The following is a 288,358-nucleotide window of genomic DNA, read 5'->3' as shown; positions in this document are numbered from 1 at the left end:
TACCAAGTTTTTGTCGCATTTATCGACACTTTTTTTTGCTTGGCCAGCCTTTGTATGGAGTCGCCCCACTGTGCAGTGGTTCAAAACGCGAAAAACGTGATCGTCAGCCTTTTGAGTATAAAAATGCCATTTAAATGCTACAGTGTATTCGACAAAGTTTTTGTAGATCTTAAGGGACATCTTTTGACGTAAATAAATTTTTGATTAATTCACCTGAAAGTGAGATAAAAATTTTATTTTTTTATTTACTTATCAAATCAAAACGAAGTCTTCAGCAAAGTTGTAGACAATTTTATGTAGAAAAACTTTGCTGAAGACACTCTGGTTCTATCTCTTGAAAATCGATCTCATACAGGTAGTTTTATACACAGACATCCTTAAAGCTTCTAAAAATCGGAAAATACCAAATAACTTTTTCTGAAGTGATTTTAGAGGCCTGCTATGTTCTAGACATTTTTTTATATTTAAAAAATACATCATTCTGCCGAACATACCTTGGGAAAATTTTCAACTTTTTCATAGGGTTTAGGATATTTTAGATAAAAAAATGCACTTGTTCAAAATAAAATTTCTCGAAAAGCTGCAAAAAGCTGCAAAAACAACAGTCTTCACTCGAAAGACGGGGATTAGTACTAGCTTTCCCAGGTGGTTTCACTAGGTTCTTACAGTCTCTTAAAGACTTGGGCGTGGGTAAAAAAATTAGTTTTTTTTCGTTTTTCAGCGTTTTTTCATGTTTTTTTCTTAAAAGATATACAAAATCGAAACAAGAAAACAGTAAACAAATCTGAAATTTTAATTATTTCAAACTTTATCACTTTCTGCAAATTTAAAACAATACTTAAAACATTCAGCCCTTTTCAATTTATGATCATGAAATTCGTTAAACTGATTGAAGTGTCAAATATTAGTAGCAAATTTTTGATTTTTCATTAGAAAGTACGAATTGCATTTATATTTACGACACCGTGAATTATATGGAAAACATACAAAATAGAAAAAATTGATTTTTTCCGAAAATAATTGTTATGTCACTAGTGTATGCAAATGCCAGGGTTTTTTTCAACAAAATTAGCAACATTTTTTGACGTTTTCCCAATGCTTGAATTCTGAAAAGAAAATGTCAGCTCAGAGATAGATACCTTATTTTTTTTAATTTTGTCCATATGGAAGTACCTAATCCATACCAAAATACCTCCGTATGTTTAAATTAAAAAAATAAATAAGGGTATATGTTTCTGAGCAGACATTTTCTTTTCAGAATGCAAGCATTGGAAAAACGTCAAAGAATGTTGCTAATTTTGTTAAAAAAAAAACCTTGGCATTTGCATACACTAGTGAAATAACAATTATTTTCGGAAAAAGTCAATTTTTTCTATTTTGTATGTTTTCCAAATAAAGCACGGTGCCGTAAATATAAATGCTATTCGTACTTTTTAATGAAAAATCAGAAATCGTTTCGATTCTGTACATCTTTTAAGAAAAAAACATGAAAAAACGCCGAAAAATTAGAAAAAAAAAATTTTTTCACCCACGTCCAAATCTTTAAGAGACTGCAAGAAACTATTGAAACCACCTGGGGAAGCTAGTACTAATCCCCGTCTTCCGAGGGAAGACTGTTGTTTGCAGTTTTTTGCAGCTTTTCGAGAAATTTTATTTTGAAAAAGTGCATTTTTTTATCTAAAATATCCTAAACTCTATGAAAAAGTTGAAAATTTTCCCAAGGTTTGTTCGGCAGAATGATGTATTTTTTAAATATGAAAAAATATCTAGAACATAGTAGGCCTCTAAAATCACTTCAGAAACAGTTATTTGGTATTTTTCGATTTTTAGAAACTTTAAGGATGTCTGTGTATAAAACTACCTGTATGTGGTCGATTTTCAAGAGGTAGAACCAAAATGTCTTCAGCAAAGTTTTTCTACATTAAATTGTCTACAACTTTGCTGAAGACTTCGTTTTGATTTGATAAGTGAATGAAAAAATAAAATTGTTATCTCACTTTTAGGTGAATTAATCAAAAATTTATTTACATCAAAAGATGCCCCTTAACATCTACAAAAACTTTGTCGAATACACTGTAGTATTTAAATGGCATTTTTATACTCAAAAGGCTGACGATCACGTTTTTCGCGTTTTAAACCACTGTGCTACGTTCTGATTCGGAAGGTGAGCTTTTATTTATTATACACAGACTTCGCAGCCAACTGTTGAAGTGTACAGGACAATTGCGGGGCTAGCGCTACGATCCTACTGACACTAACACTTGGGCAATATCACAATAGATCTAATCTCTGGTCGCAGTGATGAGTCCTCACAGGAAAAAAAAACACTAACAGTCTCTCCCGAACCGAGACTCGAACCTACGACGACTGGCTTGTTAGGCCAGCATCGTACATAAAGACCAACCTCAATGAAACATAAATTTCTGCATGACTCGGGAACTACTCAAGTAAATGTAACCGAATTTAACACGTTGAGGTTTTTGGAGGTAAAGAATGTTTCTATAATGATATGAATCCCATGCAAATTTCCGCATAACTCGAGGATTGATCAAGCATATAGAACCAAATTTGGCATGTGGAGGTTTTTAGAAGCAAGAAATATTCCTATGATGGCTCGAAACTATACAAATAGAATACAAATTTCTGCATAACTCGAGAACTGAGCAAGCATATAAAACCAAATTTGGCATGTGAAGGTTTATGGGAGTAAGAAATATTTTTATGGTGGTTGGACACTCTCCTCTCTTCCCCTCTACTGGAAAAGAGGGCTCCTATACAGTTCAAACACAAATTTCTTCATAATTCGGGAATCAGCCGAAGTAGCCGGGCAGCCGTGAATGACCAAATATCAATAAATATAATGTATATCTGGAACCAGAGTGACGCCCATGTGACGATTTTCGGTTTCTGGAAAACAGCCGAGAGTGACCTAATACAACCCAATACGGGTATTTCCGGAATTGTAATGAAACACAGAAGCCAAAAGTCGACCTAAGACGTCACACGGTGTGTCCGAAGTGCCGGATTATCGTACTTTTATGTACCTCGGATTTTCTTTCACCAAAAGTTAGTTTTGTACCTAACCTTTCAAAATTGGCTGGTTTTAAAAAAATACATTGGGGGAAATTTGAAAAAAATTGATTTGAATTTTTAGTATTTTTTCAACCCAAATTTTTCGATTTGATTGGTGATCTATACAAATCGTGTAGCTTCAACATGTAGAAGAAAATTGAGTTCCATTTCAACTACCTACGTTTCTTTAATGAAAAATTTTTACTTTTAACCGAATCGCTTGCAATAATTTATAATTATTACAGTCCCCCCATAATTATGGATAACTTGAAAAGATGTATGAATTCAAAAAAATCATTTCTGGCCAATTTTATTGTATATAAATAATCTATAAATGTTTTCAGTTACAGAAATATGTAAACTTTCACTTGATTGAGTATTTGTTTCCATGTGTTATAAATATTTCTCAGAAAAAATATTTATTTTATCACAACTCATCAAATACAAAATTATTGATCACTTTTCAGAGCGGTCCCAATTATGAAACAATTTGCATCATATGTATTGAACAGTTTTCGGCAATGAATTTGTTTAATGAACCTTATTCGAATTATGTAATATGAAGAATTGACATGTTTCATATCGTTTTGAAGATTTCATATGGCCTGGTCACATTTTATTTGACTTTCGAGGTTGCAGTAAGAATGAGAGTCCAGGTATGTCACTCCCGAAGGTAGTGATGAACCTTTCATAAACTTTTGTCGCTTCACGTAGCTTTTCCGTCCCACGTGCTTTGAGAACAGTATTTTTCAAAGACTCAACACTGTTTAGCTTCCGTTTAGAGCCCAATAGAAATTGATAGGGTGTTTCAACTGGTTGAAATCATATTTGAATCGAAGTGATTCAAAACTGTGAGAAACTTGTCATGGTCCCTATCATGAAACATTTAGAAAATAACTTACTTGCATAGAAGAATCGCTATCAACCATCAACATTTTGGTAAACCGTGAAGAACTCACCTTGATTTTTGTGTATTAGCATTTTTTTGCCCGAGAATTAGTTATTATATCACATAGAAACCTTATGCATGAGGAGCGCCCTACTCACGCTGATTGAGAAAAACGTTACTTTGATAGATTGTAGATTACAATATTATACGCCTATAAAAAACGTATCTATCTTGAGATAAAAACGATGTTTTCTTTGTTCAAAGCTAGCAAATATGGTATGTTTTACTGCAAAAATGCTACATGCCTTCAAACCGTTTTTTTAACTGAGTCAAATAACATAAAACACAAAAGTGATCCGTAATTGTGGGAGATCCATAATTGTTGGGGGAGTGTATACATGATGAAATACGTCAAAAGTTGTAAATTGTTTTTATTATTTTTTCTAGGCGGTTAAAGCATATTATAGTATACAATATAGCAGCTTCCGCAAAGAACTTTGGGATACATTCCACTATCTTTGTCGCATTCGAGAATGAAGCACTGTTCAAGGTTTTTGTCAGCGTATTATGTATCAGTTTAGGTTGTTTCACTTTTTTGAAACACAAAAGACATATTTTAGGCCGATTTTGTTCATATGTTTTCTTCATTTTGTACAATCTACCGAAAACAACTAGACGAGCCGCCGTTCGTTTTAACATTGTCGAAATGGTTTGTTAATATCACTGTTTCACATGTGTTGTGAATCATATCAATCTCTGCTTTTTTCACATGCACCATAGCAGTTATTTTGCAGTGAGTGAATAACAAATCCATGTCAACCACTAGTATATAAATGGGTTCGGATTTTTCCGTAATGTTTTTTTTTCAATACCTGTGTATATGTCTCATTTTTTCTTCAACATGTAATCTAAAAATCTACTAGGAAAGCTATTTTAAGCTTAACATTGGGATGAAGTTATTTATTTTGAACGTTATCAGTGTATTTAACATTAAAAATCAGTATAATTAAAAAAAATACATTAAAAATTTAAATCAATTTTATTTAATTTTCCCCCGATGGTTTTTTTAAAACCGGTTGATTTTGAAAAGTTCATTGAAGTATAATAATCCGGCATTTCGGACACAACGTGCGTCATTTTGATTTCTTGAGCGTATCCAATATCCGATTTTTCATGTATTTGCAGACTATGAACAAATCGCAAAGGCAATCTTTGGATGTATGAAAATTGTGGAATCATTTAACAATGTTTAAAATTATTTAAAATAAAAAAAATAGTACGAGGGTGGTATCCAAGATACGACCGCATGTTTGACGTAGGACTACGATAGTTTTATATTTTATTTAGAGAATTTAGACTTTGTTCGATTTGACCACGTTTCACTCTCGACACGGCACACAAAAGCCAAAAACGAGCGGTTATGTTTAATCATAATTTATAATTTTCTTGTTTTGGTTTTAAACAATTCAAACTCAACAACCACCAAGAGAAAGGCATTTTGTCCATTATGTTGCCGAAACCGAAACCAAAATAGACATGATCAAAGCAATGCCGTGCTATACCTCTAATTACTCGGAAGGGTCATATCAAGTGTCTAGGTCGTTGAAGGCTTCATGCGGACGTTGCGTTCCGAATACTTTCAGATTATTGAGCCTTAATCCATCAAACGACACCTCTAACAACTTACAATCCTAAAACTAGTTCATTGGTGGCCACATATTGTTAAGGTCATATGCCACCAGAAAGTCACAAAAAGAAAAGCGTTTATTTTTAAAAATAATTTAGATTATTTGTTTGCAGACATCTATTTAAGAAGAAATAAACACTGTTTTTAACATTGATGAATACCTTTCATCCTAATGCAGTCAAATTTCTTCAACACGCGAAAAGGCAATTTTTTATATAGGTCTTAATTAAGAACGATTTAGTAGAAAGCAAACTTACTTTCATCTTCAATTGCGCCTGTAAAAGATAGCTCACTCACCGATTTCAAAGCAGTATCATTGTCAGTTTCATGCAACTGCTTAGCAAAGAAGTCACATAAAAAATCCTGTATTTACAAGTTCGTTGGAAAAGTGACGATAAAGAGTTGCAGTTTTTAGTAGAAAATCTATATTCACAAAAATTTTGAAGTTGACATTGGAATTTATGAGGATGTAACATGTCACAGTTTTTTTTTCATTTTTGGCCAATTGAAACATTTATTCACTAGGCAGAACCAGAAAAAAATTAATCAGTTTTATGATACCAATGAAAAAACAAACAACAAAATGCCATATTTAAAAGTCATCCGGCTGTTTCCTTCAAGAATAAACCTTGCTCGGTTTGATAAACAACATTAACCTCTCCAACTGATGTTTGCATAATGTTGTTCAATTACAAGTCTGGCAATGACAGGTTGTGTTCATATGTTTAGTATCTTTACACGGTTGTGTTTATATGTTGTGTTGTGCGACAGGTTGTCTTTATATGTTTAGTAATATTTTCTTGCAGATGCTGATGTAATATTTTTGTAATTGAAAAAAACGAATATGAATGTTTGAAACCTAACGTCAAGATGCATATAATTTGGGTTTTCTCTATACCACAACCGCGTAATGCAACTAGGATTGTCATATTGAATTAAATTTATTTAACTGGAAAAATAAAACCATCAGTACAGCTTAAACGAGCTATCTGAACTATCTGTTTAAAAATCTTTACGAAGCATATTGGTTTTCTTTTGTCTTGCAAATAGACTATAGTTGGTCATTTAAATAAATCTGAGAAAAACAGAGTGTAGAATTCAAAAAGACAGCAACCCAATGCAACTTCTAATTTTAGGAATTTGAAAGAAGTTTTTATCATTAAACATGTATAAGAAAATCACTACGGTTGCAGTTCAAATGCCATCTACTCGTCACGACAACCAAAAGGAAACGAGCAACGGGGTAGCAAGCTTCTGATTAGTAGAATGTTAACACAACTTTTGTTGAAGAGATATTTTAATTATTATATAACAATCTTTCGCAATATTCTACCTGTCAATTAAGACATCGGTGTTTGAAATCTGTTCAGGGGTAGTAACACAATAAGCACTTTAAAACGATGACAAAACATCTGTTGCAGCTATATAAAGCGAGCTCGTGATTAGTTGAAAGCTGCGAAACTGAACTAGAAGAAGTGGATTTCAACTGAACTTTTTACTTATTTATGTTCATCGTACAATATACAATGATATGCCAATTATTGTATCACATGCTTTGGCAACCGTCGTCGTTCGATCAAGGTCAAAATCCGTTCAGTTGTAATCACATATTGGATGCAACATCCAATATCGTGATATACTGTTGCGTACAGAATTATTTTATCCCCGGTCGCACAGCGTAGTGTGCGAACACGCACCACTGTACGTCGACAGCAGCTACATTGTTTCCACTTGGCTTGACTGCACACAAATAGCAATCAAGTGCTACTGCACTGACGACGAGCGACCGTCTTCTCATACATGGCTCGGTGCAGTACTGTTGCCTGTGTATGAACTTTCCGAAAGAGCTTTACTTTCAAGACATCAAAATAGTCTAGGTTCATAGAAGCAAATATCAGTTGACCTGTTGGGACGGGGAGGTTCTGTCCAATTTTTTTTTGCCACTGAATAGAGGTTATCATAGCAAGCAGTTGGTGTCCACTCATGAAGTCTGTGCCAGGAGTGCTCGCATGTGATTGGTACATTGTTCGTAAAAATACGACCTTGAAACTTTTCATCAATTTTCACTGTTTAACAATTAAGTAACAATGATATATGAAGAATCACAAAATTGTCCATCATTTTATCAATCCAACGACATATTGATTATTGTGATCCATCATGTGGTTACATCAGTATTACCGTTTGAAATCTTTCATTCCGACGTTACATCTTGGTTTTTAGTTTCCTCAGAATGTATCTCGATATAGTGCGGTTAGACGTAGTCCTACGTCAAAAATGGGCGGGACGAAGTTTACCGGGTCAGCTAGTGATATGTATTTTTACATACTGTTCTAATGTTGATTGCACAAAGCAGGTGATTTTCGAGAAAGTCTGAAAAAAAAATTCAGGTGATTGAAAATTTTTAAATTTAATTCTTGTTTATGGGTCGGTGAACTCTACGCGTGGGATATCATACTATTATAAACGGATAACGTCAATTTGCGTGTCACTTTTTTTATCCAGTTTCTTAAATTCGTGGAAATATTATGTGATCTAGCGGAACTGGACAGCAAAAATTTGGTCAACATTATTCTAACATATTCTGATGATTCCGACACCCTTACCACTTATTAATAGTCATTGTTTCATATAGTTCATCATTCAAATTAGGTATAATAACTTACCAATTTAGATCCCAAAACTTCGGGCTGTACTCTGAAAACCGGATCATAATTATGTTATACAAAGACTGGATTTCTAAATACACTGAATGGCAAAAACTACAGCACTGAAAGTATCACTTTTCTTTGGTGAATTTCACTTTTGTTTGTCAATTTTACAGCAAAAGAAATATGCAGAAATATATAAAACGTGTCATATTCGCATGCCTACTGCGATGTAAACCTGGTTTCAGTTGGAAGCAAACTGGCTAAAAGCGAAGGTCTTTTTCTTTGTGCTACCTAGATGTATCGCAGCTAATTGTTGTGTTCAAATAAATTGGCGAAGTCCTTTATGGAAACATTGTATCCAATGATAAATATAGCTTTTTTAACTCGATCATCCATAGCAATTGAATTCAAATTGAACGCGGCACAGGATCGATAATCAGTCTATCGACGATAAATTCTAGTACAAAATAGTTCCCAGTCTATGACAGAGGAGAGACACTCGATTGTGGCAGTTTTGTATTCATAACCAGATCTTCACAACAGGCAAAAAAAATAATTTTCTTGACAGCTTTTGAAAATCTAATCGACTATGAACGTTATCATTATATGCACACGCATTCAATTACACATGGACACTGCGCGGCTATTGATACTATACAATAATTAAAAATCCTATACCTGCGTTAAATTATTTGCTAATATTTATAGTGCACCTCATTTGTCATAAACCCAGGCCTCGACTGGGCGGAACGTCACCGCGGCAGCAGAGATGCGACGGGCTGTGTTAAAATCACTCGAAAACGAAACAATAAAATGTGCATCCCATGGTGGCCACCCCACAATACAACGTAGGTATATCCATTTCCAACAAAAGCGAAAATTATTACAAGACGTACAAAACCAGTGCGAGAAAGGGTTGAGGGTGAATTCAGATGCACTCCCTTCGCCATGCGGTGTAAATATGCGAAACAACAAAAAACACAATGAGCAGGAGAAATGTTTTAATTCTTCAACATCTAGCCGGAGGGAGATGAATTAAAAATTAAAAATCATTTTAGCGCTGCTTTAGAGTGGTTTTGCTGAGTGCGAATGTTATTTTCAATTACCACCGAGTGATACGTGTGGTAGAGCAGGAGAGATTTGGAAAACGGCGGTGGCGGCGGCGGCGACGGGAGGGATGGCAGATCTGTGTGCATAGACCGAGCGGCGCCCGGCAGGCTTCTCAGCGTACTTTTCGCATTGCGGCATGCCGTAACAATTGAAAATGGGAAGATAGTTCGGGTGATCCGTTCTGCAATCTCAGAACGACACGAGAACGAAACAAAAACACAACCTGTTCATAATTTGTGCCTGTAAATCCTTCAAATAGATACCCTTTGAATCGATATATTGACACAAAGCTGATGTCTTGGTCACAGTTTGGGATGGTTTCTCGTTATATTTTGCACAAAATCTATAATATCTCACTGTGTACAGATTCGGTACATCGGATAGCTTATATTTCAGATCGGCGAGAATGTCTGAGTTATGGATTTAATGGAAAATGTAAATATTTGGACAGCAAGCGCGTATAAATGGCATGAATTACAGCCGTACTAAATTGCTGTTTCGATTAGCAGTGGAATGAAACGTGGACGGTTCAGAAAATGAAATATTCGAACCAATTACATCTGTGTGCAAGATCTTCGTATGTCATGTATTCCTGATGATTCAGGTATTCTGGAATGAACATTATTTGATTACTGACGTTTCACGCATGAGCTGAAGTGTTACTTTATATTCATTTCCTATTAAGCACACACACGTATATACTTGAAGACATACAGAATGCATAAACCAAATACCAATCATTACCAAACTAATTAGTCCAGATGGATGGCATACCGTTTCTTAGGCGGGAAATCGATGCTGTTCGCTACAGCGCCGATTGATTTATACGATTATAAATGTTTGAAGAAATGCAGCAGGGAGGATGCTGTGCTGTCTTCGGCGCTTTCGCCTGCTGGGCACAATTTATGACCTGTTTATGTACCCGTCCGGTTCGGCCCGGAAAAAGGTGAACGATTATATGTGCTAATAGAGGCGCATAGTTCTTATTTTGTGATTTCCATCCCACTTCTCGGTGACGGGACGGAACCTGAACACGTGCGAGGGCGGTACCAGCCGAAAATATCTAACAAGCATTTCCTTCCCCTCGACCTTCGCCGCTGGGTTGCAACCGAGAAGCAATTTCGTTGACATCATAATAAATACGACGAATAAAAGTGAACGACGATGATCAGAACATTAATTCGAAATATCTATGAAATGCTACAAATTACTGCATTTTGATCACACAATTCAACATTAGCTGCAGAATCAGTATTGCTAGCACCTTTAAAAAAGCAACCAACCGATCTTCGTAATAGCCCAGTACATTGCACCTTGTCATTAGAGTAATTATTCTCCTACACACATCAATCGATTAACACCCGGTCATTCCTCGCAACGGTTGCGAAACCCATATGCAAATACTTGCTCGAGCGCACCACCAATTGACAACTCCCTCCACCACATACCACCCGCCCCACCCTCCTGCCATGTCTTCTGTTCTGAGCCATTTAGCTAGTGGTCCTTTCAGAACACAATGTCTATACAATTGAACGTACATTTCCGATATTACCAATCGCACTCTCCATAAACTCCGGCCCTCCCAGCAACCCTGATCGGCTCTCGCTACCCGTTCCTTGGCGCTTCCTGACTTGTTGATTGTTAGTCCAATCCGATACATGTATATTTTATGATCCTGCTTCTCATTTATTCATTTATTTCATTTTTCTTCCACTCAGCTCAATTTCTTCCGGTTGCATTATTTTGTTCGCTCCTTTCTTATCTTACACGGCTCCCTGCCCACTCTCGGTGCCGCTCGTCAACGATTTCCGCACGAAGCAAATTGCTGGTGTTCGACTTTCCAGAATTTTTCCCTCTTTTTCTTTTTTTTTTCGATATCGATTATTATCCGCTGGAGCGTATTTTTCTTTATAATACTTTTTTCCTCCCGCGCAACGTTGGGCCGTTCGTGGCTGCTCTGGCTTCGATCAGGGACGACAACGCTAACGACGACGACGACGACGACCGCCAGCAACAGCTAACGAAAGCAGCCTTCCCAGTGAAAGAAATCGAAATGGGTGGCAAATTGGTAGTGGGTGGCATTTTACTTCGCTCCGGGTCCCGGGGTTTCAAGGGTGAGTCGAGCGCCTAGAAAATGCAACGCGCAGAAAAGAGATTTTTTTTTCAGCTTTCCACCGGTTTTCGTTGAACTCGTTTTTTTTGTTGTTGTTGTTGTTGCAGCTCTTCGGGGACCCCTTTTGTGGCATGTACAATAGTCAGATTTTTCTCCATTGTAATGTATGTACAAGCTTTCCATTTATTTTTGGTTCCACCGTGTTGTGTGCTCATGTTTTGGTGGACACGGCGCCGCTTCAGCCTGGCGGTTCTTCCGATGAAAATCGGTTTTACACGGAGAATAGACATTTAATCAAGAGAAACTTGTTCGAACGTAAGGTTTACAGTGAAATAATTTTTCGGTTTGTTTTCAGTACGAGGCAGTAATTTTTGGCTGAGAGGCAAAATTGCAAAGTTAGAACCATAATCCAGTCGTTTTACTAAGGTCAGTTTCATGAGACTCTTCATACGAATATAGAATGAAAAAAAAAGTTTGAAGTAAAAGAACATTGACGAGAGATGAAATTTTCATTCACACTTGATTGTATTACTTCTCTTTAAGCGTTGTCAATTGTTATCTTTGCTCTGATGTCTTTTGATTTCTATATAATGATGAGCCGTTGATATCTGATCTTTTTCAATAATTTTGACAGCTAAAAGAAATCAGAGCTGTTTACAATGTTAAATTTGTTCTCGTCAAGTGATTTGTGCATTACAGTAGAATAGTTACAGATTCCTGCTCTTCATTATTGGCGAAGCTTTTTCAATCGATCCAAATATTTTCGAGTTTGGGGAAAGAACCTATAGCGATGTTCAATGAATTTGATTAGTAGAAAAACCCTTCCCTTTTCACCAAATTCGACAGTATTTTCTAGACTTCCTCATTCTAACACTTCAGAAAGTTCTAATAATATGTACTTCCTATTGACTGATTTTTTTTAAAGATAACACTGATCGATAAAAGCGAAAAAATATTTCTCTAGAGATTAAACTGGGAAAATATGAAGATTGTAGCTTTTTAACCATTTTTGTAAACTTTGATGCCCTAGCGAACTCGCAAAGTAATTGCTCACTGGGCTTACGCTTACGAAAACTTATTCAAGTCTCTGAAGATTTTACGCACTTCCGACTTGGCTAGGAGTACCGAAATTCACAGGAACGGTTAAAAAGCTAAGGTTCTGTGCATCATCCCGATCACTTTAAACTGTTTTCCTGAACAATTGGTTGTGAAAGAGGTATTTTTTTTCTTAAGGTGGTAGTGAAATCTACTTACAGACACCAGAGAAGATAGCTCAGAGAGTGGAGTAAAATTTAACCGAGCCCTCTATAACCCCTCCAGTCTCCAGCCCTTATCTTCCCGGAACGACGCTTAAGTATTACGTCGGGAAGTGGTTTCATACACCCTCTTTACTCTTATACCTCATAGCTAACCACTTGGAGACTGGCAGTTAGCAACCATTGGCGTGTTGATGGTTGACCCGCCACACACGTTGTTACTCCAAGCCTGTCTGGAAGGCGGCTGCAATCTCCTGAACTAACTTGTTCGGAAAAGTGTCAAGCCCGCTCACTACCATCATGGCGCAAAACGGGACTATACGAAAAAGACATGCTCAGCGGTCTCTGCCACATCCACGCACTAGGGGCACAAAGGGGACCTCGCGAGCCCGAACCTGTGTCGATTTGATAGTGCTGCATGGTTGACAAGCATGGAAAGTTCCACTCACTAGCAATATTTCATGCAAATGAGTTCTTTGATTCATCAGGTATCGTCCAATTATTTTCACTCGCACCAAGAATCACCGAGGTATATCACGGTGCAAGCATGACATGTAGTAGCCGAATTCCTCCTACAAGCAACCAACATTTGAAAAAATCGTTGCGATCGCTGGAGTGCAATTGTTTACGATTCTTTCGTGGAACACTCGCTATATGCTGCTCGCTCCACATATAGCAGGCAATACTGAAACAAAATCATCAAAGAATTGAATTTGAATTTGTTGGCTAACGGACCGTTAACCGGTCTAGGGCCGAACGAATTAGAGATGTCCAGCTTCTTCTGTCTTGGGCAACCGCTCTCCAGTCTCCTCGTACACCAGCAGATCGTGCATCTTCTTCCACCGCGTGCGAGGCCTACCACGCAGTCGACGGCCTCTTCCTGGGTCTCTACCGAAGATAATTTTGGCGGCTCTCTCGTCAGGTATCCTGGCTACATGTCCAGCCCACTGAAGCCTGCCCCGCTGTATTACCTTCACTATATCAGCATGTTTGTGTACCTGGTACAACTCCGAGCTCTCGTCGATCAGCTTTCTTCAGCGTCCATGCTTCATGTCCGTAAAGGGCCACCGGGAGTATCAGCGTCCTATACAGCGCTAGTTTTGTGCGAGTTTGCAAACTACGGGACCTTAGCTGGTTACGCAGTCCGTAGAAAGCACTGTTTGCAGCTGCAACTCGTCGTTTCACTTCACGGCTCATATCGTTGTCACATGTCACAAGCGTACCAAGATAAACGAATCCGTCAACCACTTCAAATCGTTCCCCATCTTTCTCCACCTCAGCACCAACACCATGGGGACTCCCACGCTCTCTGCCAGCTACCATGTACTTCGTTTTGGCAGAGTTAATGACTAGTCCCAATCTCGATACTTCTCTCTTAAAAGGTACAACGGCCTCCTCCACGGCCTTACGGTTAATACCGATTGTATCGATGTCGTCCGCAAAGCCAAGAAGCATGTGAGATTTCGTGATGATCGTACCGTTTCTTTCCACATTCGCTTTTCGTACTGCACCCTCAAGAGCGATGTTAAACAGTAAGTTGGAGAGCGCATCCCCCTGCTTCAGTCCATCCAACGTTACGAACGCTTCTTTTCACTGAGTCGTATGCCACCCTAAACTGCCGTGATATAACATTATGACGTACATCCATTTGATCAGTTTTTCAATACGGCCCAAAAACGAACGGGTTACTTGTCATTTTTGTATTGAAATGGTGCATACGTCATTTTGTTTTCTTGATTTTATACAACGTACGAATAAGTTACAACTAAAAGAAAGATACCAAAAGATGGGTCTTCGAATAACCAACAAATTGGCATAAGAACCCCATACTTGAAAAAATGGCGCTTACGTCAGTCTGCGAGATTACGGCAGTGAAGTCCACAAACAGATGGTGGGTGGGATTCCGTTAACGGTCGCAATCTGAAGAACAGGATACGGGAGAGCACTTTATATGCGGAGTTGAGCAACGTTATGCCTCTATAGTTGCCACACAATCCAATCGATGCATGGCCCTTCTTATAGATAGGGCATACGAGGCCTTCCAACCAGTCGTTCGGCATTTGTTCATCCGCCCAGATCCTTAGTATTATCTGGTGTATCTCATAGTACAGCCGCTCGCTTCCCGCTTTTAGAAGTTCGGCCGGGATACCGTCCTTACCAGCGGCCTTGTCATTTTTCAGCTCACTAATCGCCTTTTTCACCTCCTCCTGTGTTGGTGGCTCCACAGCTTGTTCGTCACTCATAATCGTCATCCTGTTCCTGCTCTGCTCATCCAGCTCCTCACCATTCAATAGCGCCTGGAAATGCTTCTTCCATCTGGCTGCAACCGTCGGTTGATCAGTGAACAGGTTGCCGTCCTTGTCATTACACATGACCGGCACAGGGAAATTCCGGCTTCTGACTCTGTTGACAGTTCTATAGAATCTCCGCACGTCGTTTTGAGCATAGCTGTCCTCTGCGCTGGCGAGCACCTGCTCCTCGTACTCGCGCTTTTTCCGACGGTGGGTTCTATTTTCGGCAGCTCTTGCCCAGGCTTCTTCCGTTCTCTTGATTTTTGCCCAAATTTCCTTTTCTACCTGCCAAACCCCTTGGAGAACTAGACTTTCTCTCACACAGAGTGAGTAATTATCCTCATTTAGGCGTAGAGTATTTCAGTCGCAGAGTTCCTTTTCACTCTTGATCATAACGTGTTAGGGATAAACATTTATTTGCTCTCTCAGTTTAAGAGGGAGTAGTTTTCGTTAGCTTCTCCTTTACTAGAAGAGAAGTTGGTCAAATATCAAAACATTTAGGTTCACATTGAAGCCACATCCTAACCGTATTCGAATTTAATATTATAGGAAGATTCACAACTCACCATGGGTGCGTATTCTGCAGAAAGTTCGATTTTATACTGTTTTTGCCGGACCCCAGAGCGATGAGAACGGTAACGCAATGCTCAGTTGGTCGTTACATTGAATGTAAGCTTGCAGTTGTTAAGAGAGAAGAAAACTCTTTCTCTTTAAAATGAAGATGAGCAAAACAAAGCCTGCTCTTGCCACCCTGTACCTCTCTTCTGACGCGTAGCCGCAGTGAGCATGCGGCTCCTGGCACGGTTCTTCTCATCTGTCGCTCTCTGGCACTCTGCATCGAACCAGCCATTAGGATGTCTTCCACGCGTCGTACCTACCACCTCTCTCGCAGTCGTTTCGATGGCGCCGTGGATACTGCTCCACAGCCCATTCATGTCTTCCACTCCTTCCTCCTGCTGTTCTGCGATCCGTTGATCCAGCTTTCTGGCGTATTCTGCTGCCACGCCATCAGCTTTCAACCGCTGAATGTTGAAATGCGTCGTCCTCTCTGTGCGAGATTTCAGCACGTTCGACAACCGTGCGCGGATCTTACAAACGACGAGATAATGTTCAGAGTCAATGTTTGGTCCCCGAAAAGACCTAACATCAGTAACATCGAAAAGTGCCGACCGTCAATCAGTACGTGATTGATCTGGGAGAAGGCTTCTCCATTTGGATGCCTCCAGGTGTGTTTCCGAATATTCAAACGTGGAAAATAGGAGCTACATATGGCCATTCCTCTTTATCAGCCTCAGGCCGTTTTCATTGGTTGACGAGTGGAGGCTATGCCTTCCGATGACCGGACGGAAGAATTCCTCCCTCCCAACCTGTGCGTTTGCGTCTCCGATGACGACTTTTACTTCGTGTTTTGGGCACTCGTCATAGATTCGCTCAAGCTTGTCATAGAATTCATCTTTGACTTCATCGGATTTGTCGTTTGTCGGTGCGTAGGTGTTGATTAAACTGTAGTTGAAGAATTTGCCCTTAATCCTCAACACGCATATACGGTCATCTACGGGCCTCCACCGGATGACTCTTGTTTTCTGATTTCCCAGCACTACGAAACCGACGTTCCGTTCCGCTGCTTTGCCGTCACTGTAGTAGATGTGGTACTTGAAAGAAGTGCGTGCAATAGGGTCTACTGCACGGAATTCCCTTTCTCCGGAATTTGGCCACCGAACCTCCTAAATCGCTGCGATTTCGACTCCCTGCCGCTGTAGTTCTCGAGCAAGCAAGCCAGCCCGCGCCGGTTCTTCGAGAGATCGGACGTTTCAAGTACCCAATTTCCAATCGTTTACCTTAATCTTTTTCCGTGTTCGTAGCCTAGGTCTTTGCCGATTGATCCGTTCCGTATTTCTAAATTCGTTGTTCGTGGTTGAAGAAAGGTTTCGGTATGCTACCTTACCAGGGTCGCGATACCTACATCCTGCTAATGGGGCTGCCATCTTAGGTGTAGCTTGCGAGGATACAGCATTCCATAATTCAGCCGCCCGCTCCGGGTCAGACGCCGTTGTACGACCCCCTTCCCAGTCAGCATTCGACCATAGTTTCCACTGGGGGTTGGTTACCCGATCTCCGCTAAGGTTACTCGTATTCCGGTCGGCACCACGTGGAGGTTGGGATAGGAGTTGCTGGACAGAGGTGAATGGCCACATTAGGGTCTCAAGTTACACGTGTCCAGCCATTTGCATCAATGCCAATCATCAAAGAAAGCCACCATATATTTCTTTACTCTAAGTTGTCTCTTGCATGCGTGAGAAGGTAATGGTGCGCTAACTCCAGTTTTCTGGTGAGCATCCAGTCCTCAATCTTGCGTATGCAGTGCGCGGCCGTCAACTCGACTTCTCCGATCGACTCTCCGTAGACCTCCAGCGTTATGTCGTCCGTAAAACCGACGATCATAACCCCTGCGGGGAACATCGGCTTCAGCACTCCGTCGTACATGGCAATCCACAACAACGGACCCAGGATGGAAACTTGCGGTGCTTCGCGGTAATTGTGACGTACTGTTAACTAGTACCCGATTCTGGAAATTCTGGATGTTCGTACTGGAATAATCGGTACAGACCCACGCGACGATAACGGACTAATGATTGGAAACTCGGGACGTGGAACTGCCGGTCGCTGAATTTAAGGGAGCACACGAGTGCTCTCCGAAGTATTGGAATCCCGCAGATTCGACGTCGTAGCACTGCAGAAGGTGTGCAAGAAGGACTCAATGGTACGTACGTTCCGGGACGGTCATGTCATCTACCAAAGCTGCAATGCCTAATACACCAATTTGCCAACATCGAAAAAACAGTTTCTCGTGATAGTAAACATCCCGAGCAACATCCCTGCGGAAGCCGATTGTCAAAAAATGCATTTGTAGTGGCAGCAAATGGGAAACAATTTTGTGTAATATACAAAATAATTGAGAAATTATCTAAAATCCATATGTTTTCAACCCGCATGTACACCAATTATTGCCTATTGTTTCAGCACACTTTCGAGATGGTCTTGTGGTCTAGAGTTCTCGGCCAATATTCGTAGCTGACTCGGTATCTAGTTTCTTTTTCTATTTGAAACGTACAAGCCAGGTGGCAGGACTCGCAGCTTCTATGAATTACAATGTGGTGAAGTTGCTTGTTTCTTCGTGCCTCACGCTTGGTTTGATCGGGGTGCACGGAACATCTGTCTCGTCGTTTTTCTCGTCCTCACTTGTCCTTGTCAATAATTCAGTCATTTTTTTTTTCACAAACCAAACACAATATAATTCTCAATATATGCACTTTAGCCAAAGTGCACACGGGTTTGTCAACTTTCTTTGCGTTTATGATTGAAAAACGGGCTACTGCGTTAAAAAATGCTTGACGGATGAAATTTGGTTGCATATTTTCCTGTTTAAACTCAACGGCAAAGTTCAAGCATATATGAGGGGTGATATACTCATTTCAAAAGTTATCTTGGACGTTCAAAAATTGTTGTATACTGACGAAAACTTTTGAAATGCGTTTTCTCGATTTCATATCTATGGCATATTAAACCATTTTTTCATTGTGGGCAGTGCGGCAACACACATGAGCTGGGGACAGCTTTTATGATGATGAGCGAGATGCGGAAACGGGTGATTGGCTAGAGGCAAATCAGCCCTTGAATGTGCAGGTTGAGAACCGAGGGCCGTTTCGTCAACATCAGCATCATGAACGTGCACAGCCCTCACATCAAAAGTACCGAAGACAAGGATAACTTGTACGCGCAGTTGAAGCGTGAGTACGACCCGCGGCCTAGAGGAGGAATACAAACCGGTGATCGGAAAGTTCAGTGCTCACCAGCTGACCAACGAAATGGACCTTAGACTTATCGACTTTGCCGCCTCCAAGAACGTGGCCGCGCGTAGTACCTGCTTCCAGCACAACGTCCTACACAAGTACACTTGGAGGTTACCAAATCAGACAGAACCACAGATCGACCACGTTCTGATTGATTGCCGGCACTTCTCAGACATCATCGACGTCAGATCCTATAGAAGTGCTAACGTCGACACGGACCATTACCTGGTAATTGTTAAGATGCGCCCAAAACTCCTTTGCGTTAACAATATTCGGTACCGACGCCCGCCCCGGTTGAACTTCGCGCAACCGAAGCAGCCTAACGTCACCGAAAGCGACACGCTTTCGCTCGAAGCGACGCTGCCGGAAGAGAACCAGCTGGAGGGCGCTCCGCTCGAGGACTGTTGGAACACCATCAAAACAGCCATGAACATCGTAGCGGAGATCGTCATCGGGCATGTGAGACGAACCCAATGAAATGAATGGTTCGACGACGAATGTAGAAAAGTGATAGATGAGGAAAACGCTGCGAAGAAGATGCAGCGAACCCAAATCTTCCGAGAGAAAAAGCGCCACCTGGAAGAGGATGAGTATGCAGAGCTGGAATAGCTGCACCAATCTCAAGAAACGCGAAAGTTCCAGCTGAAACTCAACGCATCACGCAGATGCTTTGTACCGCGAGCCGAAATGCGCCGGGATAAAGATGGTAGTATTCTGATGGACGATCGTGAGGTTCCCGAAAGGTAGCAGCACTTCGACGAAGATGCCGCCCAGGAAGAGGACCATGGCGGCGGAGAAAACGATCCCGTCGGTGCGACAAACGTAAAAGACGTGCCAGTCATAACGATAAGTGAAGTTAAGGATACCATCAAGCAGCTGAAAATTTGGAAATCGGCTGGAAAGGATGGCCCCAAAGCGGAGTTTATAGAGGTGGTCCCGGAAATGCTGATTGCAAGAGTTTGGGATACAGAACAGCTCCCGGAGGTGTGAAAGAATAAGGTTTTCTGCCTTATCTATAAGAAAGGCGACAAATTAGACTGTGGAAACCATCGTTCACCGTCCTAAATGACGCCTACCGAGTGCTTTCTTTAATCATTTACCGCCGATTCTAACCGCTAGATTTGTAAGAAGCAATCTGGTCAGTTTCGTGAAAGGACGAGCTACGACGGACCAAAACTTTACAATACGGCAGATCCTCCAGAAGTGCCGTGAATACAGAACCCCAAGTATTCATCGACATCAAAGCCGCATATGACACTATCGACCGAAATGAGCTATGGAAGGTTTAGGGTGGATTGTCGGGTCCTTTTGAATCCCGCAGGGGGCTTCGACAAATAAATTGATGAATTGAGCGGACATCAACACGCGGGGTACGATATTCAACAAATCCAGTCAAGTCGTTTGCTTTGCTGAAGACATGAACATTGTCGGCAGAACAACTGCGGCTATGGCAGAATATTACACCAGACTAAAACGGAAAGCAGCGAGGATTGGGTTGCAGATAAATACGTCTTAAACCAAGTATATGCTAGTCGGCGGAACTGAAGCCGACCGACAACGCATAGACAGAAGCATTGCGATCGACGGCAATGAGTTCGAGGTAGTCGACGAGTTTATCTATAATTACGCACTGGTAACTTGTAACCGTTGGCTACAATGCTTAGTTTTTTATATAATTATTTAATTGTATGTTTCGAGCATTCACGTTTCTCTCCAATACAGAATCACATTGGTTAGGGACAATTGCCGCTGAAACAATATAGATCGCTGTTTGGTCGATGAGGCTAAACCAGCATGGCGCAAACTGCTTCAAAAATGAAGATTTGAATTAAGCGCAAAACTATTGAGGATAGGATTGGAGCAATAGGGTTCTGCTCTGCCGCAGAATTTGCCAGCCGTGAAGTGTTGGTAAATCAGTCGGTTTCAAACTGAGGACAATGATACCAGCCGTAAGATACGGAGGCGTATTATCAGCGGAAGTCGTGCCTACTATGAGCTCCCAAGCAATTGCGAACGAACGGACTAAGCTCCCGTACGAAGTGTAACCTGTACAAAACGCTCATAAGACCAGTTGTTCCCTACGGGCATGAAACGTGGACAGTGCTCGAGGAGGACCTATGAGTGCTGGGAGTTTTTGAACGACGGGTTCTCTGGCGACGTGCAGGAGAACGGAATATGGAGACGGAGGATGAACCTTGAGCTCGTCCAACTCTACGGCGAACCCAGTATTTAAAAGGTGGCTAAAGATGGACGTATACACTGGGCAAGGCATGTCGCAAGAATGCCGGACAACTACTCTGCGAAGTTTACCTCGAATACGCTAGGAAGAAGACGACCAGGGGTGCAGTGGGTAGATCAGGTGGAGCGAGATCTGACGAGGAGTACATGGTGTTCCAGGGATTGGAGAGCGGTAGCAAATAACTGAGTGAATTAGAGCAACTTTGTTAATCAGGCCATGTCATTATGACGGAATGCCTAATAAATCAATATTTGATTCTGGAAAGTTTTCCAGAATCTTAAACAGCGCCACCGTCAAGCGTGAGGTTAACCCAAGAGCGAATGCCCCTTCTCTTGCGCTCAGTGCTACCTCAGCCGTCTTGGGGTTGGAGAGAATAGCATCTAGAGTGGACCTGCCCTTCCGGAAACTGAACTGGTTACTAACCAGAGCGTTTACACCCTCCGTGTAATGTCCTGAACCGGTAACCTGCTCATCGTCCATATGATCGTCATGCTGGACCTATCCGCGACCCAGTTACTATTTTCGAGAGGGATACGATAGGGGTCCCATACGATGGCGATAGCAGCTGTGTCACCCTTACGCCCGTTGCTTAGTAGCCGGTTTGAATGCCTCACACGCAGAGGCAGTCAGGTTTGTTTTTTTTTTTTTTTGCTCATTTTTTGTTAAATGGGTCCTACTTCCAGCCGCTATCCTTGTTCATGGAGTAGTCGCCTATGTGGTCCCATGGTGGTCTATACCGAAGTAGTGAGGTCATGGCTAGGGTAGGCCGCCATAGCTCCCCATCAGCAACTATGACGCCCCTGACCATTATTAACCAGGAACAATCATCTGATCCTACTCCTGCCTGGTGTCCACCGGGTCATGGATCCGGAACGTACTGGAAGGTCTGCCAGGTTTTACAGGACGGAGACACCTGCACTGGGTATCACCGTTGTCACCTATTTAACTAAGGGAGCTCAGCCCAAAGACGCGGTGCCTCAATGAAATTCGACTCATATCCGTTTCAGCTGAAATCAGCTGAAAGTTTTTTTTTTCGGCCCAAACTTGCACGAAACAACTGCTCACTATCGACTTTCAACAAGTTTGGCTCGGTGACCATTCTTTCCAGCCTTTCTCATTCGAACTTATTATTTGTTAAAATAGATTTACACCAACACCTGAAGAATACACTTTGATAATTTCTGCTGGTTTTTTTATTCTCTTGTTTTTTGTTCACACAACTATACCGAACATTTAAAATATAACATTCACACACATATGAACATACATTAACACATATACATGCAAATAACATTAAATTCTTTCAAATATATGATGCGATTTTGTTTTTGATCGAGGTATAATCGATTTGTACTCATATACTGCGTATAAATATTTAGATTGTTTATGTCAACTTTAGTTAGTACATTTCAAATAGTTTATAATTAAATGTTGTTCTTTATACATTAATTTGAATTCTTTAATGCAGTTGATATTACTAATCGTTTCTGAGGGGCATCCAATGAATGGGCAAATACCAATCAATATGGGTTCTTGAAACCTGGATTATACCCAGTGGCCAGAATCCGACCTCAAACCCAATTTTTAATCCAGATGACCAATACGATTTGGGGTAGCGGTATGATACCCGGAGGCCAGAAATCATCTTCAGACGCCATTTCAAATTACTAGACAGTAGCTTACGGTTTCTGGAAACCAGTCTAAAAGGGACAAACATTACGCAATGTGAGTTTTTCAGTACCCGGGGTGATGCTCAGAGGCCAGGAATCAACTCCATACTTCATTTTGAAATCCTAATTTGCGACTTCCGGTTTCTGGAAAACATCCTTCAATTGCCAAATATAATCCAATAAAGGTATATCCACTCTTTGGATTTTAGAATATTGATGTTGTATTTGAAGGAATAATTGGAGCATAGTATTTGAAATTTGACGTAATATTTGTACTAAATAAATAGTTTTTCTATCATAATGACTCATAATTTTGAACTTTGGTCAAAGCAGCTAGTTTTAAACAGCCTTTGGGTTTTGTTTCTTTGTAATTTTGAAGAACAGCCTGTTCGTTTGACACATGTTTTCTTTAAATAAGTCGTGAAATCTTTGAGAGAATAGACTTTCAATATTTTTACAATTTAACACATGATGGTTAAAATAAAAGTCCGATCACATTGGTCAACACAAGGGCCCCGAAGGTCAAACTAAAAAAATAAAAGTTATAGCTTTTCCTGTAAATCTTTTTCTTTCTAGGGCAACTATTATGAGCTTTAGCAGCATTTTTTTCGATTTTGTCAACCAGTATTATAATCAAATGTAATGGGTACCAATACAGCAACTGAACCTTCAATTAAAAACTAAGATTGTTGAAATCAGTAATGCCATCTTTGGCATAACTAGTGAATTTAGAAAAAGTTTTCTGAACACGTTTCTTTTCATAACCTTCGAACTACATGTTCAATCACCATGAAATTCATTATTTAGGGGTTTTGAAGACAGTTCGTTCATTTGATACCTATTTTGTTCAAATCGGTTGTGCAGTTTCTGAGATAATGGAGTTTCATAACTTTTACATTTTGATACATAACAGACAAAGTTACAGTCCGATTATAATAAAATTCAATAGGGTCTTATCAGCCAACTAGACCTTTCTATTTCAACTTGTTTTGTGAAAATCGTTCCATCCATCTTTGAGAAAAGTGGGTGAGTTCAAGCAGTCTTAGAAACCTGTTTCTTGCCTGATTTCCCATTATTATACATAACGGACAAAGTTAAAGTCCAATAACAATAAAATTCAATAGGGTCTCATGGGGCAACAAGACCTTCCATATGACACTAATTTTGTGAAAATCGGTCCAGCCATCTCTGAGAAAAGTGAGTGAGTTTAAACAGTCTTTGAAACACGTTTCTTTACATAACTTTTGAACCACATGTCCGATCTTTATAAAATTATTTTACAAATGGTTCAAAAATCAAGCCCGTTCTTTTGATATAAATTTTATTCAAATCGGTTGTGTAGTTTCTAAGATATTGAAGTTTTGTGATTTTCACATTTTAATACATAACCTCGAAACTAAAAATCCGATTGCAATAAAATTCAATAGGGTTTTATGAGGCAACTAGACCTTTCATTTGCAATTAGTTTCAAAAAAATCGGTCCGGACATCTCTAAGAAAATTGAGTGAGATTAGAAGACCGTTACATACATACACACACACACATACATACACACACATACATACACACACATACATACACACACATACAGAAAATGCTCAGCTCGTCGAACTAAGTCGATTGATATACGAGATTCGACCCTTTGGAGCACTTTTATACCTTTGGTTTTTTCAGTGATTGCTATACCTTTCTAGGAGAAAGGCAAAACAACCTCAAAAACATTCTTCAATCAACTTTCTAGATCTTCGCAGGTCGAAACGCTTTTTTAAACTAAAACATTTGACGGAGCACCAAAATTTTCGAATCAATGGGAACAACTTCTCAATTTTTTCATTGATTTAAAAAATACAGGTGGTCTGCCAGATATTTTGGCTTGGTTAAGTACTTTTTCGAATAAAAGATATAGGAAGATTTCATCATAATTGCATTTATTATCCGCGCAAGAACCGTGTAAATTTCGAAAATTCCGTTAAAACGAAAAACACCCAAAAAAAAAGCGAGTTTAGTGTAATCAATTCTACTTTGCCTCTTCTTTACACAGCTGCTGATCGGTTGCTTAAGGTCATTATTTCGTTTATTTCGTGGCATCTTGACTGATAAGGTAAAAGCTCAACTCATACGCCGCGGTGCCGTGTGACATCACGTAACTTCTTAATTTTGGTTAGAGTAAAGAATGTTTTCGCCCCCTTTTGGCGTTGAGGGAAAATTTTAGGTTACACACAGGGGGACTCATAGGGCAGAAATTTAAATAAATCTGTGACTCAGTGAGTTACCGGTGGCAGATGTTAGAGTAATCAAGCTTTGATGGCAAGACAAATGAAGCTTATAACTCCTGGTACCAATACACTTCACACATGCACTGAAAAAAACACTGTATTATGATGAATTTTAATATTTTGGATGTCAATCAGTGTTGCACTGCAGTGATAATTCATTTTGTTTATAGTGAAAAATTTCGAGTGTGAAATCTCTATGCTTTCTGCGATAGTTACTTGTTGTTAATAGAAGGGAAATCGAATGCGATGATGTTTTCTTTCTCTTCATATTTAACATGTAGCTTGAATAAAGCGCAGCTTTGAAAACTACACGAAAACAAGTTGAGGATGTGCTCATACTGTCAATGTGTAGTTTCCATAACGAGTTTTGTTTTTGACTATTAGTTCTCGATAAGTCGAAAAATTGATTGTACTTTACAGGAAAAGTAGGCGGCCATTTCGTTTATCCCTGCCGCATCCTGAGTCACTTTTTCACAGAATTTTTGTCCGGATAGCTGCCAATAACAATGGTAAAACAGGTTTTACCCTAGAGGTCAATCTTGCAAAAAAGTGAAAAATTATAGCTTTTCAACCACTCTGAATTTGGTGCTTCTAGCAGAGATGACTTTTTCAGAGACGTAAATGAGTTTTCCTGTAATCGGACGAAGAAGCGACGAATCCGACGAGCATTTTTCGTACTTTGTAAGAACCTTTCTGTACATCTTTCTAGTGCATAACCTAGGATGAAGACTACATCTTTAATACGGCCGTGAATAAGTATACAACAGCGATTCTTTACTTTAATTTGCTTGACTGAAAGTAGAATAAGGCGAGTAAGCGCCAGTAAAAAACTCTTATCACGATAGTCAGTGGCATGAATTTCGCTGACTGTGTCATGTTCATGCATACGGAGTCAATGTGTACTAATTCTACTAGTAAATCTCATCGTCGTAGATAACGCACGCAGATGTTTCACCCAACTCGAACTGACATGTTTGTTCTTAGCAAAAGACCTTGTCTAACGTGTATCCGATCGAAGATACGTTAGAAGCTTTGCACGTATAGTACTCATAAACACAGTATATTAGAACAGAATAAAAACTTTTCACTGCTGAAATAACCAGATAGCACATTTACAACTTAAGACTGTTTAAATGCACGGTACAGATAAGAAATCACTTCTATAATTAAAAAAAAAAACCAAAAAGCAAAAAAGTAGAATCAATTTTCTTGATTATTTCGGTGGAACAATTTTTTGCGGCATATCGGGCAACCTTTCGAAACGAGCATCTCGAAACATTGCACAAACACATTGAACAATGATTAAAAATGCAAGCGTGCCTCAAGTTTTCTCTCGCAATTGGACGCATAATATATTAATTTTATTATTCCTTTCGAGAAGATTACTACCACGAGTGTATGTGATTTCGCTTATGCACATTGTGCTGAAGCATATTCTCCGCGAAAAAATATGAGTGGTAATTTTTCGCTACTACACAAGCTTCCGCCTAGTGCATATGTACACTAGTTGCCATACCAATCAACGCGCTACACTGGTAATTCACTCTGTACCTCATCATCAGCCCGAGTACACAACATAATCACTGATGAGTGGCAACTCGAGTGCATACCAGTGCCATACCTTCTCCCAGTGCCAGCCAGCATACACCGAGCACCGGGATACACACCGAAAAAAAACCAGACGTTGACGACCACTCGAAATTGCACGCGTCCTCAAGGACGACAACCCCCGCCACCCAGAGCAACCTTCGTTGCCGCGTGAATACAGTGAGGAAATCTCCCAGCGCGTATCGTTGATTTATAATTGAATTGCTCTCTTTTTTCACAACTCAAATCAAGTGTACAAAATTCAACAATTTCTACCTCGGCTTTTTTTTTAATTTTATTTTTGTTTCCGGCCTTTTTCCACTTCGAGCTCCTCTGTCAACGATTGCGATGCCACGATAGAGAGAGAGAGACAGGGAGCGAGAGACAGACAGAAAGTGAAGAAGCTGTTTAAATTCACCTGATGGGGTTATTGGACCTTTCTTTAACTTTGAAAAACATTGTGCAAAGTGGATATCATTTTTCCCAAAAATGAACTTTCTCTCCCTTAATTCCAATCGCAGAAAGTCTCAAATAATTCTTCAACATAACCTGTCCGTTTTCCAAGGATACCATGAAATGCTGGATCTTAGCAACGCTTTTCAAATTCTTAGAGTGGAGCACACTGAAATGCCACCGTAGAAAAAATGCCCAAAAAATTGGGCTTCCAACCACTGCATTCTCCCATGCATATAGAACAGTACTCCATCTTGTGGTTACTTTCCGCTGACGGATCTCTTACTTCGCTGCCAGCGAGCTCACTCGTATCCCTTCCGTTTTTCTTTCGCTGTATGCACAGGATACCCGCCCAATTGTCAGCACATTGCCGATCCCTTATTCTCTCCATTCGCGCCACTGCCACGCCATCGCATCGAAATAATGACACATACTTAATTTTCCGTTTTATTCCACTTTTCCTGACTCACCACTCGACTGGAAATGCGAATAAATCCAATCTCCTCCTTGTCGGCTAGGCGTTACGACGCTGCTGGGGATGCTGATTCGTCTTTTTTTTTTCTTCCTTCTCTCTCTTCTATTCCCAGCAACGAGGCAAGCAAAATCTGTGTGTTCTTTTGTTACTTTGTATGGTGTAAATTTTGTAATAGATCCCCATTAAAATACCGGATCCACACAACATGCGGTGCACTGCTGATAATCGCTTAAATGACATATTTGATACAATATTTCATGGCGTTTGTTTTTTCAAACAGCAGAGAGCTGTACTTCTAACGTTAATGCTTTCAGTTTATATGGATTACAAAGCGGATTTGATTCAAATTGTTATCTCTATGTTTCGGAATTTATTTACTTATTGAATTGTGCAAAGAACATTATGTAACGAACGCTAAAACTGCCGACATTTTCCATTCCTGTATCTTGTACTAATGACTTCTTGCAATTCATTCATTTGCATCCGTTTACTATGAATACCGCACGATAGCCAAAGCCTGAACAACATGCGGTACGTGTGCTATATTTCTCTTAATTGATGATTCTTCTTCTGCTGCATATCAGTAATTTATGGTGAATAACCGGAATGAAATAATTTCTATGTAAAATATCGGCTATATGCAATTGCTCTGCCATCTCACTTCGCTATGGATACCCACACCTGCCTACGTACACCCACACTCCTCCAGGCAGTACTCTAACGCTGGTATACTCACTCCTATTTGCCGCACGCTGAGTACGGAACCACTGTCGCACCCCTCCGAAGCCGGCCGCCCACGCGACAACCTTTTTGCGGATTTTACTCCTACACGTAGCTGCACACGCTTTTCTTTTCCCATCGTTTTTCTTTCGAGAGGATCCGATCCGATCCGTTTCACTTGTCAACGACAACAACAATAATAAATAAGAATAATAATATTGCTAACAACATAGCAAGCTGCCTTTTTGAGCGGCGGGAGCAACGAAAAACAACGTCCAATTTTACAGTAGGTGGGTGATTCGTTGTTTAATAAACCGAAGAAACCTCATAAAACAGGCAAGCAGGCTGTGTAATTTTTCACAGGTTGCACTTTTAACACATTTTAAATTTAATTTTTACCCGCCATGAAGGATTCATTTCATGTCGTCCAGCGTGGTTTACCCTCTCCGACAATGTGTTGGCCGTACAGCGGGTCCAAGGGGCACGCGGTTCGGATTGTGCTTTGCCACCGATGGCAGAAAAAAAGTTAGCTGGAGTGGGGTGGGGGCGCACATTCGAGCAATTCTAGCAGGCAGCAGTTTCGGTTCCTTGCTTTGCATGCACATTACATTTTTCAAATTCAACAACCCTATTCCAATTATTTTTACATTCTATCACTCGGCTTTGGCTGTGCCTTGTGTACACTGCCCGGCTCATACTTCCGTTCACTTTTGCCTCCATCCGTTTCGTTCCATCTGGAGAAAATCGGTTCCGTTTGGCCTCACATGTGCAGGAAGTTTACCCCCCCCCCCCCCACTTTGAATACCGTTAGGAAGGATTGCATGGAAAAAGGTTCACAAATTCGATGCGCTGAAGAAAGAGAATTAGCAGAGCGAGTAGATACCGACGATGTTACCGCTGTTATTTTTTTTTCGGTTATCATTTGGAATTTCAATCGAGGAAAGGAAAATCAATATTGAAATATCGGTTCAGTTCGCTCAAAAATACCAAACAAAAAAACATTCGCTTAACGAGAATGTTGACGTGAGAAGATGCTTGATAATCGGTTGACATTTTTAATCGGAGTATTGAGATAATAGCAAGAGATGCTCTAATCGTAATAACTAATTGATGTTAATTTTGTACTATTTGATGTATTCAGTACAAAAAAAAAACAGTGCAAAATTTGAAATCGTAGACCCAATTATTTTAAAGTTCTACCACAAACTTCATGGTAAGGAGTCTCACATGCCTTGAAATCAGGCTAAACTTATCTTGTAGCTTCCAAAAATGATAAAAAACTTGTCACAAATGCTGGAAATATCAGAATAACTGTTCCAGATAACTAGTAAGTGTTCTGTTTCTATTTGCAGCTAACGGGTTTATTGAAGCTAGAAACCTGTTTATTGTACTTTAAAATCAAATTAATCCAAAATAAACGATGACACCAACAGGATTTTTTTTCGCGCATCACCACTTCACGCTGTAAAACATTTTCATATGTCTCCTGTTAAAAAACTGATTAAATTTGTCACCTTCTCGAATGACCATACCGCAAATCTATTGAAAAGCGGCATTTTGGACTTTCTGCCACCTAGAAGTTGCTGTAGCAGAATACGCGACAATTGTGCATAATTCAAAACTATAATCAAACCCAAGGTTGAAACCGTCACCAGCAACAACACGGCAATACTTCCCGTAAGGAACCAACTCTTCCTGGTGCCATCCGCGCTAACATCACCTGTGTACTTAGGAAGCTCGGGTTCCTCCTGATGAACGCTGACAACTTTCGTCTGATTGGACTCTAAATTCAGTCGGTCGGGGGTTGACCTTTCCTCGTGCTGAGCTGCTTTCTGCAATGCATCTCCCTCGTGATGTTGAACGATTGTCCTGAATAATTAAAATATATTCATTTATTTCCATCTAAAACAATACTGTCTACTACCGTTCTTCAAGGCACTGATCCAGTTCAGGGGTTTCGGCGGTTATTGGGCGTCCATTGATATCAAGAATTACTTCCTTTACGAACGGATCCCGCGACACGGATCTGCTCCGGGATAAACTCGAAGTTGGTCGGGGAATTTTAGATTTCACCACATCGCAGGGAGAAAGCGATCTCGAGGATCGCATTTGGTTGAGATTTCGACTCATCACGTGAAGGCCGGAACAAATGAATAACTGGATTGACAGTTAAGCTTTAACTTCAATGAGTACTAGATTTTCTCGTGCTAGTGATTTTTGTTTTGAAAATTCTCCATCTCATCTCTTCTCTGATCAATAATTAAAATTTGCTATAAACTTGTATTATAGTGTGGAACACTTAAATGAGGTTATGAATAATAGTATTTCGGCATTCATTCAATCTGGCGCACTGTTGTAGTATTAATCGTATTAAATAATTTATTACAGGCAGTAGAGCGGTTTTCAATCGCCATCTTTACTTGCGTTTACACTTACGACATCTAGTTGTTAAATTCACTACTGTAGGCTAGCTTTCCTACTAATATTACTGCTAGAAATCTACTTTCACTGGCATCGTCACATGAGCCAAATGCATTTTTTTTACTCACATATCCACTAATTCGCCAGTACGGTGCCAGTTCGATATAGTAACAATAAATGAACGTTAGATTTTTGGTTTTGAGCTTCCATTGTAAAAATGTACAAAATTATAACAAAACATCGTAATATACTAGAAATAATAACTTCATGGTTAGAAGTCCCGTGCAACACTAGGTACACTGATTATCCTTAACTTTGGAAAGGCAAGTCGTCTGGTTCTACAATAACTCATCGAAATGGCATACAAAATTGACTAGTTCTGCTACAGACTCATGTACAAAGGTTAATCGATTTGGTTCCTTTTCATTAAAATTCAGCACTAGAACATCGCGATTTTCCAAACAGAAACTGTTTGTGCTTGTTTAAACCTATATAAAAATTACGATGACAAAAATGTGGTTTGAGGTTATAAACTAAAATTTTGGCATTTGGTTTTGATATATATTTTCATTTTGTATGGCAACATCTGGCTTTGGAACATTGAAAATTGGTTAAATAAACCAAGGAGCTTTGGTTAGAGAGGAATCGTATTGAAAAACCACCACCGGAAACTTATTAATCCAATTAGCTTGTGTTGGTATTGGAAAAATCTAATTTTCCAATTCGAAAAAAAGGTAAATTTGCAAATATACTTGTAACAACGATTAATGATTGAGTAAGCTAAGAAAACCGTACCGTACGTACCAGGGAGCGCTCAATTAGTCAAATCCTCTAACAATTCTTCCGTACTACGGTTCGCTTTCTTGAACTCTTCCATGTACTTAGCTGGAACGGTCCACTCGAGCAACTCTTGAACATTTTGCTTCAGACGGAAAGCTGGATCCAGCGTTTTATCGTCGCACGCTTTGCGGCCTGCGCATTTTAACGAATCCACTAGCACGTTATCGATCAACCGCCGATCAAAGCCAAGATCTTTCAGCCGTTCCTCTGTTGAAATCTTCTTCAGCAAAATGGTCACCAGGAAGCGCATGTGCGACAGTGGCATAGGAGGATCAACCCCGCTGTTTGCATTCTTCACCTAAAAAAAAGCACGATACGAATGAGTTACAAACCATCAGAATAAATTTCATCCATTACCTCTCGGTCAATCATTTCCTCCACACTGGAAGCCGTCTGAGATATTTCCGGCGAGCAACTAGCGACATGATTCTGATACTCTAGCTTAGTTTTGAAGAAAACGTTGCAATTCTTACATAAATACGATTTGTCCTGATTGTGAATAGAGAGCATGTGCTTTTTCAGATGAGGTAACTGAGAGAATCCTACTTTACAGAGAGGACATTCGAATGGTTTTTCCCCTGTATGTTTACGGATGTGCAACTTAAGCACACTGGAGTGAGCGAAGGCTTGCCAGCAAACCTGTAACGGTACACTAACATGAAAATTTGGGACAAAGATAAAAACTAGTTGAATTATAACCTGACAACGGTATGGTCGCTCTCCGGTGTGTATACGTTGATGCACCACGAGTTGCGATCGTTGAGAGAAGACGGCACCACACACGGCACACCCGTGCGGCCGAATCATCTTGTGCGTCCGCATATGCTGCGGTAGATGGCCCTTGAACATCTTGTTGCAAATGTGACAATGGAAAGCCTTCAAGTTGGCGTGGTAGCACTGTAGATGCTTCTTCAAGGCGTCCGGACGATAGAATCCTTTGCCGCAGATGTGACACGTGTAATCACGGATGTCCAGATGGCTTTTAAGGTGCATTTTGAGATTAGCCGCACACGAGAACGCTCCCGAGCAGTGAGGACACTTGTGTCTACGAATTCCGTTGTGAGTAGCTAGGTGCTGAGTGAGCTGAAAGAAGAAAGGCATCGTGGATTAGGCTTGAACTGCTTTAAACATTTTTTTTCTCGCTTTTCGCGAAAATGTTCACATACTAGCACACATCAGAGGAATGTCAATCGTGCCGTAACGGCAAACACTGTTCCAATTATACGCTCCTTGTCGGCGACAACATGAAAGGAAACAAGCGCTATTTGCTATTCATATTGGTGAGAAGAAAAATGTTCCGTAAATATAAAAGGAAAACAAGCACGAAGCAAAAAGCAATATTTGTGTTAGTAATCAATTTATCGTGTTTTTGATTACGATCGCCTTCCCACCCACCGTTTTAACTTCCGGGGATAACCTCATCCAAACCCCGGTCGACAAGCCGTGGGGAGGCGAACGCTTCCCCTGACTCGAAAAGTGGATGTATTTACACGTGGATTCGTATACAAAGCACCGCATCGTAGTCTGCACGGAAACGCTCAAGCGTCACACACCCGGGCTTCGACTGGGTGGATGAAAATCGCAAAAGGGGGGCTGTTGTCAAACACAGACGAACGGTTCGCCATCTGCCCTTAAAGGTAGTGTCAATCATTGCATCGGATTCGGCTACTCGTAGTCGATAGTGGGAGGGTAGGATTAATTTTTGAGTGGTTGAATTTGGTCAAAACAGTTTAATAATTAGATTATTCAAGATTATCTATCCTGTCTATAGTCGCATATGAGTCACAGGAAGACAATCAACAAGTGACTACCGTGCTGGATCGAAATCCGTACACCTAACCACATGATAATCTTCGACGGTCAATAGAAAATCAAGAAATCACATATTGCTTTAAACTGACATGTTTACTTATAGATCTACTTATATTTTAATGATTAAAATCACTCCGAAACTCGAAAAAAATATGTTTAAATAGAACATGTTTTGAATCGAAATCCGTACACAGTTTTTTGTCCGAATCAAAACCCGTACACTTTTGAATCGAAATCCGCACACACGCGATATAGACTGGATCTAAGTCCATACAGCAATGAATTAGAATCCGTATAGATATAGAAGTACAAAAATGTACATTTTTTATTTATAATTTATCTTCTAATCTAAGAAAATATATATTTTGAGGATTAATTGGTTCCAAAAGTTTCGTAGCGTTTCGTTGCGGTACCCCTTGTCGTAGTAATCGGAACGCCGGAACCTTTCGAAGCTTCCCGGTACGACTTTACCTTGCGCACCTCAGTCACAGTTCTTTCTAAATTGATTGCCGTATATTTATACTTGTTATCTTCCATTATATGCTGAAAACAAGAAGAAAGATCAACAATATAGGCATGATACACACGCTGTACGGATTTCGATACAAGCAATTAACAAGGATCACAATCCGTACGGCACAGTTTTTGTTGAATAAATACAATTTACACTATTTACCAGACAATATACAGCTCGAAAATGACAAAGACTTACCTTTTCCATCAATTTCAAAAAGATTCACAGAGTAATACACTTATATCCCACTTGAAAAACGTTTTTATCTGAAGAACGTTTCCTTAGTAAATTCTCTAACGTTACAACGAAATGACAACTGAAACCGATACACGATTGATTTTTCATTTTTAATATTTTTATTTCATGGCCTACTGGCGCATAGTTTAATTTAACAGAAGGTCAACAGCTCAACGGACATGTACATGTAAATATCGTATGAATTTTCATTTTTATAATGCTTAAAACTGAAGATAAACATCAAGGTGTACGGATTTCGATACTGTACGGGTTTCGATCCAGCACGGTAATATACGATTATGTAGGCGGATTTGTTTTTGAAAAATTCAGCTTTTTTGGGTGGATAGTTTAAAATTATGCCTATTATAACATTTAATGATTTTTTCCATTCAAAGTAAATTCAGGCGGTCTTTGAAGGGAGCAATAGACAGAAATTGCTCACATACACTTCACATATTGCAAATGATGACCTGCACATAAGTACCTTTTACATTTGTCTCGTTATTTTTACAATAGCTATTTCGTGGTTTGGGTGTTACTGTTTGTTGAAAACTATGGTTTTGTGCTGTGAGTGTCTCACACTTTTTAACAAACTGGAATAACATTTTTACTGATTTTCACTTTTTCACGCAGCACCCTTCTACTAGATACAATGGATTTCCATCCCTGCAATAACCCGTTCAGACTAAAGCTGGTTATTATTATTTATTTTCTGAAATTCATTCGACACAGGGTCTTAATGAATTGGTGGCTGAGAAAAGCCGCCTTTGAAAAGCATGTAGCGGTTTTCAAAGCGGCATAAAAACCCAGCATATTTATAACAGGATGATTACAAACATATGACAATACTTTTGTATACAATAACTTAATACAAAGAAACAATTAAAATTTGTCAAGTGTTAAACATTAATATGTTGTCCGTTCAAATTGTACTCTTCTGCGAAATGACGGATGGGTTCATAAAGGCCACAGTTAGTACGTTGCGGAGGTAGCTGTAGGAGTCGCTGATGTCGCTGAGGGCGAGGGGGGCAGTGCAATTGAAATGATGACAGGATATTTGAGGAATCGTAGATGCCAGTTAGAGTTTTATATGCAGTTCTTACAATGATGTCCTTCTTCGCCGTTATGATGGTGCTATACCAAGCAGCGAACAGAGATCATCATAAGGCGGCAACATGTCAGAGTTCTCCATGGCAGGGTCCGACAAACCCTTCGGACTTGCATGCAAAGCTTTTGCACGCGTTCGATACGTTGGGCCCAAAACTCGTAATATGGGAACGTACCAGTGAATAATAGAAGATTCTCATGAATCATGGATACCAGGGTCATAAAATTCCTTGCCAAATCGCATTACTGAGCCAAGTTGTCGGTTGGCTTTATTGATAATCGAGGTATAATGTTGCCTAAACGTGAGTTTCGTGCAAGTACGACTCCAAAATCAGTAACAACGTCACATCCCGTCAATTTCGTTCCAACAACGTAGTAATCATAAAGCAGAGGATATTTTTTTCTGTTAAAGCTGATTACGGAACACTTATGGATACAAATAGATATACGATTGAAGTGGCACCAATCGGCAAAAAGGACAATTAGCTCTTGGAGTCTAGCGCAGTCGTCGTGAGTTCGAATGAGCTTATAGATTTCAGTATCATCAGTGTATAATACCCTCATGCCTGGTGGCAATAGTCTGATTATACCGTTGATAAATAAGAGAAATAGTCCTAGAACACTACCTTGGGGTACTCCGGAGTTGCTACAGAACCAGCCAAACTGCAACGTATCCAGTTTAATGGCAGTTTGAGGACCTGATTTATCGCATTTAGCGCATAATATTCCGTGATCGACGTGATCGAAAGCAACCTACAGCTCCGCATAGACTCTCCAATTCATTTTCAGCTGTGGGGAAATTGCTGACACTGCAGAGAAATGTTAAAATAGATGACGAAAGAGATTTTTAACTTCTCAACACTGTTAGAAATTTGCAATTTTAATTGTTAGGATTTGTTTGCTTTCGCAATTAGGACTTATCGTTCGTAGGGATTTAAACCTACTTATCAGAAAAGGGGAAGTAAACTTACAACTAACTTAATTGCTAACTTATTGGCTATAAAGAGAGCTTATCGTAGCAATTGAGGATTACAACGATTTTTGTCGAAAATTGTTAATAATTTTATTTGACATAGCTTCGAATGGTTCAACACCAGTAAGTCTATGTAATTCGAGTGTACCAAACCAAGGAGGACGCTTCAAAATCATTTTCAGAATTTTATTCTGAATCCTTTGGAGCGTTTTCTTCCTTGTTGAACAGCAACTTGATCAGATCGGTACAGCATAAAGCATTGCTGGTCTAAAAATTTGTTTGTAAATCAAAAGTTTGTTCTTTGAACAAAGTTTAGAATTCCTGTTAATTAGAGGATATAGCGATATATCTCGTATATTTGATGCACTTGGCTTGTATACTCTCAATGTGCTCTTTGAAAATAAGTTTTTTATCGTAAATTAGTCCCAAGTACTTAAACTTGTCAGACCAACTTAAAATAACCCCATTCATCTTGACAACGTGATTATTGTTTGGCTTGAGGAAAAAAGCCCTAGTCTTATGGGGAAAAATTATTATTTGAGTTTTAAAAGCATTGGGACAGATTTTCCACTGAACTGAACTGAACCTTGAGGCACACCTGCTCTGACAGGAAATCTATCAGATTTTGAATTCTGATAGACAACCTGCAGAGTTCGAAGATAATTTTTCAAAATTTTGATAAGGAAAATTGGAAAATTAAAAGTTTGAAATTTCGCAATCAAACCTTTATGCCAAACACTGTCGAATGCTTTTTCTATGTCTAAAAGAGCAGCTCCAGTGGAGTAACCTTCAGATTTGTTAACTCGTATCATATTAGTAACTCTGAGCAATTGATGAGTTGTGGAATACCCATGGCGAAATCCAAACTGTTCATTTGCAAAAATTGAATTTTCATTGATGTGTGACAACATTCTGTTAAGAATAATTCTCTCAAACAGTTTACTTATTGAAGAAAGCAAACTGATTTGTCGATAACATGAAACCTCAGCTGGATTCTTATCTGGCTTTAAAATTGGAGTAATTTTTGCATTTTTCCATAATTTGGGAAAAGATAATATGCAATTTTGAAACAATAGAGCGGCGGTAATATCATCATCTGTGGCGCAACTATTATATAAAACGCTAGCGAAATGGTCAGTAAATTTGTTTATTTGTTTATTGCATCATCTGACAGTTGTCTTAATGAATCGATAGTCAAAAGGAACATAGTCTGCCAATTTTCAGTTTGAAAATGTATGTGGATTCACCAAAGTTAAAAATATGTTCAACATTTGTGAAAATTCTAACCATGTATGCTGCAGGCTCGTAGTAACCGTAGTTCGTAAGGTGGAATGTATTTAGTAGCGTCGTTGAAGATCTCAGCATGCGATGTGGAGCGCGAAAATTTATCGTGGGTAACAATTTCGGTGAGTCTATTTCGCTATTTAAAATCTTAGCAACGAATTAAGCCTGCTGTGTCTTTCGGCGTCGTTCAAGCGTATCAAGTATTAACAAACGACAGTGACTTATAGTGACTTATAGTTGACTTATAGAGTCTTCTGTTTAACGTTTTATAAGATCTACTTGCAAAGATAAAGTCGGTTGACAAGATTCCTGCATTTTTTTTTTGACCAGTCAAATGGCTATTTCCCCAGCTGGACTTACGACGAGGACAAACTCTATGCACATGATAGATGTATTCTCTGCCGTAATCTCGCAGACTGACGTATGCGACAGCGAGTGAAACTTTCACTACCTACGATGCTTTTCCCAAAAACGTTTGTATAATAAGTGTTAGGACGAATTTCAACTATCTAATCTGTGTACATAACGCTATAATATAATCACTAAACATTGCCGAACGTAGGATTCGTGGAAAAAGGTTTATTAACTGAAGTTATGTTACCAACGTCATTTTGTTGTAGAAACAGCGATTTTTTTCACTGTTTCTACAACCGATTGACGTATACATCCGTCGTAGTATGCGACAAGTCGCTCAACAATTTTTTTTTCATAATTAGTCAAATAGCCGCGATTCGAGAATACGTTCTCGTAAATGAATTTAGTTCGGAATATAATAGCATTCGTGGCCTCTGCCATCTTCCATATGCACTTCTTCCGTACCAAAAATACAAGTGCGCTTTAGTTGTCCACGAACATGGACCAAGTTTAGTGGCCTTAGAGAGCTACAAATCAAAGTTTTGTAGATAGTCAACTTCGTGCCGGGGCGAATTTTATTCGAGCAGAGTGTCCTCCGGAGTCAGAAAAAAGGCACGAATTCCCGGCATAGGACCTCGACGAAATTCTCTGCTAATGTCGTTTTCGGTAATCACTAGTTAGCCTAGGTGCAAGCACTTGTCAACTACTTCGATTTCATCACCGCTAAGCTGAATCCGTGATCGGAAATTTACACGGTCTTTTCTGGGGTCAATTGTAGGCTTCTTTGTCATGTTTTAAAAGCAAAATTGAACACTTTATTTGTTGTCTGTTGTAAAGCAAAATAGCTTTGTCCGCCATTATTGATTTTTCTTTCGCGTACCCCAAGTTGAGAACCGCTATTTTATTTGTATGGAACCCCCCTGATTGAATAAGGAGGGGTGTTGAAGCACTATGGAAAATTTTTATGCCTTCAAAAATCTTTACATGCAAAAATTGGTTACATTTACTTGCTGACATCTCGAGGTGTACAGAAATATGTTTTTCGATTTTTATGGGATCCCTCCCCTCCAGAATAGGAAGGGGTCTCGAACTATCTTAGTCACCTTTTCCGAACCCCAATCCCCCTATTCACAAAATTTTACGCCGATCGGTTCAGTAGTTTTCAAGTCTAGGTATATAGACAGAGCTGCACTGCCGCTATTCGCATAACAGTCCTATGTGAAATTTTGTGTTCTTGTTTTTTTTTTGCGAGAATGGGTCCTTTTTAGCATACTTTTCAAGAATAGCCATTGAAATCGAGGTTGAAGGGATCAAATCTTACTTTTTTAATGGCTATTCTTGAAGAGCATGCCAAAATGGACTCATTCCCGAAAAAAAAGAAAACACCCAAATTTTACATAGGACTGTTATACGAATAGCAGCAGTGCATGGCTGCATTTTTATATTGCAAGATTTGAAAAAGCTGCGTTTGCTGAAAAAAAGGTGATTTGAAAACAATATATCGTTGTCCTTAATTAAAATTGCTCAAAATCTGCTCGGAATCACTTGAATGACGTTTATTTACCAACTGTCATTCGATTCAGAACACAAAAAAATATTCAAAGAACAATCGTTTCCTTTTGTTTTTTTTTATTTGTATGATGCAATGGCGTACCTAGAAATTAAAAAAAATCGATATAATCTGTCTATAAGACAGACTTTATGTGTGAAATTCAAAGCCTTTCAAACTTCGCCATTGTTGCTGAACGTTTTACTTGTCTTGTCATCGAATTTAAAAAGTTTTTTTCCTTTGAACAACAGAGATTTCTGTAATCTTCCGAATATAAAATGTGGTGCTCTAGCATCATCCGCGTTTCTAGTGTTGTACCTATGAAAATCACTACCGATCACACAAATAGCGAGGCAACATATTATTCAAAATTTTATATAGAAACACCATTGTAAAAAAATATACTCTTTACTCTACAGAAAGCCATTGCAATGCGTCCAGCATAAAACTCGAGGAAGTGTATCTATTACATCTTAATATTATTCGCATTAAGCCGTTACGAATTTTATTTTCATTTTATGTCGACCCCCCCCCCCCTTCAAAAATCTTGAATATTGGAAGGGGAAGAAAAAAAAGCTCATACCGTTTTATTCATTTTATTTGTTTTCCGACAGCATTAATGCTTAATTTAGCAATGAACAAGTCCAGTGACAGAGAGAATGTCGTCAAAAGGCAAGCGAAATAGATAATAATGATAATAAAGCGTTATTTTTCAACATTTATTTGGGTGCAAGTACAAACGTCATAACTTGCACACAAATTTTTATCAATATATTTGATATATATTATGAAAATATTTTTTGCCACCTCCTTTGCTTAGTTTGATAACCTTGGACATAAAAAGATTTCGAAATTTGTATTAGCCTTACTTTATTTTGTAAGCGCTGCAGTCTCAACATTTGTGATTGTTTGCAAGAAATAGTATGGATGAACAAAAATTCATATGTGGTGAAATGATTGACTTTTTTTTTGTTCATCTATAATTTATTTGACACGGCACAAATACAATTTAATGTTTAACGGCGCCAATTATATCTGGTAGCTTACTTTCTAAAGTATCTTAATAACTAAAAGCAAATTTTTTATCCTCGCTGCCGACTACGAGCTGAAACTAAATGTAACTTAAAGCTATAATATTTTGCATTAAAAGCACTGGTTTACTGTATGATGGTTTACATTGCCATAGGTAAGCACATGTTCCGCTGCTGGGCCAAGATATTACGGACTGGCATATTGGGTTGTCTCCCTCGGGACCTGAGAGTATCGTGCGGGTCTAGTTGCTGTTTCCGGATCCGGGGTCTTAACGTGTTCTTGTCGTTTGGTTGGATGTAGGCGGAAGGGAATAGGATTAAACTGGGGCGTGGATGGATTTCAGGAAAACGTATATAAGGGACATGTAGGATAGGTCACGGCTCGCCAAGACATCACGAACAGGAACAGCCGGCTGCCTACTTTCGGCCTGCAGGGAAGCTATTAATTTAGACCTGGCGTCACGGTGTACAGGGCATGACCAAACAACGTGCTCTATGTCGTGATAACCTTCACCACAGGCACAGATACCACTTTCCCCGAGCCCAACACGACGGAGATGCGCGTCAAATCTATAGTGATTGGACATAAGCCGGGACATCACGCAAATGAAATCCCGACCTACATCCAACCCCTTGAACCACGGGTTCGTCGACACCTTGGGGATTATGGAATGTAACCACCTTCCCAGTTCCCCTCTGGTCCAAGCATTTTGCCAACTGATGATCGTATTCTGACGTACAAATGAGAAAAATTCATTAAAGGCAATTGGTCTTTCATAAATTCCACCGTTTGTTGCGCCCACCTTAGCCAAAGAGTCCGCTTTCTCATTGCCCGGTATCGAGCAGTGAGAAGGGACCCACGCTAAGATAATCTGAAACGATTTTTCGGATAAAGCACTCAGATGTTTCCGTATTTTCCCCAGGAAATACGGAGAGTGCTTAACATCTTTCATCGATCGGAGAGCCTCAATGGAACTGAGACTGTCCGTAAAGATGAAATAATGGTCCGTGGGCATTTTTTCGATAATCCCTAGGGTGTACTGAATTGCAGCCAATTCTGCGACGTAAACAGAAGCAGGATTATCAAGCTTATGGGAGACGGTTAAGTTGTTATTGAAAATACCGAAGCCAGTGGACCCATCAAGAAGTGATCCGTCAGTGTAGAACATATTGTTGCAGTTGATGTTTCGATATTTATTGGAAAAAATTTTGGGGATCTGCTGCACGCGTAAATGATCCGGGATTCCACGAGTTTCTTCTATCATGGATGTATCGAAAAACACAGTAGAATCAGAAGTATTTGATAAGTCGACACGATTTGGAATATTCGAAGAAGGGTTAATATTTTGGGACATGTGATTGAAATACAATGTCATAAAACGGGTTTGAGAATTGAGTTCGATTAACCTTTCAAAATTATCAATCACAGGACGGTTCAAGACCTCACATTTGATTAGAATACGAGAAGACAGGCTCCAGAAGCGGTTTTTCAATGGTAGTACTCCAGCTAAAACCTCCAAACTCATCGTATGGGTCGACTGCATGCAACCTAAGGCGATACGCAAACAACGATATTGTATTCGCTCCAGTTTGATCAAATGTGTGTTTGCTGCGGAGCGGAAGCAGAAACACCCGTACTCAATAACAGACAGTATCGTTGTTTGGTAAAGCCTTATAAGGTCTCCTGGGTGGGCTCCCCACCATTGTCCGGTTATTGTACGAAGAAAATTCACTCTTTGTTGACATTTTTTCATCAGATACCTCACGTAACAACCCCAGGTGCCTTTAGAGTCGAACCAGACACCAAGATATTTGTGTACCAAAACCTGAGAAATCGTTTTACCCATTAATTGTGTTTGAAGCTGAGCAGGTTCATGCTTCCTAGTAAAAACTACTATCTCAGTCTTCTCCGGAGAGAATTCGATACCTAGCTGTAAAGCCCAAGCAGACAAATTGTCCAAGGTATCTTGCAATGGTCCTTGCAAATCGGCAGCTTTGGCTCCTGTAACAGAGATTACACTGTCGTCTGCAAGTTGTCTTATCGTGCATGAATTTGCCAGACATTCGTCGATGTCATTTACATAAAAATTGTAAAAAAGGGGGCTTAAACATGAGCCCTGGGGAAGACCCATGTAGCTAATTCGAAAAGTTGCCAAATCGCCGTGCGTAAAATGCATGTGCTTTTCGGACAACAAATTGTGCAAAAAATTGTTCAAAATTGGCGAAAATCCTTGTCGGTGAAGTTTACCCGAAAGAATGTCAATAGAAACGGAATCAAAAGCCCCCTTAATGTCCAAGAACGCAGACGCCATTTGTTCTTTGCGAGCATAGGCCAGCTGAATATCTGTTGAAAGCAACGCAAGACAATTATTCGTCCCTTTGGAACGGCGGAAGCCAAATTGAGTATCTGATAGAAGACCATTTGATTCGACCCAATGGTCTAAACGACGGAGTATCATTTTTTCCATCAATTTCCGGATACAGGATAGCATTGCAATCGGCCTATAAGAGTTGTGATCAGAAGCTGGTTTCCCTGGTTTTTGGATGGCGATCACCTTCACTTGCCTCCAATCCTGCGGTACAATGTTTTGCTCCAGGAACTTATTAAACAAGTTCAACAAGGCATTGCCGGGTAGATTCTTCAACAAGTTGAATTTGATTCTATCTAACCCAGGCGCGTTATTGTTACAGGACAGGAGGGCAACTGAAAATTCTGCCATCGTAAAAGGTGATTCTATCGCGTCGTGGCCCGGAGACGCATCGCGAACAATGTTTTGCTCAGGAACAGAGTCCGGACATACTTTCCTAGCAAAATCAAATATCCACCGACTTGAAGACTCCTCGCTTTCGTTGACCGTTACGTGATTCCGCATTCTTCGGGCTGCGTTCCAAAGAGTGCTCATCGATGTCTTCCTCGACGTCTCGTTCACGAACCGACGCCAATATCCGCGTTTCTTTGCTTTAGCCAAACTTTTAAGCTTGGTATTAAGCTCCGAATACCGTATATAGTCGTCGGGTATACCTCCCTTCTGGAAGGCCAAAACGCGTCGGATCTTTGCGTGTAGACATCGGAGCACTCTTGGTCCCACCACGGAGTGGGAGGCCGTTCTTTGATCGTTACGCCGGGATATTTCTTCGTTTGGGCTTGCAACGCGGCGTCGAGAATCAAGCCCGCGAGGAGGTTGTATTCTTCAAGTGGTGGGTGATGTTGAATCGACTCGACCGCTTTTGAAATCATTTCCTCGTATAACTTCCAATCGACATTCCGTCACGGAATGTCAATTGGTCGCATGCGAGTTGAACCATTTGTAATTGAAATAAGAATAGGCAGATGGTCGCTACCGTGAGGATCGAGGATTACCTTCCATGTGCAATCCAACCGTAGCGACGTCGAACATAAGGATAGATCCAAAGCGCTTGGGCGCGCTGGAGGTTTCGGGATACGTGTCATTTCACCGTTGTTCAAAATAGTCATGTCGAAGTCATCGCAAAGGTTATAGATTAAAGAGGAGCGGTTATCATTGTAAGGGGAACCCCAAGCCACGCCATGAGAGTTGAAGTCTCCCAAAATCAAACGTGGCGAGGGAAGAAGTTCTATTAAATCAAAGAGCAACCGTTGCCCAACCTGTGCTCTGGGAGGAATATATATTGAGGCAATACAAAGCTCTTTACCTTGTATTGTCATTTGACATGCGACAACTTCGATGCCTGGAATCGAGGGGAGGTTAATACGATAGAAACAATAGCACTTTTAATCCCTAAAAGTACTCTTCCATATGGGGTGTCTCGATCAAGGCGAATAATATTAAAACCATGGAAGTTGAGATCAACATTTGAAGTAAGCCAAGTTTCACAAAGGGAAAATGCATCGCATTTGTCTTTGTTTATCAAAACTTTAAACGAATCAATTTTTGGTAAAATACTTCTACAATTCCACTGTAAGACAGAGATAGAATCCTTCATATACGCAGTTGAATTAGGCATCGAAGGATACAATCGCTGCAAGGAGGGGCCATTGGGCAGTCAACTGCTTCAAAAATGATCTAACTGTTGGGAGGAATGCTGTAAAAAAAATTTTAATTGGATCGGGTACATTGAAAGTTTCAAAAATCCAGTCCACAATGTCAGAAAATTTCACTAATCCAGAGTTTGTTTCATCAACTGGGAGTGCAAAAGGAACAACTGGGGTTTTAGATGTTCCTGGCAGTGCTGGGAACTCCTTCTGGGACTTTAAATTTGCAAGCCCAGGAGCAGCGATGGAAGAAAATCGTTTCTAGCGATTTTTGAATACATATAAATCTCCTTTGTGATGCATTAACATCTCTGTCAGTGTGCGATATACATTTACTCTTCTCGCATTTGCAAGCAGATCTATGTGTAAGACGAGTTACGAGGATTGCAAATGAGCACCATGTATATAGTATCCCTGCTGGCGTACTCTCTTTCGCTTCCTTCGCACTATTCGCCTCTTGTCGTGACTGCTAACAACAACATCTGTATCTAAATGTGCACAGCTGAGTATATGGGGTTAGTCGCAATATGTACATATGATGAACAAAGATCATTCATGATCATTCCGCCAAAGATTGAGATTTTTGTCAAAAAGAGAGTGAAAAAAAAGTGTGTTGTCTCCTACTCCCATAATGAGATTGTTTTGGTGGCAGGTTCAAGTTCCCAGTTGGTTTAGAGATCTTGCTTGTATAAAACGTGTGTCAGGATGGACAAAAAGGTAGAAAAGGTTAACATATCCGCAAAAAGTTCGGCAAGTTTTCGCAGTAGAGAATGGCGGTTTCAGATGCGGAAGGCGGAGCTCAAAATATTAAGAAATTATTTAATGAAATTGATCGCTAGTCTTTCGAAATAACCTGTATAATGATATACACTATAACTAGCATCGAAAACATTATGTTTCATTAGGGTGGTTCATTTATTTGACATAGAGTGGTTTATAATATTGTGTAAAAATGAGTATAAAAAGAAAAAAATCACTTTTCACTCAATACCAATAGAAAAATTCCTGAAAGTATAATATTTGCTACATCATTGTCGTTAGGGTGGCAATGTTGAATTGGAAAAAAATACCATGTAAAATGGCAAGATATTTCAAAACAAATTTACAAAATGTTTCAAAAAACTACTCTGTGCAAAAAAATATAACTCAACCAAAATTAAGATTGTGTCTCGCGGAAAATGTTGAATGCTTCCATGTCATTTACAAAATCACACACGGGAGGTGCATGGAATTTGAATAATGTTTTCTATTCCAAGTGTCTTGAAAGTACATGAAACGGTGGATACTGATGGAATATGTTTTTTTGATTTTGTTTGAAAAATATACTCTCTAGGACACTTGTACTTGCTTATGTGAATGCTGTACCAGACAATTTATTCGTTTTATTTAGGGGCCGTCCACATACCACATGGACAGATTTTTAACGAATATAGACTGTAAAAACATATTATTGATTTTTTGAAAACAAATTAAAAGAAAATTAAAAATTAATTATCCAAAACAGCCTATTTGAAAAAAATCGATTTTTTTTTTATAAAAACTTCGAAAGATTACCTGAACAACGAAACCGGTCATGGAGGAATCAGAAAAAAAGCTATTTTTTTTTACGGGGTACATCTTTTTTGGAAGTACAAAGTTATTATTTACAACTTTGCCAGGTACACTATGACAATCAAATAAACCTTTTTGACCGTAAAAATATTCTTAATTCCTCATACAGTGCTCTATTGGAAATTGAAAATATGTCTACAGTCGAAACGGTTTGTTTGATTGACATAGTGTCTTCGGCAAAGTTGTAGATAATATTTTGTCCCTTCAAAAGAAAAATATTCCTTTTGAAAAAACGTTTCAAACAATTTGTTTTTTTTCGAAAAAAAATTTTTTTTTTTTCAAAAAACGATAACTTTTTTTTCTTAACTCCTAAATGGTCGGATTGGTTTCATTGTTTTGGCAATCTTTTGTAGGTTTTATTAAAAAATCAGATTTTTAAAAAATGAGCTCATTTGAATACATAATTGTTTTTTAAATTTTCGTCTTATTTTATTTTTCAATAAATGATTTTTTTAAATGTATTTTTTTGGAAAGACAGAATTATTATCTACAACTTTGTCGAAGACGTCACACCAATCAAACGAACCGAAGTGCTTTTTTATTTTATACTCATTTTTCACAATATTATGAATTATTATGTATTCGATGCTACTTATAGTATATATCATTATACAGGCTATTTCGAGAGACTAGCAATCAATTTCATAAAATAAATTCTAAATGTTTTAAACTCCGCCTTCCACAATTGAAAAAACGATTAAGTCCCAGAGAGTCGATTTTTGCAATTTTTTTTTCAGATGACACCAACTCTCGACGTTTCATGCGTTTCTAAGTCATTTGGCATCAAAAACCATCGAAAACTGATTTTTTTTTGGCTATGAAAATACAGTAATCACCCGATAATATCAGTACCCGATTTTATCTGCCCCCGATTTTATCACCTTTTTCGCCCAATTTTATCATCATATAACATTGTATGTCCACCATCTCCGAATCTCGCAATTATTTACAAGTGCCAGTTCCACTGTCAATTAAGATACAAGCTTTCGTCTTTTAATGTCTGTAGACAGTATCCTCGATTAATTTTTATTTTTAAAATCAGTGGTGTTGTTTCAACTAATAACTCTAATAACCTTTTCCGGCCTCAAAAACCCCTACATAAAAATTTTCACGCCGATTAGTACAGTAGTTCCCACGTCTATAAGGATCAGAGAAGCAGACAGACGGATAGAACTGCTTTTTCATATGATTCGATTTCTTGTAGTAATCAAAATCGCTGATTTTACGTGTTAAATTATTGGTTTACCATCTTTTATAACAAAACAATAATAAAGAAAATATTCCCGATTTTACCACTTTCCCTCTTTTATCACTCCAAACATGATCAAGGGGTTGATATAATACTGTATTTGCAATGGTCGACTAAATTGATTGCCCGGTTTTGTGATGGAATTGCTCTGATATGAAACATGATAACGCAACATCGACGTGTTATATTACAAATTATGTAACGCTGAAAATCTAGATTTCAGACCCCCCCCCCTCCTAAGTAACGATAGGTTGCGTTCGACATGACTCCCCCCCCTAAAATTACTTACCACTAATCAGTCTGACTCCTCTCCGAAATTTTCAATTTCGAGCAAACATGATAGTTACGTAACTGTCTCTACTACCCCCCCTCCCTCCCTCCCTCCCTCCCTCCTACGCAAAACTAAGTAACGCAGTGATTCTTTGTAAAAAGTCAATCCGAAAGGAAACGATGAAAAAATAAAATATTACACGTAGGTACCCGAAACTTATTGTTGCTTGAAAAAAATTATTGCTATGTTTACTAAAAATCTTAGTTCAATACGACTAAAAAGAATTTAGTTTTAGGAGATAGGTTCAGGCATTTGAATGTCTACTATCAATCACGCAAACTATGCCAAGCTTGCGTTTTTTAAATTTATTTATATCAGGTAGCCACCTTCTCTCTCTCTCTCTTCTCTTAGCACTACCTCTGAAATTAATATGAGGAAAATGTTCCATTCACCAAACCATAACCAAAACGAGAGGTAGATAAATTCTTCGGCATAACCGCAAGCTTAAAGTAGGATAATTCGGGTAATTGTATAATAGCAAAGTTTGGTACCTATCAATTTCTGTATTACCTGCTTAAGCAGCCTTTTTTTTTAAATGCATAAAACAAAAAAATATTATATAATATCATGTTTCACACTACTCCAGCAGTTTTTCATTAATTGGTGTAGCAAACCTGCTGAAAACAATCGTTGCCCAAGTAGTCCGATAGCCTAAAATAACTCTCCCTCCCGCCGTCACCGTACCACATCACTGCTACTGCGTCACTGCGATGCGAAGGGGACAAGTCAAGTTTATTATTCTCTTTTGCTATCGTTTTTCCTCGTGCGACGAGCCACGTACGGAGAAAAAAACACAACGAGTTGCGCGGATCATTCTCTTCTAAGAGCTGTATATAGTCTAATTATGTATTTATTATTTCCGAGTGAGCAATGCATCAACATTTTGTTACGTACTGAGAGGATTCAAGTTTATTCATTACTCGAACACATCGCAATCTGTACAGTTTGGGACAAAACGACAATCGGGTCATAATCGTTTCGTTTCCATCGCTGCCCAGGAGGGGTTTGCTTCGGTTTTTCCGCAGCACTGTTTGGTTTGTTTGTAACTTTCATTTCACTTTGGGAAATCTTAGGACCTTTTCGGGGAAGTTTATGAGAGGAAATATTTTTCCACTTTCTAGACGCCCCAGGGTTGGCATAAGTTGTTCCCGCTGGTGAATCGTCAGAATCGGTTTCATCAGAGGACAACAGATCAAAGGAGTTCGATGTTATGGTAGAAGTGGTCACGGTCTTCTTCAGCATCTCAGCGTAAGATCGCTTTGAACGCTCCTTAAGTGACCGCTTGATTTTATCTCTGCGCTGCATGTACACCGGGCATGTGGAGAGCTCATGCTGGTTTTCCCCACAGTGAATACATTTTTCAGCATTAACACTGCAAGAATCTTCCGCATGAGTCTCCCCACACTTGCTACATCGTGCCTTATTGCAGCAGTAGGCGGCTGTGTGGCCTAACTGCTTGCAATTGGTGCAATTCATAACACGGGGTACATACAATCGCACAGGCAGACGAACCCGATCGATCGAGACGTGGCTAGGGAGAGCAGATCCGGCAAACGTAACACGAAACGAGTCTGACGGAGTGTACACTTTTGTGCCGTTGACAAGAGACACAGACCGCAATTGCTTGCAATCTATGATCTTTACTTTTACGTCGTGACACAAAGCATTTTTGAAGCAGCCAAAACCGCTTGCCAAGATACACTCGACCGACAGACTCGAATCGGTTATGACACCGTCGATCTCCACGTCTCGTGCGGGTATATAAACGCGATACTCGCGTGTGAAAAGCTCGGAGCGAGCAATAGCGTTGGCCTGTTCCAGGTCGCTGACCACGACACGGAGCTTGTTGGGTCTGACCTTGGAGATTTCGGTCTCGGCCTTGTACCCCTCCGTCAGGTCTTTCGAAATCAGCAGGATGTTTAACGGTTTCGATTTCGGTTCTGCTTTTGGCCGAAAGAAAACAGTAAAGCTGCCCTGAGATCCGTCCGGGTAAAGCCTGGGGCGAGGGGGGACTGGAGAATTAACAGAGGAAGGGTTGGCAGGAGGGACAGGGTCGGAGGGGTTCGGGGATGGTGGCACGGGAGGCGAGGGATCTACATCCATCGCGCTAAATCTAGCGCACTAGCGCCGACAGAACACGTACCTCTTTACTTCTCCTTTCAGCAGGGTTGGTTGTCCGAACGGTCGAAGCTGCAGCCGTTACAGCCAGCAGCACCAATACAGCAGCTTCAAACAGCCACCAGCAGTGAGCCGGGTGTGTGATCACTCAGCACAGCGACACAACTCGCTGTCAACTGTAGGCTTCTTCTTAGCCAAATCGGCTTACGCACCAGCAAACAGCCACGATGCGAAACAGTTGCACAAAGGCGGGCGACCTTGAACCTTCACTCGACCAGGCAAACAATGCCAACACTTGCTCGCGCGTCTTTTGTTTTATATTCTATCGGAGTGATCACCAAACACGTCCTACACTGATGCGTGTTCGGCACAGAATGAAATGATTGATTTATAAAAACTAATTTTACTACTAACAGTCAATTCATTTTTCAAACGGCACAAAATACCGCATTTTTTCGCCATTTTCTTGATGACATTATCTATGTGAGACTTAAAAGTTAATTTGCCATCAATAATAACTCTAAAATACTTCAATTCATTTACGCGATCTTTCGTCTCACCATCAACTACAATGTTTACGTCTGGTCTGGGTTGGCAGAAGAAATAATCAAGTACTGTGTTTTACTAACATTTAATTTAAGCTGTTTAAATTTTAACCAATTCGCCAGATAATGTAAATCTTGACTCAAAAGTGCAACAATATCGTTTGGATTTTTCGCTGCAATGAACAGAACAGTGCCATCGGCAAATAAATTTATATCACAAAACCATAAAACTCGCTTCATGTCATTAATATAAATTACGAACAAAATGGGCCCTAAAACACTTTCTTGTGGTACACCAAATGCATAAGCAATGGAATTCGATTCAAAATCATTAAAACGAGTCTTTAGAGTTCTAGCACACAAATAGCTTTCAAACCATTCATATGCTGTCCCTACGATACCAAAGCGCTCCAATGTTTGCAACAATAAGGGCCTAGAAATTGTTCCAAAAGCGCGTTTTAGATCAAAAAATACAGCAAGCATAGTTTCTTCAGCCTCGATTTTTTCTTTCCATTTTGATAACACCAGATTCAATGCTGACTCACAAGAGTGCCCCTCTCGATAACCTGATTGCTCTGAAAAAAAAACTAATTCCTAATAGATAGTTTCGTTATATGAAAACAAAAACAGGTGTTAGCTCTCAAATTCAACGGATACTGCTGTTTAACCCTTTTGTCGCTTGCGTGCACCACAACCAAAACATCAAACCCATCTAGTCTATAACGAAAACAGACCAACTCACCTGACCCCCACGGGCGAAAGTCTTCGGGCACATTGGACACTGGTACGGTTTCTCGCCGGTGTGCACTCGCATGTGCAGCCGCAGCCGTTCCTTGATGGGGAAAGCCTTTCCGCACAGGTCGCACGTGTACAACGTATCGGTGCCGTGCTGGGAAGCGATATGATTCTTCAAACATCCAGCCTGTCGGAAGCGGTTGGTGCAGTGCGGACAGGCGTACGGCCGCTCGTCGTTGTGAATGCGCAAATGCTTGCGCAGGTCATTTGCACCCATAAAATTCTTATTGCACACGTTGCATATGTACTGCTTGCGAGATTTCTTCCGCCCCGACTTCGGCTGGTCGGTCCCACTGGTGTCACCTCCGGTAGACCAGGTGCCTGATGTGGGCTCCTGGTAGACAGCCAGCTCCAACAAACCGTTGTCCAAATCGTCGGCCTCCGGAAGAATGGGCTGCTCCGGTGGAGCATATTCAACTAGTAATTCAGACACAGTGTAAACCTCTTGAGGAATCGCCTGTTCCGGTAATATAAACTCCGATGATGTTGTCAAATTGGGCGCTACCGACTCAAGGTTGTTGTTTTCGTTATTTTCTTTTTTAATGACCTTCGGTTTTCGTTTGCCCGGAGCTTCAACATTCGGAAGGATAGGCTTCTGGGGTGAAATCTGTTCCGGTAATTGGGGTAATTGGATGTTGCTATTCTTGTTATTTGCATTTTCTTTTTTTATGACTTTTGCTTTTCGTTTGCTTGGAGATTCGATCACCGGAAGAATCGGTTGCTCCTGTAGAATCAATTCCGGCGCTTCTGGTAAACTGGAAACAATCGGTTCGGGATCGTTGTTGTTGTTGTTGTTGTTATTTTCGTTCTCTTTTTTAATGACCTTAGCTTTTCGTTTGTTTGCAGCAGTTTTTGCCACGTCAGCTGATTTAGCCGGACGAGTGCGCTTCATTTTATGTGTTAGTTAAGATATTAAATAGTAATTTAACTTAAATGCACTGTTGTACTTATAATTTTTGGGTTAACTCTGCTACGTTCGAAAATATGGCACAGAACTCTTTGGTTTGCTTTTTGTCGAAACAAATCGCTAGCACATTACACTGGATTGTTAGTAATAGAGTAGAATAACGATAGCTGTTGTTAGTTACACCACCACCAAATAGCAGGAAGTTACTGATTACATCACTTATACATTTCGATAGGGTTTCTACTCTTCTATACCATCTACAACCGGCAAAGCTCCGTTGGAAACTATGGTCCTGCCGCTTTGCTTCCCTAAGCCAATCTCCGTTTGTACCTTTTCTTTACGTACTGCCGTATCCAACCGATTCACTCGACATTATGCATAAACACATTCGGTTTTTTTGCTGCGGCGGCAACTTTGCTCCGATTTCATTTCACACACCTCGGTGCTACTCGCCTATGGCTTTAGCCGGGACACAGCGTAAGGAGAGGTTGAATTATAATTCTAATTTATTCTTTTCAGCGCGACTAGCTTCTTCGATTTCGTCGCCAAGCTTTGGCCGGAGACTTCCTCTGTTCGCAGGTCAATCCGAGGTGACACCGATGACTGATGGTGACTATGCCACATGTAAATGACTGGATCTAAAAATGAAGCAAAACGGAAATCAACGGTTATTCAAAGTTGTCCAGCAATCAGTTGGGCATACATTTATACATAGCAACGTGAGAAACGGTTATTATAAATAAAAGATTTGAACCAGATTCAAATATTTACCTCCACTATATTCTCAAACTCTTTACACTCAGCAACTCGAGGCTCCTTGCTTTCTTGCGTTCGTCGTAGAGCGACAGTGAGATAAGCTGATCAAACACTGCATCAAGGCTGCGGTGCTGATAAGCTGGAACTCCGCTAGCTAGCAGTGTTGCTGCACAAATGACTGCAACGCTAGGATCTGACATCGTAGAGCAACTCTGCCGGCCGAATGGTTCAGCAAAAAGGAGTTGTGAAAAACTTCAATACAGGATAAAGGCGGAAACCTCTGGCAAAACCGAGGGTTCACGACAATGCATACATATGGAAACAGGACCTCGGAAGCATATTGCTCTCTGCGCCCACCGTTTTTTTTTCGTCCGTACATAGCTCAAAAGTGGCAAGGAGCAATGCGGTTATGACGACACGCTTCCTCACAATCGGTATATACCTACATATATACAGCCAAGCCAGCGCCACTGCCAGTTTTAAAAGCGTATCTTTTCTAGATATGTAACAGCTGTGCTTTCCCCTTTTTGTGTTGGTACTTTGTGTCGGGTCAACGAATTAATTCGCTTTCCGGCGACGCAGATTTCTCGGCGTAACGCACGGGCTTCTGTATTCGAGCAGTTTTTTGTATGAAGTAGAAGAGTTTTCACGATAATGAAAAGTATGCCATGCAATAAAAAATGTCAAAAGTTGTAGTTGTAAACAGTGAAACGAACAAAAGAGCCTTTCAGAGGTAAGTTTGACATCCTTTCGTCTCGTTCTGAACCCACCCTCCTCGTGAATGTACGATCGCACTCTCTGCCGCTGCTATTCGTCAACACTACAACGCCAAACGTGCGTTGCACTCGGCCGAATGTGACTCATGTGTGCGATGTTTGGTTTATGCTTCTCTCCCTCGTATGTACATTCACGATCGTCGCTGGGGTGTCCTTTTGTTCCATACAAACGGTATTCAAAATTTGCCAAAAAAACATTTCTTTTCCAGATTGTTTTGAAATTGGCATACTCGGCTTATTCCAAAGCTTCGAATGGAACAAAATGGAACAAGAACGGCGCAATATATCCCGGTCACCATCAGCTGCTCAGCATAGAGGAGGTCGATCATCTTCCTATGTATACCGTACATGAAAAGCTGCAGTCAGCAAGTTCTCACATATGTTTTCCAGATTGTCCCGCTGGGACGACTCCGTAGCACGATGATTAAATATTTTAATACGAATGAAACCGTTTACGCGAAGACTTCTCGACAAGCAACGAACGTCAAATTGGTTAATTGGAGTGACGAGACGAAATTCTCCATTCAAGGGGTCTCTCGGTGCACATATTGGATAATATGCTGCGGGTCGAAATCTGATATGGATGTATTTTTGTTCACTGGCAATACCGAAGAAGTGATCAAAACTTTCGTTCGTAGAAGCATACGAGCAGCGGAACGGCAGCACAAGCAGTTTCTAACTTTTTATGTATCGCATGATTCGTGATAAATTTGACTCAGAGTGTTTACGTTATGCGCTGGCAACGATTTCTACAACTGCAAAAGTAATGAGTCGCAAACCACGAGGGCCGGGTTTCCGGCTTGCTCGGTGAGTCTAGATTGTGTTTTTATACTGCGATATGGCGATATGAAATCGTCTTCCAAGAGGCACACACAAAGGTCGCGGCTCACTGGTTTCAAACAAAGGCCACATTTTTCGATGTGGCACCGAATTCGCGGTTATGGGGTGTGTGCGGTCATAATTATTTCATGACTGATTGAAGCTGATAAATTCTTCTTCTAGGAATGAAGATGACTCACTCGTTTGCTCCAGTTTGCACTCAGCTGCGGCTGCTTGTGTGTTGTACTGGGTGTTTTGCTGGCGTTTGGCCTCTGGGGAACTTGTAGCAATTATCACGAAATTAAGATCAATTGATTTTACAATACAGGGAATAAATAAAAATTCGAACAGAGTTGTTTTACACTGGTAAACACAGATTTTGCCATAGAGCTCGAACTGAAGAAAAGTGAAGGGTTATAGCAGATGAAGAAACTTCCTGTGAATTTTGGTGCTCTTAGCAAAGATAACTTTTCCAGAGACTTAAAGGAGTGTTCCCGTAAGCAAACGATGAAGTGACGAACTCGACGAGCAATTACTCTGCAGCCTTTTCACGCACTTTTGCATACACTAGGCGCACTAAAATTCTAAGGAATGCTATTTTTAAAGCAATTTGTTTGAGGCATTTTTTGCATTTGTCGCAAGGGTTATGGAAAATGGAAATAACAATGCTATCTGTCAAAATTCATTCACCATGAGTGAAAATGAACTTTCATTGACCAAGATTTTAGTAAAAATTGCTCATTGAGTTTCAGTTTTCTGTGAGTGGAAACAGCAATTCTGTACTAATGTACTAATATTTCAAAGGCTGGCTTAAAAATTTTGCTTTTAATCGCGGTAAACATTCAAGCACCGATAGAAAAACAGCAGATTGAAAAGCTGCAACTTTTCTTCCGGCTTTTGTCACCATATTCTGTGTGCAGCGGATGCTGCCCGCTCTTTCTTTGAATATTTTACTTTATAAAAATTGCAGCTTTTTAATCAACCTTTTTTTTATCGAGACTGCAATGTTTAGTTCATACATCAGTATTGACTTACTATTTTCACTCACCAAAAGCCGTAAATCACACAGAAATTGCGTTCAGTGTGTTATACAGGGTGTCACCGTGAAAGTGATACACACAGGCATCGGGAGGCCTACTCTGTCAATCAGCTGTGTTTGTTTTGATTGCGACACATGTTTTTAGTTCAGTTGCAAGTGATAAAGGCAGTATTTGACTTTTTTCGAAGGAAAATTGCAACTTACAGATCGGGAGGAAGCTGTCACATCTGAATTTGAACAGATTATTCGTATACAAGGCCACCAACGTCCCCAAGCGGAGTACGAAGTACGCAGACTGCAGCGGTGATGAAAGCGGTTGAAGAACATGAGTCATAACACTATGCATAAAATAATCAAAAATGACCATGGATACGAAGCTTTAGAATAACGAATAACGTTGTCCAACAGTATTAACTTTTGTATTATGTTCCTGTTTACTTTACGTGCACCCTTGCAAATATAATGATCACTACAGTGGAGTGATCAAGCACCTGCATCGGCACGCTCCCAGTCAGGTAAGATATGGTTTATGAAGCCAATCACCTTTCCGGGATTCAAAGACCAAATCTCTTTGGACTGTAAACGGCCACTGTCAAGAAACCTTAATCTGCATTCAAATAGTGCACCACAACTGCACAGCAGATGTTCCGAGGTCTCACTTTCCATATTACAGAAGTAACAGATATCACCCTGAACCCGGTCAATGGTTTTTAAATGATATCTGCTCGGACAGTGCTCCGTTACTAGGCCTACGTATGTACAAAGAGCTCTTTTGTTGAGCTCTATGAGCTTTTTAGAGTGACTTACATTTAGTGTAATAAACCTTTTAGATCGGGCATACTTTTTGACAGTAATTCACTTAGTCATCTCCTTCTGATCTCCCCAACGTTTGAGTTCCATTTCCTGCTCTGTTGTGTACCTATTTTTGAGCCATCTGTAAAAAAGATCGTTTGCCTGCATGAGCGAATTTATTTCGAATCACGGATAGATTTTTTTTGATTTCAAGCAGATTTTTCCGGTTTTTCAAGCAGTTGCAGACATTTTTCAAAAACACCTGGCATCTCTGCTTAAAGCACTCTTCTCTGCTTTTAGTTGCACGTATTCGTACAACGGCAGCAAATGAAGAATTACAACTAGAGCTTTTGATGGGGCGCTCCTAATTGCTCCTGTTATAGCAATGCACACAAGTCGTTGAACTTTATTTAGCTTTGTTCTAGCAGTGGAGTTTTTGATTTTCGACCACCACCACCAACGAAAAGTAGGTAAGTTTTGGACGTATAATCGATGTGAATATCAACATCACCATTTATGGTCTCAAACCACGGTCTTGAAGCATATCCATAATGCATTGACCATCTTGTTGATTTCATAGTCAAAATTTCTACTCCTCCAAGCTTGAGTTTTTAGATTGAATTTCCTCTTTCTAGTGAAAGGTACTATTACAGCTTTTGTCAGATTATTGCTGAGACTCTCCTTCATACACAAAGACTGGGTATACTTTAGAGCCTCTTGATTTTTTTCTGAAACCATGTTGTCCAACTTTCCTCTTACCAAGATAACTATAACGTCCGCAAAGTAACTTTATAAGCGGTTTTGTTTGCGCGTAAGATGAATGAATGAAATCGTTTGGCACTTTTTTGCATGTCTTCAACATAACCTAAATGATTTTTGATGCGTCCTATCACGCTTCCCACCTTCAGGTATGAAGATTACCCTTACTACCCTCCGTTTTGATGAAATATGATTCAACCTTAAACTGGTCTTAAAAATCTCATTGAGAGAAGGAATTAGTATTGCTTGACCTTTTTGTAGCAATGCTGTAAATATTCCATCTACACTTGCAAATTTCAAGGGCTCAAAGAATCTCATTGAAATTTCCACCCTGGTTCTTGTAAGAATTTCACAGTACAGTACAGTACTTACTGTTCTAGTTGACCCAGAGCAAGTCAGCATGAATTAACTTTCACCTGAATCAGAAATGACTGGATTCGCCCAGCTCAACGATATGATCTTTAGCAAGAGTCTTTTGTAAAACAACTGGAGCCTTTTCTACAGATTCACACATTTGAACCCGAGACCTCCTTTCAGGTTTCCTGATTCCATTGATACAGGTCGGACTCGATTATCCCGAACATCATAAAATTTTTCATTCCGGATAATCGAGTTTTCCGGATAATCAAATCACACAAAAAGTACTGAAATTTTGCGAATAACGAACATAACATAAATATTTGTTTTCTTTATTTTACTTGTATGATGCAGTGGCGTAGCCAGAAGTTATTTCTGAGGCGAAAAGGGGAAAAATCTGGAGAAGAAAAAAAAAATAAGTTGGACATTGATTATTTTCACTGAATTCGAACATGTCCCAAACATGCCGGACGTGACTTAAATGATAACGAATATGCCAGAAGGGATGGTAAAGGCAAAATTTCGGAATAAAAATTGAAAACGGACACCAAAAAACTAAAATTCCGGATAATCGAGTCTCCGGATAATCGAGTCTGACCTGTATATTCAGTTAAGGCTCTTCTATATGGAGCCCACTCTGAAGTACGTTTCGCATTATTAAAAAGTTTCCGACTATTCTTTCGAAGACTTTCAAACTTTTGATCCACCACGGCACCTTTCTACCTGATGACGACGAAGCAATTCAAGGAACATGCCTTCGTGATGTTTCAGCAGATAAAAGAATAGTGAAACGATTCCAGAATGCTTCAGCTGTGATGGTTTGTGAAGCAATATGCTACAGAGGAAAATTGCCACTGCCAGTGCAGTTCATCGACAGGGATGTAAACATAAATAAAAAAGTACAATCTACAACACATTACTGAAGATCATTTGCTGCGTTGTGTCTTTCAGAAGAAAGTTTCTGCTTTTAACAGGATTCAGTGCAAGCGCGTTGTTAAGAAGTGGTGCAGCGAAAATTTACCAGAATTATTGCTTTGAGTGGCCCGCAACCTCTCCCGATTTGAATCCATTGGACTTCAGCATTTCGAGATACATGCTAAGAAAGCTGGGTGAAGTAAAACACATGCCTTTGGACACTTTCAAGAATCTTTTGGTGAAAATCTGGGATGAAATACCGATCGAGGTCGTGCGTGCGGCTTGTGATAACTTTGAGAAGCGTTTACGAGCCATCTTCAAAGATTAAATAAAGGATTGGCTAAAATTTAGATGGCCTTATAAGTAATGCTCACACCTGTTGTTTTTGACGTAGGACTACGTCTAACCGCACTATATCGAGATACATTCCGCGAAAACTAGAACCAAGATGTAACGTCGGAATGAAAGATTTCAAACGGTTATACTGATGTAACCACATGATGGATAAAAGAAATCAATATGTCGTTGGATTGATGAAATGATGGACAATTTTGTGATTCTTTAATTTTCATTATCACTTCATTGTTAAACAGTGAAAATTGAATAAAAGTTTCGAGGTCGAATTTTCACCAACAATGTACCAATCATATGCGAGCACGCCTGGCACAGACTTCATGAATAGACACCAACTGCCTACTGTGATATCCTGTATAGCAGTGGCAAAAAAAAATTTGACAGAATCTCCCCGTCCCAATAGGTCAACTAATGTTAGCTTCCATGAGCCTAGACTATTCTGATGTCTTGAAGGTGAAGCTTTTACGGAAAGTTCGTAACCACCTTCACTATCAGACAGTATTACGTTCTGCTGTTAATAAATATGTTTATGTTAATAAAACTGATGTCTTGAAGGAGAATATGATGGCACAGGCAACAGTACTGCACCGAGCAATGTATGAACAGAGCGCTGGTTACTCGTAGTCTACCAGTGCAGAAAAACTCGATATTCATTTTTGTGCAGTCAAGCCAAACTACATTGCCGCTATTGACGCACAGTGTGGCGTGGAACACAATCGAACTGCCGTTTGAATTGTCTTCTTCTTCTTCTTGTCTCGTATAGCAGCAAATATCAGAATTCAATATGATTTTTCGGGTGCCGTAAAATACGCTGCACCACCGGGGACAACAAAATGCGTTGTTTATTTTTGAACTCTACACTCTGCTTTTTTCAGATTTATTCAAACAACTGAATATATGGTATTTGAAAGACAATAGAAAACCAAAATGCTCCTTACAGATCTTTGAATAGGTAGTTAAACGAGCTGTACTGATGATTATATCTTACTGGTTAAATGAATTTAGTCCAATATGACAAGACTAGTTGCATCCCGCGGTGGCGGTATAGAGGAAAACCAAATTCATTTCATCTTGATATTAGAGTTCCGACATTGGTATTTGTATTTTTCAATTGAAAATTTTTTTGAATTAGCATTTGCAAGAAAATATTACTTTCCATAACTTTACTTGTAATTGAACAACGCTATGCAAACATTAATTGCTGAGGCTAATGTTGTGCATCACTCTAGCTCAGTTTATTTTCGAAGATAACAGACATATAACTTTCAAATATGGTATCTTCGTTGTTCTTTGTATCTTGAAACTGATCAAATTTTTTATGATAAATTCTGTATGCTGAAAAAATGTTGAAATTGACCTGAATTGAATGTTAACATGTTCATAAAATTGTCAATTTCAAATTTTCTGTGAATATACATTTTCTACTAAAACTGTAATTCGTTATCGATATTTTTTCCACGAGCTTGTAACTGCAGGAAAAAAATTTATGTGACATCTTTGCCGCTTTGTGATCGGTGAGTGAGCCAACTTCAACAAGAAAAATAGATATAGAAGGAAGTTTAATATCTACTAAATCGTACTCAATTAAATATTTTATAGAAGGTTGCCTTTTCGCGTATTAAAGAAAATTCGCTGTATTAAGGTATGTAAGGTATTCATCAATGGTCCAGAAACCAAATTTAGGGGGAAATTTGGGTCTAGAGCTCTAAAGCAATATCTTAGAGAAAAACTTTCTTCTACAAAGTTGTTACATATGATAAAGCGTTTATTGAAAAAGTATCAAAAATTACGGTGACCAAAATTCTCGATGGTATCAAGTATCTTTTTTATTTTTGTAGATAGAAAACCTTGTTCTACAGTTTTATAGCTCAAATAATTTTAAGTAACTTTGTAAAAAAAAAGTTTTTCTTTAAAGCATTGGTATAGAGCTCTAGACCCAAATTTCCCCCTTATTTTGGTTTCTGGACCATTGTGAATGTTAAAGAGAATATTTTTTCTTCTAAGATAGAGTGCTGCAAAGAAATAATTAAAGTACAGACCCCGTTCGATTTTGGCAACACGCCAGAATTTTTTCTGTTGCCAAAATCGAACCATGCCAATAACGAACGGTTCTTTTTTAATGACTTTTTTTCAAATGGTGGTGTTACCAGTAGACCAATGAACTAGTTTTAGTTCCAAGTCTTTTGAGGTGTCGCTTGATGAATTTGGGCTGACGAACTAGATACTTGATATTGCCACCCGAACCAAAATACCTTCCTTCTAGAAGATGTTGAGCTTAAATTGGTTAAAATAAATCAGACAAACCACAAAAGTAAAACAATCTCAAATCAAACATTGCTCCAAAATAAAATTATATAATTATTGTAGTCCTACGTCAACTATGCGTCCGTGTCTTGGATACCACCCTCCTACTATTTACACCACAGCTGAGATAAATTTAACACTCCCGAGTTATGGAGTTTTTTGTCACATCAGCAACATAAACAAATTATTTCTTAGCACTTTTAAGCCTGCATGGTATGACCACATATGACCAGAATACCACATATACCAGAATGTGGTCTTTTGTATCGAAGGTCGGATTCTCGTCCTCACGATTTTCGACAGGTTTAACTACAAGAATTACTATCTTGTCGATTCATCCACCAGTTTGGATCCCAACTACATGTACACTGCAGGTGTAAAGTTACTGCTTTTGGTGAGAGGAATTTTGTTTAGAATTGTGTAAATTCATCTATCAAGAAAATCCAATAATCGAAGGATTAAAACTTGAATTATAGAAAGCATCAACTCAGAGTAATCATTCCGCGTCGAACACTCGACAGAAACGGACGTGCAAAGTGGTCGTTCTATTACAGCCCGGTCCGTTTGTACGAATAGCCAAACAAAAGAGTGTGATATTCGCGCTAAATGCCAACTAGATTGTGAGTTGTGTCGCTACGTTCTGTACCCGGCTCGCAACTTTGGCTGTGTTGGTGCAAAATACCAGCTGCAGCTTGATCTGTGCACAGTGAATAGATCTTTCTAATTCAAGGCCATCAGTTGACAGTCGAGTGTGCTGAGTGATCTCACACCCGGCTCACTGCTGCTGGCTGTATTGGTGCTGCTGTACCGGTGCTGCTGGCTGCTTTGGGTGCAGCTTCGAACGATCGGACAACCACTGCTGGAAGGAAGAAGTAAAGAGGTACGTGTTCTTGTCGGCGCTAGTTCGCTAGTGCGCTACATTTAGCGCGATGGATATAGATCCCTCGCCTCCCGTGCCACCATCCCCGAACCCCCCTGACCCTGACCCTTCTGTTACCCCCTCCCCTGTTCATTCTCCAGTCCCCCCTCGCCCCAGGCTTTACCCGGACGGATCTCAACAGGGCAGCTATACTGTTTATTTTCGTCCAAAGGCAGGAGTGAATTCAAAGGGATTAAACATACTGCAAATTTCTAAAGACCTGACGAAGGGGTACAAGGCCGTGACCGAAATTTCCAAGGTCCGACCTAACAAGCTCCGTGTCGTGGTCAGTGATCTGGCACAGGCCAATGCTATCGCTTGCTCTGAGCTCTTCACACGCGAGTATCGCGTTTACATACCCGCACGAGACGTGGAGATCGACGGTGTCATAACCGATTCGAGTCTGTCTGTTGAGTGTATCCTAAAAAGCGCAACCGGTTGCTTCAAAAATACCGAAACACAGGCGAAGATTTTGGATTGTAAGCAATTGCGGTCCATGTCTCTCGTCGGCGGTAAAAAAGTTTACACTCCGTCAGACTCGTTTCGCGTTACGTTTGCCGGATCTGCACTCCCTAGCCACGTCTCGATCGACCGGGTTCGTCTGCCTGTGCGATTGTATGTACCCCGTGTTATGAATTGCACCAATTGCAAGCAGTTAGGCCACACAGCAGCCTACTGCTGCAATAAGGCACGATGTAGCAAGTGTGGGGAGACTCATGCGGAAGATTCTTGCAGTGTTAATGCTGAAAAATGTATTAACTGTGGGTAAACCAGCATGAGCTCTCCACATGCCCGGTGTACATGCAGCGCAGAGATAAAATCAAGCGGTCACTTAAGGAGCGTTCAAAGCGATCTTACGCTGAGATGCTGAAGAAGACCGTGACCACTTCTACCATAACATCGAACCCCTTTGATCTGTTGTCCTCTGATGAAACCGATTCTGAAGATTCATCAGCGGGAACATCTTATGCCAATCCTGGGGAGTCTAGGAAGAGGAAAAATGTTTCTTCTCCTAAACTTCCCCGTAAAGGTCCTAAGATTTCCCAAAGTGTAATGAAAAGTACGAACAAACCAAACAGTGCTGCGGAAAAACCGAAGCAAACTCCTCCTGGGCTTGCAAATTTAAAGTCCCAGAAGGAGTTCTCAGCACTGCCAGAAACATCTAAAACCCCAGTTGTTCCTTTTGCACATCCAGTTGATGAAACAAACTCTGGATTAGTGAAATTTTCTGACATTGTGGACTGGATTTTTGAAAATTTCAATGTACCCGATCCAATTAAAATTTTTCTTACAGCATTCCTCCCAACAGTTAGATCATTTTTAAAGCAGTTGACTGCCCAATGGCCCCTCCTTGCAGCGATTGTATCCTTCGATGCCTAATTCAACTGCGTATATGAAGGATTCTATCTCTGTCTTACAGTGGAATTGTAGAAGTATTTTACCAAAAATTGATTCGTTTAAAGTTTTGATAAATAAAAACAAATGCGATGCATTTTCCCTTTGTGAAACTTGGCTTACTTCAAATATTGATCTCAACTTCCATGATTTTAATATTATTCGCCTTGATCGAGACACCCCATATGGAGGAGTACTTTTAGGGATTAAAAAGTGCTATTCTTTCTATCGTATTAACCTCCCCTCGATTCCAGGCATCGAAGTTGTCGCATGTCAAATGACAATACAAGGTAAAGAGCTTTGTATTGCCTCAATATATATTCCTCCCAGAGCACAGGTTGGGCAACGGCTGCTCTTTGATTTAATAGAACTTCTTCCCTCGCCACGTTTGATTTTGGGAGACTTCAACTCTCATGGTGTGGCTTGGGGTTCCCCTTACAATGATAACCGCTCCTCTTCAATCTATAACATTTGCGATGACTTCGACATGACTATTTTGAACAACGGTGAAATGACACGTATCCCGAAACCTCCAGCGCGCCCAAGCGCTTTGGATCTATCCTTAAGTTCGACGTCGCTACGGTTGGATTGCACATGGAAGGTAATCCTCGATCCTCACGGTAGCGACCATCTGCCTATTCTTATTTCAATTACAAACGGGTCAACTCGCAAGCGACCAATTGACATTCCGTATGACCTCACACGGAATGTCGATTGGAAGTTAAACGAGGGAATGATTTCAAAAGCGGTCGAGTCGATTCAACATCATCCACCACTTGAAGAATACAACCTCCTCGCGGGCTTGATTCTCGACGCCGCGTTGCAAGCCCAAACGACGAAATATCCCGGCGTAACGATCAAAGAACGGCCTCCCACTCCGTGGTGGGACCAAGAGTGCTCCGATGTCTACACGCAAAGATCCGACGCGTTTTTGGCCTTCCAGAAGGGAGGTATACCCGACGACTATATACGGTATTCGGAGCTTAATACCAAGCTTAAAAGCCTGGCTCAAGCAAAGAAACGCGGATATTGGCGTCGGTTCGTGAACGAGACGTCGAGGGAGACATCGATGAGCACTCTTTGGAACACAGCCCGAAGAATGCGGAATCGCGTAACGGTCAACGAAAGCGAGGAGTCTTCAAGTCGGTGGATATTTGATTTTGCCAGGAAAGTATGTCCGGACTCTGTTCCTGCGCAAAACTTTGTTCGCGATACGTCTCCGGGTCACGACGCGATAGAATCACCTTTTACGATGGCAGAATTTTCAGTTGCCCTCCTGTCCTGTAACAATAACGCGCCTGGGTTAGATAGAATCAAATTCAACTTGTTGGAGAATCTACCCGGCAATGCCAAGAGGCGCTTGTTGAACTTGTTCAATAAGTTCCTGGAGCAAAACATTGTACCGCAGGATTGGAGGCAAGTGAAGGTGATCGCCATCCAAAAACCAGGGAAACCAGCTTCTGATCACAACTCTTATAGGCCGATTGCAATGCTATCCTGTATCCGGAAATTGATGGAAAAAATGATACTCCGTCGTTTAGACCATTGGGTCGAATCAAATGGTCTACTATCAGATACTCAATTTGGCTTCCGCCGCGCCCAAGGGACGAATGATTGTTTTGCGTTGCTTTCAACAGATATTCAGCTGGCGTATGCTCGCAAAGAACAAATGGCATCTGCGTTCTTGGACATTAAGGGGGCTTTTGATTCCGTTTCTATTGACATTCTTCTGGGTAAACTTCACCGACAAGGATTTTCTCCAATTTTGAACAATTTTTTGCACAATTTGTTGTCCGAAAATCACATGCATTTTACGCACGGCGATTTGGCAACTTTTCGCATTAGCTACATGGGTCTTCCCCAGGGCTCATGTTTAAGCCCCCTTCTTTACAACTTTTATGTAAATGACATCGACGAATGTCTGGCAAACTCATGCACGATAAGACAACTTGCAGACGACAGTGTAATCTCTGTTACAGGAGCCAAAGCTGCCGATTTGCAAGGACCATTGCAAGATACCTTGGACAATTCGTCTGCTTGGGCTTTACAGCTAGGTATCGAATTCTCTCCGGAGAAGACTGAGATAGTAGTTTTTTCTAGGAAGCATGAACCTGCTCAGCTTCAAACACAATTAATGGGTAAAACGATTTCTCAGGTTTTGGTACACAAATATCTTGGTGTCTGGTTCGACTCTAAAGGCACCTGGGGTTGTCACGTGAGGTATCTGATGAAAAAATGTCAACAAAGAGTGAATTTTCTTCGTACAATAACCGGACAATGGTGGGGAGCCCACCCAGGAGACCTTATAAGGCTTTACCAAACAACGATATTGTCGGTTATTGAGTACGGGTGTTTCTGCTTCCGCTCCGCAGCAAACACACATTTGATCAAACTGGAGCGAATACAATATCGTTGTTTGAGTATCGCCTTGGGTTGCATGCAATCGACCCATACGATGAGTTTGGAGATCTTAGCTGGAGTACTACCATTGAAAAACCGCTTCTGGAGCCTGTCTTCTCGTATTCTAATCAAATGTGAGGTCTTGAACCGTCCCGTGATTGAAAATTTTGAAAGGTTAATCGAACTTAATTCTCAAACCCGTTTTATGACATTGTATTTCAATCACATGTCCCAAAATATTAACCCTTCTTCGAATATTCCAAATCGTGTCGACTTATCAAATACTTCTGATTCTACTGTGTTTTTCGATACATCCATGATAGAAGAAACTCGTGGAATCCCGGATCATTTACGCGTGCAGCAGATCCCTAAAAATTTTTCCAATGAATATCGAAACATCAACTGCGACAATATGTACTACACTGACGGATCACTTCTTGATGGGTTCACTGGCTTCGGTATCTTCAATAACAATTTAACCGTCTCCCATAAGCTCGATAATCCTGCTTCTGTTTACGTCGCAGAATTAGCTGCAATTCAGTACACCCTAGGGATTATCGAAAAATGCCCATTTCAGGATTATCGAAAAAATGCCCATTTCATCTTTACGGACAGTCTCAGTTCCATTGAGGCTCTCCGATCGATGAAAGATGTTAAGCACTCTCCGTATTTCCTGGGGAAAATACGGGAACACCTGAGTGCTTTATCCGAAAAATCTACTCAGATTACCTTAGCGTGGGTCCCTTCTCACTGCTCGATACCGGGTAATGAGAAAGCGGACTCTTTGGCTAAGGTGGGCGCAACAAACGGTGATATTTATGAAAGACCAATTGCCTTTAATGAATTTTTCGCATTTGTACGTCAGAATACGATCATCAGTTGGCAAAATTCTTGGACCAAGGGGGAATTGGGAAGGACCAAGGGGGAACATTCCATAATCCCCAAGGTGTCGACGAACCCGTGGTTCAAGGGGTTGGATGTAGGTCGGGATTTCATTTGCGTGATGTCCCGGCTTATGTCCAATCACTATAGATTTGACGCGCATCTCCGTCGTGTTGGGCTCGGGGAGAGTGGTATCTGTGCCTGTGGTGAAGGTTATCACGACATAGAGCACGTTGTTTGGTCATGCCCTGTACACCGTGACGCCAGGTCTAGATTAATGGCTTCCCTGCAGGCCGAAAGTAGGCAGCCGGCTGTTCCTGTTCGTGATGTCTTGGCGAGCCGTGACCTATCCTACATGTCCCTTATATACGTTTTCCTGAAATCCATCCACGCCCCAGTTTAGTCCTATCCCCTTCCGCCTACATCCAACCAAACGACAAGAACACGTTAAGACCCCGGATCCGGAAACAGCAATCAGACCCGCACGATACTCTCAAGGCCCGATGAAAACAACCCAATATGCCAGTCCGTAATATCTTGGCCCAGCAGCGGAACAAATTTAATATGCTGCTTACCCATGGCAATGAAAATCATCAAACAGCAAACCTGTGCTTTTAATGCAAAATATTCTAGCTTTAAGTTAGATTTAGTTTCAGCTCGTAGTCGGCAGCGAGGATAAAAAATTTGCTTTTAGTTATTAAGATACTTTAGAAAGTAAGCTACCAGATATAATTGGCGCCGTTAAACATTGAATTGTATTTGTGCCGTGTCAAATAAACTATAGATGAGGAAAAAAACTCAGAGTAATAGAATTTTACGAGTCAACACATCCAAACAATAACCTAATGCGCTAAAAGTTTATATCTTTGAATTCTAATTGGCGTTCATATCAACCTATGAACCGTGAAATTCCTCAGTAAATTTGAATGAAAACAAGGTAAGTGTTCGTAACTTACCGATCGTTTAAATTATTTTTCATAAATTTTCTCCAATCGTCTTAATTATTTTTTTTAACTTTTTGTACAATTGTTGTTGGAGTATGAATTAATGACTGATTACTATTCTAATCACTGGAGTAATTCACATTAAACCATCCTATAACTGCATATCGAAGGTTTTTTTTTTAACTAATACAAATAGTTTTTGATGGTTCCAACGAAGGTAACAGACGATCAACGATAACTCAAAAATGTTATTAGACTAACTATCAATCAAACAAAATACCTCAAAGAGCCACTAGAGCACAGTTATGAAAAGAAATTTAAATGCAACGATGAAGCGAACCTGATCAGTGTGACAGCGCTTTTGTTGTAGCGATCATCACAAAACAATTGAATGCATACACAAAACGAACGTATGGCTTAGTGAAACAGGTCGCGAATACCACCATATCATATCACATTTCACATACCATGAGCAGAAAATCGTCGCTCCTCAGCGTCAAGCGAAACGAGTACTTTTTAATCAAACGAAATATTATTAACACTCGTTATGAAGAACAAAATCAAGCACAAAACTAGAGTAATGAGTGTAAAAAGTAAACAGCGGCCCGTACTTACCTGCTCGATTACAGTAGGCGGCGTGTACTGCTGACTAAAGGCCGTTCCGATAAGAGCGTAATTACGAAATTTTAAAAGGTAAACATTGCGCTAGGCTCACACCAAACACAAGCTCTTCGCGATACCCGGAGCCGGAGAGTATTTTAATAGTAGCAAACTTTCGCCAACAATTCAATCGAAACTCACACACACACGCACCCTAAGAGCGAATGACAGTACAGTTGACTGATTGTTTTACAGTATCTACTGTGCTGATAACCGAAGTTCCACTTGCAAAAGGCACCACTTTATCCGATTTTGCTTGCTGACAGGCACCACGACGAACCGCGTGCAATGGAGTCGACTTCTGACCGGCGAATTAGGTTGATTTATTTCAATTGCCTACGCTTCGTTCCGGGAACGACGCAAACCAGAGAGAACCGCCGGTCGGTCTCGTCGCTGTGACTCTCGTTGAATGCTCGCTCTACATGTTAGCGGGGTACCGTCGTCGTCGCGTTTGCACAGGATGCAGATGCACTTATTTACCTATTTATTTCTGTGACGGCAGCCTCCTCCAGTAGGGATCGCACGATCGCATGTCAGACCGTAGAGCAATTTGCTCTGTTTTAAAGCGCTGTGAGTTCTGTTTAAAAATACACTGAATAAATGCGCTCCACTGCCTACTCCCTTACGAGATGACACGAACTGAATGCGCTGATTGTTGGATTGAAACTGTGCGCACGCGTGTTGCCCTTCGGCGTCGGGTCGATTCTGTTTTTCGAATTTTCCTTCTACGTACGGCCGCGTTGAGTGACGAACACACACGGTGGGTTCGGTGCTTGCGTAGCAAATCTTTTTTTTTTTTTTGTATTTTTTAAACATGGTAGGCACGTGTTGGTTATAACCAAATCCGTTTAATTAATATACATACTGAACATATGTAATCATACTATTATCATACCATATCGATTGTCTGGTTTAATTTCCTTTAAAATGTCTAACGTCATCACCACTCCGCGTTGAACCCGCAGGAGAGGCCTCTGTCAGCTTCTTACTAGTACATAGTACCTACTGTCGAAAAAAACAAATCGAGAAACAGTCGCCACGTTAATCGTCAGCAACTTCGAGTGCCCGCCTGCTTGGACTGTTCTGGGCATATATCACCAAGAGAAAAAAAAATAAATAAAAATAACTCTTAGGGGCTGCACACATGTGGTGTTGGTGGTGCTACCATACAGTTTTGTTTTCTGTTTATTTTATTTAATAGCTTCTGCGCGTAGGATGTGAAAATTCGAGCAGTTTTTTTCAATTTTGCTTTGTTTGTGCATCCGGTTTGCCTGCAATGCTTCGTCAAAGTGACGAACTTTGCAATAGCATACTTGATATGAAAAAAAGTAACTTTCAAATTAATTTTAATTCAATTATTTGAAAAAGAAAATGAAAAATTCGGAATACTTGTCGCGCCATGTTACTCAACTAGCCGCTCAATCACAGGAATTCGGGAATAATCTGATCAAATCAACCGACATACGTCAGTTATTTCCGTCGAACCTCCATGAGGTGATGTTTTGTGAGTCAATATTCTCCATTTCCTTGGTTTTCTTTATAAACTCACCCCCCGTAGTGGACACTTCTATCACTCGGTGCCTCCTTTGCTCGATGGACCCGCATGGTAACTTATCAACAACGTTTTTAAGTTTCTAGTTGGACAGACATAAAATTTTGTGTAAAGCAAATTGAATCTCAATTCTTACTGAGGATGGAGAAAACTAAAAAACGAATAATTAATGTGCCATCCGGTACTGACACGCTAGACAGGATTTTGTTGATTGAAGCAAAGGTACGGGAAATAGACCACAGTTCAGAGAAATATTCTTAGTTTCTGATTTCAAGTGTAACAATGGTTGATTCCATGGATTCATGAAAATATGCGGAAAAAGCGCTACATTTGAGTCTAGAATAATCAAGAAACAGATACATATACAGTTAGAATAAATCTCATTTAAAATTATTACAAAAATATACAGCCGAACCGTTGCAGTGAGAATAAGCACTTCATTGCAAAGATCAGGTAAACTAGAAAGTAAGCTTTTTTAGTAAAAATATAATTTAATGTTAAGTATGCTTTTTATCTGTCATTTTAGTAAATGGTTATAAAGGCGGAATGAATTCATCTGTTCAGAGCTAAAATTGAAATATTTAATATTAAATTAATATACAATTTCAGAAACACGCGACGATTTTTATTTTTGATAGCTAAATTTGTGATTTTAACAGTTATTCTAATAACTAGAATAACTCCAGGCCACTCAAGTGAATGTGAGACTCTACCTGGTCAGTGGAATTATTAGGTGAGACGTGGATTATGAAATCAGCACGATTATCATGTTATTTTCTTTTTCTTATCCAAAATTAGAGCCGAGGTGCCTTGTGCTGTTCGTTTTGTTTGACACAGACTTCGCAGTCATCAGTAGTGTAGGTGCGGGGCAACTGCGGGGCTAGCGCTACGATCAAGCTGACGCTAACAGTCTCTCCTCAGTCTGGACTCGAACATACGACGGCTGTCTTGTAAGAGCAGCATCGTACCTCGAAACCAGTTGGAAGATTGTCAATTTATGTTATGAATATAATTTAACTTATTTTTCTTGTCGACTGTAGCGGTTAATTTTGTAGATTTATCGGCTTAACTGGTCCGTGTATAGAAGCAAAAACGATTTTTGTTTCTTAACCCGAAACTGTCGAATAAAGAAACAAAAAATCGTTTCTGCTTCTATACACGGACTGATTAAGCCGATAAATCTACAAAATATAATTTAACTTATATAATCATTTTAGGTAGGGTATCGAACGTCTTCGTCAGTGGTTTTCTTCGGCAGTTTTTCTGCAGCAATCTTATGCAAAAAGGAGCCGAAGAAAACCACTGACGAAGATGTCGATACCCTATCATGTTTGATTGATGAAAAAAATAAAATTCAAAGTCACAAGTCATTAAAGGGTTGGATTCAATGGGGGGGCAACGGGGGCAAATGCCATGACTTCCCTCGTCCTAGGCCAGACAGAGTGAAGACCTTTTTTTTTCTCGTCGCCTTCCAGTGGAAAAGCACTTGCAAAGGCCAGAAAAGGCCAAATTAGGAATTGATCCCAAATTAAGCTGAAAAGTGCTTATAAAGGTCAACTAAAGCGAAAATAGAAAATGATCCTAAATTGAGTTCGGAATCGCCGAAAAGTGCTCCTGAAGGCCAGAAAAGGCCAAAATACAAAATGAACCTAAATTAAACTCAGAATCGCCGAAAAGAGCTTCTAAAAGCCAGAATAGGAACAGATTCCAAATAAAGCTTAGAATCGCCGAAAAATGCTTCTAATAACCAGAAATGGCTAAAATAAAAAATGATTCCAAGATGAGCTCAGAATCGCCGAAAAGTGCTTCTATATGCCAGAAATGGCCAAAAAAGAAAATGATTCCAGAATAAAGCTTAGAATCGCCGGAAAGTGCTTCTTAAGGCCGGAAAAGGCCAAAATGGATAATTATTATCTGCCCCGGGCTCCCAGCGCCCAAATCTGGCCCTGATTGTGAATTATCGCATTCTGATGCTCCAGCATCCCAGCATTTTTGGTATGGGTAATTTCTACGTAGTTTTTTGCTAACATAAATATTGGAGGAAATATTTTTTGATATAAACACACGGAACCTTAAGCGGAATGCCTATAAGGCAGTGGTGGGCATCTTTCCGGTGATTCGCTAAATCGCTTATTAGCGACTCAAACTAAAACAAGGAAAAATTATAACATTATAACCGTTTCGGTGAATATGAGTTCTCCAGCCAAGTCGGAGTGCGTAGTCTTTAGAGATTTGAATGAATTCCCGTTAGCAAACGTAGAAGCGACGAACCCGGTGAGTGGTTACTCTGCGACCTTTTGACGCACTTCTTTGCATGTTACGGGCATTTGAAATTCACAGGAATGGTTAAACGGCTATTATCTTTTATTTTTTCCAATTATAGCTTGTGGATAAAACTTGTGTTGACCCGTGTCACAAAATCTTCAACTTGGAACAGTTTGAGTGCATTGCCCATAGAATCCAAACAGCAAGTTTGAAAAGCGTTTGAAGTTGATGAAGATAAATAAGAAAGGGGTTATTCCAAGACAATTGCAGTAGATGTTCACTATAAGAAACACTTTCAATAGAAAAAAATTATCTCTAGTTTACAGAGACAATAATTTATTGTAAATCTGAATTTATATCACGATCGGAACAAAAAATGTATCATAATCGGACCAGTCATTTTATATCAGATCTATTTGGAATAGTTTTTTCAGATAGACAATTTATTTGCCTTAAACTCTTCTTAACATTGGAAAAGTTTATCATTGGAAAAGTTTATCACTCGGCAGAAACTATGGAAAAACTGCAAATATCGGCGAATCAATAAAAATCTGCACACAGACTCTAAAAATCTGCGTTTTTTCATCAATAAGTGTAATAAGCCTGAGGAGCGGCTTTGAAACGCACTCAATATCCCTTTCAAAATACCTATGAGAAACTTCCATAAAACTTCATTAGAGTTTAATGATAGTTTTATGATACTTATCTTTAAGATGAACCTATCTTGAAAATGTGCCCATAAATTTTTCTTAAACCCATTTTGTCTCATGAAAGAGAAAACATTCGTGAAAGAAAAGGATCTAAAATAAACAAAACATTTCAGCTCGTTCAAGCAACTAACTCATACTAAATCAAGTCAGCCTAAATCATACTAAATCAAGTCATTTAAGGGTATATTACTTTTGGTGTTAAAAAACGGCAAAAACTCAATACTCACAAACGGACATGAAATATAAGATGGTATAAATTCCAATACAGGTCAGACTCGATTACCAAAACATTTTTTATTCCGGATAATCGAGTTTTCCGGAAAATCGAATCACAGAAATATATTGAAATTTGTGATTAACGAACCTAAAATAAATAGGTATTTCCTTTTTTTTATTTTACTTGTATGGTGCAGTGGCGTAACCAGAAATGACAGAAAAATGGTGTTCATTCCCCTGCCTCATGCAATATGTTGCATTTCTTCATTTTGCTCATGTTTAAGGCCCTAATTAAAAATACACTTTTCCAACAGCAATAATCACAAAAATGGTGCTTGATTGTAAACAAACAGTTGTCAAACGGGAGAGGGGGCTATCTCAGATAGAATTTGTTTGTCTTGAAAAGTTCAAACAAGTTTTATTCAAGCGCAAGTATTCTTCTTCGTGAATGCAACGAGTAAACGCCAACTTGTCGAGATACTAAAAAAGTCTTTTTAGTCTTTATCAAGAAGTTTTAGTTAGAAGCCGTCTTATGAGGGATTAAAATAAAACCAACGACAAATATGGCGAACAGACTGTGATTAACTACGTTAAAATAATAGCCATTTGTAATTAAACGGTAATAAAAGGCCGAGATTCTTAATTCTACTAATAATTCTGGCAGTTCAGTAGTGGATGTTGACCATGCTGAACACAAAGTTAAGTAAAATGTTCCATAGTCCAACAAACCCGAACTTAACGAAAACTCAGATATATTTTTTATTTTCTAAATAAATCACTGATTTGCCAGTAATATCATGGCGCGTTGAAAATTACAAACTTTTTTGCCATATAACGTATAAACTTAACGTGGCAATTAAAAATTTACTTATATGAACTTGAAAATACATGTAGATTTATCTTCCTATTTTATTCAACGACTGCGATGACATTCATTTTGGAGAAGATCGATGGGGTTTGTTTCATAAATTGATCTATGTAAATAAAAAATAAATTATGTTCATAGTGAAATAAGCTAGAAAGAAGATTTTTAAAACTCTCGAAATTTGTTAGTTTTTTCATGGTTGTGAGCAACTCCTGAATGTCATCATGAGTACATATCGATAAAAATATAGAGTTTTAAGCAAACTTTAGGAACTATTCTTGAGAACCTTCTTTAGCATGGGCCTCCTCGATCTTATGGGGATTTTACGGCTGATTTGTAGCAGTTTGTGAGCATAATAAGATTTATGCCCAGTTTTAAATAACAAACAATCAAAACTCCTTCAAGTACATCGTAAAACTGATATTGTTACTTGGGTGGGCTCCCATGTGGCTTCTACACACTTCAACCTTAAGGTGCCGCCACACGGACGCTAATACACCACTGCAATAGTTTCTTAGTCATAGTTGATCGTATAAAGCATTTTTTCATCACGGAATATTAGGCTATGAACTCTTCGATCATGACGGATTAGTTCAGAGTCACTATGTTATGGCTTTTGACAGTACAATCCCGCGCTATACCGTTAAGCCACATACTTTTGAGCCATAGGTGTCATAGGAAACTATGTCATAGTTTTCATGCTTCGTGTGGCAATACCTTTAGTGTTTACAATGAATCTGGGATGAAAACAACGTATTATTCTTATAAAATGTCTCAGAATGTTTTCAAAAATAGTAATGAAAATTTGTTGAATTTTTTATGCTCGAAGGTTTTACAACTAGTCAAAAAATATTATCGTGTAACTTTTCTGTTTTTATGAAGAAAATTACTTTTTTTGACTTATGCAGAGGTTTTGAAAACATTCGAATGTTTTTTGCCTGCTTTATTTCTCTTTGCCACTAAGGGCACCTAAAACACGCCCGTTCCCATAGTAACGCATTTAAATGTTTACAAATGACAATTGCAGATTTGGTCGTGAACAACTTGTTGAAAGTGAACTTTTTCTTCACTTACTTCACGAGGCTTGTAAAGCTTATGGCATTCCTCAATCTACCGTTAGTTATCGGCTTAGTGACAAGTGGACAACAAAAGCTCGACAAGGGCCGCAGACAGAAATAGTTACTGTTTCATATTTCTATCGGCTGTTGGTCGGAAATGGTTAAAGGGATTTGTTCGTCGACACCCTGAGACCTTCCGTACACCGGAAGCTTTAACGACCGCCAGTGCAAAAATCAGCGAGGGTAACATTCGTGTCCTAGGGTCCCAAGTGGAGGAAAACAATCTCATGGCAGCAGCGTTGGATTCAAGCCGCATCGTTCTTTCTACACCCACAGACTAAAGCCGTACTTGGTATTCGTGGCAGCAGAAATGTGTACAAAGTTGAACATGCAGGCAGACAGTCACAAAAATATTAGCGGATGGATCAGTTGTACCTCCAGGTGTTGAACTTTCTATGCAGCCCTTATCTGCAGAAGTTTTGCGAAACTTTCCTGCTGACTGGAGTTTTGGTAAAAGATAATTGCCTCACTGGAGAGGATCCAGCATTTGCGGAGAAAAAAGGAGCCAAATGCCCTAGTTCGGAAAACCGTAACATTCCACCGCTTAGAGCACTGAAGCAAAAGAACGGAAACAACATTCCAAACCAAAAGGGCTACAAAAAAAAGTTTTACCCAGTACTGACAGCTATTAATTCAGGCTTGAGGAAATTCGCCAACATTCGCCAACAAAGTAGCAAGAAAAAAAATTAAAGTAGAGAAGAGACGGCTTGCAAAAATAAGGGTAGAAGAACTGAAAACAGAGAAAGCAGAGATCCGAAAGCTGAAGCAAAAAAGAAGTTGAGAAGTTGGGATTGATATTAAAAACTAAAATTCCGGTGAAAGTGAATGATTAATCGAAGTTCTAAAGTAGGCTTACCAGATTTTCTCGTGGAGAAAACGGGACACATGGGATGATTATTATTTAAAAATTTCCATTAGCCAAAGCATACAAACAATTGCTTTGATGAGCCTGCCTTATCATTAGCGTTTGATAAAATTTTACGTAGTGAAATGTGATATTTGGCAATAAGGTCGTGAAATTTGTAACATGGAAGAACGAGATTTTGCAGGACACATACCGTTCGCGGCCACAAGCCTTTAGAGGATGTCCTTTCCTGTAGCGCGGTACTATCGGGAAGGCTCCAAATTTACTCAATAGTATTGACAAATTCTTGGCAGCTAAGAACTTATAATTCGGAAAATTTTTATGCAAAGCTTCATTTTAAAAATTTTTAAGGAGTATCAAAAAAACGGTACAAAATGGTAAAAAACGGGACTATTAAAATACGTTAAAAAAACGGTACTGTGCCGTTTAAAACGGTACGTCTGGTCATATGCGATCAAAAGTAAAAAAACAGCTTGCACATGTTTATTCAAATTTTCAGTTTATAAAACATTATGGACAAATTTTTGGAAATTCATAACTATTACATAGTTATCGCGTTTGTCAACCAGTTCTGTTCCATAAAGTCGGAAAACGATCGAAACCTAAAAATTTTTAATATCGCGCGTAAAATGTTAGCCACGATGCCTTATATTTATCGCATCTGAATAAAAAACAGCAACTGACCCAGTTCTTTTCCACACTTAGAAATCTATCGTCACTGAGGCATGGTGAGCCATTATCCACCAGGAGCCGAGCGTTGAAGTCTTTTTCTTAGTTTGCGACACTGATAACAAACACACTCCTACAAGACGGAGGAGCCCTGAGATGGTAGGAAAACATGCGCGATACGGCAGAAACAGAAACATCTAAGAGCAGCAAAAAGGTAGCGAGGCGGAGCGGTCACAGGTTCCCCAAGGTTCCCTTTTGTCAGCAATATGCGAACGACATTCCTTAAAAAATCCCCGCACACGGTAACCAACGCTGATAACCAGGATGGATTTGCGAGATATATAGATTAGCAAGCACATTTTTCGGTAGAAATTTACGTGAGCTGTCAAAAAAAAAAAAAATTACGCAATTTCTATTTTTAAACTAGCGCTTCTAATTAATCTCAATTGTTTTCGGCTTGGGCGCAGTGACTACGAATAAAGAACATCTACTGCACAAACGGGTGAGACAGGTTAAGAAAAATAAATTACCCCTGCGGGGCGATTTTGCGAGAAAAGGGTTCCTAGTCTGAGGCGTATGCAGTCATTTGCCACTGCCATCATGACCTTTAGTCGCCTTTACTCTCGTTCAAAATCTAGGTACGATAAGCGAAAAAAGTGACGAATAAAAATAAGCGAATGGGGCTATGTACAAGACATGCAGGAGTTTCTTTTCTTTGGATGACAACATAAAAGACAAACGAATTCATGCAAACAAACACGAGTATTTCATTGGAAACTTACTTACTAGAACCGCTTTTGGATGCAAAAAGAAATCAATTCCACTAGAAATATTCAACTTTGATCGGAAAGATTTACCGCAAGCAGAGCAGGAACGTCCCAGCTACGGCCGTCGGTCGAAGATTTTTCACTTTTCTTCTGGATGACAGTTCGTAGAACGGCACGCATACTACGAAAATATTTCCACACACACACTCTTACTCGCCGACGTGCAACTTTGCGCAAGCGCATGCACGCCAGTGTTGCCGGAGCTGAACTCGCAGGGGTTTGAGGGTGATTCATTCAAATTACTAATATTAAAAATCAAATTGTTGGGTTATTTATATACAATTGCTGTTGCAATTTAGCTCAACAATTCAAGCGGCAATATTCTTCGGCAGAAAATAAGACATTGTATTGAGTAAAAATTGATTAGGCTTTATGCTTCTGGAATAATGGTACAGGAACACTGTGAATGCCCACCGGACTTCACTAAAGAAGAATGAACATAACTATAGGGAAACAGTCGACCCACAATTATTTGGTAGTTTTTCACACTACACACGCTACATGATTTTTTTCTGATCTTACGTTTACTCTCGAACCGTTTTTACTACATTTTATAAAAAAAGTTCCTCCATTTTTTTATCATAACTAACTGCTTCAAGTTATATCGTACTGATAATTATTGAGTCACAAAACTTCTTATTATAATATAAATTCTTTTTTTTTTGCATGGAAGCATGGAGCATGGAATCATTCATTTTCAATTTTTAGCGGCTTTTCCATTGATGGCATTTTAAATAACAATAATTGTTATTATTGCTACTTCGAAAATCAACTTTCGCTACTTGAACACCGACCGGCTTATTTTACTATCAATGATAGTATTTGCTCCGGTCGAGAATGACTGCGTGACACACTCTCACCCATTGTGCCCGTCTTAAATTCCCACGATCCAGTAATTAGCTCTGAGACTCAGGCATGCCATCCTCACATTCGGCACGCAAGTGCGCATCACACACTGCAAATGAAGCGCACAATCCGTAAGTCATGTCCAGTTCGAACCACCGGAATGGAAAATACGGTCCTCGTAAAACGTGATCGCTTCCAGCTTTAGTATTACAACTTACCTAAAACGGATAGGATGCTCCCGTCTTTCAATCGAAAACTTGCGTTAATTTCCCTGTTCGGATTTACGCTGGCGAGTGCTACCTTGCCTCGTCGAACAACGCGATACCGTCCTCCGAGACCACGATTCGAAGTGTACCAACCGCAAGGGCTGATCGTCTGGATTCCTGCCGAGAGCGGTATTACTTCATTCACTTTCCATGGCAAAGCTAACCAGCGCTTCGTTGATGAACACGAGGTTGGCCATTGGGCCCAAACTATTTCCCGATCAAAGGATGGTCGCTTTCTATTCGTGGACCGAAAAGCTGAACTGAAAATCGGTGACGTCATCTACTTTAAAACGATCATCACGCACAATGGAGTTACGTATCGTGGGAACTTTGGAGTTCACGAGGTCAGTAAATACTCTGGCACAACACCGCGAGCGGATGGCGGAGGTGGGAGGAAAACTACTACGTTGCCTCCGTTCGTGTATAAGAACAACGAACGACGAACTAAAGGTGTAGATCCGGATACGTATGTGCCCATGGGACCCTTTGAATACGAGTCGAGAGAGTTTCATTCACCAACGTTGATACGAAGCCGCACAATTTCTACTCAAACAAGTGCCGAGGAACTCGGTTACAAAGAGTGTGATAGAGCACATACGCAGGTGAATGGGAGGAAAGTGTGCTCCGGAAAATTGATTTTTGAGGAAACTTTCGACAGCGGTACACTTAACGAGCGGAGGTGGCGAATCGAGAATCGATTTGCGTCAGATCCGGTTAGTAGTAATTCGATATCTCAATGTATATTGGTTTATGTAATTGCTATCGATCGAATATTTTTCAGGATAACGAGTTCGTCGTTTACGCGGATTTCGAAGAGAACATTCAAGTGCGCAATGGAAAGTTGCTCATCAAGCCGACACTGTTCGAGAGCAAATTCGGACCCGGTTCGACCAACACAAAGTTCATGTTTGCCTCCGAGTGTACTGGAATGCTCAACTCGCGAGATTGTATCCGGGATCGAAAGATAGATTTCGACATGATTCCACCTGTTCTGTCTGCGCAAATTTCCACCTTCAATTCGTTTAAATTTATGTATGGAAAAATTCTAATACGAGCGAAGTTACCCAAAGGAGATTGGATTTTTCCTCGTAAGTGTCTTTTATCGCTTGTAAAAATTAAGTGTGATGTGAAGAAATATTTTTCAGAGCTCTACCTTAAACCGCGCAATGAGTTCTATGGGCGCGATGAATATTCCTCTGGATTGATGCGTGTAGCTTTCGTTCCGGGTGGACCCCGGCTCCGGAATCAACTTTCTGGTGGAGTGCTTCTGAATAACGCTGAACCACTTCGATGCTCAAAAATGTGTACACTTACGCGTCCCCGCAATTGGAGTGATGAGTTTCATGAATTTGGCCTTACCTGGAGTCCAACCGGCATCTATATGGAAGTAAACAAAGAGGTGTACTGTCATATTGACCCAGAGGAAGGCTTTTACCAGGAAATGCGAGCCACGAAACCACAAACAGCAAATCTTTGGAAATTAAGCGGAAATCGTATGGCACCATTCGACAAGGAATTCTACATTAGTTTGGGGGTAGGAGTTGGAGGACATTACGATTTCCATCTACTCTCGGAGAAGCCGTGGAAAGATCTATCCGTTAAAGCAATGCATTCGTTTTGGAGTGCACGTGGCACTTGGTATCCTACCTGGAATTCGAACAGTACTCTACAAGTGGACTATATTAAAGTATACGCTATTTAAACGTTATAATAATCATCGCATCCGTTTCTGCGAAAAGGAGCATTTTGAGTAAACACATTCTCCCTAATTATATTTTTCTAGGTGGTAATTCAATACTTTCCAAAAATTACTCACATGATTAAATGCCAAAACCTGTACTCATCTCAGTCTGTAAAATGTATTATCTCTTATAAATACACTACATGCGAGCTTCATCTTCCGGTGGCACATCGTCCCGTCCCTCATCAACGCTTTCTTCATTCTCAGCCGGCCGCGATTCTTCCTTCTCGGGTTCACGCTCGAAAAGCACAACCAACTCAACGTGCGGCGAATGTGGAAACATATCCACAGGAATGGCTTTCTTCGCCACGAATGGCACACCCCGCATTGCCTTCGAGCAGGGTCGCATCAAATCCACCCAATTTTTGACGGCACTCCGCGGCGAGCAGGATACGTACACCAATCGATTCAGGCCGCGAGCATTCCGCAATTGCGTAATCGAGCGAATATCTGTCGGAAAAAATCATGTTAACACAATCGCTTTATTGTAACAATCCCAACAACTTACGAAGCCCTGCTCTGGGTGGATCTACGATCGCCACCAGATTTTCTCCACTTCGAATGTTTGCGTTTCGGATCAGCGACGTTATTAAATCGTCCGCATTTCCCGCGAAGAACTTACAATTTTCTATCTGATTCAATTCGGCATTGTGCTTTGCATCCTCTATGGCCTGGGGAATAATTTCCACTCCCAGCACCTGCTTGCAATGCTTTGCGAAGCAAAGACCAATCGTACCAGTTCCGCAGCAAATGTCCAACACTGATGTCTTCTCCGAGCTCTCAGCCAAATCAATAGCACACTGGTACAGTATTTCTGCCGCCTGAGTGTTGATTTGAAAGAACGCCAACGGACTGATACGAAATTTTAACCCATGAATTGTGTCCACTATATGGGTCTCTCCGTGAAGATGCTCAATCTGATTAACATTCTGACCTGGTTTATGTTTTTCGATCTTCTCAAAATAAATGGAACTGATGCCAACTTCTATCGCCTTGTCGGACGTGAAATGTTGAACAATCGCGGCTTGAATTTCTTTAAGTTCATCTTCGCTCAGTGACTGGGGATGCATTCCAACGACAACCATAACTTCTTCTGTCGCACTTGACGTACGAATTGTCAGCTGTCTAAAGTAACCTTGATAGGTTTCCGGACTATACACCTCATATTTCGACTCCCGAACAAACTCCTCGAACAATTTAACAGTAACTTTCATTTTGTCTGATATGTTCTTCAAATTCTCAGGAGACTCGACCTCAATGAAACCGTTCGAATAACTCCCTACGCGAAAGCCCACCTTGGTTTCGCCATGCTCATTTTTTCCAACAGAAAATTCACATTTATTTCGATAGCCATCGATTTGGGGTGAGCTTTTGATCGATTCCAATTTACACGGGAGACCATCGTTCAGTTTTCTCTGCGCTTCCACGTGACTCCTAATCGATGGACAGGTTTTCCAAATTTCATTTCCAAATATGGTCAACACATTTCGCATCTCGGAATATTTCTGACTCAGCTGATCCTCGTAGCTGAGGTGGGCCAGTGCGGTTACCGTTTCTTCAAGTGTCTTACGTTTCTTCACGCTAACAACTCCATCCACACCGGCTGCCTCGTTTCGACGCTTTACCAAAGGATCCGGTGCTGGCTTAGCTTCGAAGGCTTGAAGTGTTTTACCCTTCCAAACGTATCCGTTGAGTGTTTTAATCGCGGCTTGTCGTTCCGATTCGTCGCGAAAACATACGAACAGGAACGGACAGCCCGGGCGCATAATTTTTATTTTATTTGTTGATAGCTCCAGTTTGACATTGAGCAGTTTTTTTAATTCCTAAAATTGAAAAGTTGGTGATATTTGTTTCAAATATATCGTGAATAACTTACATGAATACCGTAGTGTTTTGGTAAGTTTCGGATTTCAATTTTGAACCGCTCAGACGTGAAACCGGTTGCGTCAAGGTAAGCGTACTCATCTTCTTTGGCGGCGGCTGGCTTTTCAGCGAAGACTTTTGGCTCAATTGTTACCTCTTCATTTTCCGGTTTCGTAGAATCATCTGCTTCCGGAAGATTCACTGATATAGTTTCCATTTTCGCCATGCTATTTCCGATGTTTTTTTGTTTTTATGCAAATAGGCTGCAGTCGATGAAGTGACAAACACATGCGGCACATGTGTGTAGTAAACAAACACGTCAATCGTATCGTCAGTGTTGCCATTATTTTATTACTTTCGTAGGAATTCCATGAGAAGCAGAAAATTAAAATATATTTGAGAAGATATCATACCTACCTAACCATACAGTCCCAAGCCGTGGTGTGGCTTTTGCTATATGTAAGATCCGTCTCCATTCCACTCGGTTCATGGCTGCAGGTCGCCAGCTCTGCAGTCTGCGTAGGGTCCGCAGGTCGGCTTCACCTTGCCCGATGTCAACCTCTCCGTCTCGTCCCTGACGGATTGCTTTCAAGAAAGTCTTCATCGGTCTGTCGTCCGACATCCTAAGGACATGCCCAGCCCACCGCAACCTACCAATTTCGACAGTGGGGAAGATAGATGGCTCTCCAAGTTCATTCGCCTTCTTCACGTTGTCGGCAGTTACCAGTGAGCCTAAGCACATGAGCTCGGTGACCACCTCGATTTCATCACCACCAACTTTAACTCGAGCTGGAAGGTTAGCACCTGGGAGGGAGAAACGGATACGAAGCTGTGTGAGTGTCAAAATGAACCAGAATGAGCTGTCATTGACTATCAATTTGAACCAAGGAAAAATAAGCATTTTTTTGCGAAGAGTATTGTTATAACTGAAAGGTATCGCGTTGCTCGAAAAAATATTCATCGCAAACAGTCTTTGTATTCATTGTAGTTTTACAAAAAAAATTGGTTTGTTTTTACGTAAAATAATAAATTTCATGAGCTTCAAGTAATAAATTGGTTACAATTTCAAACACACTTTATCACGGTCAAACTCGAAACTTTGAAAAAACTTTTATACAATAGCAAATTGAAAGAAACACAGACTCGAAAAATTAGTCGGTAATATTTACACATTCAGTATTCCTTCGTTTGAGTCATGCATGCGTTACAGCAAGAAGATAGTTACACTCTATCAGAAAACGACGCATGTGCGTGTTCTCTGTTTTGAGTGTAGTATTCGTTTCTCCCTCCCAGGTTAGCACTATCTTCTCGTGAACCCCTTCCTTTCACATTCTTCGTTTCGATGCATTGTTGACCAGTCCAATTCGTTTGGCTTCGCTCATTAAGGCCCAAGCACAGACTAACAGACATAACACTTCGAACAAATTTTCAATAAAATCATCGTTTGGATGATTCCAGTACTTTACGTTAGTAACACTAGCACCATCTGCTGTCGTGTTCGCGCTGCGTCATGTATTTCGACATCAGCGCCAGCGTTACTGCTTGTGTCAAACGGGGAACTACAAAATATGTATGAGATTGCATGACAGCGCCCCAGACGACGTTTTCGCGCTATGACTGTTATTCGATTGAAAAATTGAAATGAACGTTTTTTGTGGCGATGGAGCCAGGTTCCAGTGTTACGTCTGTTAGTCTGTGGCCCAAGCACAATGGATACGTTTGCGTTGCGTTGACTTTAATTTGACTGAAAATGTATGGGCTAACTGTCTAATTGCCGCAAACGCAGCCGCAACGTATCCATTGTGCTTGGACCTTTAGTCCGATGTACGTATCCGCTATCTTCGCAAGGGCCGAGCCACAATGTCGATATCGTCGGCGGAGCTGGACAGTTGAACCGACTTTTGGAATATCGTGCCACTCGTTTTAATCTCGTTTTTTAATGACAGCCTCCAGGGCAATATTGAATAGTTAGCACGAGAGACCATCATCTGCCCCATGAACTGTTTCGCAAATGGTAACAGTCGACGATAGAGTATTTGGGAGAGTGCCTCGTAAGCGGCGTGTAGCAGAATGATTGCCCGGTAATTGCAGCACTCCAGCTTCCCAAGAAACATTTTTCGGCTAAATAAGCGAGGGGCGAGACAGCTTTTATCTGAGTTATTCTTATGCTTGGGAGGCCGTCTCTAATTTACTCAATATTACTCCGAAATTTCCAGACGATTCCATCTTAGATTACCTTGAGAACAAGAAAAATATATGAGCGGTGAGACCGAGTAACATTCATATAAATATTCGCTGTGGGGAAAAGGTTTAAGGATGGATTTTCAGAGCCACGAGAGTTATTCAGATTTGCTCTTTATTTTTCACGTTTTCTCAGAAAAACTCAAATTTTCTCACTTTTATCCGAGTCGCTCTTTTACTTGGGAGTTACTCTAATTTACTCAATATTACTCCGAAATTCTCAGATGATTCACAACTTTGATTAACTTGAGAGCAAGAAATATATATGAGCAGTGGGACCGAGCAACATTTGTGTACTTAGAAAATCTATAACGAGCGTCTTAGCAGAGTGATTGAGAAATCAAAGAAATAGTTATCGGTTTCCGTTATACTCTACTAATTTTTTTTGGAAATAAATATTGAAATTCAGTCCGCAAATATATATTTCGACTGTGACGTACAGTCTTCCTCAGTGCTTATGTGGACACACACACATAAGCACTAAGGAAGACTGTACGTCACAGTCGAAATATATATTTGCGGACTGAATTCAATGTTTATTTCCAAAAAAAAATAGTAGAGTATAACGGAAACCGATAACTATTTCTTTGATTTATGTGTATATTTGCGGTGGGAAAAAAGTTTAGGGATGGATATTCAGAGACACAAGAGTTACTCAGATTTGCTCTTTATTTTTCAGGTTTTCTCAGAAAAACTCGGAAAACCTCAAATTTACTCACTGTCTTACCCCTCGTTAATAAGCGCTGTTTTAACTGGTTTAGCTTCGAAGGCTTGAAGTGTTTTACCTTTCCACACGTATCCGTTGAGTGTTTTAATCGCGGCTTGTCGTTCCGATTCCCCGCAAAAACATACGTACAGGAACGGACAGCCCGGGTGCATAATTTTTATTTTATTTGTTGATAGCTTCAGTTTGACATTGAGCAGTTTTTTTAATTCCTAAAATTGAAAATTTGGTGATATTTGTTTCAAATATATCGTGAATAACTTACATGAATATCGTAGTGTTTTGGTAAGTTTCGGATTCCAATTTTGAACCGCTCAGACGGGAAACCGGTTGCGTCAAGGTAAGCATACTCATCTTCTCTGGCGGCGGCTGGCTTTTCAGCGAAGACTTTTGGCTCAATTGTTACCTCTTCATTTTCCGGTTTCGTAGAATCATCTGCTTCCGGAAGATTCACTGATATAGTTTCCATTTTCGCCATACTATTTCCCATATTTTTTTTTGTTTTTATGCAAATAGGCTGCAGTCGATGAAGTGACAAACGCATGCGGCACATGTGTGTAGTAAACAAACGCGTCAATCGTATCGTCAGTGTTGCCATTATTTTATTACTTTCGTAGGAATTCCATGAGAAGCAGAAAATTAAAATATATTTGAGAAGATATCATACCTACCTAACCATACAGTCCCAAGCCGTGGTGTGGCCTTTGCTATATGTAAGATCCGTCTCCATTCCACTCGGTTCATGGCTGCAGGTCGCCAGCTCTGCAGTCTGCGTAGGGTCCGCAGGTCGGCTTCACCTTGCCCGATGTCAACCTCTCCGTCTCGTCCCTGACGGATTGCTTTCAAGAAAGTCTTCATCGGTCTGTCGTCCGACATCCTAAGGACATGCCCAGCCCACCGCAACCTACCAATTTCGACAGTGGGGAAGATAGATGGCTCTCCAAGTTCATTCGCCTTCTTCACGTTGTCGGCAGTTACCAGTGAGCCTAAGCACATGAGCTCGGTGACCACCTCGATTTCATCACCACCAACTTTAACTCGAGCTGGAAGGTTAGCACCTGGGAGGGAGAAACGGATACGAAGCTGTGTGAGTGTCAAAATGAACCAGAATGAGCTGTCATTGACTATCAATTTGAACCAAGGAAAAATAAGCATTTTTTTGCGAAGAGTATTGTTATAACTGAAAGGTATCGCGTTGCTCGAAAAAATATTCATCGCAAACAGTCTTTGTATTCATTGTAGTTTTACAAAAAAATTTGGTTTGTTTTTACGTAAAATATTAAATTTCATGAGCTTCAAGTAATAAATTGGTTACAATTTCAAACACACTTTATCACGGTCAAACTCGAAACTTTGAAAAAACTTTTATACAATAGCAAATTGAAAGAAACACAGACTCGAAAAATTAGTCGGTAATATTTACACATTCAGTATTCCTTCGTTTGAGTCATGCATGCGTTACAGCAAGAAGATAGTTACACTCTATCAGAAAACGACGCATGTTCTCTGTTTTGAGTGTAGTATTCGTTTCTCCCTCCCAGGTTAGCACTATCTTCTCGTGAACCCCTTCCTTCCACATTCTTCGTTTTGATGCATTGTTGACCAGTCCAATTCGTTTGGCTTCGCTCATTAAGGCCCAAGCACAATGGATACGTTTGCGTTGCGTTGACTTTAATTTGACTGAAAATGTATGGGCTAACTGTCTAATTGCCGCAAACGCAGCCGCAACGTATCCATTGTGTTTGGACCTTTAGTTCGATGTACGTATCCGCTATCTTCGCAAGGGCCGAGCCACAATGTCGATATCGTCGGCGGAGCTGGACAGTTGAACCGACTTTTGGAATATCGTGCCACTCGTTTTAATCTCGTTTTTTAATGACAGCCTCCAGGGCAATATTGAATAGTTAGCACGAGACACCATCATCTGCCCCATGAACTGTTTCGCAAATGGTAACAGTCGACGATAGAGTATTTGGGAGAGTGCCTCGTAGGCGGCGTGTAGCAGAATGATTGCCCGGTAATTGCAGCACTCCAGCTTCCCAAGAAACATTTTTTGGCTAAATAAGCGAGGGGCGAGACAGCTTTTATCTGAGTTATTCTTATGCTTGGGAGGCCGTCTCTAATTTACTCAATATTACTCCGAAATTTCCAGACGATTCCGTCTTAGATTACCTTGAGAACAAGAAAAATATATGAGCGGTGAGACCGAGTAACATTCATATAAATATTCGCTGTGGGGAAAAGGTTTAAGGATGGATTTTCAGAGCCACGAGAGTTATTCAGATTTGCTCTTTTTTTTTCACACCGAAATTCTCAGATGATTCACAACTTTGATTACCTTGAGAGCAAGAAATATATATGAACAGTGGGACCGAGCAACATTTGTGTACTTAGAAAATCTATAACGAGCGTCTTAGCAGAGTGATTGAGAAATCAAAGAAATAGTTATCGGTTTCCGTTATACTCTACTAATTTTTTTTTGGAAATAAATATTGAAATTCAGTCCGCAAATATATATTTCGACTGTGACGTACAGTCTTCCTCAGTGCTTATGTGGACACACACACATAAGCACTAAGGAAGACTGTACGTCACAGTCGAAATATATATTTGCGGACTGAATTTCAATATTTATTTCCAAAAAAAATTAGTAGAGTATAACGGAAACCGATAACTATTTCTTTGATTTATGTGTATATTTGCGGTGGGAAAAAAGTTTAGGGATGGATATTCAGAGACACAAGAGTTACTCAGATTTGCTCTTTATTTTTCAGGTTTTCTCAGAAACCTCGGAAAACCTCAAATTTACTCACTGTCTTACCCCTCGTAAATAAGCGCTTTTATAACTAATATTATTCGGCTGACGGCTGAACATAGGTCGAATAATGTATTTCAAAGTATTTAATCAGCTTTTAATCAGTCGGTTTTGGAGAACTAAATCAGCTACTTGTTACATTCGGCATCCTGAATAGCCGAACAAGGGCTCAATAAGAAATAACTCAGCCATTTGAACAACTTTTATACATTCTGATCGATTGTGTAGAAGCGATTATTCATTCTTTGTCCAGCTTTTTTTTTTCCTGTATGGGCTTCCTCACTGCGACCAGAATCGTAGATCTATTGTGAGATATGCCCGGGTGTCTGCTGTATCCCGCACCTCTGTTAATAGCAATACCTCTATTGAGAAGTGGCATGCTTTTTATTATTACTCATCAGTGCTTGTGTGTAATATGCTACTCTTCCTTACACGCTTACTGTTCCTCTTTGCCAAATATCACCAATTATAATTCCCTGGAGAAGTTTCGTCGTGCGTCCTTCTGGCCAGTTTTATTGATAAGAGGGACTTATTTTTTGTTAAGAGGAAGTCACGCAAAGGTATTTGTAGATTTCAGCGTAAAGGAAGGATAACTGGTGGGGAGCCTGAGAATAAACCCATGCTGAAGTCCTTTTCAACATCGGATGGCCTGATTCTACTAAGATTCGAACCCATGACCATCCGCTTGACAAAGCGGACTCTGTAACCTTGCGGCTACGCAGCTCCAGTTCTTTGTCCAGCTTGTAGAGAAACTCTTTTACAGCCAACAGTAGCTGGCTTACACGCTGCTTTATTTTAACTCTAATCTGATTATAATCTACTCAGTTTGGTATTCTTATGCAAAATGTCAAAAAGTGACAATTGAGTAACATTAACCCAAATTTTCATAATTACCATGTTTACTCAGTTTTGAGTTGTTATCCATGATGTTTACTCACCCCTGAGTATATGTATGTGTCAAAAGTTTTCAACAGCAATATTATCGGTTTCCGAAGAACAATTGGTGTCGCTTTTTATTCGTTGGCTAGCAGTAAGTATCTGATCTGTCATCAAATCAATAATTTCTTAATCAATTAATAATTTCAGCCCAACATCAGTATTGCAGAGGATTTGAAAACACCTAAAAGATCTCTTCAAAATGAACAACCGCATGTTGTATGTTCTACGATGCCGTTTAAAGCCGGACTTTTATTCGTGATAACAAACGGAAAAATTTGTATTGATGTACAGTGCTCAACAATCGATGCAATTTAAATCCTTCGCAGTATTAGGTGACGAATGATGACGGATTATCTGGCACAAAAAAGTAAGTCACAGTTCACGGGCAACTGTCAACCGGTTGGGTGCCGCATTCAATGAAGACACGGGAATGATTTAGTAAATTTTCTAATGTTCCGATGAAAAATAAATCTGTGTATTTGATTGTTCTGAATTTATTTTATTTATTGAGTCAGATTTACAAAAAACAGAAATCATTAAATTTCCGTATTTAGGCAAACTGGGTAACTTGTACTCATTTTCGTTAATTTCTGGTTTGCATGAACAGAGTAGATTCTACTCAGTTTTTGACGTATGACGCCCTTACTCAGAAGTAAGTAACCGTAAAAGTACCCTAATTAGGGTACCTCCACTTTTTTCAAAAGTGGGTGATATCTAACTCACTTTAGAGTAACAAAAAATGAGCGTGCATAGTTTAAATAAGCGCCTATATGACAACTCCATGACTAAAATTGTACATTAGGCTGTCCCAAAAAAAATCGATGTTGAAAAAGTCAAGGTGCTCAGCCCTATATTGAAAGATAATGTTATTTCAACTTTCTGAAAAAATGTTTTCAGGTTGCCCAAACGTGATTTATGAAAAATGACTTTTTTAAGCTACAAACTCACGCTTTTGCACTTTTTTCAAATCTGTTCAATTCCTAATTTTTTTTATATATTTTGCATGGTTTGGTTCAGCATCGCATTCAATTATTAGACTCACAGAGCGCATTGAACATCACAAAAAAATGAATTTTTCTCATAATTTTCAGATAAACCCTTCAAAACACATATAAATAAATTTTGATCAAGAACTGAAATTTTTACTGCCAAGCGGGATTCAAGACGAAAATTTGCATGAAGAAAGATCCTTGATATCTTATCGGGGGACTGAGATATTGGCGTTTTTACATGTGATGAAACACTATGCATTTTGTCAAAAATGCCACTAAAGCTTAATATCTCCATTGCACAGAGTTTTATTTTGCCGTTCGTGCGTATTATTTCCTAAATAGTGATTTAAATGTTGATTATAGCCATAAGGTTTGTTTGAAGATGTTTCAGTATTTTTAAAAATGCATCTTTTGATGTAGAAAGATGGGTGATCAATCCACTAATGAGTGAGATAAAAAAATTACTTCTCGATCAGAATAAGATAGATGCAAGGTGTCTTCGACAAAGTTATAGGTTATCTTAAAACTAGAAACTTTACCGAAGACATCATGTTTCTATTTCTTACATATTATGAGCAACATTGAGTTTTCTATTAGAAGGCACTAAAAATCACAATTTTCCTTCTAACTTTTTTCGCAGATTTTTTCGAATTTTCAAACCTTTTACTAAGTGATCAGCCATCCAAAAATGCATTTATTTTCTGAACATTGTTATTTGTTATCTCCCAAAATAAAACAGTTATTTAACATATTTGTTAAAATGCATAGTTTTCCATCACATAGAAAAATGCCAATATCTCAGGTCCCCGATAAGATATCAAGTATCTTTTCTCATATAAATTTTCATTAGCACTAAAAATCACAATTTTCCTTCTAACTTTTTTCGCAGATTTTTTCGAATTTTCAAACCTTCTACTAAGTGATCAGCCATCCAAAATGCATTTATTTTCTGAACATTGTTATTTATTATCTCCCAAAATAAAACAGTTATTTAACATATTTGTTAAAATGCATAGTTTTCCATCACATAGAAATATGCCAATATCTCAGGTCCCCGATAAGATATCAAGTATCTTTTCTCATATAAATTTTCATCGTAAATCCCGCTTTGCAATGAAAATATCAGTTCTTGATAATTTTTTTTATTTGTGTTTTGTAGGGTTTTATCTAAAAATTAGTAGAAACATTAATTGTTTGTGAGGATTAATGGGCTCTGTGAGTCAAATAAATTAATGCGATGCTGAACCAAACCATGGAAAATATTCAAAAACAACCCCACAAAAATGAAAAAATATATTGAAAAATTAAGAATCGAACAAAATTGAAAAAAAAAGTGCAAAAGAGTGGGTTTGTAGCTTAAAAAAGTCATTTTTTCATAAATCACGTTTGGGCAACCTGAAAACAATTTTTTATAAAGTTGTAATGTTCTACATAAATGCTATAAATAACATTATAATTCAATTTAGGGCTGAGCACCTTTTTTCAACATCGATTTTTTTTTGGGACACCCTATTGTACATTCTGTCTTTCTGAAAAAGTGCTTTTTAAGCTTTGTTACAGCTACGATAAATATAATTCAAAATATGTATTCGTCCTAATTAGCCATTTTCTTTTATTGTTTAGGCCAGCGGTTCTCACCCTGGGGTACGCGGACCCCTGGGGGTACTCGAAAGCCTTCAGGGGGTTCGCGAAAGAAAAATAAGTAATGGCGGACAAAGCAATTTTTCTCTAAAATACATCATTTGTTTTTCAATCTTGCTCTTAAAACATTACTGTAGCAATCAAACAAACCAACAATGCCTTGTCTGCCCAAAAAAAAATGTACGATGTATTTTGCGGTGAGAACAGTAAACGGACAATGTTTTGTATTGTAACCATAAAAAACATGGTATTTTTACTGCAAGCTTGCAAACGATTTTTGTCATAACCATGTTTTAACAATGTTTTTCGTTGTTGCATCTACCGCCGACAATATTGATTTGCCAACGTGATTTGCAATTCGGATGGATGGATTGCTTTTTGGAGGCTTTCAGCTGTCTATAGCTGGTTCTCCTCTGGTGTAAGTTTTCCGTTCATTCCGTTTTGTTTCCCTGCAATTCGTCGTTTTTATATTGATTTGATTTAAGGGTTTCGCATTTAATTAAGTTTTTGATAGATAATTAAATGTGGACCTAGAATTACATTTTTGTATATAATTTAAAAAAAAAATTACAGATTTCAAACTTTCTAAACATTATCTTAAATCCCAAACATTAAAAAATTAAAGTGGTACCATTCAATAAATATTCTTTAAGCTTCAGATTTACTTCACGCAAAATCCTCAGCCAAATGACAAAAACCTTAGCGGCCACCCTAACGTCGCTGTCAGTGTGGTTTTTTCACTGTTGTCAGATGTCACTCTCAGTACGATCCGTGCTGTCAAAACTTCGGCCAATCACGGTATCACACGAACGTAAACTTGCCACGTCTCGTTTACTCGTCGGCTTTCCCGTTCCGTGGCAGAAAGCAAATCGAGAAAAAACATCGTCTTCATCGCGCGCCGGACCGAGCATCGTTCAGTAATCGTCTGGTCGTGAATGTAAGTAGTTGTTTTAGTTTGCTGCGGTGGGTTGTTGCCTCTGGAGTGCCCATGGAGATATCATATTTTTCCAGTGCATTTTGCAGCTCTGCTGCATGTAATAATTTCCATGCTGCCGGAAAATGATTTCTTCTTTTACTTACTAGAACGGGTATAGCCTCGAGTGCAGTAAAATCCCGTTGCAGGTGTTATGTGAAAAGTGATAAAGATTGAATTTTTCCATCTGGTATACTCCAATTGCAGAGCAGCGAGCAGTAGGCTAAGGAATTAGAACACAATATGCGTGTGGCAACGTCGTTGGGTTTGGCTGTGCTGGTCGCCGGAATTGCTCTGGTGGCATCCGAGGTGGAAGTCAAAACCGAAGAGGAGGTGTTAGTACTTACGAAGGACAACTTCCAGTCTGTGATCGAAGAGAACGAGTATGTTTTAGTAGAATTCTGTGAGTATTATCGATTTACAATCATTCCCTTTGCCGGAACCAAAAAAAGTTATTCTCCATCTTGAAAATAACTGAACATGGAATTTACACGTTCTGCTTCGATGTGTTAGAAAAAAAAAACGTATGGAGAAATTGCTGTTCTGGTGAAGGGGAAATTATCTCAGTCATCGCTTTGTAACAAAAATCGCCTACACATTCTCTTATAATTAACTTAACAAACTTTCCGGTTGATCAGCAGTAAGTATACTTGCCGCTGACTTGAGTGGAGTCAAGCCTGTATACGTGGAATTTTCTTGTTTCCATTTCAATACACGTCGATGACGGCCGGGCGCTGCCGCGATTCGATGGTGAGCCTAACATACAATACAATCAAGATGCGGCGTTCAAGTTCATAGGCAATCAAAAATGCACGACCGGCATCGAATTAGTGCACCTTTGATAACGATCCCGATTCACCGTTGCTGGTTGCGGAGTGTGATCTTGGGAGGGTGTGTTAATCATTAAGTTTGAAACGTTGAAATTGCTATTTTTCCCTGCCCTAGCAACTCTATTCTACTTAGGCGGGCGGTAGTGAGTATTGGTGAAATCATGCCGTTTGATCCACAGTCTAACCCACCGTGATTCTGTGGTTGTGCGTGCTTTGAAACCAACCCAACCACTGTCGTCTGCCTGTGTGGTTAATGTGTCCAGTGGTACACGACGTCCGGAAAAAAGAGAATGTCGTCACCGTTTTTATTTCGCGATGACGAAGATTTACCTAGATGCCCGGTTGTGATAAGTTGAATGAAAGCAAGTACCGACTTTCAAGTTTCTTCAAAGATCCGGTTATCTGTTTATATTCACAAGAATATAAAATAAAATCAAATTTAAACATTTTTATACAAAAATTATTATTCCCTTTTTTAAAGGATATTGACAGTTTTCACTGTTTATCACGTTATTCAACTGTCAACATCTTTTTCAGTTTTTCTACACACATACTTAACTTGTGATGAGTTTCCCGAACATTATTCAACAGAAAGAAAGACTGGTCTTCTCTCAATCTGTGAAAATTTTGTTGACCTTTCACCAAAAATAAAAACATTTACATTAATTTATCAGCTATATCCAATTCCACGAGGTACAGTTTATGAGTTACCGGTGTTGTTGGAAAGATTTGTTACAATTTGAAATTCCATTTTATACATAACATTTCACTTTGTTTCAAAGTCGCTGATTTTGCTTTATATGATGCTGGTTTTAAGGCTTGTTTTTACAACCGGTTCCGCTAGAGAATATTGATACACTTTCTGTTGCTTTACTTGGCAACATTTGGGGTTTTTTCAACGGAAAAGGGTGTGCATTTATATGTAATTACAGGGGTGTTACAGTCGGCGCGGATTTCGCGTTTTTCGTGGATTTTGCATTTTTTGCGGATTTGGCGCGTTTTTACTACTCCATGGCGCGGATTTTGCGGAAAGCCTTGCAACCTTGCTTTCAATTACCTAAAAATCAGGATATCGACTGATGGACTGGCAGCACCCTTTCAGAGTTCTATGAAATATGGTGGGTGTGTAGTAGGGTGCCAATCACTTGTATGAGAAAAAAGTAATCAAAAAATTCAGGCAAAAAACCCTATACAAAATGTTATCCTGCCCGAAAAACACCCTGTGCGAAATTTCAGGTCAGTTGGATTCAAAATGGAGTGGCGCAAACGAAGTTAGACCTTGAGAAATCCGAAAAATCATAAAAATCATGATTATTTTCAGATACTACCAGATCTCGACGTTTCATGCATTTATAAGCTATCTGACACCAACAATTTTTCGAAAACCGAAATTTCATGCAGCCAACCCCTCTTGGGTTCCGATTTTTCACTAGGTGTTTTTGATACTATTTTTTTTAAATTATCTAGACTTACATTCAAAGAGAACTGATGTTTTTTTTTGTAAATCGATATATCTGAATAATGACAAGAGAAAAAAGTCGTCAAAGAATAACTTTGAGAAAGTTGTCTGAATTTCCATTTTAAAATATTGAGAAAAATAAATAATTGAGATACTACCAAAACAAAATTTTATCGTAACCGTTATGTGCTCGACAATAAAACACCCTTACGTGCCCCCAAAATGGTCCTTCCCGAAAAGATTTTACTGGGGCTTCACTAATAACATAACTCTTTGGATGTTATGTGGTGGTCCTGAATAAAATACTCATATTGGGTGGTATTTGGCCATTTTTGGCTGATTTTCATGAACCGGAAGTTGCCACCTTGGATTTCAAAATGACGTCTAGGGTCGATTTCAGGTCATCCTGATTTCGGAAATACCCATAACCGTATATATTACTTGTTAACAAGTTCTGAAATCACATGCGTCTCATCGTCGTCAGTAATGACAAGAATTAGAGAAAAGTTGTCAAGGGCTGGCGTATAGAAAACCGTCTGAAATTCATTGATTATTCATTGAAACTCTTCTGAACATTTCAACATGGTCACTAGACTGGGACACGGTTATATGGGAAAAAAGAGATGGTGTTTTTTTTTCGCTCCGATGAAACGCCCGATTTGCGCCCGGTTTTTAAAGCTTCCATACGATTTTATATGGGAAAACCAATTTTTTTAAACTTTTTCTATAGAGATGTCTAGTTGGCTCTTAAAAATATATCAATACATGATATTTATAGGAAATTTTCCTGGGAAAAACTCTTCTTTAGACCGCTAGGCGCTACCTTGCTTGTGAAAAAAAGATATTCACCCCAGGCTGTTTGAATATCTGACGAAGGGCTCACCATTGAATTTTACTAGCAATACTGCTGCAGCATGCTGCTGTTCCAAATTCAACCATGTGATGAGAAATGATATGCTTAAATTTATCTTGGAGGCTTCCCCGAAGATACTATGAGCAAAAATCACACTTTGAAAATTAATTCCACGCGAAATTATTTCTCATACTTAAGTAAGTTTGGAATAGCAGCATGCTTTAGCAGTGTTGCTTGAAAATTTCAATGGTGAGCCGTCCGTCAGACATTCAATCAGTTTGGGGTGAATAGCTGTTTCTACAAGGATCGTAGCGCCCTACGGTCTTCAGAGAGGTTTTCCCAGAGAAATTTCCTACTAATATCATGTATTGATATTTTTTTAAGAGCCAACTGGACATCTCGAGAGAATAAGTATTGAAAAAAGTGGATTTTCCCATATAAAATCGTATGGAAACTTTAAAAATCGGGCGTTTCATCGATCGATCTGAAAAGTTACACAGCTGTTATGGGACCCATAAAGTACACAAAAAAGTGCATGAGAGCTAACATTTATTTTTTGTCCCACCCTAATGGTCACTCTTAAGAAAAAAAGTTTTTCTAACAAATACTTCTCTATTTGAAAATCTCAAATTTGTTTAAAATGCAAATATCCAATATTGTTGATGTTTTATTTTTTCTCAATTTCAAACTGTTTGTTTAGGTACAAAAGTAAACAAAGCTACCAACGCAAAGCAAAGCAAAGCCTTGGTGCTACAATCCGATTCTGAACTTGACCTTCTGTTTATTGTACACAGACTTCGCAGTCGACTGTTAAGTGTACAGGACAATTGCGGGGCTAGCGTTACGATCCTACTGATACTAACAGTCTTTACCGTGCCGAGACTCGAGCCTACGACAACTGGCTTGTTAGGCCAGCATAGTACCTTGAGACGCCTACTAAGCAGTTGCATCGAATCGTCGTTTGAAGCTTCCGTGGTTTATAATGCGGATTTCCAGGAAAAGTCGCGTTTTACACCGATTGTTTCAAATAATATTCTTTTCAAATTGCTTATTCAGAGTGTCGGTTGAATTTATTTTACGGATTTTAGAGAGTTTCTCAAACATTTAATTGGTCCGAAGATCGAAACTTTTCAAAAAAAAAAAAAAATGTTTCGAGATGACAGATCTCAACGTTTTATGAATTTCCAACACATTTACCATTAAAAAAAAATTTCAACAGTTCCATGTGAATTTTTTCATTGGGCACTTTGAGGCTTTCCTTCTCGATCGATGTTTGCTTGAGAACAAATTTTGCATGAGAAGACAAAACTTCTAAGCTATAATTTAAAACGATCGATGTTTAATTTTTTTCCATACATTCCATTGGCATTCAAGAGCAGGTTGACAGAGAGTAAAAGCAGAAGGAAGATTGTCAACGATTTTTAGATAAAAATGGCGCAAATTGTGCAGGTTTCCATGAAGGTACTCGCTAAAGTCGATAAACAGTTGAAGGAAGAAAAATTTCTCATAGTTTTAATAACACTATTCTCGCAAGGATATATATATATATATATATATATATATATATATATATATATATATATATATATATATATATATATATATATATATATATATATATATATATATATATATATATATATATATATATATATATATATATATATATATATATATATATATATATATATATATATATATATATATATATATATATCATGGGCGCAAAGGAAAATTTCTAGGGGGGGCTAGTTTTCATGTATGTCACTTAAAAAAGAGAAAAAAGAGTTTGAATATGCTTATTTAATAACGCTTAAAATAGTATCGTAAAAGCAGAAAAAAATCACTTCGGGTTAGAATCTCCGAAGATGTACTGAATATCTTGAACACATCGTCAACGCCATGCTCTTTCAGCAACAATGATTCGATATTGAGGAGAGATAGATTTGGTAAACGGCTGGGCAGTGCTTTTTAACAGTTCACCCGTACTAGTTTGAAGAAAATAGACCCCAGTGTGGTTCAAGGCATATTGCCCTATTCCTACCTCCACGTGGTACCAACTGGGATACGAGCAACCAAGGAAAAACCGGTAAACCGGTGGGGTAGTTGTTCTCCTAGAGAGCAGCTTGTCTGCGCGTCTACCCCACAGGCTAGGGGCGGTTCAAACAGCGATTGATCCGGACCGGATGGTTGAACTATGAAATGCGGTGTCTCGCCAGCTACATCCATGGCGGCAGCTCCGTCGCGAGACTAGGTATCGCAGCCCTAGTGAGGCAGCATACAAAAATAAACATACTACGGAGAATCAACAATTCAAAACGAACCGAAACAATCGGCAATGACCCAGCCGACGAAATAAGGACGACAATTAGAAGCTCAGTACATGTAACAGTAGATCGCTTAACGACCCGGATGTCGACCGAATTCTGCTGGATCAGCTAGAACCCCGCCACTTCGACATCGTCGCGCTCCAGGAGCTTTGCCTGAAAGGAGAGAAGGTACGGTGGATTTGACGCCGCAAGGCACAGTACCACCAAAGCGGCAGGCAATCAGCGACAGGTTGTGTTTGTTGAGAATTGAGAGCCGGTTCCACAACTACACTATTCCCGATGTGCACTGCCCTCACGAAGGAAGACCTGATGCAGGGAAAGAAGCGTTCTACGCACAGCTGGAAAAACTCTACGATAGCTGCTTGCGTAGAGATATCAAGATCGTCGTTGGGGACATGAACGGAAGGATAGCCTTATATAAGCCGGTTATTGGCCCGCACAGCCAAAGTCACTTCTTTCCTCGACCAACGTACAGCAAAACAAATTGACCACGTTCTCAACGACGGCCCGTTCTTCTCAGACATTACAAACGTACGCACCAATCACGGTGATGATCGGACATGACCACTTCGATACAAAAAACTACAAAACCCTGATAACCGGTAGTCCTCTATGGAAGTCCTTTTGATATTTTCGAACAGAAGGTGCCTATCGGCGAACAGAAGGTGACTATCTACGGAGGAGCACAAGCGGACGATGGATAATGGCTACAGCGCATGAACCATGAGTTACAATCGCTGCTTGGAGAGAACCCCATTGCACACCTGGCGAAAGACAATAGGTTGCGGTGGGCCGGTCACATCTTGAGAATGCCGGACGACAACCATGTGAAATCACTTCTTTTCAGCAACCCTACCGGCACAAGAAATTAAGGGGCGCAGCGTGCATGATGGCTCGACCAGATCGAAAGAGATTTGCGAGTGATGAGACGTCTGGGGAACTGGTGAAACACAGCCCAAAACCGAGTAAACTGGCGACTTCTTGATACAGCACGAGTTACTACAGCTCTCGTCTGACTGGTAAAGTGAGTAACAGAGCAAGGGTTGAGAATCGATCCTGGGTGCAGAACTAGTTCTTAGCCAATGAATGACGACATCTCAATTTGTGTTGATTTTGATGCTCTGATAAGTAGTATGGAATGTATATATATTGAATACAATCATTCTCTGGGAAATTCTAGGGGGGGCTAAACACGTTCTAGGGGGGCCCCCCTAGCCCCCCCGTAGTTGCGCCCATGATATATATATATATATATATATATATATATATATATATATATATATATATATATATATATATATATATATATATATATATATATATATATATATATATATATATATATATATATATATATATATATAAACATGTCAAATTGATGTTTTTCACATATTTTATTAATATAAAGCACCGAGAAAATTTAAAACCTATCATCAGGAAAACCGGGAAAAAAGCGGGAAATCGAAAATTGATTTTGAGTGGTCACCCTGCATTAAAAAACTTTTACTTGAGTCTATTCCATGTTTCTACAGAGGATGTTGTTCAGACTTTCCGAAAACATTTTTAATGGCATTCAACTTATGTTTGAATGTTTGACCTGAATTCGAGTTGAGGGATTTTTCTACTTTTTCGATTGTTTCTATTTTTTCGAGTTTGGTGCTATACGTGAGTGACATATACTTAATCGTATTAATAACCTTTTTTTTAGCTAAAACCTATCTCGTCCTTCTGAATTATTTTCAACAAGATTTTTAGCACATTTTAGTAAAACTTCCTATGATTTGCAACTCACGAAGATTATTAATTACTTGTTGAATGTTACGACATTATACGGGATTGAACGGTTATCCATCACTTTCCAAATCTCGTCATTCAATTCTCACTTTTTATGTCTAACTTATGTCTCACAGGAATTTTACTCGTCATAATCATACTCTTTTCAACGAAAGAAAATCGCGAGAGAAAAAATCAGTGCTACGGGCATTTTTCATTTGTATATAAGAATTTCCAAACAACATTTTTGGTCAGTATCATTCCTAAACATGGCCGCAGTAAGTCAACTGTCCTGCGTTTGAAGCTAAATACAAACAAGTTATACATTAATTTTATCATGTTGAATCATAAGTTTTTATTAGTTTATTCTCCGGCGCGGATTTAGTTTTCACGGCGCGGATCCAAAAACCCGTGGCGCGGATTTTGCGGATTCAAAATTAAGGTTTCTGTAACAGCCCTGTAATTATTCGTTATCAGCTACCTAAACCTGATTCAGCAAAAACCAGCTGACAATTTCCTAACATAAATCAATGATTCGGCATTTCGAATGATAAGTTATATATGCATTTTTCAACTTTTTATAAAATAAAATCAATACTATTTTTCTCTCGTCTCTTACGTTCGCAAAGGTTCAGTCACTTAACTGGTATATTCATTTTACAGTTATTTACTTTCTAGAACAAGGTCGAAAGCACACCGATTGTGCACTACACCCTAATTTTGTAATTTAAAAAGCTGCCAAAACAGACTACATGATAGCTAAACTGTGATAATTATGCTTATCTAATCGGTAAACCATAAAACTAAGCAAACGAAATTGAAGTGATCTTGAGATGAGATTATTTCGTGTCCAAACGTTGGCAGGTTTCCTGAATAACAATGCTGATGTTGGCATAAAATTTAATTTACAAACCGAAAACGTTTTAATAAAATGATACTCGCCCTAAAGAAAAATCTGTTAGCAAGATTGTGTCTTTTCGTCATGATCTGCAAATAAATCAACTATGATCAAAGTTGCAATAAAATCCCCCCTCACACCCCTGGCAAAGTTGTCCCGAAGTTATGTCAATCTATTTTCATCAGGCTTACGTGGTCTAATTGCCACAACGTTGCAATATTCCACCCATATTCTGTACACATTTGCACCTGCTTATCGCAGTGGTATTTTTTTACCATGTGAGGTATGTTATCAATAGAAATAAGCTTATCAAAAGTACCCAGTCATGTACTTCGTATCATGATTTTGAAATTACATCAACTTAAGTAACACACCAATTTCTCAGAATTAAAAAAAAACTTGTTTTCCGTCTAGCGAAAACATGAACTGTTACTGTCATCTTCATCCCCCCTCAGTATACTATCTTTATTATGCGTCAGTCAAGCGGTCAATCAGTGATTGGCTGGCCTGCAATGGCACTGACGGGAAAGCGGATATAATTCGATTTCATGTCGAAATTGCGGCCGGCGCTTTTTACCTGCTCATCAATCGCCACGATATTGTTGATTCCGTTGTCGGCACACTATCTTCTTGCTGACAGCAGCACGTGGCGCAGTCGATGTGTGCTCACCGGAGCCAGAAAATATGATTTACATTTTCGGTCACTCACCCCTTCCAGCGTGGTGGAAGCTTGCCGATGCACTTGATGTCAAGCAGCGTACTACTTTATCTTGCACAGAATAATTGCAGCACAAGCAGAGCCAATTGACGGGCGATTTGGGTTGGAATGAGTCACAGAAACCACCAAGATGCAAAAATACAGTTAGTTTTTCTCTTTCGCGTTTCCTCTCACGACACAACAACATTAGCAGAAGGGAAGGAAAAACATGTTTCATGGTAAAGGTGAATGGGTCTCGCTACGCTTACGAACATACAGACAATTCAATGAAAACAGTTAACTAATACGGTTTAAGTTTAAACCCACTTGGTGAATTCGATTCATTCAGAACTCGCTGATGTTTTGATTTATGTGAGCGAGATAAAAATGGAAACATGAAACAATGGGGGAATGATGTAACTTGATTGAATCTTAAATAGGACAAGTAAGTTTGTTGCTTAGTGTAAAGATCTTGCGAGGGAGGAGATGTAGCAATATGCTGTACTGAGTAGATGTGAGAGTGTTAAGCACAGACTGCGCTTTGACGTGGTGCTATCGGACTGGAACACGATCTATCTCCAGCTCCACAGATGTGATAGTGAATTCAATTCATTTTCTTTGTTAGAAGTACGCAAAAAAATCAGAACTTTTCATTTTCTTATGCACAAGGATTAGCATACCTGCGGTCCCTGCATGTTTCTGCTGTCCAAACAAATCTCACATGCTCATGTCGGCCGTCATGTCATAACATATCATGCCAGAAAGTTTCGCTCGCGACGTGGAGTCATTTTACCGGGAAACTGCTGGTGGGAATATAAGCTCCCGCCAAGACGTACGGCACCGGGCGTAATTCAATACTTTGCATATACGTAATTCGAGATGAAACGTTTTCGTGCATTTCGCTTCAACACCCTTCTTTCGCTGCAATCTTTCTTTCCCAAGCCGCTTCGGTACGAGCAGCAGAAGGTACGAAGCTGCATCGATGATAATGATAATCATCAGGACGACGCAAACACTCCAACAATAAACTATAATAAATTCCAGGAACGAAAATAGACTCCATGTTGCGTTTGCTTTTCATTAGATATTCACAACCAAATGACCGTATTTGCAGCTAAGAATAGTATTTTAATATTGTTCGTTTCTTTTTGAATAGATGCTCCTTGGTGTGGACACTGTAAGGCTCTCGCTCCCGAGTATGCAAAGGCTGCCAAAGCTCTGGCAGAGAAGGAGTCCAAAATTAAACTAGCCAAGGTGGATGCCACTGAGGAGCAGGAGTTGGCCGAAAAGCACGGAGTTCGGGGTTACCCAACACTGAAATTCTTCCGCAGTGGAACACCCATCGAGTACAATGGAGGACGCGAAAAGGACACGATCATCTCCTGGTTGGAGAAGAAAACTGGTCCAGCTGCTAAGGAGCTGGAAACTGTGGCGGATGCTGAAGCATTCCTGAAAGAGTTCAACGTTGCCGTGGTTGGTTTCTTCAAGGATCGTGAATCTGCTGCAGCTAAGACATTCCTGGCCACTGCCAATGCTGTCGATGACTATCCCTTCGCCATCACCTCCAGCGATGACGTGTACAGCAAATACGAAGCCAAATGCGGCTCGATTGTGCTGTTCAAACATTTCGATGATGGCAAAGCTGTCTTCGAGGGTGACCTGAGCGAGGATGCCCTGAAGAAATTCATCACCGCGCAAGCACTTCCACTGATTGTCGACTTCAGTCACGAAACCGCCCAAAAGATCTTCGGTGGTGAAATCAAGAATCATCTTTTGTTCTTCGTCTCGAAGGAAGCTGGTCATTTGGAGAAGTACATCAACGATGGAGCGAAGGAAGTTGCCAAAAAATACCGAGAAAAAATTCTGTTCGTCACCATCGATGCCGACCAGGAAGACCACCAGCGTATTCTGGAGTTCTTCGGAATGAAGAAGGATGAGGTACCGTCGATGCGTATTATTCACTTGGAGCAAGATATGGCCAAATACAAACCGGAAACCAACGACCTATCCGCCGAAAAGGTGGAGGAATTCGTACAAAACTTCTTCGACGGCAAGGTGAAGCAGCACCTGCTGACACAAGATTTGCCGGAAGATTGGGACAAGAATCCAGTGAAGGTGCTGGTTTCGACCAAGTTCGACGAGGTTGCCCTAGATCCCTCAAAGGATGTACTGGTTGAGTTCTACGCTCCGTGGTGCGGACACTGCAAACAGCTGGCACCCATCTATGACAAACTTGGTGAAAAATACGCTGACTCTGAAACGATTGTGATCGCGAAAATGGACGCCACTGCTAACGAATTGGAACACACCAAGATCAACTCATTCCCGACCATCTATTTGTACCGAAAGGGAGACAACAAGAAGGTCGAATTCAAGGGAGACCGTACTCTGGAAGGACTCTCCGATTTCCTGGACGGCAAGGATTCTGGGGTACGTTGAAACTTTATGTTTTTAAAAGGTTACTTTTCTAATAAACTCTATTATTTCAGGAAAATGAGGTGAACGAGGAAGCTGAAGAAGAGGAGAAACCTTCGAAGGATGAGCTGTAAAGTGTGGGGTAGAAAGTATACTTAGATTGACAACTGTGAGTAGCATTCAGAACACCGATTAAAAAAAAACATCTTCAAGTTATTTGGACACCACAACCATTTATTCTGCAGAACACAAACAAACGAATCAAGAGCAAAATTCACTCATTAACAATTCAACGAGATCCCCGGAATCCGCTAACAAATGAGCTGTAATATAGTCACCATTTTTTCTATCAAAGTCCTTTTTTTCCTGTTCCTTTGCCAGCAAATACGTAGAGACGAAAAAATGTAAAAGTGCAAATTTGCAAGAGACTGTTTTTAGTAATTCGTGCTGTCAGGGGAAAACAAAACAAAAAGAATTCCACATGAGAGAACAAGAAACTATCTAGGCGAATGTTCTTCTTTTTTTTTTCCATCAACATCAAACGACTAAGAAGAACATAGGAAAGTTCTAAAATGATGAGGTTAGGCTAAACAGAGATGCATTTTTAAATGTTATATTAACATTAAAGAATAAAAAACAAGTAAAAATCAGAAACGCGCTGTTCGTTTTGTTCTAAGGCTTCCAAAGGGTGCGATCGTTTATTGATTGATCATCGATTTCGACAATTGCAGTTGCCCATTCATTGCGTAGCAACAGTTTCAGCACAAAAGTAGAACCGTTTTATTAGTTTTCCAGTTTCCCTGTCCTTAGGTGCATTTTTTCACGCCAGAGAGCGTTTGGATTTGAAAGAAGTGGACTAATAAAATGTTAAAGAATGTAAGTTCAGAAATATTTTCTTTTGATTGAAGAATTTCCTTTCGGTTAAGATGTTTGATTTCGGCCTTTTTCCATTAAACGCGACCATTTAGTTGACACTTGCTAATGAAAGGAAAAAAAAACTTAAAATTAACCTGGATTTGGATATTATAAATATTACGAACAGTTTAGGCCTCCGGGTAATCGAAAGGCTTGCAAAGTCTGGTACAGAAACTGACAAAACGGAAGCAAAATCGAATTGGGTGGCTACATAATTTAGATGAAGTATTTACCGTAATAGGCACGGTGAAAAATATTCCCATTTGATTTGCACGCGTCTTTTTTCACCGTGAGATTTTTTCACTTCGTTCTCACCGTGAGGGCCGTGAGGTGACATCCGTAATAAGCCCATCAAGCATCGAAATTAAGTGGAAGGTAGGGGACTATTAGATCCCGGAACAAAAATCGAACAGGGTTTATCGATATCAAAAATCTGCAAAGTGGAATAAAAGCCACAAATGGAAAAATTCGAATTTTCAAAGAAACAAGACTCAGAAATAACTATTGCGCCACCGTTCAAAACATTACCGTATGTTTGCATCAGCACAGCAAACACGAGGTAGTGTTTTCACTGGTGACGCATTAACTTGTTTTCGAGTCTTGTGCCTTTTAAAATTCGAAGTCGGCCACGTGTTGCTCGTACACAGTTCCGTCTTTGGAGTATTGTCAGTGGCGAAAATAAAAAAGTTTTCGAGGCATATCTAATGTATCTGTTAAAGACAATGATTTATTAAAGTTTTTAAATATAAGATGACATTTTAGACTAATTTTTTGATAAACTTCATTAAAGTTTTACATCTTTTTAATGTCTTTTATGATATTTTAAAAAAAAACTTAAGGCCTTTTCATTTATTGCAAACCATAACTTATTCTGATGGTTAAATTCGTTACTTCGAATCAGTGCTGATAAGTCATTTTCCCCAGCAAAATTCTTCGAAAATTACAGCCAATCATTTTCAATTTTTACTTCCAATGATCGCAGCACTCTTTTAGATACACTAGATTTTCGTCCTAGTAACGTGCTGTTATACTCAGATGGAATAGATTGCGCGCATCGTTCACGGTTACGGAATAAAATTTGACGACAAATCCAACCATTTTTTTTTTTAAAGGGGGGATTTGTTAGTAGCTTAAGTATTTATGATAAATATTAGTAAATAATGGGTGTGTGTCCAATCACAAATGGTGACTTCTCAACACTGTTAGAAATTTGTAATTTTAATTGTTAGGATTTGTTTGCTTTCGCAATAAGAACTTATCATTCGTAGGGATTTAAACCTACTTGTCAGAAAAGGGGAAGTAAACTTACAACTAACTTAATTGCTAACTTATTGGCTATAAAGAGAGCTTATCGTAGCAATTGAGGATTGCAACGATTTTTGTCGAAAATTGTTAATAATTTTATTTGACATAGCTTCTAATGGTTCAACACCAGTAAGTCTATGTAATTCGAGTGTACCAAACCAAGGAGGACGCTTCAAAATCATTTTCAGAATTTTATTCTGAATCCTTTGGAGCGTTTTCTTCCTTGTTGAACAGCAACTTGACCAGATCGGTACAGCATAAAGCATTGCTGGTCTAAAAATTTGTTCGTAAATCAAAAGTTTGTTCTTTAAACAAAGTTTAGAATTCCTGTTAATGAGAGGATATAAACATCTCGTATATTTGATGCACTTGGCTTGTGCATTGAAATGGTAAATATGCTGCGGCAATAAATAAAATCCCAAGTTCAGTTTCAATAACTTTCGTCTCAAGATGGGGAAGAGCACGATGTTTGATTCGGCGATGAATAACAATTGCAACTCCACCGCCGGAACCCTGAATCCTATCATATCTATGATCCACGTAATTGGGATCATATTTTAATTTCATGTTAGGTTTCAAAAATGTTTCAGTAATAGTTGCAATATGCACATTATTTACTGTTAAAAAGTTAAAAAGCTCATTCTCATTGGCCTTCAATGAGCGAGCATTCCAATTTAATATTTTAATATTTTCGGCAGCAATATTAGCTGGAGTGATAGGTGTACAATTATTTTCTAGCCTGTTTTGCTTACCCATATTAACGGTCATTTTCGAACTACCAACACTAGGCGGTATAATGTTCGAACTACCTGTAACCTGTGCATAAGTTAAACGGGTATGCAAAGGAGTAGGTAAACTATGCGTCACTGGTACGCTTGGAGAATTTTGTTTTGAAGTTGGTTTTAATTGAGAAATTGAATTTTGTTTACCTTGCCTTGCCTTAACAATTGCTAAACGGACTGGGCATTGATAAAAATTTGACATATGGTTGCCGTTACAATTCGCACAGCGAAAATTTTTACTCTCTTTCACAGGACATGTGTCCTTTTTGTGAGAAGAGTCTCCACAATTAAGACATTTTTGGTCCATGTTACAGAATTTGGAACCATGGCCATAACGTTGGCAAGTACGGCATTGGGTGATATGCTTTTCACCTCCGCCATACTTCCTATAAATTTCCCACTTTACACGCACATTATACAAAGCATGTGCTTTTTCAAAAAATTTTAAGTTGTTAACCTCATTGCGGTTAAAGTGAATTAAATAATTAACAAGGGAAATTCCAGTTCTCTGACTGTTTTCGCCTCGTGATTTTTGTTTCATTAGAATTACTTGGGTAGGGGCTATGCCAAGTAATTCTGTTAAAGTAAGTTTGATCTCATCAACGGTTTGATCGTTGGTGCACAAATCCAACCAAATGATCTTCACTTCAAAGCGAAAAAGAAAAACAAACAGTCCACTCAACCAAAATGAACCTCACCGAAACACTTTTTCACTGACACTGACCGAAGCCTTGACAATCTTCGTTAAGTGATAAACTGATTTTGTTGTCTTGCTTCCATCGCATGAAATATCTCGCCAAACATGTGAAAAGGGCCCTTGTGCCATATGTAAACAAGCCAAATTTTCTCGTTTTTTGATTAATACAAGCAAAATCTGCCATTACCAATAAGCTTTATTGATGAAAGAATTTACTCTTAATCAAACAATCTTATTTGTACGGGTAGATTAAGCTTGTATTTATTGAAAAACGTGAAATTGTGGCTTGTTTACATATGCCACATGGGCCCTTTTCACATGTTTGGCGAGATATAATGAGGTGTTTTGAAAGTTCACTTCCATGCAAAAAGCGGGAAGGGAGAACTCTGAAAGGATTGTAAAAAAATACGGTTTATGGATGCTTTTTTTCACTTTCACTCAAGAGAGTCAACAAATATCAACCCTGCTTCGAATTATTGTCATAGCTAAATTAAAATAGAAAACATAAAAAATTAAAGGCCGTCCAGTGTGGGATGTAACAAAACAACACTCGAACGTCGAGCTCAAGAATCGGTGGGAATTTATGCTGCAAGTATAAAAGATTACGAAGAGAGCTATGTTTTCGCTCACATTCCATCATCGTACTTCGCTCTCATGTTTTTAACAGCGAGTGAGACTGACAGCCTCTCACGCGTGAGAGAGAGAGAGACTGACAGCACATTTATGCGACGAATCGACGATTCCCGCAAAACATCCAGTCGGTCGGTCAGTCAGTCGGTTTAGTTTTGTCAGTAAAGTGGGTAGTGAATACCGTAGTCGAATCGGAAGTTCGTGTGCTTCGTCGCTTAGTTGGTTAAACGAGGAGTTGCTATTCAATATCCATTTTGTTCGTTTATCGGAGAGACGGGGGAGGGAGTGAATATTACAACACGATACAACATTTCCTAATCAATTTTGTCGCCAGTCGAACGACATTCACAAATTGAATTCCGAAGAAAATCGTTTCGAATTGGTTTAGCAAGAGTGATGGTTTTTTGACGCGTGATTCGCTCGTGTTTGCTCCATTGCATCCGTGTGTGGGCAGCGAAGGAGGAGGCGGAAAATTTCTCCTGCCTTGTACGCCTGTGTTGAAGCCGATGAGGGGACACTCGCTGCATCAATCCAACATGGAGCGATCGGTGCCAGCATCGCCAGTGCGTTTGTTATTGTTTTATTAGTCGAAATTATTGCTCATCCGGTGGGTCAAAGCTAATTTTGCAGCTACTGTGGAGGAAACAGCTGGAACTGTGCATTTTAAGTGGTGAAACGGTGCTTGTCCAGATGATAACAAAGTGCTAAAACTGCAATAGGTCAAAGCTTTTGTTTTGATAATAGTGGCGCATTTCGAAAAAAACAGTATCTGGTGGACGCAGCAGTATCTAGGGGAAAAGTTGGTGTTTTTCTTGTAGTATTGATTTTTTGACATGTGTGTGAAATCGATGCGAATGCTTGCTTGAATAACTATTGTTTGTAGTTCTACTTCAACATCCTGCTATCTAACTATTTATTATTCTCAAAAATATTAGTCGGTTCGTGGCACTAGTTATGTATAAAGCTTAATTCTAAAATTGCTATCCATATTCGGTTTGTGTATATATTATTCTCAAAAAGGTAAATTTTTTGTTATGCTGCCTTTTGTAATTCGTGGCTTTGTAATATTAGGAAGTATAGTTTAGAACAGATCTGCTGAAACCAGAAAGCACACCTAATCAATCAATACAACATTCCAGTTAATGCGCGAAACCTGGTGTCCGTCGTAGAGACGAACCACTGTGGAAAAACAGCATGGATATAATTACACAAGTAGTAGATGATGGAACAGCATCGACAAATAGTGAAAAATTTCTCCAAGCATCGTCACCCACATTTTTCCTGCCCTCCGTCGGTGCTTCCTCGTTTAACGACAGGGACTGTCAGCGCTCGTCTGTCGGTGTGGAATCCATCGAGGAAACGAGAGCGAAAGCAACGATCATCTGTGACCTAGATCAGCACACGCCGCCGGTATTCGGCGGGAAAGATCGTACCTACCATCATCATTTGCTAGTGCAGCATCAGCACCTGCATCATCATCATCACCATCTACACCACCATAAGCTCCACAATCTGCAACTTCAGCTGAACGGTACTTCAGCTGCTAGTAGCATCAGCAAATCTCCCACCGCCAACAGCATCGACATGCGGGACAACTACTGCTTCTACCGGTTGCAGCGGTTTGTCTCGCGTAATCCGATGCTTAACTACCTGCTGCCACTATGCGTGATCGCAGTGCTAGTGTTTGTGATTTACGCCTTTCGGGATTACGCTAAAACGCTCCTGTACTGGATCGAGACACAAAACTCGTGGATCATATTCGCCATCTTCCTGTGTTTGTTCACGATCGTTAGCTTCCCGGTGACGGTCGGCTACCTGGTGCTGATAATCAGCAGTGGCTACCTGTTCGGGTTTATTAAAGGGCTGCTTACGGTGGTAATCGGGGCCAACCTTGGCGTAGCCATCGCACATAACACCATCAAGGGACTGCAGTCCAAGCTGCCATTGCATAAGTGAGTATATGTACATAATTATCTGTGTGTGTGTGTTATCGCAATTGAAATTCCAAGTTTAAATATATCAATCTTAATTGGAATGATAAACAGTGTGGGTCACGGTAAATTAATCGTTGCTAATCCAAACCGTAATCAAATGTCGCACACCTTCTATAAAAAGCATTTGATCCATTAGCAATCTTGTAGTAATCAATCGTGTACGATAAACGTTAAACAGCACGATTGTTTTTACAGTGCGCCTGAACCTTGTAAAGTCGGTGGGATGAACGAAATAAAACCACTGTCATTCAAAATAACTCTTCGTTTGCTAGTGACGGTAATATTTGTCTGAATAATTTGTTTGAGGCTCGTAATGAATTTTTTCAAGATTTAAAATGTTTGTGGGATTTTACATTCACCTTGTGCACTGATTGTATAACTGATTAGCGAAACATGTGTTAAAAATTTTGAGTGCTACTCAACTGATGACGCTCATTGGATATTTTCACAAATAATTTCTTTGAATTTAGTGTTTTGCGACAAATAGTGAATTGTGAAATACGAGAGTTTTTCAAAAAAAAAAAATGCTGAGGATAATTTTATAATTTTTCTTCAAACTAGCAAAGAAATCTAAATACTTGCAAACGCCTCTATAAACCAGAGAAATTTCCACAAATTATGCTTTGAATGATTAAAAACACTCCTGAACGAGAGAAAAAACACAAGCATAGCATATTTGATCGCCCGTGTGTAGCCCGCGATTGACCAGAATCAGCTGAAATTGTACAAATAACCTAAACGAGAGAGAAAACAACACAATAAACTCCAAAATCTATTCTAAAATGACTTCTAGCAAAACAAAATATATAAACAAACAAATAGCATGAAATGACCAAAACGAAAATTGATTTCTAATAAAGTTATATACAGCTCAAAGAAATCCAGTAAGAGACAAAAACAAAAAGAATTCAACAGCTAGCTCAATAGGCTGAAAGCTGCTGTAGAAGCTGGAAAACTGGAAAAGAATTGAGAAAAAAAATCACTAGAAGGTTATATGCAAAGCCACGACCGCAAGGTTGAAGTAGAATACTTTTACAAGAATAATAACACGGCTGCTTGCGTGTCAGTCATTTTTTTTAGTTAATAAACGTTGACCGTTCATTGGCAGTATTGTTATTTCTTTTTGTTTGATATTTTGAATGAAGTTCATTGAATATTTTTAAATTTTGTGCAAATGAGAAGTTGAAGTGCTGCCGAATTGTAATATGCACATTTCTCGAGGAACATTTCAAAAGGTCCTATTTGACATTTGTAAACAAAACCTATTTTATGTTTATTCGCATGAAAGAGCTTCTTGTCTATAAGTTCCTTTGAGAAAAAAAATAGATTTTTGATATCCATAAAAATTCCAGAGCTTGCAAGAAAACGTCCAATTTGAATAATAATACAATATCGCACAGCTCTCTGATTGGACGTTTATCTACTAGTAGGCCAATCTGTTATACGAACAAAAACTTTGACAGTTGCAGATTGGACCTCGAGCTTTGTGTAATATTCTTTACCGGTTTGAGAAAGTGAAAAAAATTAAAAATGAAGTCGCAATCGATGTCCACAGAAGACGCCGAAAACGTAGCGGTACGGACGACTAGCGTGCACCTGGTAAATCTTAATTAAAATGTTTAGCTTAGATGGTACATTATTACCTCTAATATGATTCACAGATCTCGAACATCTCCTCGTCATCGTTGTAGGCTCCCCTCACGAAGTCTCATAGAGTCGTTCACGTCGCGATTATTTGTTCATGAAGAATTTTCCAGATGGAAACAGACGTTTCATGGACTCATTCGAGTAGAAGGAAAATTTACATAACTTTCGCACACTGTCATAGGGGTTTTTTGAATCATTGCCAGCCAAGGAACATCATTGAAAATGATGAAAAATGGAAAATCAACTAGTTGCAGGTCACTGATTCTATGAAGAATATTGCTGTTAATTCTGACTATTCAGAAAATTTTAAACGTGACACCATATATGTTGGTTGTAACTATGGTACCTTCCTTCTCCGAGGCTGCTACCTTAACTCCACGGACTGAGCGCCCCCCTGTGTCCAGCGGACGAGTTTCAAGTGCTAGATTTTGCGATTCAGGATTCCCACGAGAATGCTTCGAACGACAGCTGTATATTGCCAGCAAATTCAGAAGGCCTTTCGGTAAACGACGACCTAACGAGAGACGACCTTATGTTTTCAAACACACATTTTTTCCCTATGTTCTATAGTCACTTCGATGGAAATCTGAATCCCGAAAAAAAAGATGCGCATAGTAAATAATTTTGATAATAGGAAAATAAATTATAATAATCATTGTAACAAAACAAATAAATCATTCAATTAATTAGTGTTATATATTTACGTATTTTCAATGTTCTTGTATGACCTACAACATGACATTTTTCTTTTTAATCGAGTTTGACATTGTCATTTCCCTTTGATCCCTCACTTCGTCTTAAGCGACCGTTTCACAAACCACTACACCCCAGCTGCCTCACTGAAAAATCATGTGATTAATTGATTACTATTAATTTTGATTGAGAAAAGAGAATTAAATAAAAAAAATGTTGGTTTTAAAAAACCAAACTTTCATAAGAATTGATAGACAATATTCTCATGGAAATGAATCTCGAATTCGGATATCAAACGTTAATCATAATGATATACTGTTTCATATAAAGCCTTTGAAGCCATTTAAATCAGAGGTCCAATGTGTCATTGATAGTTACTAAGAGACCAATCAGATAGGTCCTATGTGATAACGAAAACAACATAGGTCCTATGTAACAAAACCATCAATAAAAACTGGAAAAAGGAATTGAAACGATTGAGAAAGCACTAGAAGTTCAGATGACGTTCTTTTTTTACATTTGAGATAATAAAAGGGATGGAATCTTATTTCGGTTTTAATTGGAAATTGAAAAGGATTCACAAAACTTCAAGTTCATTTTTCTCTGACAAGCATCGATGTCAGATAGGACCTTTTGAAATGTTTCTCTAGATTTAATACGACATCATTAAACGGGAATGGAACAAAAGCTACGGTTATGCAGAACGCGAATGCCGGCACGATGCGATTCGCCTTACCATGGTGAAATGTACAGCTCTTTTTAAGGCGAAGTAGAGCTATACATTTCAACAGATTTCGTCTTGCCGAATCGCATCGCGCCGTTATTTGCGTTCTGCATGACCGTAGCAAAACACTAAGCGACGCAGACACGTAATAATAGTCAGAGTATGCATGTAGATGAAGATAATTAACTTTGGATTATAGCGCAAAACGAGAAAATATTAACTCTTCAAATAATCATTTGTGTTCTTCAAATTTCAGTTGTTCAATTTAATATCCGATGAAATGTCTGTTTATTATCTGATTAAGCTCTTATGTAGGCCAAATGATTCCCAATTTACTAGGTCAATAACTCTGCCGACCGTGCTTGGGGAAGCGCGGTATAACGACCAACCAGAGGTCGAATTTTGTGTTTTGACAAGGCTCAAGAATTTTCAATAGTACAATAGTTCGAATGATAAAATTGCAATTTCATGCATTTGGTTGGAATCTTAGAAGATTTCTAATCGATTACTCCAAAAACGAAGGAAATCCATCGAAAACTAACCGAATGATTAGCATTTGAAATTTTTCTCACTTTTTTCAGTTTTAGATTTTCATTTCACTTCCCTATGTAGCCGAACTTCATGAGAGAAGTATTCTACTTCAAAAGACAATTTCCACGTGTTGTAACGTGCTGGAGCACGAAATCTATGTCTGTGATAAAAAACCTTCACGTTCACGAGGCATGACTGGAGAAACGCGTCTGATAATGCGGTAAAATTTCTAATGTCTTTTTGTGCAAATTATTGTACTCAGACAAAAACCTGTTTTGAATTGGATGAATTTTTAGTGAATAAACGTTAACTGTTTGTTATTCAAAGTTGGTCATGCTGATCGCAGCCTTTGCGCTGCCCCTACAGTGGGGGGTTTACTAAATAAAGTAAAAGTAGGAATTAGACAACTACAACAGAATTTGATTGCATCCCGCACAGAATGTCTGCGGGTCAGAATGTGTTGATGCCAGAAAATTATTAACCTTCAATTATTTGTTTATTTGCCTTGAAAAAAGCATTTTGCGGTACACAATCGGTTACTGATTACAACTTTTGAGCTGCCTTAACATTGGGGGAATCAAGATACACGGACAACATGCACTGTGGAAGCTATTTCACATTCAGTAAATTAGACGGGTGCGACAAATTTAAATTGCTGGGATGCAACACAGAATGCTTGCTGCGTTGACAAAAATTATTAACTTTCAATGACTTGTTTATTAGCCTTGAAAAAGGCATTTTGATTTCCAAAATTGGATTTACTGATGGCAATCTTCATGCTGCCCCACGGAGGGAATAATGGCTGTCTGGCGACACACGCTGAGAAAAACCGCGCTGCTCCTGAGACGTGGTGACCAACCACAGAGCTAGTGCTGCTGCTGCTAAGGAAGGACGACTGCTGTTGTCGCTGTCTAGAACTATTATGAGCGGCTCCGGCTGAAACAGGCTCTTATATAGGCCAAATAGCATGTTTTCAATTGCAAGGTATATGATCCTGTCGACCGTGCTTGGGAAGCAAGCATATAACGACCAATCAGAGGTCGAATTTTTCGTTTTGACAAGGCTTGACTATTTTCAATACTACAATAGTGTGAATAATAAAATTCCAATTATCTTATTTTTGGAAGAATCTTAGAAGATTTTCCAATCTATAGCTGCAAGAATGAAGGAAATCCATCGAATACTAACCGACTTATTAGCGTTTGAAATTGGACATATTTTTCACTTTTTTTGGTTTTAGATTTTCATTTCACATCCCTATGTAGCCGAACTTCCTGAGAGAAGTATTCTACTTCAAAAAACAAATACACCAAATTGAACTCAAAATGAATGAAAGTGCTCCGGGAAGCAAACTGAATAGTCTCATTTTAAACCGAAATTTAAAAAAAAATCAATTTCAGTTCAACAAGTCCTCAGGATAACAAGAAAATTCAAAGAATAGAACATCAGCAAAAGGTCAGAAGCTCCTATCAAAAACTTAAAACTTTAAAACGTCTCTTAAAGATGGAAAGAGAACATGCTGAAAAACATCCATAAAATCCAGCAAAAGTCGGAAAGAAAATAATCTGGGATATAATTTTGAGTGACTTAAAACACGTAAGGGATGTCATTTTTCTACAATTTTCATGCATATCAAACGTATTTCAATCAATAACTCATGCAGGGGCGATTCGTCCATAAGTGCAACCTGTGCAATGCACACGGGGTACGCCTGACGAAAAATATATTCCAAACGCAAATTTAATATTATATTTTATTGATTTTAAGTTTCACTCTCAAACAGTAACAAATAAAATGACTTGTGTGTTTACGCGGACATGATTGGGAATACTTCCTCAAACTGCGATTTTCTGAATTTATAGTTGAACAGGCAGGTTCAAAAGCCACGAGTCGCCCCTGAACTCAAGCAACCAGAATAACACCGAATTTAGCCAAAACTACTTTGCACTTGCATGATTTCATTCAAGTTAAACTGAAAATAATCAAAAGTACCCAAAAGTACACGACAAACGAGACACAAAGCAGATAGCTGGAAGCTTAGAAAAGCAAATCAAAAAAGAATATAACTCCTAACAGCATGAAAACAAACATTTCACACGACCAGTAAAAAATACAACCAAAATTCCTGAAAACGTCGTGCTCTCAGGCTCAAACGTGTTAAACTTTTTCAGGAAGGGGATCCTAAGGGACATTTACGGATCTTCAAAGTTTTCTAACTGAACACCTTTGTAGCTATGAATAAAGAATGTACGGAAACTGAGACTAACTTCTTACTTACTCACTCACCTTCTTGGCTTGTCTCCAGTTACTTGAGCGTCCTACATTTCCGAGATCTTGCTCCATTTGATCCAACTACCTAGCTTGTTGCGCGTCTCTACGTCTTGTACCGCCCGGATTCGAGACGAACATCACTTTTACGATGTTGTTTTCCGGCATTCTTTATTCTCGTCTAATGTACTCTTCTAGCTTTAGTGACTTTCTGGATACTGGGCACACCGTAGAAATTCGCCAGCTCGTGGTTCATTCTTCGCCTCCTTACACCATCCTCACATAAGGCCTATACTCGAAAAAAAAAAAAACGCAACAGACAAAAGTGTTCGCCAAAAATTTATTGCAAGTTAGATTTTCTTGAAACTTTACGTCTGCTTGATGTAGATTTCGTCATCCACAACCACACACATCGATTTTGTTAACCACTCTCAATACAGCTTTTTCTTTCGGGATTTGTCCGCCGGTTTTTTTTTTTTATCACGTCGGTTCGGTGCCTTTCGGTCCTTGAATACCAGAGCTCAGCTTGTTTTAAGGTTTGTTGAACGAACCAGGCAGAACACTTTGCTTTCAGAGCTGCGTTGCGAACCGAAAGGTTCCGATTGCGCTTGAAATAATCCAATTTCTTCCGGGCCTTCACAGTGCCAGCTGTCTTCGATTTTCTTCCACTTCCAGCCCGCCGCTCGGTCGTCTGGGACTCCTTAAATAATTTTACCACCCGAGACACAGTTGTATGGGTGATCCCCAGTTCATGACGGCGCGTAAAATTCTCTGGTAAAGTCTCATCTTGTTTTGATGATATCTCAATAACCTGTGAACCGATTGTTATTATTTTTGCACATGCAAATAATACACTCCTTCATCAATTTTTACCTATGGGCAAAAAAGTTACACACGGATGAAAATGGTGAATTATTTCGAATACAGGCCTTACTCTGCCGAATATGGTCCTAGGCACACGTCGTTCGAAACGGGGAAGTTCGTCAGACCTCAACGTATTGTGGAGTCCGTAGTAAACACGACTTTTAGCTACAATACGTCTGCGTATTTCTCTGCTGCAGTTGTCTGACGTTAACACTGATCCGAGGTACACAAATTCGTTATCCACCTCAAACTCATTTCCGTCGATCACTCTGCTGGTTATGCGAGCCCTATCGCGCTCGGTTCAGATACATGGTCTTCGACGTATTCACCTTCAATTCAACCTTTTATGTCCTTTTCTGTATCAAGTTCCAACTTGGTGTACTGTTTAGCAACCGCCTGGAAGCTCCTTTCGACAAGGTTCACGTCGTCAGCGAAGCAGATAAACTGGCTGGATTTATTGAAGATCGTGCCACGCATGTTAAAGGCCGCACGTTTCATAACATCTTCAAGCGCAATGTTGAACAGGAGGCAATAAAGACCGTCGCTTTGTTGAAGTCGCTTGAGTGTTTCACACCGGCTTGATACCGCAACCGAAATTCTCACACAGCACTGTACAGCATTCATTGTGGCCTTACCAGTCTTGTTAGTTTCGCGAGGAAACCATTTTCGTTCATAGCTTTCCATAGCTAGCCCCGCAATTGTCCTGTACGCTAAGCAGTTGACTGCGAAGTCTGTGTATAAAAAAAACAGCAGGTCAAGTTCCGAACCGGAATGTAGCACCAAGGCATTGCTTTACTCTCTCCTTCCACTCCTCCGGTAGCTGTTCTGTATCCCAGATCCTAACTATCTGTTAATGCAGGTAGAAAGCCAACATATCCGGGCCCAACTTGATAAACTGATTTGTTGTTCTGGAGCTGCTATCGTGGGGGCGGTATGTCTCCCTCATCCGCTATACTGACGAGGTCGTTCCTCCTAACAGTCCTCTGATTCTGCGCCATTCAGGTGTTCATCGTATTGCTGCTCCCACCCGTCAAACAGCTGACGTTCATCCGTCAAGATTCCTCCATCTTCATCCCGACACATTTAAGCTCGCGGCACAAAGTCTGCTTTTAGTTTCTTGTAGATCTACGTTTTTTTTTTTTTTCAAAACGTGATCGATTTGTGTTTCAGTCTGTTGTAGTGATCTCCAGGTGTACCGCTATGAAAGACTATGCTGGAAGTAGGTACTACGTATGGCCATGCTCTTAGTGAGTCGCAGGTCGTTTTCGTTGTTCGTGAGCTAGTGTGCGATGAGCTTTCCGATCACCGGTCCGAATTCATCTGCGCGTAAAAGGCGTCCTTATCGTCATCGTTACTTCATAAAAGTATATGATTTTAAATAGTAGGAGGGTGGTATCCAAGACACGACCGCATAGTTGACGTAGGACTACAATGATGTTATATTTTTTATTTCGAAGCTATGTTTGATTTGAGCTCGTTTTGCATTTATCGTTTGCTTGATTTATTTTAACCAATTTAAGCTCAACATCTTCCAAAAGGAAGGTATTTTGGTTCGGGTGGTAATATCAAGTATCTAGGTCGACAGCCCAAATGGAACTAGAACTAGTTCATTGGTGGCCATTTCTACTGTTAAGGTCGTCTTTGACCACTTAAAAATTCAAAAAAGTTTTGAAAAAAGAACTGTTCATTTTTGGCATGGTTCGATTTTGGCAAAAGAAAAAATTCTGGCGTGTTGCCAAAATCGAACGAGGTCTGTATTTCGATTATTTCTTTGCAGCACTCTATCTTAGAGGAAAAAATATTCTCTTTAACATTCATAATGGTCCAGAAACCAAATTTAGGGAGAAATTTGGGTCTAGAGCTCTATAGCAATGTTTTAGAGAAAAACTTTTTTACAAAGTTACTTAAAATTATTGGAGCTATAAAATTGTAGAACAAGGGTTCTATCTACAAAAATAAAAAGTTAGATACTTGATAGCATCGAACATTTTGGTCACCCTAATTTTTGATACTTTTTCAATAAGCGCTTTATCATATGTAACAACTTTGTAGAAGACAGTTTTTCTCTAAAATATTGCTATAGAGCTCTAGACCCAAATTTCCCCCTAAATTTGGTTTCTGGACCATTGATGAATACCTTTCATTCTAATACAGCGAATTTTCTTTAATACGCGAAAAGGCAACCTTCTATAAAATATATAATTGAGTACGATTTAGAAGAAATTAAACTTCCTTCTTTATCTATTTGTCTTGTTGAAGGTGGCTCACTCACCGATCACAAAGCGGCAAAGATGTCACATAAATTTTTTTCCTACAGTTACAAGCTCGTGGAAAAAATATCGAAAACGAATTACAGTTTTAGTGGAAAATGTATATTCACAGAAAACTTGAAATTGACATAGAATTTTATGAACATGTTAACATTCAATTCAGGTCGATTTAAATATTTTATCAGTATACAGAATCAATTAGAAAAAACTTGATCAGTTTCAAGATACCAAAGAACAACGAAGATACCATATTTGAAAGTTATATGTCTGTTATCTTCGAAAATAAACTGGGCTAGAGTGATGCACAACATTAGCCTCAGCAATTAATATTTGCATAGCTTTGTTCAATTACAAGTAAGATTATGGAAAGTTATATTTTCTTGCAAATGCTAATTCAAAAATATTTTCAATTGAAAAATAAAAATACTTATGTCGGAACCCTAATATCAAGATGAAATGAATTTGGTTCTCCTCTATACCACCATCGCGGGATGCTACTAGTATTGTCATATTGGACTTAATTCATTTAGCTTTTAAAATATAATCATCATCGTTTAACTACCTATTCAAATATCTGTACGGAGCATTTTGGTTTTCTATTGTCTTTTAAATACCCTATATTCAGTTATTTAAATAAATCTGAAAAAGTAGAGTGTTTTGTTGTCCCCGGCGGCGCAGCGTACTTTGCGGCACCCGAAAAATCATATTGAATTCTGATATTTGCTGCTATACGAAATTAGAAGAAGAAGAAGACAATTCAAACGGCAATTCGATTGTATTCCACGGCCCACTGTGCGTCAACAGCGGCAATGTAGTTTTCACTTGGCTTGACTGCACAAAAATGAATATCGAGTTTTTTTTGCTCTGATAGACGATGAGTAACCAGCGCTCTGTTCATACATTGCTCGGTGCAGTACTGTTGCCTGTGCCATCATATTCTCCTTCAAGACATCAGTTTTATTAACATTAACATATTTGTTAACAACAGAACGTAATACTGTCTAATAGTGGAGGTGGTTACGAACTTTCCGAAAAAGCTTCACCTTCAAGACATCAAAATAGTTTAGGCTCATGGAAGCTAACATTAGTTAACCTATTGGGACGGGGAGATTCTGTCAATTTTTTTTTTGCCACTGCTATACAGGATATCACAGCAGGCAGTTGGTATCTATTCATGAAGTCTGTGCCAGGCGTGCTCGCATATGATTGGTACATTGTTGGTGAAAATTCGACCTTGAAACTTTTATTCAATTTTCACTGTTTAACAATGAAGTGTTAATGAAAATTGAAGAATCACAAAATTGTCCATCATTTTATCAATCCGACGACATATTGATCATTGTGATCCATCATGTGGTTACATCAGTATAACCGTTTGAAATCTTTCATTCCGACGTTACATCTTGGTTTTAGTTTTCGCGGAATGTATCTCAATATAGTGCGGTTAGACGTAGTCCTACGTCAAAAAAAAAAAACAAACCGTCTTGATCCTCAGCTTCTGCGTCATTCAGGTGTTCATTGTAAGGATACTTCCACCTGTCGATCACCTCATGTTAGTTTCGAAAATACCCATATTTGGATGGCATTTGACCTTGTTCTACATAATTGTTTTTATGACCACTAGAATTTCCCAGTAACGTGGAGTGACAGCACAATATATCCAACTAATGGCTGCAGTGGTCATCAGCTCCTCCTGAATAAAATCATTTTGATCACAGCAGAATTTCGCCGAAAACAATTTGAAGTAATGCAAAATCAGCTACAAATTATTCAGAATTCATGTATATTTGAAAACTTACGTTTTAAAACACACATATTGATACCGTCGTTGAAAAGCACTTCTACCGCAGACAGCAGAAATTTATCGGAATTAACTGAAATCAACCTGAGAATCACAAAGTTTTGAAACAACACATGTTTTGTAATTGATTATATTTATACATACCGAAAAACTTCTAGTTTTGAAAATACCTGAATTACAGCAGAAACGCAGCTGAATCTACTAAATATAACTTAAAAAGTCGCAGGAACCTATCAAAAGCAGCACAAAAATGTGTGAATAGCATTTATACTATTCGTTTTTAAAATTTCTTCAATAAACGTGGTTTTATTTACTTGACAACCGCCCTGACAACGATGATTTTTAGTTTGAGTTTGTTATCTGTCGCTCTTATAATAATATCATAGTAATCTGATGACGTAGTTTGTTCTTACAACGATAGGTAAAATGAGTTCAGATTTTTTAACTTTTCCTTATTTCATGGCATTACCTGACATTAGAAACTTGATTTTTGATTTTTGTTGCCTTGTTTGCTCCATTAATTCTGAGCTTCTTCTTGAGATTCTACTTTTATATTATATAGGGTTTCAGCTCAATCATAGAGAGATGAAATAAATATTGAACTAAGTTATTCAAATTGCAAAGCGGTCGAGGAATTACCAAAGAAGAAGAAGAGCATTTTTGTATATGATAAAATAGTCATGCTCCAGAACAAAAAAAATAAAGCACTCATAAGTCATTCAAGTTTGAGGCTATTGTAACCTCACTGTACCGTTCATTCAAAGTAGCGCTGAACAATCCTTGGTTTCGAACGTCGACGATAAGTACGTATGTCCTTCACAATTGCCTAACCGCGTACAATCTTTACCTGTACGTTTCGGCGTAGCTTATTAGCACCTAAGTGTTGTGAGAATGAATTGTACAAATATCCACCTGCCTGCCTACGATATCATTGGCACGTCTATGAATGCAAATACGCGTGGACGGGCACACGAATTAGGCAGCAATAAATAAATTGGTGGCAAATATTCTTCCCTTTGAGACCCAACCTAATTTGATAGGTGTAAGGTTTGGCATAATCAGTTTGAACAAATTACGTTGATTGATTAAAGTAAAACGGTCATTGTCCTTAAACTGTTTGCGTCACGTCTGACTTCGAATAGTTTCTACGACTGACATTCGAATATTGCGAGTGCCTGCAAAAATAAAACAACCAAACAAACAGAATCATTTTCACAGTACACACCATGAAGCTCGTGTTAAAAAGCAATTACATGAGTAGTCAGAAGTAGTTTGTCGATTGTGCACAGCTTCGAGCCGGCCAAAGACACTCTCGAGGGGTCTACCTTCACGGAAGATCACTCGACAAGTAAAATGATTCTGTTATGATGTTGTGAAAAAAAAATGCAGCAATAAACTGAATAAGGTGCCCGTTTAAACAGGACCCCTCGATCACACCGCAATAGAGTAACACGATAAGTCTCGTTTATTGCGACACGAAAGCTTGTCATAGATTTGTCGCTTTATTAGACACTTCGAATGAATTGCATCACGGAGCATTAAGGTTCCGGAACAGCTTACTGAGTGCAGTATAGGTAGCATTGGAGCGATTACCGTCCGTGCATTGCATTGCTACCTGTTACGTAAAAGCTTTACAGCTGTATAAAATTGTTTACTTACACCTCGAATTCTAAACGCACTTGTACAAACAATCGAAATTATTGGAGTTTGCGCTATCGTATAGTATAAAATTCAAAAATAACCTTATTCTACAGATGCTTTCGGACGCAAATTCAACATTCACGTCATTGTTCTATAGCAACGATTGGGATAAAACTGCTGCAGCATGCTGAATCTGTGTTTGAATTAAATTCATCTCCATCGGACAAACTGCGAGTGTAAATTCTGTTTCGTGCCCATTGCGGAGGAGGCAGCGAAATAACCAGCTGGAGTAAACAGTACAGAATCTGGGATTTTGTTTACAGCTTAGTTCGTCACTTCTATCGTGTGTTATTGAAACCGTTTTCTCGATTTCACGGAATTCCCCGCTGGTACTGCAGATTTTGCGCACAGTGATTAGATGTATAGAAAACATAGTACGACAGAATGACCATGAAGTTGTAACGTGTTTGATACGTTCGCTTAAGTGTGGAACATGTTTGTTTCTCGCATTACGTAAGTTACATCAGCCATACGGGTATGGGAATCTCAAAAGCTATCGGTGTAATTAACAGTAGTCAACTGGATAAGCTATAGCTAACAAACAACGTTATAAGCAGTCAGTAAACAAAGCTCTACAAATATATGGGAACTCAATGGCACTTGCTGTTAAAGTAATATAGGCAATTTATTTCTTCAAAATATTGCTGGAAACAAAACTAGATTATTTATTAAACATAAAAAACTTGAAAATACCTGATTTTGAAATTTTCAACAAAGATATGTATATTATTCTTCAACCATGTACCTACTCATCATTTATTATAAAGGGTAGTGAATCGACTCGCAGGCCGACAGACACATCTTCAATCAAAAATAATTTTGTTCAATTAGCGTCGGCTGTGGTGTCGAAGCGAATGGGGGCTTTTTGGTAGACTGGTTTAATATTATTCTTTGACATTTCTGCAAATGTGCTGGAAGAAAATTAAAAATTACATAAATAACCTTAATCCATTAATAACCGATGCTTATGCACGCTTTGTTACCAAGGCCGTTTCTATAATATTGATTTTGTCTGCTGGTACGAAGGAAATGTGTTTATTTTTAAAACTAACTTCAGAGTCCACACTATTTTAAATGTAATTTTTTGCTGAATCTTTAAAGTAACTGACCATACAGCAACAAAACTAGTTCTCAGGCCGGCCAAGAATAAATGTTTACTTTTTCCGTTGTTCAAGGCACACGCCTGCTACGTTATGGAAATAGCAGCATTGATATGTAGGCGACTGTAAGCCGTGACGTAATACCATTTCGAATGTGACAGCATAGCGTGACAGAATAAGGTTGGTAGTTGTAGCTAGACATAAACCCGATTTCCTTAAACTGCTATTCAACAAAGAAATCGAATTTATTTTTGCGCTACAGAGGAGTCACGTTTTTTGAGGAGAATTTCTATACATATGGGGTCGGAACTGCTAAAATGAACGCAAGAAATGAAGCATGAGCTAATCGGATGCTCGTGCTTCAGAGTACGTACGATGCGACTATTATTTATACATATATAGGTTGTGTATAGTTTACGGTCCTATAGCGATAGAAGCAAAGCAGCACTAGTTGACACACGGATAGAGGCACCTTGAACTCGCAGGCTATGATTCCTGCGGAAGGCCACACGTGATCGCCGGTTGCTCTTGAGAATAACGACGTTTAAGGATAACAGAATGGTTTAACAATGTTTCCTTACAACAGCGAGGTCGTTTGCACTTGAAACTTAAACGATAGCTGGTAAACTGCAAATATCTAAAAAAGAAATCAGTTACTGTTAGAGAAAAAAAATCTCAATTGCGTTAAGTGTTTTGGTGCCTGAAAATGCATGTTTAATTTTCTTGGGAATGCATCAGACGCCTAATCCCATTTGGTGGATGTCTGGCGATAAGCATAAGTTTAATTTTACGAATATAAAGAAAGAGGTCACGATGCACAGGCGTAGGAAAGCCTGAAACGCACTTCAACCACATAAATTTTATACCTAAAATGACTCTTTTTGTTGCTCTCTCTCCCTCTATTTCTCATGCCAGGTTGATAAAGAATGAGACCGCCCGGGCCATTCTGCGCGTGATATCGGGACCACGGGCGTTCAAAATAGTATTATTCGCCAGACTGACGCCGATACCGTTCGGACTGCAGAACACCATCTTCGGGGTAAGTGATAATTTAATGCGTTACGTTTGACAGTCCTAGAGTGATTTATAATTCGGATAGTTTGAAATATTCTTTGGTTTTTCTTTTATATGAATGGAGTGAAGCGAAAATCCAAACCTAATTCTAAAAATAGTAAATAAAACACGTTGCAACAAGAAACAAATAATAATACTAACTGTTAAAAGGGGCAAGCTTTCTTCAATTGGTCTGCCATTTGTTCATTGCACTGATTTCTAGATCTAGTGTTGAAGTATAAGACATCAGAGACAAAGTTGGTGTCGGTTCTAATTACGGCCACGGCAATGAAATGTAAATTTGTTTAGTTTGAAACTAATCACGAGCTCGCTTTCAGTTCGAGATGGTTTTAAAGGCTAAACTTTTTTTTATGTTCGCTCATTCTACCAGATTCTTAAAAGCAGAATAATTCAATAGGCATTTGTCGCAATATTTTTATACCCTGCTATTTCTAGTACTTCAAAATCTCCATAACAGCTGCCAGTTAGACGGGTGTTTGAGAACGCTGGTGCCAGAAATTGAAACCCGGCACGAAATTAAAACGTTTGTATAATAAGTATTAGGACGAATTTCAACTATCTGATCTGTACATAATGCTTCAATATAATCACAAAACATTGCCGAACGTAAGATTTTCGGAAAAAGGTTTATTAACTAAAGTTATGTCACCAACGTCATTTTGTTGTAGAAGTAGCGATTTTTTTTCACTGTTTCAACAACCGATTGACGTACATCCATTGTAGTTGCGACAAGTCGCTCAACAATTTTTTTTTTTCATAATTAGTCAAATGCAAGTTCAGTTTGGGATATAATAGCATTCGTGGCCTCTGCCATCTTTCATCTGCACTTCTTCCGTACAAAAATCACAAGTGCGCTTTAGTTGTCCACGAACATGGACCAAGCTTCGTGGCCTTGAAGGGCTACGGTATGATCAAAGTTTTGTAGATAGTCAACTGCGTGCCGCGGCTGATTTCATTCGAGCAGAGCGTCCTCCGGAGTCCAGAAAAAACACGATTTCTCGGCATAGGACCTCGACGAATTCCTCTGCTAATGTCGTTCTTGGTAATCACTAGTTAGCCTAGGTGCTCGCACTTGTCAACTACTTCGATTTCATCACCGCTAAGCTAAGACTCCGATTACGGAAATATCCTTATTGAGTGGTATTCAATAATTTTGGGATGTTTTTCAGAGAACAGAAGTCGTCATCCTAAATTTTAAAAAGGTATGCGGACTTAATTTCTGGCCTATGGGTATCATTTTGATTCCGGAAATTCGCATATTGCGTAGTATTCGGCCATTTTGGTCTGTTATTCAGAAACCATAAGTTGTCATCTTAGAATTCAAAATAGTCTCTGGGGTCGATTCTTGCCGCTGGAGCTGACCAACTCCCCAGCGAGCTGTTAAAACACGGTGGTGAATCACTGGCTAAGGCGCTACACTGGGTTATTGCCAAGATTTGGGAGAAGGAGGTAGTACCGAAGGAGTGGATGGAGGGTACAGTGTGCCCCATCTACAAAAAAGGCGACAAGTTGGATTGCTGCAACTACCGTGCAATCACGTTGCTGAACGCCGCCTACAAGGTACTCTCTCAAATTCTGTGCCGTCGACTATCACCGTTTGCAAGGGAATTCGTGGGGCAATGCCAAGCGGGATTTATGAGTGCCCACGCCACCACGGACCAAATATTCGCGGTACGGCAGGTCCTACAGAAGTGCCGTGAGTATAACGTGCCCACACATCACTCGTTCATCGATTTTAAATCGGCATACGACACAATCGTTCGAGACCAGCTATGGCAGGATATGCACGATTACGGCTTTCCGGATAAACTGACACGGTTGGTCAAGTCGACAATGGATCGGGTGATGTGCGTAGCTCGAGTTTCGGGGACACTCTCGAGTCCTTTCGAATCTCGAAGAGGGTTACGGCAAGGTAATGGATTATCGTGCTTGCTATTCAACATCGCTTTGGAAGGTGTGATACGTAGGGCTGGTATCGACACGAGTGGTACGATTTTTAGAAGGTCTGTTCAGCTCTTTGGCTTCGCCGATGACATTGATATTGTAGCACGAATCCTTGAAAAGATGACGGAGACGTACATCAGACTGAAGGCTGAAGCCGGACGAATTGGGCTGGCCATAAACGCTTCGAAGACCAAGTACATGAGAGGAAGAGGTTCCAGAGAAGACAGTGTCAACCTCCCGCCACGAATTCATATTAGCGGTAATGAAATCGAGGTGGTAGACGAGTTCGTGTACCTGGGCTCACTGGTGACTGCTGACAACGACACCAGCAGAGAAATTCGTCGACGCCTTATGGCAGGAAATCGTGCCTACTTTGGACTCCGGAGGACACTCCGCTCGAATAAAATCCGCCGCCGCACGAAGTTAACCATCTACAAAACACTGATCAGACCGGTAGTCCTCTACGGCCACGAAACCTGGACTATGCTCGTGGAGGACCAACGCGCCCTTGGGGTTTTCGAACGAAAGGTGTTGCGTACCATCTGTGGTGGAGTGCAGATGGAAGATGGATCATGGCGGAGTTGGATGAACCACGAGTTGCATCAGCTGCTGGGAGAACCAGCGTTGCTAAACGAGCGAGAAGCAAAACATATCCACTCCTTTCTGCTCGAGACTGAGATGTGTGCTACGCTTCTCCAGTCGTTCGCACACACACTTTCGAGAAACTCTTTATTATCCATGCATTTGCCAGAGCAGCAGCCAGCATACAGCCGCTCGCGAATTCTCTTTTGCTTTTTTACTCACGCCAAATACGCGAGTACTCGAATAAGAGTACTTGACTAGGAGTGCTTGAAAAAATGTGCCCGAAAACGAAAATGCTTCGTTCACCGACTCACGCATGCGGCTTGTCCATCGCTAAACTGATGCCAAGCAGTTTTGCATCGTGCACCGACGAGCGAAAGTGGGGTGATTTTTTTTTTTTTCTTCACATAACATTTATTTGACACGGCACAAATACAATTTAATGTTTAACGGCGCCAATTATATCTGATGACTTAAAAACTAAAGCAAATTTTTTATCCTCGCTGCCGACTACGAGCTGAAATTAAGTCTAACTTAAAACTAGCATGGGATTTCCAATCAGTGTTTTGTTGTTCAATGGTCGTCTGATAATCGTCGAATGGCATGTATGGATTCGTTCTGCTGAGCCACGATGTCGTGAGTTGGGACAGAGGCTCGTAGTCCTTGGGTCCTGGTTCTGTTGTGCGGGGTCTGGTTGCTGGTTTTGTGCTTAAGGTTCAAACGTGTTCTTGTCGTTTTGTTGGGTGTAGACGGAGGGGAACGGGACTAGACTGGGGCGTGGATGGATTTCAGGAAAACGTATATAAGGGACATGTAGGATAGGTCACGGCTCGCCAAGACATCACGAACAGGAACAGCCGGCTGTCTACCCTCGGCCTGCAGGGAAGCTATTAATTTAGACCTGGCGTCACGGTGTACAGGGCATGACCAAACCACATGCTCTATGTCGTGATAACCTTCACCACAGGCACAGATACCACTTTCCCCGAGCCCAACACGACGGAGGAGCGCGTCAAATCTATAGTGATTGGACATAAGCCGGGACATCACGCAAATGAAATCCCGACCTACATCCAACCCCTTGAACCACGGGTTCGTCGATACTTTGGGGATTATGGAATGTAACCACCTTCCCAATTCCCCTCTGGTCCAAGCATTTTGCCAACTGATGATCGTATTCTGACGTACAAGTGCGAAAAATTCATTAAAGGCAATTGGTCTTTCATAAATATCACCGTTTGTTGCGCCCACCTTAGCCAAAGAGTCCGCTTTCTCATTACCCGGTATCGAGCAGTGAGAAGGGACCCACGCTAAGGTAATCTGAGTAGATTTTTCGGATAAAGCACTCAGATGTTCCCGTATTTTCCCCAGGAAATACGGAGAGTGCTTAACATCTTTCATCGATCGGAGAGCCTCAATGGAACTGAGACTGTCCGTAAAGATGAAATAATGGTCCGTGGGCATTTTTTCGATAATCCCTAGGGTGTACTGAATTGCAGCTAATTCTGCGACGTAAACAGAAGCAGGATTATCGAGCTTATGGGAGACGGTTAAATTGTTATTGAAGATACCGAAGCCAGTGGACCCATCAAGAAGTGATCCGTCAGTGTAGTACATATTGTCGCAGTTGATGTTTCGATATTTATTGGAAAAAATTTAAGGGATCTGCTGCACGCGTAAATGATCCGGGATTCCACGAGTTTCTTCTATCATGGATGTATCGAAAAACACAGTAGAATCAGAAGTATTTGATAAGTCGACACGATTTGGAATATTCGAAGAAGGGTTAATATTTTGGGACATGTGATTGAAATACAATGTCATAAAACGGGTTTGAGAATTAAGTTCGATTAACCTTTCAAAATTTTCAATCACGGGACGGTTCAAGACCTCACATTTGATTAGAATACGAGAAGACAGGCTCCAGAAGCGGTTTTTCAATGGTAGTACTCCAGCTAAAACCTCCAAACTCATCGTATGGGTCGACTGCATGCAACCTAAGGCGATACGCAAACAACGATATTGTATTCGCTCCAGTTTGATCAAATGTGTGTTTGCTGCGGAGCGGAAGCAGAAACACCCGTATTCAATAACAGACAATATCGTTGTTTGGTAAAGCCTTATAAGGTCTCCTGGATGGGCTCCCCACCATTGTCCGGTTATTGTACGAAGAAAATTCACTCTTTGTTGACATTTTTTCATCAGATACCTCACGTGACAACCCCAGGTGCCTTTAGAGTCGAACCAGACACCAAGATATTTGTGTACCAAAACCTGAGAAATCGTTTTACCCATTAATTGTGTTTGAAGCTGAGCAGGTTCATGCTTCCTAGAAAAAACTACTATCTCAGTCTTCTCCGGAGAGAATTCGATACCTAGCTGTAAAGCCCAAGCAGACAAATTGTCCAAGGTATCTTGCAATGGTCCTTGCAAATCGGCAGCTTTGGCTCCTGTAACAGAGATTACACTGTCGTCTGCAAGTTGTCTTATCGTGCATGAATTTGCCAGACATTCGTCGATGTCATTTACATAAAAGTTGTAAAGAAGGGGGCTTAAACATGAGCCCTGGGGAAGACCCATGTAGCTAATGCGAAAAGTTGCCAAATCGCCATGCGTAACATGCATGTGCTTTTCGGACAACAAGTTGTGCAAAAAATTGTTCAAAATTGGAGAAAATCCTTGTCGGTGAAGTTTACCCGAAAGAATGTCAATAGAAACGGAATCAAAAGCCCCCTTAATGTCCAAGAACGCAGACGCCATTTGTTCTTTACGAGCATACGCCAGCTGAATATCTGTTGAAAGCAACGCAAGACAATCATTCGTCCCTTTGGCACGGCGGAAGCCAAATTGAGTTTCTGATAGTAGACCATTTGATTCGACCCAGTGGTCTAAACGACGGAGTATCATTTTTTCCATCAATTTCCGGATACAGGATAGCATTGCAATCGGCCTATAAGAGTTGTGATTAGAAGCTGGTTTCCCTGGTTTTTGGATGGCGATCACCTTCACTTGCCTCCAATCCTGCGGTACAATGTTTTGCTCCAGGAACTTATTGAACAAGTTCAACAAGCGCCTCTTGGCATTGCCGGGTAGATTCTTCAACAAGTTGAATTTGATTCTATCTAATCCAGGCGCGTTATTGTTACAGGACAGGAGGGCAACTGAAAGTTCTGCCATCGTAAAAGGTGATTCTATCGCGTCGTGGCCCGGAGACGCATCGCGAACAATATTTTGCTCAGGAACAGAGTCCGGACATACTTTCCTGGCAAAATCAAATATCCACCTACTTGAAGACTCCTCGCTTTCGTTGACCGTTACGCGATTCCGCATTCTTCGGGCTGTGTTCCAAAGAGTGCTCATCGATGTCTCCCTCGACGTCTCGTTCACGAACCGACGCCAATATCCACGTTTCTTTGCTTTAGCCAAGCTTTTAAGCTTGGTATCAAGCTCCGAATACCGTAAATAGTCGCCAGGTATACCTCCCGTCTGGTAGGCCTTAAACGCGTCGGATCTTTGCGTGTAGACATCGGAGCACTCTTGGTCCCACCACGGAGTGGGAGGCCGTTCTTTGATCGTTACGCCGGGATATTTCTTCGTTTGGGCTTGCAACGCGGCGTCGAGAATCAAGCCCGCGAGGAGGTTGTATTCTTCAAGTGGTGAATGATGTTGAATCGACTCGACCGCTTTTGAAATCATTTCCTCGTATAACTTCCAATCGACATTTCGTGTGAGGTCATACGGAATGTCAATTGGTCGCATGCGAGTTGACCCGTTAGTAATTGAAATAAGAATAGGCAGATGGTCGCTACCGTGAGGATCGAGGATTACCTTCCATGTGCAATCCAACCGTAGCGACGTCGAACATAAGGATAGATCCAAAGCGCTTGGGCGCGCTGGAGGTTTCGGGATACGTGTCATTTCACCGTTGTTTAAAATAGTCATGTCGAAGTCATCGCAAAGGTTATAGATTAAAGAGGAGCGGTTATCATTGTATGGGGAACCTCAAGCCACGCCATGAGAGTTGAAGTCTCCCAAAATCAAACGTGGCGAGGGAAGAAGTTCTATTAAATCAAAGAGCAGCCGTTGCCCAACCTGTGCTCTGGGGGGAATATATATTGAGGCAATACAAAGCTCTTTACCTTGTATTGTCATTTGACATGCGACAACTTCGATGCCTGGAATCGAGGGGAGGTTAATACGATAGAAAGAATAGCACTTTTTAATCCCTAAAAGTACTCCTCCATATGGGGTGTCTCGATCAAGGCGAATAATATTAAAATCATGGAAGTTGAGATCAATATTTGAAGTAAGCCAAGTTTCACAAAGGGAAAATGCATCGCATTTGTTTTTATTTATCAAAACTTTAAACGAATCAATTTTTGGTAAAATACTTCTACAATTCCACTGTAAGACAGAGATAGAATCCTTCATATACGCAGTTGAATTAGGCATCGAAGGATACAATCGCTGCAAGGAGAGGCCATTGGGCAGTCAACTGCTTCAAAAATGATCTAACTGTTGGGAGGAATGCTGTAAGAAAAATTTTAATTGGATCGGGTACATTGAAAGTTTCAAAAATCCAGTCCACAATGTCAGAAAATTTCACTAATCCAGAGTTTGTTTCATCAACTGGGAGTGTAAAAGGAGCAACTGGGGTTTTAGATGTTCCTGGCAGTGCTGGGAACTCCTTCTGGGACTTTAAATTTGCCAGCCCAGGAGGAGTTTGCTTCGGTTTTTCCGCAGCACTGTTTGGTTTGTTTGTAACCTTCATTTCACTTTGAGAAATCTTAGGACCTTTTCTGGGAAGTTTAGGAGAGGAAACACTTTTCCTCTTTCTAGACTCCCCAGGATTGGCGTAAGATGCTCCCGCTGGTGAATCGTCAGAATCGGTTTCCTCAGAGGGCAACAGATCGAAGGGGTTCGAAGTAACGGGAGAAGTGGTAACGGTCTTCTTCAGCATGTCAGCGTAGGAACGCTTTGAACGCTCTTTGAGAGACCGTTTTATTTTATCCCTGCGCTGCATGTACACCGCACATGTCGAGAGCTCATGCAGATTTTCTCCGCAGTGAATACACTTTTCAGCGTTAACACTGCAAGAATCTTCCGCATGAGACTCCCCACACTTGCCACAACGTGCCTTATTGCAGCAGTAGGCGGCTGTATGGCCTAACTGCTTGCAATTCAGGCAGTTCATGACGCGGGGCACGTAGAGCCTCACAGGGAGACGAACCCGGTGGATCGAGACGTGGCTTGGTAGTGCAGACCCGGCGAACGTAACTCGAAACGAGTCTGACGGAGTGTATACTGTTTTGCCACCGATGATCGATGCTGACCGCAATTGCTTGCAGTCGAGCACCTTTACTTCGGGACACGTTTTGTTCTTAAAGCACCCTTTGGCACTTTGCAGTATACACTCGACGGACAGACTCGAATCGGTTATGACACCGTCGATCTCCACGTCTCGTGCGGGTATGTAAACGCGATACTCGCGTGTGAAGAGCTCAGAGCAAGCTATATCGTTGGCCTCTTTCAGGTTACCGACCACGACACGGAGCTTGTTAGGCCGGACCTTGGAAATTTCGGTCACGCCCTTGTACTCCTTCGTCAGGTCTTTAGAAATCTGCAAGAGGTTCAACTTTTTCGATTTCGGTCCTGCCTTTGGCCGAAAAAAAACAGTATAGCTGCCCTGGGCTCCGTCTGGGTAAAGCCTGGGGCGAGGGGGGACTGAAGAATGAACAGGGGAGGGGGTAACAGAAGGGTCAGGGTCAGAGGGGTTCGGGGATGGTGGCGCGGGAGGCGAGGGACCTACATCCATCGCGCTATGTTTAGCGCACTAGCGCTGACAAGAACACGTACCTTTTTATTTCTCCCTTCCAGTAAGGTTGGTTGTCCGATCGTTCGAAGTAGCAGCCGTTACAGCCAGCAGCACCAATACAGCAGCACCAAACAGCCACCAGCAGCGAGCCAGGTGTGAGATCACTCCACACAGCGATACGACTCGCTGACACTGATGGCTTCTTCTTTTTCCTCGTTTGTGTCTCGTCCACTGCTGTAGCACAATCCAGCCAGCAGCCAAATCGGCTTACGCACCAGCTGGCAGTCACGATGCGAAACAGTTGCACAAAGGAACGACCTTGAACCCGGATTTATTTCACTCGACCAGGCAAACAATGCCAACACTTGTTCACACGTCTTTTGTTTTATACTCTATCGGACCGATCACCAAACACGTCCAGTACTGATGCGTGTTCGGCACAGAATGAAAAAAGTGGGGTGATAAATCTATATAGAATCGCATGCTTGAACGTGTATGATATTCGACCACCTACTCGCAGTGATGCCACAATTTCAACTGTATTTCGAATCTCAGAAAATCACCTTGGTGGTATTTCAATCTGTATAAATATCTGCATATGTACTGGACATATCCCTTAAAATAAAAAACACAATTATGCACACGTTTATGCGTAACATATAAATATAATGAAACCTCCAATACGCTCAATAGCATTTGAGTTCTTTTTCGATTTTCAACTATATCGAAAAGTTTGTTTCGCGATCCACGAAAATCAAAAAAAAAATCTGTATAGTTCTGTACTATTTCCAGAAAATCTGTAATCTGTATATACAGATATCTGTATAAAAAATACGCAAAAATCTGTATAAGTACTAAAAAATCTGTATATGTGGCATCCCTGCCTACCCATCGAAATATTTTTCTCGCCACTCCGCTTTGTCGTACCTTGTCACTCCGTATCGTCATAATGCGTCTTGACGGTTGTGCTAGCGAGAAAGGGAGGTACACGCGAGTGGGAAAGTACGCGAGCGAGAGTGCGTGTCGGCCTATGAGAAAACTCGCAAGCATCAACGCTCGGTAGTGTGAAATGAAAAAAGGAAAAGAGAATGAGAAACAGTACGACAGGAGTATCTCTAGTGTGAGATTTCGGTAGCGGCGAGAACGCCACTTGGAGTATCGCATGCTTTTTGCGAGCGAGTTTAACAACGCTGGGGAGAACCACTCATCGTTCAAACGGCGAAAATCGGGAGACTACGGTGGGCTGGGCATGTCGTTAGGATGTCGGACGATAACCCGGTGGAAATGGTTCTTGTTAACAACCCGACTAGAACAAGGCGACGGGGCGTGCAGCGAGCAAGGTGGCTCGATCAAGTGGAAGACGACCTGCGGGGCCTCCGCAGACGACATGGCTGGCGAGCTGCAGCCATGGACCGAGTTGAATGGAGACGACTTCTTCGAGCAGCAAGAGCACTTCGGCCTGGAGCTGACGGGTAAGGTAAGGTAAGGGGTCGATTCTTAGCTCCTGTGCAACATTTCGATCATTCGAAGCTGTTCTCCGGAAAAATTGTTCCGAATATGTGAGAAGGGAAAGGTGTTGTACCACCATATAAATATTTCCTGCTCCCATAAAACGTCTACATGCCAAATTTGGTTCCATTTGCGTGATTATTTCTCGAATCGTTCAATGTAATAAACACATCGCAAACTTTGTCGTGTCGTGGAAAAAAAATGGCGGTTACGTCATTTCGTTTTCATGAATTTCTGACGCTTTTTTTACACTTTTGATCAAATTTGGACGCCTATAGGTCCAATTTGGTGTGTTCTATCGTTTAATCCAAAAAACACAAATCGGCCACTTTGGCGCTTACGTCAGTCTGCAAGATTACGGCAGTATTTACTATTTACCCTTTTCTTTCTTCGCCACGATGAGCACCTAACGTCCGTATGATACCGGTCTTGAATTGAATCATACAAGATGGCGGCCTAAATTTTGATCACTTCAAATGAAAGACCTATCATTCCTCTTTATAGAAAAGTGCTACTTGTAGTACTTTATATAACGAATTTTAGAGATATAGCTCAAATAATACATCAAGAATTGCTAAAATTTCAACTTTTCTGAAAACTGTTACACCTCTTGGTGACCAAGGGGTCAACTAATTCGATCAAACAAAAATGGCATTATCATTTTTTCTCTATCTAATAAATAAAAATAAGTTGGTGTCTGTATAACGGCGTTTCACTCGAATTAGAATCAACGGATTTGAATGATTCTTTTTGTGTTTGTTTTGTCCTCATCTTCGACGAGTTAATAGGCCATAAAAATAACAATAATCAACTGATAAAGTTAGAAAAAAATTGAAATATATTTTCGGTTTTTCCCGCCTTTTACTCCAAGAACAACGTCATTAGATTACTATGATTGTAGGCTATGACCGGTAGACAAGTTGTTGTAGCGTCGTTATTGAGGCGTCGTAGTTGAGTAAACAAGCACCTGTTATTGATTCACGTATTAGGTGATATTCGTTTTCGCTGCCTACTACACCTTTTCTATGCAAAAGCGCTATAGCGTGGTAACAGCAAACTCAACATGCATGTGAATACTCTCAACGTGGCTTTGATTATTTTATTCAAGGGCATATACTTGATAATGTAAATTAAATTTCTGGCTTATTTGAGCAAAGTTGCATATAATCGTTTTATTTATCTGATAAATGAAATGAAAGAACAAGAATAACACTACATGTGCGATGATTTAATTTACCATTGCTCGGATTTAATCAATCTGTTCAATTTTCTCTAAAATGCACACTGACTTAGATCATTGAAATTTGCTCATGGTGCAATGATTCTGTTAGCTGGTAAAATAAACGTGTAGTTTTTGCTTCTCAAAAAACATTGATTTCTGTTCATGTTTTGTTGAATAGGCATTCCTACAAATCTCCGGATTTACAATTAATTGTTGAATGTTGAATTGAAAACTATAATGTTGCGAAGTGTCAATTGCACTGTGCTTAGGCAGCAGATCTGCCTCAAAAAGCAGATGAAATGTTAATGTCATTGAAGCGAAAATTTCGTAGCTTCGTGTACGTACCAATTTACCATTTAATTTTAAACGTCTGTATGTACCTTCGCGCTCCGCAGTTGCGTGATATTCGATAATGCCCAAAACCCTGATAACTGGTGGCATTAAACCTAAAACATGCATATTCTCGCATAAACAGCTTTATGTCACATGGTCACGTGAAAAACAATTGGTATCATGTATGTTTTGAATAATTGAAAAAATAATGTAATAATTGCCTTCAGAATATTTAGAAGAATGACTGTTTATTTTCAGAAATGTATTGAAATGATTTTATTATGGTTGAAAGGTGCTGCATAATGTTCAATGAAATAAAAACGTAGAATTTTACGAGCGCAGGATTTAAAAAAAAACTAATAACAAATTAGAGCCAAAACATATCGTAGGTATGTTTTTAGCAGCAGTTAGATATTTCAGTTTTTGCAATACAACAGTCAATAAAACTCAAGGCGGCGGTACGAAGTTTGCCGGGTCAGCTAGTTTCCAATAATTATGTGAATTTATATCAAATTTGAAAGACCTTGTGCTCCTAGTAGCCTAGTTTCAGCGAGAATTGCTTATATAGTACTGAGAGTGCTAGGGATCAGTAACTATCAGTAACTACTAATAGTTATCAGTAAGAAAAAATATCATTAACTATCAGTAAAGTTTTTCTTTTACTGATATTGTCTGATTTTTTTTTTGTACGAGAGGTAGGTACTCTACAGTCATATAATTTTCATATAGGCGCAACTAAGAAAAATGTATGGGGGGGCTATTGTTTCTAACTTTTCATTGAAAAAATATCGAAGAAATAACGATTGAAGAAAAATATAGATAAACGCTTAAATGCTTTTTTAATTAAATATTGTTTAACAAAGTATCGTAACAAAAAAAAAAAAAACAATACAATAAAAAGATCACTTCAATCGGGATTGAATCTCCGAACTAATGGATTGAAGCGTCAACGCCAACCTCCTTCAGCAAAGCTGATTCAGTATTGAGTAGAGCTAGATATGAGAATCTATTCTGCGTGCTGATCTTACCAAGCCCCGTTTTTAATCGCCGTATTACTGAAAAGCTTCTCTCCGCAGGCATATATCAAGATGGCTTGACAAAGTAATTTTTTTCAATTATTTTATCACCAATATTTAGTGGTTAATTTGTGAGTTCGAAATCCAATTTGTGGTTAAGTGGTTTCCGAGAAATTTTCAAAAAACTGAGTCAAGCCATCTTGAAACATGTTTTTTCTCCAAATGAATCAGACAACGATGATATACACATCAATCGAAAGCTCTTAATTTGTGGTTCACGAAAATGTAATTTTTGAAGTCATAATTACTAGTGTTTGTACCGAAATTTGTGTTTTATTGTTCACGTAGTTCTACGATTTGTTTATTTGTTGATGACGCTGCTGGCCGCTAGTCGCGTTGGCTGTTTGCGGTGTTTGTCACTGCTATACTGAGCGTGCGTGTAGGGAATATGGTAAATATCGAGATTCGGGGAACTTAGCCAACACCAGAGATGCCAGATGTTTTTGAAAAATGTCTACAACTGCTCGAAAAACTGAAAAAATCTGCTTGAAATCTGAAAAAAAACTATTGGTGATTCGAAAAAATTCCGGAATTTAAAAATAACAGAAGAACAACATTATGTTGGATCCCGGCAGCTTATTTGAACATTTGTTTAAATATTTCCGAAACATTTCTCAGAATCTAAGTGATGAAAAAGTGATAATTATTGTTTGTAATACCTACTGGTACTGAAAAAAAAATTCGTCGAATTTGGATTACTTTGCTGTGAAAGTACATTTTGGTTACCGGCATCCTTTTTGACAACAAATTCACACATATTTATTCTGCGTCTGTTAGGCTACCTGTAAGAGCAAGTCTGTTGGCTGAGTTCCCTGAATCTCGATACACTAAGGTCGCCTTTTACGCGGGTTTTTTCACGCGGATTCCGGAATTTACACGGTTTTTACACGGATTCCGGAATTTACGCGTTTTTTTTACGCGGCACGTATCCCCCGCGTAAAAAGCGAATTGAGTGTATTTACCATATTCCCCACACGCACGCTCAGTATAGCAGTGACAAACATCGCAAACAGCCAACGCCACTAGCTGCCAGCAGCGTCGTCAACAAATAAACAAAACGTAGAACTACGTGAACAACAAAACACAAATTTCGGTACAAACACTAGCAATTATGGCTTCAAAAATTACATTTTCGTGAACCACAAATTTTGAGCTTTCGATTGATGTGTATATCATCGTTGTCCGATTCATTTGAAGAAAAATCATGTTTCAAGATGGCTTGCCCAGTTTTTTGAAAATTTCTCGGAAATCATTTAACCACAATTTACCACAAATTGGATTTCGAACTCACAAATTAACCACTAAATATTGGTGATAAAAGAATTAAAAAAAATACTTTGTCAAGCCATCTTGATATATGCTCTCCGCAGGTTGAGAAAAAGTACGAAATGGACCTATGTAGAATACAACCTTTCTGTGAAAAATTCTGAGGGGCTAGAAAATTGATTGTGCGTGATGGGAGCGCTCTTTGCGGCATTCGAAAGGTCTTGTGTCCGAAAGTGAAATAATAAAATTTTTGGCGATTGACTAATTTTTATCAAAATGAACAATAGAGATTGGATTGGATTTCTCTAATGTAAACCTAAATTAACAAACATATGCAATACTGTTAACGAAAAACAATGTCGAGCCAAGGTTGCTTGAGCTAAAAGTACAGCTGAATAAAGCAACGCTAATAACAAATGTAGGCAGCGTTACTATTTTGCTTAAGAATGCTTAAATGCAAGTTACTGATATTTACTGATGGTAATCAGTAACGAGTTAGAAATTACTGATAGTTATCAGTAATAATTTATTAAATGATAGTTCCCACCATGAGAGAGTGCATTCCTGGTTAAATAGGTATATTCTGTCGACCGTGTTAGGGAAAGCAAACATTTTGCGACCAATCAGAGGTCGAAATCTACGTTTCGACAAGGATTGAAATTTTTCTATAGACGATAGTTTGTATTACCAAATTACAATTTTCTGCGTTTGGGTGGGTGCATAGATGATTTTTCAATCGATTGCTGTAAGAATGAAGGAAATCGGTTGAAAACGGACTGAGTTTTAAACGTTTGAAAGTGGACATAGGCCATCTGATTCCATCCTAGCCTGCTGTGCACCTTCCTGTCTCGTCCCTGACGGATTGGTTTCAACAACCATCTTCACCGGGCTGTCGTCCGACATCCTTACGACATGTCCAGCCCACCGCAACTTGGCAATCTTCGCGGGATGGACGATAGATGGTTCCCCAAGCAGCTCCTGCAATTCGTGGTTTAATCCACTTCTTCACGTTCCGTTTTCAATCTGCAGTCTACCGAAGATGGTACGCAACCCTACATACATACATACCCTCCATCCACTCCTCCGGTACTCGTTCTTCCTCCTTCCGGTATTGACAATGACCTAGTACACAGTTCTAGCCAGTATTTCTCCACAACTCACTGGGAGGTTGGTCCACTCCAGCAGCTTCATTGTTTTTAAGCTGGCCAATCTCATCATCCAGCTCCAGGAGATCGGGGGCTGGAATCCTGTTGTCTTCTACTCATGCACCACGATCAGTTGCCATACCGTCCTTGCGCTGCACTGCATCGCCTTTCAGGTCCTCATCGAAGTGCTACCCTCACCTCACACTTATCGGGAAGGAAATTGTCGTCCAAGCTCCAACGTATATCGACTTGCAGTAGCCTTTACGGGAGCTGTACAGTTCTTCCATCGCTACGCGATCTCAGTGCTCTTGCTGGCGCTTCTTCCTTCGGAGGACTGAGCTCTTGCTGTTCCGTAACTGTCGGTATCGTTCCACGATCACTCTCTTACCGTGTTGCAACATTTACGCCCGTGCTGCGTTCTTCTCCTCGACTAACACATTCGCCATCAAACAAGTCATTTCTATTATTCGGAGCCATCGTACCTAGTAGCGCTACAGCAGTACTACCTATGGCGGATCGGATGCTCCCCCAGCCATTTTCAAGAGTAGCTGCACCAACCTGCTCTTCCGTGGATAACGCTGCCTCCAGCTGCTGGTCGTGTTCCTGTGCAACCCCGGCGTCCCGCTGCACAGTGGCGGGTCTCCGAACAAAAGCCGGACAAAACCCAAAATGTTCATTTAAAAAGCAGAAAATCCATATTAGGTTGATATTTTATGAAAAATTCAATTTTTGTATCAAAAATTCAAAAAGTTGGAAAAATATCTCCCTAAAGGGCAATTAAAATTTTCTTATGGCTAAAATTACGTCGTAGTGATTTTATGTACACTAAAGTCGCTTTTTACGCGGGGGATACGTGCCGCGTGAAAAAAAAACGCCTAAATTCCGGAATCCGCGTAAAAAAAAACGCTTAAATTCCGGAATCCGCGTAAAAAAACCGCGTGAATTCCGGAATCCGCGTTAAAAAAACGCGTAAATTCCGGAATCCGCGTAAAAAAAACCATCGTTAATTTTGCATTCCGAGTGAAGGGGAACCGAAATCCGGGCAAAAAAAAAAAAATACCGCGTAAATTCCGGAATCCGCGTTAAAAAACCGCGTAAATTCCGGAATCCGCATTAAAAAAACCACGTAAATTCTGGAATACACGTAAAAAAAGCCGCGTAAAAAAACGCGTAAAAAGCGACCTTAGTGTATATCATTATTCATTGATATTCATTTATATATATTATAGAATATTTAATAATAATGAATTATTTCAAAATTGTAATTTAAAATTTTAATTATAAATATAATTTAAATAAGTACTGTGTCAGTATAGTCAGTTTCTGGCGAAGCGAATATAGGAAACCAGTATGAACTGTCAAAATGTGAACCAGCCGATCAGGGATACCAGATATGCAAATTTATCTGAAAATGAAGATTCTTAGAGTCCGTGTGCAGACTTTTATTGATTTGTCGATATTTGCAGTTTTTTCAGAGAGCAGATTTCATATTGAATTTAAATTTAATATTGAACATTGAACTTAAATTTCATAATAAATTTTCGAAGTAGAATAAAATGGAAATATTACCTATTTTCAATACTTGAGAACAGGTAACATCGATCAGCTCAACAGCATCAAATAGCGAATTCAAAAAGAATTTTTTGTCAAACTTGGTCTACATGTCGACAAACCGCACGCTGGCTTCGGCAATAGCAATAACGGTGTTACAGCAATACGTTTTTTTCAATGCAGAATTTTCTTTGGAGATAACAGGAGTCGATTTAAATTTAATCCAGCGATTTCAGACGCTGCTAGCAACGATTCCGAGTGGCAAAAGAATTGATGCATCAAAATTTAAGTCCAACGCTACCGTTCATTTTTACGTAAAATTGTATGGATGTTCAACAACAGTACACAAATTACTAATTCAAGGATATGAAATAATCCTTTAATCTTCGAGTCCCATTGGCAAACTTTCGGAAAGAGCCCAAGAAAACATGAAAGAAGAAAAGAAAATAAATCAGTGCGTCTTGAACTGTCCTACAGATCAGACGTTTTTTCGGTTGCTTGTGGACTGGTCTTTGACTGCCTATAGCTTCAAAGTTTGTGTTTTGTCAGTGTGTCTTTTAAAGACTACCTGAAAGTTATTTCCCATCAGTCTTTCTCAAGACTACCTACTGTTGAATTTAACATTTGTTTTAACTTTTTTCGTATCACCTGAAATGGCTGGACGGAAAAAGAAACCTCGCATCGCTGCGGGGAGGAAAAGAGAGGCATCTCTTTCTGACACATCGAGTGTCTGTAGTGACAATCCTTTTGATATTTTGCCTGAGCAAGAAGCTGGTGAAATGGAAGTTACCAATAATGAAACTATACAAAATATAAAATCTTTAAAAAAGGAGAAAGTTCCACCTATTGTGGTAACTATTTCTTCTGAATTTAATATATTCAAAAAGGAACTTTCAACGTTTGTTTCTGACGTTAAAGTTACCTATCAAATTGGCCGTAGAGGTGAATGCCGCTTATTAGCCGACTCAGTAAAGGGTCGTGATAGTCTTGTTCAGTATTTAACTGACAAGATGTACAATTTTTTTTACATATGACACCAAGAACGCCAAGCCGTTCAAGGTTGTCTTGAAAGGTCTCACCAACGATCAAACCGTTGATGAGATCAAACTTACTTTAACAGAATTACTTGGCATAGCCCCTACCCAAGTAATTCTAATGAAACAAAAATCACGAGGCGAAAACAGTCAGAGAACTGGAATTTCCCTTGTTAATTATTTAATTCATTTTAACCGCAATGAGGTTAACAACTTAAATTTTTTTGAAAAAGCACATGCTTTGTATAATGTGCGTGTAAAGTGGGAAACTTATAGGAAGTATGGCGGAGGTGAAAAGCATATCACCCAATGCCGTACTTGCCAACGTTATGGCCATGGTTCCAAATTCTGTAACATGGACCAAAAATGTCTCAATTGTGGAGACTCTTCTCACAAAAAGGACACATGTCCTGTGAAAGAGAGTAAAAATTTTCGCTGTGCGAATTGTAACGGCAACCATATGTCAAATTTTTATCAACGCCCAGTCCGTTTAGCAATTGTTAAGGCAAGGCAAGGTAAACAAAATTCAATTTCTCAATTAAAACCAACTTCAAAACAAAATTCTCCAAGCGTACCAGTGACGCATAGTTTACCTACTCCTTTGCATACCCGTTTAACTTATGCACAGGTTACAGGTAGTTCGAACATTATACCGCCTAGTGTTGGTAGTTCGAAAATGACCGTTAATATGGGTAAGCAAAACACGCTAGAAAATAATTGTACACCTATTACTCCAGCTAATATTGCTGCCGAAAATATTTTTTCTAATGTCAACTGCCTGGGGCCTATTACGGCAGGTAAACTTTCTTTTTTGCAACAGGCAATGTTCGATCTTATGAACGCCATGTTGCAGGCAAAATCAATGTTTGAAGCCATTCAAATAGGCACAAATTTTACTATTAAAATTGTTTCTAATTTAAAATTTAGCAATGATTTTAAATAAAACAATTAAAATATTAAATTGGAATGCTCGCTCATTGAAGGCCAATGAGAATGAGCTTTTTAATTTTTTAACAGTAAATAATGTGCATATTGCAATTATTACTGAAACATTTTTGAAACCTAACATAAAATTAAAATATGATCCCAATTACGTGGTTCATAGATATGATAGGATTCAGGGTTCCGGCGGTGGAGTTGCAATTGTTATTCATCGCCGAATCAAACATCGTGCTCTTCCCCATCTTGAGACGAAAGTTATTGAAACTTTGGGAATTGAAGTTCAAACTGAACTTGGGATTTTATTTATTGCCGCAGCATATTTACCATTTCAATGCACACGCGAGCTCAAAAATTATTTTAAAGGTGATTTACAAAAACTCACCAGGAATCGTTCGAAATTTTTCATAATCGGCGATTTGAACGCTAAACATCGTTCATGGAATAATTCTCAAAGTAATTCCAATGGCAAAATTTTATTCAATGATTGTTCTTCAGGATACTATTCTATTTTGTCTCCGAATAGTCCTACATGCTTTTCTTCTGTAAGAAACCCTTCAACAATTGATTTGGTGCTGACAGATCAAAGTCATGTATGTAGTGATTTGATCACACATGCTGACTTTGATTCTGACCATCTTCCAATAACTTTTTCTTTATCACATGAATCAGTTTTAAACCCTATGAGCTCTGTTTTTAATTATAACAAAGCTAATTGGGAAAGATACAAAAATTATATTGAGAGAAATTTCAATAATGAGCTTGATTTGCAAAACGAAGTGAATATTGATTCCGCTTTGGAAGCATTAAAATGTGCAATTGTTGATGCCAGGAATTATTCTGTTCCAAAGGCTCAAGTGAAATTTGATTCACCAATAATTGACGAAAATCTTCAACTTCTAATTCGTTTGAAAAATGTCCGCAGACGTCAATATCAACGTTCTCGTGACCCTGTTTTTGAAACTATTTATAAAGATTTACAGAAAGAGATTAAACATAGATTTACTCTTCTGAGAAATCAAAATTTTGAGACTAAAATTGAAAAATTGAAACCATATTCAAAACCATTTTGGAAGCTGTCGAAGATTCTTAAGAAACCTTCAAAGCCTATTCCAGTTTTAAAAGATGGTGAACGTTTTCTTGTATCCAATGAACAAAAGGCTCAAAGACTTGCTCAGCAGTTTGAAAGTGTTCATAACTCAAATTTGAATTTTGTGAGTCCAATTGAAAATGAAGTCACACGTCAATTTGATTTAATTTCTTCCCAGAATTTTTTACCTGCAGAAATAATTGAAACTAACTTGAATGAGATTAAATCAATTATTAAAAATTTCAAAAATATGAAAGCACCTGGTGACGATGGAATCTTTAATATACTAATCAAACATCTCCCTGAGAGCACAATGGATTTTTTAGTGAAAATTTTCAATTGCTGCTTCAAAATTGCATATTTTCCCAAATTATGGAAAAATGCAAAAATTACTCCCATTTTAAAACCGGATAAGAACCCAGCTGAAGTTTCAAGTTATCGACCAATCAGTTTGCTTTCTTCAATAAGTAAACTGTTTGAGAGAGTTATTCTTAACAGAATGATGTCACACATCAACGAAAATTCAATTTTTGCAAATGAACAGTTTGGATTTCGCCATGGGCATTCCACAACTCATCAATTGCTCAGAGTTACTAATATGATACGAGCTAACAAATCTGAAGGTTATTCCACTGGAGCTGCTCTTTTAGACATAGAAAAAGCATTCGACAGTGTTTGGCATAAAGGTTTGATTGCGAAATTGCAAACTTTTAATTTTCCAATTTTCCTAATCAAAATTTTAAAAAATTATCTTACTGATCGAACTCTGCAGGTTGTCTATCAGAATTCGAAATCTGATAGATTTCCTGTCAGAGCAGGTGTGCCTCAAGGTTCAGTCTTGGGTCCAGTCCTGTACAACATATTCACTTCAGATCTTCCTGATTTGCCTCCAGGATGCACAAAGTCATTGTCTGCGATGACACAAACATTTCCGTAAAAGGAAAAAGTCTTCGTGTCATATGCAGTCGATTGCAGAAAAGTTTAGATATTTTTTCTTCCTACTTGCAAAAGTGGAAAATCTCTCCCAATGCTTCTAAAACTCAAATGATAATTTTTCCGCATAAGCCTAGGGCTTCTTTCCTCAAGCCAAACAATAATCACGTTGTCAAGATGAATGGGGTTATTTTAAGTTGGTCCGACAAGGTTAAGTAGTTGGGACTAATTTATGATAAAAAACTTATTTTTAAAGAGCACATTGAGAGTATACAAGCCAAGTGCATCAAATATACGAGATGTTTATATCCTCTCATTAACAGGAATTCTAAACTTTGTTTAAAGAACAAACTTTTGATTTACAAACAAATTTTTAGACCAGCAATGCTTTATGCTGTACCGATCTGGTCAAGTTGCTGTTCAACAAGGAAGAAAACGCTCCAAAGGATTCAGAATAAAATTCTGAAAATGATTTTGAAGCGTCCTCCTTGGTTTGGTACACTCGAATTACATAGACTTACTAGTGTTGAACCATTAGAAGCTATGTCAAATAAAATTATTAACAATTTTCGACAAAAATCGTTGCAATCCTCAATTGCTACGATAAGCTCTCTTTATAGCCAATAAGTTAGCAATTAAGTTAGTTGTAAGTTTACTTCCCCTTTTCTGACAAGTAGGTTTAAATCCCTACGAATGATAAGTCCTAATTGCGAAAGCAAACAAATCCTAACAATTAAAATTACAAATTTCTAACAGTGTTGAGAAGTCACCATTTGTGATTGGACACACATACTTATTATTTACTAATATTTATCATAAATACTTAAGCTACTAACAAATCCCCCCTTAATATATACGAGAAATTAAATGCCTGGAAACTATCACGTGAGAAAACTATTGGTGACATGTTTCGTGAGCTGCTAATTGCGTCAGATCCGGTAGTTCCGAGTTTTAGACACAACAACAAATCGAAAAGCACTTTCACATAGGAGGTGGAAGATTTATTAATTTTCAGTCATGATGTTACTGACGATGACGAGTAAAATGTTAAAACCTAAGGCATTGGTTTAAAAAATGAATATTCCCGTAAATTTAATATAATTATATGTGTTCTTTTACCTTGTTTTCACATCTGAACGTAAGCCGATGATATTCTTCTAGAACAATTGAATGAAACTACTACTTCTTGGCGGGTATTATACACCGTCAAAAATTTTAAGCGCATGCACACAGCTACTAGGTAATGGTCCGAATCTATATTCGCACTGCAGTAGGTTCGAACGTTGATGATGTCGGAGAAGAACCTGCCGTCAATTAGAACGTGTTCGATTTGATTCTCTGTCTGTTGGTCGGATTCGTAGATATCTTTGCGGGTAAGAAGGTACTTCGGACTACCATACCACGGGAGGCCGCAACTTTGAGTGTTTACTCACAAATTCAAATCCTTATTCACGGTTCAACAATATATTTGTCATCCAAAGATGCTGTTGAAAGCAAAATCGCTCTAATTTTGTTTATATTAGGTGTACTAAAAGTTGAATTTTGGTCGTGAGACCTTACTGTAGTTCGGAATTGTTCAAAATACACCATTATGATAGGATGGAGGGAGAAGGTGCTAAGGAGTGAAGTTCCACTTTTTACATTTTTGTACCACACCACAGTGCATCGGTATGACGTAGAAAATTTGCTTTATAGCTAATCAAATTTTCCCTATTTCAAGTCTATAAATGTTCACTCATAAACAGCCATTTTTATGGCTTAAGAAAACACACGTTGTTGTTATCCTATATTATTCAAAAACAGATAGAAACCGCGAGTAAACAGACCATTTAATATCACCATTTAATATCAAATAATCATTTGGAAAGAATACGTCAATTCAAACGTCGTGGTTCCTTCGATCCCGGATAGAAAGTTGATCATGTTTCTAATCGAAAAATTTGCAAAAGGTTTTGATTTAGTATTTATTTTGAATCCATGATTCCTCCTGTTCTACAAACATGGAAATATTATCACAGGAAAAAAAAACAAAATCAAGGTTATATCTACCCCCTGCTTTCTAAAAACCTGTCACATTTGCCAATAGGATCGATATAGGCCTTTACCGGGCCCCTTAATGGATTGCACGCTTGATAGATTTCGGCTGTGTCGCGACAAATCGCACAAACAGCAACAAAACAACAACAACAACAGCAAGCCGCCAATAAAAGTAATGGTCATCATCAAGCATGCGAAACGAATACGTAAACAAATCCGAAAGCCGTTGTGGTCTGGCTTTTTTCCTCTAGCCAAGACCGCGTTGAATTGTTCGTGTTTTGCGCGAATGGCAGCGAAAGACTTTCGCCACAATAGCCGGTTAGATCCGGCTTTGCGAGAGAAAAGAGGTGTATTCCTGTGTTCAATCTGTTTGTCGTTGTGTTTGCTCTTGTTGGGTGAACTTGGACGACATTGGGCTCAAAAAACATGCTAACACTTTTGTATGTCTATTTTAATTTGGAGTGAATGAATCTGAAATTATATCAAGATTTTGAATAAATTTCAATCAAAATTTATTTTGCCACAAAGTTGAACCACCCATTAATGCGTCGCTGTGGCTTGCTGTGATATAGCATGAGACAAATTGAGGTTAATTAACCTAATGTCAAAGCAAAATAAAATTTGTACACTTGATAAAATTATTTTAGAACTATAGTACCATATGTTTCAAATCAATATTTGTGTTTTGTTCCATTCATTACCCAAGGGTGTTTTTTTTCTTTCCTGCATTTCATATTTTTAGCTCAGCGCGGTAAATGCACGGAGCTACCACACAGGCACGGTGATAGGTCTGCTGCCGGCTCAAACCATCAATGTGTATCTTGGTTCCAAGCTGCGCTCGATTCATGAAGTGCTCAACGATCACAATGCCGCCCTTGGTCTTGCTGGTTACGGCGTGTTCGTGGTAGAGGTAAGTCACCGAATATAAAGTTTAAGTCGTATTAGCAGCTAATGTGTTCTTTTCTTCCTTTCGATTGCGAACACAATCATCAACAACAGGTCATTGTCGGTGCCGCTCTAATGGTCTGGGTAATACAGAAAGCACGCACGGAGCTGTCCGCAGCTCTGCTGTCTGATATGGAGTCAGATGAAAAGATACTGATTGAAATCGAGGCGTAGAACTGTTGCACCGATTTATCGAATAACGTCTCGGCTGTTATATACATGTTAAAATAGAATTAAAGCAAAGGAGAATCTTGCAGCAAGCTCGAGTCAGGTCGAATATGATAAGCAAGTGATTAGGGTAAGAGTTGTGCCTCGAAGAGTCGAAGAGGGGGGTTTCAGACAGTGTCTGGACATCAGAGTCGTTCCTATGAGAAAAAAAAGTCAGGTAAGAGTTTGTTTTCAGATGGTACCGAATATTACTCAAGTTCTAACTCTACAACAAATTTGTAACTCCCTGGAGTCTATCTTTGTGTTGCCTCTGATAAACCGTCCATGTTGTTTTTTACATTAAAATATTTTTAGATTTTTACAAGTTTTGTCCAACGATTTATCAACAGTAAGGAAGGAAATGTAAATTTCTTGGTATCCACTATCAGCAAACAACTGCAATAAAGTTAATCGATGTGTCCAAAAGGCATGACGAATCTATCGAGTGCTTAATAATAAATCGCTGCTAGCGAACGTGAGTAGAATGAATTACTTCGAATCGCTTATCTTTCTGCTAGCTTAGAAAACAATCAGATACCGTCAGGCGTGGTATATAAAAATTTCGGTTTCGATTGGTGTGCTTTAGAATTCTGGCCACAAGCAAAATCAAGTCGTAAAAGTGATATCGAAGCAAGGCACCGATCGAGGGCAAACACGAACAGTACAAATCTGCGAAACTGCGAAACTTTGACTTCCTTACAAGTAACAAGTAATTTTTCGAATCATATTTTTGCTTAACAGAAGGAAAGAAGTCATTAATTTCAAAATTTTTGGTTCCACGAGCTCCTTGCTCAGTACTTGTGATAAAAATTTGTTCCGTTGAATGATCCTACTTAGCGTAAGTTAGGGCCTAGAATGCGCTCGGAATACCACAACTCGTGCGTTTTTAATGTTCTCCCTTGTTTCCTGTTATTTATTGTTTCGTTCGTTGTACAAACTACTGTAAATCCAGGCACCGTAATATATAACTAGGAAGTAAGATTGCATTACTTGAAAAGACTATGAAACCTATGAATAAAATCTTAAACACATTACCTATACCAACTCATTGGTGCGCTAAAAGAAGACACACAGTTTGGTCGAAGTATGAATATCCGATAGCCGTGTTAGTGCTTACAAAAACAGTAATTTTCAATGATATAGGAATAGTTAAGTTATTAAATTTATGAGTAAAGGTAGTTCGGTAAAAACACTATTTTTTCAGCATGTGCGCACTGGACGAGAGGTTCCAAACTTAAACTTTTTGCGCAGCACATCGTTCCGCATGGAAAAAAGATTTGATAGAGTATTTCACGCTGGTCTGCATTACCAGTACTGGCGGTGTGTCCACTCTGCGTGTTGAAAATGTATGATTTCCGAGAGCTAGAAGCTATGAAGGGGATGCCACCAGAAGGAATCTCTGAAGTTGTGGTTAATAATCAAATTAAAACCTTTCGCTAACGAGCGTGCCATTCTACAGAAATCGTTTCGTTCCAGTGAGTTGTTATGCCATACAAACATCAAGAATGATCAGAAACTTCATCGTCTAGCAAACCGAAAATTTATGGATTCAGGTTCTCAGAGATGCAATCGACTTAGGCTGATGAATAGAAGGAATGTTTCATTGCAATAAAAATTAATCTTATTCTCTAAGTTACATCACAGGTATTCGTATACAAGATCATTAACACTTTGATCATATTCTTTTTTAGCTATTACCCGGCAACAATTTTCGCCGAACCGTCAACATTTTCGACAGCCACGTTTCCGCTTCGCCTGATGTGCCCTGCAAGCATATTCGATCACAGTCAAAGCATGATCAGCATCCGCACGGGTAACACAAAGTGGAGGCTTTATCCGCAGAACCTGTAACGGAAGAAATTGAGCCAAAAATTAGCGAAGCTGCAATTCAAGCTCTGTCGTTAATTTGAATTTGTTAACAGCACGCAATGATTAATGTGTTAGTGGCGTGATTTATGAAACAGCATGAGCACACATACTCCATCTCTAACTCTAAAGCTTAATTCGATACCACCATTTTGGATTCTGCCGAGATTAACACTGGTCCTAGCAAGGAGAAAGTAAGAGGTTAGAGTCTGACTTTCTTTCAGTGTTTGATTTATAAGCTCAATTTTGAAAACATATACATCTCCAGAAAATTTTATTCTTTTTGGCAATTTTTCGTTCAGATTCTGGTTTTGGTTTGTTAAATGTCATGTTTGTGCCAGTGCTTTCAGTGTACTGGATCGTTCCGCTTCATCGCGGTTGTCAGTCTCAGATTAGTTTCGCTTGCGCGTTTTCTCGGAGTGACGCTCTAGCGCCGACCCCAGCGCATTCAAAGCGAAGTCGACGTCCTCTTTGGTTACACACATCGGAGGTTTAATTCTAAGCACCTGTCGAATACAAGTTGGGTGTGAAAAAATGAACGTAAAAAACTGTGATCGTGAGATGAAGGGACTACTGACTACTGGGTTAGTTGGTCAATAGTGGTTGCACTTTTCACGGTGCTCTACAGATGAGAGGGGAATGAGGTGAAGGACGGAACGACAGAAAAACTTACGTTTGCATTCAAACCGCCGCGACCGAACAAAACTCCCATATCCTTGCACATTTCCCAGATGTCGACGAAGTGCGGTGCGCTGAGATGCTGGCGGGTTTCCTTGTCTTTGACCAGCTCAACGCCTATCATCAGGCCCTGTGGAAGATAGTTTCACTATTAATTGGGAGACTCACCAACAGAAATGCATAATGACTCGTTATCTTCTGACCAACAAAAAGAGGCGGAAAGAAAGTAAACTCCTCCAGAGAGAAATAAACGGTGAGTAATAAAAAACCTAAATTTGATCCTATATTGGACGTTCCATATAACATTTATTAGTTAGAACAGGACATCCTGACACTTCGTACAATGGCAGCTGTTACCTGTGAAATTACCCCGCCCCAAGTGAGACAAAGGTGGAATGAGCCAGGTAGTGGATAAAAAAACAGCTACCTGTAAGTTGACTTTGCTTGGGATGAGACTAAAGCGATTGCAGATGCTAGTCCAACATAATTAGAGGATATTTTTCTGCAACAAAAAAGGGGCAGAACAGGATCATCGCATTTGCGATAAACCAGAAATCGTGTTCGGGAAGGTGAAATTACCTGACTTAGATAATTCGAAGGTATTTTCAAGACATACAGGATTAAGTTTTGTGTAGACAGCAAAATCCTACTGTTACGTCGAAAGAACTTAATCTTTAAAATTTTAATAACATTTCTACTACTCTTGAAAATTATTTGTGAGTATTTTAGTCACCATAACAACAGCTCTTAGTTCTGTGTTTCTATCAAACTTTTAGACGGTAATGACTTGCGCGCAAATTTGTGTACAAGCTATACAATATTGCATACAATTCTCACCATTCGTTCATGTGATATCAACCGAAAAACGCCCCTATTTTAAAACGCAGATTACATCGGAGTGAGAGAAAATCATTTCCCACATTCCGAGTCAGTCATATCCGATCATTCATCATGTTGAGTCTAAAAAGTTTCCTCATCGCAGTGGTCATGGTACAAATGACCCGCTCAGACAAAGTTTGGCGCCACAACCTGAATTTCGACAATCCCAACAACTGGATCGGAGAGAAGGTCCCAAAGGCTGGCAATTCCATACGCTTTCCGGCGAAATTAAACGCACTGGTCACTCTGCCCGATGCCACGAGTATGCATTCTATGATACTCCCCCAAAGTGGCGTTATTCTGCTACCGGAACGCGACTTCTCGCTGGTTTTCGCCGATGAATCCAAGCAAAGAGAAGAATCGAGCTTCAAAGTTCCCCAACGCAGACCGTATTACTCGGCTTCCAGTTGGAAGCAAATGGACACTGGGAACAACGAACGAAACAGAGCTGTACCACACACCGAGAAGATTCCGTGTCAGTACGAGACGGCTGTTTTCCCCGAAAGTCCGACACCGATTGATCTTCAGTATCATCAAGCAATCGAAGTGAAAGATGTTAAATTCGCCAACACTCAAGGATTGGACGAATTTCGGCGCTTCCTTTCAACCGAACTTGGTCAGCTGGTCATCTACAATGGGGAAGAAACTCTAGTGAGAGAGGGCAAATGTGCAAGTCCCGAGAAGTGTCCTTGCCAACCGGACTGGGTTAAGGAGGCGGTTTGTGCCAATGAGGTATGCGACGTTCCGCTTTGTTTGAGGCCCATCGTACCAATCGGTCACTGTTGTGCCCTGTGTGGAAGCATGCTAACAATGGATTTATTGAATTTCGGTGGAAAATTTGTGCTAGCGGAATTCGCGAAAAAATTAGAAAGGAAAATTGCCGCTTCCGAAGTGGACGCAACGAGCATCAACTGGCACGTTAGCGTTCAAAACGATGCTCTGCAGTTGTTGGTCGTCGATGCCGAGAGCTACGATGAGAAGAGTATCAGATTGATGCAAAGTTTGGAACCATTTTTCATGAAACAATTTCTTAACGGTTGGTGCTTTATAAAAAATTTTCTACCGTTTAATAAATTGTAAAGTGTTTTTCGCTTGCAGGTCATAAAATTCTACATTCTGGACACCCGCATGTCCCCTACCAAAGCGGTCAACTATTTATGGTCACGTTCCTGTCCTTACTTGTGATTTCTATCTTTTTCACCACCATCTACGTGTACTATTATGATGACACTATGATACCACGAGTATCGGCAATGATCCGTAATCGTCAATTCTTCCTATCACCGTTTGTTTTCGCCCGGTTTGATCCCACTAACGACGAATCTGCGGTGGACATCAACTTTACCCCGTCAGGAGTGGAGAACATAAACTCAGCCTTCAACAATCCAATGTTCGAGGAAGCTTCCAGGGAAGCATCAGTACCCTCAGAAGGTGAACAAAAAGTCGAACAAGAATCGTACGTCGACGTAGAGCTGAAGAGCCATGAATAATTTAACCTATAAATATATACTTTCAACTTACCTTTCCTCGGACATCACCTATGACCTCATATTTATCGCGTAGTTTTTCCAGCTCTTTCAGCATGTAAGTACCAACGACGCGAGCGTTTTTCTGCAGCTCTTCCTGATCAATCACCTGCAATCAATTACGTATTAAAATTGCCCAAAACAACTTAGTAGTAGAATACTAACGTCTATAACAGCCATTCCAACGGCACTCGCTAGCGGGTTACCCCCGAAGGTATTAAAGTGCAGTGCCTGTGACAGAACATCCGCTACCTTTCGCGAAGTTACAACCGCACCAATCGGGAACCCATTGCCGATACCTTTGGCCATCGTAACCATATCCGGCACTATGTCATGCGCCTCGAATCCCCAGTAATGCTCTCCCGTTCGTGCGAAACCTGATTGTACCTCATCGGAAATAAACAGACCTCCATTTACGCGTACCAATTCGGCAGCTCGCTTTATGTAGCCCTTCGGATACTGTACCGTTCCACCTACGCCTTGAATCGATTCGGCAAACATGGCAGCAACCTTACCCCGTGGCAGTGAGTACTTGAAGACTTGCTCCAACTGATCGTAGTAGCGCTCGGAAGCGAGACACTGGTTCGCGGGACAGTCGCAGTGACGTGTCGTTTGTACGGGTGAATCCCGGCAGTGGCTGCCACCCCAAATTCCGGTGTACGGATCCGGATTCATGGCATGTATGATACCATTGCTGATCCCCGGCAGTGGATATCTCCACGTCGAGTGTGCGGTTAGCCCCATAGTGTACGGAGAAGCTCCATGGTAAGCGTTACGGAAGCTGATAATTTCCTGATACCCAGTGTACAGACGAGCGATCATCATAGCCAGATCGTTCGCCTCTGAGCCCGAGTTGACAAAGTAGACGTTTTTCAGATCCCCCGGCATCTTGGAGGCCAGCTTTTCGGCATACTCATGGATTTTAGGATGCATGTAGATGTTGGTTGTGTGCCACAAGGTTTTCATCTGCTTCTCCAGTGCTTCGTTGACTTTCCTAGAATTCGAACACTGATTTTAATTTGAACTGAGTTATTATAAAGATAAAACCTACGGATGACAGTGTCCAACGGAAACGGTCACAATACCGGCGAACATATCCAGATAGCGGCGACCTTCGTGATCGAACAGCCACTGCATGCTACCCTTGTGGATAAGCAGTGGCTTCTTGTAGTAGGACGTCACATTTGGGGTGAGAAACTGTTTCCGCAGGTTAGCAATCTTTTCGTAGCTGTGCTCACTGTACACCCGTTGTTCGAAGTCCGTTTTCTGCACTTCCGCTGTCTCCTGTGGTTTAGTGCTGGCCTGGGTTGAGAGACATTTCTGCAGTGTGCTTCGAGAGCCCTGGTGGTAGGCTGAAGGAAGGAAAAAACAGCTTCACTTTTGATTTTTAAATAACAAACAGAAATTGTTATTAAGACTTATTAGCAAGACTATTCTAATAACATTTCTAAGCCATAGCACTAACAAGCTAAATTGCTTTTTGAATATAGTATGATGATTACTCGGAGCTGCAAGTCGAAGATTTTCAGTAAATCTTTCATTTTTTTTTCACATAACGAACCAAAACAAACAGAATCGTTATTTTGAACTCTGATCAAATACGTGTTATACCATACAGTTAGATCAAAGTTCGGCGAATGAAGTCACGTTTGATTAGATTGTCACTTGATTGGCTTGTATTTTCACTCATCTGAACTAATTAAACCGTGGACAAGCTCAACGCAATCTATTTTGAGTCACCGTTCAATCATTTGTTGATTTGCCGAATTACTCTAATCAATCAAAATCTCACCATCGTTCGATAATATTGTGCATTATCAGTTCAGTTCTCACGACAGAATGATTGTCACATATCCCGAGTGGGAAGAGAAAAAAATATGCACTGAGAAAAGGGCTCAAGTGTGTGATAAAGTTGTTATCATTATTCGCTCATTGCAACACAGTTCATTAATGTCAAAATAAGTGCAATTTCCTAAAGCATGGATTGGATTGGTGCGAATTGCGTTTGCGTTGTTCAAAATCGTGAGGCAATATAGAGAAACTTGGAGGACTTGATAAAACGAAAAGAAAAAAGTCAAAAATAAACGGAATGGATTAAGTAATGAGGCAGACAGAAGACAACAAGTAAACAAAAATGTACAAAAATACAGAAGGGAAACAGAAAGAGGACAGAAAGGAGACAGAGGAAATAGGAAGGAGTAAAAAATAAAATAGAAAGACAAGAGGAACAAGTAAACAAATAATAACAATAAGGGGACAGAATAGGGACAAGAAGTAGTTTAAAACAGACAGAAAGGAAAAAGTGAAGAGGCAAAAAGTAGGCTAAAAGGAGCTAAAAAGTATATAAAAAGAATAAAAGCAAGAAACAGAAGGTATACAGAATGAATACAAAAATGAGGTAGAAAATAGAAAGAAAGGACACAAATAAAGAGACAGAAAGCGTACATAACGAGAGAAAAAAGTCAGAAAAATATAGAGAAAGGACACAGAATATAGCCAAACGAACAGACAGAAAAGAGCGAAAAGGAGGGAAAAATGAAACAGAGAGGAAACAAAAAGGAGACAAACAAGCGACAGAAAGTAGGCAAAAAAGAGTAAAAAAATAGGAAGTAGACAAAAAGTGGTAAGAAACAAGACTGAAAGAAGACAGAACGAAGACCGGAAAAAGACATAGACAGACAAAAAACAGACAGATTGGTGTCAGAGAGGAGACAACCTAAAAGAGACGGAAAATAAATAGAAAAGAAACAAAAAATAGGCAAAAAGGAAACCAATCAAAAAGAAGCAAACAAAAAAAGAGAAAGCGGGGAAACAAAACAGCGGATACAAAGAAGACAGATAGTAGACAAAAATAGAGAAAAGAGGGATGGTAAAGAAACAGAAAGAAAATTGAAAGGAGTTAGAACAGAAATAGAAAAGAGCCAAAAAACAGGACTAAAAAGGCGCGAAATGGAGATAAAAAGGAGTAAAAAAGGAAACGGAATGGAGTCTGAAAAGAGACAGGAAGAAGACAAATAAATAGACAAAAAATGGTATCAGAAAATAGAGGCAGAATGATGTCAGAAAAGAGACAGATAAAAGATAAAAATCGACAAAAAGAAGACAGACAAGAAAAGAAAGGAAACAAAAATGATTTCTACCTCTTTTTCGTTTCTTTTTTCTTTCTAATTTTGGAAACAAGTAAGTAAGGAAAAGTAAAAAGAAAGAGAATAGACGAAAAGAAATATAAGGAAAGTATGAAAAAGACGGAGAAAAGTAACAAAGCAAACAAAAACGAGGCAGAAAGGTGACAAAAATAGAAATAAGGTGGAAAAAGGAGTCAAAAAGGAATCAGAATGGAGTCAGAAAAAGGACAGAGGGAAGACAAAAGAAACTTGAGCTTGATTGGCCACCACCGGTTGCCACTTCGTTACTGACCAGGATCGACCGGAATTGCACATCGAATTTTCTAATTATTGCTTGGGATTTAGCTAACGGGTGTTAAATAAAAAATGAGAATTTTTTCAATCACATATAAAAAAAATTTTTTTTTCATAGATTTCAGTATTTTTATTAAAAACATAATGTATTTTCTTCAAAAAAATATCAGTGAATGTTTGAGTAAGGGCCGGGGTCTGCTGTTCGACGCAACTTTGTTGCGATGCTCTCACAAGAACGTTGTACGGCACTTACGTCCATTTTCCGGATACAATTCCGGATTCTTGTAGTCAGTTGCTTCGTATCCTTGGCCCTCCAATTGTTTTTATATACTAGGGCACTGAGTGAGCCAAAGAAATCCACTATTGGGCGGCACTGGGGCAAGTTTGTTGGGTTACGATCGGCACGAACGGTAACTTTTTCTCCTCAAGATACGCCAGCGTCTTCTTGGCGTAATGGGAAGACGCCTTGTCTGGCCAGAAGACGTACTTCCCATCCGCGTGATGCTCGTTCAGGAACGGCAGCAGGATTTTATCGAGGCACTCTTCTTGATAGATTTGTTGGTTGATTGCCAGACCGCTCGGCTTAAACCAAGGCTTTGAAATGCCCCGGTCGGAAATGGCGATGTACAACATAACCTTTTTTTCAAACTTGTGCTTGAACTTGTGTTTCACTTCAGGCGGTGTGGATGACTTGTCGCTGGAGTAGTAATTATCATTTCCTGGAATATGCGTTTTAGACAGCGGAAAATAGCTTTCGTCGTCCAGAACGAAAGACGTCCCGCGGTATTTTTTGGTCATCCACCGACACTGTGTTTTAACCGTCTCAATCTGCTCCTCCGTGTACTCCGGCGACCTCGTCTTCTTCCTGCAGATGATTTCTTCCATCTTAAGGGTCCGATGGATCGATACGTGGGAGCAGCCATATTTCCGACCGGCGTCACGCAGGCTGGTTGCGTCCTTGTTGTCAAACAGCTTCTTTAACGATGTCTTCCTCTGCTTCGTCATTATCGTCACCGGACGACCACTTCCGACCTTCCGCTCTACGTTCAGGGAACCCAGGATACGATATACCGTACTGACAGGTACATTTTCTTCCTTAAAATGTGTCACCGTGAACTTTTTTCCTTGCTGGAAATGCGTTTCGTAGAACCGTACAATGCGTTCGCGGAGCACGTGCTGTTTCGACGCCATCTTCGGTTTGACTAAATTCAGACTAGCAAAACCAAACACGCCTACTGTTTCTAGGGAGCCCAATGAGCAATTTTCTTGGAGAAAGAAAATTTTACGCTGAGTTACTGAAAGGTATTGAAAAAATTCTCATATTTTATTTAACACCCGTTATTCGATGTGCATCTCCAATGATCCCTGCATGGTGATCAGTACCGACGCCTGCCGGTCCGGAACGTAGAACAGAGGAAGGAAGAGGAAAGGAAAGTTAGTTCGATACTTGTTGCTACTAGAGAGACCGGATATACTCCTCCTGCACACTCCACAAGCATCACGGGTATGGGGGGATTAGTGTTAGTTGTTTGTTACGTTTCTTTTTTCGAAATTTCTTCGTAGGCATGTAGTGAGTGTATCGCGGTTCTAAATTCTATAGATTGCGAGAGGGTGACGGCGCGCGCGTTCGTCTACCCAATCCAACACGTATTTCGTATACGTATCGCGGTTCTAGCGATGCGAGAATGTTATTTTAAGAAGCATATAAATGTTCTCTACCTCCAGGTGTGAGTGGGTGAGAGAAAGCAAACGGACTCGGGGTGGTGGTGGTGAGGATGAGCCTGAGAATGAACCCATGCTTAAATTTTGATAATCAAAAATGGCCTGCTTTTAACAAGATTCGAACTCACGAGCCCATCTACTTATCGAAGCGGATTCTGTAACCTTGCGGTTACCAGCTCCAGACAGAAAGAAGACAAAGGAAGACATAAAATGGGTAGAGAAAAAAGGGAGGCAAAAAGAAGACGTGAAGTGAACAAAAAATCACAAATGGGTTGTGTGCAAAGCCACGACCGCAAGGTTGAAGTAGAATACTTTTACAAGAAAGATAACCCGGCTGCTTGCGTGTCTGTTATTCTGAAATCGGATTTGTTTCGTATATACCGCTTGTTAAGCACAGTATCAACAAATCGTAATAAACATCACATTGCTGTGCATTTGCAGCAGCATCAAACCTCAGTTGCAGTTTATTAATAACCGTTCATTATGCTCTTCCAAAAACATTTAGTAGCCTTGAAAAAGGCCGATTGCTGTAATTGAATTTTAATTCAATTATTGCATAAATGCTTCATGATTAGATATACCCACTGCAACTGCTACGCTATCCGTAGCCATGCCACAGTTGATGATGATGATGATGGTCCCGCCACATACCCCTACAAAGGTTTGAGCTGGACGATTTATCTATAGATAATTAATGTAGTCAGATTTAAATCAGTTATACAAAAAAAAAACGAACTGATTTTACCTCCAGATATAAACTTCTTCAAAAACTGTTTACTTGATTCACATCGGTAAAAATGTGAAGAGCTATAGAGCTACACAAAACTAGCACAGGGCTTTTCTGACCTTCAGCCAGACTAACCACAACTTCATGATTTTTCTCTAAGCGTGGCTAAAGAATCCATTTATATCTGAATTCCGCGCGCGAGGCTCAAACTTATGCAGTCACTTTCTATTATTTTTTAAAGCTACAACAATATAAAGGAAAAAATCCATCATCACCACCGTGACGAACACAGTAGTTTTTGTTAATTCATTACAAATTAAAAAAGATCTAATATAAAATATGAATAAAATTTTACAACACAATCAGATCCGTTCGTAAAAACTTCGTCAGTTACATGCTTCAATAAAACAAAAAATAAATAGATAGGTCCAAAAATAAATAGTTCATCCAAAATAAATCCGTTGTTTAAACTTCGTCAGATAAACTCTCGTCATTTTATAAAAGTTTTAATTTTCGTTCTGTACAGCAGAAACTTTCACGTGTGAAATACATTGTCTCTTGAACTCCGCAAGCGTTGGTGCACGTTTAACATGTCTTGGCATCGAATTGAAAAAATTTATACCTGTATAAAACAATGAATTTTGTGAAGCTCTTGTTAGAAAGAAAGGTGTTCTTATTTCATCCGCGTTTCTAGTGTTATATCTATGAAAATCTCTTCCTATTTCAATTCGATCACACAAATATTGAGGTAGCAAACCATTAATTATTTTAAAAATGAACACCATAGACAAATAAACAATTCGTTGCTTCACGGATAACCATTGCAAAGCGTCCAACATAAAAGCAGAGGAAGTTAATCTATCACAATTTAAAATCAAAAATCAAAGAGTTGGGGCCGCTATACGCTACCATTGGTATCCGCTGCCCCTGCATCAGCTGCTATCGAGATCCGCTGAGATCCGCTGCAAGTAGTGCGCTATCCACTGCTGTGACCGCTATCCGCTATCGCTGGTATCCACTGCATTGCTACAGCTGCTACTAAGGGATGACTGCTGTTGTCGCTGTCTAGAACTATAATGAGCGGCTTCGGCTGAAACAGGCTCTTATATAGGCCAAATAGCATATTTTAAATTGCAAGGTGTATGATTCTGTCGACCGTGCTTGGGAAGCAATCATATAACGACCAATCAGAAGTCGAATTTTTCGTTTTGACAAGGCTTGACTATTTTCTATAGTACAATAGTTTGAATAATAAAATTACAATTATTTTCATGTGGGAAGAATCTTAGAAGATTTTCCAATCTATTGCTGCAAGAACGAAGGAAATCCATCGAATACTAAGCGATTTATTAGCATTTGAAATTGGACATATTTTTCACTTTTTTCGGTTTTAGATTTTCATTTCACATCCCTATGTAGCCGAACTTCCTGAGAGAAGTATTCTACTTCAAAAGAGACATAGAGGAGTCAAAATATACAAAGAATGGTGTAAGAAAGCAGACAAAAATAAAATGAAAAATCGACATAAAGGAGACAAGAAAGAAATAAAAAACAGATAGAAACTAACTAAAGAGAGAGAGAAAAAGTGAGTTGGCTATGGAAAAGCCTGCTGGATAGACTTTTAACTACAAAGGTGACGAGGAAACGCAATTTTTTTTTTGAACTGGAGCATTTCGGTTACCTGATAGGGTAGGAAACATATTCTAAGCAGCTTTAGGAATCGCCTGTGTATTCAGACGAAACACTCGAAATGTGTTGGGTGAAATTCAAACAGTAGTATATCAATATGTTCTCTATCGTTTTGTCTGTCAGAACTTGTTTTCAGATTGTAAAACTAAGTTAGCAAACTTTAACAATAATCAATTAAAGTTACCAATCGAGGGACACTATTCCAATCACCCCGAACCTATTTTAAGCAGTTTCCATCTGTTTTGCATGCGTTTTTTTCAGCACCCGAAGTGGCTCCTAAATGACCGCAATATAGGTCGATTTGTTTCGAATGATATTTGTTCACAGATATTTTTGTGATTAACAGTATTTCTTGTATTCGTAAGACAGCTAGACAATCAAAGTTTTCGTTTCCATCATTGGAATTGTCGATATTGATCAAAGTGCAGGAGTTTTAGGCCTGTTTTCTTCGACGAATTAAAATATGCGCTACTGCTTAAGCCGTTCCTTACCCTATATGCACGGTTGAATCCTGAAACATTTACTTTCAATGAAATCATAGGAGATATAAATGCACAACTTGTGCGGCACAAGTCGGAAGGGAGGAATTCTTTCGCCCTGTTAATGACAGGGAAAGCCTCCACTCGACCTGAGGCTAGTGACCTTCACTGCGGCCAAGGGAATGCCCATCTGTAGTACCTATTTTGCACGTCGGAACATTCGGGAGCACACCTGGACGACCACATACTGTTTTCGACGGCCGGTTCTATTCAGAAGTCATTGATATGCAGTTTTTTTTCGGAGGCGCAGGTTAGATCATTATCATCAGAGGCTATCAATGAAAAAGAGGACATGAACGAACAGTGGAAGATCATTCATGGCACGGACAGTGCAACAGGGCGAGAGGTGACAGACATTATAGTGAAAACCACGCGTAGCGGATGTTTTTTTGCTGAGTGTATAGGAGTGACAGAAGGAAAGAACCGGGCCTACGTTAATACGTTAGTACAAGAACACTAAACACTACGATCGCGCCATTGCGGAGGCTGAGAGTTGCTTCACCAGGCACGACAAGAGGAGCTTCTATAGAGCGATTGACGGAATCAGGAACCCTGGAACCGTACCGGTTCCTGCCATGTTGATTGACAGGGAGGGGGACCTGATTACCAATAAGTCACAGAAGACGCGGAGGCGTTGGAAACTACCTTTCGAAGTGTTGCTGAACGAAAAGGGGAACAGGAGTAAAATTGGGGAAGATGGGCGAGCCGTGGATCTACCTTGTTCTATCTATAAGAAAAGACTATAACAACTATTGTGGCTTAACTCCTCAATTCCGCATAACAGGCCATAACAGCAAGGCTTTGATGTTGAATACCAGTGCGGTTTTCGAACAGGATGATCTAAGATGTTCACCTTAAAACACATCCTCGACACGTTTCCAGAACATAACGTGCATATACATCAAAAGATTATAGACTTCAAGGCGGCGTACGATTAAGTAAAATGCAACGAGGTGTGGCAAATTTTACTCAAACATTGTTTCACAACATAATTGATTAGGCTGATACGTGGGACTGTTGACGGTTTTACATCACGCGTCAGGACAGTGGACGCATTTGTGGCGTTGGATGGTCTGAAGCAAGCTTGCTGTTCAACGTTGCAACACACCTCCCCCCCATCCCTAGTTGTTGGCATTGGTGTAGAATTTTGTTTTCAATAGCCCTAATAGCACAAAAAGACATCTTGAGCCCATAGCAATATCTGTGTCAAGTATCAGCCAGATCAAAAATAATTAATTGAAATGTTGCCCTATGTTGCGTGGAATTGCACAGGTTTTTCAGTTGATCCACCAAGGACATTGTAGCGGCAACTAGCTTGGAGTATTGGAAACGAGCTGTGACAATTCCTTACCTTGATTCTCTTGTAACCTCATTGGAAACACGGTTCGGTGAAAACAGTGCACCTGCCTACGCGTTGTCCTTGTTGCATCCCGCTAACGTAATACGCATGTCGTTGGAAGAGTTCAAGCGCAAAGCCGAAAATTTCATAATGTTTTACGAAGTTGACAAGTTTGTTTGAGAGGCGGAAGTTTGGTATCAACATTGCAGCAGTATGAGAGCAGACCGTAAGAACTTGGAAGAGCTAGATCCTATATATCTGCTAGCTGAAGCCCGTTAACAACAATCTTGAAAAATTAACTGAATTAGTGCTGGAGCGATTTGCGGAGGATAAAGGAAGATGGTTTTTAATTAACGCCATTGTTATTGTTATCTTTCTACAGTACGTTTAGTGTAAAGTAAATTACGGTTTAGTTTAGTTCAGTGTTAATAAAAGGATAAAATTCAGTGTTGATCACTGTGTTGCGATCAACGTCCAGATCGCAGCTCAAAAATACCTGCCAAACTATCCAACGAATGTGCGGTTGATCGAGACTCTGTCGATCGGTGCACCAACAAACAGGGCCAGCAGCAGATAGCAGAACAGCAGCACAGCAACCAGCAGCAATTGATCCAGAGGGGCACTTTCTTTCGGTAAGTAATCACACCGGAAAGTGATTTCGATTCACTAAACTTTAACTTTATTTGAGCTTGTACTTTGCTTTATGACCTTAAACTTTCTTCAGGCGAACTAACCAATCTGAACATTATATTGGGACTGAACTACTGCCAGCGAAACCACTCTATAAAGATTGCCCAATTCCTACCAATGTGTGTGCAAGGTGTGGTCTACACAAAAATGGGCCTCAACGCAGAGTGCGTTCACTGCCGAATTCTAACCAATTGTTTAGAATTTTATGCCTAACCTGAACACACTGATATGTCCAAAAGTTTAAATGAAATTAAGAGTCTTTTGCTAAAGAACATCTATTTCTATTCGAGGTTGGACAAAGAATAATCAGATTTTCCACTCTGATGTCAAGGACAACTTTTCACTGGTTGCCTTGATGTAACATCTCCCCCTTTAAAACAGCCAGTACCATTGGCTCTTCGTCGTCTAACTGCTCAGGAATATTTTCTTCATTGTCTAGTAGCTGTTCAGCAGTACCGAGGTGTTGTTGTTCTTCAGTCATGAGTTGTGGTGGAGCTTCTAATGGTGGCGGAGGAAGTTCTTGAACTTCTTCATGTTCAGCTGGTGGATCTTTAGAAGCAGGAGCCTTCAGGATATCTGCATCGTTTGATTCGTTTTCTTCGAACAGGAACAGTATCCTTCTTTGTGGCCAACGAGGTTGCAGTCTTCGCAAAGGTGGTTGTTGCAAAATCAGTCTTTCACAAAATGTATTTGACCGCATTGCCAACATGGTGTTTTCGGTTTCTTACCTTCATGCTTCGAAGAATTTCGCTGATACGGTGCACTCTTCCTGTCCCTGACGGCATGAACTGTAGATTTGGAGCCGCTGCTTTGTTGCTCGATGATCGTGGTGTCTTCCTTTAAGTTGACAAGGCGTTGATACTCATCGATTAACGATTGGATTGGTGATTCAGGCTTTTCATTCTCTAGTATGGAAAGTAGTCTTGCCCGGACATCCGCATTTTGTGGGTGCTGACGAAAATGAGGCACTCGAAATGGTCCGGTGTCAGGTTCTGGAACTGAAAATCTTCACAGGCTCGATTGACGTTGCCGCCGTAGCTGATAATATCTTCAGAATCGCATTTCACTAACTGCAGACACATGAACCGCTTCCGGAACATTGACGTTTAATGCCCGAAGATTTTATTGAGAATCTTGGTTGTGTCTTCAACCTTCACGTTTTTGGGAAGCTTTGGCAGGATGTAGTTTAGATAGCGGCTGTGCGAATGGGCCGCCAGCTGCTGAAAAAGTTGGGTTATCTTGAGAATCATATTTTGAATTCCCGGTTGCGGCTGCTAATCAACTTTATTCTATACCATGTTCGTGAATTCTTGAGATCCTCGTCGCCAAAATGATGTGTCCAAAGGTTTAAATGAACTTAAGAGTTTCTACTAAAGAACATGTATTTCTATTCGAGGTTGGACAAAGAAAAATCAAATTTTCCACTCTGATGTCAAGGACAACTTTTCACTGGTTGCCTTGATGTAACAATCACTAAACACTAGTATTTATTTCTATTTTACAAAATACCCTTTTTTTACTTCAAAAATTTTGAAGAACCTACCCCCCCCCCTCGTTGGCGCATTACGGACATGAATCGTGGATGTGGAAGGAGGTCGACCAGCGGGATGTAGGGTGTGTGGCACAGGCGAATGAATCACGAGCTGCACGAAGTATACAAACACGGCAGGTTTCAGAGGGTTGGCCGTAAAAGTTAGTAAGGAGTCACACGAAACGCGATAAAGACTTATCGTTTAGGCTAGAATAGAACCCCATGTCATCTTCACAGTCCACAATGTTTTTAGAATACACAGTGCAACAAAAATTGACTGTTTTTTCTGCCTTGGCTTCGATATATAATTTTTTTGTGTATTTTCATGCAAAGCTAAATTTCCTCGAGTTTGAACATATTTCAACTTAAGGGGCTGCAATGGCGCCATTTTGAATTTTTGAGAAACTGGAAATTTTTGAGGTTTTTTCGACGCCATTTTGTTTTAAGACCAAATATCAAAATTCTAAGAGTTTGTCCACATATTAGCATCTTTTTACCCATCTTTTGAAAAAAAAAAGACAGATCTTAAATCGGACAAAAACTGAGCTCAAAACGGTGATTCTACGAAACCGGGTTTGGCATAGTTTTAGTATATTTCACAAAGAAAAATAATATCGATTATTTTTAAGCATTAATGGCAATTCGCTAATATCTTAAAGTGGTAGTCAAATTATATCTTATTTTGAGTAAAAAAGTCTCAGAAATCGAATGGTAGGTGTCTGATCTACGTAGAATGTCAGCAAAATGTCGATTTTGCCCCAATTCCCCTATAAAACAAAAATAGGTTTATCTGCTGACATTTTGATATAGATAAATTAGGCGGTAAGTCCACAATTTGCACTGTCTTTTTAAGGATTTAATTCAAACGAAATCAGAACAAGGCTTACTGAGTGGAGTAGAACAGCAGGTTTACATTTTCCGACCCGTTTAAAATATAAATTTTATAGATTTGTCTTAATTTTTTTTTTTCGTGGATCTGTGACTCTTCGACGCGCTAATAACAGTTTAGTTGCTCAAAACGCGCGAAAATTGTTGACGCGCTTGGGCAGATGTGACATATGTGAAAAATTAGCGAAACTATGCGAAGTGTTTATTGAGACTCTCAGATTAAGATCAATATACATGCGTGAAATAATTTGATGAATCTTGTTACTAGGTTGAAACAAAGTGGATATTGATTATTCTTGCAAAAAGTGATATAATATCAGGGTTCGGCATTACTGTTTTTTATGGTATCAACGGAATGTATGAGAGCCTTGTGTCCTGAGAAAAAGTCATACAAAATCACAAAGCTCATTCGGGCCTCAAAGCGGTCAAAGTTTCATTTTTTGACCGATGAAAAATGCACAGACACTGTCAATAGGAAGTTATCGAAATCGACTACTTAAAAACCAAGTGTCCTAAAAAAAACTTCAAAAAAAAAAAAACCACCTGGGAAAGACGGGACTTTGACAATTTTGAGGTACGACTCTCGGAAGTCTGATTACAAAGACTATGTTATTCTTCAAAACCCTTGCCAGAGACTCCTTAAACCCCGGAAGGTATTTGCAATGAAAACAAAAAAAAATATGAAAATGATCGTTCAGATACTCGGTAGAACTCTTATATGGGTTTAATGATTCCAGTTGACCTGCTGAGTCAAAAAGAGTTTCAGGAAAACGACCATAACTGATTTAATAACTGATTTTTTTATAAACAAATGCTTTTTTGCTGTTGACGAACTGTACTTTAGAAAATTACAATTGAAATGCAATAGAAAAAACCTAAATTAATCCACCTAGCGGTCAGACCCAGCCTTTCTCATTCAAACTTTTATTTGTAAAAATAGATTTACATGAACGCTTCAATCCAATCAATGTATATTCACTCTTTAGGTTTTAAAATATTGATGTTGTAATCTATACATATAAAAATGCAGTCCGGTCTGTCTGTCTGTTTGATCCATATAGGCTCGAAAACTACCGAACCGATCGACTCGAAAATTTGTATGTAGGGGTTTTTGGTCCCGATAAAGGTTCCTATGATAGTTTCAGACCCCTCCCTCTTCTGGAAAGGAGGGGTCCAATACAAATGGAACATACATTTCTGCACAGCTCAAGAACAAACCAAGCAAATGAAACCGAATTTGGCAAGTGTATGTTTTTAAGGGTAATAAATATGTCCATAATGGTTCGACGCCCCTCCCTCTTATGGAAGCACATGTTTCTGCACAAATTTCTGCACATCTCGCGAACTAATTAACTGAATGGAACCATATTTGGCAGGTAAATGTTTTTAGTGGTAACAAATATGTTCCATAATCGACCTCAGGCAACATTTTGGATTGTAAGATAGCAACTTCCGGTTTCTGGAAAACAGCCAAAAATGGACGATTCCCACCCAATATAATAATATCCGGATAAAGAAAGATACACAGGAGCTAAATTCGACCACAGATACCATTTTGAATTCTAAGATGGCGACTTCCGGTTTCGGAAAAACAACGGCAAACGACCAAATACCACCCAATATGGGTATTTTCGGAATCGTAATGATGCACTGGAGACACAAATCGACTTCAGAAACCATTATGAATTGTAGGATGGCAACTTGTGGTTTCTGGAAAACAGCCAGAAATGGCCGAATTCCGTCTAACATGAGTATCTCCGGATCTAGAATGATACACAGCAGCTGAAATCGACCAAAGACCCCATTTTGGCTACTAGGTTGGCGACTTCCGGTTCCTGGGAACCAGCGGAAAATAATCGAATTACACCCAATGTGGGTGTTTTTTTTGTAAGATTTGGACCACTGCGACCATTGTTTCGATCTTTTGTGGTAAATGTGGGTGTTTCTTCAACCAGAATGACGCTCAGAGGCCAGAAATTATCTTAAATACCATTTCAAAATCCAAGATGGCGTCTTCCGGTTTGTGAAAAACAGCCTAAAATAACCAAATACCATCCAATATGAGTATCTCTGGAACCAGAATGATGCAATGAGCTAACAATTGACCTCAGGCACCATTTTGAATCGCTAAATGGCAACTTCTAGGAAACAGTCGAAAATGACCAAATAATACTCAACATGGATATTTCCGTAATCGAGATGATGCATAGAAACCAAACATTGACCCTTGACACCATTTTGAATTTGAATACAACCAGTGTTAGTTTCTGGAAAACAACCAAAATAACTAAATACCTCCCAATATGAGTATTTCCGTTGTCAGATTGATGCCAGAAAATTTGCTGAAAATGACCGAATACCACCCAATATGAATATATTCAGAATTAGGACGATGTACAGAAGCCAAAAGTCGAGGATGTTGTCATTTCGATAAAACCAATCATATCAAACGATTTATCTTTTGACTTTGATCATATCCTATGGCCGATTCGTCGTGCATTTGCAGACTTTAAACACATCGCAAGGAATCAATGAATTCGGAACGTTCAAATAGTACAAAACCACATTTAAATTATGTGGAGACCACATATATCAATCAAAGCAAGTATAGTTTTAAATAGTCTTCGAATTTCTCTTCTTTCCATAACTTTTGAGCCACATATCAAATTGTTATGAAGTTTGTGATTTGTAAGTTTGAGAGATGACTTGTTCGTATGACACTAGTTATGTTCAAATAAGTCATGTTATCTTTGAAATAATAGACATTCGTTGTTTTATTAACAATTTAATACATAACGGTGGCTTAAGTTCAATTATAATCAAATGAAATGGGAACGTCTAGGGCAGCAAAACTTTAAAAACACGTGTTCAATTATAGTTCATCAGTTAACCCTTAACTAGCCCGCTCATCTGATAATAATATTGATCAAATCTGTTGTGTAGTTTCTGAGATAATGATGTTTCGTGATTTTCACATTTTGGTACTTTACAGACAAAGTTACAGTCCGACTACAGTAAAATTCAATAGGGTGTTACGAGGCAGCTAGACTTATTAGTTGACACTAATTTTGTGGAAAGCGGGCCAGCCATCTCTGAGAAAAGTGAGTGAGCTCAAGTGCTCTTTGAGATATGTTCCTTTTCAAAGCTGGATTTCACATTTTTAAACATAACAGGCAAAGTAATAGTCTGATTGCAAAACAAATCAATAGGGTCTTATGGGGCAACTAGACCTTCCATTTGACACTGATTTTATGAAAATCGGTACAGCCATCTCTGAGAAACATAAGTGAGATTAAGTAGTCTTCAAAACACGTTTTTTGTCATAACTTTTGAACCACAAGTTCAATCTTTATAAAATTCGAAAGTTGAGGGTATTTTAGGTAGCCCGTTCATTTGAAATTAATTTTGTTCAAATCGGTTGTGGAGTTTTCGAGCTATTGATGTTTCATGATTTTTACATTTTGATACATAACCTCTAAACTAAAAATCCGATTACAATGAAATTTAATAGGGTCTTATGGGACAACGAGACCTTTGATTTGCAAATAATTTCATGAAAATCGGTCCAGCCATCTCTGAGAAAAGTGAGTGAAAGGTACCTTTCTAGGAGAAAGGCAAAAATGCTCCGCACCTTAAGGGGGGACCCTACTCTAGCAAGTCGAAGAAATCGATTTTATTTTGCTTTTTTAGAATGCTTACACATTCAGAAATGTTGTGCCGAAAGAATTTTTTTGATATCTGATCGCGTTCAAAAGTTACAGCTAAAAGTATGGGGTCACCTAGAGAGAATTAGCGGAGACGTTTTATGTTGCTCTGTTCGAACAATGCACGCGCATTTTCTGACCAAATATATACAATAAGTAACGTTTAGTCGGACCTAAACTCACAAATATATTTACACCGACATATTAGAACACATACATACATGTACACACACACACACATACACACACACATACACACACACACACACACACACACAAAGTGTGATAAATCGAAGAGGATTAATCAGTAGTTTTATCGAATGGTGAAAGACAGCAACCCATTGTTCCTCCTGTGCATAGGGGGAATAGGGGCATAATGAGCACCCTAACTTGGTTGCTGATTTAAGCATGGAAAACGACAAAATTGTCTACAAATGTCTACAGTGCAAAACTTGCATTAACTATCTATGATTAAAGGTACACTACACACTTATTCTCGTTTTAATTGTTCAGTAATTTTTATTACGGTCATGTTCAGTAAATTTGAAAAAATACTGATCATTTTGTAATTTTCTCCAAAATAACTGATGTCGGTTGAAGTTTTTACCGAATTACCGTTATGCAAAAGGCACTTGACGAGCTCAGCAAAAAACATTACTGACCTTTTCTGTAAACTACAGTATGTTCTGCACTTTCATAAAGTTCAGTAAATATTTGACGATCTGTCAGCATCTTCCTAGGTGTTGCTGAAAAATCTTCAATTGTTTAACTGAACTCTTGTTGTTATTTACTATACTGTTCGGCAGTTTTTCTGCATCTGTCAAAACGAAACATCAAATGTCCGCCATTTTCAAATATTCAGAGTTCCGAAGCTGAGTTTTTAAGTGTTTTGCGTGTGATTTAAAAAAAATTGATATCTTACTTTCAAATCTACAAGAAAACGACGTGGAGGTACACGATCTATTCAGTCAGCATATGGAAATTTTTCCACCACAGGAGAGCAGTTTACTTGAAGCCTGCAACAAAAAACCTGTATTCATCATAACATTAAACGTATCAAGTTTTTACTCAAATGTGCTGGGAACACCAGTATAATCGATCTAAACAATCCGAAATTCCTTTCTAAAATTATTCAACAGTTGCAATAGCAACTTTCACAATGGTTCATATTTCTCTCGTAACCATGAAAAAACTTTACGTATACAGAATGCTCGGTAATTTGTGACGAATCGTCAGCATTGTAAATTTACAGAACGCTCGGTAATTCGTGACGAATAGCCAGCTTTGTAAATACCGAATCATGCAGCAATTTTTGATGAACGCTTCGTAAATTTTTACTAAGCTATCTTCTATGTTTGACGTTTCAGCGAGAATGAAAAATTACCGAGCACTCGTCAAGCAAATAAATTGCTGAACAGATTGCTGATGGCTCAGCTGTTGAGAACTCGTTCAAAAGATTGCTGAGTTCGGTAAAAGAAACTAAGTGTGTATTCACAAATTGAAAAGTTTATCGTATAATGGTGAAAAACACAAATTAGATTCATGCATCAAAAACAAGCAATCAGTCGATGTGTGGGGCACAATGAGCACCCCACTGGGGCATAATGAGCACCCACGGGGTATAATGAGCTGAACACTGCACTGCAGATAACTCCCTGGAAGCTGAAGGAGAAGTGTATGTAGCAGAAATAGCTGACTAAAAAATTTGATACAAATACATTATTGTTTTACTCAAATACCTTTTTTAAATTTTTGTTCCACCATATTTCATCCGCCATTTTGTTTTTTTTTAATATTGTACCGGATACATCTTCTGCGTCCAAGGAAATAGTAAGTAACACATTTCTAAACAATTTACTTCATTGATTAAAGTATCATCGTTGCTTAAATCTTTAAACGCGTTTTTCTCGAAACCATGTTTTGAAGTAGAATACTTCTCTCAGGAAGTTCGGCTACATAGGGATGTGAAATGAAAATCTAAAACCGAAAAAAGTGAAATATATGTCCAATTTCAAATGCTAATAAATTGGTTAGTATTCGATGGATTTCCTTCGTTCTTGCAGCAATAGATTGGAAAATTTTCTAAGATTCTTCCCAAGGAAGATAATTGTAGTTTTATTATTCGCATTATTGTACTATTGAAAATAGTCAAGCCTTGTCAAAACGAAAAATTTGACCTCTGAATGGTCATTATATGATTGCTTCCCAAGCACGGTCGACAGAATCATATACCCTGCAATTGAAAACATGCTATTTGGCCTATATAAGAGCCTGTTACAGCCGAAGCCGCTCATAATAGTTCTAGACAGCGAAAACAGCAGTCGTCCTTCCTTAGCAACAGCACTAACCCTGTGGTTGGTCACCACGTCTCAGGAGCAGCGCGGTTCTTCTCAGCGTGTGTCGCTAAACTGCCATTATTCCCCCCGTGTTGGGGCAGCATGAAGATTGCCATCAATTTTGAAAATCAAAATGCCTTTTTCAAGACAAATAAACAAGTCATTGAAAATTGATAATTTTTTGACAACGCAAGCAAGCATCCTGTGTTGGATCCTAGCAATTTAAATCTGTCGCACCCGTCTAATTCACTGAATGTGAAATAGCTTCCACAGTGCATGTTGTCCGTGTATCTTAATTCCCCCACTGTTAGGGCAGCTCAAAGGTTGCGATCAGCAACCGGTTTTGAACCGCAAAATGCCTTTTTCAAGGCTAATAAACAAATAATTGAAGGTTAATAATTTTCTGGCAACAGCATAAGCAGACATTATGTGCGGGATGCAATCAAATTCTGTAGTAGTTGTCTAATTTTTACTTTATTTCGTAAACCCCCCACGGTAGGGGCAGCGCAAAGGCTGCGATCAGCATAACCGACTTTGAATAATAAACTGCCCTGTTAGAACGCATTCACAAAAGCAGGTAGTTCGACTATGCAGAGCTAATATGAAGTCGATTTAATCAATCAGCATGAACAGAATTTCGTCGTCTCCCAGCTGCCAAGTTGCAATATGATGCAACACGCAACAGCGAGCAAACGAAATCGCTTGATGTTACAAACCGCAATAAGATACGGGTTAAAACCGTTGCGTGTGTGGGAGCACAATCGGTGTTTATTCGCTGGGTACAAAAATCATATGCGAATTGTCGAATAATTTGTCTGAAGAACATTAGGGAATGGTTAAAGGGTGTTTCTGGAAAAACTAGCCACATTCATCAGTCGGAAGGTGAGCTGGATGAACCGTCCGGGTTGCGCCTGTGGCTGCCTTCAAATCAAACAAATCACTTGCCCTGTGGTTGGTCACCACGTCTCAGGCCTCTGCCTGAGAACGAACGCCAACGCGAGCGATCGGGCGAGATATTTGCCGTACATCAGCCGGCATATCCGCTAATGGAAAAGTTGGATCATTTTGTTCAGAAGAATATTACTGTTGGTAATATTACAGAGATGCGATTGCATTATATCCGATATGGAATTGAACAATTGTTCTTTTGAGGACAAATAAAACACTTAATTTGAAGAGTTAATAGTTTTGGGTACCAGTAGCAGTATGGTAACAGCCTCAGCGGTAGGTGCAGCCGGTACTTCCATGAGGCGGATGTTATAAGGAAGTAAATGAAAGCGGCACGGCGAAACAGTTCGGGTGTGCTTAGACGCGCGTCATTTTTCGTTACGATATAATAGCGGTAGATGCATTTGCCAACACTTACTCCAGTAGAGCCGTGTCTAATTTTCAATGTAAAAACACCTTTCTATTGTGTTGGCCGTGCGCATTGAATTTTTTTTAACATGTAAAAATGGATTATCTAACTTGTTACGTAGCCGTTTTTTGATATCTGAGTTTTTCAATGTTTTATGATTTTTTAAATAGTGATTTTTCATGAAAAAAAAAAAAACAATTTTGAAGTAGAATACTTCTCTCAGGAAGTTCGGCTACATAGGGATGTGAAATGAAAATCTAAAACCGATAAAAGTGAAAAATATGTCCAATTTCAAATGCTAATAAATCGGTTAGTATTCGATGGATTTCCTTCGTTCTTGCAGCAATAGATTGGAAAATCTTCTAAAATTCTTCCCAAATGAAGATAATTGTAATTTTATTATTCGAACTATTGTACTATTGAAAATAGTCAAGCCTTGTCAAGACGAAAAATTCGACCTCCGATTGGTCGTTATATGGTTGCTTTCCAAACACGGTCGACAGAATCATATACCCTGCAATTTAAAATATGCTTTTAAAATTTATGCAAAATATGCTATTTAAAATAGCGGATAGCAATATAGCATAATAGCAATAGATAGCACACTAGTTGCAGCGGATCTCAGCATCGATAGCAGTTCGGCCAGCGGATGCAAGGGCAGCGGATACCAATGGCAGCATATAGCGGCCACAACTCTGGCATGGCTACGGATAGCGTAGCAGTTACAGCGGGTACATCAGACCATGACGCATTTATGCAATAATTGAATGAAAATTGCAATTGCAGCAGTCGGCCTTTTTCAAAGCTACTAAATGTTTTTGGAAGAGCATAATGAATGGTTATTAATAAACTACAACTGAGGTTTGATGCAAATGCACAGCAGTGTGATGTTTATTACAATTTGTTGATACTGTGCTTAACAAGCGGTATATACGAAACAAATTCGATTTCAAAATGACTGACACGCAAGCAGCCGGGTTATCTTTCTTGTAAAAGTATTCTACTTCAACCTTGCGGTCGTGGCTTTGAACACAACCCTCCTGTGATTTTTTTTTACTAAAATGGCCGCCATTTTGGCAATTTTTGGAATTTTCAAAAACGGCTACGTAACAAGATAGATAATATGTTTCTATATACTGAAAAAAAAATTTCAGTCCGATCGGTCCACTAGAAGCTGAGAAAAACTTACCACCAGTTAGGTACTGATTTAGAGAGAGCATCCACGTTCCCAGCTGCCAACAGTGTAATACTCACTATATTTACATTCACGACATGGAAAATAAATCTTCAAATATACCTTAATCAATAGCCAAAATAGCCAAACACTTCACTTTACTTAGACAGCCAAAAAAAATATGAAAATTCATGATTTTTCGACCTTCTAGAGTAGGGCCCCCCCTTAATAAACTCTAACTTTCCTTATTTTTCTGCAGTAACAGGTATACAACCTTTTAACGCTTAAATGCGCAATGTTGTTTTTAAACAACATTGCGAATAACGTTTGCAGCCAGTTTTTTTAAGAAATATAATTCGTATAAACAGTCATCAAGGTTTTGATGAAGAAAACTAAAGCCTAGATAACTGCTCCAATCAATTATATTTGTAGAAAAAATTAAAATACATTCATTTTGAAACATTATTCCCAATATTTTCCGAAACAACGTTGCGCATTTGAGAGTTAAGGAGGCATAAGTTTTTATAATTTTGTTGAAATTATAACCGCTTTCAATTATAAAATTGAATTATCACAAAATTTGAAGACCAACAACTAACGAAATACTGCTATACTAGATAACAGCGGCCACTAATTGGATGGAGAAGGTCAAGGTCTATTTTCAGCTCATTTGCTATATTGTAGCATAGCTCATGCAGATCATCTCCTCATCGAGTATTCATTGCTTGGGGTCGTCATTTTCGTGAAATGATAGCGATAACCTCTCGGGGTAATGATGATGCAAGAAATGCGATTAGAAATTTTGCGAAGTAAATTGTACAGTTATCAAATCAAGCAATACTGAAAATAATGGATTTTTTAAAACATCTTGCCATTAATTTCTGTTAATGGTTTGTCAGTGTCTTAAATTGTATTCAAGAGATTCTGAAACCGATCGATACGCTATGTTTACCGTTATATCAACTAGTTGACATGATTTCGCATTCAGGGAACTTTTCCAACCTAGTCAACAAGTGCGTTTCACTAGGCATAAACTCTTGCTCGATAACTTTCTCGTTCTAATAATTAGAACAACCACGTTGCGCGTGTTTACAGCACCCGGTTTGATCGAAAGCTCGTTTCCACTGTATTGTATTTAAATCCAGTTTGTAGTTTTTGCCGATACTGATCGTTACCGCCGATCGTATGTGCGTGGTACCGGTTCGAGGTCATTTTCATTTACATCGCTCCAGGGCGTACAGTTGTACGATGTTCCAAATATTTTCAAATATTAAATCAAACAGTGTCAGGGTTAACTCTGTGAATTCACATGGGAATGACCGGACTGCTACGCAGAATCCGCACACTGTGGAACACGACACTCAATAATGCTCGAGGAAGATGCAAATTATTTACTTGATTGGTGTCGTGTGGTAAAAATAGCAGACGGCAGCACAACGCATTTATGTGATTTTTGGTGGAATGTTTTTGTTTTGATTTTTTTTATGTCAGCCTAAATTTTATATATAGTACTGCTGCTACTATAGTATGTAGTAGCAAATTGAGGGAATTGACCCATGACTCCAGTATCCTCCCAAGTGTCGTCTCTGCAATACAAGCCATTTGTCGCACGCCGGGTGACAAGTGTTTTTCAACACTCGTTATGATCTATGATTTAATCTAAACTGTTGTCCTGTGACAATATGCTAAAATGCGTATTGCGACTTAGTTGATAAGAAACAAGTCATACAAATCAAAGCTGTTAATTTAAAACTAAACTATTAATCGAAAACGACACACCCGATTCCAGAATCAGGAACTCGTTTACCAAGGGTTGAAAGGTTCGAATTAATTTCAACAGCCACTACACCGCACACATTTTTTGTTACATCAGCTTCATCTGCATATTCAAATACAGTCGGAGCGCCACAATTCAAATCTAGCGGATGATCAGTGACGATCCGCTTTTGCTTCCAGTATCAAAGGTCACTTTTTGTATCGTTCGTTTGTTCAGTTCTTCTACAATCCGAAATTCGTTGTAATGCAGGATATATCGCCCGGTTCGGAAATGCGTTTTGTAGCAGCTAAGCATGAAAAAGAGACTTGGGTGAAGCGTTGATGATGTTTTACTCGAAGAAAGACGCAATTATGAATGGAAGGAACGAACATCTATCAGTGCGCAATGCGTTCTTCAATGCAGTTTGTATGCAACAGTTAATTGACCTGCACCATGAGGTGCAGCGTGGTAGAAATCACGTTTTTAATGACACTCCATAGAATTCACGTAGGTATTTTTATGATCACTTCCTAATTAGGAAATAATACTCTCAACTTGGTCACTAACCTGAAGCAGATATTTTTTTCAGTAACATATTTGTTTATATTTTCTTTAAAACAAACGAGTTTTCAACACCTGTGGTAACAACTAATCTATAATTGTCTATACAAAGAACTATGCAGCTTTCTTAACTGGCACCGTTCCTTAAGTTTACATCACGTTCCGAGCCTATCAACGACAACGACGATCTTCAACGACGATGAAGTTCGACCTATTCTATGGCACTGCTCGACGGACACTACTCGCCATAGGCTGAGCGGTAATGGAATATATTCGCCGTTATGCGGTGTTGTTCTACGCGAAAGAGAACGGAACCTATTTTGATCCCTGCGACTTTGAATAATAAATTGGGCATTGGTACATTCGACGGTACATTTTCAGTGTTCAGTATTTGTGGCGGTTCATGGGAAAATGTCATAAAGAAACTGTTTACAACTACAGCTAGCAGCAGTTGTGCTAGTGTACGAAAATACCTTTGGATCAATATATATTCGTACCCTCTACTAGCTACATCATGTTTGTATTTCAATAAGCATTAGAGATAAGCCACGAAGCGCGCGCGTTTCTGTGTCTGCTCTGTTGGCAATTTGAACGCCAAGAAACTGTTGGAGATGATAAACCACGTGGAATTAATATGTTCGAGAGGCGATTATCATCTCTTGCTGTATAATAATTGAATAAGATGTCGCTAGTTCTGAACCTTATCCTCAACATTAAGCCTTGTAAGATCCTTGGTAACTCTGAAAAATCCCTTCATATTAAATGACTCATAATTTTCAAAGGAAAACCAATGCCATTTTTAAGCGATAGCTAACCACACTGGATTCTTTTTTTCGCTCGGTTGTTGTCTTCTATCTCATAATTAATGATCAGAATCGACGGTAACATTTATTTGACATTGATAGAAACTTTTTACGTTCACTACAGACCGAGCAAATTGAAAAATTGTAATATTTTTTCCTTATTTTACTGCAGATATTCAAAAAATTTCATCCATTCGAAATTTCATCCTAGACTATTAACAAGACAATGCCCAAAAAAATATTTTTATTAAAATACTAATCAAAAATATATAAAAGCATCCTACAGGGTCCGGCAATAGGAATGCTACATTACTTCTACACTCATTATTACGTTGCACACGAAACTGTGTTGGACGACCCCTCGACGTTTAGTTTACATTGTTTCTTATCTGTCAGTGGATGTATGTGTTACTTTTGTGATCGAGTGTTTTCCGCCAAATGGGTCTCGAACAAAAACGTAGTGCTGTGGTTGACTCGTTCCGAGTTGGAAAACAGCAAAAAGTCATAGTTTGTAACTGTCCGATTTACGTGTTTGCAGAAGTTTTTCATACCGTACAGTCAAAAGATTACTGTAGACCGGAAGTACCAAAACTTGGTATAGAGGGGGACGTCAAGCTGCTGTGGTGACACCAATCGTGAAGATCGTCAAAACACGCCTTGAACGAAATCCTCGACGTAGTGCCTTGAATAGACGGTGGATCTCAACGTATCTGATCGAAATCTTCATCGGATTCATCGGAAGGATAACCTCAATACCAAACCCTATAAGATCCAGAAGGTTCAAGAACATTCGGTGATGCAGAAACTAGAACGGCTGAAAAGAGGGAAGGTTGAATAACGGCTTATTTAGTTTTTGTTCAACCGAAATCCTCTTAATAATAGCTTAATAAGCTGTAAATCAACAAAATTGTTTGTTGGGTGGTAAAGAGGGACACGTTTACCGACGAGAGACTCTTCACCGTACAACAGTTCGTGAATAAGCAGAACGACAGAATTTAATTGCCAGAAAGATCACGAACCTATACTATCGTGCTGACGGCCACCAGGTGACAAAAACCAACATTAGTTTTGATACTAGGGATTAAGGTTTCCAACAGGACTCGACGCCGGCTCACAATACCAAGAAATCCCCTCTCTAAATTGCGAAACGTTATTTCAAGATGCTAGTAGGGTAGAAGCACCGGTTTTGGCCATAGCACCAGTTTTGGCCAAGATAGAATAAAATTGATAATTGTGAAAAAGTATCCTAACTCTCTCTTATTTCGAAGTTTCCTATTGAAACTGCTGATATTATGCGATAAAATAAGTAGAAACTGTAGCAAATAAATATTCGTACACTAAAGTCGCTTTTCACCCGCGTTAATTCTGCAATCCGAGTGAAGAGAAACCGAAATCCGCGCAAAAAATTCCGCGTAAATTCCAGAATTCGTGTAAATTCCGGAATCCGCGTAAAAAAACCGCGTTAACTCCGGAATCAGCGTAAACAACCGCGTAAATTCCGGGATTCGCGTAAAAAGAACCCTCGTCATAAAACCGCGTAAAAAGCGACCTTAGTGTATTTTACTTTTAATAAAGGAACTAATTATTCTTGCCCCAGTTTAATTTACAGTCTAACGTTTAATTAATTTGCAAGCTATTTTTCATAGAGCATAACTTTGTTGAAGTTTGTCCATTTTTATAACAAATTTTGTTACCAGCACCAGGCACAACTTACTACAGCACATGGATAAAAAATAGACATTTTGGTATGATTTTTCTCTGCAATATCGAAATTACCAACAGCTTCCAAAAACGTTCACTGATCCATTCTTGGCTACATATCAATGCGATTCCATAATTCATAATCCTGATATCGGCCATATGTAAACAAAACTATGGTAACGTATTAATGTTTATACAAAACGGGCTGTCATAAGATATCGCATGAGATACGTGAAATCACAAAACTGGTTTTGGATAAGAAAGACTGCATTCCTACAGCACCATTATTTGATATAAGGCGATGAGAATGGTATTCTGCCTCACTCTTTTTAAAAAAATCCTGTTTTCCATATGTTCAGATTATTTACAAAACTGCAACATTAGTTTATTTACCAAAACTAACACTTCAGACTCTTAACCTGGTAACTACAGTAAGTGGCACTCGTGTTACTAAGGTGGGTGTTAGCAAGTAATACGTATAAGTTTCTATATAAAAAAGCAAAGAGCGGAAGCTTATTAATATAGATCAATGACAGACAAAAAATTAATATAGATCAATGATGTGATGTCAGTGTTATAAAACATCCTACTCATGTGTGAATATAATATTATTATTAAGTTTGAACATATACTGGCCTTTTAGTTAGTTCAATAACGAAGATTTTAATTTTTTTTTTTATTCTCGCTTATTTTCCGTCGGTCTATTTCCACCACTGTTGTGGCCAATTACCGACGCCCAGGGAGGCGACTCCACACCCAGGTCCCTAACTCACGACCCGTTTATTAACGGACCGGCGCCAACGGCTTTACTTCCTCATGCGATGGAAGGCGTGATCCCAGAGAATTTTCGCCTCAGAAAATCTCCCGGTGTCGGCTAGGATTGAATCTAGACCAGTTGGGTTGGTTGTGAGTGGATCACGCCACCTCACAACTATCGACACCTATGTCGGCGGTGGGATTCGAACCCAGGCGTCGAGCGTGGTTGGCGGAGACGTTACCAACCACACTAGGCCCCCGCTCAAAGATTTTCACTTCACGGTGAAATATATTTCACTCTCACTCTCACTTCACTTTTTTAGACCTAATCCCGATTTCACCTCAAGTGAGGTGACAAAAATCATCTCCGTAGAGTGAGATTGACAGTGAAGTGAAATTGAATAGGACAAGTGAAATGAAATTGTTTCCCAGCTCAAAAATGTCCAAGTCCCAGAAAGTCGTTTTTTCCCGTTTTTTAAGGTAACACCAGATCTTGACGTGTTCTGCATTTCTAAGACATTCGGCATCAAAAAAAATGTTTTTTTCGGTATCGCAAATTTCCTGAACTAGTTTGCATTTTTTTCATCGGGCAAAAAAATGAAAATTTGACCGCTTTAAGGCACGGATCAAATTTTGTTTCGCTTCGTTATTAAAGAATAAATCCAATATTTACCATTAGATCACAAATCAATCAACTTTAAGACTTATGGCATCTTCGTGGAATCATTCCACCGTTCAAAATGGTCGTGAAATAATTCCACGCGAAACGTCGCTTTTTCCGTTCTCACTTCACTGATATGACACTTATAATAACCCAGATTCCACGGCAGATGTCACTTCGCGACGTTTTTCTCACTTACGTGAGTTCCGTAATAGGATTTTGTTCACTTCACTCTGATTTCACCGTGAAGTGACTCCCGTAATAAGCACCTTTCTTCTGATAAAATATATCTAGATGGTGAAGTGAAATTATAAAATAAAATCGTGTAACTTCAACTTTCTCTGCGAATTGGCCAAAATAGGAGCCCCATGTGGGCAATTTAGAAATGCTATGACCAGAGTAGGAGTCTAGAGAAGTTTTTTGGTTGTAAAATAAGTAAACAAAATAACATGATTTAATTATTTGACCTCAATGTTAGTGCAGAATATAGGCGAATTCATCCGATTCCTCTGTTGAACTGATTCCATTACATATTTTTCGATGGAAGAAGGACAAATATCTTTCATGCATAACATACTATGGCCAAAACCGGTGCTTTCACCCTATTGGTTTTTAATCATTTCTCTTATTATCTACACCTATGGACTCCGCCGTCTGGGATAAATGGAGACCGAAGTCTGCTCTAAAAACTCGAAAGTGTGGAAGTCCTGAAGGGACCATTAGCGTCAGCTTGGGATAAAATATCTAAAGAGCACCTCGGGCCATGTGTTTTTTGATCATCTGCGGCGAGTGGTAAAACTCAATTAAAAAATATAAATTAATCTGTTGGATTCAATGTAACACTTTAATTGCCGGACCCTGTATTCAAAATCTTCTTGGAACGCCCGAGCTCAATTCTATCATCGATTTCCTGGATCCAAACTCATACAATTTTTGCGCACTTTAAAGGAATTTTGAATAGTGTCAATCTGTAGTCCGACTATTCTATAAACTATTCCAATCTACAGAGATGCCAACGTTTTTACAGTAGATCTCGATTTTCTTAAATTTAACAGTAACGTAATTTTTGAATGTTCTTTTCAAACTGAAACGGAAATGTTTCAGTTAAAGCCCTGCGTTTGAAGTACGGACGAAAATGCCACTGAAAATAGAATCAAACATAAGATTATTTAGTCCCTACACGCTCGTGAAAAGTAACACGGCGAATGAATTAGTTTTAATTCAATTTCATAAGTTGCATGGAAACGTCAAAAAATGAATATCGCTTTTGGTGATTCTGTGTAATTTTTACACTGATTTTAGATTAATCTAGAATAACTCATTTTTGAATTTACCACTAAAACTCAATTTTGAGTACTAAGCATGAAAAACGACGCCATTATTTGACACGAGTGAAAAGGCGGCACCATGATTCAACATTTGTGCGCCATTATTTAGCCTTTGCGGCCGTGTTATCTGTTCTTGTGGCTGTTTGAGTGATTCCAAAAAATGAGAAAATCGCTGAGAAGGTGGTCACGGACATTTTAAAAAGCTTTAAGGTACACATATAAACTTTTTTCATTGTTCATTCTAAGGAACCAAAAGTTTTCAGGTTGTTCGTGTCATCAGGAAATTTGTGGGAGAGTAAAATATGAAGTGATTATGCATCACAAAAAAAGAGCAAAATATACTTAAAAAATAAATATAATTAGACACCGTTCAGATAGAATGTAACCTAAGTTTTGTTTTGTTCTGACTGTTACTGGCACAAACCTCCCTTTCTACGCTAACATCACATTTAAAACTGAGTGGTTTTCCATTCTTAAACTGAGTACTTTTAAATTCTGAAAATGGTTAGTCTTAAATTCAAAAATGAATATTTTTCTATTCAAAAACTTGATAGTTTCAAAATCTAAATCTGTGTAGGTTTTAATTTTAAAACTGAGTAGTTTTAAATTCAATAAATGGATAATTTTGTACACATAAACTGATATTTTTTAAGAACTAAATGAGTTTTATGAAACACAAAAAATGAGTTCAATTGTATACATCATTCTGAATAATAAATACACAGTATTTGCCAATACGATGGTTACACAATTTTGAATAGCAACAGAGTTACTCAATTTTCGTGTTGTTCCACTTTTTATGGAAATGAATTGTTTTCTAATCATTTTTGAATTCATTTTAGGGAACGTGTAGATAAGTAATGTCGCTAGTGTGCCCATTGTATTCGAGGCAAATCATGTTGCACAAAAGATCCCAAGCACTAGAGTCGATTTGTCGCGATTCGACTTGGAAACTGCTTTGAGAATCATGATCTAGTAGACCTACCTCTATTTTAAACCTTGTTATGGGCAAAAACTTCCAAAAGAAAAAGCAGACTACACTGAACCAAATTGCTCGCACATAAATGTGTTGTCATTGCTTGACTTTAGCTTTTAACGATTGTATATCATTTTAAAACTGATAATCACCCTTAGCTTGCACAATTCCAACAAATGAGGGCAACACGAAACAGTTAAAATGATTTTTATTAACTATGGGAAAGTTTGGATGAGCACATCGAAAATGAAACGGTGTGAAACTGAATCGTAGAACAGTTCATGCTTGTATATGAATTCCTTAACCCATTCCCGACGGAGAGTATTCAGATTTTACCTCGAAAAATGACCTTCAAACTCTTATTTACACAAACTGGGTTGCGTATTGTAGATTGATCTGTTCTCAAACCGTATTTATTAGTTTAATCGTTCAAAATATCAAATTTAATTGTTAAGTTGTAATCCAAGTTCAGATGTCAGGTGATGCCATACGGCATCACCCACCGGTAATGGGTTGATGGGGCTGATATAGATGATTTTCTTTCACATATGCGCTTGAATTCATGTTATAAATTGAGCCGTTGTGAACCAGAGTGGTCTAAAGACCATTTTTTTCGAAAATGAGTTTTTTGCATATTCCGCATCTTCAAAAAAACTGTACGTGGGAGATCAAAAATATTTCAAAAAATCAAACTTTAAAGGTGATTTGTACCATGTTGAAATTGCGTCCGAAACAGAATGGCCATTCTGTTTCGGAACAGGGTGGTCTATGTAAAAAAATCGGTGTAATACTATCATGTAACACGTAACATGTAGCATATTACTTGTGATAAGTAACATGTCATTTGTTCTGTACATGTCACACGTAATATGTAACATGTTACACGTAATGTAACACGAAAAATGTAACATGTAAAATATTGTGTAATATGCAACATTTTGTGTTACATGTAATGTTACACGTGACATCTTACAAGTGACATGCTATATGTACCATATAACCTGTGACACTAGCCATTTTATACGAGTTACCGTAATTTTCTTTGTCTTTTACCAGGTTTGTGTACATAGACCACTCTGTTCCGAACCGATTCGAGGATTCCAGTGCATATATACATATACATATATATATATATATATATATATATATATATATATATATATATATATATATATATATATATATATATATATATATATATATATATATATATATATATATATATGTATATATATATATATATATATATATATATATATATATATATATATATATATATATATATATATATATATATATATATATATATATATATATATATATATATATATATATAAATATATATAAATATATATATATATATATATATATATATATATATATATATATATATATATATATATATATATATATATATATATATATATATATTTATATATATATATATATATATATATATATATATATATATATATATATATATATATATATATATATATATATATATATATATATATATATATATGAAGTCAGAGTGGTCTATGTACATTGGGGAGATAAAATCACCGATTTCGCAAAGAAACTGTTAATTTTATGTATCCCAATGTTAAACCACTTCATAATCTTTATATCAGAACATTTTATTCAGAGATTTTTCGAAAATTGCTTCTTCTGAACAATTTGCTCGATGGCACATAGACCACTCTGGTTCGCAACGGCTCAATTATCGACAACTATCACTGAAAATATAAATGCAAAATTTTTTATTGATATTTTTTTACAAGTGTGCATAGCGAATCATATTATTTAATGTGAATTATTAGTGCATCGAGTATTTCATATGACTTTTTTTATTTCACCCGTCTGATACTTCTGAATAATGAATTCTCTAATAAGGACTCGACGATTCCGTTCAGTGTAACGATGTTTGACGTTACGTTCCCAAGCAGATCAACTCTATACATAACCTGTAAAAATCCAGCGACGCCAGCGACATTACTTATCTAGGGACTAAATAATCTTATAATCAAACTAATCAAATACAAATTTAATTATTTTGTATTTTTTGATTTAAATTATTTTTAAACTTCATAAACCTCACGCCATTTTGCATAATTGTGGTCTATGATAGTTACTATCAAAACTGCCATTCCAATCACGCAAAAAATTTAAGCAATATATTTTTAGAATCAGATAAATCAGATTTTTTTGAGGCTTTTTGGCAACAACCCCCCCCCCCCCCCTCCCCCCAATAATTGAATGAAGTCGGCGCCCATGTTTATAACTGTAAAATAAACTTGCTGCTAGGTTTTTTAAGTTGATAATATGGCTATATTGTATAAGAAAAAAATATTTTAAAAATAAGGGTAGATTTACAACTGCTAACGGATTATTTTACTATTGCAGAAGACAAAATACATGACTTAAGAACTGATAAAGATTGTTTTAATTGAGTAGACAAGTATAAGACTAGTTTCGCAAATTTTAGTTGGTTTGCCAAATTGCTTGGAACTTTATCATTCCAAATTTTGAAATGACTGGTAAATAAAACGTCCAAGATAATCGGCTGTATGCGAAAATATACGGATCATAGAAACTTAATGATGTATTTGTTTTATTTTCACCAGTAGAACTGAAGACCGCATGGATTGTACTGAAAGTCGTTTCTGAATGCAAAGGCTTCAAATACAATCGCTGAAAAAATAGCGAGTTAAGAGGCTCGTAGGCGTAGCGACTGTCTCAAAAGCATGTTTTACTTCAAAACTATCGTTTCTACCGTTTTTCATAAAAAGTGCTGCAAGTTCCAAACCCTGCAGAGCTAGCCATACTTTTACAATGAGGCACATCGACCGTACAACGAGAGTGGCAGAGATGCCAGATATACAGACAAATCTGTATTATACAGACTTTCTGTGTTGCGATACAGACACGCGAGAGGTGATACAGATTTTATACAGTCATTTAGTATAATACAGATATTACACAGATATCTGATATTCTACATAATGGTTTTACCAGTATACACAAAAAAACGAACACAAAAACCAAAAGTCACTGTAGCCGTTGCTGGAAAAAGTGAACTAGGAACTGAACACTTTGCTGAACATATTAATCTTGCGTTTTTGAGAGTGAAATCATGACAACGGGAATCGAGTCAGGCTATCGGGGTTTTTATCGGCCCCGTTGGCACTAATCTGCCTGTTTCGCCCCCAGTAACAAACAGCTGATTGTCTCGATCGATTGCCATGCAGGTTATATTGGTGAAAAGACCGTTTGTTCTATTCGGAGCAATATCCAACGTTGAAGAATTGCTTAAAATGTCCCAAACCTTGAAGGTACTATTTTTATAACCGCGAGACTTCTGCCATCATGTATTAGTTTAGCTACATTACGACGAACGACGATTTTTATCACGCGAAAGACTCTTACTTCTATGTGTTACTTAAATTTAAAAGATAAATTAGTTATCGATTAATCGACCAACTATGATAGACTCGAAAAAGAACAATCAAAACAAGCAATAAAACAAAACAATCTGACAGGTCGACAAATAATTAGGTATCAATGTATCGGTAACTTTTTTTCGCAGCGGTATACAGACTTATACAGACATTTTTATGGATTATACAGACTTGCCAAAAAAAAGTCTGGCATCTCTGGAGAGTGGTTGAAATATTTCACCCGCTGTCAAAACTCGTGATGCGTGCGTCAAATGTGTTTATAAACGCGAGTGGTGGATGGTGCAATTTTTTGTCTTCATTACGATCGTCAGTTTACAGTGTTTTTAGATCGCTTAAGTCGAATAAAGTGCTCGTTATCAATAAACAATCGTGAAGCCAAGTGTTCTGATTGCTTCGTGCCGGTAGGCTTAACGATATTCTGCCGAATATTCTGACATTCCTGCGGTGGCAAACGGAACGCAGCATGAATTAGTTTAACCTCTTGCTCCCGCTTCCTTTGTGTACGGACGAGTGAAGGCAAAAGCATTCTTTGCGTGGAAGAGCTAAATTAAAAGGCATTTAATCGTGAAGAAACGCCTATGAAATTCAGTTTTAATCTAAGAAAAACATAGTTTCCAAGGTAAGTTGTGAAAAACTCAGTTCGAAGCGTCAATTTTTGCTGTCTCAGCTGCATTCGGTAAATAATATTGTTACCAAATCGTACAAGTTTTTTTTTGCTTTTCCACGATTTCCTTTTTATACACTATCGCACTCATGGGTAAGGTCCTCTCGCTCTACACTTTTACCGTATACAATTTCAGCCGCCGAACTATGGGATAAGTACGATTTTGGTTATATGTTTGTAGTTTTGTAACTCAATATTTCAGTACAAACCATTGCTACTACATATATTGATTTAAAACCCAATGTGATCAATTTCTGGAAAAATTAAGTCTGCAGCCGCGAACATGAATATATATATTACAAATATCTTTATTCCCACTGCCCACCTAGTTTTGACCTGGAGCCAACGCTGCTGTTAAAACCCTTCTTTATTGACCCACCCGGTTGATTTTGACCCACTTTTCACCTGGCCGCACCTCCGAGGCGCACCGTATAATTTATCAGTTTTAGTCCACCACCTCTTGGGCTTAGTTCGTAAACAACTATCTGGCTTTTTTTCTTCTTTCAAATGACCGGTCAGTTCGACTGAGGCCGCTCATGGCCCATCTCGCCTATCTGGTATTTACTTCTTACTTGCGTTGTAAATCGCATTCATGGAATAAAGAAATTCGCTATTAGTGTCGAATTCGCTCTTGCAATTCTACAACTGAAAAACAAAAACAAACAAACGTTTCGGTGTTTAACAGAATTTGTATTTGTTGTTGGTGTTTTTGAACTACACTCTGTTTCACTCGCGTGCTCTACCAGGCAGAAAGTGGGTGTTTTTGGTATTGGCCGGAAAGCCAAAACGAACAGCTACAGTGTAATTCTGTTGTATCTACATCGCAAACAAGAATATAACAAGAATTGTTATGCCCAATTTTGCATGCATTAACTCTTATAACTAAATCGAGAAATACATTAGCATATTTCAGAGCAAAGCAAATATTCTTGGTGCAGCATGTGAGGTCAATATTCTATTTAAAAGATTTCCTCCTCTTTGATAAAACTGGAAGTTTTTGTCTTAAAATTGAACCATTTTTTATTGATTAAGATTCTAAGTTAGATAATACGTTTAATCTTCTAGCAGATATTGGGTGTTTCTCGATTTTTAGACTAAAAAAAAAGAACAAACTAAAACAAATAAGCATTTTGTGTGCATGTTACGTGATGTATTAGTCAACAATTATTGTTTTTTCTGAGTTGAAGCTGCTGAAAAAAGTGAAAAGAGTCAAGTCATCGAATGATTTTTATTTAACTGCACCGGTTTGATATGCGAAACATTATACAAATTATAGGTTGATCATTTGAATAATTATATGAAGGTTGCGTTATAATTCATTTACAATGACTTCTGTGGTTTTTACGAATACAGGTAATCAGGTCGGCTCATTATTTTGATCGCAGTTGATAAGGCTATTTGCGAAATAAATTTTAAATAAGACGATTAGCTAATGTGAGTTATTCATGGAGTTGATTATCCGTTATCTGGTGCAACCTTCATTTGCTAAGTAACCATCAATTCAATTATATATCGTCTGAGATACCACTCATCGGTGTTTGCGCATTTGTTAGATGGCCTATTCTCAGTTTTAGCAGCTCTATGACATCATATGACCTTTATTTTCGATGTTGTAGGGCCTCATTACAGAAGTTGTGTCATATTTCACATGAGACTAGTTGCTCGCTGAAACTCCTGTAAAACGGCCCATATTTTCAAAATCAAAGACGAAGATTCCTAAACACCGAACAAAAGTCTACGAAATCCTCGCAATGGAGAGCTTAGTGAAGCAATTTCAGTAGTCCGCTCAGCTGCCGATTCATTTATTGGGAATGCTGTGGGTCCTTAATGAAAACGACAAATTTCAACAGATTTTTTTCAGCGAGGCTAATGCGGTAGTTTCACTATTTTGTTTCATATCGGATCGATCACTTTTTTCAATGGGAATTCATGTACGTTGCATTTTTTGTGCGTTCATCTACGTTGCAGTTTTTTTGCTGAATGCTGAAAAATCTCAGAAAAATTAATGTAATATTTCAGGTAATATCAAGGAAAAGCAGGGAATTTATTTGTGAAAAATTTTTCGCCACTGCCATTGCAAAAGTCTTTGGTCTGGATTAAGGTTTTCTTGTATTTCCTCCGCCTAGATAGCACGTCATCAGTCAGTTTTTTTACATGGGGGACACAAACCTCGTAGAAAATCCGCGTGAAGAAAACCACCAAGAAAGGCTTTACAAAAAAACCGAGACGCTCTAAGACCAGTATTTGAAATTAACTCTTTGAGGGTCATTCCGGATCCTTCGGAAGACGAAGGGATTTTTTTTTACAAAGTCTTTCACTCAATAAACACTTCGACGTTTTTAGTTCTTAACCCGCGCTAATTTTTCAAGTCTGCTCAAAATTTTTTGAACTCACGCATACCGCGTGAAAACCGCTTTAATTCAAAAATCCGCGTAAAAAATCACGCGTTTATTCAAAAATCCGCGGTAATACGAAAATCCGCGTAAAAAAAATCTGACTGTATATTAATACTTCGGTCAGAAAGATCAATCTCCGTGACTGATTCAAGAAGTACCATAAAGTATACTGAAGAAAAATGTTCACAACTGTTACGTGATGTGACGTTTATATTAAAATACCATTTCAAATTATCAACAAAGGCTTTTGTACACCCTTTATCTGATCGGACGAAAACTTTATTTGCTTCGTTCTAGGAAAATTACCCTGAAACATTAAAATGGCTCACTGTGCAAAGTTGTTTTTAGCCGCTTCACGGTTTGTTCATTCATCAAAATGTTCAGCCGCCGTATTATTGCACGAACACTACAACATTAACCGCATGCCTGATTAACCAATACATGTCGAAACAAGTGAGCGAGCAGAACTGAGAAGTCTACGAAGCATGATGTTCATTGATAGATTTGAGCGAAGCAAAGGTATGTTTCATTCATGCTGCGTGGTTGTGTTGGTAGCTTTTATGTCATAGGCACCGTTAGTTTTCTATGGACTCCCGAGCAGTTAGCATAGTATTTACGTCATCAGATGTTTCGGAACGTGATGACCTGTCTGTGCATATCAGCATTTAGCTGGCACACTCCTGTCGATCTGAGCCTGAGCACACATCTGTCAGTTGGTTGTCAAAATTGAATACGAGGAGGAGTGTGTGAAAAACGAAAAAAGTCTATACTTCGTATTGTGTGTCCACTGTAGCAGGCCTTCGACGGGAAAAGGCAAAAAAAGTTTCCAAATACTGGCCTACGGATGGCCAATTTCTAAACGCCGAAGTGCAGTGCTATCTTTCGCCGTGGAATTGAGACACTGTGTACCGATTTGGCGATGAATTTTTTTGCGAGTCTCAATTTGATTGGTCAGGATTCGTCTCGTGAAGATTTTTCTGCTCACCATCACACATAGTGCCACCAGAAGACATAGGGTGGAACATCAACAGTAGACTTTAATGGTGTAGAATAGGTCTGTTGTTTACGAGTTAAATTTTCAATTGCTAATGCATACATAGGCAGTGCAAAAGTTCAGAATAAAATTGCACTTGCTGTGCTCAAGAAAAGTGGACATGCATTGAGAATTAGAAATATGCAAAGGTTTAATTGTTGACTTTTCACCCTAAGCAGCGAAAGATGTGAATTGCATTGACGGCCAGCAGCATTTAAAAGCAGCCAGAAGGAAGAGGCTCAGAGAGCTTTGCTTGTGTGCAAAAGAGGACGTCTCTCGCCAGTTCAGTTCTGTCGTGTGGTCGTAAAATCTACATTGCTAGGAAGGTTTTTTTTTTCACTTTTTCTTTTCCGAAAAACAAGAAACGTGAACTGCTTCTAATACATCGAGACGGACAGTGAAAATTTAGTGACCTCCGTCAGATCGGAGATTGAACTTTTCTATCTTTTTTTTTAATTGCATTGAAAAAGTGTCGCTTTGTGTCGTCGTTCAATAGCAGAAGCATTCGGAGAGCACAACTCGCCTTTCATTGTTTATCAAAAGGTAGGTATATTATTTAATTTCAAGTTAACTTGTGGTTCTCGTGAATGGCTAGAAGAGAAATTTCTCTTTCGTTTTCATTTCTCCGTGCGGTCTGTGTCGGACAGTGAGTAAATTTCACTCCTGTTGTACATATATAACTGTCAGATTAGTATTTCGGTGTCGAAAAAGTGAATTTCAATTCTGTAGCGGTCTGTGGAAAACCTTCAGTAGGTTTGCTAAATTCCCTACGTATCCCATTGGGACGATATACTGCCGTTGTGTAAATTTTGTGAGGAAAAGTTCCTTCTCGCAATAACCGCATAAATGAGAAGGTGGTTTATGCCATGACGTATCTACTACACTAGAAGCACGAGGGGTTAATCGCAACATTTATGTTGAGTGTTCATTTTGTGAATGAGAAACTAATAGTAGGTCATCACATGTGTCTGAAATAGGTTCAATGTCGCTTTTTATTTTTCAGTGCTGCCAGAGACGGGGCACGATCCGGTGATTTTAGAATTAAACTTCAGTGCCAAACAAAGTGATTAACAACCTTTTGTATCTTATTGAACATTTTTAATAAAATGATTAGGGCTGTGACTACTGCCCAAAAATGAACCTTTTTTTATGAGGGAAAATGTTTAAATGCTATAATGAATCACATTACAACACAATCTAGACTTTACAATTTATGCTGGCAGCAGCTCTGACCGGTGGCAAAAGTGAGCCCTTGAGGTAGATCACGGTGAGAAGGTGAGAAATTTAAAACTTGTTTATCAAAATAAAGGCCTGCCGATTTGACAGTGTGAAGCAAATTTCTGCATAGTTGAACAACAGTTGTGAAGCAAACGAAAATTGTAGCACAAAATATCTATAGAATATATTTTGTTGAAAACTTGAAAAAGGCTCAGTGCACATATTGCTGAGTTGTTGTTTAAAAAAATTTCAATTCTTCCATCTTGGATCATCAGGAATGATGTTTTTTTTTTTTCTGAAGCCAATTGTCGCATAATGAAACTGTCACAACATAAAAAAATATTTTTGTCAACTGAGGATTATGTGGTTACGTTTTTCTAACAAAATGTCGAATATTGATTGAAATCAACAAAACTGAGAATGAAATTAATAAATTTTGTCAAATCAATTTCACTTAAAAAAGTTGTAATTTTATTTCAGATTTTTTGACTTCCTAATATAGGAAAACTGTGAATTGAAACATGTCGACAAAACTCCGCTGTCCTTTTTTAAGAAAAATGTATAAATATTTAATTTTGTAAATTTCTTAAAAGCAATCATGGTCAATATTCAATCACCCTCTCTGTAGTAGGCTGGTTTGCTCCAGCAATCTCAAAGGTCCTTAAAAAGGCGATTACTTTTCAAATTCTACACAGAAACATTACCGGCCAAAAATTCTTGAATCAAACTCTTACTCTTTTCATTTGTGATAAAATAATACATTTATGACTACAACATTTATTGTTGTTCTAGTTACAGACGCTGAATCGACGGATGCCGTTTCATTGTACAGTTATTTGACTCCTATAGAACAGTTCTCAAGGCTGTACATTGTATTGTGAATGTATAAATCAATAGAATACCTGTATAAACCACAATGCAAAGTTTGGAACCTGCATCATGTCAAGAAGCTGATGTGAGTACCGTCATCGAAGCGCCTTCAATCGAACGAGATACTGTAATTTTAACCTTTTCCGTACCTTTCACAGTACATGTTGAACGATGCTTACTGTAAGCTAAGAAAATCTCCCTCACGACAGCAGACGTTGCTAATCGATCCACCGCCGCAGTATCCAAGTCTACCTAGTCCTATTCTGAATGACAGCACGCCGCTGTTCAATACCAGCAGCAGCAGTAGCGCCACCAGCCCGCTGCCGTCATCATCCTCGTATGCCACGCTGAGCGGCATACAGTCTACTTCCCCGCCGGCAACGCTTCTAGCGACCTCTTCTTCGTCGTTATCGTCCTCATGCCACGGTCCCGGCAGCAGCGGGTCGGTTTCGCATCTGTCGTATAAGTCCGTTGGAGGTTCGGTTAACAATTTGTCACTCAGCAATCACCATCATCATCACATCGATAAGAGGGGAGCGACTGATTCCGGCTACATCAGTAGCTCCCCGTCGAAAAAGTCGAAACTATCTTCCTTAGCCGGATCTCTATCGTCATCGGTATCTGCAGGGTCTTCGTCAATCAACAGTTCTTCCACGGGCGCTAGTAATTATGCCGGTCATTATCATGGAGCAGGCAGCAGCAACAGCAGTGGTGGCAGCAGCCATCCTTACGGCTCGGCTGCTTCTCCTTCGTCTGCTAGTCTTGGAATTGTCGCCGGATCATCGTCGTCGATTGGTGGAAGCTCCAACGCTTCCGGCAAATTCAACATCCATGACAAACTTAGGGAATTGTTTCTTGAATTACTAGCTGAGGACAATACTGAAACTAATAGGGTGAGATTCAGAAACCATTCTGTATGTTTAATGTCGAGCCTAATCGTCGGTTTGCTTCACCAGCTTAACTTAAGGAATACGTCTTTTCTGTTGGAGAAGTTGGTGTTACGAGAAAATCTCAACACCTTGATCCTAAATCTCTATCCCGGCAATAAAGGATATTCATTAGCATTTAGAAGAGGAACTGAGCAATCAAGTGATGGAGGGCGAAATGTAAGTATTAAGTTATGCCATCAGAATGTTAATATTGACTTTATTCTTACGTTGTAGATCTCAAAAAGTGGTGCTATACAGTCGGAGCGTGCCGGGTCACCTTTGCCAGGCTTCGCAACGCTTGACATTAACTCAGAACAACTCCAGGAGACGATCCGATGGCCGTACGAGGAGGAAGAGCTCCTGGAATGCATCGATCGGGAGGAGCTTCCGCTCGTTCTAGTTGATATGTTCGAGACTAAGTGTCCTGGGCTGTTTTACTCGGGTTGTGTGATTGCTGAGATTCGGGACTATCGGCAGTCATTTCCGATATTTACCTGTGATACGTACCACGTGCTGTTGAAACCAACGAATCAAGTGAGTGACGAGTTTTATCAAATTTTACAACTTTACAATTTATTTTTCGACAGACCTTGCTGGCCGACGTTAATCTGCTTACGGCGGAAGGTGATTGGAGTCCAGAAGAAAAGCTTGCGCTGGAGAGTCAGCTGGTTTTGGCGACAGCCGAGCCACTCTGTTTAGACCCAAATCCCGAGGTGGGCATAATGGCCATTAACCAGCAGCATCGACGTCACATTTTCAACACGACACCGATTCGACGGCAGGCGAAGAAATTCTCCCAAGTCGCCATCAACCGGAAAAGGAAAACAGATCAGTTTACTCATAGTTTTGGTTTGGAATTGAGCGATTTTATGACAAAGTACAGAGCTAAACCACGCCAGTACGCGGCTACCAAGCGCAGTGTAGTGAGTTTCACACTGCCGAAAAAGCCGTCAGATGTAAGCTCAACGGTTCGGGTACCTAATTTGGAGTTACCGGAGCTGTCGGTCCCGTCAGAGGTGAATGTGGAGAAATTTGCTCGCAAATACGATGGGCCAAAGGAAAGCCGTGATTGCATTCCACAGCTTATCGAAGAGTACATCCTGGAAACGGACCGAGTAGTTAGCCGGGGAGATACGCGGACTTACCATATTAAACTATCGATATTTCAACGACCTTCCAATTCAGAGTATCTGGGAGAACTCTACGTCGATAGGGATTATCGAGAAAACGAGCGGAATGGCGAGGCATGTCAGTTTACGCTGGGCACCCGAGCGCATGCACATCGATACATACAACAATTTACCGAAATATTCACCGAAGAAGGAAGAAAGTCAGTCAAAATTACTCATCTCGTACCAGGGCAAATGCCAAAGGTGCTGCATACTGCTGGCATGCGAGAGCAAAGCGTCCAACAACAACAGCAGCAACAGCAACAACAACAGCAGCAGCAGCACCAGCAAATTCAGCAACAACAAGCAATTCAACAGCAACAGCAGGCTCACATACAACAGCAAGCTCATATTCAGCAGCAAATTTCCCAAATTCAGCAGCAGCTTCAGTCTCATCCTACGCATGCTCTGATGCGATTGCAAGCCACCAACCCGACACTGGTGTCTCAGATAGCATCTGCAGGTGGTAATATAACGATCAATGCTACAAATCCCAGTACGCTTCCAGGTAATCAGCAGCAGCAGCAACAACAAACACAGGTTATTCAGCAACAGCATCCGCAAATCATTACCGCTGGTCCGTCCACTAACATAATCACAATCGGAGGGGCAACGCTTCAGCAGCATCCACAACAACAGCAAATTCACATACAGCAGCAACAGCTGCCAAACCAACATCAGCAGCAATTGCAGCAAATATTCACCACCTGTGATACTTCTACCAACTCTGCCCAACAGCAGCAGCAGCAGCAATCAATTGGCACTACAGTCACTCTGCAGCAATCACAGACGCAGCAACAACAACAGCAGCAGCAGGTGCAACAAATCCACGCTCAATCGCATCAACCGCAACAGCAAACATTAAGTCTCAGTAACGGTTCACTTCTGCTAGTTCAGCCAACAGGTCAAATATCTAACTTGACGGCGACTTCCAACCATCAAACGGGTTCTGCCGGAAACACGACGCAAAGTATTCAAGGTTTTACTTTTACCTCATCTCCCCAAACTGCCACTATAATCAACCAAGGTGTAGCAACCGGTACTACGAGCACTACTGCGAATCGTGTCCCACTGCTCGTAAGGCTTGAAAACAAAGCCTCCCAGCAACTACAGCAACAGCAGCAACAACAACAGCAGCAGCAGCAACAACAGCAACAAACTCAGCATGTTCAATCTCAGCAGCAAAATCAAAGCACTACAACCACCATTCATACGAACAATCCGGAAATCAATGCAATTGCCCTTAGTATAATGAATTCTGCCAATCAATTCCGCCAACAGCAGCAGCAGCAACAACAACAACAGCAGCAGCAGCAACAACAACAGCAACAGCAGCAACAACAACAACAACAGCATGCAGTAAAGTCAAACTCTAATGCTGCTATAATAAGTTTGCTTAACAGTGCTCCCGCCGCTATGACCAACTCGTCTGTGCTCAGCAGTAGTCTTACGATTCCAGTCGGTAAAGCTGGATCTGATTTACACCAGCAACAAACAAATCAACAGCAGCAGCAACAACAACAACAACAGCAGCAACAGCATACGGTACACCATCATCAGGTGACGGGAACTACGACGATATCTGGCAGCGCAGCTGCAGCTCTATTCAACAGCGTTGGTGGGCGTAAAATTCAAATCCAACAGACGAGCGGTGGTCAACGAATATTGAACCACGCCAATCTAATCGCGGTTAGCAGTAATCCCTCCAACGGCGGAATGGGACAAACGCAGCTGATTAACATCCAATCGGCGCCCTCGGCTTCAGCAGGTGGAGGTGACCAACAGCAGGCGCAACCACAACAGCAACAGCAAATCCAGCAACAGGTTCAACCTTCCAGTATCCGAGTTACAATGTCCGCACTGGCGTCACAGTTGGCCTCACCGCCAGCTATTCTTACTACTTCAAATTTACCGCAAAGTTTCAACGTTGTAGCAGCCACTGGTAATGCTTCCGCACAGAGTTTCAACAACGCAAATAACAACGCTACCAGCAAATTAATCATCAATAGTACAAACCAGCGAATACTGAACATCAACACAAACAGCGCTAACAATTCTTCAGCAGCTGCGGCTGTTGCTGCCGCGCTAGGAGGTGCTATTAGGCGTGTCAACAGTGCCGGCAGTGATGGTAGTGGGAGTATTCAGTTGCAAATTCAGGGCGCAGATGGTATTCGTCGAATAACAACTGGTAGTGGTGGTGGAAACGATATTCAGCTTCAAATCCAAGGAATTTCGTCACCTGGTTCAGATCATTCGAATGCTTCCTCTTCGGCGTCCATGAATACTGCTGCTAGTGGGACTTTGACTGGAAGCGGATCGGCAACAACAGCGACCGGTTCGACTGGTAACATTATATTTAACAACATGTCTGGCCTAAGCGCTCTGCTGGCAACAACCACCTCACCCTCTCCTCAGCAAACGGCTGCTAATGCTGCCGCTGTCGCTACGGTGGACAACAGTTCGACACTCACCTCCAATCTAGGCAGTAACAGTAGCAGTAGCAACAATAGTAATAATAATTCAGCATTAATCGAAAGACTGACTTCATCTAGTAATATAAACCTAACCAATAACCTATCAACTGCGAGCCCTGGGCTGCAGTTTACGATACCATCGCCGAAGACGCCCCAGCAACAGCAATCTCAGCAGCAGCACTTGCAAATACAGTCACCATCATCTTCGATATCGCCACTTTCTAGTCCTCCGCCGTCGGTGACACTTCACCCGCAACAGCAGCAGCAACAACAACAACAGCAGCAAATTCAGACGCAGCAAACAGTTCAGCAGCAGCAGCAACAACATCAGCAGGTACAGCATCACCATCAGCCCCAGCAAACGACCGTCAACCTGCAGGGACTAAACTTTGCTAGCCTGCATGGTGCAATGGCGTCGATCCCGGGGCTGCAGAACGTTCAAGTGAGTACATATGCGAAACTGTGCTGTTGGGATCAATTTATAAACTGTGTTTGCTTTATTACAGGTTCAAATACCAGGTTTAGCGCAGCCAATTTCGTTGTCCCTCTCTTCCGCCCCATCGGCTAGTGCAACAAGTGTTTTGAATGCATCCAACAATAACTCCGCTAGTGGCGCTGCCGGTCACCATCAGACCACCAGTCTGTTGGTGTCTGTTCCAGTATCCAGTGCTGGTGGAAACAACGCTGCCCAGTTGAGTGCACTGAACGCGGCTGCTGGAAACACGGGAGTGGCGGGTTCCACCGGAGGTACCACGGTCGGTGGAACCAATATTCTTAGTGCAAACTCCCAAGGCACGACCCAAACGGTGGTGCTTGCCAACCCACAAACCAGCGGTGGGGGATCTAGTCTGCTCTCTTTGCCCATTGGTAAGAAACTTAATCCGTTTCCAATGGGATGAAATTCAACTCGATTTTACTTTTTAATTGTAGCTCAAATTGTCACCTCCGGTATGAAAGGTCTGAACCAGCAAAGCTTACGGGCTGGAACGCCTCTTACAGTCAATGCTGGTCAACCAGGACAGCAGATACAACTGCTCAACATTAGTCAACGGCCACGTAGTGGCCAACTTCCAGTCGTGACATCCGTCAGTACGCCAATCACCGCCAAACAGATTGCAGCTCGTGTTGCGCAACAGAGAGCTATGCCCGGTTCGACGCTAAAAATAGCAACACCTATTTCAGGTACTGCTTGCTTCCCATTCCGTAACATAAGATGAATAACATTCTTTTTTTCAATAGCCTCACATCACGCTCAACAGTTGGGCCAAACGCTAAATGTGACAACCAGTGCTGCTCCGAACCAGCTGGTCATGACTACTAAACAACTTCAGCTGAAACTTCAACAACAGCATCTCCAACAGCAGCAACATCATCAACAGGTTCAACCGCCGCAGATAATAGCCACTTCCAATCAACCCGCCACAACACAGATTCACATACAACAGCATCAGCAGCTCGCGCAGGCTCAACAACACCTGCAACAGCAACAGCAGCAGCAACAACAGACGCAGCAAATTAGTATAATAAATAGCAGCGTTGTTTCACCGCTTCCTCTGCCTACTATTACACCACCACCGCCGCCGGCTCCACAATCTACCGCGCACCATCAGAGTGTGGTCAATGCATTAGCAGGTAAAAACCGACGGAGATCCGCGGCCGACATGAATAAGTAAGCCCCAATCTTAATAACTCTCTGCGCTAACTTGCAACAACCACGCGAAGCACACGTACATATACACACCCACACACACATACAGGCTTAAACTATCATCACTACGAACCGCAGCCTTTTTAGTCATTTTAGATTTAAGAACAAATTAGCAAAGTCTCTCCATGTTGCAAATGCGAGAGTGACCGTCGTTATCCGAGCAGCAGTTTATTTGATCGAGGAATAAACAATTTTTTTTATTTATAAACTCACAGGAATTTTTTAGAACCGTCCGGGTAATATGAAGAATGTCACATTTCTTGGCCGACGAGAGCGAAGTAATCTTTCGCGACATTTATTGGTTTGGTTTTTGCGATGCAATAAGGTTGTTTGACGAGTTTTGTTGATTGCGTGCTCACAAAATACGGGAAAAGGATGAATTACCAGTTGTTTTTCGATTTGAAACTAAAAGTGCAGTCTCGATTTGATGGATAGAATTAAACGCTAGAACTGTTGTGCTCAGAGTGAAGACTTAATTTCAAAAATGGCCACGGTGCTGGAGAAACAGGCGAAATTGTGATCTCAATCCGAAGTTTCTTTTTTGACTCGATGAGTGTGCAATCAACACTGTAGAAAACTAGAGATAGTTTGTATTAACAGCATAACCTTAATCGAACAATCGAAGAACCCCAAAACAAGCAAAAGTGATATGATGTTTATGTGAGTTCAATGCAAAATAAGCCGTTTCCAGACCCGGAAGTAGAGGGTGGCTTGGAGGCATATAAAAATAAAAATAATTTTGTTAGGCAAGTAGTACTTCGACCATAGGCCAAAAAGCATGTAGGAAAAAAAATAGGCTGAGCTGTTTGGCTGAAAAGATACGCTTTCGTCGATGGCTGCGATGTGCTAAAAGGTTTTCAAATTACTACAATAACAAAAATTGAACAGCAGAAAAAAATAACAATTAACCATAAGACAAAAATGCATGCGATTTGAGATTCAAGAGAGGTAGAACATCTTGTTCAGGTACCGTTGAGCGAATACTCATCCATTACCAAGTAATGCGAGGGGCGGGCCCTGGTAGCTGTAACGGATCTTCAGGTGAACATAAAATGTACCTATAGTCCCTAATACAAAATAATATCATCCATGGATGAGAGACGCTTTTTGAGTTTGTTCTAATTCTAAAAAAAAACTTATTCATTAAAAGTTTTTCTGTTGACGATATTTGAGTTATAATTAGGTAAAAAATACACAAAAACCAGAGTGTTCAAAGCAGGATAGAGAGGCGGAGCAAATATTTAAACTTGTTTGACTGTACATTACTAAAATTCTGTTAGGTAGTTCAATCAGCACCTATACTAGCTTTCTCAGTTTTTGATTATTACGTTGTTCTAAAAGTCAAGTGTCTGAAACCAGCAGATCGACAGTCGCTTTCCGTTTTAACATGTACATTTCCTTTTTTTCTCTTCTTAATAGTGTGTATATAACATTTACGCAAATAGTGTTTAGTTTTTAGAACACATGCCGAAAAACAGTGAGCGAGGAACGTAAGCGGAACACAAAAAAACATGGTTTTACACTTTGTTCAGCAGTTTAGTTTTGTTTTCAACTTTCGAGATTGGAACTTTCTGAACGATGAGCAAAATAAAAGAAGTAATCAAGAAACCAATACAATACAGAATAAAAATCAAATCGAAACCAATCGGCCAGTCGGGGTTCCAGTCTGACGAACCGTTTGTGGAAAACCATACATGTTTGCGTTGTTTTATTTTTCGCCCATACTGTTTTCTGTTTGCTTTGTATTAGACTTTAGTTGCTAGTTTTAGAAGCTGTAATGACGGTGATGACATTATTTTGTACTGTTTTTTTTTCTTCTAAGTTTCTCCATTTGCACAACGATTAGCAAATCGACTAGAGATGGATCGGACCTTTTTTTTGCCTCTTACCTGTTGTAAGCTGTTTTCAACAATGTTTGTTGCAACTCAGCGGACGTTCCTTGCCAGATGTGATGAACTTTGAATGTTTTAGCTTAAAATTTACTTTTCTTCTATGGGAAATATTTGGCTGTGATTCACTAAATTTTAATTTTTGAATTGTTAACATCTTGTACAGTATCTAGTAGCCATTGGCGCTTGTTCTTGTTTTGTTGTTTTCATTCAAAAAGGGCATTCTTGTGTTCAGTTTCTGGATTGCTTTGGTTATATTAGTGTTCCGAATTCTTCGTCGGTTTGATTCTATTCTTTCATTGTCTTCGAACGATGTTGTCCAACCGTTTACATTTAAGAATGATGAAAGAATTCGCATAGGATGATAAAAAAGTGATCTCATTGTTGATTACAGTCTTGTATGTACTTTTGAAAATTCGAAGTTGACCTTCTGTGGTTCCAACACAGTTTCATCTTAGTTTGAACGAAAATGGGAACACGGTTTTTCGATTCTTTAAAACGAAAAGAATAAGGACCAGAATATTTTAAAAAGCTTATACAATGGAGGGCGAATTAAAAATTCTCAGTTATTTGGTTAACTTAATTCACTTGGACTTTGCAGTATAAAATTCCCTATGGTTAAGTGTTAGCTGGAGATCCATATGATCAGGTTTTATATATGAGCAATTCTCGCTGAAACCTGGCCACCACAAGGTGCACCTGGTTTTTCGAATTTGATATACAAAAATGCACATAGTTGTTAGAAATAGAGAAAAACTGATAATGCCATTTTTGTTTGAATCGAATTTGTTGACCCCTCGGTCACTAAGGGGTAAAAAAATGTCTAGAAAAGTTGAAATTTTAGCGACTCTAAATTTTTAAGTTCGGCTATATCTCTGAGATTCATTATGGAACCTACTACATGAAGCACTTTTCTGGAAACAGGAATGATAGGGCTTTCATTTGAAGTGATTAGAATTTTGGCCGCCATTTTGGATTTTATCGAAGAAATGCGATTTTGACCCTGTTTGCAACTATTGATTTTCTATCTGAGACAAGCATTGGAAAGCTGAGAAAAAATGCTATAAGCTGCCCTTGGTGACCGAGGATTCAACAAACTCGATGAAACAAAAATGGCACTATGCATTTTTCTCTATTTCTAGCAACTGTGCATTCACAGAAAATTCGAAGATCCTTGTGTACCTAGTTGCCTGGTTTCAGCGCGAGTTGCTCATATTTGAAATATTTTGAATTTGAACTTCGGAACTGATGAAATCGCAACGACTCTGTAATTCAAGAAAAAAAAAACTTTCACGATGAAGATGTTGAAGACAAGTTGGCAAAACTATCGACAATTAGATAAAAATCGCATTTTTGATATTCTTATATTTTTTAATGTTAATCCAACAAACGAATTCAATCATCGTTAACGATTTAAATTTATTTTCCTCTTTTAATATCGTTTTTCCCATTATCTTTCTGTTTTCATATTAGTTCGTGCAACCTGTTGTTTTTGCAATAAGCTTTGAATGCACGAATTAAAAACTGAAATTCTAAAAAATGAGTAATCATTGCTATCGGCTGGAGTATCATTTTTTGCTATTAGTTTTTTTTTTAATCACGACTCATTTTTGAAAAAGATTCATGAAAATAAAATATTGATGAATACAAACATTTTTAAAGCCGGAACGGTTTGTTCGATCGGTGTGTCGTCTTCGGCAAAGTTGTAGACACTTATTTTGCCCTTCCCCATGTATATCGTGAAAAAATAGTTATCTTAGAATTGAAGTTAAAAAAAATTGGTCATTATTTCAGAAAGATATTTTAAAAACTTCAGAAGGTTAGCTGAGCATTGATGGCTACCTGTTCATGGATAAATGACAAAAAAAGGATTTTCTAAAAGCAAACAACCATTATTAGTATCACAGACAAACAGACGTGGCACTCAATGACGATTTCTTCGACCAGAAAAACAACGATCATTTCGAAATTTTGTTTAGTAGGCAGTAATGCCGCAGGTGTCGCTAGAAGCAAGCGTGTACACTCATTAGCAAGGACAAAAACCGTCAGTAATGCCGCTGCACAGTGGTCCAACGAGGCAAAAAGTGAAGCTTAATTCCATACACACTTAATTCATCTCGGCAAACTTCTCAACAGCTGATCGAGCTCGGCGAACTTTTTAACAAATATCAGCAATATATTTCGACGAACATTCAGCAAATATATCGATTTACCGTGAACCAGCAAGTAATAACATCTCGCCTGCCGGAGTTCATGCAAATTCTACCGAAAACTTGTAAAACAGTTCGCTGAATTTATCAGCTGTTGAGTTCTCGGCGATAAAATCTAAGTGTGTAGCGCCTTTCATCTACATCCTAGCTTAATGGTGTGTTCGGAACAATTCTCGACTACTTTGTGATAAGGTCGTATGTCTAAACGTAAACAAAACGAGTGAGAGATGATTTGTGCTTGTGAAGTACAAGGAATATAACTCTCACTCGTTTTGTTGACGTTTAGACATACGACTTTATCACAAAGTAGTCGAGAATTGTTTGTATGAATGACCTCCACAATTTCAAATTGTCATAAGTTATGGAAAGTTAACTGTATTAAAAATACAAATACAACTTTCTTGTGTTAAGAGATAGAGGAATTGCTTATTTGGTAAAGTTGTAGAAGATTGAAAAATATGAAACTTTGCTAAACAAACAAAATTCCTATCTTCGTTTAGCACAAAGTTAGAAAGTATATTATATGGAAGTTATTTAAAATTTCGTTTTTTGTGCTTAACTTTTGTTAGATGCATTTTTACAAGAAAACTCAAGACTTTTCCTTACAGAATTATATCATATTTTAGCTTGTTTTTTCGATAACTTTAAGAACTTATAAAGGTGCAAGTGGAATCATGATGTCAATACCACAGACAAACAGACGTTCCACTCGATGACGATTTCATCGACCAGAAAAATAACGATAATTTTGCTTAGTGGGCAATAATGCCGCTAGTGTCGCTTTAAGCAAGCGTGCACATTCATTATCAAAGACAAAAACCATCCGTAATGCCTTATGTGATGATTTAAGCAAGCGTGCACAGCCATTACAAAGACAAAAACCGTTTCACGAAAATAATCTAGTAAGCCATAAGCTCACATGGTGGCGCATGAGTGTAACGTTTCAGTTAAGGACGAAGATTTTTCAGGATTTTTGTTCGAAGAGGCACGTCTGTTTGTTTGTGTCTTCAAGTTAAGTTAAAGTACTACAAACTTTAGTAGGTTCCATTTGTCCCTATCCACCTGTATAAGAGTACAGCGAGCATATGGTACAGTAGATTTTCATAAATAAACTTTCTTGTATGTATTAAGAGATAGAGGAATGGTTCATCTGGTAAAGTTTTAAAACGTGTAAAAATATGAAACTTTGTTGAACATAAAAAATTCATATCTCTATTGGATACAGAGTTACTGAGTATTTTTAAAAAAAAGTTACTTAAAAGTTCGTTTTTTTGTACTTAAGGTGAAACGGGACGTGGTCGCGATCAACTCGAATTTTGCAATCTATTTTTTCTTGATTTTTGAAGACTACGTACATGAAACTTTGATTGATTGTTTTCACAACTGCTGCATGCCTGAAGTAGTAATTTGAGTGCTGTTTATTTAATGGAAGCCGATTTTTTTACGCTCAAACTACAAAGGTAAAAAGAACTCTGACCTCAAAATTGTATAGGAAAAGACCACAACCCGGTTTCACCTTAACTTTAGCAAGTTACATTTTATAAGAAAATATTGTTCTAAAGAAGCATTTGGGCATACAAAACACTCGTTTTTGTCAAAGTCCACACATCTCTAGGACATTTCTTGCAATGTTATGGCATATTTGAGCCGTTGAGAGCAAAAGTGGTACATGTGCCATTAAGTGAATTTTTCAGGAGACGCGATAAACGAAAACACTCAAATAGTAAATTATTTTCAACAATTTTTTCCAACATAACTGCACTAAATCATTGCTGGAAAGGTTCCAAAAGACAGTACATGAAAACGTAACGAGTTCTGGTTGAGAAACTTACCCAAACTTCAATGGAAAAACATGTACCACTTTTGCTCTATAGGAAAAATAATGACAACCAAAAATCGTTGAGAGCAAAAGTGGTACATGTCCAGTGAGCATGAAGGATACATTATAGCTCCCTCATCTTAGGACATAGAACATTCATGTCTTCAGCAGAGTTGTCTAAGCTATTGAGTACTATAGAATGATGATCTGTTTGTTAAGGAATTCTGCCTCTTCGTGGCGCAAGTGTATATGTATTTGGTAACAGCATACGAGTTGATACTGAAATAGGTAAAATGCTTTTTGTTACAAAATAGCGCCACGTAGTGAGAAAATTCCAAAGCAGACAGATCTTCATCTGAAAGTACTCAATCACTTGACTAACTCTGCTGAAGACATGTTTGTTTTATATCCTAAGATCCTCGACTTACAATTCATCTAACATGCACAGACTGGACATGTACCACTTCTGCTCTCAACGAAATGGTGATTATGTTAATCACCAAAAATTGCGTTGGCTATAACTTTGGTTTAGGTTATCAGATCTCGGTTTTTCGTGGATATTCTAGTACATTATTGCGTTCTGCATCAATTTATGCAAAAAACCCAAAAAGTGTAAAAATGGCACATGTACCACTTTTGCTCTCAACGGCTCATTTTAGCATATTATTCCGATAACTTCAAGAACGTATAGGGTGAACAGCTTTTAGGAAATTTTAGCTTTAATTTTTCAGAGTTTTCATAAAAAAAAGGTTTGCAAAATTGCATTTTTAAACAAATTTTTGAAATTTTTTTCACGCGGTGTATATTTTTTTGAAAAGACAAAATAATTATCTAAAACTTCGCTTGAAATGAGTCGATTGCAAAAAAAAAAAAAATACTAATAGCACATTTTTATTTATTTTGTATGCCCAAATGCTTCTTTAAATCAATTTTTTCTAGTAAAATGTTAAGAGAAGTTACGCACAAAAATAGTAGGAGGGTGGTATCCAAGACACGACCGCATAGTTGACGTAGGACTACAATGATGTTATATTTTTTATTTCGAAGCTATGTTTGATTTGAGCTCGTTTTGCATTTATAGTTTGCTTGATTTATTTTAACCAATTTAAGCTCAACATCTTCCAAAAGGAAGGTATTTTGGTTCGGGTGGTAATATCAAGTATCTAGGTCGTCAGCCCAAATGGAACTAGAACTAGTTCATTGGTGGCCATTTCTACTGTTAAGTCGTCTTTGACCACTTAAAAATTCAAAAAAGTTTTGAAAAAAGAACCGTTCATTTTTGGCATGGTTCGATTTTGGCAAAAGAAAAAATTCTGGCGTGTTGCCAAAATCGAACGAGGTCTGTATTTCGATTATTTCTTTGCAGCACTCTATCTTAGAGGAAAAAATATTCTCTTTAACATTCATAATGGTCCAGAAACCAAATTTAGGGAGAAATTTGGGTCTAGAGCTCTATAGCAATGTTTTAGAGAAAAACTTTTTTACAAAGTTACTTAAAATTATTGGAGCTATAAAATTGTAGAACAAGGGTTCTATCTACAAAAATAAAAAGTTAGATACTTGATAGCATCGAACATTTTGGTCACCCTAGTTTTTGATACTTTTTCAATAAGCGCTTTATCATATGTAACAACTTTGTAGAAGACAGTTTTTCTCTAAAATATTGCTATAGAGCTCTAGACCCAAATTTCCCCCTAAATTTGGTTTCTGGACCATTGATGAATACCTTTCATTCTAATACAGCGAATTTTCTTTAATACGCGAAAAGGCAACCTTCTATAAAATATATAATTGAGTACGATTTAGAAGAAATTAAACTTCCTTCTTTATCTATTTGTCTTGTTGAAGGTGGCTCACTCACCGATCACAAAGCGGCAAAGATGTCACATAAATTTTTTTCCTGCAGTTACAAGCTCGTGGAAAAAATATCGAAAACGAATTACAGTTTTAGTGGAAAATGTATATTCACAGAAAACTTGAAATTGACATAGAATTTTATGAACATGTTAACATTCAATTCAGGTCGATTTAAATATTTTATCAGTATACAGAATCAATTAGAAAAAATTTGATCAGTTTCAAGATACCAAAGAACAACGAAGATACCATATTTGAAAGTTATATGTCTGTTATCTTCGAAAATAAACTGGGCTAGAGTGATGCACAACATTAGCCTCAGCAATTAATATTTGCATAGCTTTGTTCAATTACAAGTAAGGTTATGGAAAGTTATCTTTTCTTGCAAATGCTAATTCAAAAATATTTTCAATTGAAAAATAAAAATACTTATGTCGGAACCCTAATATCAAGATGAAATGAATTTGGTTCTCCTCTATACCACCATCGCGGGATGCTACTAGTATTGTCATATTGGACTTAATTCATTTAGCTTTTAAAATATAATCATCATCGTTTAACTACCTATTCAAAGATCTGTACGGAGCATTTTGGTTTTCTATTGTCTTTTAAATACCCTGTTGTCCCCGGCGGCGCAGCGTACTTTGCGGCACCCGAAAAATCATATTGAATTCTGATATTTGCTGCTATACGAAACTAGAAGAAGAAGAAGAAGAAGAAGACAATTCAAACGGCAATTCGATTGTGTTCCACGCCCCACTGTGCGTCAACAGCGGCAATGTAGTTTTCACTTGGCTTGACTACACAAAAATGAATATCGAGTTTTTTTTGCTCTGATAGACGATGAGTAACCAGCGCTCTGTTCATACATTGCTCGGTGCAGTACTGTTGCCTGTGCCATCATATTCTCCTTCAAGACATCAGTTTTATTAACATTAACATATTTGTTAACAGCAGAACGTAATACTGTCTAATAGTGGAGGTGGTTACGAACTTTCCGAAAAAGCTTCACCTTCAAGACATCAAAATAGTTTAGGCTCATGGAAGCTAACATTAGTTAACCTATTGGGACGGGGAGATTCTGTCAAATTTTTTTTTGCCACTGCTATACAGGATATCACAGCAGGCAGTTGGTGTCTATTCATGAAGTCTGTGCCAGGCGTGCTCGCATATGATTGGTACATTGTTGGTGAAAATTCGACCTTGAAACTTTTATTCAATTTTCACTGTTTAACAATGAAGTGATAATGAAAATTGAAGAATCACAAAATTGTCCATCATTTTATCAATCCAACGACATATTGATCATTGTGATCCATCATGTGGTTACATCAGTATAACCGTTCGAAATCTTTCATTCCGACGTTACATCTTGGTTTTAGTTTTCGCGGAATGTATCTCAATATAGTGCGGTTAGACGTAGTCCTACGTCAAAAAACTAAATTTTAAGTAGTTTTCATTTAAAGTACTATTTAACTCTGTACCCAATGAAGAAAAGAATTTTGTAAGTTCGGCGAAGTTTGATATTTTAACACGTTCTAAAATTTTGCCAAAAAAGACCATTTTTCTATCTCTCAACACAAGAAGTACTCTAACATGGGTGGATTGGGACAAATGGAACCTACAAGAGTTTGTGGTACTACAGCTTAACTTCAAGAAAAAGTATAAAAAACTAAAATTTGAGTAACTTCCATATAAGATACTTTGTAACTTTGTACTTAATGACGATCGTTTCATATTTTTCAATCTTCTTCAACTTCGCTGAGAAACAATTCCTCTATCTCTTAACACAGAAGGCTAATTTTTTTTGTTTTCAATATTGGATAGTTTTCATAATTTTTGACAATTTGAGATTATGTGGGTCATTCATACAAACAAATATTCCAAACACACCACCAAGCTAAGATGAAGGTGAAAGGCGCTATAGAATTAAGTTCCATTTTTGCCTTAGGCGTCGTACACAAATTACGTAACGCATGAAGGAGGGAGGAGGGGGGGTGAGTTTGCGTTACTTATTGTGAGATATGGGGGAGGGGTGGTATCAGTTGAAACAGTTACGTAACTATGATTTTCCTTCGAAACCGCATTTTTTTGTGGGTTAAGCGTTACGTAATTTTAAAGGGGGGGGGGGGGAGTTATGTTGAACGTTACTTATCGTTACATAGGGGAGAGGCGGTCTAAAATCCGGGTTTTTAGCGTTACGTAATTTGTGTACGGCGCCTTATTGGACCCCTGTGCGCTGATGTTGCCATAAGCAAGCGTACACACCCATTAGCAAAGACAAAAACCGTTTTACAAAAATAAGTCAGTAGGCAATAAGCTCACATGGTTGCGCATGAGTGTAAGGTTTTTAATAAGGACGAAGATTTTTGAGGATTCTTGTTCGAAGTGGCACGTCTGCTTGTCTGTGCCAATATTGTGTAGTTTTCGTAGAAAACTTCCAGATTTTTAAAAAAGTAAGTTTTTAATTTATATTTTCATTTGGTTTCTTACATTTTCTCCTACCTTATGGTGTGTATTTTCTCTGGAAGGACGAAGTTACTATCTACACATTGCCAGAAACATCATACCAAGCAAGCAACACTTTTTCTAGAAATTTTAGCTTTTTTCTATTTGTAGCTTAAGTATTTATGATAATTATTGGTAAATTATGAGTTTGTGTGGCCAATCACAAATGGTTACTCCTTAAAGGGTTAGTAACGAAAGGCTGAAACTCAAAAGGCTGAAACCCGAAAGGCTGAAACTCGAAAGGCTGAAAAGTATGTTTCATAACGAAAGGCTGAATGCACAAAAGGCTGAATGAACAAAAGGCTGAAACATGAAAGCCCCCCCCCCCAGAAATCAACTCTGTATAGGTTCGTTCGTTTTCCTAGGTCTACTGATTCGTAGGGGTGATCCCCTAGTTTAGTCCGAACGAGCGATAGCGAGTAAGGACAGCATACATCTCGGACAATCGAGTCGGCCGTAGGCCGCGAGTGTTCTTTTAGAAATGAACTTTGTGAATTTCAGCCTTATGATTTTTCAGCTTTTCGTGATTCAGCTTTTCGTGATTTCAGCCTTTCGAATTTCAGCCTTTCGTGTTTCAGCCTTTCGTAGTAGACCCCTCCTCAACACTGTTAGAAATTTGTAACTTTAATTATTGGGATTTGTTTGCTTTCGCAATTAGGACCATTAGGACTTATCATTCGTAGGGATTTAAACCTACTTGTCAAATAAAGGTAGGGAATTTAAGCTATTTTTTTTTTTTCATTTTACCATGATTATGGTGAAACGGGATTGTGGTCTTTTCCTATACAATTTTGAGGTTAGAGTTCTTTTTACTTTTGTAGTTTGAGCGTAAAAAATCGGCTTCCACTAAATAAACAGCACTCCAATTGCTACTTCAGGCATGCAGCAGTTGTGAAAACAATTAATCAAAGTTTCATGTACGTAGTCTCCATAAATCAAGAAAAAATTAGATTGCAAAATTCGAGTTGATCGCGACCACGTCCCGTTTCACCTTAAATAACCACTAATACTTTGCTTTTTTTTTATAGTTTTCGTACAAAAATTTGCGTTTTGAGATATATTTTTAATAATTTTTTCACGCGGTGTATATATTTTTGAAAAGATAAAATAATCATCTAAAACCCATAGAAACATTTACGCAAAATTTCAGCAAAATCAAAAAAGACAATTTAAAAAATAATTAAAATTGGGATATTTTTTTGTGGAATTGTTCAGGTTTTTGCTGCGAACGTTTCAATCGGAACTGCATAGAAAGAAATTTTAGAGTACTATAAGTTTGTTTGTTTTCAAAAAAGTTTTGAGGTTTCACGAGAAGATGTCAAAGATTTGTGCTGCAAATTTAGGCAGGAATAATTTTAAAGCATCATTTTTCCTGCTTTTTTTATTTGTCACAATTGGAGTAGTTTTCATGTTGGCCAATCAAACAACGAACAATATTTACAACCCGGCTAAGCAATTGATCTGTTCAGGCACTATTTCTAAATCATTCATTCCTGTACGATCTGCGGTCTCTAAATCAATCTATGATTCGCAATCCCCGAAGAGAAAAAAAAATCTAAATAAATTAAACCCAGTTGGATCCCTCTGTTCATCTGGGAAGAAGTTGCCCAAAGAAAATGCCCTGCTGTGAATAGTAAATAGGTTGAATGAGTTGTAACTATAGATGGGTAAGACTTGTGAATAAAGCAAACATAAGATAAAATCTTAGCTGGTGAAACAGAAACCAGAATATATCATTGATAAGCACTCTTGAAAAGCATTGTCGATTCCAGTGCGACTTGTACAACAACTAATCCTGTATTATAATAACCAAAGTGACACAATTTTTTAGCAATATGTTAGTGTTGAATCGCGCTTCCGCGGAGACTGTCGAAAGGAAACACCTGCACTGTCCTACAGGTTGATCGGAAAGCACATTAGGATGCAATGTTAGGCGCACCAATAACAACAACAACCGTTGTTTCAGTGGTTTAGGATAGAATATTTAAAAAGCAAACGATTCAAAGCGTAACGAGAGGAATAGCATTTGTGCACTAACTAAAACCTGGGTAAAAGAAAACAAACTGTAGCAGAAGCACAACCCAACTAAAACTAAAGAGAGTAAGAGACATGCCACGTTATTCGAACTACATAAAATATAACTACGAAAGTAAAAAACAACAATACACTCTGATATAGTAGAAACTAAGTAAAAGGTGAACGAAACTGAAAATACTACTCTGCCGATGAAAAAAATGATTCTGTATGTATTTCTGTTGAACTATCGAAAAAGGAAAATAAACAAAAAAGGTCTATAATATATTAAAATCAGATGACAAGCAAACACGATTCGATGTCTGGAAAAATACTTTCTCCAAAGCTTAAAAAGACGACCTTCGCTAATAAAGAAGAATGATTACTTTATTTGATACTCTCGGCTTGGCTTATTGACACTTGCTTGTTAAAATCCTTAATTATCCTAGTTGCTACACATGGATTCACTGCTGGTGCCTACTTTTATCTACTGTCAAGTTATATGCATTCGAGAATAAAAAAAACCTTCGCCACGACCTCGCCTGGTTGTGATCGTGCTAAGGTACTTAAGCGTACTTGTAAAGTTTTTATACACTAACAGATTTTTTTTTGTGTGTTGAGTCTTTAATTCTGCTAAAAATCTAACGTTATGGTGCTGATTTTTAGGCAGGTTCGACGGTGGCAAGTATAAAAGAAAACTTTACTAAATTACTTTAATGTCGCACATTTTAATTTTCACGATGAAATCGAAGTGGTTGATAAGAAGCGTGAGCGACCCTTTCTTCTACGAAAGTATCAGAAACGGAGAAGTTAAACAAATAAATCAGAGCTTTTCAAAAATCATAAACCGGTCAGATGTTTCAGCGAAGAAAATTATATTCCCAGACACACAGATAGCGCCTCCAATTAGGCTGTTTTGTCAATTCATCAAATGTACAGGTATTTGTACTTTTTACCGTCTATTCCGACACTGGTTTCGTCCGAAAATTTTCAACACTTTTGTGTTCTCTTTTATGAGGCTGTTGTCTTTTACGTTAGTCGAGTTTATATTTACCATAACTGTATGCTTACGTTTATCTTAGATTAACTTCACTGTTGTCCGATTGGCATTGCCTTATATTAACAATTACAACTACAAAATGTCTTCGTTCACTTATCTCGAATGAAATGTTTGAGTGTGCATCCACATTATTCGCTTTCCAATACTCAGATCCGTATAGGGGGCCAGTAGTTTCAATTTTAGTTGAATGGTTTGTTTGGTTTGTCATAAATATTACATCGTCAGTTTTTTTTCTCTTTCGATTACAATAAAAAATACAGTCGAAGACAAAATAATACGCGGCGAAAAAACAGATTACAAATAAGTATCGGTCGGTATGGGTTATGCTACTAAAAAAAAAACAATAAACCTATAAAAACACAAAAAAAAGCCTTTTTGATGCATGTTGTGCTCACGACTATGTGAAAACAGGAGGACGCAGGGACACATGTTACACGGCGCGAGTACGTTGTCAGACAAACAATAATGAGGACATCATTTCCCGCACGGAATCGTTTTGATTGAGGGGGGCACCCGCCGCTTCGGCAGCTTCCGTTTCTGCTGCAGCGGATGCTATCGCTACCAACGATTTGCACATTTTATCAAATGTCTCTTCCGACAGCTCAGCCGTAGGGATAGTTGCCACCTGCATATACCTAGGAAATGAAAACAAGCACCTATCGAAAGTCTATTATTTTATAACGACATTCACATACTTATTGCCTTTGAATTTCTCTTGGATCGCTTGCTGTCCAAGGGATTCAGCCTTCGTGTGTATTTTATTCAGATCGAGAATGATGTCTTTCAAATCCTCTAGCCGATATTTGATGTTGGTTTCCAGCATACGGGACCAAATAGGTAGATCGAGTGCGTAGCGGGAGAGAGCCAACGCACCGGCCGCTATCTTAGACGGCAGATACGTGAGGAACGGGTCAGCATCCAGTAGTGACAATTCACAGAGATACTGAAACAAGGACCAATGTCATTTAATTATGAAACCATGCACATTTCGTTTGTTTTAGAAATCAACTTACCATGCACATGTATTTCACCTTGTCTGGTACGTCGTTCATTACGCAGTAGACGGTGGTAAATACCAACGTAGTTGGTACGGACAGATCGAAACCCAGTACCTTGAGAATAAGCTGCTCCATGCGTAGCACCTGTGTTTTAGTGTAAGTATCATCGGTAATGTACACAAACTCGCCAACATCTGGCGGGTAGATTTCCTCGTACTTTCTACAATCGCAGGTTTGTGTAGAATGTACAAAACAAAGAGAATAAAAAAAAGGATCAGTGAGATAATTCAAGAGCGCAAGTTAGTGAGTGACTTACGCAGCAATAAACATGGCAGCTGTGCCGACCAGCTGCAGTTTGGCACGCACTACCGACATGAAACTGAGAAACCGATCTATGTAAGAAATGGCCAAACAGAGGGTCTCGCCTTGCAGCCTATACTCTTCGCTGACTTCGACCAACCAATCAACCAGGATAGTACGCATCGAGTGATTGATATCCGGTTGCTTCTTCATGTAAGCTGGCTTCGGACGGTGTCGTTTTTCCGCTTCCATCAGATACGTCAGAATGTCCGACTGGTATTCTTCCACTTCGAAGAAGCGGTCCCGATCATTGCGGGGTGCCAATGAAATGTCCGCTTCAAGCAAAGTTACCGATTTATCCACCGACATTGGCGAGAAACTTTCGCCAACAGACATTGGTGTTTCGAGTAGCTCGGCATTTTTCAGCTCCTGTAGCGGTTCACGTTTGGCATCTACAAGGGAATCATCTTTTTTGATACCTGCGCCGTCTTTGGCAATGTTTTCCTTTGATTCAGCATACACCTGGAAAGTTTTAAATGGCTCTACGGGTTTGAACACGGCTTTTGCCTGATTCGCCGTAATGCTATTTTCCTCAGGCTTAGTTTTCGCGTTGTTCACGAGTGGTTTGATTTTATTCTTAAGATCCTTCAGAGTCTGAAATTATTTACGTTAAACACATATTTTCAAAAAGAAATATTTTCATCGATTCTTACCGCTTTTTCTCCACCTGCTGGTGCATCCGTATTTTTGTTTCCGACCACATTATTCAACACACCAAACGTAGACCGTTGAACCTGTGGCTGTTTAGTCGCAGCTCCACCGGTTTTGGCCAACAAAACGCGGTTCTCTTTTTCCAGGTCTTCGTGGATCCGAAAAGTGGCCATATTGCTGCTATTGCGTTTTTCGTCGTTGGTTCGAACCTATTGTTTCCGCCTACTATGATGGAGGCTTCTTTTGTGTGATCTACGGTTTTCGTTTTACTACCGTTGATTTTTTTCGTTTGTCCGCTTGGTATCTCTCGCTTTGACACGGATGACTGATCAGGGACCTCTTGGCGTTGTCTCTCTCCCACTTACGCTGCTACAGCGATACTTACTTTTGCTACAACGAAATGCTTTTTGTTGAGATGCGCAGAAGCATTTACACAATTCTGCGTTCAATTCTTTATCACAACAGCATTTTCGTTTAGATTAAACGGTTATGCTTTATTTTGAACATTGAACGAGCGTAATTCCAGGTACAAAACACGAAAATTAGAGCATTAAACGATGCACGGTATCTGGTGATGCTTCTCCTTACTGAAAGAAATTCGCTTCAAATGGAGGGATTCGTGATCGAACGAAACCAACAGCTGCACTCAAAAATGCCCGCTGCGCGACACAAGGCGGTGTACTAAATTTGAAATTTTTAGTACTGCTCTTGGGTGGGCTTAGAGAGCGGGCTTCGCCATTATACCGACGACGTTATTTTACATTTTGTTCAGATTACTGCTGCTTTTAGTTTTATTTTGTCATATTGCTGATTGCATCTGAAACGCGAGTTACAAACGACTTGCAAGCAAAATGCAGATAACGTGCATGCCAGATTGATCGTATACCAGTCAGCTAGAGCGAACGCGACAGAATGCCTTCGTTAATCGTATCTATACAGTCTACCGCGTTCACTCTCGTATGTTGGTATACGATGAATCTGACGTACAAGTTGTTTGCCGTTTGCTTGCAAGCAGGGATTCCAGATGTGCAGATTTGTCTGCAAAACGCAGATTTTCAGAGTCCGTGTGCAGATTTTTATTATTTCCCAGATATTTGCAGATTTTCAATAGTTTCTGCAGATTTTTGCCAGAGTCTCCTTATATTTGCGCAGACTTTCTCAAAATTTGTACCAATTTTTGCAGACTTTTGTCTGCCCGAGCAAACTTTCTTCTAATCATGAAAAGATTTTTTTCAGATTTCGAGCAGATTTTTCCGGTTTTTCGAGCAGTTGCAGACATTTTTCAAAAACATCTGGCATCTCTACTTGCAAGTTGTCTGTAATTCGCGTTTCAGCGGAAATTTGCAATATGATTTCAAACTATTATAAGCTATCGACTTGTAAAATGTAACTAATTATAGGCGAAACATTCGCGAGAAATTATTTTTATTCATCAATTCTTCTTCGAGCTGTTCACAGAATCAACACACTTTTACATTACACTTTTATTTCACTTCACTTTTTAATTCTATCACTTTTCACTTATCACTTGCAAATACGCATTTCAACGATGGAAGTCGAAGCAGTCCATCTAAGCACTGATGAAGGCGCTAACTCAGCGTTGAAATGCGTATTTACAAATGATAAGTGAAAAGTGATAGAATTAAAAACTGGAGTGAAATAAAAGTGTTATTTTTATTATTTTCTTGTAGCTAATCACAAGAAATGACACCGGCTTAGTTTCACACGTATCAAAATTTTAATGTTACTTTTTCAAAAAAGCCTTATTTAGTATTCCAAGCAAGATGGAATGACGAAGATTTGTAACTTTCTTCTTCAAATGTAGAACATAAGACAGTTTGTACAATTGTTTAGAATTTAAATGAAATGAGAAAATCATTGAAACGGCAATATTCTTGAAGTTGGCCAGAGCTTTACAAATGGATTTCGGAAATATTCATCTAAAAATGTTGTTTGGATACGTTCAAATGCGATCTTCGCTACAGCTTCGTTTTCATCCCTTGAAGCAACACATTTTTCTTCTTCTCTCGTACACATTCTGATAAAACAATACACACTTAAAAAAACACCGAATCCGGTACAATTACCGTAATCTCAACATCTGAACGTTCGGTGAAATCTACGGTGTTTCCGAAAATTGACGATCAATCTGTAAAACCACCGGCCGACTAGTCGGTAATTTTTAAAGTTTGTTTTAGCAATGCTATGGACCGATTTACTAAAAGAAACTGTAAAAATGTACAAGAAAAAAAAAAACCAAACGCACCTGTAAAAAATACCGGTGTAGAAAAAGCAGTTTATGAATGAAACTGCATGTAACACTTAAAATCGAACGAAATTAATCAGAATTGTGGTAGCTAATAACTCTAATTTGCTGGACGATGTTCTTTATGAACCACACGCGATGTCGAGCTGATCAAGACTGACTTCACTCGTTCGGTACAGTGAATCACGAACCCCATCAAACGCTTGATACACACATATGAATAAGCTTATATCAAATTCATACTGCTACAAGATTACTTACAAGAATGTCAGTGACTCGTATATTTTGTTTTAGCAATTCATTACAACACTTCCCTTATAATAACTAGCATATTACACATAACAATTGAATCAAATCAGCAGCATCAGTAGAAAATGTTCGTGTCTTGCACGGTTGCACGCAAGAATGTAAATTATCACTCACCAGCCAATTCATTTAATAAGCACAACTTTTTCACCAGCCGATAACTCATTTAATAAGCACATTTTTGAACAACTTTGTACGACTAACTTGGAGTCTCCAAGTAGTACTACAATATTGTCGAAGAGAGCGTTGCTCGTACTCAAACACGGGAGCTGTAAGAGCATATTTAAGAAAATTATCGCGATTGTTTTGCAAGTCATACAAAGTTGTTCAGAATTGTGCTTGTTGAATAAGCTAGCGACTTGCGAAAAAAATGAGCGTGAGTGATAATTTACATGAGAAAAATGGCCGCCAGATTTACAATTGGGTTGTTTAGCAATATCAGTTTTTTATATCATCTGAAAGATCTACATTTTCTAAGTAAGATTTTGGTGATTGTAAAACCAAGCAAATGTTTCGGTAAAAATTGACGAAATGATGATGTAACTTACAGAAAAAACAAAACAGTCGTTGATTTGATACTTTTTTTCGTAGAAATGCCGCTCTTATTACACTTTACCGATGGATCATTGTCAAAAAATTACCGAACGATTTTTTTATTAAGTATGTACACATTAATTGACTCTTACTGTCTCTCCCAGCCGGAACTCTAACATAACGACGACTTACTATAGACACTATATATATAGACCTGCGTAGTGAATGACAGCAGCACTGGAATCGCTGTTTTTTTATATTCTTGTTATTTGTTTGATACAAATTTTTCGTTATGTTCATTTTGGCTCGCACGTTTGACAGTTATTTTGGCTCGCTGCGATTCAGTCCGCAGGTCTATATATATAGTGTCTATACGACTTACTTGTTGTACCAGCATGGTAACTCAAGGCCAAATAGGAGATCTTTATCAAATCGAAAATAATTGTTTATGTTCTTTGTGTTCGAATCATTCTTTATTACAATAAATGAAGGCACACTGTACGATGATTGGGTGGTCGTCATGAAAGGGTTGGATTGCAAGGCCAATCCCTTTGGTTTTGAATTTTAGTACAACTGCGAGGCAATAACATAACCTCATAATTAAATCCAAAACATAAACAAAGCATTTTATTCTACACGTTCCGGAATTATTTATGAAGTTTTCTCCATCGATAATAGAAAAATAACATCCAATGGACTTAAAAACCTACAAGTATGTAAATTTATATTTATATTTGCGGTTAAAGTGATGTGTTCTTACGTTTAACAGGAAAATTCACCCGGTGAAATACTATAAAGACCATTTGGAAAACAACATTCGACCAGATGGACGAGAAATAGGGGATCTTCGTCCGCTTGCAATCAATTTTAATTCCATTAAAACAGCCGACGGTTCAGCAATAGTCAAAATAGGAAATACTACTGTCGTGTGTGGCATCAAAGCCGAACTAGCGCCTCCCAAACCGGTGGAACCGGAGTCCGGTTTTCTCATACCGAACATTGAAATATCGCCGCTTTCATCACCGAAGTATCGTCCTGGACCACCGAGTGAAGAAGCTCAGGTATACACGTGCTCCTTAGCGGATGCTATTCTCAATTCCGGATGTGTAAATCTGAAAGACCTGTGCATCACTAAAGAAAAGTTAGTTTGGGCATTGTACTGTGATTTGGTTTGCCTGGATCACGACGGATGCGTTTTCGACGCATCCGTTGTTGCGTTGGTTGCAGCATTGCACACACTGAAACTGCCACAGTTAAAGCACAACGCTGATACTGATGAGCGCGAAGTACTGGAGAACGAGGATTGCGTTCCTCTGCGCTTAAGCTCGATTCCGGTGACGACATCATTCGCTGCTTTCTGTGGAACCATAATTGCGGATCCTACGGCCGAAGAGGAAGCACTGGCGACTTCGACGATAACGATTACTATCTGTGACTCTACCCTGAGCTACATCAACAAGAGCGGCGGTGACCCATTGGAACAGCAGTTGATGGATCAGTGCATTGAGAATGCAATGAAACGGGAAAAATCTGTCCGCTCGCTTATTCGGAAGATGTTAAAAAATAAAAAGTGAATATATTTTTAACGTTATGTTCTTCAGAAAGCATGTGTTTAGTTAGTACTTCTTTGCTTGCTCTGAAGTTGTCGCATAAAAACTTGAGTGAATAGAAGAGGTAAAAATATGAGTAAAAAGAAATAAGGCTGCCTAGCAAATCCTCGCTGCATTAGTTCGTTACTTTCTTTGATCTACTTTCGAACTCTGCAAGATAATGCAAACAATCAACGAATATAAATGAAATTAACATTAGATTATCTAAAAGCATGCAATTTTCTAGGAAATAAGCTCTTTTTAATTTTAATAGACTACTCTGCTTCTACGGTCTTTTTCTTGTAACCAAACTGGCTTGCAGATAATTATCGTTGCAATACCAGGAACAAAAACTCTCACTCCCCTTCCCCACATACATGAGTTAATATGTGAGTTATTACGATACGTCAAAAATTTTTTAAAAGCTTAAAGATTGCAAGTCTTTGAAAAACACGAAAGAACTTTGAATAATGCGATAAACATTCAAGCGACTGCATATTACCTGGAATGCCTTTAATAAATGCAGTTAACATTTGGTTGTTTGCCAGAAACTACATACGAAAAAAGAAACAAATTATATTTTGGTTGGCAGTGTATCAAATTAGAACGAAGAGTGCTGTATAATTTCATTACAATAAGAATAAAAAATGCCTAAAATTTGGTACTACATTTGTACAATTTAGCTCTTTTTGCCATATGATTGAATTTATTGGAAACAACGCCTCTGGCAACTTTGATTCTGCCAAACAAAGGCGCCCTTTGGTGTGTGCGTGTCATCGCGTTGCTTCACTGATTTTGCGATTGCTGGCCGTCAGAATCTGATGACGCTACAGTAAACAAATACAAACACTCGACGGCTGTTTGGCAGACACAAAAAAGTTGGAATCTTTCATGCCGCCTATACCTTTCTACTAGCAGACTCATCACCTCTCAGCACCTCAGCAGCAGCAGCCAGTCAACCAGGTGTGGTTCGGGTTGTTTTTTGTCATTGCGAAAGAGTACCGTTCTTTCAGGCTCTGCGTGTCACCCTATAGGCTCAGTTCACCATCCACTTGTTGCGGAAGGAGCGTAGTGCGAGGTGGCATCTAGCGTACGACGGACTGCTTCGGGTTTCACTCATGGTAAATTGATCTAAATTGATAAGTTGACCAACCGTGCCTCATGTGCAGGACGCACTTTGCTTCCTGCGGATAGTTTGCATATACAACAAGTTAAATTATGAATTTATGTTTCATTCTTTACAGTGACAACATATCCGCGGTGAAAGGTCGCATAAATTGAGCAAACAGGTTGAAAGTGAATGGTCAGCAGAAGGTACAGTTCTTACGTGAATTAAGAAAAAGTAACGGAGAAGATGCGTTTGTGAAAAAGTAGAGCAGAGGACATGTTGGGATTTGGGATACAGTTTAGTTAAAAAATTGGAACCAGTTTTAGTTGTCACTAGTAGCTTGTATTAGAGGTGCCACCTCATCGAAGTTCATCGATATCAGTTATAGAGTCCAGCAAACACACATCAAGTTCTACCTGTGTAGCGCAGGGAAGCGTAACGGACGGTAAGCTTGTATGCCATTATACAAGAGTGTTGTGTTATCTAAATTTCGCAGGATGAGTGGTTTTCAATCGTGGATGTATTCCGCTTATCGTTCTGTTGAAGAGCGTCGTTCACTACTATTTGTGAAAGTTTTGGAACGGTTTATCTTTGTTCACAGTAACGGGTTTTAGTATTCGAGTTCCCTTTTTTGGTTTCTTCAAAGCAACACCAATTAAGTGATACGCGTATCTATACCGGCTAATAAACATTTCCTTCTGATAAGTGTTGGCGTAAAGCAATTAGTTACTGTAGTGTATTCCAAAAAAACTCGTAGTGAAAACTTGAGAGTTTATTGAGTTGCTTTATTCTAGTTTGACGGTTACAATTGGAATGAAATAATTTTTCTCTCAACCACAGTAGATTTGATACCGATTTTAAAAGCATAGTGTTTTGTTAATTTTTTTCCACTGTTTTGATTGCAATATAGTATTGATTGTTTAATGCAATACATAGGCCAACAAAGAAATTGTATAAAATTACTAGAGCATAACATAGTCTAAATTGTGCATCGTTTCTATGTATTTTCAGTAATACCGATTGACGAAGAAGATGCGTCGTAATCTACGAGTTCTTCTGAAGTACGCCTTCGTCGGGGGCTTTATCCTACTCTTCCTTACGCTCATAATCCGCTCATTCAACGTGGTCGATCGGCAGAGCGTCTTCCAGGCACAGCCCTCCCCTCGGCAGGAGCCACTGGTGCAACATCAGAAGCAGGGATCCTTCTTCAATGGGTCCCCGAAAAATGTACTCCGGAAACAGATCGATTGGCACGACTATCAGTTGATTGATTTGGAAAAGAAACGCACCGGTATCGGAGAGCATGGCATTGCTGCCCACCTGGAGAAAAAAGATGAAGAGATGAAGGACAAACTGTTCAAAAAGAACGGTTTCAATGCCGTTCTCAGTGACCTGATATCGTTGAACCGTTCACTACCAGATATACGGCACAAGGGCTGCAGAGAGAAGATGTATTTGAGTGAACTGCCCACGGTTAGTGTGGTGGTTCCATTCTACAACGAGCATTGGAGTACATTGTTGAGAACGGCTTCGAGTGTGTTGCTAAGGTCCCCTCCAGAGCTAATTAGTGAGATAATTCTAGTAGACGATTGCAGTACTAAGGAGTTTTTGAAAGATCAACTAGATCGGTATGTGGCGGAAAACATGCCGAAGGTCAAAATAGTACATTTACCCGAACGGTCCGGATTGATTGCTGCCCGCTTGGCTGGGGCAAAAGTAGCCACTGCGGATGTATTGATTTTCCTCGACTCGCATACGGAGGCAAACGTAAACTGGCTGCCACCTCTGTTGGAACCGATCGCAAAAGATTACAGGACCTGTGTATGCCCATTTATTGACGTAATCGACTGGGATAATTTCGAGTATCGGGCACAGGATGAAGGCGCGCGGGGTGCGTTTGATTGGAAGTTTTACTACAAGAGGTTGCCCCTGTTGCCGAAAGATTTGGCTAACCCGACGGAACCATTCGAAAGCCCTGTGATGGCCGGAGGACTATTTGCTATCAGCTCAAAGTTTTTCTGGGAACTTGGTGGATACGACGAAGGTTTGGACATATGGGGCGGTGAACAGTACGAACTGAGCTTCAAAATTTGGCAATGTGGTGGGCGGATGTATGATGCACCTTGCTCACGTGTAGGTCACATCTATCGAGGGTATGCTCCTTTCGGTAATCCCCGGAAGAAAGATTTCCTGTCACGAAATTATAAACGTGTAGCCGAGGTGTGGATGGACGAATATAAAGAGTTTCTCTACATGCGAGATAGGAAGAAGTATGACAATACCGATGCGGGAGATCTTTCGAAACAGTTGGCTATTCGTGAGAAGTTGCAGTGCAAGCCGTTCAAATGGTTCATAGAGAAGGTGGCTTTCGATTTGATTGAAAAGTACCCACCGGTAGAGCCGCCGGACTTTGCGAATGGAGCAATTCAGTCGGTGTCCACTCCTAACCTATGCGTCGATACGATGAGCCACGGAGAAAAGCAAGCAGTTGGAATGTTCACCTGTGCTGCGGATAAAGTTCAACCGCAGCCCAATCAATACTTTCAGCTGTCGTGGCATCGCGATTTAAGAATCAAATTCGGCGAACTTTGCTGGGACGTTTCAGAAAGTAAGCCAAACGCAAAAATTCTTTTATTCCACTGCCACGGCGGCCAGGGAAATCAGCTGTGGCGGTACGATGTGGATAACCAAATGATCAAACAGGGTAAGAATAATCGTTGTCTCGATATGGACGCTGGTACAAAATCGGTTTTCGTGAACCCCTGTAACACCGAAAACCCCAATCAAAAATGGAAATGGGGTTTCGTGAATATGACCGCCATACAAAGCTGGGAGACGTACGGGGCAAAAATAATTGACTGAAAGGTGAAGAAGACGATCAACACGAGCTCAAATTCATGTTATAAAGTAATCAACATCACGAATTGTGATAAAAGAAGGTCCGGTGAAAAGGAAAAGCTGGAAATTAGGCTGAGAAGTGATGCGTTATTCGAGAACAAAGTGGCTAGTGTTTTTGCTGAACGGAATTGTTTGAAGTTGTGTGATAAATGCGATATAAAACGAGTAGCTCATATTTTTTCTTTGAGCTGCATGATAAGGTATGGTAGGAGAGCTGAACAAACAACTTGCCATGAAGACATTCCCAAACGAATGGGAAGCCGAATTATGATAATCACATCAAACATATCTAGTCTGTAAGATTTTGCTAGCATTATTTAACTGCAGTGATGTAGTAGAACTGAAATCAACTGTCAGTAATGCATTTAAACAATTGAAAGGCCATTTTTCTAAAGAACCCAAACGTGTACGAATGCGGATTTCGATACCATTACTGTGTATTAAAAGCAATAAAACAAGTATTTTTCGTCGAACGTAAAATAATTTTCTATTTAAGACTGTGCCCTAAATCCTCAAACGAACATTCTTTTCTCTCTAGTCACCAAATGTTATCGTAAGGTTATCATTGTGCTTGATGTAACACAGAAAGATATTATACAACATGGTGATTGCGTTTATATACAGCACCCGGTACTGCGGACCAAGCAGATAAAAGTTTATAAACTGTGTCGGAGGCCAGACCATCCAGTCAGCGGCGTAAATAGTCAAATACTTTGCTTTAAGTTCGTCGGTGCAGTGCCGTATGCTGTTGCCTTCCAGCAAACCGGCACCGTACAGGTAGCTAATGATGAAGATCGGTGATAGCAAAAACTGATCCAAACCAATCTTTTTGAATACTGTTTTCATATCCACTCCGGGCAGGCTCCGGTCCATCCACAGGTACAGGTAGTGATGCATCGGACCCTGTGAGATTCCCACAAGCGTCATACAACCTATCATGAAACGGGATAATGTTTAAGCTATACTTCTATCGAAAAGCTATGCTCCGCGTACCTATTCGTCTCCAGTCGTACGATTTATGCAATGTGCCATCACTGCGATGCTCGATTTCTTGTGCGGCAATATCTCCAAACATCATGAGTAGTCCGGAGCTGACGGTGTTGGTTAGTAAAAGATAACGGCCGAATAGCGCTTTCCATATCCGCTGTACTGCTTTCGGTTGCCGTTTTTCTGGAGAAGGAAGCGTCGAGTATACTCGCCTAATGCTGCGTGTGCTAAGTCGCGAAGCCACAAATTGCACTAACTTATGCATTGCTACTAAAGCTTTAAAAAAATATCACTGCTAGATTAAACTAGTATACACAAAATATTGATCCCGTGGTTGATGCGTGTTCCATTCCAAATTATAAATAAAGATTGGGGAAACACTGCGATGACGATTGATACGTTGCAGAACGAACCGATTAATGGAATGTGTAAAACAAAAGGCAGCGCAAAGTTAAGTACGTGTTACGTCAGATCTAGAGTCAGCAGATGAGTGATGCATTATCAGCGGGTTCATTCCCAATGTTTGTTTTGCTCGCTAAATTCGTCATACCACGCGACCGTGGAAGAGATCAAGGTTGTGTTAACATATGAATGTTGCATAATTGATAGGGATAAACTTGATACATTCGCTTTCTGAACCTGTTTACGAAATAGACCATAAGCCTAACGATGCATCAAATTTTACCATAATGTTTTATTATTACAATTCCCATACTGTATCGTAATCTTTTGCTAGTACAGAAGTTAAATGTGCAAAAAGGAAAGATAAAATGTCATGTCATATTGCACAAGTTGACCACAAATACCAAAAACATCGCAAAACAGCTAATAATAAAGGTAAATTCTTGCACACAAGTCTATTTAGTGAAACGTTTCATGTTTGGGTCGCTTGGGTAGGCTGCTCATACTGTGCAAGTTTTGTGGTTAAATTACACTGGTCAACACAGGTGCACTCCAAAAGCTCAATACGGAAAACATGAAAGATTATAGTATTAAAACAGTAAGAAAATAGTGTCTGCTTTCAGGAGCCTAGATCAATTTGATGCCCTGGAGGTGAAACTTGTTTGGAAAGTTTTTAACAGTATCTGCTCTTGATAAGTTAAATGACTTACTGTTCGAATTTACTTAAAACTGATATCGTTTAAAAAAAGAATAGCCAGAATATATACCATCGAACAAAATAAGTAATATTCGGGTGGCACAATATCTGAGGAATATGGCGACTGAGGCAGGACTTTCCATCTGAGAGATTCTATGTGAGTTTTAACGACTTTGGCAGTATGGTCGGGTGTTGTCATGCAGAAGAATTTCTGTTAGGTGCCTCTACTCGTGTCCATTTAGGTTGATAGTCGATACACAGCCACCGCAGCGGGTATATTTCGCCGGTGACGTAGAAGCACGACCGGGTAGTCTCAATGTCTTTCTTTTTTTTTGGGGTTGTTGTCCGCGAACAGTTGTCAATATCGAAATTACCGCATTTAAAAAGAAGGAATAAATTACGGCCCGTTGTTTCACTCAAAGTAGCATTTCATTTAAAGTATATGACGCCACAATTATGTCACTAATATGTCAAAACGGTTTGTTTTATATATGTCTTAGCTCATAGGTAAACCTAATAATAAGTCAGTGATTAGCGATAAGCTAAATTCTAGCTTATATGGGTTTAGCGTTCAGCGGTTATCGAGCTAGTGAATGGATAAGCGATGTGCCCAGTTTCAGCCCAAGTTTTAGTTAGAAATGCCCACCACTTTTAACTGACCACTGATTTCTTGTTAACTTTTAATGCAGAGTTCGTAAATGATAATATATGAGTATGGTGAATCTCTATCTTAAAACTAAACTGAAAGTTTTTACAGTTTGGCATTTAGATTAGTTCGCACCAGGTGTTGTGTCATACGATCTTTCGTATGGAATTATGTAAAGATATGTCTTTATATACACATAGTTCAGAAAAAAATGTGATTCAGGTGAATCATCAGGTGAAGATCATTTATATGTTTGGGTTGTGTTATTTGGAAAGTATAACTTTCATGGATTTCAAATACTACCCCACCTTTTCGGCAAACTATCAGACCTAACATAAAAATCTTATGGTTTGCTGTGACACGTGCACCACAGCGCCAATGTAAACAGAAGAAGCATCAAAATTTGATGTTGCAGTAAGTTTTACGGTCATGCATTTAAGGTGTTGAAAGTGTTTTCAATCCCCCGGTGAATATTGATCTGTTACACAAAGACCCAGTCATCTATCTGCAAAAAAAATCAAAGGCTACCGTTTTTTATCGGACCAGGAACTAAAAATGGTTAACCACATTATCGACCTTCAGAATCGACTGCACGGTTTGACATCGCATGACATCCAAATGATGGCTTTTGATTTGACGAGAAGAATAAACTTTATTATCTGTTCGATCGAGAGGCTTGGTTCTACGGGTTTTTGAAACGTTATCCTACGGTTTCAATGCGTTTGCCGCCGTCCTTTAAGAAGTTCCACGGGAATGCGCTGTTGAAACGCTTCTGAAGAAAACTCCAGGTAAAATTGTGACTCAGTACGATATAGTCGGTTTGGTTGGAGTCGCTTTCCCGCGTGCAGCTTCGAACGGTTTTGCTGCTACAGGCATATGTCCTTTCAATCGAAAAGCAAATAATTTCATAGCCGGAGATGTTACTGATCAACCCGAAAAGCAAATGACCTCTTCTCACGGTGAATTTTTGACTGGAGCAGAAGATGTCATCGTTTGAGAACACAAAGCGCAGAATTTCGACATACGTCCTGATCGTGCCAAGTAGGCTGTAGACACTGTGACAAACCGTTGCTTCGAGGTAGAACCGTCGGACATTATTCCTCTTCCTGAGGTAGCTGCATCAAAAGGCAGAAAACGTAAATCTGAGAAATTTTGCGAGTTGTCAGCAGCAACTCATCGTGACTATTTGTTTCAAGCTCAAGCACAAAAGTCGAGGAAAGCTATGCGTAAAGTTCGGAGAGAAGTTGGTTCAAAGAAAAGACGCAAAACGAAAAAAGTTAATTCGGATATCACTAGCGAACCTATACATTAGAGAAATGACAAGACACTCACCGTTAAGGCAACTGTCAACATCAAAACGGGCGAGCTGTATTAATTTGCATTGCCGTTATCCGTTTTGATGTTGACAGTTGCCTTAACGGTGAGTGTCTTGTCATTTCTCTAATGTATAGGTTCGCTAGATATCACAAAGAGATGTTCTGTGCGGGTATTGTGCAGCTTCATTGAGTCAATCAAACTTGGGATTTTTGAAAAAATTGTTTCTGGTTATTTTACGATTTCTATTCATATTTTTGTTTTTACATATAATAGAGTATTATTTCACAGGTGAAATTCGGTAATTTATAATCATTATTAAATGGTTACTACACTATTGGATCATAATATACACTATGCTACTATTAGTCGCGTTATGTTTCGCATTTATAGTTGCACTGTGTTAAACGTAGCACCCACTGACGTTCAAAAACGTCAAAAAACGTCCTTCGCGTTGCATCTGTTGTGTATAGTCAGAGCCGGATTTACGATTGTGGGGGCCCGGGGCCCAGTTTACAGTGGAGCACCCAGAATAAAACAAACCCGTTTTTTTATCGTACGAGTTAAAAACACTCATTTCTCATTGAAAAGTTACCAAAAATTTGCTAGTATTTTTTCTTACGAGTTTTTTTTTTGCAGAGAACTTATTGATTGAATAATCAACATTCAGCTCCTTCAGAATATTGTACTCTCAACTTAACAATGCTAAGTTTGACAGCCTTTCACTCTTCATAGTCGTACGCAACCTATTTTCAATCAGTTTCATCTTCGATAAAGACCTTTCTCCAGTTGCGTTCGAGATCATTAGGCTCAAATAAATAAATGTATGCAACTGCTCGAAATCCGGAATTTTTTTCTTGATATCTGAAAAATAAAAACCTACCGCAATTCGAAAAAAATGCGATCCGCAAGCAAAAATTTGCACACAATTTGAGAAAGACTGCGCAAATATAAGGCTACGCTGGCAATAATCTACAGAACCTAGGAAAAAACTAGGGGTAAGCGGGGTAAGACCGCCCCCTTAAGCAATTCTGTTTATAGAAAAAAAAGTTGCGGCTGCAATTTCATTTTTTCTTCGCTAAGAGGTTCTTCTATTCAATACCCGCATTTAAAAAAAAGGAACTGAAATATTTTTGTTTATTTTTCAATTTTTAAAGTTTTTTTTCAATTTTTAAAAATTCATTGAAAATGTGCAGATCTTTTTCATGCGGGGTAAGCCCGCCCACCAGCGGGGTAAGATCGCCCACCATTTTTTGAGGATAAACAATATTTTTAGGGCCGAAACGGTTGATTTTATCGGTATAGTGTCTCTGACAAAGTTGTGGATGGTATTTTTTTTTCTTTTTAAATAAAATATACACTGTGAAAAATCTGAAAAAAAAAAATTCTAAGTTTCAACTTATTTTGTTTTCTGATTATTCAAGTTCAGATCAATGTTTAGGTAACTTTTTTGGTTTTCAAAATAAATAGATTTTTCAGAATTGGGGGTTTTCAAGATATTGAATTCATAATATACCTATCTTTAAGCTAAAAATTGAAACTCATTAAACCTGTCTGTATGATTCTTTTGAAGACTTATTATGTATAGAAAAATACTAATAATTATTCTTTCGTTTATTTAAATTTTCAATTTTCTATGTTTTTTTTAAAGAACAAAATTATCAACGACTCTATACACCAAACAAACCGTCCAAAAAAAAATTCTTCACAAAAATTTAGCTATTCATATTTCTATTACTCCATGATCCAACAACCATAAAATTTTAGCTTACCTTTTGTAGATTTTACAGGTAAAAACATATTTTTTCAAATAAATTAGAAAAAAAAATATATTTTTAATTCTATTTTTATATCTTTTCTTTAAATTTTTTTAGAGTGTGTATTTTTTCCGGAAGTAAAAAACTACTATTTTCAATTCTGCCGGAGACGTCATACCAATCAAACAAACCGTCATGGCTCTAAAATTATTTTGGTTCATTAACACCATTTTCACACAGGTTTACTTTTTTCAAAAATAAGTCTTGTTAAAATATATTACTAGAAAAGCTTCAACCAAATCGAAAATGGTCGATTAACATCGATCCTGTAAATATTCCCTTTGTAGTGTCGAGGCATTTGGGTCGTGAAGTAAAACAACAAGCAGTTGGATACGTGGCGGTTTTACCCCTTGTATAGTGGGCGACTTTACCCCCAGTGGAACATTTTCATATTTGACCGGAAAAGTAGTCAAAATTACAAGATTACTCACAGCCTTCGATATTTCCGAAAGAAGATAGATTCAGGCAAGCGATTAAACGTATATTCACAAACAAAACAATAGATTTTTAGACTGAAAAACCTTAAGTCCCGTTGCCGCAAAACAATAGCGCATTGACTGGTTGCCAGCTGAAAGGTTGTTTTTGATTATTTCTGCGACCGTTCGCGCACTATCAAAACAGAAAAACGTGCAAAATGTTATGTAATTATACTGTGATAGACACGTTAAAGAAATTTTTCAATTATTGTATAACTTGATAGTAAAACTACAGTGGGCGGTCTCACCCCGCAGGGCGGTCTTACCCTGTTTACCCCTACACACTTCTGCAGGAAAATAAAATCTGCACACGGACTCTGAAAATCTGCATTTTGCAACGCAAATCTAGTATCCCTGATTCGGATAGGTAAACTTATTTTCGGAATCAACAGCAATGTATTAAAACTTGTGGATTATCTTCTTTCCTGCTTGATTTCCCATGCGCGCTGGTTCGATTCAAATGGTTGTTAATGTGTGTCATTCCAAGAGAATCGAAGGTGAAATCTTATGGATGTGGTTGTGATATTGGCGCTCGCGAAAAAATAACACTGAAGGAAAGTTTCAGATTGAAATGGTCTGTTCAAATTTTCTTACTGTATATTGAACTTTTGATTGAATCTCATTTTTGATAGAGAAAAGAATTTTTTCTCGTTTTGTGGGGGCCCCAAAAATGTGGGGGCCCGGGCCCCCTGGGCCCCCCTTAAATCCGGCCCTGTGTATAGTGGATCGTAGAGCTATTTTTTACACCCTTGTTTGCTTAGAATTTCGCTTATAACTTTCTTAAAAGTAAGTTAAATAAATGTACTTGATTATTATACATAGTTGATAACAAATACATCATTACAGTATGGAATTTCATAATAAGTCGGAACCCTAAAAAAAGCAACTCGTGAGTTCTACTGTGAAAATGACGTGCAGCGAAATCTTCTCAGCATTAAGGAAGGTTGTTTATGGGGCTGCAATATCTTCCGGCATTCTGGAATCGACCTTAAGGTATCGGTTAAGCGGCAAAAGGATTTAATAGACACCAAATGGACCTACTGTTGGGGAAAGAAGGATTTAAACTTGTTGGATGGATCAAAAACATGCAACGAAAGGGTTTACCGATTGAGAGAAACAATCAAATCAAAAATTATATCATTTCCCTTTTGCGACAATGTTGATGGTAAGTGCTGGCTCCGAAAAATGCCTGAAAAAATACTGTCTGCGTGGCGTGATAAGCACAATGAAAATGTTCTTACATTAGCTAACTTCAGCACAGTTCTACACTGCCGCGCATAGCAAGTCAGTCCCATTTGCATTTTCAGCAAGCCAAAAAATCGTGTTTATATATAATTTTATACCATTGCTTCTTACGAGATGGGACAATATGTTTGGATGTTTTCCCAAAGTTTTTCAGAACAAAGTTGTTGAGTTCATCTATTGTTAAGAAACTATACATAGTTAGTAGGATGGGGAATCGTTATATGGAAAAAACAAAATTTGATAGCAGAAAGCCAGAACCAAGTTTTTTTTGTTCTGTTTGGGGCCCCAAACAATCCTGAATTTATTGCAAGTCGATTGGTTTTGTCTCCGCTTGGCGCATTGCATTTTAAATTTATATGGAGATTTGTATGGAAAAACCAACTTTTTTGCATTTTCCATTCTAAAGAGCTCAAAATGGCTCAAACCATAGGTTTCGTGACTTCGAACGGTAGGTTTTTTGATGCCTAACAACTTGGCCGAAAACACTAAAGAGCTAGGGTGAGCCAAAAAATACTAGAGCTGTTCAAAGTTGAGTATGTCGAAATTTATGTTGCAAACCATTTTTTCTGCCAACACTGCCAGTGAACCGGCGTCAGTCAGATTTCCATCAGATACCTCTAAAACACGATGTAGATTCTATCTACGCCTAGAATATTGACCTACATTTGTTTACTTGATCCAGCTGAGTGTATAAACTCGTTACGACAGGTTACTTCTGATGGGAATCCTACTGACGCCGGTACATTGGTAATGTTGGCAGAAAAGAAGATTTTCTGCATTTAAATCGACATACTCAACTTTGAACAGCTATAGCTTTTTTTAGGGACATCCTAGCTCTTTTGTGTTTTCTACAAAGTTGTTAGGCATCTAAAATGCTAGACTTTAACATAATGTAGTGCATTATCAGAGCATTATTGAGCTCTCTAGAAAGGTAAATGCAAAAAAGTAGGTTTTCCCATATAAATTTTCATACAAATTTGAAACGCAATGCGCCAAGCGGAGACAAGACCAATCAACTTCAGGAAAGTTAAGGGTTGTTTGGGATCCCAAAAGGAACCAAAAAAACTTGGTTCTGGAAAATCGATCATTTTTCCCCACCCTAATAGTTAGCTACCATTTCCAAATTTTCAACCATTAGCTCAATTTTGGTGAAAATGCAAATGAAACGGACTTGCTATGCGCGGCAGTACAGGAAGCCATGAAAAATGGGATAAAAAAGACAGCATCTAACCAGGATTCAAGACCTGCGGATTATACACGTTCGCAGTATTGCAAAGTCTGCTGCATCTCAGAAGTCTAGCCACCATCACGCTGAACCCAACGTACACTAAGCATTTGCGAGAATATTATAGATTCGGTTGTCACTCCCGACGCAGATGAAAATCCAGTTTCTGAAAGAAACTATGGATTCTGTCATTATTCCTTGCAATACCTTTGATCTTGCTTTAAAGGACATTGGAGAAGAGCGTTTGAATGAAATATTGTTGACCGAATAGTTGAATGATGACGAGATTGTTTGCCACAAAGACTCACAAACTCCATCAGTGAGGAAACTTAATACCTGATCAATCATCGATGCACCCATTTATAATTACAGCTATCCACTGATTCAGTTCTTACGGAGCTGGAAATTTTGGATACGCCAGGTACTTTTGAGAATAATGCTTGCTCTCTGTTTATTAAAAGTAATCCATATATTTTTACATGTCTCCAGATAAATTTCAGTCTCAGCAGCAGTTCAGCAATTGTTCGAAGCTTATCAAAATGACTCTTGATAAATTTTATGAACCTGAATCACCTAAACTAAGTGCAAGTAACGATCTGTGGAACACATTTCAGAAGTTATGTACCGTGAGGCGCCCTAATACCGTGCGGCTCCTTATCCCGTGCACCTCGTATCAAAAGGTGAAAAAACATGTACAAATCTCAAAACGAGTATATTAACCCTCTAGTGCCCAGTGCCGCCATTAGACGGTCTTCAGTTACACCTCTCAATCAATACTTGAAAAATAACAGGAGGGTTGTGTGCAAAGCCACGACCGCAAGGTTGAAGTAGAATACTTTTACAAGAAAGATAACCCGGCTGCTTGCGTGTCAGTCATTTTTGAAGTAGAATACTTCTCTCAGGAAGTTCGGCTACATAGGGATGTGAAATGAAAATCTAAAACCGAAGAAAGTGAAAAATATGTCCAATTTCAAATGCTAATAAATCGGTTAATATTCGATGGATTTCCTTCGTTTTTGCAGCAGTACATTGGAAAATCTTCTAAGATTCTTCCCAAAAAGAGATAATTGTAATTTTATTATTCACACTATTGTACTATTGAAAATAGTCAAGCCTTGTCAAAACGAAAAATTCGACCTCTGATTGGTCGTTATATGCTTGCTTCCCAAGCACGGTCGACAGGATCATATACCTTGCAATTGAAAACATGCTATTTGGCCTATATAAGAGCCTTTTTCAGCCGGAGCCGCTCATAATAGTTCTAGACAGCGACAACAGCAGTCGTCCTTTTTTAGTAGCAGCACTAGCCCTGTGGTTGGTCACCACGTCTCAGGAGCAGCGCGATTTTTCTCAGCGTGTGTCGCCAGACAGCCATTATTCCCCCCGTGTTGGGGCAGCATGAAGATTGTCATCAGGAAATCCAATTTCGGAAATAAAAATGCCTTTTTCAAGGCAAATAAACAAGTCATTGAAAGTTAATAATTTTTGTCAACGCGAGCAAGCATTCTGTGTTGCATCCTAGCAATTTAAATTTGTCGCACCCGTCTAATTTACTGGATGTGAAATAGCTTCCACATGTTTTGCATGTTGTCCGTGTATGTTGATTCCCCCAATGTTAGGGCAGCTCAAAGGTTGTAATTAGCAACCGATTTTGAACCGCAACATGCTTTTTTCAAGGCAAATAAAAAAATAATTGAAGGTTAATAATTTTCTGGCATCAACACAAGCATACATTCTGTGCGGGATGCAATCAAATTCTGTTGTAGTTGTCTAATTTTCACTTTATTTAGTGAACCCCCCACTGTAGGGGCAGCGCAAAGGCTGCGATCAGCATAACCGACATTGAATAATAAACTGCCCTGTTAGAACGCATTCACAAAAGCAGTTAGTTCGACTATGCAGAGCTAATATGAAGTCGATTCAATCAATCAGCATAAACAGAATTTCGTCGTCTCCCAGCTGCCAAGTTGCAACATGATGCAACACGCAACAGCGAGCAAACGAAATCGCTTGATGTTACAAACCGCAATACGATACGGGTCAAAACCGTTGCGTGTGTGAGAGCACCATCGGTGTTTATTCGCTGGATATAAAAATCAAATGCGAATTGTGGAATAATTCGTCTAAAGAACATAAGGAAATGGTAAACCTGAACTGAAAGGCGTGGCCTATTACGTAGCACCCTTCGGCTATAAAAGAGTGTTTCTGGGAAAACTAGCTACATTCATTAGTCGGAAGGTGAACTGGATGGACCGTCCACAACGTTGACAGCAGTAACAGCAGATATCGGCACTCAGCAGTAACAGACCATAGCAACGGGTTGCGCCTGTGGTTGCCTTCAAATTAAACAAATCACTTGCCCTGTGGTTGGTCACCACGTCTCAGGCCTCTGCCAGGCTGAACGCCAACGCGAGCATTCGGGCGAGATTTTTGCCGTACATCAACCGGCACTTCCTCTAATGGAAAAGTTGGATCATTTTGTTCAGAAGAATATTACTGTCGGTAATATTACAGAGATGCGATTGCATTATATCCGATATGGAATTGAACAATTGTTCTTTTGAGGACAAATAAAACACTTAATTTAAAGAGTTGGTAGCTTTGGGTACCAGTAGCAGTATGGTAACAGCCTCAGCGGTAGGTGCAGCCGTACCAGCGAAGGAAAAAAATCACCTCTAGCGATTAATGAATACATATAAAACAGGCCTAGGATGCGTTGACATCGTCGTCAGTATGCGAAAAACAAAGTATCGGTGCTGGTGCACTCTTTTTGCTCTCCTCTTTACGATATATTTCTATTCATTAGTGTACACCACAATACGTGGTTCTCAACGTGCACAACTCGGTATATGAAGTTATTCGTCTCTGTTACAGAGAGCGATCAGAACTTGTTATATCCTTATTCTTTTGACTCATGAATATGATTTTTTGTCAGAAAAAGAAAGAAAATGACAGTGTATGCTCTCCTACTCTCGCTTAAACTCAACCGCTGCCGAAGTAGTTCCTTCCCCCACACATTCCCTCTCACCGCACCACACCTCTGCTGCTGTTCAGGCGACATGATTTTCTCCTGTTGCTATCCTTTCTTCCCGTAACTACCGGCCTATGGAGAGACAAACGCAACGATCGAATCGCTTCTCAGAGCTGATGTAGTCTAGTCATGTGTTTGTTTTCTCCCACCTAGGCACCCTATCATCATTTCATTATGGGTTGAGAGGATTCGAGTTTAGTCCCGGCCTGTACACTTCGTGAAGTGCACATATGATGAATAAACGACGATTGCATCATATTCGTTTCGTTTCCATCACTGGCCGGTACTTCCCTAAGGTCGATGTTATAAGGAAGTAAATGGAAGCGGCACGGCGAAACAGTTCAGGTGTGCTTAGACGCGCGTCATTTTTCGTTGGTGATATTATTCCCCACATGAAACGACGTGCTTTCGGTAGATGCATTTGCCAACACTCACTCCAGTAAAGCTGTGTCTAATTTTCAATGTGAAAACACCTTTCTATTGTGTTGGCCGTGCGCATTAGATCTCTGCCAGGCTAAACGCGAAAAGCGGCGCGAATCGATTCGCCCGACCGTAGGTTAATGTACAGCCGTAAGTAGAGCTGTGTAAAAGTATTCTACTTCAACCTTGCGGTCGTGGCTTTGCACACAACCTTCCTGTGATTTTTTTTCTGGTAAATAAACGTTGACTAATCAGATCAATCGAATTTTGCGCTTCAGCAAGGATTGACTATTTTTAATAATATAGTAAGTTGCTTGTCATGGTTGGGGCTTGACAATTTTTAAACTTTGAGATGAAATTTTTTCGGATGTCGTGCTCATGACTGGAGGAAAAGATAATTCAGTACGTTTTGAGACACGGAGATGAAGTAAAATTTATAACTTTCACAAATTTAAAAATGTGAATTAACTCATTAGAAAATATTAACTCTTCAATCAAGTTTTTATTTAATTCCTGAAAAGGACAATTTGTTGTTCATTTTAGTATCGGATAAGATGCTGCCCACATCTTTGCGTTAACACTGACAAAGTGAATAAAGTATTCCTTGTGATAAAGTAAACAATGAAATGCTGATATAACCAAGCATGGAAATTTTTACTCACTAGCAATATTTCATGCAAATGTGTTCTTTGATTCATCAGGTATCGTTCAATTGTTTCCACTCGCGTACAAGTTTTCCATAGAAACGCTGCTGATTGTTTTTCGCTTCTAAAAGTTCCGAATACCATAAAAGGAGACTTAATGATTCAAACACGATCAGGGGGAATCTATCTGTCAAATATCGTGAAACCGTGACCAGCACATTTGGCAACAAGGCGTCTGTATGTTTTAGTTTTTGTCGTTTTGATCGAAGTAAAATGGAACGTTTTCTTTTAACAAAACTCGAGAAATAGCGGAAAACTTTTATTAATAATGCGTTCCGTAGTGAAATTTTGGGACAGCAACAAGTTTTTAACGAAAATTGGTGATGGATTATCGTCACATTGGTAATTTATCAAACGTCATGGACAAACAAACTTCATGGACCAGAGTTGATCTGCGATAACGCACACATATATGAAATTTGACAGCGGTAAATCCCCCCTGAACACGATAGTATTTATTGTATCCAAGTTCACTTGCATTCAACGGTATCGCGAGAAGCTTTGAGATATTATCGCCAGTGATACAAGATTATGAATCCAAATGAACGTTAGATTGCGTTCAACTGTTTGCTTACCGGAGCAACTAGGTATCATCAATGCTTACGGAAATGGTAGTATGGTGCATTAGCATGTGATATTTGAAATCACTAAGAATCATCGCGGTGTATCACGGTGAAAGCACGATATGGAGTAGCTGAATTACGCCTGCAAGCAACCAACATTTGAAAGAATCGCTGCGATCGCTCGATTGCAATCGTTTACGATTCTTTCGTGAAACACTCGCTATATGTTGCTCGCTTAACCTTAAGCAGGCAATACTGAAATAAAATCATCAAAGAAAGCTACCATATATTTCTTTGCTATAAGTTGTCTCTTGCATGCGTGAGAATGTGTAACTTTTAATAGCGATGGTTTGCTGGGATTGAAAGCTCATAAATAGCAAGTTCAGAAATGATACCCAAATGATTGTTATGCGATACGATTTTTTCCATCCTTGGATATAACACTCAAAACTAGACAGTTCAGGTGTTGTCAAAATGTGTCAACTTTTCATTGAATGCATTTACTAGTGCCCACTATCGTACAGAGACTGTATTTCACTAAAGTGCCTCACTGCATCAGCCGCTATCGATGCTGAGATCCGCTGCAACCAGTGATGGAAACGAAACGAATATGATGCAATCGTCGTTTATTCATCACTTGTGCACTTCACGAAGTGTACAGGCCGGAACTAAACTCGAATACTCTCAACCCATAATGAAATGATGATAGCGTGCATAGGTTTCTGGGAGAAAACAAACACATGACTAGACTACATCAGCTCTGAGAAGCGATTCGATCGTTGCGTTTGTCTCTCCATAGGCCGGTAGTTACGGGAAGAAAGGATAGCAACAGGAGAAAATCATGTCGCCTGAACAGCAGCAGAGGTGTGGTGCGGTGAGAGGGAATGTGTGGGGGAAGGAACTACTTCGGCAGCGGTTGAGTTTAAGCGAGAGTAGGAGAGCATACACTGTCATTTTCTTTCTTTTTCTGACAAAAAATCATATTCATGAGTCAAAAGAATAAGGATATAACAAGATCTGATCGCTCTCTGTAACAGAGACGAATAACTTCATATACCGAGTTGTGCACATTGAGAACCACGTATTGTGGTGTACACTAATGAATAGAAATATATCGTAAAGAGAAAAGCAAAAAGAGTGCACCAGCACCGATACTTTGTTTTTCGCATACAGACGACGATGTCAACGCATCCTAGGCTTGTTTTATATGTATTCATTAATCGCTAGAGGTGATTTTTTTCCTTCACTGGCTGCAACTAGTTCGCTATCCATAGCCATGCCACAGTTGTGGCCGCTATACGCTGCCATTGGTATCCACTGTCCCTGCAGCTGGCCCAGCTGCTATCGTTGCTGCAATTCGCTGCGTTTAGTGCGCTATCCATTGCTACGCCACAGCTGTGGCCGCTTTCCGCCATCGCTGGTATCCACTGCACTGCTAGTGCTGCTGCTAAGGGAGGACGACTGCTGTTGTCGCTGTTTAGAACTATTATGAGCGGCTTCGGATGAAACAGGCTCTTATATAGGCCTAATAGCATGTTTTAAATTGCAAAGTATGATTCGGTCGACCGTGCTTGGGAAGCAATCATATAACGACCAATCAGAGGTCAAATTTTTCGTTTTGACAAGGCTTGACTATTTTTAATAGTTCAATAGTGTGAATAATAAAATTACAATTATCTTCTTATGGGAAGAATCTTAGAAGATTTTCCAATCTATTGCTGCAAAAACGAAGGAAATCCATTTATTAGCATTTGAAATTGGACATATTTTTCACTTTTTTCGGTTTTAGATTTTCATTTCACATCCCTTTGTAGCCAAACTTCCTGAGATAAGTATTCTACTTCAAAATGTTTATAGAGATTCATAATGATTTTTTCGAAGTCCGTCTGAAAATTAACATTTTTTTAACAATATTTTTTCACATTTTGATACAAAGTGCACGGAATACAGAGCCGCACGAAATTAGTGATGGAAACGAAACGAATATGATGCAATCGTCGTTTATTCATCACTTGTGCACTTCACGAAGTGTACAGGCCGGAACTAAACTCGAATACTCTCAACCCATAATGAAATGATGATAGCGTGCATAGGTTTCTGGGAGAAAACAAACACATGACTAGACTACATCAGCTCTGAGAAGCGATTCGATCGTTGCGTTTGTCTCTCCATAGGCCGCTAGTTACGGGAAGAAAGGATAGCAACAGGAGAAAATCATGTCGCCTGAACAGCAGCAGAGGTGTGGTGCGGTGAGAGGGAATGTGTGGGGGAAGGAACTACTTCGGCAGCGGTTGAGTTTAAGCGAGAGTAGGAGAGCATACACTGTCATTTTCTTTCTTTTTCTGACAAAAAATCATATTCATGAGTCAAAAGAATAAGGATATAACAAGATCTGATCGCTCTCTGTAACAGAGACGAATAACTTCATATACCGAGTTGTGCACATTGAGAACCACGTATTGTGGTGTACACTAATGAATAGAAATATATCGTAAAGAGAAAAGCAAAAAGAGTGCACCAGCACCGATACTTTGTTTTTCGCATACAGACGACGATGTCAACGCATCCTAGGCTTGTTTTATATGTATTCATTAATCGCTAGAGGTGATTTTTTTCCTTCACTGGCTGCAACTAGTTCGCTATCCATAGCCATGCCACAGTTGTGGCCGCTATACGCTGCCATTGGTATCCACTGTCCCTGCAGCTGGCCCAGCTGCTATCGTTGCTGCAATTCGCTGCGTTTAGTGCGCTATCCATTGCTACGCCACAGCTGTGGCCGCTTTCCGCCATCGCTGGTATCCACTGCACTGCTAGTGCTGCTGCTAAGGGAGGACGACTGCTGTTGTCGCTGTTTAGAACTATTATGAGCGGCTTCGGATGAAACAGGCTCTTATATAGGCCTAATAGCATGTTTTAAATTGCAAAGTATGATTCGGTCGACCGTGCTTGGGAAGCAATCATATAACGACCAATCAGAGGTCAAATTTTTCGTTTTGACAAGGCTTGACTATTTTTAATAGTTCAATAGTGTGAATAATAAAATTACAATTATCTTCTTATAGGAAGAATCTTAGAAGATTTTCCAATCTATTGCTGCAAAAACGAAGGAAATCCATTTATTAGCATTTGAAATTGGACATATTTTTCACTTTTTTCGGTTTTAGATTTTCATTTCACATCCCTTTGTAGCCAAACTTCCTGAGATAAGTATTCTACTTCAAAATGTTTATAGAGATTCATAATGATTTTTTCGAAGTCCGTCTGAAAATTAACATTTTTTTAACAATATTTTTTCACATTTTGATACAAAGTGCACGGAATACAGAGCCGCACGAAATTAGGGCGCCTCACGGTTTCAAGAAAATTCTAGAAGTGCCATTGAACGTCATCGAATTTGCTAAACAAGGCTTTTTTTTTCCTGTGTGGACTCATCACTGCGACCAGAGATCAGATCTGTTGTGATATTGCCCAGGTGTTTTCTGTACTCCGCACTTCATATTATTAGCAGTATCACTATTGAAGTAAGTGATACGCTTATCATTCATATCCGCGCTTGTGTGTAAGATTTACCTTTCTGTTTCAAACTTACTGCTCTACTATACCGAGCCTCTGTCCAAGCCTAACAATATCGCCTTATTACAATTCCCTGGAGAGAACTTTCATACGTTACTCATACTTGTTTTATTATAATAAAGACTTATTTTTGTCAGAAGGAGAGTCAACAGGGGTACTGTAGAATTCAGATTGGAGAAAGGGTGGGAAGCCTGAGAATAAACCCATGCTAGAATCCTTTGACAAGCAAATGGCCTGATTCTACTAAGATTCGAACCCACGGCCACCCGCTTATCAAAGCGGACTTTGTAACCTTGCGGCTATGGAGCTCCCCAGCTGAACAAGGCTTTCAAGTTTACTTACATGTTCTGACGCTCCGAAAAGAAGCCGCGTGCATAAAAATTACAAAAGGAGAAAACAGGTTCCAGAGAGGATAGAAAAGACAGAGATGCGCGCTACAAGAGAGGTGAAAATAGAAAAGCTGTAGACAACATAATGCGAAATACGAGCTAAGAAGAAAGTTTACGGGAAAAACTAAAGGAAGCAACACGATTGCTGATGAGAGGAAAATCAGAAAAACGAGTATGAGGCTGAGAAATTAGAAAAATAAATACGTAAACGGAAACGTCAAAGGTGCAAAACTATTTAGTAAAACCCATTTCAACAGAAAATGGGAAAAATTCCAGCTAGACTTGTTTTTTTTTCAGCGAAAAATGGCTAAATATGCAAAATTCGTACTTGGCTCCTCCACTATTGGAGCATTGACCGTACACTGTAAAAAAAATTCTTCATGAAAAAAAATTCAAGAAAATAATTATAAATTACATATCCTAAAAAAAACCCACCTTCTAAAGACCTGATTATCAAAAACTTCGAATTTTCCGTTAGCGATTTCGCTAATTGTTGAACTGGTTAGCGTCACTCAAATGTTGGCATTCAAAACGCTAATCGTCTAACTTGGAGAGGAGTGGCAAAAAACTATTTACAAAAACTGAGAGTTGTTGACGGCGTACATAGTTTGCTTCGAATGATGAACATGCTTTACTATGAAAATTACGTTTAGAACGAATGTTTTATTCAAACAATGTTCAATAGTCTCATTTGTCTAGAGTTCCCCTCTCCATGAGGGGAATGTATCGTACAAATCGTACAAAAAACAGAAGCATTCCAAAAATCAAGCAAAAACTGAACTATATTAAAGGTTTTGACGCGCAAAGATTGCTTTATATATAAATACTTCATATATAAAGATATATAATTTAGTAGAAAATGTGATTCAGGTTAATCTTCAGGTGAAGATCATTTATATGTTTGGGTTGTGAAACGTGTCATCATTGATATTTTATACATCTCATGTTAGATAGAACGGAGGCGGTAATGAAGAATCCGGCACAAAACCTTCAGCAGCTTTTCTAATGATACAATTGTATGTAACTACGGTCTACGATAAAAAAAACATACCAGAGATCCCCTCGTCGAATGTAGCGTTACATCAGATGCTACCATCTTCGGGGTCTAAATGGATATGGTCACAGCATTATTTGTAAATAAGTTCCAAACGAAAGAAAAAAAATAAACAAAATCGATCTCTCTCGAAACGGGTCCACAGAAGTGTGGTGAAGTGCAAATCTCGTTCAAAACCTTGATATAAAACTCCCAATACTCCTCCTCTACACGTCCCGCCTATTTCACTCTCCGGGCGATAAGCGACGGACATTTTTCGGTGAAATGAAAAGGCGTACTCTTAGATGACGTTTCACGAAATTGGATAAATACTTGATCACTTCACTGGCTCCGAGTAACAGTAGTTGACCATTTTTATGGCTTCGATGGCTACATGGGAGGCTGAAACCGCAAGCCATTCAACTGAGAATAGATCATGCTTCGTCATCATTGGATGATCCCTGCTTACGCGAGCCACTTCTGGTGTCCACCGCGGGTGGCAGAATTCGACAAGCACCGGCTAGTCAGTCTTTATCAAACGGCCGCCGGGTGTGCACATGTGTCGAGATTACTCTGGCGCGAGTTGTTCGAATTCTCTTTCACCGGAAGTTATCACGAATAGTCTTACGGTCGTGGGAGTATCGAAGCGCCTGAAAGCTTGTTCTATTGATTGTTCGAAAAAAGCTTCGAACTAATGAAAGTGCCACGAGTGTTCAGACACATTAAACATTCCGCTTATCGCAAGGTGTGTAATTGAATGTTGCTATCTGTCAATAGTGTTTGCGATTACAGCGCAATACGGGTTTCAAAGATAAAATTTTTAAGCTGCCTGATGGTTTGACCCACATTCCAGGGCTAAAACTGAACGAAACGTTGTTGAATATCGGGATGATATCAAATGCTAAACATCCAATCGAGCAGCTTCACCAAACCAGTTTTAAACCAGATCCTAATTTCAGTGCAAAAATAAAACTGTCTCTCGAACTACCAAAAGAAAAAAAAAAAGTTGTTTCGGTTATGGTCACATATCGCCTATTGTTTACAATTTTTCTTTGGGCCGTGCCACGAACGGATGGCTCGGTCAATGATGTGTGCCTTTTATTACCTAGTTGACCACTTCTTTCCGAGTGGCTTCTCCGATGAGCCACCAATTTATTCGGGCTTGTTATTTAGTACCTGTTGCAGGACCACCGTCACATTAAATAGCTGATGGAACTGATTCCGAATTTTTCCTTTTTTTCTGTGTTTCCTACGGGCATAATATACGACAGATGCGACACCTCTATCTTCAGGATTTTTCATCAGGAATCATCCAAAAGACATATTTTTTTAAATACAGATTACGTTGGCCACTCCCGAAACGATCCAGATTCCCCGAAGGAACCCGGAATTGGGACATTTACATTTTTGCATCAAATAAAGCGTGCGACGCTTCTACCTTCAAGACTTTTCATCAGAAATCCTACGGGGTATCCGGATCATCCCGGGAGTGGCCAACGTAATCTGTATTCATAAATATGTCTTCTTGATGGTTCCTGATGAAAAGTCTTGAAGGTAGAGGTGTCGCACGCTTTATTTGATGCAAAAATGTAAATGTTCCAATTCCGGGTTCCTCCGGGGAATCTGGATCGTTCCGGGAGTGGCCAACGTAATCTGTATTTAAAAAAATATGTCTTTTGGATGGTTCCTGATGAAAAATCCTGAAGATAGAGGTGTCGCATGCTATATTTTGATGCAGAAATGTGAATTCTCCCACTACGGGTTCCTTCGGGGCCTCCAGGTCGTTCCGGAAGTGGCCAATGCAGCCTATATTCAGATATCTATCTTTTAAAAGATTCCTGATAAAAAATCCTGAAGATAGAGGTGTAACACGCTATATTTGGTGCAAAAACGTAAATGTCCCCTACTAAAGGTTCCTCTGAGGACTTCCGGATGAAAAATAGCCATTTCTCGATGAGTTCTTGGCCGATTCAGGATCTTGATGAACCATTCGCTTCAGAAATGATATTGTCATCTATGCCAATGATGCAAATGAGCATTTTTATCAGGTAACCCATTACCAAATCCATCTAAAAATTAGCAGGTTTAACATGCCTACCGGAACTCAGGAATATTTCCTATATCCGGTGACCTAGGCCAGATCTGGGGTCAGAAAATGAAACTTCAAAAGTTTTCCAGTTCAATGGTGTTCGAATTATTAAAATCGAATAACGTTTAGCAAAGCTATAGCATTTCAAATTTCATCAAAATTTTGCCTATCCTACTTATTTTGACTATCCCCTGTAGATGATTATAGTCCAAACCGATGAAATAATTGAAGCCTCTCGCCTTTGGCGAGTATTTTACCTTGGAATGTGATGCTGCGTAAAGTTAAAGATAGTTACGATAGTTATTGCCTGTTAAATTGTTAATAAAACCACTGAAGTTGATCAGACTCGTGCCATGGACATTAACTCATTAGAAAATATTTTTCTCGAAAAAAAAAACCAAAATATTTGTGTTACATAAGTAATGTTTGTCAAATTTGCCCTACGAACCATTCTAAATAAAAAGCGTTTAAACCTCAATTTGTCGTGAAAATAAAAAGATCTGAAGGTGTATGGAACATCATTTCCGACAGAGCAAAAGTGAAAAAAGTAATTATAAACGCTTCCATTAGCGTAAGGGTCGTATGAGTTTTTTAACGACAAATCGTGAGGTCACATTTAATGAGGTTCGTTGTAACGCTTAAAATGTTCTTGCTTTCGTTTAAGTTAGCAGGTGCTTCAACCCGCATAGCAAATCCGTGTGAGGCTGGACAGTAAACTACGAAACAAAGTTTAAATGCTTCCTAAAGTCTACTGTTGTATTCCATCATTCTGGATGTTTTATGTTTTACAATGTGTTAGCAGTACAATTCAACGTTTGCCAGCAGAAGACTGGTGACGTAAAGTCGCATCAGTTTGTAAATAGAATCCAACACAGTAAATGGAACTGACAAAACATGACTTGAGCAAGCATAAACCAGAAGCATATTGGCATTTGCCAGCTGGTAATACATCAGGTAGTACACCTAGGGTAGAGGCAGATAAAACGTGCCACCAAACCAAAATTATCCAAATATTCCATTAAGTACAGCGTTAAATCAGCAAATGTTAGACAAAATGTATAACATTTGCTAATTTTATACAGTCCCAAAAAAATAAGAAGCACGTTTAACCCGTTTGGCCTCAGCCCTCCACCCGTAGAAGACGGGATCGCAACGAATAGGTAATAAAGAAGACCTTATACCTGTGATAATCTCTCTCGTCTTGGAAAACACCGTTGGCGCTGGTGATCGAGCAAGGCCAAGGTCATTACTGAGAGTCTCGGTTTGACCTAACCTCAAGTCGTAGATGCATCTACAGTGCTAATATGATGTCATTCGATTGCATTTTTTTTAATGTATACATCATTGCTTGCTTAGATCGATATCAATCGATACAATCAAAGCAGTAGTAGACTGAAGTAGCTTTCAATACAGGTACTCTCGAACGGAATTGTTATGTAGATAAGTAATCATCGTGTTAGTTTTTTTAACACCGCGTACAATTGATTCCATTCATTCAACTGATTGCTACTTGAGTAGAAACACTCGAAAGATACTTTCCAAAATGTTCTCGGCATTTATGATTACTATTATGTACACTTGATATTTATTCTAAGGAGCAAATTCTAACACTGCTTGCGCGCAATTTTAGATTCGCAAATCCACCATCAACGCATGGGCACTGAAGGTGCTATTCGTGGTTTCCTGCATGATCATCACCGTGCTACTCATCATCCACAAGTACCAGAGTTTGTCGAATTTCAAACAATCGCTGCTCTACCGGTTCGTAAATGATGAGCCGTTTTTTGACGGCGGCCCTCGGAATGTCGACGGCATACGAATAGATTGGCATGACTATGCGTATATAGAGTACGAAGCGGAACGACAGGGACCGGGTGAGCACGGGAAACCGGTTAAACTGCAGCGACCCGAAGATTTTCAACTGAACAAAAAACTTTACAAAGAAAACGGCTATTCAGCTGTTATCAGTGATAAGATCGCGATAGATCGAGCCATACCCGACATTCGACATCCTCAGTGAGTGCGTTTGTATTCCACAAATATCCGTTTGAGTCGCGTGTCTTTATCTTATCGATCACTAGTTTCCAGGTGCCACCAGAAACGTTATCTGCGAGATTTGCCGAATGTCAGTGTGATTATTATTTTCTACAACGAGCATTGGAGTACGCTGTTGCGAACCATCTACAGTGTAATAAATCGATCCCCAGAACATTTGCTCAAAGAGATCATTTTGATCAATGACCACAGCACCAAAAAGTTCCTTTGGAAACCTCTGCGAAATTTCGTGGAAAGTGAACTTGCTCCAAAAGTCAAACTGATTGACCTTCCCGAGCGATCGGGTCTGATCACCGCGAGGTTGGAAGGAGCCAGAGCGGCAAGCGGAGATGTACTGATCGTTCTCGATTCACACACCGAAGTCAACGTAAACTGGCTGCCACCTCTTATCGGTAACTGATTTAGCCGTTTCTATTTTCGTTTAATGTTTTAAACCAACTTGATCATTTCAGAACCCATTGCTCAGAACTATCGAACGGTGGTGTGTCCCTTTATAGATGTAATCTCCCACGAAACGTTCGAATATCGAGCTCAGGACGAAGGAAAACGTGGTGCTTTTGATTGGAAATTCTATTACAAACGACTACCACTCAGACCAGAGGACGTCAGCAATCCCACTGAACCCTTCGAGAGTCCCGTGATGGCTGGTGGGCTGTTTGCGATAAGTGCCAAATTTTTCTGGGAATTGGGTGGATACGACGAAGGGCTGGATATTTGGGGCGGTGAACAGTACGAGTTGAGTTTCAAAATTTGGCAGTGTGGTGGCCGAATGGTGGATGCGCCGTGCTCCCGCGTTGGTCACGTGTACCGAGGGTATTCACCGTTTCCAAACCCAAGAGGTGTGAACTTCGTAACCAGAAACTTCAAACGAGTGGCGGAGGTTTGGATGGATGAATACAAACAGTTTCTGTACGAACGGAATTCTCAGTTTGGCAAAATCGATGCTGGTGATCTGTCCGAACAAAAAGCATTGCGAGAGAAGCTGGAATGTAAACCATTCAAGTGGTTTCTGGAGGAGGTTGCCCCTGACCTGTTGGTGCGGTATCCGTTGCGTGATCCGTTGCCATTTGCTTCTGGGCGAGTTCAAAATCTGGCCAATCCCAGCTACTGCCTGGATACTTTGAATCACAAAGCCAAACAAGCGATCGGAGTTTTCGGTTGTGCCGACAACAAAACTCATCCACAAAACAATCAGCTGTTGACGTTGACCCACAACCGTGATATACGGGCGGCCAGTGTTGAAAAATGTCTGGACGCTTCCGACGACGGTTCGCAGGTTATTCTTTTTAACTGCCACGAGTCGCAGGGAAACCAACTGTGGCAGTACGATTTGGTAAGCGGTTGAAGAACTTTAGTCTAAATTGTGTGATGTTTTATACGAAATTTATTTCCAGGATAATCGCTTTATTCGTCACGGCAAACCAGTGCGGAATCAATGTCTCGATCTGGTTGGTAAGAAGGTTGTTGTTTCCCGATGCGATCATCGCAAGCAGACGCAACGGTGGGATTGGGGATTCGCGAATGTGACGATGCTGAGAAATTGGGAAAAATATGGCGCTAAGCTATTATGATAAGAGATATATTCTTGTAAATAAAGATATACACAACATAGCGTGGAATGTCTTTATTGTCTCATTAGCGGTTTGCTGGTAATGTTTTTTAAACTCCCCTCCCCAATTTCAAAATTTTACATTTTTCATACAAAGATATGTTAACTTTATTCAATTTGTGTACAATTTAACCCGTTCCCGTGGCTCTGTGGTTAGCGATGTCGGTCGGCTAGCTCTCCCGCACGGTTGTGATATCGGGTTCGATTCCCGATCGAGTCGAGGATCTTTTCGAGCTGGAAATTTTCTCGACTCAGCACTGGGGCACGGTGTATCGTTGTACTTATCCTACACATACAAAATGTGCCAAAAAAACAATATCGATAACGAATTCTCTAAACTAATCTAGTTGATCGAGACCGCTATTAGCCCCCAAGGCTAAGCATGCGATATTGTTTTTTACTATTTAACCCTGGAAAGATAATCTTATTCTGGCGTTTAAATTGATGCATGAATTTGAAATGCCAGTTTTTGTTTAAAATTCATTGATGAGTGATCATTACGATGTTAACACATCGATACATAACAAATACCAGAATTCATTTTTTTTTAAATCGAGAACGGATTAGCACTATTTGAAAAAGAAGAGGTCAATGTCACTGTAAGCGAGGAGTCAAATTGACGCAGACTATCCTTCTTGGTTTAAATTCAATAATATTGCGTACAAGTTCAAAACTTGCAAACAAATTTCATTGCGTGAAATTTTGCTATGTTTTCGTCTTTATTTCGTAAAAGTTTTCCATTCTCTTTTTCTCACATGAAAACCAAAACAATATCAATATCTTCGCTCAATCTTCTATCTTCCAAAAGAAAATGCCAGTTGTCAAACTTTCTTAAGTGTAGTTGATAACGGTGATAACGTAAAGTATACTTATGTTGGTATTTAATTTTTCAAAGCGGTCCCTTTGGTTAAAGTTTCCTTATTGGCCTTTATATCAAAGTGATATAGGAGCATCTAGAGTTCAGAATCATCGTGGCCGCTGGGTTTCCGTTCACAGCATGGCTAACTCGGGAAGTAAATCACCTATACTGGAACAAGCTCGCAACATCGTCCCTCCTCTGGATACTAATCGTCACAAGGGTCAAGCCGGGCGCATCGGAGTAGTGGGCGGATCGCTAGAGTACACCGGAGCACCATATTTTGCAGCTATCAGTGCGTTAAAGGTGGGTGCCGACCTAGTGCACGTATTTTGTCCGAAAGCTGCTGCTGAAGTCATAAAATCCTACAGTCCCGAGTTGATTGTACATCCGTTGCTGGATTCAAACGATGCTATAATTCAAATTGAGCCGTGGCTTGAGCGGCTGCACGTTTTAGTAATAGGACCAGGTTTGGGTCGAGATAGATTCGTACTGCACACGGCAACCGAGTTGATAAAAATCTGCCGACAACTGCAGAAGCCGCTTATCGTCGACGCGGATGGACTGCATCTGATAACGCAAGACATCAGTCTCGTGAAAGACTACAACGGTGTCATTCTTACGCCGAATGCAATCGAATTTTCTCGTTTGTTCGGGAATGATCGGGACCGAATCTTGATTGAGATCAAGGAAAAGGTTGGTCGGGGATTGACGGTGCTGGAAAAAGGCCTAAACGATCGGATCTACGATACGTTAGCGATGGAGAAGTTTGAGTGCCCTCAGGGTGGATCGGGTCGTCGATGTGGTGGCCAGGGAGATTTGTTGGCTGGTGCGTTAGCTACTTTCTACTACTGGGCGCTGGAATCACGACAAGAAATGAACCCGAATCCAGCGGTAATTGCTTGTTTCGCCGCTAGCTTTCTAACCAAAAATTGCAATAGTTATGCATTTGAAACCAAAGGTCGCAGCATGACTTGCGGTGATATGATCGAACAGATTCACCAGGTGTTCGAGAAGTTTTTCGAACGCAAAAAAGTAACTCACAAACTGTTATGAGCTTTCTTACTAGGTTTTTTATCGATAGAATTATCTGTGGTCTAGTGTGTTTCGCCTTAAAAATGTCTTCGAGCTGAAATGATCATTGTTAAGGAAATACTTCGTGGTATGAACTGGTTCGTAGTTCTTAAACTTAAGAGATGGTTACGAGAAACTATAGTGTGTAAGGTATACAGAACAAGGAATTTTTTGCTATCTAGTTTTCGATTATGAATCAAATTGTTTCTGGTCTAACAATAAAAACACATTATTCTAATTAAATATATGATCTATTTTTTGACCCTCCGTTGGGCACATGGGTTTAATCAGATTTTTATTTTAATTTAATGATTATTGATTACTAGCCAAAATGCTCGAATTATTCTGTAGCTTTTAAAAACTGAAATTTTCATTCGGTTAATCAAAACCTGATAAAAATTGACTAGATGAACTCAGTCGAATGTTTTATCAACACTCGATGCATTGGACCCAGCATAGAATTCAATCATAAAAATGTACTTCTGCTACTTGCCGCCAAGCAGTAGAGTGGCAGCTTTACCACAGTATCATAGCAGGCTTCGGTTTGGTGTTTGTCTGGCATGAAAGCTTCTGATGTAAAGCGGGCTTTTTGTGTCATTTGAATTAGGGGCCATTCACATACCACGTGGACAGATTTTTAACGATTTTGACCCCCCCTCCTCCTCCGTGGACAACTGTCCATATAAATTCTAAAAAAATTGTATGGACCGTGGACATTAGCCAACCACCCCCCCTCCCAAAGCTGTCCACGTGGTATGTGGATGGCCCCTTATGTATACACTGATATTTTCTATTACTGTACTGGGACTTCCGATATTTTATTTGATAGACAACAGTCTCAAACTTCGAACACTTCAGAATAAAACTCATATTATTATAGCTAGAGTAATCAAAACTAAGATTAATATAACCATTTCGTTCCACGGAATGTCCTTTACCCAGTAATGTATTGCTCTTTACTGTAGGACCATAGACTGGGACACGGTTATATGCGAAAAAGCGATGGTGTCATTTTCTCGCTCCCATGCACTTTTATTGTTCCTTATGGGTCCTATGACAACCGTGTAACTTTTCAGATCGATCGGCGGAACTATATTTTTGCGCCCGATTTTTAAAGTTTCCATACGATTTTTTATGGGAAAATACACTTTGTGGCCATCCACATACCACGTGGACAGCTTTGGGGAAGGGGGGGAGGGGTTGGGCAATGTCCACGGTCCATATATTTTTTTTAGAATTTATATGGGCAGTTGTCCACGGAGGGGAAGGGGGGGGGGTCAAAATCGTTAAAAATCTGTCCACGTGGTATGTGGATGTCCCCTTTTTCAAAACTTATTCTCTAGAGATGCCCAGTTGGCTCCTAAAAATATATCGATACATGATATTTGTAGGAAATTTTCCTATGAAAAACTATTCTGAAGACTGTAAGGCGCTACGATGCTTGTAGAAACATTTATTCACCCCAAACTGATTGAATGTCTGACGAACGGCGAACGGACCATTAAATTCTTCCAATAACACTGCTACAGCATGCTGCAGTTGCAAAGTGTTCAAAGTTTGATGCAGTATGGTACGTGAAGCTTGATCCATTTAATATTTGGTCTCACAACATTGGACATAGGTATAACTGCCTTTAGTGGACCACTTAGTAGAGTACCGTAGCTGCATATTTTGCAAGAAAAAGTGTAATTATCTCAACTGAATTAAGTATTTCATTACGTATAAACATGAAGTGACATGACATGTTTTCCATATTTTCTGCATGGAAAACAAGAGAGAGAGAGAGAGAGAGAGAGAGAGAGAGAGAGAGAGAGAGGAAAAGGGAGAAGCAGAGGGAGAGGGAAATGGAGAAGGAGAGGGAAAGGGAGAAGGAGAGGGAGAGGGAGAGTGAGAGGCAGAGTGAGAGGGAGAGGGAGAGTGAGAGGGAGAGTGAGAGGCAGAGTGAGATAGAGAGGGGGGGAGAGAGAGAGCAAGAGAGAGAGAGAGAGAAAGAGAGAGAGAGAGAGAGAGAGAGAGAGAGAGAGAGGGGAGAGGGAGAGAGAGACATATTTACATAGTATGTAAATATGACCCCTCATGCACTAACTTTGGTACAGTGTAAAAGATCAATAATTTAAAATAATTCATGTTTTTCAATCCTTCGGTCAGAAGTTGAAACTTATCGGGCGCTTTTTGAATCATAGCTTTTTTTTCTCATAGCCTTGTAAGCCCTCTCCTGGCGTTTTATCTCTACTTTCTTGAGCTTTTCTTTGCGAATATTTTCCTTTTCTTTTTCCATCTTTCGGTGCAGCTCCATACGTTTCCGTGATGTTAGAACTGGAGGGCTCTCGTACCAGTTTCGTAAATTTCCCTCTTCAACCGTAGCTGCTGCTGATGAAACTAACTCTGGCTTACGCACTGAGAGTTTTGGGTGGTGCTTCATGAATTCACAGTACCATTTATAACCTAACACAGACAATATTGAAATAGCATCAAAAACAAAAAAAAATACGGCTGTATCAACATACCGGCTTTTATCTTGCAGTCCGGATGACGAGGATTCTCTGAAATGAATCTTGCAACTGTAGACTGCAGCCGCTCTTTGGTAATGGGGAATCCTTTATGTGCCATCCGTGTTATCCAGCGATCAATCGACTCCTCTGCCGTGGCAGTCAATGCAGTTGGCTTGCCTTTTCGCGGTTCTCCCTGACCATTTCCTGCTTGCACGAAACTTTACGGTGGATCGTGGAACATTGTAGCGCCTGCATGCTTCTCTAGTCGACATACCACCTTTTATAGCTTCAAGACATTCAGTAACAGCAACTTCATCATATTTTTCACCAGCTTCGGCGCCAGCTTTTTACAACAACACGATCAAAACTCATCTATGGTAACTATGATTCGCTGCGTTACTTCGATGATAGCTTTTTTTTCACCCTTAATTGGACCACTAATTTTTTTCAATATTTTAAGTGTTTTTCTAGTTAAATTTATTGCATGTCCTTTAAAGACACTTTTATTCTACCCGTTCATCAAAAATCTGGTATATTTCGCTCGGAAAGTGTGATGTCAGTACAGTTTTTGGTGAAGCCATTTCTTATGAAAACGTTAACGAACGTTAGCAAACCAGGCAGCTGTTATTAAAAGATGGTTTTTTACAGCTTTAATGAAGAATATTATAGTAAACGTCTGTTGCAACATTTCTAGTGATGAACAATATTGAAATTGGAAGAGCACCAATTAAAATAAGTATATTTATAATGTGTCATTTGGTGAAAGAGCTCATGTGGTCAACTAAAGGAAGTGGTCTATATTAAGCAGATCTACCCTATTTTCATCAAAAAACACGTAGAAAAAATCTAAAGATATTTTACAGCAAATTTATTGACCTTTGAAGGAAAAATACAGAAAAAATAACCGTCTGAGTTTCGGATGAATTCAAACACTTTTCGTTTAATATCGCGCAAGACAAAAATTCTATATCTCTAAGCTCAGAAGTAATGTAACCCAGCGTTCCATTTTGAGCAACCTAATATTAAATGGATAAAGCTTTATATAATGTTATCTTTTTGTTCATCCAGGAATTAGATGCATAAGATTAGACAACTAATTCGTAGATATGGCATTATTAAAATGTTTATATAATTTTATTTTGACAAAATTCGATTTTCGACGTTTGATTTTTGATAAATTTTTAACTAATTTTCCGAGAACAAAAAAAACTTGTTGAAAAATCTTGTTTCGTATAAATGTGTGATACTATAGACGATTTTTCGAATATTGGCTGGGCGACCTAATTTTGCTTCGTGATTTCATTTTATTAGCGTATTTTATCGGAAAAATGTAATATATTTTTTATAAAAACTTATTATATCCAGTAAACTCACATTGTTTTACTGAAATCTGCGAGAGTGGTTTGCATTGATGGCAATCAATCTATTTTTCGGACTATCTATTAAATTGTTATTCTACATTCACTTGAGCGAGCATCGTCATTGACGTCATTGATTGGAAATTGCAAAACTCAATTACGATTATATCCTTTTCAACTACACGTTTCGGTGGTTTTATTTTCGTACGGCTTAGAAAGGCCACCCGATACACAAGAAAAAACTTTCTCTTTTGGCAAATGGTTAACCTTCCAATCGATTAGCTATACAATAGCATCCTTGAGAAACCCGTATTCCATTTCGGTCCTTTTTCTTTTCGTTCTCTTCTCCAATCGAAAACCCTTCCACTGAAAAATAATTGTTATTATAGATACCCACTTTCGTCCAATCACATTCCCATTAACAGTAACCTAATTATGGCTCAAACCACTTTTCACTGGATAGCGGACAAAGAAGAATCAACTTCGGATTGTAGGCGGGTTGTCACCCGTGTTTCGGAAGCCTCTTTGGGTTCCGTGTTGATGACGTTGTGGTACAATCGGAGATGCTTTTGGTAACTTTTCGCGTAGTAAAAAACCTGCGGGCAATGCGGACAGCGCAACTTTCGGACACAGCTGTGAATTCTTCCACGGCCAGTTTCACTCCGCAGCATGAACACTTTGTCGCACTGGTCACACTTGTAGGAGTCCCGCGCCCGATGCTCCTCAGCATGGTGACCGATGGTGTGCTGTAGGAACTCGGCACAGCTTTCCTTCGGCGATAGACAGATGCGACAGGTGTGTCGAACGGTGGCCAGCTCCTTCCGATAGATTCCGATCAGTTTCTCGTCCAGGCACTGGAAGCACATTTTGCTGTACCGTCGGTGGTGTTGCAAATGTACATTTCGTTGGAAGAAATGTTTTTCGCAAATTTTGCAGTAGTATTTCGATCGGCCTATTTTGTTGCATGACAGTTCGAAGGCGTTAATTGGATTGGAGTTTTGTCCAGTGGCTGCTGACGAAGACGAGGGCAGAAACTTGTCCTGTGTTTCATAAGGGTCACCGCCCCAAAACGGTTCCGACCAGGAGGAACATTCTAGCAAAGGTGGTGAAACAGGATCCATTCCATCCAGTTCAAAGTGGACTGAATTTGTGGCCGTAGGGTCAGTGTCTGGGTCAAACAGTTGATCGATACCGGGTACGTTCAACTGAGATACTATTTCAATTTCATCCGTAAAAGGTGACTTATGGCAGATTCTAGATCGCAAAGCTTTCACTAGCTGTTCATTTGCTTCCCTGCATTTGTGGCGAAAGTTCAAACATTGCTCATATTCGGTGCAACATTTCGCGCAGATTTTGTAATCGATGTTGTCGGTTGTGGATAGCTGAAAAAATATTAATACAATTACAAAAATCAGAAAACTTTTGATAGCATTTTAAACAAAATATAAAACTAAATGACTTTCGTAGTAAACGTGGTTAACACTCACCTCAATAGTCGTTACTAGCCGAACGTTTTCAATCACTGTCGCTGCATCCTTGTGAAGACCAAATAGCAGATAAAGTTGTTCACTGTTTCCTAGACAGAAGCGACAAATTCCGTTCAAGCTGAGACTGATTCGATCCATTCCTGTTCGATGTTGGCTGGCGTTCATGCAACTTAATATGTACAGGTCAAGTATGAAATAACTACTGATCCGCCCAGGCGTTTGTTTACGAACAGCTTCGAACGTGTGCACCGAATAGTGGGTAAAATATTTAAAAATACATTTTGTACTATCTCGAATATTTATTTTTGGTTTGCCTTGGCTGTGTCGTGGTGAGATTATTTTTCTTTGTAAGCCTCAAGCAATAGAAGATATGACGAGATTTTTAATGATGCAATCGTGCCGTGGCAAAAAAACTCTATTGAAAAAAATTCTGCAAGATAGAGCAACACTTGAATATTTTCGATCCCTTCCGAAGATAACATCTCTTATAGCGGCTAACAGCACGCATGGCTTCACCAATCTATCCGACAGAATACGGACAAGTGTCTTGATTGCTATTGTACCTTTCGATCAGCTGTTCGATTTCACACAATACGTATCCTTTCTTCGAGCGATTTTGCAGGCCAAGCATAAATAGACCATCCAATTCCGTAAGGATAAAGCGTGAATCATTGCTAGTGGATTACATCGGTTATAGCATTTATTGACGCGCTTTGTACCGTGTGTTTTTTGTCCCTATTAGTGATATATGGATTCCAGTCATAGAGAGCAGAAAAAAAAAACGCTTGACAAGAATGACATTCAGTCAGGATGGATTACCTTCGTTAGATGAGCACGTTTCCCGTTCATATACGTTATCCACCGAATCGGAATGAAACACGTAAGCCTTACGGTTGATGAAAGCGTCAGAACTGCAATGATATGTTGATATGATCCTGTTCTGGTGTAGAACGGATGCAAAATATAATCAAAAAAATTATTTTCAATATTTTGTTATGTCGAAGCGAAATAAGCAGACTCACATTTTGTTTAACAAACGCTACTGCATCTCAAAATTTATCATTTAGGTAGATGCCTTAAAACTAATGTTATGACATACATACCTAAACAAACACGGTAAGGTTTTTATCTGTCGCTAAGTTACGCTTATTATCAACCCTCCAAGGCATAGCAAAACTCCTTCCCTTCGCGCCTACTTTTTGTGCTTTCTACACCATTGTCGAACAATCAGAAACAAGGTATTAAAAGTCATTACTTCGTGGAAATGGTACATTCTACTCCATGCTCAAAGCTTTGCGATTGAAATTTAACCATTTCCTGCTACGCCGAACTCTTTGATCTGTATTGAAATTTTTACAGTTGAATCCATTAGAGGAAGATTTCGCCTGCGGTTGAGTGAGACACACACACACACCATGTGGCAAGTTGACTTTTCCAAGTGACAAATATCTCTAGGCTGAAGTGTCAATTGCCGCTCAACATTGTTTGCCTTGATGTTCAACTCAATTCGACAAACATACGATCGTGTTAAAGTGGAAAGCAATGAAGGAGACGATTGTGTGCGATTTTCCAAACGGAAAAGATAAATATCATCGCCGGGAGCGAGAGCCTTTGGGTGTGGGTGGTTGCCTTTCCTTCAAGCTGAGACTTTACGTCAAACCCGAACGGAAAGCAATATTTTCTGGTAAAAGCAGAAATAAATCAGTCCGAGTGGGACTTGAAAAGACAATCGCTTGTGCTTTGGTTGGGTCTGTGCTATGGTCTTTTTTGAAATAGCTTGAAATATTTCAATGTAGGACACATTCCAGTAAAATTGCATAATTGATTGCTTTACTTAAAATCTTCGGCAAGTTTTTTGTTCTGGCTAGAGGGTTGTTAATGTGGTGTGGTTGTGACTGAAATTAGTTTCTGAAACTTAAGAGTACGAGTAAGGGTTTCATTAAAATACAGGCATTTTATGTAACTGATAAAAAAACTAATATTCCAAACAATCTTCTAAACTTGGAATGTTTTTAATCAATTTGATAGAACTAATTACGTGTACATAAATTAATTTTTGATGAAGCTCAATTTTGTTTTTACTGTTATGTTTGAATGAGTTTACCGATATTGTTACTGTTATTATTTAGTAACCTACTATCGTCTGCTTCGGATATGAATTTGTCCGTATCAATTGTATACTATTTTGATATCTTTAAAACATTTTTTTCTTTTACAGTAATTTTATGAATTTTTTTGAGGTTGAATGACGACAGTGAGCTTTTGAATTGTTTGTCAAACTAAGCATTGAAATCATGTAATCTTTTTCAAAATTTCCGCCTCACGCTTAATTTTATTGCGTAATGATAACACACTATTTAGTCCTGGTTAGGTATTATTTTATTTCGTCGATACATTTCTGCTTTTTCATTTGTATTTGTTCATTTCGATAAAGAAAAACTTTCACTGACATCTCCCCAACAAACAGTTTTGTTGAGCAACAGCCTCTTGGGCTTTAGCTCAGCTGAAACCCGCTCATTAATAGCCTAAAACTGTAAATCAACAAAATTGTTTTCTGGGTTCGCTGTGTCTAGAATATCGTCACAAGAGGTAATATAAAACGAGTGAAACCATTTTTTTCTTAATATTGCAGAAATGCCATTTCGAACTGCTAGAGTTTTAATAGAAAACATCAATTAACGGTGCTTTTGATTATGTGAAGGAATAGTATTCAACATTTTAGACATTTTAAATGCGCAATCGAATGTTATTTTCGCGCATAGAACTTAAACTTTTATTCATATGTAAAGATTAAAATACTTTTTCACTACTTTATGATTCGTTGTCTGTTTTGCTAATGCAATCACAGGAATTTAATCTGAGGTAAATCAAAGCTATAAATTAATAGAAAAATCCTTTTTTGAAAAAGATGTGCTGTTGGGGAAAATCGTCACCCAGTGACCCAGCATGGTTTTAGGTTAGTTGGATGTTATTGACACATATGTTTCGTCTATTATAGGTGCATCGATACTGAATAAATCAATAAATCCATGATCCATATAACCATGAACTCAAGATTTGCGAATGAACCTAAGTGTTAACGTTTACAAAAAAAAAACAAAAAAATTAACATAATTGCCGATTTTTCATGAGTTTACCTAAACACGCACTAACGCGTGTTTCATAGTAACCCATGAATCAGCAAAAAAAAAATTCAAAGCTCTAACAGTCAAACTCTATTGGACAACAATCAAAGCATCGAAAAAAAGCCCGGCTCCGGACGGCCTACGACCCTGAGCGACAAGAAGCTCCAAAAAATGCTGAAGAGGAAGACCGAGGGAACATAGCAACATCGCTGCGTTTGCTTGGCCGGAAGGTGCACCGGCCAAACAGTGAAAAAGTACCTGGCGAACATGGATACTCATGTCAGGAAGCGGCAGTTCTGTCCACTGGTGTCGAAGCTACAGGCAACGACGCAACGGAAGCAGCTGAATAAGGTGGTTAAGTCGATTTTCCCGGTGAATCGCGACGTGACGGGGGTGATGGACGACGAGTCCTATCTCACCCTGGATGGCAACGACTTCGTATTTTACTTCCCGTTCCGAGGTGAAGTTCATTTCACACACTAAGTTCCCCAAGAAGGCAAAATCATGAATTCAACCTCTCAAAATGTTCGTCTTGACAAGCTGAAGAAAATGATAACCTGTCAAGACGAACATTTTGAGAGGTTGAATTCATGATTTCGCCCATTTTTCTAAAACGCTAAAATGTAGTCCTAATTTAGATAAAACCTAAATTAATCCACCTAGCGGTGACCCAGCCTTTCTCCTTCGAACTTATAATTTGTTAAAATAGATTTACTCCAACACTTAAGAAATACACCTTGATTATTTCTGCTGGATTTTTATTCATTCTAAACAACAAATTTTTGGTAGCCAACAGCACAACTATACCGAACATTTAAAATTTAACATATCATCGGCTTCGTGCAACTCTGGCACAACTCAAAATTTTGCCTTTTTGAGTTTTTGATGGCAAACGATGCCAAATACTGTTAAGTTTCATCACACGAAATCCCATTTCGAAAATCACAAAAATTCCAGAGTTATGAGTAGAAGTGCCTTTGATGCACAAATCGAAATTTCTCCATAAAGTTAGTAAAAATAAGGTTTAACTTGGACAACGTGAGCACGTAATATGTGCATAATAAACCCAAAGGTGTTAAATAAGGATTGGTAATCTTAAACTTCAAAGTTTTCTTGAAAATCTAAAAATAAATTTTCAAACGCGTTTTTCTCGAAACTATGTTTTAATACCATCCAATATGGGTTCTTGAAACCTGGATTATACCCAGTGGCCAGAATCCGACCCCATTTTTAGTCCAGATGACCACTTCTGGTTGCCTGATAATCATAGAATCATTGAAACCATCATAAAATTGCTGTACTGCCTAATCTGGGTATTTCGATGGCGAAGATGGCGACAGTTTCCGATCAACAGCCTAAAGTGACGAATATCATCCGGTTTCTACCAGTTCTTCCGGTTTCTACCAGTCTAAAAGGGACAAACATTACCCAATGTGAGTTTTTCAGTACCCGGGATGATGCTCAGAGACCAGGAATCAACTTCATACTTCATTTTGAAATCCGAATTTGTGACACCTGTTTTCTTTAAATAAGTCGTGTAATCTTTGAAAGAAGAGATTTTCAATATTTTTACAATTTAACACATAATGGATAAAATAAAAGTCCGATTACACTGGTCAACACAAGTGTTGCCCCGAAGGTCAAACTAAGAAAAAATGAAAAATTATAGCTTTTCCTGTGAATTTTTTTCTTTCTAGGGCAACTATCATGAGCTTGTGAGCAGCTTTTTTTCCGATTTTGTCAACCAGTGTTATAATCAAATTGAATGGGTACCAATAAAGTAACAAAACCCTCAATTTAAAACTAAGATTGTTGAAATCAGTGATGCCATCTTTGGCAAAACGAGTGAATTTGATAATGTTTTTTGAACCCGTTTCTTTTCATATCCTTCGAACTACATGTTCAATCATCATAAAATTCGTTATTTAGGGGTTTTAAAGACAACCCGTTTATTTGATACCTACTTTGTTCAAATCGGTTGTGTAGTTTCTGAGATAATGGAGTTTCATAACTTTTACATTTTGATACATAACAGACAAAGTTACAGTCCGATTATAATAAAATTCAATAGGGTTTTATCAGGCAACTAGACCTTTCTATTGCAACTTATTTTGTGAAAATCGGTCCATCCATCTCTGAGAAAAGTGGGTGAGTTCAAGCAGTCTTAGAAACATGTTTCTTGTCATAGCCTAATTTCACACTATTATACTTAACGGACAAAGTTGAAGTCCAATAACAATATAATTCAATAGGGTCTTATGGGGCAACAAGACCTTCCATTTGACACTAATTTTGTGAAAATCGGTCTAGCCATCTCTGAGAAAAGTGAGTGAGTTTAAACAGTCTTTGAAACACGTTTCTTTGCATAACTTTTAAACTACATGTCCAATCATTATAAAATTATTTTACAAATGGTTCAAAAAACAAGCCCGTTCTTTTGATACCAATTTTGATCAAATCGGTTTTGTAGTTTCTGAGATAATGAAGTTTTGTGATTTTCACATTTTGATAAATAACCTCGAAACTAAAAATCCGATTGCAATAAAATTCAATAAGGTTTTATGGGGCAACTAGACCTTTCATTTGCAATTGGTTTCATTAAAATCGGTCCAGCCATCTCTGAGAAAATCGAGTGAGATTGGGAGACCGTTACATACATACACACACACACACATACACACACACATGCATAAAATGCTCAGCTCGTCGAACTAAGTCGATTGATATACGAGATTCGACCCTTTGGAGCACTTTTATACCTTTGGTTTTGTCAGTGATTGCTATACCTTTCTAGGAGAAAGGCAAAAAGGTGGATGGAATGAATAAAACTGATTCCAAATTTAGCTTACAGCATAGTTGAAAGTGCCTCAAACATTTACAATAAAGTTAATGATAAATGATTTCAAAATATCCTGGAAAAAAACCTAAAATTACCTCTGCTAGCTCGTTAGCAAAAAAAAAAAAAAATTAATATATCCTATTTTACCTGACATTCTTGAAAGGTTCTTTAAAAAAAAAAAACGAAGAGGTCACGAATAAAATGATTCCAAATTTATATAACATAAAATATAGCTGAAAATGACTCTGAAACCAGAATATCTGTGGAAGTTTTGTTATAAGCCAATGCTTCATTTTGGCAGATTTTCATTTCTTTGGAAAAAATATTTTGTCCACGTGGACACTATCTTTGTCTCTTCCTCCATCCTGTAGACAAGCGTGAGCATTTGTGTAGCCCCTAACCCCTCCCCCCTTAGTTGTCCATGTGGAATGTGAACGGCCATTTAGAAAATGGTGTCGACTACTTCAAAAGCGGGATTTTACATCGACTTGTATATCGCATATCGAGCAAAAGGCGGAGATTGACGTATTCCATACGGATTTTCAAGCAATTTTTGATCGGATTGATCATCGAATAATTTTACGAAAGTTTTCTCGACTTGGTGCATCACAATAGTTCATTGATTGGTCATGATCCTACTTATGTGGTCGGACACTACGTGTAAAGCTAAGTTCCTATTTATCCTCCACATTTTCTAACATTTGTGAAGTACTACAAGGCAGTAATATTGGTCCGCTTCTTTTTCAGCTTGTTTTTAACGACGTGGCATTACTATTAGTAGCTGGATGTAAACTGGTGTATGCCGTTGACTTAAAATTGTATTTGGCTGTGCGAAGCCTTTTCAATTCGATTTTGAGATCTATGGTCATGTATTTGAAAGAGTCGATCATGTAAACGACCTTGGTGTTTTACTCGACGTTAAGCATCTATCATTTCCAAAACAACTCGATAGCTCGGTTTTATTAGTACAATAGGACGCAAATTCAAGGATTCGTGCCGTTTAAAGGCTTCACACTGCTCACTTGTGAGATCCTTGTTGGAAAATGCGTGTTTGATCTGGTCTCCTTATCAATTTGCTTGGACTTTAAAGATCGAACGACTACAAAAAAGGTTCCGGTTGGCATTAAGGATTTTCTCCGGTGTGATACTGCTAATCTTCACCTTATTGGTCTTTATGGGCTAGAACAACGCAGAAAAATTCAACAAGCCATGTTTGTGGCGAGGGTATTAAATGGCAAAGTCGACTTTCCGAAAATTCCCTCTCTTCTGAACTTTCGTGCTTCGTCTAGTCACTTCGATCTGCTTCAAACCAATTTATATCGCAATTTGTTTGGATATAATAGAGCAGTCACTGTGTTCGAATTTTTGCTCCAGTAGAGGAGCTCTTCGAATTCGGCAAACCGTCACAAAAATTCCTTCAAAAAGTGTCTATGTCGAACATTTTATAATTGACCATTAGTTTAATAATAGGATAAGTATTGAAGTTTTGTGTAACGACTGAATTGAACCCAATGTAATATTTTTTGTATTCGATGTAAGATTTGTACAGTTTGTATTTTTGTTATTGAATTATTATAACGTAAAATTTCATGTATTTGTAACAAGATGATGATCAAGTTTTTACGCCTACATGAGGACAGACCTCAAATAGGCTTTTCCCCATCCACTAACTTTCATGGAGACCTATAAGGTCAGAAGGAATAGAATAATGAATAAATAAAATAGTAAAAAGATATGCCGACCAGTCCGATCAGTGGCTAAGGGTGTTCCACCTTATTCAAACAGCTGAGTAAGATCGCTCCAAATGACCTATGGTCGAATATCGCCCATTTTTGATTTGAATGAAACTTTGCACACGTATTTGGCTTAGCAAACTGAGCACTTTTCACAGATGGAGAGATTTTTTACACCCATGAGTTACATTCTAAAAGGGCGTATGCCTTTTGGCATAGGTTTTTATTCGAAGCATTGTAGCCCAGAAACCGTTGGTTGTATAGAAAAACTGTTTGAGAATGAGTTGTAGGGAATTAAAAATGCACCATAAAAAATATACACTGCACAAAAAAAATGCTTTTGACCAAGAAAAATTAAAAATAAACATTAAATTTCAATTTAAAAACTAAGAGTTGATTTTTTTTTGTTTGTTTTTTACAGAAACTTGACGTTAATACGCAACTTTCAAAAAAAAGTTTAGGATGGAGAAATGAAAAACAATTTTTTTATGGTAGATTAATTTTTTTATTAAAATTCTAATTTAAACATTTTTCAAAATATTTTTATTCTGATGATTTTAAAAGATGCAGAGAGGCATTTCGAATCAAAAAGCTTTTGGAAGTAAACATTCTAAAGGCATCGGTTGTCGAGTTATTCTTAATTTAAGCTGGAAAAATTATTAATATTTCGGAAAATACACGTTTTTCTTAATTTGTCCATGGTTCTCCAGCAAAAACCATACGTTCATTGGAATGCTTGATCAAAAATATACAATTCATTCTATGACAACAAAACCTGTGAAAAATGCTCAGTTTGCTAAGCCAAATACGTGTGTAAAGTTTCATTCAAATCAAAAATGGTCGATTAAATTTTCGCGTATTTCCAGGCGATTTGAAATGATTTTGCTCAGCTGCTGAACGGGTCTTAGTTCTGAGTGACGGTTGGCCAGAAGTGTGCGGTAGGAGGATAGATGATCTTTGCCGGTGGTCTGGTTTGTAACTTCGCCAACCGCTTCTAAACAAGACATAAAAACCGTCAAATGGCTGTTCAATGGGTTTAAGAGCCAGTTCGCGAGAGACGCAACCGCATGTTGTTTTGATGTTCTCCGATTGGGCTTAAATTTTCAGCGTTTGTTGGTCTATTCAAGGTAGGAAGTTTTGCAAAATTTCAATTTTTTTCGTTGAGGTTAAGTGGGGTAAAACGGTCCTTGAAAATCATATGTCCAAAAACGTCTAAATACTAAAAAGTGCAATAACTCTTGCTAGACTTGATGGATTTTTCTAAAAATTTGTGGTATTATTCTGCACTAAGAGTACTTCAAAACGCATGGTAACAATATAGGGTACAAAAGTAAATTGACGAAAAAAACGCATTTTTTTTTTAAATTGAAAATTTTCAGCGTTATCCTACTCTTTTCAACATCGCTAGAGAATATATCTGAATATGGCGTTTTGCAGAGCAACTCAAGAGCTTTGATGTCATATATAAGCCAAGTGTGCCAAATGGGGTAAAACGGCCCTAGAAGGGTTTTTCCAAAAAACCGTCAAAATCACTAAAATCACTATAGTTCCTGCTAGACTTAAAAGATTTTACAAAAAATTTGGATTATTACTGTACCTTACCAGAATTACCTACTTTACCAGAAGATACGCAATTTGGGGTAAAACGTTTCTTGAAGATTTTTTTTTCGAAAAATGCCGTCAAAATCACCAATACTGCAAGCACTCGGGTTAGACTTGATAGATTTACTGAAAATTTAGATTATCACTATAGTTAGATACGAACTTAAGGGTAAGATGACTAAAGTGACAAATAGATTTACATGACGAAAAAAAATATTTTTCTTGGGAAATACTCGGCAAATTTCAGGGTGCTATTTTCTCAACAGAAAACAGTCCAAAACCCGAAGTTAGCATTTTATGAAACAACTAAAGAGCTTTTATTTGATATCAAATCCAAATGCATCATTTGGAAACTGACTAAAAAGGACTGAACTTTTTCATGACTTTTTCACTAGGTTTCAAGAAAAGCATCAAACCTTGTAAAAGACAATATCGATGGGACTGTTGCTGAAAGGCTGCAATATTTCGAGTTTTGTTAATGCAAATGAAGTAAGTTATGGTTTTAGTTTCATGTTCATCTTTTTAATTTGATTGTTTTTAAATTCAATTTGAATCTTTTTAATATGATTATTTTTAACTTAATTGTCATCAGTCTCATTCTTCGCTTTTTTTCCAGAAATTTGGCCAAAAAAATGTTCCTCTGGTTGCTGTTGTATCAATAAAAATGAACAATCATTTTAAAAAACCACATAACTTCGAACACTAATGCTTTACAATTTATACTCATGATGTTCTTCAACGTTCATCAAAGCACCATGTTCCTTAACGCTAAGTTAAGGAACATGATGCTACGTAAATATTGCAGGAAATCGTGCAAATAACGATTTTATTTGCTCCACGGATAAGTAGAAACTCGGTTGGAATTATTTATTTTCGCGACCATCATATCGATAGTATCTTTTACCTCGTGAGGCTTTTCGTGAGGTCAAGGAAAACTTTAGTCCTTTTTAGTCAGTTTCCAAAAGATGGTTCTGGATATTATGCCAAATAAAAGCTTTGTAGTTGTTTATAAAATGCTAACTTCTAGTTCTAGACCTTTTCTGTAGAGAAAATAACACCCCGAAAATCGCCAAGTATTTCTAAAGAAAAATATTTTTTTTTCTTTATGTAATTCTATTTGTCATTTTTGTCATCTTGCCCTTAAGTTCGTATTAACGTAGATGAATTATCTGAATTTTCAGTAAATCTATCAAGTCTAACCCGAGTTCATGCAGTATTGGTGATTTTGACGGCATTTTTCGAAAAAAAAAAAAAATCTTTAAGGAACGTTTTACCCCAAATTGCGTATCTTCTGGTAAAGTAGGTAGTTCTGAAAAGGTACAGTGATAATCCAAATTTTTTGTAAAATCTTTTAAGTCTAGCAGGAACTATAGTGATTTTAGTGATTTTGACGGTTTTTTGAATAAAACCTTCTAGGGCCGTATTACCCCATTTGGCACACCTAGCTTATACATGACATTAAAGCTCTTGAGTTGCCCTACAAAACGCCATATTCAGAAATTTTTTCTAGCGATGTTGAAAAGAGTAGGATGACCCTGAAAATTGACAATTTTTAAAAGAAAAATGCGTTTTTTTCGTCATGTTACCTCTTTACCCTATATTGTTACCATGCGTTTTGAAGTACTCTTAGTGTAGAATAATACCACAAATTTTGAGAAAAATCCATCAAGTCTAGCAGGAGTTATTGCACTTTTTAGTATTTAGACGTTTTTGGACATACCATTTTCAAGGGCCGTTTTACCCCACTTAACCTCGACAAAAAAAATTGAAATTTTGCAAAACTTCCTACCTTGAATAGACAAACAAACGCTGAAAATTTAAGCTCAATCGGAGAACATCAAAACAACGTCCCTCAGAAAGGCGATTGCGGCTCTCGCGAACTGGCTCTTAAGTAAGATTATTACATCCTTATCTTTGGTTTAAAACCGGAAGTTTTGCAACGAACTTCTACGGTAAATTCAAACCCAAGTTATCTTCTCTTTTTCTCATTAGTTTCGTGCATCTAAACATTTTACTTCTCAAGATTCTTGACCTGCGCTGGCTAGATTTTCCAAGTCCTTCAAGTTTTTGGATTGCGTCGCCGCGAATGAGACCTTAAGGAAGAATAAATATCTAATCGGCTAATTCGTACACAAAGAATTACGCCCCTAATAAGCCAACCATCCATGATTCTTATAACAAAATTCGAAAAGGAATTGATACGTAATTTAATTTCACCAACATGATTGTTACATTGTTGGCTTGCGGTGAATTATGGTGGTCCTACGTTTGTATTTTACTTCAGTGTTCCGATATTTTTATTCTATTTAACTACTTTGATTTTTTTTTCCTATTTCAGGTTTATGTATTTAAAATTCCTGAATGTTTGCACAATATCAATCCAAATTATATTTTTTTTAGCAGATTCAGCAAACCAATATTGCCTCGTGTAATCAAATTGGCTTCTATATAAAATTAGGTTAGCTCCAGGTTCGTTGTTTCCCAACTATTACATCAAAAGCATTCCAGAACAAAGTAGCATAAGCTGTTGATTTTTCCAGTATCAGAAAAGTTCGATGGAAAACGTTCTGGCGCAGGTTCAGCATGCAATTAATCATTCGAACGGGCGAGCATGATTGGTTCATTGTTGCAAAGTGTGCGATTCATTTCCGATTCCATTGCAGTAATTAATATTTTTTCCCCTCGATCGTCGATTACCAACTGGAAACGGCGCCGCGGTGCCATGTAATTCAATTTATTTTCCCCAGCAGTGAGCTCCTCATTGAAATATTGTTTAATATCAATATTTAACTTTTACGAAATTTCCTGAAAGGCCTTACTTCACAGTTCAGTTGTGTACCAAGCGATGACAAAAAAAAGTGAAAATCGTCTCTCTTTCCACCAGCTGAGCAAACGGGGTTGCTGTTAATTTTTCTGTTTGTTTATCTACTGAACGGGTTTTGGACGTAAGCAGTAACTTTGGTTACCCTTATTTCAATGATTGATGGTTTCGGAAAATTGAAAAAAAAAGTTCAGTAAAATTGCACTGGCAAATGTCCCAGGTATTTATTGCTATTGTTTCGCAATGAGGCATTAATGGTAACGCCATGGCAATAATGACCAAATGGCCTTCTTACATGTGATCTTATGCCTACTTCAACCATTTTATAATTTTATTCACAAATAGTTGAAACTTTTTAAGTTTAATTCGACCTTGGAACCTCGTCCCCTCCTTGGAGTTCATCCAGTCGAATTCACACTGTTTGAGATGTCACATGAATGGGCAAACTCGTTCTTTATTTGTTTCGATATTTTGACAGCAATAACCAAAGCCGTCGCTTCACCTTGATTACGGATAGCCCTGTCCTTCCTTGCTGGCGTAAACGAACCATTTTTTCAAAGCTTCCAAACCATTTGAGCAATTGAATCTTCACCAATAATGACAATGTCAGAGATTAGTAGATTTTGCCGGAATATTAAAATTTATTAGTGAAACATAAATTTTGTGATTTGAGTATGAAAATTGAAAGCTAAAAGCCTATGATCTGGGTTAAACAACGTAAATTTTCTTACTTTTCGTCTAGATTTGGCGTGACTTATAGGTTTATTATTTTATTTGCTTGCTGCTTATTCAATTGAGACGTTATTCCGATTACCATCAGTATCCAAAAAGATTTACTCCAGAGTGCTTCTATTTAACGTGTTTAAAGTTAGGTGCGTTACTCGTGCGAGCGGGTGTTCCGTGAACAATAACCATCAACATAAACATCCACGGCTGTGCCGATTCACATAGCACTAACAAGGTAGTAAATTTTAAGCGCAAACCCTTCTTAACATTTATGACTTCGTTTTATTATCCCCAATAATACAAGCCGCCTACGCTGAATTTGTAGCCGGCGGTGGTGTGAGCGTTATGCCAAATTGTTCCCGGATAGAAATTCTTCACCCCTCTAAGCCATCGCCCGTACCACCGCATGTGCCTCAAATGGTTTAAAGCTTTTTTTTTCCACATACATGTACTGTCTGCATGCAGGATCCGGATTCGTGTGAATATTTTCCGTTTAGTGTACGAAAATATTTGTGAAAGCACAGGGGGTTGAATGTACAGCAACAGCAGCAGCAGCACCAGCATCAGTGCGTTCTTTGAAAGGATGGGATTATTTCTTTCTACTGTGTGTCGTTCGGCAGCGGGATTCGATATAGGATTAGCAGTTAAAGCAGCTGGATTTAAAAGCTGAATGCTGAAGTGCTTGAAGCCAGAAGGTTATAGTCTTAGCTCCGGTAGTCAGTATCAGGTGTGTGATAGCAACCGTAAGCTACAGTTTTCAATTATTTATTTCGGTGAATTTTGGCTTTGGTTTCGGATTCTGAAGTCGAAAATTTATAGACCTAAGCAACATATAAGATTCTTATCAAATTAGGCCTATTTCAACTTTTTGGAGTTTTCTCCATCCTAAATAATTACGATTCGATGAAATCTTGGGCCCCTAGAGAGCGAGGTTCGAAGAGTTTTTATAGACCTGTCAAAAGATGTAACTGATCCAAATTTCCCGAGCGTAAATTGAATTTAGTTCACCTCTCATACACAGTTCATGAAAAAACAACTTTCGTAAAAGTTTGCCGACCGGTTCACCAACGCCGGTGACACAAGAGACGCATTGTCCCTCTTCTGTTTCACTGTTCTTAGCGATAGTCGGACCGCCAGTCGGGAGATTACCAATCGAGTGCAAATTCAGAGGAAAAATTTGAGCAAGTAGCACCGTACGGTACAACGGAAAATTGAATTACAAAAGTTTTAATTGACACCGAACGAAGACGAAGTGGATACCAGGGCAGATGTTTGTCCACCGTTGGTTTCGGGCTTGTCGAGATTTGATACGCGGTACGATGAGCGTTGGGAGGGCGGTAAATTGTCGACTCAGGAAGACGGAACTATCCTGGAATTATGAAATCGAGATGAGCAAGAATAATCGGGTTGATTTCTCCCAATTATTAGTTTGTCGTTATACTCGGTTCCGCTATTGCAGTTGAGCTGACAACTTTACTGAGAACTGGCATTGTTCATGATCTATACGAACATCATTATTCGAGCAGATCAGAAAATATCCGAACACATTTCTAGAAATAAAATTCCATTCAAAATCTGATTCGTTGAATGCAAGAAAAATTTCAACGACAGTTCGGCCCGGTTCAGTTCACTTTTCTTGGTATCATAATACCAAGCCAGAACGAGGGTACTGACAGAGTCTGAATACCATAATTACTGCGAAATCAGTAAAGAAAATGTGAACAATTTCCACAGGGCTTTCCGCTTTTCGTTTGTCGCGACAGGCGGAATTTCCCACAGGAATTTGCTCAGCAAACCAAAACGAGTAAATGTCTAGGGCAACGGCATTTCAAAGACGGAAAAATAGAAACAAACTAACCCGAAACAACGCGCACACTGAACCCGGGGAAGAGATAAAGTTGGCAGAAAACTTGATCAATCAATCAATTAATCTAACTTGAATTATTCATCGAATCTTAGTGAAGTGGTTTGCGGTCTATAAAAGTTTTCTACATCTTTTTATGCGTTTAAATTATTGGTCTATATTATGGCGTGTAAATTATTTTAAGTTTGGCTGCGAACGCAGTGTGCCAAAAGAACTGGAAGATCTAATCTCGAAGGATTTCGGTTGTTCGAAGGGGGTACATTCTTTCATGAGTAATTCCGAGCAAAAAGATGAAAATTTTATTTTGTTATTGATTTTGTCATAGCCAAATTGTTTGGGTTGTATAGAAATGTCGTTTGATGAGATAATTTTATCATTGAGGATCACGATTAAGCTATTGAAAATGGTGCTTTTATCCAAAGTTTTTGTTTTGTAAAAAGATCATTTTACCAATCAGTATTCAATCTCTGGTTTATCATTCTATCACCATTTTATTATGCCAAAAAAAAACACGTGTGCCAAGTTTAGTAGAGACAGGCCAAATTGTTACGGAGTGATGACTTTGACCTTCTTGGGATGCTTTCGTAGTTTCATAATAGCCAAATATTTTTCGATAGGCCTCAGTTCAGTTCCGGTGGGTTAGAGGGGTTTATGTCCTTGAGTACGAAAGTTTGTATAGTGACACGAAGCTGTTTTCCGGCCAGAAGAGGTAGTTCCCTTGTGTTGCTCCAATAGAGGAAACAGGCACTTCTGTAGGTACTCCTTTAGGTAGATCTCTCCGTATACAGTCCCGGTAGGCACGAACGACGCACTGCCACATGAACAGATCGCTTGCAAAACCAGGTATTTCTTGGCAAACTTTAAAAGTTTCTACTTCCTTGTTTCCTTCGGAACATCAAACTTGTGCTGGGCAGTGTAGAACAGCAGCTCGGAAGATGCAGGAAGTCCGCCTTGATGTGAGGCTCATCATCCATCATAGACAATGAGATTCGTCAGTATCTGGGTGTTCTGTTTCCGGGCCCGTGACTTTCCCACCGAGTGACTTTCCCACCGAGTGACTTTCCCACCGAATTTGACCGTTCGTCACTATTTGGAGCTTCCTGCACTTTGTACGTATGCAATCCGGTCCTTGGCTCTCTGAATGAAAGACTTGGACAGGTTCAACTTTTTGGCCATATCCATGACCGAAGCATTTGGGATTCCGCAAAACGCTTTCACAATCACAACACGCTTGCAATTCTGATCACTAATAGAACATTCACTCTGACCGCATTTCTCCTTCAATTCGATTCCTAGAGTTTCGTAGTAACCCGATGTTGCTTTTCGGGTAACGGCATTTTTTCTACTACTTTAACCCAAATTTTTAAGACAAAATACCCAACGGGTAATTTTTTACATCGTTTTTGTCGTGATGCAATTTGATGTAGGACACCCTTTACAAAACTTGGAATAACATTCGCATTAGAAAAATGACCAAAAATTGTCGCACTATCGAAACTACCCACGTAGCATCAATCATAGTAACCAATGAGTCAGCAGAAAAAGTTTGACAGCTCTACTAATCGAACTCTAACTGTGATGGCATCGTGTGGCACTTTGTGGACGCCGAATACGCCCGTTCCGACATCTATGATATCTTGGCACTATTGATCAACAATCAGATCACCGAAATAAATTTCTGTTCCGGACTGCCGACTACCCTGAGCGACAAAAAGCTTCGACGGATGTTGAAGAGAAAGACCGAGAGAAAAGTGGCTGCATCGCTGCGTGTGCTTGGCCGAGAGGTCGGTGCAACTGGCCAAACAGTTAAAAAGTACCTGGCGAACATGGACATACATGTCAGGAAGTGGCAGCTCCGTCCGCTGGTCTCGGAGCTGCCGCCAATGACGCAGTTCTCGCTGATAATCACAGCAGCACCTTCTTAGGGAAGTTGATGTGTGAAATAAACTTCACTTCGGAAGGTGAATTCCTTCGTGAGGGAAGTAAAATACAGAGTACCCTGTCAGTCGTTGCCATCCAGGGTGAGATTGTTCTCGTTGTCCATCATCACCGCCACGTCGCTATTCGTCGGGAAATCGGTTTGACCATCTTATTCAGCCGCTCTCCTCTTTCGCTCCGGTCTGGCCGTGAACGGGAAAATTCAAAGTACAAAGTGCCTGCCGGAAGTTGCGTCGTTTACCAAAAATACCATTAGGGCGAAGATTCGCTGTTCTGGTCGTATCTGGCTTCGGCCCACTACTCAAAGCAATAGTTGGAGGAGAAGGCGCGGCTAAATATGCAACTACGTCCCATCGTATATTTCTGGGCAAACCTGAAGTGTATGATCTACTCCAACATTTTTCTCGCCAACATGACGAAGAATAAACTCAAAAGTATGCCTACACGCATGTTTTTGTCTGCCATGGTGAAAATGCTGGTTGACTGCCGGATGGCCGCGCGTAAAAATGCTATATCTCGGGATTGGCTCATACTACCACGGGATGATACGTGTTTCTTACGTAAAATTTTCCAAGAAATACGATGAAACCATCAAATTTAAAATAAAATTAGCTGCATTTGCCGAAAAATGCAAATTTAGTTTTAAAATACCAAAATTATCTATCTGGCAACATTTCCGGTCAAAAATAATATTTTTATTATTTATTTATTATTTATTTTTATTATTTATTATTTTTATTATTTTCTTCAAAATTCACCTATAAATTGTAAAAAAAATAATTACGAAGTTCACAACTTTTTTCGCAAAAATGTTATATCTCGAGATTGGCTCATATTACCTCGGGATGATAGTTGTTTCTTATGTGAAATTTTCCAAGGAACGCGATGAAATTATCAAATTTAAACAAAAATGGCTGCATTTGCCGAAAAATGTAAATTTAGTTTTCAAATACAAAAATCTGGCAACACTTCCGGTCAAAACTTATATTTTTTTCTGGATTCCTTGGTTTATTTTCTTCAAAATCACCTATCAGTATTTTCATCTCACGTCTATGAATTGTGAGATAAAGAAAAAAGAGATTTTGAACAAAAAATGTGTGACTTTGCAATAAACAGGGGGGTCCCACAGAGCGGGGGGTATTCCTATCGACACAAAATTTGGGATTTTTCCAAAGTGACAGTAGATGCATAATTCTCCCAACTATGAGCGAAATCTGTGATGGTCGTGTCCAAGTTTGTGCTTTTTCGTTGTCACTTCGTATGGAATGACCCATATGCTTACGTGCTCTTATGGAATCGTTTTGCATTGTATATTTAGTAAAATTAGCTAGCTTATCCTGGATTTTGTAAAACAAACCATTTTTCACAACGCTTCCATATCCAACTCAAAACTTGAATCGCTGCTCAATTATTCATCTCACGACGCCCCCATATTCATCACACTGTTTTGGCGTCGTACACAAATTATGTAACGCATGAAGGGGGGTGGAGTCTGCGTTACTTATTGCTACGTAGGGGGTAGGGGGGGGGGGGGGGGTAGTAGAGACAGTGATATTCACTCGAATTGAAATATCGCAGGGGGGTCAGGCTGATCAGCATAACGTAATTTTAGGGGGGGGAGTCATGTCGAACGTTACCTATCGTTACATAGAGGGGAGGGGGCAGAGGGTTTGAGTTCTAGATTTTTAGCGTTACGTAATTTGTGTACGACGCCTAATAATGAATGAATCACATTATCATGAATGAACGTAGCCGCAGCCCGTCGTAGTAGGTTACCTAGATATCCGCTGCAATTGTTTACGTGCAAAATTGGTAACCTAGGTAACCATTACAGTTATGTCAATTATGTTGGAATAATTCAACATTTTCAGTATGATTCTTTCATATTAACAGAAATTGGTTTAGCAACTTTTGATTTTCTTCAGCGCAGTGAAAACAGATGAAAATACACACAGTTAAAATTTAAGAATTGTAGAAATTCATCTCATATATTTCTGCTAATTTAAGCTTGTTTTAAAAAATTTGAGGTGAACATTTCAAAGATTAAGGTATTTTTAGTGTAGTGAGTGATTTTGTTTTTTTGATTAAAATAAGAAGTGGTCCGCTAGTGATGGAAAAAACGTTGATTGGCTGCTGAACGAGTCCCGTTGTAGCCGTATAAAGAAATGCGCGGATTTTTATTTTGAGGTAGGTGATTGAATTAAATGAGTTTTCGAGTGCAGATGTCCGACTATAATATCAAATTTAGTACTTTTAAGTGAGGTTTTGAGGATTATACTTTATGAGGAATCTAAAGTGAACTAATTAGAATCCATTCCATGGATTATTAGATTGGTTCAAGAAGGAAATAAACGTTTTTTCCTGTTTTCAATTGTGTTTTCATATTGTATGATATGAATATATGAGCTGAGATGAATAATGGAGCAGTTCCCCTATAACCTTTTTGGGCGCCAATTAATTGAAAAATAATGGAATTTCACACTTTTTGCTAAGCTTTTGAATGCTTGCGCACGCTGCTGCAGACAACACTTTTGGCGTACAGTTTAACACACAATGAAGCTAAAACAATTATTAAAAAAAAACCATGGTTTCGCGATGCGCTACACTTTTGAGACAAGTTGCAGCCAACTTCGAATAATTTTTCACGTAGAATTTTCACGCTCACGATGTTTATCAACGTTGAAAGAAAAGTATATAAAATTTGATCGTACCTCGTAAGTACTGATATTTGTGAAAAATATTCCAGTGGTCACCAATGTAAAATTTATAAACAATCTATGGAAGAAAAAAAAGTGGTGTAAAAATTAACAATTTAGTAGAGCTTCGAAAAGAGCGGGGGCCTAGTGTGGTTGGTAACGTCTCCGCCAACCACGCTAGACGCCTGGGTTCGAATCCCACCGCCGGCATAGGTGTCGATGGTTGTGAGGTGGCGGGATCCACTCACAACCAACCCAACCGGTCTAGATTCAATCCTAGCCGACACCGGGAGATTTTCTGAGGCGAAAAATCTCTGGGATCACGCCTTCCATCGCATGAGGAAGTAAAGCCGTTGGCGCCGGTCCGTTAATTAACGGGTCGTGAGTTAGGGTCCTGGGTGGAGTCGCCTCCCTGGGCGTCGGTGATTGGCACAACAACAGTGGCGGAACTAAAAAAAATAGAGCTTCGAAAACTTTGTGGCAAATTCAAAAATAAAATTTAATAACATGAAGTGCTCTTATGCAGTAGTAACAGTTCCGTTACCATGTAGTTCCTTGCAAAGAATTTACATAAATCATAAATGACCGATTCAGATCGATTCGCGAAGTAGCGTGAAATGACTCTCCTACTTGGCATCGAACGACTCGAGTTTGCTGTTTCAATTTAAATCGGGATCGGACTGCAAGTAGGCAATGGCAGGGTTAACGGGTTATCCTTCGTCAAAGATAAATGACGGTCGAGACTAGCTGGAAAGTTGTCAACCATGTCGGTAATGACAAGATTTTTCTTTCGAGGTGATGTGGGTCGAAAAGTATCGCAACTTGGTGGAATCATCACGCCGAACGGGCGGAACGGTCTCCGTAAAAAGGGTGCAGATCGTGAAGACGAGCGGGTAGAGATATGCGAATTTAGAAAATGTCGACTGAAGTTAATCCTAAACGGATTAGTAAGTACGGATGATGATAAAATAAACGGATTTTCAAGTAATTCGTTTTGAAGGCTTATTTTACAGTTTGTAGACTATTAGTGAACGTTAAGTTTCAAGGAGTAACAGGAAAGTATTTGCATTGCTGTTTCTTTTTTTCGTTTGGCTTTGGGACTTCATTGCAGTTACCGGTATTACCCTGAGAGTATTAACTAGTTTATTATTCATGGCTTGCTGAATATCGATTGTCAGTTCAGATGAACCCGTTTACAATTTCCTCGTTCTCTATCGAACGTGGAAAGATAGAATTTTTCCGGATGTTCCTAGTCGAGTGCAGCACGGCAGTGCCGTTGTGTAGTACAGCAGGTTTGTTATGCTCAATCGTTTTTGTGACTTTCTTGAACCAACCTGAAGTAGGAAGCTCAAAAAATGTTGCAAAATTTCAAAAGCCACGCAAGCCTGTGCGAAATGCAACACGACACCGTTTCGAAGCAGAGACGATTCAATTCTGTTATTAAACTCACAGACTTGGTTTCACTTTTGCAGCCGGCATCCATCTGGTGTGGCTCAATGTCGGATTGAAACTCGTCGAAAAGGTGGTGGAAGCTTTTTTGCTGATAACTCGATAGCAGTCACGCTTGCAGCCAGGAAACGATGGCGTGCCTTCACCAATGCTTTGATTAGCATTTCTTTTCGGAGGATTGCATTAGAATTTCTGGTGTCGTTGAGTGTTATAGCTACCTTGTGGCAGTTCATCGGGAAATGATGGTAATCCCTGTCAGTTGCCCAAGCACAGAAAGAACTGTTGCCTGCTCTCGGCGCACCGGCGGATTCGTTCATTTGCATAACCGTAGAATTTGGTTTAAGCAAGTTGTTCCGCCTTCGCAGTCGAGACTAAGGGAATTGTAGATTGGCAGATATTTGGTTTGTGGCTGTTGGATTAAATCGTCTTATGCGATTTATTCGGAGCACTGCAGTGGCTTTTGTGAACGTGAAACGTGAAACTGATTGTCTGCACGTTCGTAATATTCTCTCCCGCTGGCTTATCGCGTCACTAAATAGATTACTCCATGTTATAAATGTAAGCTATTACGCACTTTGTTGTTCGCGTAGCTTTCAGCAGCAGATGATAATATCACACATTGTGGAAAATATTTTGATTCTTATGTAAGTCATAATAGGACTCTGAAATGAACCATTCGTAAATCAATCATCGTCGGCTACAGTTTTGGCAGCGACGTACTCCTAGCTATCAATCACCTTCACGAATGCCATGAATGCGTCAAATCCAGTTCTGAATGGGGCCAGCATCTGTTAGCACTACAGATAGAACCATAAATCCAACCTTCTTGTGAAGGTGGTTTTCATCTTTCATTCATATGTTTCCATGCAAATATCCTGCTCTGAACGACTCAATTGTGTTACACCGAATGGAAAGCTCTTATTTCACTTGCCAGGTTTGTAAACCGATTACACGTTACGTGAGCTGCTTGTGGTTGCGGTGATCTTCTACCCCCCCTTTCGCTCATGAATGGGAAGCGAATTCTTCTGTCGGGGTATCAAACACACTACATAGCATTTTACATATGCACGTGGAGAAAATGATTTAGACAGACAAGAATTGACGTAGATAAGTTCATCCGTTAGCATGTGGTCACATTTGCATAGGTTAAACAGCTATTGCTGTTGGTTACACGTGGCGGGCACGTTTCACTCACCTGATACGGACAGAACGTGACAGAAGAGAGAACAGACAGCTTAGACCAGGACAACAATGGCAGGTAACAATAGAAAAATAGATTGAATTTTGATGGAATTTACGTTTCAATCGAAATCAGTAGAAGAATTTTCTCGAGTCAAAGTTGCCAAATGTAGTTCGTGATTATTTTGCATGCTGAGTTTTATTGCAATAAAACCTCATGTAACATTTCTCAAATTACGATTGACTATTATTATTTCATCGCAGTAGAAAACTTAAAAGATTCGGTTTTGTAAGAAGCACTGATTTTCCGATATTGAAAATAAAAGTTACCGTACGTCTCCATCGATAGCAACGGAAGGTGTCACTTTGTAGAAAATTGAAGATTCATCATACTGCGCAAAAAAAAACCTTTTGAACTGTGTTTTTCTAGCTGTCACTCTAGTTCATCTCGTACTAACGAAAATTGAAAATTTGATCTCCGCCTTCATCATCATAAATATTAAAAAGCACAAAGCGCTTACACAGCTCGTGGATCAATGGAGGCGCTCGATTATTTGTGGCTGCTGAATATAAAAATTCAAATAAAAATTATGTAGGTAAATATGAAGACATTTACAAACAAAATGAGAACCGTACAATAGTACAATCGCTATTTTGCCGATATGCTTGGGCATTCAAATAAAACTGAAAATAGGTTAGCTTTGGAATATGCGTTGAGCTCAAAGTTTGTTGAATATTTTGATGGTTTTTTTTTTGCAGAGAAGAACTTGCACTAGAAGCAAGAATGTAAGCGTACAGGTAGTGGATGTACGACACAGTCCTCGTGACATATTTCCTGCTGTTGTTATATTTTATTGCAGCAGCAGCTGTGACAGTAACAGCAGCAGCAATGCAAATAGTTTATCACAGAACTTAATCTATTAAGTGTGAAAAGTTGCTCGAAGCGAAGCATCGTTAGCTGGAACATACTTTGCAAAGTCACTTGATATTTGGCAAAAAATGCAGTTGAGTTCACGTCAGCCGCTTAAGGCATTTATTATGCGCTTATGTTAAGCTATAGAAGATGATGGCTTGGCATCTACGAATACTATTCATATTTTAGCATAAGGATTAACAACTGTGCAGAGAGAGTCAATATTATATTACTGACATATCGCTAAAACGAGGTTAAATTCGCCAACTTTGATGCACGGATCATTACAAATGAGCTTGCGATGTTTCGATGATTTCCTTAATGTCATGAATTACTGTCATTTTTCTTGCGCTCATTCTCACTCAAGACCCAAACACAATTCTCGCGTAATTTTTCAAAAGGACCTAAGTAACAATGAGAGATTCTCTCCTCTCTCACTTTGTTTCGTTAACCATCTCCCGCTCACAAGGTTTATAATAAAAATTTATAGCTTCACGAGAAAATTCAAACTGAACACTTTGTAGACTAACTAAAATTACTGTCAACTGTAGTATTTTGAAGAAAATGCCCAGTGATGCTCTGAGGCAGCATATAAAAGTTCGTGGAATAATCGTAAGCACAACAAACTATTTTATGTCAAGATATGATGATTATAATTCTTGGTGCTTTAGAGTCACTATGAGCGGGAAAGGGTTTATTACGTCGTCATTATAAATATTTTCCAAGCTTTCTTCCTCTTAATCGAGAGATTGTAATACTGTCTTGCTTACTGTGCATTGAGTGTTATGAAATATGGAAAATATAACAAAGTTATTGATCAAAGAGAAAGTAAACAAAGAGAGTCTCTCAATGTTAGATAGGTCCTTTTGAAAAATTAGGCGAGAATTGATACGTTTGCGTTTTGTTGACGTTAATTTGACAGAAAATGTATCCAGCTTTCTACGAGCGGTAATGGCGGACAGTGCACGCAGCCCATTTTGACGTTTTCTGTAGGTCGAGCAATTTTCAATCGCAGTAACTGAGTGGAAAACAAAAATTTTCCAACGTAGCATAGCAAATTTAAAACATACCTTTGTTTATTTTGATCCGCGCATGCGCACGACGAAATTAAAATAACAAAACGCCCATTGTTTGTTGAAGTTGCATGGCTACGTTACGACGTTGTTATATTTTCTACTCCGTTATTGCGATTGAAAATTCTCTGATCTACAGAAAACGTCAAAATGAGCTGCGTGCACTGTCCACCATTACCGCTCGTGGAAAGCTGGATGGGCTAACTGTCAAATTGCCGCAAACGCAGCCGCAACGTATCCATTGTGTTTAGGTCTTTATTCGTGAACAACTATCCAGTTTTCCAAGAGCGGTAATGGCGGACAGTGCACTCAGCTATTTTTGACGTTTTCTGTTGGTTAGGGAATTTTCAATCGTAGTAACGGAGTAGAAAATATAACAACATCGTAACGTAGCGAAGTAACCTCAACAAACAATGGGCGTTTTGTTATTTAGATTTCGTCGCGCGCATGCGCGGATTGTAATAAACAAAACTGTTTATTAAAGTTGCTATGCTACGTTGCAAAAATTTTATGTTTTCCACTCCGTTACTGCGATTGAAAATTACCCGACCTACAGAAAACGGCAAAATGGGCTGCGTGCACTATTTGCCATCACCGCTCGTGGAAAGCTGGATACAGTCATACCTCGATATAAGGCAACTTTATTTTTATTTTCGTTACGTTATATCGAGTTACGTTATATCGAAGCACAAAAATTTTTTTTTTAAATTTATGCAAGAGTGTTAATGGCTACTCAAAAATGCGTGAAAACCTATTTTCCATAACCTATCAGTATTTTTTAACCTTTCTTATGCCCATTTAGAAATATTTTCAGAAGCAAAAAAAAAATATTTCTTCAATTGATACAAGAGGTCACTCGAACATGCCTGAAAACCCTTTTTCCCATCACCTATTAGTATTTTTAACCATTCTTATGCCCATTTAGGACAATTTTCAACAAGCAGAAAATTTTTTTAATTGATGCAAGACTGTTGGTTACTCACAGATGCGCGAAAACCTATTTCCCATCACCTATCAGTATTTTAAAACCTTTCTTATGCCCATTTAGAGAACATTTTAACAAGCAGAAAACAATTTTTTTAATTGATGCAAGACTGTGAATTGTTACTGAAGGATGCATGAAAACCTATTTCCCAGCACCTGTTAGTATTCCTTCCTTATGCACAGTTTTGACAATTTTCGCATTGGTTTCATTGGTTTCAAAACTCACTACAAACATTTTTTGAAGCAATTTATAGCCCAAAAACAGTTGCTGTATCATTTATTTTCAATTTCAATACATTTTAAAAAGTTACGTTATATCACGGTAAAAGTTACGTTATATCGAGTTGCGTTATATCGAGGTTGCCTTATCCACCTTTCCACGAGCGGTAATGGCGGACAGTGCACGCAGCCCTTTTTGACGTTTTCTGTAGGTCAGGGAATTTTCAATCGCAGTAACAGAGTTGAAAATACAACAACGTCGTAACATAGCATAGCAACTTCGTCAAACAATGGGCGTTTTGTTATTCAAGTTTCGTCGTGCGCATGTGCTGATCAAAATAAACAAAACTGCTTATTAAAGTTGCTATGCTACGTTGAAGAAGAAAAAATGAACGCGTAAATACTTCTTCATGTGAATGATTGTGATTTAAATATTTATTTAGATCAAAACCAAGTGATTTTTTTTGGTAATGTTTGCGAAGAGCAATCATAACGAATTATTTCCTTTGTCTTTACTAGAATCGATGTTTACATTTCAATTTTTTCAATGTACTTTAAACTGTGTTATGTTAGAAACTGCATACTGAAACTAATTTTTTTCAAGGAATCTCCTCATCAGTTGGAGATGGTTTTTCTTGATTTTTTTCGAGTTGAGAAAAGCGACATAGAGAAATAATCTTTTATATTCATATGATGGTGAGAAGGCTTGTCGTTTCTCAACAGAGAATCACTAGCGTGTAGGAGAATATCTTTCACTGCGGGAACAAGGGGCCGTTCAATAATTACGTAAGCAAATAGGGGGGGAGGGGGTGTGTGCAATTTTTTTACGCTATCTTACAGGGGAGGGAGGGGGGTGAATTGATTATCTTACGTAAGAAAAACATTGTCAATGGAACTATTCAAAAAACCATGTTGATGAAAGTATGAAGGGTAAAATTCATGAAAAGAAAATTACGGAAGGAATATTAACTCGAATTAAGGACAAAAGAGGAATCGAAGTATTGTGCTTGCTTCAGAATGATAAAACTATAGTAAAAATCAATATATAGTATACATAGTAAGATCTTACTAGGGGGGAGGGGGGTATCAAAAAATCTTATGATGTCTTACAAGGGGGGTATAAAAAGTGGAAAAATATGCTTACGTAATTATTGAACGGCCCCCAAGTGCTCTCACGCTGGTGAGCAAATCGGCGCACGTGCTTGAGGAGAGCAGCGAATCGTGTGTATCTGAAAAGCTTGCGAAAAAAACCCCGTGGTGGAATCTGAAATACCTCTCTTGAGAGATAATAAAATGCTGTGAGCTTTCTCATATGAAAAGACGCACAATAATTACACAACAGAGCTCCCTGCAGTGCTTTTACAGTGATTCTCTTGAGCATATATTAATTAAGGAGAGCATCTGGGTAGGAAAGTAGATTGCGTTTGGTTTCCATCTCGAAATTGAATATTGGCATACAACCGCATTATCGACGTAGGACAACGAGGCGCTATCATTCATAAACATACAACATAGTGAGCAAGAGGGTAGAAAACTAAAATGATGCATATGAAGCACATACAACTATACTACTTTTTTCAAGTTCCGCTATTCTCGCTTCTGCGTTTACGAAGCTGCTCGTTTCCATTGCCTTCGACGATCTTCAGACTTTTTTAATACATAGAAATACAATAAAAAATACAGAATACAAAATACAATTAGTACAAATCACAAAATATATACGTTTCGTCACAATCTCGAAAGAAAAAAAAAAACAATCTTACAAACAAATAAAATACCCTTCGGTGGGGTTCAATATGCGCGTGCGGTAGCCATGTACCTTGCTGTTGCAGTTGGTTCTAGATCTCCCTCAGTTTGTAGAGCATGTTGTCGTAGGCATTAGAGAAACCAAGGTTTACAGCTCTGCTGCTACCCGGTTTGCTTCCTTATTAATTTTCTCCACGATGTGTGTTCGCGCAAAATCGACTTTATGCCCATGCTCTATAGCGTGTTAAACCAACCCCGTGGACGCTGTTTTGTATTTTGCATTCTGTTATTTTTATTGTATTTTTATGTAATAAAAAAGTCTGAAGTTGATCGAAAGAATAAGTAGACCGAAACGTAACAAATTGTGTTACAGTGACCCACAATGAAAAAAATCCACCCGATTGGATACACTTTTCCATAGCTGAATGATTAGAAATGTGTGGGTGATAATTGCGGTAACTTTCATACGGAAGGTCATATCAATCCTTATCGAACAATGCATAAAAATTCCAATTTCCTTCACAAATTTTTAAGTTCTAGGTAGATTTGACTAATAATGTTTAAAAAGGGTATGACAAGGGAAAAAATCCACCAGAAAATTTGACAATATTTTGTAACTAAACATTGACGCACCCCTCGGCATTAGTGTTGCCTCATGTCAAAACAAATCATTCGCGCCATTCAAATTCAATTTAAGCTGTGTCTCAGTTGTTTATCGCGAAAAAGAGTGTTGGAACTTCAAAAAAGAATGACAGGTAAACAAATTTCGATTCCTATCCGGAATTTAGTAGTAAAAGACTGTAAGGAAAACCTATCCCAACGGAAAATTGCTGCAATATATGGAATCAGTCGTGGAGCTGTACAGGAAATTTGGGGAAAGTACAAAGAGCTCGGATCTGTGACTGACAGAACACGTAGAGGAGGTGCCCGTAAAACGGATCATCGTACTGACACAATGAGCATTCGCGAAATTGAGAAAAATCCATCGGTGACCATTCGATCCATCAAATAAAACCTTCAGCTTTCAGTTCAGCGATCGTACGATTAGCCGCAGAATCAGAAAACATGGGTTACAGAGCAAGTTTGCACGCAAGCTATCATACGTCAGTCCCAAAAATAAGAAAACACGACTAGACTTCGCAAAAAAATATCTCAACAAACCGGTATCTTTTTGAAAACGTGTTTTATGGACTGACGAATCAAAATTTGAGATTTTCAACCAAAAACGACGAGTGAGAGTATGGAGAAAATCAGGTGAAGCGTGTAACAGGGGGTCACCCTGTACACACCTAAATTTGCCCGGCGAAACCCTTACAGGGCGGCCAGATACCTCTAACGGACTTTCGGATCTTTGCTAGAACACTGAGAAAGAAAAAAATAAACAAAATAAATAAACAAAAACTTATCGGTTTATTCTCTCTTTCCTCCAGCTGTTGTAGTGGTGATTTCGAGGGGTGGTACTCAGGGGCGGCTTTCCTGCTCCTGCAGTTCGCAGTCTCACAGCGGCTGCGGCAATCCTCGGCGGGCGGTGTTCTCCTGCTCCTTGTTATTTAGCCGGGGGTAGCCAATCACACTGCTAACCCTATCCGGCGAGCGAACATAAACAGCAGCACTCAACTCACAGGCCAACGGAACAACCTTCGTTGGTCTTATCGAAGCGGAACAATCTTCGCTCCTACGGGACACAAACTGTAAAAATCAAACAGTTAAAACGCGCACTTTTAAAACGAAAACAAACGACGCGTGTCACTCGTACCGTGATCGAGGCTAGACTGATCATCCCGCGATGGCTGCCTATGTTGCCGACCACAACAAACCCGCCGTGACGTCTTAGTCAGCACTCAGCACACCACTTTTCCGCAGCTAGAGGGAAATTCCGGCCTATCTAACCCGAAACATTAATTCACAAATATAAAATAAAAATTATCGGCCCTACTAAACGCGACAATATCGTTCACAAACGAAAAAACGAACGAATTTAAACGAATTTACGTGAACGATATTCAGCGCAAGTGGTGAGAACTGTCATAACAAGTACACGCTGCTGCGGGAGCGCCCAAATGCGGGTAATTTTCACTTTACACTCTCTCGCAGCGGCACCCAAAATTAGGGTTATTTTTACGTTAGCGTTACACATAATTGAGTAAATTTCCCACTCGATGCTAAAATTGTAACCGCACAGGTTACAAGCGTTACAAGATCGTCATCTACAGCCTACAGTGAAGCACGGTGGTGGAAACATCATGGTCTGGGGCTGCTTTGCCTGGGCTGGAGTAGGAAATTTGTTCCAAATGAACGGTATAATGACAACTGACATCTACATTGACATCATCAAAGAAAATTTGCGTGAATCAGTCGTAAAAACCGGCGTAGGCAAGGACTTTATCTTCTAACAGGACAATGATCTCAAGCATACTGCCAAGAAAACCAAGGCTTTCTTCAAGTCGAAGCGAATAAACCTTCTAGAATGGCCTGCTCAAAGTCTAGATTTGAACCCGATCGAGAATCTGTGGGCAATTCTGGACAATAACGTTGAGAAATCTGGCGTAACGAACAAGGACACGTACTTTACGGCATTGACAAGAGCCTGGAAGGATATTAACCCACAACATCTGAAGAATTTGGTAGAGAGCATGCCGACACGTCTTCAGAAGGTGATTGAGACTCACGGTGGTCATATTCCATACTGAAGATTTTTATTTGGCAACATACTATCGTTTTTTTATTTATTTCTAAAGTGGATGTTTTTCCTTGTCATGTCGTTATATGGATACATTCTAATTACTTACTTCACAAACTTTACTTCAAGAATAAATGATCTGTAATACTGGCTCAATCTCTGTGTTTATACCGTTTTTACTGCTATATTACAAAACCATACTCTCATCTCAGAATATTGTTTATTTAAGTGTCATAACATAATAATAGTTTGGGTGGATTTTTTTCGGTGCGGGCACATCTGTTCAACTGAAGAACCAAAAACGAGGCAAAATCTCTTTATTTTAAGTATCGACATCTAGCGGTGGAGAGCATGCATTTTACACTCGAAATTTCATTACGCTTATATTCCATTCATTCAACAAAAGGACTGTATGAGCTCTCGCCGCTTTTTCATCGAGAGAATCCTTTGTTCTCCCCGGTACTGGTATTGCGAGGATGCCTTTCCGTGATAAACGTACAGTACCACCCGCATACGTGCAACGGTTTTAATGTAGATATATTTTTAATGAATTTCATTGTTGCCCAAGTTGAAAACTGAATATCTTGACTAACGACAATCAATTTTTACATTGTACCTAATGAAGTAAGCAGTGCTTGTACAGCGCGTCTGATATGCATTTCTAGCAATGTTAGGTATAAAAAACGGTACGAGAAATAAATATTGTCGTTGATCGAGAAATTCGGTTTCCAAGTCCAACGAAAATATTCAACTAACAGGTTAAAATAGTTTTAGCAGTCGTGAGGTGTACGATCCATGAAAATTTGTTAGACAATGTTTGAATGGTTGAAAGATTTTTAGTTTAATTTGTTTCATTGACGTTGATTGTGAATTGTTACTGAATTTCCACTTTAAAGATCTCTTGAATGCGATCCTGTCTTAACTTGATTTTGATAGATTCAACTGTTCAAGATCACCTTTTTGCCTGGTCATTAATGCAAAAAAAAAAAAAATAGTTTTTTGGTACATGTTCAAACTATTGGAGCGAACTGTTCGAACGATGCACTGTAAAATCAATGTAGGATGGAACAGCAAAAAATGAATGCGAAAGCTTGGGTACCGATTTGCTGCAGAGTTTTGTTCGAAGTTGCATATCTGTTCTGTGGTGCGGGTCACTGTATAACTGTGGTTAACACAGGTGTGGCTCTAAAGCTCAAACTAGGAAAAAATGGAAGATTATAGGTTTTTAGTCATTCGTGTGAATTTTATTGCCCCTAGCCACCAACATATTTTCAGAGGATCTAATGACACTCTTACGTAAGTTGACGCATTTGTACACTGACAACAAATTTTACAAAATGTATATAGCAATAATCTTTGTAGGACAGCTATTTCGAGCTCTAGGGCAACATTTTTTTTCGCTTTCGTCGATCAGTATAATTAATAAAAGCTCACCGAAAGTCAAATGAAATCGTACCGAAAAAAATTCAAATGTTCATAAAACCATAACAGTCCCATATGAAAATGCTCACAATTGAGAAAATTGCGAGTGAAGTTTGAATCTTGAACTGAAGGCAAATAACTATGATTTACCTAAAGACAGTGTTGTTAGTCTCACTCATAAACAGCATGCAACACCTCATGTGAGGTTCTCGTTGCAATCGACATCACACACTGGAGAATTCTCCATTAAAACTATTACTCGTTCTTGCTCGCTGTCTTCGTTGCTCGCATTCGCTCCCGAGATCATATGCACACACGCGCGCTTACTCTTTTACTCGCATGTACTTTCCTACTCGCGAGCACAACCAGCCGAAGACAATCGTAGACAAAATGCATTGCGATGGTTGCGGAGATGCAAATAAAATGTTTCAAATAGGGTAACGGACTACTTCGATAGTGATTTGATTCGGCTGATTTTTGCATTTTTCGGTGGCCGAAAACCGGGCAGATTTTAAGCACGTATTTTCAAGCATTCCTTCTAGTCGAGCAATTTTAGTACATACATATATAAAATTTGAACAAAATTAGATACACCATGAAAAAAAATTCGCCTAAATGTCATAAGGGACAATGTTTTTATGGGCAGTATAGGGCTGTGACGAAGGCGTATTGCTCATATATCTATGAAAATTTGGGTGAATGTTCTCAAGAAGTAGTACTGCATTGTAGAGCAATATTTGTTTTCGATTTTTTGGAAAATAAAAAGTTATAAGCTGTTTATACAAAATTACATCATTTCGTTGTTTTGCTTTCGTCTCGATTAGACGCAAATTATTTATCTCCGTTTGAGTTCGCAAAATAACAATACACGAGTTATCGTACGGGTGTTTTTTTTTGTCGATTAGTTCTTGTGCTGCGCGATAACAATAGCCTGTTATATATCGGCAGAAACATCTGCACACTGGTAGGGGCAGGCTACCTTGCCAGTGATTCAATACGCAGCTGATATATCAGCAAGAATAATTCTCCCGCACCGCTGTTACCCCGCTAGCAGCACGGACCATCATACGATCGAGCGAGTGGAAGTCAACTACAAGTGGCATCTACAAGGTCGCGTGTAGGACACGGCCACTGCGTCTCAACACTAAGCTGGATCGTCATTGTTTGTTCTGCGGAGACGCTCGATTAATTCTACTATCAGCCGTGAGGTCGTGACTTAGACGTTCGGTGAAGTATTACCTTTAGAATTTTTACTATTATTATCAATATTATTACTATGTTATAATATTATTATTAATATTATTATTGATATTATTATTGTTATTATTAATATTATTACTATAATTATTATTATTATTATTATTACTATTGTTATTAGAATTAGTATTACTGTCTTTTTTTTATTTGATCCATTGTAGATTGAAAAATTGTTTTTAAAATTTAACATCAACTACTTGAACCCCCCCCCCCTATATTCGAATATTTATCGTTTGTGTGCGGTAGAGCGTAACGCTCCCGCAAAATGGACGACATGCAGGTGCAACTTTTCCTGGAGGTGGAAACAAACGGGGAAGAAATTGAAATTTCTCCCATCAGCTCACCCCTACCTTCCCCTGTGCCCTCCCCTTTGCCAAGTCCTGTACCAAGAGTACCGGAAGTACGGGTAAAAGCTTACCCAGATGCCGCTGGCGGTCCCTACGTTGTTTTTTTCCGGCCCATAAAGAAGCCATTGAATATTACTCAAATTGGCAAAGACCTGGCAAAACATTTTTCGGCCGTAACCGAGATTACGAAGGTGAGGCCGAACAAACTGCGAGTTGTCGTGAGTAGCTTGAAGCAAGCAAACGAAATTGCTGGCTACGAGCTCTTCACGAGAGAGTATCGCGTGTACATCCCTGCCAAGGATGTAGAAATCGACGGTGTGGTTACCGAGGGGAATCTCACTGTCGATGACATTTTGCGTCATGGAGTTGGCTGTTTTAAAAACCCCTTGATGCAAAGTGTAAAGATACTGGATTGCAAGCAATTGCATTCAGTATCCATCGAAGAAGGGAAGAAGAAATTCCTCCCTTCGGATTCCTTTCGAGTAACATTCGCCGGATCCGTGCTGCCGAACTACGTCCGCTTGGACAGGGTTCGTCTACCTGTACGCCTGTTCGTACCGCGGGTCATGCATTGCCAAAACTGTAAGCAGTTAGGTCACACAGCCACCTACTGCTGCAACAAGGCACGCTGTAGCAAGTGCGGAGGCAATCATGCTGAGAACGCTTGCAGTGGGGATACTGAAAAGTGTCTTTATTGCGAGGGAACTCGGCATGACCTTCCGGCATGTCCCGCGTACAAACAGCGCGAGGAAAAAATTAAGCGTTCCCTTAAGGAACGATCAAAGCGCTCTTTTGCAGAAATGCTTAAGAGGGCTGAGCCACCCTCGACAGGAAACATCTTTTCCTTTTTGCCAACCGATGAGGGTACATCTGACGATCCCGTCGAAGGGTGTTCCTATGCCTTGCCAGAGGGATCTAGGAAGAGGAGAATGCTCAACTCTCCTAATCTTTCTCGTAAAGGTCGTAAGATAACCCCTAGCGGAATGACCAATAAGACAACACAAAAAGGAAGCGGTGAAGAAAAACCGAAGCAAGTACCCCCCGGTTTTAATTTCAAATCAAACCAGGAGTACCCACCGCTTCCTGGGGCACCAAAAACCCCTCGTGCACCCATTTCTCGATCAGAAGACATAAAAGAAACAGGGTTCATAAAATTCTCTGATATTGTGGACTGGATATTTAAAACATTCAACATACCAGATCCCCTTCAAAACATTCTTCTTGCCCTTCTCCCAACAGTGAAAACCTTTTTGAAGCAACTCACAGCAACTTGGCCCCTCATTTCAGCTATCGTATCTTTCGATGACTAATACGTTGAAAGAGGTTAGGAATTTTGTCACTGTGTTACAGTGGAACTGCAGAAGTATCATCCCCAAATTTGATTTATTTTCACATTTGATAAACACATACAATTGTGATGCGTTCGCGCTTTGTGAAACTTTTCTCAATTCAAATGACCAACTTAATTTCCACGATTTTAACATCATTCGTCGAGATCGAG

At 39.2% G+C, this 288,358-nt stretch overlaps 17 protein-coding genes across 33 annotated transcripts in view; 9 read left to right on the top strand and 8 right to left on the bottom strand.

Annotated features, from left to right (window-relative positions):
- The window catches only part of LOC129720637 (uncharacterized), a 44,818-nt gene extending 16,310 nt beyond the window's left edge, over nt 1-28,508 (bottom strand). The window contains exon 1 of the mRNA XM_055672124.1: nt 28,357-28,508. Within this exon, the coding sequence (XP_055528099.1) occupies nt 28,357-28,479 (123 nt within the window). The 5' untranslated portion in view covers nt 28,480-28,508. The remainder of the gene's footprint in view (nt 1-28,356) is intronic.
- Nucleotides 28,509-29,773: 1,265 nt separating this feature from the next.
- Nucleotides 29,774-30,492, bottom strand: LOC129723031 (uncharacterized). Its single transcript, XM_055676970.1, has 2 exons — nt 30,265-30,492; nt 29,774-30,209 (listed from the first exon to the last, which is right to left on the bottom strand). Exons 1-2 carry the CDS (start codon nt 30,468-30,470, stop codon nt 29,816-29,818), a joined length of 600 nt encoding a protein of 199 aa, XP_055532945.1. The 5' UTR covers nt 30,471-30,492; the 3' UTR covers nt 29,774-29,815.
- A 199-nt stretch (nt 30,493-30,691) lies between these two features.
- Nucleotides 30,692-77,300, bottom strand: LOC129723026 (zinc finger protein 892-like). 5 transcript variants are annotated; one of them, XM_055676959.1, is made up of 5 exons: nt 77,148-77,300; nt 51,071-52,668; nt 32,301-32,684; nt 31,959-32,240; nt 30,692-31,899 (listed from the first exon to the last, which is right to left on the bottom strand). In XM_055676959.1, the coding sequence occupies exons 2-5, from the start codon at nt 52,013-52,015 to the stop codon at nt 31,576-31,578; spliced, it is 1,935 nt and encodes a 644-aa protein (XP_055532934.1). In that variant the 5' UTR covers nt 52,016-52,668; nt 77,148-77,300; the 3' UTR covers nt 30,692-31,575. The 5 variants fall into 5 exon arrangements, with proteins under 5 accessions (XP_055532934.1, XP_055532931.1, XP_055532936.1 ...); XM_055676956.1 differs by having other exon boundaries at nt 77,144-77,294; XM_055676961.1 differs by having other exon boundaries at nt 77,219-77,261.
- Nucleotides 77,301-77,868: 568 nt separating this feature from the next.
- LOC129723028 (beta-1,3-glucan-binding protein 2-like) lies at nt 77,869-80,181 on the top strand. Its single transcript, XM_055676965.1, has 3 exons — nt 77,869-79,013; nt 79,082-79,388; nt 79,446-80,181. Exons 1-3 carry the CDS (start codon nt 78,267-78,269, stop codon nt 80,000-80,002), a joined length of 1,611 nt encoding a protein of 536 aa, XP_055532940.1. The 5' UTR covers nt 77,869-78,266; the 3' UTR covers nt 80,003-80,181.
- On the bottom strand, nt 78,895-85,443 carry LOC129723027 (tRNA (uracil-5-)-methyltransferase homolog A). Of its 3 annotated transcripts, XM_055676963.1 has the most exons (6): nt 85,135-85,443; nt 84,931-85,081; nt 82,322-82,708; nt 81,918-82,167; nt 80,550-81,864; nt 78,895-80,491 (listed from the first exon to the last, which is right to left on the bottom strand). In XM_055676963.1, exons 4-6 carry the CDS (start codon nt 82,128-82,130, stop codon nt 80,181-80,183), a joined length of 1,839 nt encoding a protein of 612 aa, XP_055532938.1. In that variant the 5' UTR covers nt 82,131-82,167; nt 82,322-82,708; nt 84,931-85,081; nt 85,135-85,443; the 3' UTR covers nt 78,895-80,180. The 3 variants fall into 3 exon arrangements, 2 of the variants coding, with proteins under 2 accessions (XP_055532938.1, XP_055532939.1); XR_008727699.1 differs by lacking the exons at nt 82,322-82,708; nt 84,931-85,081; nt 85,135-85,443 and having other exon boundaries at nt 78,896-79,947; nt 80,117-80,491; nt 81,918-82,232; XM_055676964.1 differs by lacking the exons at nt 82,322-82,708; nt 84,931-85,081; nt 85,135-85,443 and having other exon boundaries at nt 81,918-82,251.
- A 6,609-nt stretch (nt 85,444-92,052) lies between these two features.
- On the top strand, nt 92,053-104,364 carry LOC129723029 (protein disulfide-isomerase). The gene is made up of 4 exons (XM_055676966.1): nt 92,053-92,193; nt 92,437-92,632; nt 102,226-103,499; nt 103,559-104,364. The coding sequence occupies exons 2-4, from the start codon at nt 92,473-92,475 to the stop codon at nt 103,616-103,618; spliced, it is 1,494 nt and encodes a 497-aa protein (XP_055532941.1). The 5' UTR covers nt 92,053-92,193; nt 92,437-92,472; the 3' UTR covers nt 103,619-104,364.
- Nucleotides 104,365-107,961: 3,597 nt separating this feature from the next.
- Nucleotides 107,962-149,152, top strand: LOC129726196 (transmembrane protein 64). Of its 4 annotated transcripts, none has more exons than XM_055682918.1 (5): nt 107,962-108,376; nt 108,953-109,765; nt 124,322-124,445; nt 147,699-147,866; nt 147,956-149,152. In XM_055682918.1, the coding sequence occupies exons 2-5, from the start codon at nt 109,008-109,010 to the stop codon at nt 148,073-148,075; spliced, it is 1,170 nt and encodes a 389-aa protein (XP_055538893.1). In that variant the 5' UTR covers nt 107,962-108,376; nt 108,953-109,007; the 3' UTR covers nt 148,076-149,152. The 4 variants fall into 4 exon arrangements, with proteins under 4 accessions (XP_055538893.1, XP_055538890.1, XP_055538894.1 ...); XM_055682915.1 differs by having other exon boundaries at nt 107,962-108,612; XM_055682919.1 differs by lacking the exon at nt 107,962-108,376 and adding an exon at nt 108,629-108,833.
- A 163-nt stretch (nt 149,153-149,315) lies between these two features.
- Nucleotides 149,316-153,376, top strand: LOC129726195 (protein amnionless). 4 transcript variants are annotated; one of them, XM_055682912.1, is made up of 5 exons: nt 149,317-149,518; nt 149,585-150,905; nt 150,966-151,368; nt 151,429-152,567; nt 152,630-153,376. In XM_055682912.1, the coding sequence occupies exons 4-5, from the start codon at nt 151,604-151,606 to the stop codon at nt 153,019-153,021; spliced, it is 1,356 nt and encodes a 451-aa protein (XP_055538887.1). In that variant the 5' UTR covers nt 149,317-149,518; nt 149,585-150,905; nt 150,966-151,368; nt 151,429-151,603; the 3' UTR covers nt 153,022-153,376. The 4 variants fall into 4 exon arrangements, with proteins under 4 accessions (XP_055538886.1, XP_055538887.1, XP_055538888.1 ...); XM_055682911.1 differs by lacking the exon at nt 150,966-151,368 and having other exon boundaries at nt 149,316-149,518; nt 151,635-152,567; XM_055682913.1 differs by having other exon boundaries at nt 150,975-152,567.
- Nucleotides 149,689-176,740, bottom strand: LOC129726194 (alanine--glyoxylate aminotransferase 2, mitochondrial). Of its 3 annotated transcripts, none has more exons than XM_055682910.1 (6): nt 176,496-176,740; nt 154,109-154,409; nt 153,223-154,051; nt 153,053-153,166; nt 150,648-150,782; nt 149,689-149,953 (listed from the first exon to the last, which is right to left on the bottom strand). In XM_055682910.1, exons 1-6 carry the CDS (start codon nt 176,521-176,523, stop codon nt 149,831-149,833), a joined length of 1,530 nt encoding a protein of 509 aa, XP_055538885.1. In that variant the 5' UTR covers nt 176,524-176,740; the 3' UTR covers nt 149,689-149,830. The 3 variants fall into 3 exon arrangements, with proteins under 3 accessions (XP_055538885.1, XP_055538883.1, XP_055538884.1); XM_055682908.1 differs by lacking the exon at nt 176,496-176,740 and adding an exon at nt 154,523-154,812; XM_055682909.1 differs by lacking the exons at nt 149,689-149,953; nt 176,496-176,740 and adding exons at nt 149,989-150,480; nt 154,523-154,809.
- Nucleotides 176,741-189,897: 13,157 nt separating this feature from the next.
- Nucleotides 189,898-200,329, top strand: LOC129721874 (uncharacterized). Its single transcript, XM_055674955.1, has 9 exons — nt 189,898-190,811; nt 192,279-192,441; nt 192,515-193,249; nt 193,313-193,462; nt 193,520-193,819; nt 193,873-197,370; nt 197,435-197,795; nt 197,859-198,110; nt 198,168-200,329. Exons 2-9 carry the CDS (start codon nt 192,403-192,405, stop codon nt 198,599-198,601), a joined length of 5,769 nt encoding a protein of 1,922 aa, XP_055530930.1. The 5' UTR covers nt 189,898-190,811; nt 192,279-192,402; the 3' UTR covers nt 198,602-200,329.
- Nucleotides 200,330-211,298: 10,969 nt separating this feature from the next.
- LOC129723872 (G2/mitotic-specific cyclin-A) lies at nt 211,299-214,644 on the bottom strand. 2 transcript variants are annotated; one of them, XR_008727833.1, is made up of 6 exons: nt 214,004-214,644; nt 213,307-213,944; nt 213,006-213,210; nt 212,688-212,935; nt 212,388-212,627; nt 211,299-212,321 (listed from the first exon to the last, which is right to left on the bottom strand). XR_008727833.1 is itself a non-coding variant. In XM_055678344.1 (5 exons), the coding sequence occupies exons 1-5, from the start codon at nt 214,172-214,174 to the stop codon at nt 212,444-212,446; spliced, it is 1,446 nt and encodes a 481-aa protein (XP_055534319.1). In that variant the 5' UTR covers nt 214,175-214,643; the 3' UTR covers nt 211,299-212,443. The 2 variants fall into 2 exon arrangements, 1 of the variants encoding a protein (XP_055534319.1); XM_055678344.1 differs by having other exon boundaries at nt 211,299-212,627; nt 214,004-214,643.
- A 3,050-nt stretch (nt 214,645-217,694) lies between these two features.
- Nucleotides 217,695-218,711, top strand: LOC129723717 (exosome complex component RRP43-like). The gene is made up of 2 exons (XM_055678096.1): nt 217,695-217,819; nt 217,877-218,711. The coding sequence occupies exons 1-2, from the start codon at nt 217,800-217,802 to the stop codon at nt 218,679-218,681; spliced, it is 825 nt and encodes a 274-aa protein (XP_055534071.1). The 5' UTR covers nt 217,695-217,799; the 3' UTR covers nt 218,682-218,711.
- Nucleotides 218,712-219,523: 812 nt separating this feature from the next.
- Nucleotides 219,524-223,175, top strand: LOC129723716 (N-acetylgalactosaminyltransferase 6-like). Its single transcript, XM_055678095.1, has 3 exons — nt 219,524-219,817; nt 219,941-220,249; nt 220,816-223,175. Exon 3 carries the CDS (start codon nt 220,837-220,839, stop codon nt 222,664-222,666), a length of 1,830 nt encoding a protein of 609 aa, XP_055534070.1. The 5' UTR covers nt 219,524-219,817; nt 219,941-220,249; nt 220,816-220,836; the 3' UTR covers nt 222,667-223,175.
- Nucleotides 223,164-224,370, bottom strand: LOC129723719 (mpv17-like protein 2). The gene is made up of 2 exons (XM_055678097.1): nt 223,696-224,370; nt 223,164-223,634 (listed from the first exon to the last, which is right to left on the bottom strand). Exons 1-2 carry the CDS (start codon nt 223,952-223,954, stop codon nt 223,237-223,239), a joined length of 657 nt encoding a protein of 218 aa, XP_055534072.1. The 5' UTR covers nt 223,955-224,370; the 3' UTR covers nt 223,164-223,236.
- Nucleotides 224,371-241,770: 17,400 nt separating this feature from the next.
- LOC129722979 (N-acetylgalactosaminyltransferase 6-like) lies at nt 241,771-246,968 on the top strand. The gene is made up of 5 exons (XM_055676879.1): nt 241,771-241,969; nt 244,944-245,329; nt 245,402-245,760; nt 245,821-246,701; nt 246,763-246,968. Exons 1-5 carry the CDS (start codon nt 241,919-241,921, stop codon nt 246,937-246,939), a joined length of 1,854 nt encoding a protein of 617 aa, XP_055532854.1. The 5' UTR covers nt 241,771-241,918; the 3' UTR covers nt 246,940-246,968.
- A 770-nt stretch (nt 246,969-247,738) lies between these two features.
- LOC129722571 (ATP-dependent (S)-NAD(P)H-hydrate dehydratase) lies at nt 247,739-249,150 on the top strand. The gene has a single exon (XM_055676144.1). It carries the CDS (start codon nt 247,849-247,851, stop codon nt 248,887-248,889), a length of 1,041 nt encoding a protein of 346 aa, XP_055532119.1. The 5' UTR covers nt 247,739-247,848; the 3' UTR covers nt 248,890-249,150.
- A 3,483-nt stretch (nt 249,151-252,633) lies between these two features.
- Nucleotides 252,634-255,381, bottom strand: LOC129723602 (zinc finger protein 28-like). 2 transcript variants are annotated; one of them, XM_055677927.1, is made up of 4 exons: nt 255,267-255,381; nt 255,064-255,179; nt 254,245-254,979; nt 252,634-254,139 (listed from the first exon to the last, which is right to left on the bottom strand). In XM_055677927.1, exons 3-4 carry the CDS (start codon nt 254,407-254,409, stop codon nt 253,210-253,212), a joined length of 1,095 nt encoding a protein of 364 aa, XP_055533902.1. In that variant the 5' UTR covers nt 254,410-254,979; nt 255,064-255,179; nt 255,267-255,381; the 3' UTR covers nt 252,634-253,209. The 2 variants fall into 2 exon arrangements, with proteins under 2 accessions (XP_055533902.1, XP_055533901.1); XM_055677926.1 differs by having other exon boundaries at nt 255,064-255,184; nt 255,267-255,341.
- Between the last annotated feature and the right edge of the window lie 32,977 nt (nt 255,382-288,358).

Source organism: Wyeomyia smithii, chromosome 2, assembly GCF_029784165.1.
Source record: "Wyeomyia smithii strain HCP4-BCI-WySm-NY-G18 chromosome 2, ASM2978416v1, whole genome shotgun sequence".
NCBI lineage: Eukaryota > Metazoa > Arthropoda > Insecta > Diptera > Culicidae > Wyeomyia > Wyeomyia smithii.
This window is presented reverse-complemented; position numbering and strand designations above follow the sequence as displayed.

Bases quoted from the DNA above. Each gene is read 5' to 3' on its own strand.
- LOC129723031 (XM_055676970.1), bottom strand. From the start codon at position 30,470: ATGAGTCGAAATCTCAACCAAATGCGATCCTCGAGATCGCTTTCTCCC. The intron at 30,210-30,264 runs GTAGTAGACAGT...TTAATTATTCAG, and splicing joins GATCAGTGCCTTGAAGAACG to GACAATCGTTCAACATCACG.
- LOC129723026 (XM_055676959.1), bottom strand. From the start codon at position 52,015: ATGAAGCGCACTCGTCCGGCTAAATCAGCTGACGTGGCAAAAACTGCT. The intron at 32,685-51,070 runs GTGAGTTGGTCT...TTCTTCTTTCAG, and splicing joins CTTTCGCCCGTGGGGGTCAG to CTCACTCAGCACCTAGCTAC. The intron at 31,900-31,958 runs GTAATGGATGAA...GCTTTTTTTTAG, and splicing joins AGGAAATGATTGACCGAGAG to GTGAAGAATGCAAACAGCGG.
- LOC129723028 (XM_055676965.1), top strand. From the start codon at position 78,267: ATGCTCCCGTCTTTCAATCGAAAACTTGCGTTAATTTCCCTGTTCGGA. The intron at 79,014-79,081 runs GTTAGTAGTAAT...AATATTTTTCAG, and splicing joins ATCGATTTGCGTCAGATCCG to GATAACGAGTTCGTCGTTTA. The intron at 79,389-79,445 runs GTAAGTGTCTTT...AATATTTTTCAG, and splicing joins AGGAGATTGGATTTTTCCTC to AGCTCTACCTTAAACCGCGC.
- LOC129723027 (XM_055676963.1), bottom strand. From the start codon at position 82,130: ATGGCGAAAATGGAAACTATATCAGTGAATCTTCCGGAAGCAGATGAT. The intron at 81,865-81,917 runs GTAAGTTATTCA...TTTCAATTTTAG, and splicing joins CAAAACACTACGGTATTCAT to GAATTAAAAAAACTGCTCAA. The intron at 80,492-80,549 runs GTAAGTTGTTGG...TTTTTCCGACAG, and splicing joins TCCACCCAGAGCAGGGCTTC to ATATTCGCTCGATTACGCAA.
- LOC129723029 (XM_055676966.1), top strand. From the start codon at position 92,473: ATGCGTGTGGCAACGTCGTTGGGTTTGGCTGTGCTGGTCGCCGGAATT. The intron at 92,633-102,225 runs GTGAGTATTATC...CTTTTTGAATAG, and splicing joins GTATGTTTTAGTAGAATTCT to ATGCTCCTTGGTGTGGACAC. The intron at 103,500-103,558 runs GTACGTTGAAAC...CTATTATTTCAG, and splicing joins TGGACGGCAAGGATTCTGGG to GAAAATGAGGTGAACGAGGA.
- LOC129726196 (XM_055682918.1), top strand. From the start codon at position 109,008: ATGGATATAATTACACAAGTAGTAGATGATGGAACAGCATCGACAAAT. The intron at 109,766-124,321 runs GTGAGTATATGT...TTCTCATGCCAG, and splicing joins TCCAAGCTGCCATTGCATAA to GTTGATAAAGAATGAGACCG. The intron at 124,446-147,698 runs GTAAGTGATAAT...TCATATTTTTAG, and splicing joins TGCAGAACACCATCTTCGGG to CTCAGCGCGGTAAATGCACG.
- LOC129726195 (XM_055682911.1), top strand. From the start codon at position 150,836: ATGACTCGTTATCTTCTGACCAACAAAAAGAGGCGGAAAGAAAGTAAA. The intron at 150,906-151,634 runs GTGAGTAATAAA...TCCTCATCGCAG, and splicing joins CCTCCAGAGAGAAATAAACG to TGGTCATGGTACAAATGACC. The intron at 152,568-152,629 runs GTTGGTGCTTTA...TTTCGCTTGCAG, and splicing joins CATGAAACAATTTCTTAACG to GTCATAAAATTCTACATTCT.
- LOC129726194 (XM_055682908.1), bottom strand. From the start codon at position 154,598: ATGAAAGATTTACTGAAAATCTTCGACTTGCAGCTCCGAGTAATCATC. The intron at 154,052-154,108 runs GTAGGTTTTATC...TTCGAATTCTAG, and splicing joins TCCGTTGGACACTGTCATCC to GAAAGTCAACGAAGCACTGG. The intron at 149,954-150,647 runs GTAAGTTTTTCT...CTTCCGTTACAG, and splicing joins GCGGCGGTTTGAATGCAAAC to GTTCTGCGGATAAAGCCTCC.
- LOC129721874 (XM_055674955.1), top strand. From the start codon at position 192,403: ATGCAAAGTTTGGAACCTGCATCATGTCAAGAAGCTGAT. The intron at 192,442-192,514 runs GTGAGTACCGTC...TACCTTTCACAG, and splicing joins CATCATGTCAAGAAGCTGAT to TACATGTTGAACGATGCTTA. The intron at 193,250-193,312 runs GTGAGATTCAGA...TTGCTTCACCAG, and splicing joins ACAATACTGAAACTAATAGG to CTTAACTTAAGGAATACGTC.
- LOC129723872 (XM_055678344.1), bottom strand. From the start codon at position 214,174: ATGGCCACTTTTCGGATCCACGAAGACCTGGAAAAAGAGAACCGCGTT. The intron at 213,945-214,003 runs GTAAGAATCGAT...AAATAATTTCAG, and splicing joins CAGCAGGTGGAGAAAAAGCG to ACTCTGAAGGATCTTAAGAA. The intron at 213,211-213,306 runs GTAAGTCACTCA...CTGCGATTGTAG, and splicing joins GCTGCCATGTTTATTGCTGC to AAAGTACGAGGAAATCTACC.
- LOC129723717 (XM_055678096.1), top strand. From the start codon at position 217,800: ATGGACTTAAAAACCTACAA. The intron at 217,820-217,876 runs GTATGTAAATTT...TACGTTTAACAG, and splicing joins ATGGACTTAAAAACCTACAA to GAAAATTCACCCGGTGAAAT.
- LOC129723716 (XM_055678095.1), top strand. From the start codon at position 220,837: ATGCGTCGTAATCTACGAGTTCTTCTGAAGTACGCCTTCGTCGGGGGC.
- LOC129723719 (XM_055678097.1), bottom strand. From the start codon at position 223,954: ATGCATAAGTTAGTGCAATTTGTGGCTTCGCGACTTAGCACACGCAGC. The intron at 223,635-223,695 runs GTACGCGGAGCA...GTTTCATGATAG, and splicing joins GTACGACTGGAGACGAATAG to GTTGTATGACGCTTGTGGGA.
- LOC129722979 (XM_055676879.1), top strand. From the start codon at position 241,919: ATGAAAGTGCCACGAGTGTTCAGACACATTAAACATTCCGCTTATCGC. The intron at 241,970-244,943 runs GTGTGTAATTGA...GCGCAATTTTAG, and splicing joins AACATTCCGCTTATCGCAAG to ATTCGCAAATCCACCATCAA. The intron at 245,330-245,401 runs GTGAGTGCGTTT...ACTAGTTTCCAG, and splicing joins CCCGACATTCGACATCCTCA to GTGCCACCAGAAACGTTATC.
- LOC129722571 (XM_055676144.1), top strand. From the start codon at position 247,849: ATGTTGGTATTTAATTTTTCAAAGCGGTCCCTTTGGTTAAAGTTTCCT.
- LOC129723602 (XM_055677927.1), bottom strand. From the start codon at position 254,409: ATGAACGCCAGCCAACATCGAACAGGAATGGATCGAATCAGTCTCAGC. The intron at 254,140-254,244 runs GTGAGTGTTAAC...ATATTTTTTCAG, and splicing joins GGCTAGTAACGACTATTGAG to CTATCCACAACCGACAACAT.